The sequence below is a fragment of the Lutjanus erythropterus genome, chromosome 6, assembly GCF_056507025.1.
Source record: "Lutjanus erythropterus isolate fLutEry1 chromosome 6, fLutEry1.hap2, whole genome shotgun sequence".
NCBI lineage: Eukaryota > Metazoa > Chordata > Actinopteri > Lutjaniformes > Lutjanidae > Lutjanus > Lutjanus erythropterus.
Window position 1 is genome coordinate 25,201,736 of NC_139322.1, and position 288,358 is coordinate 25,490,093.

A 288,358-nucleotide genomic window follows, 5' to 3' on the forward strand; every position below is an offset into this window, starting at 1 on the left:
TACATACAATTAACCAAAGAAGAAGACCATTATAAAGCAGGATAAAGCATATTGTGACCCACTGGGTGCTGAGCTATTTGTGGACTTTGACCCCAGATAAATAATCGGTGCAGTCAAGCCGGTGCAGCAGCATCCTGCTGAATGCTGGGAATGCGTAGAGTGACTCAGCATTCTCTGTGGGAGTTGGCAGAGTGGACATCCATCACGCCACTACTACGGCGAGTCGGTGGCCTATAGGAGCCTGACGCTTGCTCTGACACCGTAGCTGTTGGCTCAGTGTGCCGGCTGAGCAGACGCTGCTGACAGACACCGCTGAGGAAATATATCACTGACCTTGTTTAGCCCAGAGGTCAAACCAATCTGAAGTCTGCGGGGGAGGAAGAAGTGATTAGAGGAATTGGACAAATTGTAAACCCCAATTATGTCTGAAACAACACCCGCTTTCTCAGTGGAATTTACTGCAGCCTCAGAAGCAGGGCGACATTAACTTGCTGCAGAGCCCCTGAGGCAAAAATGGGCTGACTTCATTATATTTTACCACTGCAATGAACCAGCACTCTTATACCTCGACACAGGTTTGCTGTCTGTCAGTTAGTTTGCGGTCATTTAATGTGATCAAATATCCTCATGGGAACTACATATTTCAGAATATTGCTCTTACATAAATCAAACCCATGCATTCAAACAAAATAAGTTATATAAACAATACTTTCATTTTTGAGAATGAAAAATAAAAAACCTCCAAGGAAGCAACAAGTTGAAGATGGAGGCTAACGCTAATGCTCATGCTAACTTAGAGCCATGCACTGGGTCTGGTACCCATGGTAACTTGCATAAAAGTAAGCAATAACAGGTAAAAACATACTGAGAACAATAATATAACCATTTCAATATGTTTTCCTCATGAAAAATCTAATTTAAAATGATAGTGTAGTGTCCTTTGACCCTGCATCCTGCCAAATAATGGGATGTCACTGATTGATCTGAAAGTGATGTGGGCTATCTGATAGCTAAACTTGATGATATTATGGCAAACCCCATGGTGAATACCAAAGAGTATTAGATTTTTTTATAGCCACAAGTTAGGCACATTGTTGCTGAGGAAACACGTCGACAGGTGCAGGAAAACAAACGCTGCAACAACTGAAAACACTGTAAACAGTGCATCACAGGAGAGAAGGAAGGATCTGAGCATAAAAAAAAATCATACTAGTTTATGCTTTAGTAGTGCAAATTGCTAAACAAATGCAATTAATCTAATGATTACAAAATAAATGCCACAGAGATGATGATGATCAATAGTCAAACTTTTATCCAGACTCACCATTTTACAGTGATGGTGAGTAATTAAACTGAGAGAAATAGAGAGAGTTTTCCTATTGCTATTCCATCACTGTGTCTGTCTGTACAGTAGCTATAGCTACTGCTTCCTCTTTATCCAACCAAGAAAAAACACCACAAATAACAGCCTCAGAAATGATCATTTTGCTTAACTCTTTGTCAAAGCATCAACAATCTGTTAGCATCATTAAGATCATATTTATTGCATGGTTACATTTAATTGCATTACATTCTACAAGTGTTGTGTCAGAATCCTGTAAATGTTCAATGATATTGCCGGTATCATGTGCACATATTTTTGGATAGGTATTTTCACTTTTGGGATTTGGATTGGTTTGTTTGGGTTTTTTTTTTGTTGTTGTTGTGTTTATTTGCTAAATTAGGGATGTGTGGGTCAATGTTATTTTAATATCTGCAACCATCCAGCCCATTAAATAATATTAAATATTCCCTGTTGACCACTACCAAAGCTCTGGAGTTTAAAAAAAAAAAAAAAAAGTATGTGGGACAGGCCTAGATGTAGAACTGCCCTCAGCATAAGAGGTTATATATGTAGCAATACCATCATGCAGAAATCCACATCAGGTCATGTAGGTAAATATTTTTGAAGGGCTTGGGAAAATAGCATTTTGATGCTACAGAATACATACTTAGACCTAAATTTGAATGTTTGGATTTGAATACATAAGGAACACTACTAGGAAGCCACAGAATGATGTAAAAACCCTAGAAAACCTGCCCTTTAAAAAAAACACCCTGTTACTTCTGCCTTTACTCTGGACATAAACACAGCTGTTATTTCTGAGCTCTCATGCTGATATCCTCTCTTTCTGTTTGCCCTCCTCCACAGGCGCCAGAGGTCGGGGTCATCTACAGAACAGCTCCCTACAGTTTTTTGTTTTAAGATTTTTTTATTTAAGCATGGTGGCTGTTTGCAGACGCAGGGACCTGCTGCATGCACCCGCCTCTGGAACTGCATATGACAGCCTGTCTGACATCCACGGAAGAATTTGCAAATGTATATGTCAATACTAATCCCCAACAGCTGTATTGGCATGAATGGAAGCGACCCATCACTGCCAAAGCATTTCAGCACATCAATAGGTTGATGCTGATGCACGATAATGAACCAACTGGATCTTATGCAACATTATAATTGATGACTGACACAGCGGCACCTGTTATCATCAGATGGTGCTGCAGATATTAGTGACTGATGACTGTTTTACCAGCTGATTATCTGCAGAATTGACATATGCATCAACAACCACACACAAACACAAACACACAAAAACAAGTGCTTTTTTTCATGACAGGCTGTATGAACTGTGTATTTTCTCATTTGACATTACCTCACACACACACACACACACACACACACACACACACAAACAAACACCCTTCAATCATTACCTCACAACACAGAGAAGGTGGTTCTGAGGTGACACCGTGTAAGGTTTCATCTGTCTGCAGGTGCTGTTGCCATGGCAACAATAGATGAAATTCTCCGAGTGAATCATGAGTTGACTGTCAGTTCACTCTCTGCCCTGAGATCAGGTCCTGACCTTCTCAGAGGCCCTTGAGAATAATGTGCCAGAGAAACAACTGTGATGAGATTCTGCCCTGCACGTGCATCACGTAGCTTTTTCACCGTCTTTTCAGCTCACTCATTTCAGAGATTTCTCTCAGCTCTCTCAGTGACACCCGTATCCTCAGGCCCTTCACTTAAAATTAGAGAGCAGCTGTCCCTGGATTATCTTATCCTGAGACAGATTCCTAGAATACCCTGGACAGAATTATCCTGAGGGTGATATACAGAGAAGAGGAATGGAGCTGGGAGCCATTTTGGGCAGTGGGTGTACGTAAATGACTATTTTGAACTATGTCAGTATCCCGGCAGCAGCCTGGCAGGCATGAGCGCTTGTTAGTTTGTGTTCCTGTTTGAAACTGCGTTGTATGCAGCCTCCTCTCTTAACGCATCTTTGTTTAGGGTTGCGGTTAACATTAGGTTATGGTTAAATCCAGGATTAATGGTCAGGGAATAGGTGACGTCAATAAAGTTGTGTCTGGTTATATATTTTCTTTTGTCTGTTCATATGTGCACATATTTAGCGAAAACCTTTTCAAGATTGTTGATTGTTGTTAAGATTGTTGAGTCTCATCCCCAGGTTGTGAAATACATCATGTGAATTTGACATTTTGGGAGTAAGACTCAACAATCAACTAAGTCACCTGTCACAGCCAAGAGTAGAAGCTAAAGATGGCTGTTCCAATACTAATTTTTCTTTCCTGATATGATTCTAATGGCAGAGATAATGAACAATATATATACACTGGATACTCATAGTGCTGCTGATCAGTTTTCAGGTCACGTTTGCAGTGGCGGCCTGAGGTCCACCAGAACACTGGCAACTCCTGGAGAAACTTACACTGGGAAATTCACAATCCACTGGATTATTCATCCTCCTGACACAGAGAGACACAGAGACATTCTGCCTACCACACAGCTGGCTATAATAACACAGACCTTCCAACATGATCAGAAGACAAAGGTGGTATTTCTCTCCTCCACTGACCATTAAAATTTGGTGTACTGTTGCATAAATCATCGTAAGATTCAAACTTATGTTTGTCTCTTAAGCAAAACAAAAAGAAAAAGAAGATGAGCGTGCTCACACAAAATCTAAAGTAAATTTAACTATGTGAAAGATGTGGTAAGAGGTAACTTACAAAATCATGAAATCATGAACAGAAGAAAATCTGACCTGTAGATGAAGTAATGAAGAAATATGAAAATATTGCTGTGAGAACAATAAAGGACAAGGTGATTTTATGCAACTAATTTTTTCCTAAGATATCCTTAGTTAAAAAATTAAGTGAAACCTTAGCCTAATTGCTTTTATGCAGCTGGGTACAGGATGCTGCTGGGAAGTTGCAGGGTTCTGTTTCGGGGGCAAATATATTTAGTGGTACTGGATGGCATAGTGCATAGGCTTGTATACTCGCCAGTACTCAATGCTGCAATTTAGGCAGTATTGGAGGCATTTCCTCATACTAGTATCAGTATCAGAACAACCCTAGGAGGGGCAGATTTCTAGTTTTCTCTCAGACCTCTCACACATATTTTGCTCAGTGGTTATTATGGAACTTTTGCACAACATGCCTTTTTTCACAGCAGCCATTCTGACATGAAATAGTAGAGTAAACATAGGTGTTACCAATTATACAAATTAAAGTTCCGTCCCATTTATGTTGGACAGGTTTCTGCTATTGTGCATGCATTAGTATTATTGGTAACACTTGTGTTTACCGTATTATTTCATTTCAATAAGAAAATGGTCTATGATGCCAAAAATGAACTGCTTATCTCAGGTTTAACTCCAGTTCTGGTGTTTTTAATTGCAGGTTGCTCCTCCAGGGGTTGAGAACCAATTACAGATTTTGGGTTTACAGATACATTTTCTAAAACCTATTTTCAGATTTTATAAAACTTGCCAGAAAGCCAAAATCAACTCCGTTTTTCTCTGTGGGATTTGTATGTGTGCATTTATATGTGCCATGTTTGTGTGTTTGTGTACTTGTCATTGGGAGTGTGGCTGTCTTTTTCACTCTGTGTGTGTGTGTGCTAAGTTTCCTAATGGAGCCCCAGTGAGAGCTGTGACAGCCTATTTACAGAAGCGTCCCACAGGGCCGGGCTGCTGCTCTATGGAAAATATACCCAAACGTCTCGTGGGTGTGAAGATGTCGAGGGCTTTCCACACACTGACATCCCCGAGCAGGAACTGCATCTCATCAAGAGGGCTGCTGCATTATACCTCCACGATGAAATATGCAGTTTTGACCAAATAATGTAATTCATTCACACCTGTAACTGCGGGGGTGTACTTTTAAGGGGGAGATGTATGTAAAGAGATATCCCATTCATCTCAATCTGAGCTCCAACTGTACAAATATGGCAGCCTGAGGAGCACGCTGTGTTTAATGAGCCTGCGTGAGGCTGTCGTTAGTGCAGGGAGAGGTGCTGGATTATTGATGCCTCGGAGCTCCTCTGCTGGGCTCATTTCTGGCTGTCTCCTTAGGGAAGAGGCATGCTCACTCACCTCCAGCCTGGGTGACAGTCGGGTATGAATTACCTTCCCCATTCCCCCCTGCTGACACTGCAGCTAGCGGCCAGCAGCCACGCATTTTAATATGGAGACGAGTCAGGGAGGAACAGAGGAGGGAAAGGCGAGTGGGAGAGAAAAGACGAGAAGAGGACGTTTGTGTGTGTCTGTATTTGTGTGCATGTGGCTGTTGTGAGAAAAAGGGGCAGAGAGATAAAAAGACAGGGAGCAGCAGGGAGATGGAGGGGAGGAAGGAGCGAGATGAGAGGAGAGATGAGGCCAAGCGAGTTGAAAATCAATAATTAAAAGGTCGTGTGGAAAAAAGAGAAAGAGGCAGAGAGAGGGAGAGAAGACCCTTTAACTAAACCTTAATCCTCCACTAACATGCAGCAGCCAAAATCTGCTGCTTCCTCATCGTCATGTGAGGTCACAGGGGATGCTGGCACTAATGCACCATGGGATTTATTCATGTTAAACTTATATCCTGCTATATGAATGAGCACATACTGTATATGGTGAATGTGTTCTGAGCTGATACGCACTGTAATTGCTGAATAATACATACTGAAGTGTGCTTCTATCGGTTGATACATGCATTATATTAAACACACACTGTCAGCTGCATACCAATGGGACTTGGACCTTATTTATAGGTGTCTTTAATAAATGTGTAATCCATGTGTTGAATCTGATTTGTTCAAGTGTATTTATACTTTTTACCGATTAAAGTATAAGGCTGATGATCTTTTATGCTCTTGTTATTTTCAAAAAATCTCAAACAAATGAAATTTCTTACTTTGAGAGCACACACACAGCAACTGATGACCAGTGTGACCTTCAGTGCAAGTCTATATTCATTTACTGCTCATATGACAGATCAATGAATTGTATACAGTATAATAAAACTGGAAACAGGCACCATGCAGCAGGACATCGTGTTTTTAGCAAACATAACTCAAAGAGGAGTAAATAGTGTACTTGCAGAGGACTATTTTAAGCTGTGGAATGATGAACATTGGGTACACTAACGAGTTTTTGCAGCAGCAGGGTGGTGTCTTTTGTTATAGTAGGGGTGGAAGTAACTAATTACAAATACTCAAATGATTGTATTTAAGTTTGTTTTTTGGGGAATTGGGGTACTCTGTTTTTTTTTACTTGTGCTTAAGTATGAATTACAGAATGCAATCTTCTTAGTTACTTTTAAAATCATAATTGAGTACTGAGTACAATTTGAATTCATTTCCAAGCCTTGTATTTGCATTTTTGTAGCCAATAAGGTTATCTGATCAAAACATGGATGAAAAACACTCCAAAATGCTGCAGCAGGGACAGACTTGGCAGCACACCCATACCAACAATATTTACATATATTTTACTAAAGTAACAGTGCTTGTACTTAAGTACAGATTTTTTTGTACTCTTTCCACCACTCCTTCTTAGTAAGATCATTTCATTGTTGGTTTTGTTGAAAAATAGACATAAATTTAAGAAAAAATGTTAATTTTATTTAAGGTCCCTCAACAATTCCACAAGAATATTAAAACACATTTTATGCTAAACATGAAAGTTCTTTCTTGACCTTAAAGATAGCAGTTTGACAGGGGAAGGATGAAATTGAATATATTCATAAGTATGTTTCATTTGTGTATAATAACCTGAAAATATGAGTCGTTATGTTTTTATTTACAGTGTTGCCTAACCCCAGCCCTTGGGACCCACTGCTCAGACACACCATTCAAATGAATAAGTCATAGTCAGACTTCTGCAGAGGAGTGATAATGAGCTGATCATTTGAATCAGGAGTGTGGGAAGACAGAAACATATAAAACATGCACAGCATGTGTCCCCAGGACCAGGGTTGGGAAACAGTGGGTCTTGGCCCCCACTGACATTAAGTGTGGCACTGGTGCACTGAAATGGAGCGGACCCGTTTCTTTAGACTGAGCCATGTACAACTTTCTGAGGCAGCAGGTGGTTGGTAGTCCGTGCTCTTCCTCTGTGCTATATTTCACAGAAGAATTTTAATTTGTTTATTTCCAAGTTTTGTAACCACCATAGGTTCTTCTACAGACTTGGAAGGGGATGGTGAAGGGGGGTGTCTGCAGTCTGCAAACTAGATTCCTCCTTTAAGATTCTGATAAGTACTGCAGCAAAACAGAATAATCATCCCACCAGTCTAGTTGATCACATATGAATGAATCTTTAAATTGGCCTCGAAAAGATGTTTTTTCAATTATATGTACGTAGCCTGATTTCTATTATGAATAGAAGCCTTGCCACTCTGGTTTTGAATGTTTATGCACTTATCTCGTGTTACTATTTGTGTTGTTTGTTGACTGTTTTGCAGAGTAAGTGCAGTTTTCAATTATCACATAAATTAAATCAGTCGATCCAATAACCCATGATGCATTTAGGCACCCAGTGTAATCAGTAAGTGCATCCCTAGCTGTCTTGGACAAGAGTCAGACTTTTGTTAGGAAAAGGCCAAGCTCAACAAAATCTATAATGAATGAACATAATTAACAAAATGGGTGCATTAGGAGCAGCTTTCCACCTCCAGAGCATCACACAGCACTGATGTGTTGATTCTGATGAGCTTAGCCAGAGACTTATTTTAAAGGGGCTGCAAGACCTTTAAAAATACTCATGACAAGCCTGAGGATCATGTTTAAAGCTCACAGTCATTTCTGGTTGCTCCAGCCTTTGTCGGCAGGGGTGGGGAGATCATGAACTTAGTGTGACCAGGAGTATTTCAATCGCTCCCCGTCTGCGGCGCTGACCTGGTCACTTAATAATCACTGATCTCGGTTAATGGCAGGCTAACAACATAATTGTGAGCAGCTAGGGAGCAGGAGGGAAACATTATAATGGGACCTGAGCGACCATGTAGCCAGGCTGACCGCAGAGACCCTGATATGTCTGCGTGATTTACTCCTTTAGTGTGTCAACACCAAATTTAAGTGTGTTTATGAGCGTGAACTCTCCCAGAGGCCAGAGGTCAGTTTGCACTTACCTCCGTTCCAGCTTCATATCACAGGAGGAGATCAGATGCTGTTTCAAGGAGGAAGAGAACAAATAACCATCATTAGACCCAAACTGAACTCAACAAAGGGGAATATTTCTGCATTTTAACTCTCAGATTAAATTCGTGGGAAGAAAGAAATTTGGACAAAACAGCATTCAGCTCTTACGTAAAAAGAAAATGAGAGAAAATGAGAAGTTAATCTTCCAACTGATGTGTCTCAATCCTTGCTGAACTGATTTGAACTGCATTTGATTTTGCCCAGATATGATTCATTATCACGTAATTTTCCAGTTTTCTGTAGTCACAGACCAGTTTCAGCATCTGGGTCAGCATGCTCCCAACTGTGCTGCACACACGGTCAGAGACGATGGAGTACACAAGCTGGCTTCAAGCCATTTTTAACCTCCTCCACTTTAATATCACCCACTCGCCATATGAGCCTCCTTCAAGGGTAATGAAGGAGCAGACTGCTCACTTTGCTGTCTGGACAGCAGGTTTTCCCATATGCAAACACATGCATGCAGATTTTAATCACAGACATGCCTCAACTTGGGGGTTGTTACAATGGGTGGGCAATGTGTCTTGGGTCTGCATCTGTGTTATTAGCTTTATCCGGTGTGTGGGTGTACTTTTTATGTGTGTCAAATAAGTTTGTCAAAAATGGGAGATAGATTTGCTGAGATATCTGTTGTCTACAGAGCTGGTACCCAACCTTTTTTGTCTTTTTTGTCACCATTTTTCCCCAATATTTTTCCTTTAGGCTATGTTTATTTCAACCATGTATCCATTACTTTTAGCTAACTAACCATTTTTCTAATAGTTTAAGTTAAAGTTAAGTTTATTCATTTGCAGCTAACAATTTATCCATTAGTTTTAGCCAACTGTTTCAACAATTTATCTATTAGCTTTAGCTAACTTCCAACTGTTAATCAAATTTGTTAAGCTAACCACTTAAGGGACTACTATTTCAAGGATTTGTTGACCAATTACCTTTAGCGAACCAATCATTTATCTAATATTTTAACAATTTCAACTGTTTATTCATTAACAGTACTATTTTGATGATTTATCCACAACTTTGAATGTTAGCTAACTAGTGAACTAACTATTTATCCATTAGGCTTCTTTAGTTAGCCCACTTATTCATTACTTTTAGCTAACTATTTTAATAAGTTATCCATTGCTTTTAGATAAATGTTTCAACAATGGCCTATTTGTCCATTACTTTTAGCTGATTATAATTAATTACTCTGGCTTTATCTCGGTATCAATTTGCTTAGTTTTAGCTAACTATCAACTGTTCATTACTTTGTCAGTCCATTTATCCATTAGCTACTATTAGTTAACTATTTCAGAACTCATCCATACTTGTAGCTCATGTCAAACCATTTATCCAGTGCTTTATAAGCTAACTATTCCAAAGAGTTATCCATTAGGCTACTTTCAGATAACTATTGACTATTAACCTACTTTTAGCTAACTGCTGTTTATCTTTTTCAATTTACTTGTTACTTTTAGCTAACATCTAACTGCTTCTTCATACTTCAATATATTCTTAATATATTGAGCAGATATTTACTTATTAGATCAAACTGTAATCAATTGACAAATTAGTTGAGCTACTCTGCAATCTTAAGTAACCCCTGGTAACTGAAGTATTCCTCTGTAGTTTGCAATCACTGTACTATATTAACTGTATGCTCATGTTTTGTTATGTAATTTAGGCTAGATTTCAACACAAAAACTTCCAACAAATAGTAACAATGTCCATCATGTCTATATTCATCAGCTGCCATCCCAAGGACCCAAATTTTCAGTTTTCAGAATGGCCGTCTCTGGGGAGCCGAAGAACTCTGCCTATCACAGATGACTGATTAGACTCGCTGTGACAGCCATGTCAATGCCCCCTCCCTAAAATCTCTGAGGCAATAAAGCCGAGGAGGTGAGAGTTTGACACCAGCTTGACCCACAGGATGACACCCCCCCACCCCCCACCCATGGTATGTCAGAGGTGACCTTCTGTGGGGGTCAGGGGTCAAGGTCTTAAAACAAGAACATGAAAACCATGGCAGCCACGCTCCTCTGAGCAACCTGATGCCCATCTGGAGGAATCCGTCACACATGGCAAATAGAGACGTTTCCATTAATGAGTTCTGATTTTCTATTCTGCGTCAGATGTACATAATGAATGCAAATTGAAATCAAACATATTTGACATCTGATATCAGCAATAAGACTAAAATATGGCTCTCATGAATATGAATGTGGCTGAAAATGCTGACTGAAAGCTTAATCTGCAGGGTCCTTGAGCCGTATAGAGAGGACTGAAATATTATGTGAGGTTATCAAACCTCCATCTGCCAGATTCCCACTCAATCCTGCCATGTGCCCTGGCCTTATATCAGTAACAATGGAGCCTGAAAGACAGCTGGAACTGCTCGCCATTGACAATCAAGTGGAGCATAGCACATCCAGAGGCTACTTCACAAGCCACAGTGTCAGAACGTAATAGTAGGGTGCTGCAGGATGAAATAATATACTTTTCAAAAAAGATCTTGAAAAGAAAGGTATGGAATATAGATCACAGCTGCCAGACAACATCAGATAGCATTTCTCCCAACAGCTTCTCTGTTAATAAACCAAAATAGACGAGCAGGATTCTGCATAGCATCAATGAGGAAATGGAAAAAAAAAAAACAACCAAACAAGGGAAATAAATAGATTTCTTGTCTCGTGAGATAAACTGCAAAACTTGTCTGTAGTACTGCACTGTCAAAAAAACATACAGGAACTTCATGAAATCAACTTTTTTTTTTTTTTTTAGCATTAACTTAACATAAATATACAAGTTTTATTAATTGAAGTTAATTAAGCTTAAATTTCATGTTTTTATTTTCAGAACACTTAAGAATTTATACACATGAATTCTTCTAACTTGAAGCTTGACATGATGTATGCATTGTTAAAACTCTCCTTTGACTCTTCTTTTCAAGAAAACATATATGACTGAAAACTTGCTGTGTGTCTCTAATACACTTTAACATCAGTCATGGTTACGTGTTTGCACAACAATACATACATTCTTAAACGGATAGTTCAATTTTTGGTAAGTCTTGATACATGTTGATAAGTGACACAGAGTGCAGCAGAAGGAAGTGACCCCATGCATAGGGACATATGGAAGGACTACAGTTGAGAAAATTAAAAGACTGTATGATGGCAGGTAACACACTGATTATGCATAAGTACATCATGCAAAAAACTGAAATGTCCCTTTAAATTGTATTTTTAATTCTCTGGGAGAAGGGTCACATATTGTCTTTGTGCCAGTTCTGGAACAAACTAGCTCCAGCAGGAGCGGCTGCAGCTGGAAGTTATTCATGTGAAATGAAGTACTGACTTTTCAAACTGAGAAAATGTAAAGGAAAATCAAATTGTTTGTAATGTTTGTCAGTGTGACTGAACAGTTGTTGATTCGACTTTAGTTACTGAACGTTTTCTCCAGCACAACTAATCATTATCAAGTTTATTTGACTAGAAAATTTCCACATCTTGTCCTGCACTAATATTTTTTTTAAGTAAAAATCAAACGGTTTATCTTTTACAGTGTGACATGAATTATAATATGGCTTCTGATGAACGAGGGTGGGATTGCTTTTTTTAAAAACAGCAAAAAAAAGTCCAGTAACATAAATGAGAGCAACTTAACTAAAAGGGAATTGATCACAGAGGGGTAAGTTTTAAATGTTCCCTGTGGAGAATGTATGAATTAGATAGAGGAGGTAGTTTAAAGGTGCACAGCTTCCGTTCCCTGTGTGTGATTTGTTGCCAGACTCCTGCACAGACCCACTGGCTTAAAAATCTTCCTGTGAAAGAACTTGATAACATCCGGAACTTCTAAAGTGAGATTTAATTTCCCCCAGCCAAGGATTTTAAAAATGTATTCATGAGCAAAGTCTCAGAGACATCCGTACTGAAGCAGAAAAAAGACCGAAGTCTCGCTGTATACGAAATTAATCTTTCAACAAAAATGTTCACTGAAAATTGGAGGCTTATAAATTCATGAGGCGACACACATTCAGGTTTCACGCCATATATTTTTGATTATCAGATGAAGAAACTGAGGGTGAATAAAAAATGAAGGCAAATTGGCATGCGGAGCTATAATCCTCTGAAATAACTTTTCTGAGCTCCTCCCTTCAGCTAATTAAATACTGGCACATTCTCTCAAAAGTATGCTACTCCTTTGCAAAAAAAAAGACACCAATAAACAAAACAGTGTCTGTACACATCATTAATATAAAATCACATGTATAAAGTCATTATGAGCTCTCCAAACAATTACCTTCAGAGCAATTATCTCCAGTCTGTGTTTATTATAAGAAAAGTGGGACAGATAATGGGATTCCTACATCCTCTGGTAGCTGGTTAGGAAAAGGAAAACAGTAGTTAATGAAACAAGTGGCAGTCTAGACACAAGACAGGAAAGAGAATATTGAGAAGCCGTGGCGTTTCATGGTCATGACCACTTTGATTCCCATGATAGCAAAGTCTTTTTCATGCTCCGTCTGCTGCCAACCACCCACCCTGATTGCAGCCCACGGCATAATGTCTCCAACAACGTGATTCCTATGGCCAGTGACTGAATATGTTCAACCCCCAGTGTGTCCGCCCTCTGTCCGGTGCTGGCAGAGTGTATAACTGAAGCAGAAGGATGGAAACTGAGGTGGAAGGATTTTGAATAATGTGAGCAGCCATGAGGCATTCGCAACCTTCGACATCCAAATAATGTGGTGTATCTAATCCCCAAATCCTTGTCTGGAGGCTCGAGAAGTGGAAGCGAGCTCAGTCTCTGAGACGGATGGCATGTCAGGTTCTTTTTTTATGCTGAGTATGTAGAGGAGGAAAACACTGCAAACAAAATATTGTTCTCATTACCTGTATATAACATCTATCTATCTATCTATCTATCTATCTATCTATCTATCTATCTATCTGTCTGTCTGTCTGTCTGTCTGTCTGTCTGTCGATGCAATGTAATACAAGGAAAACAACAAAATCTTGAAACTGGACTTAAATAATTAATCACTGGGTGCATTTACATGTATCCTAGTTATGATCCAATTTTTGGAGTATCCTGGTTTTGTGTTGTTTTGTGCATGTAAATGTCATAATCCTGGACAACCTGAATAAGACCTTATCCTTGCTTTGAGAAACCTGGATATGTTATCTGGAGGACTCCAACAGAAACCAGGACACTGCATCATGTAAACGCCTTATTCAGGTTCCTGATCATACAGACTAGAATGGTCGACATGGAGAGAGATCAAGACACACCTGCAGGCACACAGAGACCTGGATACTGTTATTTACTATAATACATCACACTTATGCAACAAACAGGTTTTTCATGTTCCATGTAAAAGCCATATCCAAAATATGACATGTAAATGCATTTATCTGAGTAGTCGCTGCTTGATTTTCTGTTGATTGAGTTTTTGGCTCATTTTTTCTAAACAGTCTTAATATTCTCTAAACTGTTGGTACAATTGTCACAACTGTCTCCCAGGACATCACAACTCTATTGCACAGTTGGAAAAGGCAATAACTCACTCAAAACATTTCATTCATGCTTAAAAGTAAAAAAAAAAAAGTTGTTTTCCCACCATGTTAAAATGTTAAGATGTTTTTTTTCACTTCGGCAGACAACCCTAGAAATGTTTCTTATACACAGATCTCCATCTCTATCCTTATTTTTGTTGACACACTGACTGCCTACTGTTCAATATAAATATGTCACTTTTGTCTGGTTGAACGCTGTTGTTTGTTATAATGAGTTTTTGAGATTCAAATTTCAATATGTAGTTAATATCCTGGTGTCAGAAACCTGCATATAGGCTCACCTGGTTTTGAGAAGTCTGGATATGCTACCTGGACTGCTCCGATAGAAACCAGGATACTGTGACGTGTTGTTCTGAGCAGACAGAACAGAGTGGCTGTACTGAGAGATCAAGACACGCCTGTAGACAAACAATAAGAAACCTGCACACTGTAATGATCGTGTGGGATATGAATAGCCAGGTGTTTTATCTTCCACGTAAATGTCATATGCTTAATATAACTGAAAACAGGATAAGACTCAAAAACAGGAAACTTGTGTGCATTTAAACACAGTTAATTATCTAAATAGTCGCCACTTGATTATTTGTTGATTGACAAAAACAATTGCAGTAATCAGCTATTGTTGCAGCTCTACATGGGAGATACTGTCTATAAAAACAACGAGTATGTAACCAGGGCTGAAACCTTATACATGCATGAAATGTGCAACTGTGTTTTATGTATCAGTCGCTCTTTAAAAACAAATTCCCAGTGATCTTTTTTTTAATCATAAACACCCTCACTGAACTATGAAGACATTTAAACTCAAATAGGACTTACATAATAAGACTATCTTTTACTTTAAAAAGTGGGATACATTTGTTTGTGATTGCATTTAACAATGAATTGTTTACAGTGAAAGTTCAGTTTACCCAAATTACAATAAAATCTTTCTCTTAATAACAACTGACCATTACTTCGATTTCAAAGTTTTGATGTGATCAAATCTGCTGCTGAATTTTTTTTTTTTTCTAATATTGATATTGACTGCTATGAGCACCATAAACAAAATCACATGTCAACGTGTAATAACAAATGATGACAGCTTCATGAATTGTAAACAAAAGCCTCACTACAATTTACAAATTGTAAAATACAATGTGATTACAAATAAGCATGCATTCACAGCAGACAACAAACCATCACCCACCATGTGACTCCCCACAAAGCCGCCCAGCAGCCCGTCACAGAAGTGGGTGAGATGGTATGGAGGAAGTAACACCTTTCTGATCATTCGTTGATGTTTCACACCTATCCGCCGAGCACTCCTATTGCCGGCCATTGTCTCCCAGAGGAATGATAATGGCCAGTCTGTCTCCTCCCCAGAGAGCTGGACATCTGTGAGGGAGGGGGAGCTTCCACTTTCTCTCAGCCACTTCATGTGTTGCCAAACGGGAAACAAACAGGCATTGTGCTTCAGCTTTGCGGCTGCCGTGATGCCCATAGACTGTCCCTGTTTATAGACCCATCACTTAATTGTGGCCTCACACAACTATGTCCATTCTCTGCTGTTCCTCTGTGATAATTGCAACTATTGAAACTGCACTGAGGTCTAATGGTTGGCCTTTTATATTTCTTTCTGCCGTTTAAACTTTTTTATTTGTCAGAAGGTGAATTGGAGAATACGATTATTGTTAAAAACCATACAGGAATTTAGGGGAATCAACTGTTTTTCAAGTTAATGGAAATGTACACTTTTATTTATCCAGGTTAATTAACTTAAAATTCATTTTTAAGCTTAGTTCAATCAACTCATTAAATTAGGTTTCTAAAGAAACATGATCAGCATATTAGCAGCAGACTTCCCAGCATGCACTGTTTGAAAGTTACAACTGTCTAGGACCCTTTTTTATAGTTCAAAGAATGCGTACAGTATATGATGAAAACTTGCTGTGTGGCTCTAATATACTTTAGAATCACTAAATTGTTGAGTGTTTTCAAAATAAGTAAAATTAAGCTCAAGTGTCATATTGTTGTGTTTCAGGTTGCAAGTTATATAGACACAGGGATTCTGTGAAATAATTATTTCATCTCTTCCTGACTGACTGACTGACATCAGGCCATATTTCAAGGTAAAATAACATATTTCATAACCAATTAAGTACAATGAGACAACAGCTGACGTTGGCATTAACCACCTCCTAGGAAACAAACCCTTACACTTGAAATTTAAGAAGAACCAAGACTTTTCAAACTGAGAATTGAAATTGTCAGTCAAGTAGTAATTGAGTAGAAAAATTTATTTGATTTGAATCATTAGAAAATTACCTAAACTTGTCTTTTTCAAATTCAGTCACCCCAGAAACTAACTTGTTAAGCTAAAACAAACAATTTTACTGTCGTTGTTGTTGTTTTTGTGTAACACTGCCGTTGTACCAGCACGGCACAGAAAACATGTTCACTTTCTATCTACAAACTCACAGCAAGACTTTTCATTACAGACTGTTGACCTTTTCATAATGGCGTTGCTCAAATTACAGTCACATATGTCTGAATTTGCATGAGTAGCAGCCATATCAAGGTCGCTCGGTATTATGCAAAAAAAAAAAAAAAAGAAGAAGAAGAAGAAGCTGATGCGGATGTTCCTAAGTAATTCTCTGATTGCATCACACCCTCTGTCTCCTCAGGGGTGCTATCCATATCTGAGGGTGTTGATTAGATAGCAGCCACCACCCACATTTGCAATTCGAAGCCTTGTTGTTCTCACATTGCCATGCACTTGTTGTTGTGTGGTTGTTCTTCAGGGTGAGGGTAGTAGTTTTAACTCATAAATGATCAAAACGATGCTCATTTTTATTGAATGTTGTACAAGTGTCTTTTCAGTGTGACAGATTTTTCTGAAAATCACCCTGTGGAATAAACTTGGGGCGAAATTAAAGCATGGATGTACTTCACATTTACAATTCCCATCTCGCCTGCTTGGACTAAAGGATTTAACAACTTTTTGGCTTCAGAGGCACATAAGCAGTTTCACACATTTTAGTTTGTCACATTCTGGTAGTGTCATGTTGTTGAAATATCCATTTTACCATGCCTGGATTATCAAGTCAGGGGCCTCAAGGCAGCATGCTGTCTGGGTCCACACTCTGCCAGCAGTACCCTCCACCCTGAGCATCTGTCCAACCTTGAATGTCTCACGTTTCAAGCCTACAACTACTATTGAAGGTATCCTGCATGACCATAAGTAGAACAAATTTGCAATTTAAGTGAAAATGTGTCTTTGTCCTCAGACAAACAGAAGCCCTGGAAGGTCCTTGTTGGCCCCTGAGCTTCAGCTGTAGGCGTTGTGAACTTCACATCAGACTCTTCACATCATGATGATCCGTCTGTGCCACTGGGTAGCACCACAAGACATTTGCCCCCCCCGCCCTCGGTCTTAGTTTAGCCGTCTGTGCTAAACTAGCTGCATGCGCTCCTACAATAAAAGTATTGACGTCACTGGCCATCGTTGGACCATGCTGCATTCAAGTTCTCCTCCTGAGCTCCGATTTCTGAGTACATACTTTGTAGATCTGACTTGAAGTAGCTGGAGAGTGGACTGAAACAGGCCCAACAAAAGCGCATATTTTGGGTTGACGCAGACCTGTTTTCAAAAAAATGTGAATTATATTTTATATATATGTGTGTGTACAATTACCGTTAAGTGGTATAAGTAATTAACAGACAGATGACAGATAAAAGTTCAATACAGTTGTATAAAGATTTGGTTGGCCGAGTCAAAATAGTTTCTTAATAATAGAAAAATGCATAAAGTGTTGCAAGTGTCCACAGCCCCCCCCCCCCCCAAATATATTTGCAAAAATAGGCTATATGAGAGAGCAATGATGAGAAAAATCTAAAAAAAAGATGGCTATTAGTACTATTAATGAAAAAAAAACCAACAACTTTAAATTGAAATCGGAAATCTGGAGTTCTGATCAGTAATCAAAACAGAGGATAAATATCTCCCATTATGGTTTTGCAGATAAAATCCTTCTAAGGCATTATGGCTGCTATGAAAATAAACCTCTCCGCTTGACTTTTTCTGTGCTTATATTGTGATTCGGTGGTTAGATATCACACAGAAACCTGTTACGGGTGACGCAAGAATGCATAACAAACGCAAGAATGCATGACAAGTCAGTGCGCTGAGACTTTTCTAGCCCAAACGTCCGACAGTCTCTGAACGCAGCGAGCTGCAAAACTGCGAGAGAAGCGATGATTGAAGGGGATAGCAGCGAGCGGCGGTGGCGACGACGGCCATCTTAGAGCTACCGTGGTAACCGACACTCATCTTCTGGATTTTATTTTTCTTGTTAGAGCAACATTCCGCCTGACTGACGAGGGAAGAAGAAGGTTGTTTTTCACTTCGCCGCGGTTGAACTCGAAGTCGGGATGCGGTTCCGAGGGAATACACAATTTGCATCCGCTGTCGGACTGGTCCTCGGACTATTATGTGCGGTGGAGGCAGCTAAAGGTAACTAAGCTGGGATTTATCTCCCGTTGTGTTGTGTCTCTGTCTGTGCGTGTCACACGGGTTTCTCTAACGGCTTGGGACGTTTAGTTTGAGATTTAATGGTTTCGAACGTTGGCGTTTCCAGCCGTTGAAGGTTCGAACTAAAACGCTGCGCGGTTCTCCGGAGGGATGCACGTTCAATAACCTGTTCAGGGATGGTCAGCCCCGGAGCCGCAGAGCCAATGGATGTCGAGAAGTATCCCACCGGCAGCAAGTGCATCCCGCGATAAAGCATCCATTTTAGCCACAAACAACCCCAAAATTACACATTATATTCGAACAACTTGTGTAATATTTTATCTTAACGCGTAAACACCCGAAGTAGGGTACTTTTGAGATAATATCAAGGCCATGAAACGACCCCCTTCTGTCATCTGCATTCAGTCTATTTTTGGCTACTTGTCTCTTCTAGTCGCTTCTTAGCAGTAAGTAATAAGACTATCAACATTTATCACCTTCTGCAGAGTTTTTGAGATTTATTTAACTTGCTCGTGTCTGGTACTCCCTGTACTCGTCTTGTTTTTAAAGATATTTGAGTACATTTGAATGAACTTAACCCGAGTGATGTGATATAATTCGTTATCTTAATCACTACGTTTTTAAGATCCAGTGTTATTAACTTGAACCAAACGGGTTTATTCTTCCATTAGTAGGCCTAATGCTTGGTTTGGCACCGTTGTGGTCGCACCAGGATGGAGCTTGGTTGGCTACGCATTGCAGATCCTCTTCACAAGCCCCTGTTTTTGACGGTGGATTTAAAAAATTTATGTGCTGTGGTCACAGGTTTAAATAAAAAGCCCCTCATCATGAGTAGGTCTGGGCCTACTTACTACTACAGAGCCTGTATAATAAGAACTGAAAGTGCAACTGGGCTCTTCATGTGCAATGTCACCGATGGACACCATCACACAGTGAGGAGAGACATGCCTTTATTTGCTGCAGGGCGGTCCACCACCTCCCTCCTAACAGCAGCTCACACACTGCTCAGACATTAACACCATCACTGCATGAATTTATAGACTGTGTTTTAACGTTAAACTCAATCTACTGCCTCCCCAGTGTGAGCTTCATGTTTCAGGGTGTGTGTAAAGGCAGGTGCATATTAGTCACCGGCCATATCAACATGCCTGGGCAGCCACCAACGCTGGAGGCTACTGTGTGTTGTTTTCTTTTAATGCTACACCCGTTTTATGCCTATGGACAAAATAAAGAGTATGAAAGTGATGGATATCCATAAAAGTCTGCACGGGGGCTATATTTTTCCTTGTTGCCATGTCAAGCAGCTGAGAATGCACAGCAGCAGGAGGCAGTGACTTAATTTCTTTTTTCATCATTCAAAGGGAGAAGGCCTGTAGCAGTTAGTCTTGGGTAGCGTGTGTGAGATTATGGCTTTTTTTATGTTGTAGTCAAGTGTGTGTTTGTAAAGTGCACCTGCAAGCTTTCCTGCCCTTATCAGAGGAGGAGGCCTGTGAAATCACCATCTTGGTGAGGGCTTATCTTTTATTAACCAAAGGTCACTCTTCTACTTTGTGCGCCACCCCTTGTCACCTGCAGCCCAGCTTTGTGTTTCCATGGTTTGTTGTTGATTCCTTTTTTATTATTATTATTATTATTATTATTACCAGCTACTTTTCAGCAGAGGAGGAAACAAATATTTCTCTTTTTTCCCAAAGCAGGGTTCAGTGTTAATGGTTTTGTTCACTTGCCCAACTGCTCAGAAATAGGGCTGGGCAATATGGCTTATAAATAATATTTCAGTATTATATGATATATATATATATATATATATATATATATATATATATATATATACACACACACACACACACACACACACACACACACACACACACACATATCTATATATATATATGTATGTATGTATACACATTTTCTCTAAAATAACATACTGAAAATTCTCAAATACTGCAAATATATGATGATCTTATAGAATATGATGCTTTGCTGTAGATTAAACTACCCAACAGTATATAAAGCAATTACTTCAACCATGAAGATCTACAGCAGTAAAATGCAACATACACATTTATGCAGCAGTTATAATCCAAAAACATCAGATATAAAGGTAAAACACAGACATTTACCATTTTGCTACACAATGACTCTATAAAGTAAACTTTGCTATCATACTACCTGCATACTTTTAGTAAGGTCCAGAGTGCAGAAGCACAGCAACATTTAATTTTCAGTTTTAATCCTTATTTAAGTAACTGAATCAGAACAAGAACACAGTGTGCCATAAATACAAAACAGCAAACATTCTTGCATATTGAAAATTGTATGGCAGTGCCCCTCCTCCTCAGAGACTGTGAAACAATGAGTTTAATTCTTTTTTACCACTTGCCGGATTGGGCAAGTGAGTTGCTAGATTTACTAGCCCCATGTGACATTTTTTCTGGGCAACTGTGCTATCCTTATTATAGGAGTTCTCCTAAGTTGTTCTCATTCCCGAACCCTCTAGTTTAGATGTCTACGAATGATTTGTATGAGTGAGATGGAGCTTCAGCACATTCAGGTAAATTTAGCAGCACTAGCAATGGATGTTGTAGTCCTCAGCTTTACGCCTACTCAAACATAAATCACTGATGATGACATGGCTACAACAAACCTTGAAAGATCTGTTGGAAAAATATGTTTCTGATACACATAAAAAATCTTACCTAGACTATATGATTCATTACACTGCTAGTGAGGAAAAGTCAGTGTGGGTAAACATGGAGAAAACTCAGATCATCTGTAGCAGGCCTGTTAAAGCTTCAAGGCATTTTAGGCTTTTAACTCTTTGATGTTGTCCACCACTGATTTCAGTACACACTTCTGCAGTATTTTTGTCTTTTCAGTGTGGTTTTTATCACTTGTTTTCAAGGTCTCACCCATGTAATCTGTTTCCTTTTCTGTTGCCATGAGCAGCTGCCGGGTGTTTTCATGTTCACAAGTTAAACGTTAGGTCTGCTGACATGCATGAGCTTCCTCTCTGCACACACAGCCAGACAAAGAGAAAGCTGGCTGCTGGGAAGTTTCTTGGCTCATTCGTCATTGAATTAAGTAATTGTAGTCAAGCAAATTCGATGCCCTGCTTTGTGTGCTGCTGAGTTAACATATGCGCTCTGCTCACATGGCTTTAAGGAGAACATATTACAGGTTAGGTGCAAGTGTTCTTTCCTCCCAGTCCTCCTTGTCTTACAGTCACTGAAGAAACCTAGTATTGATCCACTGAAAATTGCATATCAGTTACGGTTAGTGCAATGTGTCAAGTCAGTGTTTTCCTTTTTAAATATAATTTATTGGTCAGTCGTGTGGCTCACCTCTGCGGTTTCTTCCTGACCACAGCCTTATTAAAACAGCCATAATATTTTATGTTAATATACAAATATAAACCAGGAAAACACTTAATACATTTTCTGTTATCTGTAGGAAAAAATACTCCATCATGTCTTTTAAGGCTGGGTGATACAGACAAAATCAATTATCACAATATTTTTGACTTAATACTTTAATATTGATATTGCAGTGATATTGTAGGGATGACTGTCGATGCTTTCACAAAATATTAACAAAATTAGATTTCTGATAAATAATCAGCAGTAATGTGGATATAGCTTAATGACTAAGTGGTTTAAGTCAAATAATTAGACTTGCACCGATTTCAACTTTCTTAGCCGATTCCGATTTCCGATTATTGAGTGGTCTGACCTACCGATTCCGATTTTGGCCGGTTCCGATTTTCAGTCTTTCTAAGAACTGTAATTGACAGCATTCACAAACATTTTTGCAACTTTTCTTGTAAATATGTTCATAATAAGACACTGACTATTAAATATTAATTTAATACTTTCTCCAAAATCATCCAGATTACAACCAGGCCTTGTTATAATTTTATATTAAGACTATGAATTGGGTGAACGTGATCTCGCGATATCATCTCGCGGGATTTCGCGGGACGCGATTTCACGTGATCTTTTGTGGAAGCGGATATAAACAAACCGGAGACTAACGCGGTGCAACAGTTTGAAGTAAAACTTTGCCGTGAGAAAAACAAACACAGAAGTTAAAGGAGTCTGGATGAGAAATGTTTGAGGAGACACATCAACACAGGTTGTTTATTCTTCAGCCAGAACAGGAGGTGAGATTTTAACTGTCCCTCTGTGAACAGCAGTCTGCTGCTAGCTTGCTAGCATTAGCCTGAAGTGCGAGAGAGTTTACGGCTGTTTTGCGACATCGTCAGCTGCTCCGTTTCGTTGTAGACTGTCTGTCTTCTCTTTATCTTGTTCTTGGAATCTGTTTCTGACACCATCTTCAAGCAGACGTGTGTGTAGCTGTTATCAGCGCTGTGTTGACGTCACGGTCAGTTTGTCTGCTGCGCGCATGACGTGACCATCGTGCAGAACGTGTGTGAGAATGACGGGCACAGAACCGGATTTGTGACGCTGACCGGCCGGTCACCGGTCAAGGCCAGTCACGTGAAAACCGGCCCGATTCTGAGCACTGCCGATTAATCGGTGCAAGTCTACAAATAATAGAACAATCTGGGAGATTCAGAAAATTACATCATTTTACTGTAATGCAGTTTTTAAAACCAAGAAAAAAAACACTTTCAAAGCAGCCATTAATTGTTTTTTTTTCTATATATATCAGCTAATTTATTTACCAATTCTTCCAACTGTAGCCTAAATAATTTTTCATGCTTACTTACATTTGGCCATCAGCAGCTTCACATTAAGAGTATTATTGATCTTGGCTTTCAAAAACATCATTGGTTGAAACCTTTTGCCCTTTCTTATGAACTACTCTCTCATCACAAATAGGTCTATTGATTACAAGATCCCAGAAACCAAAATGTAAGAAGATCATCATCGGTGACCTCTGGTTGACTCAGGGGAAATAGATTTGCTGACATTTCTTATTTGTTACTGTAGACACTCAGATTTCACATCCTGTGAGCTACCAACAATCTGCATGAAGTTTGTCATCTCGCTATGTTATGGCAAACAGAAACTATGTGGATGCACACAGCTGACAATGACTGCATTGTCCACTACTCCCATGCAGCTCTAGTAATGCTGTTGTATGCCATCATTCAGCGTCAGTTTACAGACTTGTTTAACTTCAGAAATAACATAATCAAATATCAAGAGAGTGATGGCTGATGGCTAATGTGATGACATACTGGGAAAGATGTGGATCACTCCAGTTTCAGATGTTTCCTTTGAACATAGGGCTTTATGAGCTGGTAAAACAAAAAAGAAAATGTCAGCTGTCATCACTGCGTTACTCTAGGTGGTTTTGATTGATAGGACCCATTTCATTTGATGCTTAGTGATCTGCCCTATGTATTCCACAGTGTCTTGTCACTACAAGATTTATGGCTTTAATAATCTCAGTCATTGAACACAGATTTGACAAAAAAGGAATCAGAGAGCACATGCCTTTACTGTAACTGCAAAAATGTGCTATTTTAATTCTGATTACACCTGGTTAGAGCTGCAATTATAAGTTGATCAACTGATTAGTCGATTGAATGAAAACTATTTTATGAACTATTTTGATCGATTTAAAGCAAAAATCTCAAACATGTACTGGGTCCAGGTTTGGATATGCCTCTATACCTCAGAGCACAGGATTTATGAACCACAAAGTACCCAGTAACTGGCTGCGTGGTGGCACTATTTGCTATTTGGGTCATGTTTACACCAAATTTCATAAAATAAAATCAAAAGTGAGATAATGAAGGAACTTTGCTGTGGGATTTAAAACTGATTACTGCTTATGTGGAGAAGTATAAGAGGAGCCTGAATAACTGTTTACTTGCCCTACACAGAGGCCCTGTTCCTACAAGTTAACTCTTACATTTTTTTTAGTATTTATTCAGACGTTTCTCAGAGGAACAAAGGGCTTTTAGGCCCAGACTTCAGGGTTGGGATCCTGACTGAACATGTAACAATGCGGTCACTGTTAGAAGGATCGCGACTCAAGCCCCTCAAGAATGTGTATATGAGATAATCCTCTGAAAGTGCTAAGTTGTTGAAGCATTTCGATTTGGTAATTTGCCACTTAGTGCTGGACAGATAGTCCATGACAATATTGGACTCCGTTTGGGTCTGTGGTGACTTTCCTCTCATTGGTGCCTTTGCGAGCTGAATGGAGCCAGTGAACTGTCACGAATGGGTCATTCAGTTGTGAATATTAAGTTGTGCCAGATGACTGGGAAGTTACTTTACATTCACACGAGCCCTTGGTTTTGACGTTACACATTGCAACTGCAAAAAGTAATATTTGGAAATGAATGGTGTGAGAAAGTGTCGGAGCATCCAGGATTTTAATTGTTTTTATCTCATATAATATAATCATCCGAGCTTAGTTAAAGCTAGTGCAAGAAACCTTCATATTTTGTTGATTTTGTTGATTTTTGATTTTGGTTTCCACCGTAATAACCATCTATCTATCATCTACCATCTAACTATCACGTGAAAATCTACTGCATCTTTTTAACTAGCTAGCACACTGCTCATTATAACTTTAGGAAAATGTAAAAGCAGGCCAGTTTCATCTGATTTCATGAAGAATCAGACCCAGTAGGAGTCATGAAAAATAACTATAAAGTCAGTCTTATTGCTTATGCAGGTCATTTAGAGGCATAAATTGAGACTGTTTCATAACCAGTGAAAATCTCTTTAGTAGCTTTAAAAATATTCTCAAATAGGCCTACATTTTGTCAATTGTATGATTTTATAAAAGCAGAATCTTGTGAAGATAATTTTGTAATTTATAAACCATGCAAATCTTCAAAAGGTAATGGTAAAATATCCTTTCTCTTCATTGAAATGTCACTATTGAAAGTGAGTGCCTTAACTCTGAAAGTAATGGCCAGTGGTGCACCTCATTGTGTTATTTTTTATTAAGTGAGTAATAAAAAACCAGCGCTTGGCCTACAGGTTTTAATTCAATCCATATCTGCAGCTTATCTGGCTGTATTACTTGCTCCCTGGAGTCCCATTGCTTCCAGGAGAAAAACTGGCACTGCAGAGCTATTCACATTTGGGTGTGTCCACATTAAGATTCAGGCTTCATGGGAAACAGGTAATCAGAGAGCACATTACCTGCCGCAGGTCAGCTACACCCGAGTGCCTGCCTGTGCAGAGCTCTAGCCGTCTCACTCTCACTAGCTCTTTGTGCCGCTCACACAGAGAGGTGATTGAGTTGCATTCAAGGCTCTGCGGCTCCCAACCCCCTCTTCAGAGGAGCACCACGGTCGTCGAGGGTGTGTTCGTTCTGTTGGGCGGTCGAGACGGTGTAGAGGACAAACAAATGTTGTTGCCTGGCAGGGCAACTGAGAGGCTCTCCTGTGTGAGCGGGGTGTTTGGGGAGTGAGGGCCCCTGAGGTCTGGGTTTCCTTTAAGGGTCTTCAAGGCCTCCTAGAACAGTCCCCAGTCTGTGATAGAGGTGGCTTGCGTCAACAAGCCAAGGAGCTTGTAAGGCAAGACAAACAGAGAAGTGTGGCCACTGTTTCAGACCGTGAGCAGATTGTTCATTGATTATTCCTGGGCCATGCAATTAAAAGAGTCCCACTCACCAGCATAATTGAAGTCATTGCTTGACTCACATTTGCATGCATGTCATACCTTCACCTCTTTGGCTGCAAGTTCTGCTTGTCTTTGTTGGATATCTCTAGAGATGTACTAATCCACTTTTACACTTCTGATCAGATTCCAACATCTGAATTTGTATATCTGCCTATAACAACTCTGTACTAATATCTTTTTTCATTAGTACTATTATTGTTGTTGTTGTTGTTGTTGTTGTTGTTATTGTTATTCTTGTAAGGCTGAAAGTGAACCTCAGTTTAATGTTGATGCACATCCAGTTTTCATCATCTGGAAAGCTTGTTTAGTTTGTGTAATGTAACATGTCTAATGACATCCTTCAACCATTGTAGGGCGCTGTAGGATTGTGGCTTGAGAAGTTCACGTTTTTTTAATAACGAAACTGATACCTTGGCTTTGATACTGGTTCCAGAATTATACTTTTTTTGATAACAAATCTATTTTAACAAAAAGAAGATTACATTACACATTATAGTAAAATGAAACACTTAAATTGAAGAAGAAACTGTTCCAGAAGATGTGGGGGTTAAAAAAACAAAACAATGATCCCCTTTTCCCGGCATAATGTAGTGTTTTCCAGCATGCCTTTACGAGGTGTAATGTTATGCAGTCAGTCAACAGTATTTTAACCCTAGATCCTTGTACAAGCATGCTGCATGCTCATTGGCTCACTGACAATGAGATGTACTCTTTAGGTATTACAATTTGGTTTTGGATGACAAGGCATTTTACAATACATGATAGGATTGATATAATTCTGTCGGTGCCATAAAAATATCACATTTTGATACCTAGCCCTAAACATCAGGTCTCCCGCTAGATATTTGTCTGACGTAGGGCTGCATGATATTGGAAAAAACTGACATTACAATTTTTTTAACATATGCAGGGGCGTGGTCTGCTTTGGCACACTGATTAAGAACGATTGTGATTGGTGGATCGCTGCGCGCAGTGTGTGTCAGGTACCCTTGAAATTAGATGAGAACACGTTTAGTTCATTTGCCTCCTACATCGCAGGACCTGCAATGTGAATGTGATTGCGCACACGTACATTGCGATGAGGATGCTCAAACGATATATTGTGCAGCTCTAGTCTGACATCATTAAGGCCTGAAGCTGCCTTCAAAACTATCATGAAGGAGCACTGTGATTGTTGTTGAAAACGCTCTTGTCCACCAGGAAAACCTGGCTTCTGGCAAGCGCAGAGATATTGAATAGATAGAAATCAGTCCTTAGCTGGAACTGCTGCTCATATTTGCTAGCACAGTTGGCATAAATTGTACATTTTACATATTCTTCTGTATTTTTGTTTTCACAATTTAAGCTGTCCATATTTTCCAAACTCTTGTGGGGTTTTTTTTCTGCTGTCTCCTTGGAAACACCCCAAGGTCTGACTATCACCTGAGCACACCAAATCTCTTCTTCTTTCTTCAGTGTACTGCTGCAGCTAATGGGACAAATATGTGAATAACAACCTGGCAACAGTGAGGCTTTATTTAGCTTCTGACAATAATAAGACAGCCTGCACACTCTGCTTGTAGTCAATGCTGCCACTCATGGTGACTGTTATTGGCAGGTTTTGCTTTTTAATTTTTAATTTATTCAAAATTCTGGATAATCAAACATTTACACTAGAGCGCAGACTGGTACATACAGTATTATTAATCAGAGTTAAACACATGCACCAGCTGCTCAGCGTAAGATTTAATATATATATTAATACACTGATATTTATTTACACAGTATCACACTGTTTGCAGTCACAGTATGATAGTTTGGTAGTTAATTGTCTTTAAAGTATGTATAATCTCAAATATGAAAATGGTTGCGAATAGATACTTGAATACTTATTGATACTACTCTCTATAAATTGGTGGAAAAAATAAAGATTACATGCAAAGATATGGCATTATTTTATTATTAATATTTGTAGAAAAAGCAAGTTTAATTGGTTAGAGCTGCAGCAATTAAGTGATCAATCAATTATGAATTGATACTTAAATCAATCGTTAACTATTTTTATAACCAATTAATTGAGTTGAGTTTTTTAAAGAAAACAAGAGTCAAAATTTGATGGTTCCAGCTTCTTAAATGTGAATATATTCTAATTTCTGCACTCCATTGTGGCAGTAAAATTAACAAAACAAGGCATTTAAGGACATCATCCTGGGCTTTGGGAAACAATGATCAACATTTTTCACAATTGTCTTGACATTTTATAGACCAAACAACCAGATGATTAATTAATTAATAAACAACGAAATTAAGCATTATTTGCGACCCAGAAATTGTTTCTTGAGTTAGTGCATTTAGCTATATTTTCATTAAATTCAGTAAGAGAGAACCCACACTTCTAAACATTTTGCCTCATCAGCTGTTTATGTAATGTTACATAAATATCTTTGGCAGTATTGTTTGTCTAGGAGCTTATCGATTTTTCTTTTAAATTTATTTATTTATTTATTTTTTGGCACTGACCAATCAGGAACTGGTCGCAACTTAGTATCGGTCCTCGATACCCATCCTTATACTTAAGTTATTATTGCTTTAAAGGGTTAATTGTAGCTCAGTGGTTGATCTGTTTCACAGTGGGCTGTAGTAGAGCTTCACATTTGCGATTTAATCGAAGAAGATGAAGGCTTGCAGGCTGTTGGACAGCAAATATAGAATATGAACTAAATCGATGTTGCAAAGCTCCACAACGTGTCACAGGCCTGAGAGTTGGCTGTGTCATCATCATTATACAACACACCCTCAGAGGTTCCCAGGCATTATCAGGCTTCATCTGATAATTACAAACCAATCATCTGCTGCAGTGATGCTGCTGCTACAATCTGGACAGCTGTGGTGTACATATCTCTGGTTCTCTCAGGGTGATCAGTCGCCTGTGAACACTCTGATATCATCGTGTTTTTCGTTTAGTTCGTGACAGTAGTGAGGGTTATACAGTAGCTGGACACATGCAAAGCTTTTGGCAAGCTTTGGGGAGACAGAATGATTTTATTTCCCCATCCATGAAGAGGAGTCCTCAGAGCAGTGTCATGGAGGGAGAATGAGTGTGTACAGGCATCCTATTGAACCTCAGGATTAGCAGGACCTATTGTGGCCCTAACAGTCTCGCAGGAAGTGTTTCATCACGGTTAATAGGTCAAACTGTAAAGGTTAGGCTTCAATGAAAGAGTGAGGCAGCCATAAAGGGGCTTTGTTTTTGTGTCTGTGTGAATGATCAGTGTGTTACCCCGTTCGTTGGGGGTCATGAAGCAAGTTGATGATTAAACCACACATTTGAATACCTGTTATCAACAGAAAATTAGTTAATCCTAGGGCTGGGCGATATATCGATATAAAAATTATATCGATATATTTTTAAATGTGATATGGAATTAGACTATATCGTATATATCGATATAGTTCAAATTTGCGCTGTGATCCTTGCTCTGCTGCGCTGATAACCCGGAGCTCTCTGCACTGCTCCGCGCGCCCCTCCTCTTTCGTGCACAGAGGGGAGAGGGGCAGGGAGAGACACTCCGGCACTCTTCAACAAGCACGGAGGAAGCAACAACGGCTGCAGAGCGCGCGACGGAGGAATTGGTTAGTACACGAATAAGCAGTGGCTCAGTAATTTGGAGATGGTTTGGTTTTAAAGTATCAGATGAGCAACAAAATCACGTTATATGTAGGGAATGCGCTAAACAAGTTACAGCCAGGGGTGGAAGCACTACAAATCTTTTTCACCACCTAAAACAGTGGCAAAACTGCAGTACGAAGAGTGTGTGAAGCTGCGCGCTGCAGAAGCCCCAGCTGCAAGCCATCCACAACCCGAAAAAGCTCCAGCCCCGAAACAAAGCCCACTGCGAGCCTCATTTCCCGCAGTGTGCCTTATGAAAAGAAAAGTGACAAGTGGTGTACTATAACGAAAGCGGTGTCCTATCACATTGCAAAAGATATGGTCCCTGTTGCAACTGTGGAACAAGTCGGATTCAATTTCAATAAGCCATTTATTGTTGTCAAACTAAAAAAAATGTTTATTGTACTTTTCTCATGAATAGATTTATTTCAGAAAAAGATTGGCCTATTTTATTTTATAGGCTATTTTTATTTAAGATATATTTTTATTTAAATGTGCACGGAGCTTTAATTTCAAAAAAGGTACAGTATTTATGTTTAAATTTTATTATTTGAACAACTGAGCATTTTTTTTCATGAACCAGGTGAAGAAACCTGTTTATTATTTATTCATTTGATTTTGCCACTGTTCACTGAAATAGCCAGTTTCAATAAAACTACTTGTGACATGTCATATTTAGCTTTGACCTTGACTGAACATTTGCTCTCACTTTGCAGAAAAAATATCGGGATATATATCGTATATCGATATTCAGCCTAAATATATCGGGATATGACTTTTGGTCCATATCGCCCAGCCCTAGTTAATCCTAAAAGTTTGTTTTGGAGATTTATGTTGTTCATTGTTGATGTTGTTGAGGGCTTGTTGGTCCCATTTAAGACAAAATCTGTAGAAAAACTGTTTATATTCAAAGAAAAGTGAAACTTATTAAGCTCTTACTGTAGGAAGAAATTTATGTCCTTTGGGTAAATTAGTTGCAAAACAGGCACATAAGTTGCAGTGCTCTTCACACTGGAAAACAAAAGGTTTTATATTAAAGAGGACCTAATAGAGACTACCACCTTTAAGTTCAGGCAAGTGTCTGTGAGTGATTAAAGTGGGGAAATGTAGTGGATATATTGTTGCACCATTGGTATTGCAATATGTTATTGTTGCAATATTAATCCTGACTGTTGTATTTGATACAGAGAATACAGTTACTGACCATGATTCAAAAGCTGCATTGTTCAAACTTAATATAAACATTAGCCAGTACATTCAATATAGAAAGACCACTCCAAACAAAATCCAGCCAAAAATAAATTCATGCACACTCAGTTGCTGGTTTGTTAGGTACACCTAGCTAAATTATATTGTCTTATACTGACAGGTGTTTTTGTCTAGTCATCAGCCAGTGCTTGCTTTCATGAGGCTGGTAAACACAAAATGTCTGCAGACACATCTGCAGGCAGCCTTGTCCATGTTGGTGCTATGGGACAATGTCAGTCCTCCCTCTTTGTGAAACATGGGAAGGTGGTGTCTTGAGCCCTGTACTATAATTCTCGTGCTTCATGCTGGAAACATTTGCTAACAAATGTTAACACACTTCTCTCTTCCTAAATGACAGGAAATACAATCTAAATCTGTTACTGACTAGAATCTATGAATATATAGTCACCATACAGTGGTTCCCAAAGTTTAATAAACAATAGTTGGGGAAGCAACTGGTATTAAAATGATTGAAGTTGAATTTTAGTGAAATAAAGGTCAGCAGGATAGCGTCAGCTAGCTACTGTTTATTTGATTATGAGTTATGTAGGATAGATAGATAGATAGATAGATAGATAGATAGATAGATAGATAGATAGATAGATAGATATACAACATATTACTGGCTAAGATAATAATTATATAAATATCGGCATTGGTCAAAAAACACATATCTGTTGACCGCTAGTTGTGTCCACCCCATTCATATCAATGATGACAGGTTTAATAATATAAAGACCTCTCTGTAGTACAGTTCAACAGTATCACGAATTACAGCCTCCAACAATGACCACACAGTTGAATCAACAGCTCTCTAAAGCATAGTCAAAAACTGCACTGCATTATAATCCTAATGATGGTACGATTTGTTGCGGGATTGTTGTATTCGACTGCATTAGTTGTAGGTGGATCTAAGTGAATGTACTCACAATTTTAAACATATCAGTACATATATAAACCACACTGTACACATCATTTTAAGAAGTAGTTTGTTTTTAAGCATTAATAGTTTCTTAAAACACTCACTGTGGTTCACAGAGTTCACAGTGCAAGTGGCAGAGACATAGAGCTGATCAGTAGATGACTTGGCATGGCACAGCGTGGTACATAGTCACTCAGAATACTTTGTCTTTGTCCACCTGTGTGAGCCATGTTTCATCCCTCTCTCCAAACAGTAACTGTTCCCCTGCATTGTCCCTCTGCATGTCATTTGGATGTCTTAAAAGTGGACTCCAGGTACTGCTGGGACATCAATTGTGCGCAATTCATTGAATCATGCTTCTCGTTAGACATACGGTACATAACAAAAACTTGGCAGCAGCGTATTTTTGGCGGCCTTAGTTGCTTTGTTTGATGTCTTGCTTTGCGCTTGACCTTGTCAGTGAATGAAATAGATGCATCCCATTATGGGATTAAATGTCGGTGGCTTTATTTGCTGCGTAACAGGATTGCATACCAGGCAGGTACTGTGTTGCCGGGCTATAAGTGGGTACAGTAGCCTGCCATCTGTGCAGGTATTGTAATAGCTTGAAAATGTTGTTTATCCCCTGCCAAATCATTCATTTCTAAAAGGTTTCTTAAATGATTTTTTGTTTAGTCCATGCCTGCTGGATTGGGGCTTAATTTGCCTGGTAGTTGATACAGTATACTATATAGCAAAGTTCACTGTCTGTTGGATTTTTTAGATAGATACTGTTAACAAAACTTCATTGCATGTTTCTAAATTATTTTGGTTTGTAGATGTGGTTTGTTCTATGTTAGAGAGGGGTGACACTGCCTTTTTGATATCTATTATTTAGCAAGAGGCAAATATCAGCCCTTTTTTATCTGTGTATTTTTATCCTAACTCTCCATCTAATATTTATATTGAGGCCAATTATTTCTCTTTGCTAGAAATAGGATGGTGGGTCACTGTAGTCCATTTTTCTCCTTAATCTCACAATGCATGCATGCCCATGTTCATTATTTTTTTTACTTTTTGTCCCCTTCTGTTCGCCTTTCTTTAATCAGTCTGCACTCTAGCATGAAAAAACACATTAAAAAGGATTAATGGTGTACAATACTTATTGTTTGCTCCTTAAGGCATCTTGGCTTTTTGACTTGAAATCTAGAAGTGTTGCAGCATTTTTCTTTTCAGCAGTTTTATTAAGTATACAGATATATGCAGAGGCATGGAGGCAGATTCTGATAGATTTTGGGCTCTTCCCATGTTTAATTTTGAAGAATTCAGAGTGTCATGTTTTCCATAGACAGTTAAACATTCATTTTAACTTGGTGTAACATTGACCCACATTACTGTGACTTCCTCAGCTTCATCATGTGAGGATTTAGGACTATGATCTAGTTTAACATTCTACATGGGATTAGAGAGAAACAATGGATTGATTAGCTGATTAACAGAAAATTAATCTGCAAGAATTTTTATGATTGACTTTTGTTCAACTGTGGTGGCTGTGGCTCAGGAGGTAGATCAGGCGGTCTACTCGTCACAGGGTTGGTGGTTTGATCCTCGCCTCTTCCTGTCCACATGTTGTGTCTTTGGGCAAGACATTGAAATCTGGGTTGCTCTCCCAGCCGCTGGCAATGCACAAGCCAGTGGATTCCTACTTGCTGGTACTAAGCTGTCAGGAATGGCATTCAACATGAAGAGCCTATGCTAAATCAAATATGTGGACCATAAAATCAGATTCCCATACCATGTTAGGCGGGGCCAGGTTTGCCAGAAAGACACAGGTGATTCACTGTGGTGACCCCTAATTGGGCCAAAAAAGAGGAACCTTAATTGTTCAAAGATCAGCAATTGCCTTAGGCTCCAAGCTACCAAGGGCCATATAAAACACCGAATAAACGTATGGTTAAGAAAGTGCGGGTTTGTTTCCCAAATTAAGTATGTTTTTAGAAAAATCCATACACTAAAATGGCATCAGAATGCATAATTCATGAGTATCACAGGGCGTCTCCACTACCTTGGACTATTCAACGATCTTACTGTGCATCTGCAGAAATAATTCAGGAAGATGGTAGCTAACTATAAACAAACAGCTCTGCATGTATACAGACTGTTGAAAAATGAAGCAAAGCTACCCTAGTGGTGCAGGATGCTAGAGGGATGATATTAAAAGACAATACCCACCACGGCCACAAGCTCTCATGCTGTAGTTGTCTGGCAACACATACAAAAGTACCCACTACTCTACCACCAGACTACAGACATGCTTTTTCCTGAGGCTGCTAGACTCATCAATTCATCCTCTGCATGCCAACATAAATAAAAGTTTATTTTTACAACTTACTATTTATTCAAGGATTGCAAAAAGGGGAGATCAAGGGATGCGGAGGGTCACATGTTTGTGTTTGCCTTAGGCCCTGGAATGACTACATCTGGCCCTGCTACCCATTCTGTATTTTCAGCTTCTTAGATTTAAGGATTTGCTGCTTTTCTCTATTTTATATAATTTTAAACTGAATGTCTTTGATTGTGTTTTGGAATGCTGGTTGGACAAACAAGTTATTTGAAGACATCACCTTTAGCTGTGGGATGGGTATTTGTCACTATTTTGAGACATTTCATAAATTAAGCAAAAACTAATGGAGAGATCAGTTTATGTGAATACGATCATAATTTGCATCCCTGTGGGGTACTAAGCAACACATGACGCACATCTGTATTGGGCCTATTTTACTAGATAATTAATAAGACAAGACATGGAACACACACAAAACTCATACTTCTCAAGCATCTTCTGCTGACAAATCAGTTTAATGTTGATTAGTTTAATGCTGATTATTTGTTAGAATGAGTCAAGAGCTTCCTCTTCAATTATCTGCTTTTATTGACTGAGTCTGCAGGTTGTAATTGGGCCAGTAGTGAGTATACATTGCATTAAATGAATTGGTTTCCTAATTAAATCAAATTAAGAAAATGGCAGTCTTCCATGCTAAATGTCCTCAGTGCTGCAGCAGCAAGCTGCTCTCAAACTGCCTCAAACATTTCAAAGCCCCTCTCCTAATCTCATTCCATCCTAAATCCTAAAGCGTCCCATCATGAAAAAATAAACTAGTCCTTCCCTTACAATACAGATAGACTTGCATCTTATTGGTAGTATACAGAAATACAGTGTGTAATATGTAATAATAATTCAGTTTTCAGGAATAATGGTGTCTGTATTAGTGAAAATCATGTCTTTGTTGTTCTGTGTCAAATGTTATCTGTCAAGCAAGTCACAACACAGCAAATGTTCTTCCCATTCACTGCAGGCTTGCAGGGGGATGATGAAGCTATCTTGTCAAAAGGCCTTGTTGGCAATTTCACACAATTTATGTGCGATTTTCACGCTTTGAATAAAATCAGTCTTTAGATTTCATTTCATGGGAGGTGTTTATGAGTGAAAGGGGCTTTGATTTTAACTGTGATGCACATCTGTAACACAGTTTGCTTTTGAAATTTGTCAAAAACCCTCTAGGTTTTCTTGTCCTCTGACCTAAACCTACATATGTCACGTTTTGCTGCTGCACAGTTTGCCTTCTGTGAACATCTCTGCATTTCAATTGATCTGTCCTGCTGTTCTCAGGCCATTGTTAGGTCTCTTTTGTCAGACTTCACAGCACAAAGTAGACTGGCTGTGATAGAGTTGTCTGACTTACACGTCTAGTTTTACCCATGCCGGCAAGCATTTAGTTTGTGTTCTTGTTTACAGTGGTTGAAATGCACTTTCAAAAGTAAAACTCTTTGTCAAGTTCCTTGAAACTTACTAATGCATCAAGGTGGAGATTCATGCTATACAAATGGACTTGGTGTTTCATAGATTAAGGTAGTTCTTGGTAGTATTGTTCAAGATCAAACTTAAATGTTTTGCATAAACATGCAGGAGCTTTCAGAATGCAGACTGATAATCAGAGCGGAACACCATGGGCAACAAATGTGAGGCCAACGTGACCTGGCAAACAGTAACTCTGTGGAAGCCAAAGCAGATTATTGTAGTAGTCTGGCCTGGCAATCTGTCTAAAGACACCCTCTTCACTTCAGGTCATGAGACACTCAGTTATGATGATTTATTGGGCTTGATCAATTCCAAATAATTGGCAAACACAGCAGCTTGTTCATACTAAGCACTGTTGGTGTAGGACGATTCAATCAGTGATGTAGAATGATATGAAGTTCTGCAGCATATTGAATAGATTATGTGAAACTATCTTCTTTTGGCAAAGCCCACCTCTTTTTACTTTAGTAGGGCTGACCCTGAAGCTTCTACCATTATTGTAATCCACATCCAAATCTTCTCTGAGCATCTGAGCATGCACAGGTACACAGAAAAGCATTCTAGTGAGGGAGTATTTCTGTTCTGCGTGCACAAATACACATGCTTGACCATCCCTGCATGCTGTGGCTGATGTCTCCTCTTCTGTCCTCATCTCTCATTAGACTCAAAATTACAATACCAGCAAAGTGAATAGGTTTGGGAAAAGTATGTTTGTGTGCTTGTGTTGCCTAGCCCTGCTGAAGCTTGTAATATCTGTGGGTAATTGTCCCAAAAGTGACAATCAGAACAGCCTTGGTCTGTAGTTATGCTGAGTAATTTTTACACAGTTAACTAATTTTGCACATGCTCTATCATGCTGTAGTTTTGTCACCGCTAATATCCTTAGTAGTGACAAAACTACAGCAAGATATATCATTAAAAACAGACATTTTCTGCCAAATTTCCTGCCACCTCTTTTTTGCCTAGCCTAACTCTCCTGCCTCTCCACATAAACAAGGTTAATAACACAAATACACCGTTTTGTTTCTTTCATGAGGACAGGGTCCCATATTTATTTTTATGATTTCAACAGGGATTTGCTGTTCAAAATGTAGCCTTATCAAAGAAAGGATAGGGTGTGTTTCATATCGGTTGATATCGATAATTATTGATTGTGTAAGTTGTGACTGATATTTTGTGTACTCCAGGGAGGGAAGTGGCTGAGAGGATAAAATAAGTTTGTTGTATTATATTGCAACAGTATTACAGGGATGACTATTGGTGCTTTCACAAAATGTGAGATTATTTTATAAATAATCATCAGTAATGTGGATATAATGCCCCATTGAGTAAAGGCAAATATGAGATCAGCTGGAACAGTCTGGTAAATTGTCAAAATCACATCACTTAACTGTAATGCAGCCTTTAAAACCAGGAAAAAACAACATTTCTGACATATCACGATATAACAATATCCAAAATCTATCACAATATCTAGTGTCATATTACAATACAATATAATATCATTATATTGCCCAGCCCTCTTTTGTATTGTAATGTGTCAGGGACATAGTTTGTGTACATATCAACATCACTGTGAGAATGTATCTGTCTTTTTCCAGTTGAAACAAGCAAATTATATTTCATTCAGCCATGTTTTTGAAAAAGAATTAGCAACTGTAACAGAATGCCATAACTGAATGCTACAGATGGCACATTTATTTTTTTTAAATATGCTGTTTTAATTTTGTTTAAGGTATAAGGCATATGAGAATATGTTTACCTTGTGTATCGTGACAAATTCTGTTTCAGTCTGATAATAAAATTCTCTCACCAGAAAAAAATGAGAGTTTGGTGGGTAATTCTAATTAATTGTGGTGCCCACATCATACCAATCGTGTGCAAGTAGCTTGTAATTAATTTTCATTGATCGTGTAATCACTTAGATTACACTAAATTATGACAAACTAAATTACTGACTAAATTAGGATACACAACGCAAGTAATTTGCTTCGCTGAAATTGGATTTGGCAGACTGACATTTAAAGTCGTCTGAAAACATCCTCATCATTTATTTATGCTTTTATAGGTTTTCTTTTTTATCTGTTTGCTGTTTGAAGCTCATAATATAATTGTGGCAGAGACTGCGTGTTGATCATGAGGCGTCTTCCTTTTAGTCAGATGATGAATGTGTGATGTTGAGGTTTTCTGAAGTGTGACACAGCTGTGGATTTAATTTCACCATTCAAAACAAATTGCAATTAGGATTTAAATGTAAAGATGCACAAAGGAAAAATTGTTGAACTGCCTTATTTGTCAATGTACTGTGTAACTTTAGTATTTTACTTTGGTTTTCACAAATTATGTTACAAAAAACTGCAGGCAGTATGTAAAATTGTGAAAGTATTATGACCACAACATTCTTGTTTGTCAGCCTCAACAAATATTTGAATGGCACCAGCATTTTGCAACAGAAACACAGTAGTTAATTCACTCTGTCTATTTAAATAATGTCGCTTGTTGAGATGAATGTTGCGCTCAGAATGTGTCATTGTACACCGGTAATTGGATAAATGTGGGCTGGAGGATGTGCTTCAGTTCGTAATGAACCTGGCAATACTGAACATTTCTGTTCACAAACCCTTTTACCTGTTTGTGGATTTGTCATCAGTGCTAAAGCATTAAAACTGCAGTTTCCATTCCAGACAGAAGTAGTTTGTCACATGAAATAATTATTACACAGTGGTGCTATTGATAAATAGCCAAGTAAATATTTGAGTAACTGCCTGTTTGTCATCACTTAACTTACTCCCCTGCTTTACAAGACAAAAATCAGACAGTAGCTGCAGTTTAATTTTATGGCATTTTTTGTATCTTATGAATTGTGTGAATATCTGTGTGCATTTATTCAGATACAGAAACATTGTGCTCTTTGACAACAACAAAATCCAAGTGCTGATTTTGAAAGGTACTACTAAAATAGCAAGTAAAATGGGTTGGAAATGTGATTTTCTTATAGGGAGGGGAATTGATGAGAACTTTTATATTCCAATGCCATTATTTATTCTGCTTATCAGTCTAATTCGTTATTGATTCCCTTATTTCTTCCTGATCAGTTTTAATTGAACTAGCTGTAGTGTGAGAAGTAGCCATAGCAACAGTCTCTCTGTATTCAACTAAAATGGATGAAATGACTCAATATTTGTACAGCATTCATTTCATTCAGGCTTTCTTAGTAAGAGAAAAAAATCTTTCGTTCATGGAGTGTCAAATACATGGCATTTCTGGAATTTGACCCTATGTTACATAGAAAGATTCACAACTGTCAGAAAAACCCACTTGCATCAATAAAAGGTATTGATGAGCGCAGAGGCATACAATTCTGATGGACTGGACCATTTTGAACCAGCTCTCAAGAGTTCTGGTCCTCGATTCCCATTGATATTTGCTTGTGGGTGCTTTTGGTGAAGTTATTACAATGTGGGCCTCATATTAAACTGCTGAAGTCTCTTTTATATTTAAAATATTCTGCAGTGTAACCTTGCCCTGTCCTGGTTTAATTAAAAGGAGAAAATGCTCCTCAGGTATGTAATTGATGCTTAACTTATTTGCTAAAAGTTATATTAGGGTTTCGGCGATAAAAAGATATTCTATCGATATCATGATACGAGACTAGATATCATCTGAGATTTTGGGTTATGTCTTTTCCTGGTTTTAAAGGCTGCATTACAGTAAGTGATGTCATTTCCTGAACGTACCAGTCTGCTCAAGCTGTTCTAGTATTTTACTTTACCCACACAGTCATTATATCTGCATTACTGATGATTATTTATCAAAAATCTCATGGTGTTGATATTTTGTGAAAGCACCAATTCTCATCCTAACAATACTGTCGCAATATTGATGAATATCAGTATAATATCAGTATTGAGTTGAGACTATAAAATATGTTATTTTAGAAAAAGATGCTGTTTTTCAACTCTGTTTTCCACTGCTAGAGATCTTTCATGTGTGCTCTGATACTTGGAACATTTTACATGCAGCATTTGTATCAAAGCCTATCCTTCATGAATCTAACAGAAAGCTCCCGTATAACCACTGGCAAATTATGATACCTTATAAATTATTAAATAGATTATTGTTCACCCCAGCTGGATTATTATATAACCAGAACAGTCTATTACATTGTTTGTGGGCCACATGCTTATTGTGCTGTGGTCGATGATCTCCTGCTGTTGACTGTTTAGCCTGCTGGAGCAGTTTATCATTAGCATGTGTGGATTAGCTTGAATGCATGACCTGGCCCTATTGAACTTATCAGACTATTTACTTTGAAAATCATTCTCTCAGTCAGGACAGTGAGATTTAGTTTTAGAGTATAGAGGCAATATGAGGTTTTCCTACATTATTTAGTAGCTTCAAAAGACAAAATAATGGCCATTTTATTTTGAGAAAATGATTCAAATATTTAAAGATTTGACTCAATCAGTAGGATCAAAGATTAAAAATAACAGGTCTTGCATAAAAGAATTATGTAATGATTGCTGTATGCAGCCCTGATTATCTTGAATGAATAATATCACAGTCAAAGAGCTAACATATATATGAAAATATGTATCATACACATATAGGATTCAGATGTACTTGCTTTTTTTGTTACTGTCTCCTCATCAGGAAATGTGCTTGGTCTGGTTACCTCCCGGTGTTTCTGTGCCCCACGGTGCCCTGTCAGCCAGTGTCAGCATCACCTTTGCAGATCAGTAGCACAGAATGTCATCCTCTCCACTTGCTCTGGAGTAGGCACATATTGGCTGTAAGAGAGCTGCATCTCCCCTGCGTCAACGCTGTTTTCTAAGCCAGCCCAAATATGTCAGTCACTGCAGCTTTTTCTGCAGCCTCCAGCTACAACCAAGTCCTGTCTGCAGCTGGGATGCTTCCCAGGCTGACGAACACACAAAGCTGTTATAAACGACCCAACTATTGCTCCTAGAAACCAGCCTGAAAGTCATCACCAAAGCCTTTATCATCCTTGTGATACTGCTGTCAAAACTCATTAACTGATACGGATTGTGGTTCTGTCTGTCTCTCGGAACATTACCGGCAGAGAAAGGGCTATCATAAACTCATCTTGAAAAAATTTGTCTGCAGTTTGCATAAATTGAACAGTATAACTTAAGCACAGTGTATTTAGGATGGAGAATGATGTGCAGTGGAAAATGTTATACCAGCGGATTTAGTTCCCGCAGAAACTCTGCAAAGGCTTTATCCTCCTTGGCTCATGGTTCATGTTGTAGGTGAAGCCTTCATTATGTGTGGTGCTTCTAAAAATAATATTTAAAAGCATCCAAAAACCTCATTAAAAATTTACTTAAGCTGCAGTGGGGTGAAAGATAAAAGTCAAACTAGCAATTTGAGAAAACACCGATGAAATCTGAATTTTAAAAAACAGAGATTTGGATTACTAATTAGTGCCAGTGAGAGAAAAACAAGCTGCCTATCAAGGAATCTCACCTCAGGACAGATATTAATTGTATTTTTATAGACTCTGAAATCTCCTCTCTCTGTTTCTCACAGTCAATAAGCACAAACCATGGATCGAGACGACGTACCACGGGATTGTAACGGAAAACGATGACAAAGTACTTCTGGACCCCCCTCTAATTGCACTGGACAAGGATGCTCCTCTACGCTACGCAGGTGAGAGAGGAGGTTTAATGCTGCTGCTGGTGCTATTCTTTTACTCCCTCAGCTTCACTTGGAATTGTTCTTTCATTTTATACTAAAAAAGAGAAGATTTATTAATAACTCAACATTAAAGCTTTGAGGTTGTGTTAAAGGTGATGTTAATATATGAATAATGCAAATTTCCTAGACATGTTAAGGACATTGATTTGTACATTTAAAGATATGTAATCAGTTTGCTAATGGATTATTTATAAATTGAACTAATTACTCTTGTAAATGAAACTGGAAAAAAAACAAACTTGAAGCCTCTAGAAACTCAAATCCAAAATAGCTTGTTAAACATAATTTGGGGTCTCATGTGCATAATAGTATGCATCTAAAAAGTATCAGATATTAATTTTAATCCAAATTCTAAATATTGTCATTCAAGTATTCCTTCACTTTCCTGTATTGGGTTTGAACGCTTGTGCTCGGACATTTATTACCAAAGTTGTGCAATTAATTCCATGCACCAATCAGAAAAAATCCACATCAGTTGCAAAGTGGGTGGAAAACTTCTCTGCTCCTTCGCTGCTCTCTCTCCACTCTCTCAGTCTGACCCAACTCAACAAAGGGTAGCTGAACCCATTATATCGCCTCAGACTTCTTTGACAAAAAAAAGCAATGTTACCTTGCAGAAATCAATATCAGTTTTAGTGTTTAATGTTAAAATTAGAACGTTTTCACCATCAGACAGCTATTTCCGTCAGGGAAGCCACCACCTATGCTCCCTTCACAGCCACCAAGACTCCTTAGGAAAAATAAAAGCGATTTTACTCCGCAGAACACTGGTGTTGCCTTAATCCATGGCAAGTAATGTTAGTTCAGATCCGAACTAACATGTTAAACACAGAAGTCACACAATAACATAACTAACTAACAGATCGAGGCAGCAGTAATTCAGCAACTCTTGTTTTCTGAGAGGTAAAATGTTTTTGTCCAAGGTGGCATCAGGCAGGCCTCAGCTCATCCTTGGAAAAGGCTGTCTGATGGCAGAGAATAACAGTGAAAATGATGTAAATATTGCATGCACTTATATCGATATAGATTATTTTAGGTGGTCCTTTTTTTAGGTGATTAAAATATGTTTTGCTGCTGCCCCTGTCTATAGCAGTACATTGCTTAGTTTCACTGTTGGGAATCCTGAGGGACATGTCAACCAAAACATGAACTTTTTTTCACTCACTGGATGCTTAATGATAAAGTAAACTTTGATATCATATGCATTTGATGATGCAAAAGCCATGTTTCCTGAGGCTTTAAGATGGAAATACAAACTCAAATCAAGTCTGACCATAATACTTTTAAATCATAATGTCATGGTTAATATATGAAGGTTCCTCTGTATTTTATCATCTATAACTGTCCTTGTGATATATAGAATGTATTTGGGATTATATGTGTGCTTATATAAATCAAATGTTCACTGACTCAGTAATGAAGGAAGGAATAACTTTGAATTCCTGGTGGCAAACAAATGTGTGTCAATGTTATGATGCGCATTAGATCTATATGACATGCCTGTCCTACAGACATACAGCTGGCTACCATATCCTCCAGACTGGCCCTTTTGATATTCAGATCAAAATACTCTTTCATGTTTGTGGGTTTTCCCCTCCCAGTGGAGAGGCACAATTAGTTTGCTTTATGTACCAAGGCAGCATTAGCTCTGGGGTTTTTAATCACACCAGGATTGACTTTGGCCAGGATTCAAAGCGGCACAGTACTGGAAATGATTTCCCACCATTTCACATCACATGAGTTGTGTGATCTTTTGTCTGCTACTCCCTTCACACTCAACGCTCTCACTCCACTTGATATGGCCATTTTTATCTCAGATTACTTCTCCTGATTTAGTAAGTGAGGCTTTAACATCCACGTGCCTGTCAGATGGAAAGCCAAATGTAACATTCTTCACAAAATTGCAGGACATTTGATTGTTCTCATAGGACTGATCGGCCATGTAGCACACATTTTTAAGGTGGACAACTTCAGGGAAGAGGCCCATAATTTCTTTGGGGCTGGGAACTGAATAATATGCCCATTCTCTGCATGACATTTGCCTCCTTTCACAGTAAATTAGAGCTGAATACAGAGCTTGGTGCTCCCACTTCTTTGATGAGCAGGGCCTTCCGAATGGACTGCGTGTCCCTGTGAACTAGCTCTCTTGAGACAGAGCAGGCAGTCTGGCTTCACGTGGCAGCAGGGGTGACCAGCTCTGTCGTGCCAGCCTCCTTCGAGCTGGCCCATCTGTGCCAACAAACAAGTTTCACTGTAAAGCTGACCCACAGGCCAGAGATGTCCAATCACAGGCTATCAAATCAGATCAGTACAACTAGGTGAATATTTAACATGAAAGAGAACCCAGTGTACAGTTAAGGAGTTAATTATTAGCCCCCCTATGAAATTTAAAGTGTTTTGGGTTTTTTTTAACAGAGCAATTTCCAACGTGGCATTTTTAAACATACTAGTTTTCTTTAGAAAACATAAATTATTTCTATTTGCACACAACCACAGAATTATTTCAGAAAAAACAAAAATGACCAGGGTCAATATTATTAGCTCCCTTAAGAACTGACCTTTTTATTGAGCCATAGCACAAACGATGTGCAATGATTTGCTTTAACTTTGTAATGCTCAGAGCTTGTAAAATCAGGTGAAAACTGAGGGTTATCTTTGCATTAACACACAGTATAAAAACTTCAGTAAGGGTTTGAGCTGTCACTTGAGAAAGCATCTGGCCAAAAACAAAAGAAATCAGTTTAGATTTGAGAAAAAGAATTGTTGATGCTCATAAAGCAGGAGAGGGATATACAAAGTTATCACAGTGTTTCCAAGTGTCAGGAACTTGAGTGAGAAGTATCATCAAGAAATTAAAAGAGAGCCACACGGTCCAGAACAAGCCTAGCAGAGGTAGGAAGCGAAAGATTTCAAAGACTCCGGACAGAAAACTAGTGAGAGATGTGTCTAAAGACCCCAGAACAACTGCCAAGACACTAGTGAATAACTTAGCCAAGTGGGGAATTTCAAAGTTTCAAAGAAGACAATCACTAGACACTACAACCTGCCCAGGAATGGACTGTGAAGTTGCAGACCAAGAAAAACTGAAGTATGCTAAGGACAACCTGGAGAAAGATTATGCATACTGGAAGTGTGTCCTTTGGTCAGATGAGACAAAACTTGAGCTCTTTGGCTTAGAGATGTTGCTTATGTTTGGAGAAAGAAGGAAGAGGCGTATAACCCAAAGAACACCGTCCCCTCAGTGAAACACGGTGGTGGGAGTATTATGCTGTGGGGATGCTTCAGTGCATCTGGAACTGGGAATCTGGTCAAGGTGGAAGGAATCATGAAGAAAGAAGAATATGTGAAAATTATGAAAGAAAACCTCAAGCAGTCAACAGTAAAACTGGGTCTGGGTCGTCGCTTTGTCTTCCAACACAACAACGACCCAAAACATACGTCGCTTCTGATGAAGAATTACCTCCAGAAGACCAAAGTGAACGTTATTGACTGGCCTGCACAAAGCCCCAACTTTAATCACATTGAAAATCTGTGGGGTGAACTGAAAACCAAGGTCAATGCAGAAGACCATCAAATCTGGAGGAACTTGAGAGATTCGGCAAAGAAGACTGGGCTGGGATTCCTCAGGAAACGTGTCTGAGACTTGTTGAAAACCACAACAAACAGTTGCAGGCTGTTATCCAGCAAAAAGGATACGCAACTTACTATTAGCATCTGGGGGGCTAATAATTTTGACCCTGGTAGTTTTTGTTTTTTGTGAAATAATTTTGTTTCTGTGTGCAAAGTAAAATAATGTAAGCATCCAAAATAAAACTAGGATGTTTGAAGAAGCTATATTAAAAATTCCTTGTTCTGTTTAACAGCTATACTATAATACTATAAAAAATGAAAATTTCATAGGGGGACTAATAATTTCATACTCATCTGTGTGTGTTTTAGAGCAGTGCTTCTCAAGTGGCTTCTTAAATTAGTTAATTAGAAAATAGATATCAAACATTCATAATAGGACTGGGCAATATATAGATATTATATCAATATTGTGATATGAGATATTGTTATATCAAGATATATCAAGATATATATATTGCATAATTCCTTAAATATTATACTCGACACTGATGGATCAGTGCTGTATTGTACCTCTTAACATATACTGTACTTTTTTCTTCCCTCAAAAATGTGTTGTGCTGTTCAAGGCTGAAAAAATATTTTTAAAGGGGGTACAAAGAAAAAGGGGGGGAAAAGACCACTGTTTTAGAGTGATGCACTGAGGGACTGGCTTTCAGTGTGTCTTGTGTGTTTGCTCATTTCTGTGTGGTGAATTCAGTCAAGCTGATGGGAGCTGAAATAGTTTAAACCAAAGCCCTCTAAATTTTAAAATGAGCTCAGTGTTCATGGATGACTGTGCTCTAAAACAAAGAAAGGAGCAGTTACCCACCAGATCTGGGTTGTTTGATTTATTAGATTAGACAAAGAAAATATCCATGTTTCTACAACACAATTTCTGGGTTCAATGGCTGCCACAAAAATATGCACCATATTGACCTATTAGCCTAGTAATATTCTCAGATTATGATTCACTGTACTTATTTAGTACCGGTTAAATGAGCACTGCAAGTCAAGACTGTAAAATCAATACGAAGCAATCACCATGAGGACTGACCCGACCCGAGCTGAGAGGCCTGTGTGTCGAGTGAAATGCTGAGGAATTCCTAAAGCCCTGGTGTGAGCTGGTCATTAGTGCTGTGGTAAACACGGAGGCCCACACAGCTCCCACTGCATGACTGGCCCTGAACAGCGGTCTCTAATGTGAAATCCATTTCTAATTGTTTAGTAGGTGAAAACAAAATGACCACGTCCAGCCCACTGGAGGCCCTGACGGGGCTTTAAAGCAAACAGCCAAGCAGAAAGGGACTTCATCATTTCATTAATTTATGCTGTCAAGATTTCTTTTTAATGTATTATCAAAGTAAATTACAGGGATAGTTCAGACTATTTTATGTCGGGTTTTATGAATTATTGATAGTCAGTGTATTAGCTACAGTAGCCGGCGGTTGGCACATCCCCAGTTTTGAGAAGCAGAGATGCGTACCAGCAGCCTGTGTTCTGTGTGGTAAAATGGCTAATTTTGTCTATGGAGTCTTTGGAGAGTGTGATCTTTGGCTTGTAACAGCAGTTTCCTAGCAGAAGTGGCTGTCAAGGCAAGGTAAAATCATGTAAATATTCTAAATATAGCACACATACTGATACTGATTTCTTTTGGTGGCACTTTTTTAAGTGGCTGGAATCCTTAATGTTGCTGAACCTTTTCACAGCAGAACATTGCTTGACTCTCATGCTAGTGCCTATCTCTGCTTCTCTGAACCGGCGGTATCTAGTTTAGGTAATAAACTGACTATCGACAAGTACCTCATACAACCTCCTACATCAAAAAAACCTTTTTATAAATCCAGAAAATATAGGCCTATGTGCAGTGCTTTGAGAAGATAAACTTGTTAACTCTCTGGATTCCTTTAAAACATGCTGACATTAAAAAGTGAGATTTCTGTTGGTTGTAATTTGATGTTCTGTCATTTTCTGTTTCTTCTTAAAGGATTTGCTGAGCCGTTAATAAAACTGCAAACACTTCAACATAACTGGCTTTTCATAAATGTTTTAATCCTTCCTTTCTTTCAACTGGCAGAAGACTTTTTACTTAAACTGAACATGAGCTTTTCTGATGGAGAATCTGTAAGCTTATAGCGAGACTATGTTTCCATCCTGTCCTCTCTGTGTTTTCTCTGCAATTCTAACTTTTCTTTTAACTGATGTGGGTTTATCTTTTCTCCCTTCCTTGTAGAGAGTTTTGAGGTGACCCTCACTGAAGAAGGTGATCTTGGGCTCTTTCTTCTGCCTTGTGCTTAGTCGTTTTACTATTAACCCACTAACGCAAAAAAAAAAAAAAAAAAAGCATCCACACTTTTACACAGAAACTCCCGCCATGCTCTGTAATCTCCCCATTCGGTTTTCTCTCAACTTTTTATGTTCTTCTCACCCTGAATATTTTGGAGTTCCAACAGCTGGATGAAAAGTGTGATGTGGGGCTGACTGTACTTAGAAATATCTGTGCATGAGACATCCATTGCAGTTTGCAGACCCTAACAGTTTTTCAGCTGTCACCAGGAAACACAAAGCTGCTTTATAACAGGAGTTTCCAGTCATTTTGATGCCATTTTGTCCAATCCAGTCCTCTCAATTTAAAAAATATGGAAAGAAAAGCCAATTTTTGACGTACTAAATAATGAAGTATAAACTTAAAGGACACATAAGATGATTTCACAACCAACTCATGGAATTTGAAGTAGAAATTGACTTCAGAATTGGTATTTAAAGAGAATAAAAGCTTTGAAAATGCGTCTTAAAGGCATCATCCTTGTCTGTAGTGCCAGATCGATGCAGGTACAGTGACTCCTGTGGACTTTTCTGACATTTAAGTCTTCATCTGAAAGCTGCTGAGATTGTTAACTAATGCAAACTCTCTCTGCTACAAAGTTTCTGTTGTTGCATCTTTGCCTCAGTGGATCTGTTGAGTTAATTCTCCACCACTAATCTCCACCATTAGCATGGCTGCAGTTGTCATTTGATGTGGATGTCAAGCAAGTTGATATTTCTAACCCCAGTTCTCATCCAGTACTTTTTTTGTTTGACTACTGTTATTGTAGCAGTTGAGTTCTGTATGATTTCATTTTGTTTGGAGTCATTTTGCAGTAGTTTTGGGCGAGAGGCACAATTACACAGGAAGACTTTATATAATTAAGAAAAAATATTATTTGAGGTGTTGTCTGAGAGTTGTTTTCTTCAACGGACTTCTTTGGGTTTTGTTGACTGAATTGGTGCAGGATCACCTTATCACAATGCTATCCTCTATTATAAAGAATTTAACTTTGTTTTTATTTAATTTATGTTAATCATTGTTTATATCATAAGATAGGGTGTAATTTTTACTCATTCCAGAGGTAAATGATCTTCACTTCAAATACAGGTCTCTATGTGCTTACATTTTGGGCTTGGTTTTATATGATTTATAATATCTTAAGTACTCCTGTGAAAATGCCTGTCCACATCTTTTCGGTTTCTGCCTGCATGACTGGATGCAATGTTTCAAGTGGCTTGGATAAGACACTCCGTCTTCTATGATACTAAATGTCCCACACCCTCTCCCAACTCCCCCCTCCCCAAGTACTCACCCATATGACAGTGCTTTTTGGGCTTCCTCCACAGCCACCACCCACCCCAATCTACTACAACTCCCTGGCACCCAAAACCTGTGGCTGATCTTTTTTTTATTTTGCGTGAATTTATGGTTTTGTTGTTAACATATTTTTTTCATTTGAACAATGAAATGTCATGCCTGCCATCGGTTATCCTGAGCAAACTCTCTTTTGGCTCTTGACGTGTTCAGGTGAGATTTGCGGCTTCAGGATCCACGGGCAGAATGTCCCTTTCGAGGCAGTGGTCCTGGATAAGTCCACTGGCGAGGGGGTCATCCGGGCCAAGGACAAGCTGGACTGCGAGCTGCAGAAGGAGCACACCTTCACCATCCAAGCCTACGACTGTGGAGAGGGTCCTGATGGAGCCAACATGAAGAAATCCCACAAGTGAGTCAACCACTGCCACTTCAGAAGTGTTTTCTTCTGTCTCAACTAGGTTCGGTTTAGTTTGACTGCAGTTCAAGCAATCATAGTTGAGACAGTCCTGTTCAAAATGTAGCTTTGATTCATGTATTTAGCTTTAATTCTGATGCTCATTAACATAAGATTAAGACCTGCCCTCTCATATTTATATAGAATAATTTGAGTGCTTTCACATCTATTTGATGTGGTTCTTATGAGCTCTTTTGCATTTGCCTATTTGGTTTGTTTTTGATGTGAAAGCAAAGACCAACCACATCACTGCGTGATTGCAGATATGTGATTTTCCCCAGAATTTAAGAGGTAAACTATTATTAAATCCTCCTGCTGATTGTGATAACTGTCAAGGGGGTGATGTCAAAAGTAATCCATAATTATCCCGGTCATGATTTGGAAACTGCAAGTATGAATGCACAACAGGACATGATTGAAACAGAGCTATAACAGAGTTGTGATGAGCATGTATTTTGACAGTTCAATCAAAAAAATCAAAACGTTCAATCAGACACTTCTTTTTCATCTCTTTTTTACCTACTGGTTGTCATTTATTGCATGTGAGATCTAGAGCTGCAACAATTAGTCAGTTGACAGAAAATTAATTGGCAACTGTTTTGATCATCAAACTTTTTTGGCAAAAATGCCAAACATTTGCTGTTTCTAGCTTTCCAAATGTGAGAATAAACTAAAGGTCTTTGGGTTTTGGTTGCATAAAAACAAGACTTTGTAAGATGTCACCTTGGAATAATAATAAGAGATGTTTTTCATTGTTTTCTGACATTTTAAAGGCAAAAAGATGAATTGAGATAATTATCAATAGACAAATCTGTAATGAACAGATTTGTTATTCGCAGCCCTGTTGAGGTTCTATTTTCATCTAGAGGTGCAACGATTAGGCAGTTTATCACTTACTTGATCAAAAGAAAATTAATTGCCAACTATTTTGATAATTAATTATCCGTTTCAGTCATTTTTCAAACAAACTGTCAATGATTCCAGTTTCTTAAATGTAAGGCTTTGCTGTTTTTCTTTGTCATTTATGACGGTAAATGAAGAGTCTTTGGATTTTGGACTGTTGGTCAGACAAAGAAGCAATTTGAGTCACAGTCACAAAAATTGCCAAATTAAGTTACTTGTCAGTCAAATGACTCCTTTACTCCTCTGTTGCTATTGTTTCTAATAAGTCATGTGTTATTGTAATAAGACAAATGAAACTGACCAAAAATTAACAGCAACCATTCCTTCCCTCATTCTAGCCAAATGATCCAAATTCTTTTCATGCAAGTGTATATTTTTATATCATCTCATCATTATCACGATCACCATCAAGTGTGATAATTGAACATTTTGTCTCTCTCAGGGCCACTGTGCACATCCAGGTGAACGACATCAATGAGTATTCCCCAGTGTTCAAGGAGAAGTCCTACAAGGCCACCGTCATCGAGGGCAAGAAGTATGACAGCATCTTGAAGGTGGAGGCGGTCGATGCTGATTGCTCCTTCCAGTTCAGCCAAATCTGCAACTACGAGATCGTCACCCCTGATGTGCCCTTCACCGTCGACAAAGATGGTAAGGATCTACATCTAGCAGCCTCATCGTAGTGTCTGTGGTGGGACAAAAGCTGCTGCACATGCCGACGAGCCATGATTTTATTGACACGCATCTATTGATCTGAGTAAACAACAGTGCAGCAAGACGACATATTTAGAATTCACAGCAGCTTGTTGCCTTGTGAGGCGATGATGGTCTCCTTGAAACGTCTCCCAAATTGGTCAGTCATTTGTGTCAGACTGTGGGATTATTTATCTTGTAATACAAAAGTAAAGATCCAGTAAAAAAAAGACATCCAATATCCAGGCTTAGCTGATATGACACCTGGCTCTGATTAAAAGGAAATACAGACAGATGATAAAATGAGGAGAACAATCAGTGTGAGGATACATAACGTTGGTGAAGGTGCTCAACTGTGACAGCTAATTACTGGGATCTGATCTTAGACAAACAAATTCCATCACTTGCATGCTGATCAGACTATGTGTACACATTAGCTTGGTAATGAACTTGCACAAACAAAGATTAATTTTTTAAACCCAACTGCCCAAAACCCAATCATGGTTTAACTTTAAACTTATATTTGAGAGGGTTTAACTTGTAAAATGTCTTCCTTTTTCTAGATGCATTGAGCAAAATGATCAATTTCCTCAAAGAAGGTTAAAGGACAGACTCGTTCCAGTTGAAATTTATGATTCTTCTCTCCTTTCTTTCACTCCAGCTGATAAGTCAGCCAAGACGTTTTTCTCAAAGGAGAAATCATAGCTTCTCTGCTGAGCTAGCATCAGTAGGCTAGCCAGGCAAATTAACTTTTTAGCTAGCAAACAATGTAATATTTTGATAACTTTTTAGCACGCTAGCAAAAAAAATGTTCCATTTGTAGTTATTTATTTATTTATTTTGTATCTAGCAATGAATGTTTTTATCAATATTACTTAGCTTAACAGTGCATTTTTAAGGAATATAGAGCAGCTGGAACTTGGCAATCCCCCCCCCTTTACTTCCTAACAGCCCTTGACTTTATTATGTATTATGTGGCCCTAAGAGATATCATATATGGTTTTAGTTGAGCGTTTAATGAATCACTTTGGAGCGCTTTCCAGTATTTTTAAAATAGTTTGTTTTGCTGCTTAATAGCTCAAAAGGTTTTTAAACATATCCTAAATCAGCAGCAGCTTTGAAATTAAATAAGGAGTAGTCCTGACACTCAGGTTTTTTCCTTTTTGTGTCTCAGGCTTCATCAAGAATACAGAGAAACTGAGCTACGGCAAAGAGCGCATGTATAAGCTCACTGTGACCGCCTACGACTGTGGAAAGAACCGCGCCTCTGAAGATGTTCTGGTCAAGATCAACGTCAAGCCCACCTGCAAACCCAGCTGGCAAGGTATCAAAGCTGTGCTCTACTCGCTGTATGGTAGCTCACCAACCATCACTGTTTAGGTGTGTCTCTGTGTTGAACAAAAGCGGTTCACCGACACAGTCCACACAGACTGCCATTGTGAAAAAGGTTATTTAACTCCTTTAGGCCACAAGGCTTTTTATCATGCTTGAAAGAACCAAAGTACTTCTTAATGAGTAATTACTATTGACAGCCCACATATTGACTGCTCATATGTTATCTGTGCTGTGCTGAAGGACATCTTTTCATTATTTCCTCCCTCTCGCTTCGTCTTTCAGGCTTCAATAAGAGGATTGAATACGAGCCTGGCACAGGTAGCCTGGCCCTTTTCCCCAGCATGCACTTGGAGACCTGCGATGAGCCAATCACATCCATCCGAGCCAGTGTTGAACTGGAAACCAACCACATTGGAAAGGGCTGTGACCGTGACACCTACTCTGAGAAGTCTCTGCACAAGCTGTGCGGTAAGTAACAGCTCAGCTGGAAATGGTCATTGTCAGCAGTGCATCATTGGAATCACAATTCTTTTTTGATAAATCCAACTGTTCAATTTGATTGCCTTTGTCCTCTTTGATTGTTTTTTAGGAGCCAGCTCCGGAACTGTGGAGCTTCTGCCTGCACCCAGCAGCTCTGCCAACTGGACGGTTGGACTGCCCACCGACAATGGGCATGACAGCGACCAGGTGTTTGAATTCAACGGCACCCAGGCCATCAAGGTTCCTGACGGCATGGTGAGCACCAGCCTGAAGGAGCCGTTTACCATCTCTGTGTGGATGAGACACGGCCCTGGGGCCCACGAGAAGGAGACCATCCTCTGCAACTCTGACAAGACAGGTAATGTCCCGGGAGTGGAGTGAAATAGTTTCAAAGCTACGTCTGGACTGCCAGAACTCCAGTTTGACTTCTAGTTTAATTGTTTTCTGAGGTGACTTTGGTTTGCAGCTAGTCTGCATTCAGCATCTCTAAGTATTAAACAAATTATTTGCTTGGAATCTGAGTGTAGCTGCTAGAAAAGCAATTACAAACTGGAAAGTGTAAATGTAAAGTAAGTCAGAAACGCCATCTATGAAGGACTGGTATGATATAATTAAATCATAGGAAAATAACAGGTGCACTGTTCTTTTTTTACTGTCAAAAATTACTGATTTGGCTGTTAGACATTAATTCCAGAAACACACTGAAGCAGAAAAAACAAAACAAAACACAAACTTGAACCATATCATTAGCGTTGGTGCTCAGCTGGCTGGTTAACACATGGAAACGCACTTCACTTCCTATATTTTCTCTGTCACCTCTGCCGTGTGCTCGCTGACCTTTCCATTTTTGTCACTAGTTGTAATTTTTGCGTGTGGTCACAAGCTCCTTGATCCTTATTGACTGTAAAGTCTCTGTCGTCCAGTGAGAGGCAGCTCATCAGCTTCTGTATGACTGCTTATATAAGAAGGATTACATCAGAACGGCTGTGCCCTGGACGGGAAGCTCCCATACACATGATCCCAGCACCACTGTTCATGACCTCCATTCAGCACAGAAACATTAATATCTCACCTTCTGCTCATTTCCTATGCATTTCTTTTTTTAGTTCCCAATACTGAAGCTACACATTAAATGCACACTGAGAAGCCTGGACATTTTATTTTGGACTACCACTGTAACCACAGAAGGGGTAAAACAATGATATTCATGGTCAAATTAATCTGTTGGTCATTTTTTGGATTGCATTATTTGGCACTAGCACATCTAAACATGTCTTACTTAGTCTGAACAGCCACTTAAATAACCAAAAATGTTACTGTTATAAAAAAAAAAGGCAAGCATTTAAATGTTAATATTTGTGACACTGGGTCCAGCAAATGTTTGGTTGTTTTTCCATAGAAATTGTTGATTTTGATTGTTGATTATCCTAACTAAGGATCACTCAGTACCACTTTTTCATGTCCAATGCAGCAAAATTGAGTATCTGCCAATACGGATACCAATCATGTACCATCTTTTTCCCTCTCTTAAAACAGCTGTTAAATCTACCTTTGTATTGATGCACTTTGCTTAACAATAACAATCTAAAAGATTGCCCTCAGTCTGTATTGAGCGACACGATTAGAGACTGACTTGTGAGTCTAGACATCATGCGGCAGATTTTTGTTAGATATTGTCACAGACAAAGCCTATAGATGCATACTGAGAAAAGTACTTTAAATCTTTGAGTCTTTTGAAGAATTAACTGCCAGTTGGTGTTTGTTATGAAGATTATATGAGCAGATGAATTCTGACGTTTTGACTTCTGTTGTTTTTGTTGGCGTCCTCCAAGAAAATAAACTACCGGTACATTTCCAGTTTAGAGAACAATACATGTGTTAAAAGGAACTGGTTGTGGAACTGGTTTCAAAATGCTGTTTACTGCCACTGTGAGAACCTGTTAAGACATGTTGGTAAATTATGAAAACAAGAAATGTCATGGAGGGAATTGTCATAGGCTAATAACAAATCCCAGTAGTTATACAGCTTATTTCAGAGATGACTTTTGTGTAATCATGAGTCACATGGCTACAGGCTTGTGCTTGTAGCTCTTGAAGTGTTTAATAGCGGTTATTGCCCTCTTTTGTGTTGCAATTTAATACAGTAATACCATAGGCCACACAGGACACTTGTGTTTTTGTTTCTCACTGCCTAAATACTACTAATACCAATAAATATCTACTTTTCTCTCATTTGTTGGAGGAATTAATAAAAAATAATAGCTACCCATCCTCCACATATTCCCATGTTCAGTTATGCATTTACATTTAAGTGTGTCAAATATGTTTTTCACTTGCACATTTCATGCAAAAGAAATGCTCTCATTTTAATCTATGCAGCTGTCTACATTAGCTCCGTGCAGGCTGTATCTCATGGGCATAACCATGACCTGGAGCGCTAAACACGAGGTTGATGCTCTATGAAAAGGCACCAAATAAATATATTAGTCTACATTTTGCAACCTGGGCAAAGAAAAATGTGGTCCTGAGCCAGAGCAGCTCACTCTGCTCCAGTTTGTAAGAGCACAGACTCTCTGTTCACTTTACTCAGCAGCTTGGAAACAAGACACAAGAACTTCTTGATCCACTTTTGCAGCGTTTATTCATGGGGAAACTGTGTATTTACTGCCACTAGGCAACTTCACTGCTAAACTTTCCCTCTGCTCAGATCGCAAACACCTGTCTGCCCTGAGCACAGCCACTGGCTCTTCTCTCTCTTTTGCCCAGTCACACATTAGCATACACACTGCCATGTTTATGCCATAAACATATGCATAGCGTCGATAGAAAAGTATATAAGGAATATTCACACATCTGAAAAGAAGCCTGCACATTGCACACAACATTTGGCTGCTCATTTGCTGTTGAAATGTGCAAACAAGACAGACTTTGTAAAGTTCAATGTGGAATGCCCTTGACACATGACCATAATGCTGACATGATGTTTGCTGCCTAGAAACAAGGTAAGAATAACAGTTTCATATTTTGATCTCCCCTCTCATGTCCTCTTCTGCAGAGATGAACAGACACCACTACTCGCTCTACGTCCACAACTGCAGGCTGATCCTTCTTCTCCGTCAGGATCCATCAGAGGCCGAGAACTACAAACCAGCCGAGTTTCACTGGAAACTTGACCAGGTGAGCTGCTTCTCCTGCCAGACTTTGTACAGGCTTAGAAAATGATTTTTTTTTTTTTTGATGATTTTTAACTAAGAATAAATATAGTTACAGTGGTACTATGCAATGCTTGCAGTCATAATTTTAGCTTTTCATCCCATTGGTTGTGTTCTTCACAGGTGTGTGACAAAGAGTGGCATCACTATGTGCTGAATGTGGAGTTCCCCACTGTGTCTCTGTTTGTGGATGGAACCACTTTTGAGCCTTTCCTGGTTACAGAGGATTACCCACTACACGCCTCTAAAATCGAAACTCAGCTCACCATCGGTGCCTGCTGGCAAGGTAAACTCTTAAATACATTAAAAAAAAAGCTATGACTCTATTTGTGACAAAATGTGTTAATTTACAAAAAAGCCTGGAGGTATTGTTTAAAAAAAAGATGTGAATCTCTTACTTATGGTTCAAATGTTTCTGTAACATTTTGTTTTTTTTGATTACTGAAACAGTAAAATATACTTTAATTCTGCGTGATATATTTCAATTTTACAATATTTGTTTATTATAGCTTTTGTAAAAACATAGTGTGCATGTTATTTTATTAACTCTTTCTTAGATTCTCAAATGATGCACCATGACCTCATATGTAGCATCTGAATCTCTACTGCAGATCCTCAACGTTCCTCCCTGTCTCTCCCTGCTCTCTTCTTTCTGTCCTTTACAGACAACTCAGGACATGACAATGACACTGAGTCAGTCTCTGAGCCCACCTCAGGTTGCTCAACTCTTTCCCTTATTCCTCAGATATGTCCATGTGTCCACAATGTTCCACCACGCTAACTGCATCCTCATACCATTTTGACTAGAATGATTATTACACATTCTAGATGCAGAAAGATTTCTTTTTTCATAAATGTTTGGAGCATGATGCAGTCTGGGTGTGATTTTGCATTGTTTTTTGTGTGTTTTTTTTCCTCCATTTATGCACTCTTCTTACTGCAGCAGCCAGGCGATTGTTTTTTTCCACAAGCAGAACAGAAATAGACAAATAATGAGCACAAACTCTGACCTGGCTGCCACATTTTGGCAGTGCAGGCTCTTCTTTCAGAATGTGACCTTGGGTCAGAAGCAGTAGCTCCTCCATATCAGATAACAAACCTACAGCAACACACACACATATCACTTGATGTCTGTGGGATGTTGAGATGTGAAGGTCCAGGTTTGTCTCTGATTCTGTAAGCAGCACAGACTTATTCTCATTATGGTTCAGCAAGAAGACATGACAGGAATATTTCACCTCTCATTAGGTAGGATACTGCAGTGATGCTGAAATACTCAGTTGTATTAAAATTTTAAGGTTTTAAATTTCAGATAATTTATGAGAATTTTGAAATCCTCAAGATGGTTCCAGTATTTTGTGAAAAGACGGTAACTAATAAGGATTAGTTTCACACTTATCTTAGATAATCCCCTCTTTGAGTTTCTTTTTTTCTGTTGATGTTTTTCCACTGTATAGACAGTTCTCCCCAAAATCAAAAGTACATATTTTTTCTCTTATGTGTAGTGCTTTTTATTCATCTTGATTTTTTTGGTGTGAGTTTTAGAGTTTTGGAGATATTGACTGAAGAGATTTCTGCCTTCCCTCAAATATAATGGAACTAGATGGCGCTTGGCTTGTGGTGCTCACAGCCTCAAAAATATCTTTGAAAAATGCAAGCAGAGTGCCAGCTAGTTCCATTATATTTGAGAGAAAGCAGACATCTCTACGACCAATACCTCCGAAACTCTGCAACTCAAACCAAAATAATCCAGATGGATAAAAGCACTACAGTAATTGTTGACTACAATTGATTCAGGGGTGAACTGTCCCTTTAAGGCAGCTGTTAATGCAGATGTTGCATGTATCTAAGGCGTGTGAAAGCTCATCTATCATTCTCCCGTCTCGCTCACCGGGCCTCAGGCCTTGTAAGGGCACACATACTAACTTGCATGAACACCATTCACGCCAGCTTTGCACATTGAGACGGCATGCTTGAATCTCCAGTCAGCCCAGAAAAGGTGAACTCTGTGGAATGCACACTTGAGTAACTAACTTTTTTTTATGTGTGTGTTGCTGTTTTCTTCCCCTCTCCTCCATCCCGACGTACCCAGGCGGAAATGCTCGAATGGCTCAGTTTTTCCGGGGGAACCTTGCGGGGCTGATGATCCGCTCTGGCAAGCTGGAGAACAAGAAGGTGATCGACTGTTTGTACACCTGCAAGGAAGGACTGGACGTGCAGCTGCCTGAAGAGGTTGCTTCAGCTGTCAAGGTGAGGGGGGCAAAATGATATAGAGAGACAAATCACACTCAGGCTCAGTCAGACTGAATCTGTGTCAAGAACACAGTCTAATGAATTCTTCTTTATACTAAAAGTATTGTGAATATGCTGTTTTCTAAATGGTGCTTAAAATAGACTCCTTTCAAACGGTTCCTTCCTCATGCAAATGGATGAGCTTGCTCGATATCACAATTGCGATATGATTTACAATATTATAGGGAATAAGTTTTACAAATAATAATATGCATGCACATTCATCATGCATCATTTTTTTTACTTCAGTCTCCCTTTCAAACTCAACGCCGACTAATTTGGAATTATGTACAAGTGCTGCTCCAACAGAGATTGATGGAATTTGTGAATGAGATGATGAATGAGAGTCACAGCAGTTACAGACGGATGCAACAAGCCTTCCAGCATTGCACTAGAAAAGGGGCGAAAATTAGTCCACCAGGGTGTCATGTTTCCGGGAGGGCTGCACAGTTAATCAAAATATTATTGAAATGGCAATATGACCAAGTACATTATCCAAGTTACAGTACTGTAGTGCTGCAGAGATGCCCTGGCTTACAAGTTTTATTCTCCAGATGTAAGAAAACATGCTTGTTTGGTACAAACTCCAACAAATGTCACATCAGTATGATTTAAATTGTTTTGGGTTTTTTTCAGTGTCAATGAAAATTGATTGATTGATTCAAAAATAATAGATCCCACTAATCAGGAATCACACAGTTCTGGATGAAATATCCTTCAAAATATATCCTTCCTTTTCTTTTCTTTTTTTTACCATATTGAGCAGCCTTAGTTTGCATCAATGCCAACTGGAGCAAGAGCCGATATAATTGTAACTACTGCAGAGTTATTTTACCCAGGAATGAATGCAGATTGTACCCTTTCCCACTGAAGACAAAAGCCAGATGCTAGTGGGTGTTAGTAGGTTTTTTATCCTTTCTAAAGGGGCTTAAGTGGCTCCAAACCTTTTAGGCTTGGTGATAAGGGGAAGCAAAGAGTACTCTCAACTACTTTCACAGGTTGCATTTATGTATGAATTGTCATCAGACCGACCAAAGAGTGATTTGAAAAGTTTGTAGAGGCCTGAAGAGATGGAGATATCCTGTATTTTACAATAACAAGCCACATATTACAGAAAAAGCAGAAAAAAAAAACTGTTATGCCAGTCATCTTGTAACCCCTCCGGATTCCAAGATTTGAACCCAATGCTCGAAGTGATTGATATAAATAAATAAAGTGCCAAAGTTAAAGAAAATAAAGACAAATAATTTAACTGAACCTGTCTGGAACATGTTAAATAACTTGAACTAGCTTGTCAAATGTTTTGTTAATAGTTTAATATCAGCCTGACATCATGCACTAACACATTTTCAGGCATAAGAATGGCATCAGGAGAAAATATTGCTTGGTGTTTCCAGGGCGTGGCACTGTCAGTGACCCATGACTTCCAATACTGCGAAGATGGTGCTTTTGTGTTTTCAGGAGGTGGAGCAAATGAGCTCCTTGAAGTACCTGGGGACTGTGTTCAACCAGCCTTTTACCATCACAGATCTTGTGGAATGCATTTAAGAAAGAAAGCACAAGAAAAGACTCCTTTTGTTGCATAAACCAAGGAAATCTGAGTTCAGCCAATGCACTTTAAACTTTGAGTCATTCCAATCCCTAATTGAAATTATATTTGTTCTTAATATTGCATCCTGAGTTGAACAATTAAGTGTCAAAAGTAAGACAAAGCTTTCCAAAGTAGTTAAACTTGGGAGTACAATTACAGGCTGTAAGCAAACCTAACTGTCCTATCACCGTGTAAAAGCAGTCCAAGCTTAAGTGCCAATATCTATGACTGCAGCCATCCCTTAAATTGCTTTTCAGCTACTGCCTTCAGGGGAAAGGTACAGAGTTCTGTGTGCAAAGAAAAACATCTGCAGTAAAATCGTTTTTCCTGTTTGCCATAAAATATCTTAACCAGTGAGGAGAGACATTTTTTGAAGTCAGTCTACTACCTCTGCACAGAGCACTTAATATCTATTTTTATTTCTCTTAACCCTGATTCAGTCCTCACTATTGAGTACTTGGTGCTCCTTGCATGCAAAGAGGAGACGAGGTATTTTCTATTTCTATTTTCTATTCTCTAACTTCCCTTAAATCACTCAGTCTGTCACCTTGATTACTTCTCTTAGGTGGAGTTTAACCCCAACCAGTCCTCTCTGACCGTGGAGGGTGACGACATTGATGCCTTTGACAAGGTCATGCAGCACATCTCCTACTTGAACTCCCGCCAGTTCCCGACCCCTGGCATCAGGCACCTCCGCATCTCCACCACCGTCAAGTAAGTAGCAGAGGCCAAAATTTCCTCTCCAGTTGTTTTTCTCTGCTTGGTCTCCATCTTGTCCCCTCATCTGTCAGTCAGCAGCAGCCCGGGTTCGTTCTGCCTAATAGACATGCAGAGGGGATTGATCTTTCTGCTTTAAATGTAAGGAGGGTTTGTTAAGGTAAAATGGAGGTCAATTGATCTACGAAATTTCCATAACAAAGAAAGTAAACATGAAAGGTTTTGGGTTTGGAGAATGATAGCAGCAGAGGAGCTGTAAGATTCTGTATATTTGTTTTTCAGTTCTCTTTGATGTAGATTTTTTTTTATAACAACAATGTATTCAGAGACCGAAATGTGAATAACAAAACAGCATTAAATTTGCAGATGATGTATGAAAGGAATATATTAGCGCTCAGGTTTCTGCTGAGCTGACTCAGTTCCAGTCGTGTTGCAGTCTAATGTTTGTTCTTTGCATATGCATAAAAAACCTGCATCAACACTGAGTTTTATTGGGTGGACTGAGCAATTAAACCACATGATAATTTTCCATATATTAATTTTCTATCTGCGAATGCAACTTTCCAGCTGTTGGTGCCATTATATGTGAATAAATGCAAAGGGAAGCACTGAATGAAGAATTTTATATGTGGAGTAGCAGTCACAGTAAAATGAAACTGACTTTTTTACCTGGTGAGCTTATTCTCCACATCATTAAATACATCTATCTACAAATACAATTCAAGAATATGTTCTTCTGTTTTTACGTTCTGTTCATTCCTGAACAGTGCACAGTTTATTAAAGCAATAAGTCCTAAGAGGCTGTGGTTTACAGTGATTTTAGAAAAGCTTTGGGACATTGTTAAATCACGTCCCTGCGTGGCTTATTGCTTTTATGAAACGATCACTACATATGTCTGTCAGAGGTTCATAAAATAAACACATAGACAGATAATGCAAGAAATTTTTGATAACAAATAATCATTCTTGTGCCAAGCAAAGTGGTTCTTCAGTAACGCATAGCTGAACAGTTAGCCAATCATAATCAAGGACTGGTTCTATCTGTTTTATAATAGTACTTAATATATATTCGACCATGCTGGAACACACAAAATGGCACACAACTACTCCTGAATAAAGTTTCAAAAATGATTCTTAACTCTTCCCATCACACTAATTTTATTACTTCACAGCTTTTCGCAATACTTAAGTGGAAATCTTCTAGTGTTCACCCCTGAAATTGTTGTTTCTTTCCCCTTTTATACCATTGTTGAAGTCTGGATGGCTTGAATCCATTCTCTCGTGTTAACTTTGTCATGTTGTATTTGTCATCTCTCTCATTTCCTGAGGAACATGTGTCCCTCCACTGCTTGAGGCTTGGAGGCTAAGGTTTCTACCGGTTCTTTGTGATTGTGTTTTTACTAATAGTCTTTTTAATAGTCACATCTTTTCTTATGGCACCAAAATACAGAACTTTCACATAATTAGGAATTTTCATATCCCAAAATCTTTGTTAGAGCTTAACATATTTTCCCCCAAAATCTAAAAATTTTTGGACATGTCAAAAAGATTTGTGAGTGATGAGTGTCCATGTGACCACACTGGCTCCAGCACTGCTGTTGTGACTTGGATATTTTACTGCAGTTCTCCAAAACTTTTGAATTTATTCTCCTTAGTCAGGGTGCATACTGTTATTAGACCCTCATCTCACCACTGTCTGAATCCAACATTACTGGTTCCCTCTTTGAGTTTGGGGTCCATGGCAGGCTCTGTCTGTATTATACTTCTTAACAATTTTGCGCCAAATACTCAGTGTTCGTTTATCATTTCATTATTGCTTTCTTGATGCAATTTCTTCCATTTGTCTTCAAGCATTGCTTTGAATTTGAAAAGTTTCCGTCTTTCCATCTTGCTCCTCGCGTCTTTCAAAGCACAGGGGGAAAAAAACTGATAAAAGATCCTTATTCCCATGTTTTCAAACTTAAATCTCTCCCCAGATGTTTCAACGAAGAATCCTGTGTTACGGTGCCAGACACTGAAGGTTACGTGATGGTGCTGCAGCCTGAAGAGCCCAAGATCAGCCTGAGCGGCATCGATCACTTTGCCCGCAGTGCTGCCGAATTCGAAAGCCAGGAGGGTGTGACGCTGTTCCCCGAGCTCCGCATCGTGAGCACCATCACCCGTGAAGTGGAGGCTGACACAGAATCTGAAGCTGCAGAGGGAGCTGACGATGACCCCACGGGTAAGAGAAATGCACGCATGACCCCGACATTAACCCCAGATTATGTTATAGGTATTTGTAGATATAGATAACCCATTTTTCAGTGGATTAGTTGTGATGTTCGCTTGACAAGTGGTTCATCCTCTGAGTTAGATACACCACATTTTTTTCTGTAACAATGCCACATGTGTAATCTTAGTCTTGTGCTTCTTAAGGCAGGGATCCTCCATCCGTCGCCTTGTTTAAATTACCTTATAGACACTGAATGGGTCTGCAGGCACAGTGAATGTCCAGTTAATAGCTGTGTAAATGTACAGTAGCTGGTGATGTTGAGGATTAATGCCTGGAGGCTGACAGGATTGGACAGAGAGGGAGGGAGAGAGGAGATAAGTTGTTTACTACTTTATGGGAGGGGTCAGTGACCAGCCGTGCCATCTGTTAGGTTTGTATATGAGCTAAGACAAGGAGGGACAATAGGCATGCACTGAGGCTGACACAGATACAGCAAGATTCCTGTCCTGTGGTGAACAGCACGCCATATGGGACAAAAGGGCTTACAGAGATCTGTTGCTATTACCTGCATCACCCCTCCCCACCTACACCACCAACAAATGAGATGTCGCGGCAGATAACTAAGAATCACTTAATGAGAGCTACCGCAGAGTCAAAAGGTGCAAACTGTGTCTGCATGAAATATTAATTTGTTTCAAAAGCAAAATGCAGAAGACAAACTATTTCTGCTGGGCTATTAAAATATAGTCAGATTAGAAATACTAATTAAAATACCTTTCAACTGTATGAGTTCCTAAACTGTTTTCCATATTTTACACCTCCTGTTTGTACAAAAATAAAAGTGACACTAACAGAAGATACATTATTAAATATAGACTTCTGTTGATAATGTAGCACCGTAATACTTTTTAACACTAAATATGGACATTTTTGTTGTGGTCCACCTACACAGTGACACAGTGGCCAAGTCTACTTTCTGTATTTCTGTATTTCTGGTTGAGCTGTACTATTGCCCAGCATTTCCAGTGATCAAACTGTGGTCTCTATATTGTGTTATCTATGATGCTTTCTCATCTTGATTCAGTTCTTCAACCTCCTCTGTTAGCCCTTGCACATTTTTTCTATGAATTGTTCTTGAAAATAAGAGACTCGAGCAACCCATTAACTTATTTTTTTAATATGTGAAGAAGAAATAGAAAAAATACGAACGGCAAACTCTGACATAACAGTCCCAATCAACAATCCTAAACTTGGGTAGGGTCTCTACAGCTCTCCTTTTAAATCCCTCTTCTCTATCACTTATTCAGTCCAAGAGACAGTGGTGTCAGAAGAGATCATGCACAACCTGGACACGTGTGAAGTGACTGTGGTGGGAGACGAGCTGGATGGAGAGCACGAGAGCCTGGAGGTGGACATGTCCCAGCTGCAGCAGCATGGCTTGGAGATGAGCTCCTCTAACCTGGGCCTCGTCATCACCGGTACGTAGCACAGTGGTCTTGGATAGTAGAAAACAGAAATTCTCACAAATCTGCTTTAATCCCTATATGTAAACAAATACAAATACTTAATGTTATATAATGTACACGTACGCCAGAATGATTTGACGACAGTCAGCAAATCTACTGTCTGTCAGGGTTTTAGTCAATTTTTCAGGATAAATTTCCAAATCATCTTAAAACCACTTTTCTTTTTTCTTTTTTTTAAACAAACATGCTATTAATTTTCTCAAAAATGAATAGCTTTTTTGATTGCTGGGGACACTTATTTTTGACACATGCTTCTCTCTGTATGTTCTAGGTGTGAACACCATGGCTAACTACGAGCAGGTCCTCCATCTTATCCGTTACAAGAACTGGCACACAGAGGCTCTCTTTGACAGGAAATTCAAACTGGTCTGCTCTGAGCTCAATGGTCGCTACATCAGCAATGACTTCAAGGTCGAGGTATGACTGAGCACCTGTCAGCTACGTCACATATTCATTCATTCATTCATTCAACCTTTATTTTAACTTGGAAATACATTGAGGTAGAGATCTCATTTACAATGTAGCCGAGTAAGACAATAAAAAAAAAATAAAAGCAGTTAAACACAGAAGAACCCAAAGAGAAAATTACATAAAAGCGGCAACAAGAAATAATAACAATAAAAGCCACAATTAAAAATGTAAAAAATAAATAAAAGCATCAATAATCAATAAAAACAGTAAACATATAAAACCATTAATCAGGTAAAACAGGAACACCTAGAAGTAAAATGTGATACAGTTAAAGATTTAAATTCAATGGATAAAACTGAGGAAAACTTTAAATGGTTCTGCACATTGTTCCATGTTGCAGGTACACAATATGAAAAACCAATCACTGGACAGAGTTTGATATGAGCCCACATTAAAAGAAAGCATTGAACTTACGTAAGAAAGTAAAAGACCAATAAGAGCTTTATAAATAAATAAAACCCAGTGTCTTTCGCGTCTTACATCTAGAGGGGGCCACCCAACCTTAGCGTGCAGGTCACAGTGATGGGTGTCATAACTATCTAAGATAAGAATAACTATATAAGATAAGATATTTCTTTATTAGTCCTTGTTAGTCCCACAATGGGGAAATTTACTCATATCACTGATACAAGTAGTTCTCTAATATTACTGAAGTGTTTGTGTGTCATAATACTTGAACTTAGTGCTGTCGATTCTTTCATTAATTCTTGTGTGTTTCGGGCTTTTATCCTCTCTAGGTGAATGTAATCCACACAGCCAATCCTGTGGAGCACGCCAACAATGCCATGGTGCAGCCCAACTTCATTAATCCTGTGCATCACGCCTCTGTGGACCTGTCTGGTCACAACCTGGTCAACGCTCACCAGGCCTCAGGTACTGCACCACAGGAGTCTGGAAACAGAACTGGAAAAACAAAAAATGCAGCTTGGGTGCACACCAGCTTAAATATGTCATGTCAGATGTTCATTATTGTCCAAAGAAATCACAGGAAAGTAGCTTCCTCTTCCACTGTAACATAAGCAGTCCCCTGTTTTAGATTGACCCTTAAGGTTTTCAGATATGTAGAAATTATTTCCATCTTGCCTAAAAACAGAATTTCAAGTGTCGTCACATTTTTTTTTTACAATCACCTGATGAATAAGCACCTCCTGTAACTTCCTCCAATTGCAGCATTTTACTCACATGTTTAAATAAACACCAAATGTCCTAATCATACCAGTAATCTGCTTAATTGTTGCTGTAGAAAAAACGTATTTCCTCTTATATGGCAGGCATCAGTAGGGATGGATTACAGTCTATTAACCAGAAGTAGGGCACGTTTGAAATACTGGTTGTTTGCCCATTTTATTTTTTTTTTAATGGCACAAGTTTAGGGATTACACTTGAGTGCCGTCAGTGACATCTGTACAGGCGGTGGTCCGAGCGCAACCTTTTATTTCCCAGCTTCAGTAATCCTCTGGGCTGTCAGGCTCACTAAGCCTGCCACCACACAAGAGAGGCACTTTACTGCTAATATGGGGTAAAGTGGAGCAGGTTAGCAGGAGACAGGCAAAGCTATTTAAAGGAAGACACTCACCTAGAACTGCCCAAAGAACTCATCTGCAGGCTACTGAGAAGCCATAAACATCGGCACTGGCACACCATGGCACTAAAGCCCTTGAAATGCCATCAGACAGACTCGGAGGAGTCTCCCCTCATAAAGCTGTAAGAGGGTTTTTATGTGTGAACACTGTAAAAACTCAAAATCATACTAAGTTTATTGTCTAATTTCTTTACAAAATATCTTCTTGCCCTTAATATATGACAGTCACCTAATAAGTAACTTTTTAGTGAATTGTTTTTAGACAAACTATAAAGCAAATTTTCACTTGTTTCTCCTTTTTTGTGTTTTTGGACTTATTAAAAATGTAAAATGTTCCTATGAATGTGCTCATGTGCAAATCAAGCATATTTTACATCTAACCTGTCATTTTGTTTGTTTGCGTGTTTGCTCCCTCGCAGTGGTTCCCAGCGCTGCCACCATCGTCATCGTGGTGTGTGTGAGCTTCCTGGTGTTTATGATCATCCTGGGCGTGTTCCGCATCCGAGCTGCACACCAGCGCACCATGAGAGACCAGGAGAACGGCAAGGAGAACGAGATGGACTGGGATGACTCTGCCCTCACCATCACTGTCAACCCCATGGAGGTAAAAAAAAAAAAAAAAGAAAAGAAAAGAAACCTCACATAAGACAAAACATTTTGTGGTGATTAGCCAGCGAAACTCTGTCAAACAGAATTTTCCTTCTCAACAAAATGTGGTTGGGTTGCAGTGTAGACAGATTTTCACCTGCTAATGCTCTCTGGGTGATGTCGTGACTGTGGCCTAGTTTTGTCTGAGCGCTCATGATTGACAGCCCTGCTGTGATGTGATTGGGGAGAGACTTTGTTGTAGATATTTATGGAGCGTTACCTCACTAATTATAATAGAAGAGTCCAAATGTCAACATTTAGATTATCTTTGTGCAAGCAGTTGGTTTTGTGCAGATTTAGAGCAAAGACAGCAGCACAAATATTTTTGTCTCCTTATTTTGCTGATAGTCAGAATGGCCCAGTGACTAGAATCTTAACTTAAACGTACTACAAGGAGTTTTTAAGTGGTCGTGAAATAGTCTCAATTTAATATAGATGTCTCTATATGACCTACATAAGCAAACAAGACCATCAGAAAGAAGACTGGTCCTTTGTAAATAAGTTGATGCCAGCCGCTGGGTTGGATTCTCCTTAAAATGTTGATGTTAAGATGTAGATTTGTTTTGGGTGGCCCTTTCTATTTAAAATATGTTTTTATATAAAGTATGTTTTGCTGCCACACTGCAGAGCTTCCATGCTGTTGCTGCTCTCTGCTTCTCCAAACTGGGGGTGTGCTGACTGGCATCTACTGTAGCAAATGCACTGACTATTGATTAGTAACTCATTAGGGCTGTACAATTCTGTGATCACGATTATCTCACACGATTCAACATTTATTGCACTCTTAGATGCTCAAGTAAAAAAAACTAGCCTTGAGACGCCTGCTGTCTAGACAGGGCTTTAAACAGATGACAGAAGCTTAACTTAAACATAATATATATCAAAGTGCTGGGTTTCAGCTTAAGTCTTTTGTAAAATACTTCCAACTCTCAACTTGTTTTAAGGCAAGTCAGTCATGTGAATGCAGTGTGACGTGAATGCATAGGAGCAAGTGACACCTTAACAAAACCTAAAACACAAGTGGAGAGCTTCACAATTTAATTTAAAAAATTGCCTCAGTTACCTCTGTAAGACATGTTTGAACAGGGTGTTCAGATGTGTTTGTTGTTGTTGTAATACAAACTCTGAACTGGTTAAAAAAACAAAACAAAAAAAAAACAGATGAAGTTATAACAATCAAACAAGCAGTTTGGTCTCAGAAAGCGACTCTTCACAAACAACCCCACCCTCTGTCTCTGACAGACATACGAGGACCAGCACAGCAGCGAGGAGGAGGAGGAAGAGGAGGAGGAGAGCGAGGACGGAGAGGAGGAAGATGACATCACAAGCGCTGAGTCAGAGAGCAGCGAGGACGAGGAGGGCGGCGAGCCAGAGGACCAGCAGGGGGCCAGCAGACAGCAGCAGCTGGAGTGGGATGACTCCACCCTCACCTACTAAAAACAACACACACACAAACACAAGCTCACACACAACTCACACTCACTGCTCCACACACACACACTCCCACTCCCACTACCTACTACAGTTTCATGTCCAAGGAGCCATGATGTAAAAAAGATTAAAAAAAAAAAATACAAAAAAGAACCAGAAAAATTCCCTTCAGCGTATATATGGTCAAGGTTTTCCTGTTGTTATCTTAGTGGTGGTACTCAGTGTAGTGTAGTCATCACCGGATTGCTGATTTTTACTGTTTATTTTTTTATTTATTATATTTTAATTCCCAGGAAAACTTGGCCTACATTTGTTTTGAACTGTGTGAGGAAGCCAACCCTGCACTTTTGTTTTTCTCTCAGACATAAAAAGGCTTTCAAACAGAGAATTTCTTTTTTCCTGATGTATATTCTTTCACGTAATGCTTTTAGATTTGTTTGCTGCAAAACTCACGTATAGCTTTGACTTGAGTTCTCTTGACTTGTAGTCCACAGTGAAACAAAACGACGCTTTTAACAAGTAGACCGCATCTTCTTTTCTTTTTTCTTTTCTTCTTTTAGTGCATGAGGATATTTGAGAAGTCATATGTGTAGAGAAATAAATTGCTTTTTAAAGATTTTGTAAATATAAAAGAAACCATGTAATTAGTCGATGTGTTAGTGAAGGCCTACTCAAACGGGGTCCAATATCTAAAAACGACGCAGTACGTAATGTAGAATATTTGTGTCACAGAGGCTGTAGCATGTCGCTAAAATTTCCGCAAAAAAAGCTGTTCCATCATGCTTGTACAAAAATGTCTGCTTCACGATGAGAAACCCAGGACTGTTCAGCGGAGGTTTCCACGACAAAGTGGTGTCCATTTTGTCTCTTCTTTTTGTTTCTTTGCAAAGAGGATTTCTTTTGCTTTCTTGTAGGCAGGACTGGTCGATGGTTTCAGCTTTCATTACGTGCTTTGCTTTGCTTGCACAGGCGGCAACACTCAACTCCAGGCGTCAGTGTATTTCATTCCCAATAGATCTCACTGTTGTACAGAGGGGATTTTTCTTTTTGTTCAGGGTAATTGTACTCAGAGAAACGCTAATGCACAAATTTTGCGTGTTGAACGATACAAACACCAGGCCAGCAGGTACTGTAGTAGCGCTGTCGATCTGGAAATATGGGTACTAACATTTCTGCCAGCGTGTTTAGGACAAGCAGAGAGAGATTTCCTCAGCAGCTTTAAAAAGCCTCTTGTCCGCATCCCGGTCCTGCTGCGCTGACAGAAATAGGAAGGAAACTTCAAACTCACTGAAAGAGCAGATTTATGACAGACTGAAGCTTTAGTGGAGCCTGGTTAAATAGTGCAGTTGCTTGCATTGTTTTCAGGGGAGAAAGAAATGAAATTAAAGTACTTTTCAGGATTGCTTTGTTGCAAGTTTATTTACAGTGGCACGGCTATTTAAACCTGAAATAATAAAACAAATATTAGATGCATTTTTAAACTGGTTTCCTATCGCAAAATAAGCACCATCTTTATGGTAGTTTACCATAAGAAAACACTTTAAAAATGAATCTTCTCCTCTGAATCTTAAAAATTAAATATTTTTTTTGCAGTAGACCACTAGATTTTATTGTACATGGAACTGTACTGTAGAGTTGTTCTAAGATTATTTGTTTACATTTGGTAAACTTATTTTCCTTCTGGTCATTAGTATAAAGCTTATTATACAATTGATTGGGAAAACGTGTCCAAACTCTTTATCTCCTCTCAGACACCGTTTGTTCATCACTGTTGTATATATCTTTCACAAAACCAGACACTAATGTACCTTCACACTTAAACTTATTGTAGTGTTTGTCTCATGTTTTCGGGTACCAAGTGAAATGTTAACATTTCCCAAACCTGTGTTAATTAAAAGCAGATCAGATTTGGGGGCATTGAAGTGAACAGAATGTGTCATATTTTTGCATGCAAATCTATTTTCAGAGGCCAAAATTGAATTCAAAAATGCTCTTTTTGGAGACAGTTTCCAGGCTGCTTTGAGGATTCAATTAATTTATAATTTTGAAGCGGTTTGTGGCAGAATTATAGCAAAGTCTCCCTTTCAATGATGACTTGGACTTGTAAAAGAAAAAAAAAAAAAAAAGAAAAAGAAAAAGAAAAGGGGGCCAGGTCTGAGCCGGCTGAGATGGGAGTGCCTTTTTCCGATCATAGCGCAATTAGCAGGTCTAACAAGAAAAAAAACACTCATCCGTGCTCTTTTATTTGTGGCAATTTTTGTTCTGTTTTTTATTTGTATTTGTTTAATAATGCTAGATTTCTTACAGAGCTGGGGATTTTCTTTCAGTTTGTTGTAACAAATAGTCCCACCACTAGTTTTATCAAAAAGTGAGTTTTACATAGATGTCATGTGTCCATGTTGATGTGTAGAGGAAGTAGATCCATATTGTATCTTCTATAGATATTGTACTAAAATCATTGACGGAATCCACCTTTAAAAAGATGTACAGTACATTATGAAATTGCTTTGGCAGCATACATGGGTATACTGTTAATTAATTCACCTATTTGTGTATAGTGGAAGGTAAATTTTGAACAGTGTCCTATTGCCTGAGTTGTTGAGAAATGATCTTGAGGGCAGCATGAAATTCACATGAACCAGATGTTTAGAAACGCCTGTCGACTCGGAAACTCTCAGTTTGTCAAACACTCGATGTCAAACACATTTCATCTGCAGTTCAAAGTACAATAACATGGGTCACTGATACGTGCACGCTGACTCATGAGTCAAGTCTCCACAGTGACGCCACCATCTCCAGTTTAAATGCTTTCCGGTGATCAGCCCCTGAGCTAAGTGTAAGTTGGTTGAATTGAATGTCACTGCCTAACAAACTGAAACGCAGCCATACTGTCATAACACTAAGATGTAAGGGGAATTTTACTTTGCATGAACCACAACGTTTGTGTATACGTTCCATGTGGGGCTGTGAGACTGGAGTGAGAAAGGAGACGTGATACACTACTGATTCTCTCAGATTGTCTGTTTCACACGTCCAGATATATTTTTTTGTTTTTTTCTTTTCTTTTAAAATTTTTGCTCAAAATGGAAGGTGACGATGTTTTCAGGAGGTTGAATGCTTCTTCCTTTGTGCTTGTTGGAGCTGCTCTCACTTTTCTACCAATTGGAAGGCAAATTGTAGTGAAGTTGATGCTTGCTCGTAAACAAAAATAAAGGACGATGAGATATGGGGTATAACTTCTGTCTGCTCTTGTTTTTCTTCAGTCGTCTCTTACTGTGAGTGTTTTTTATGACCAGTGGTGGATCGAATATTTAGAGGCTTCATTACAGAAAACAATCTTAAATGCTTGAACTATCTTTACTCAAGTTTGCAAGACAGGATAAAAAATATCATCCCATTATAGAAGCAATTCCTAAACTCTGTGTTTAAAATGTACACAAGACTGCCTGTATCCATGACAACAGCTGTCTTGGAGGAGAGGAAGTTTTGGGAAGTTTTCTTGCCATTTATCGACCCATGATAAGGTTTTGAGCAGACATAGCATGTTGATCAAATTCAAAATTAATCATCATGGCAGTTGATATATTGATAAGATAGGATGTTTTCATAAATATAATTACAAAACAGCTCTCTGCCAATACCAAAAATCCTAAATGTCATCTGAAACTGAGATAAGAAAGGATTTCAGATTTAGGAAGTTTTTGTAATGAGGCCTCAGGTCCTTCATTTCAGTAAAAGCGTCAATATCGCAAAAATCCTGCATTCAAAACCATACCTAAAAGCATAATGTGCAACATTTTCCTTAGAAAAAATGTTCAGACTCATATGAACATAATCCCTTTCAGTCATCATGTTTGACCTGCTAGAAGTGAGGTGCTGTCAGTATCTGCCCTGTCTGTATTTTCTTATTTTCTCATTATTTTACTGTACTTGAGGACCAACCCAAAACTTTGATTTGACAAATTCTACTGATTATACCTTTAAGTAAAAGCAGTTTTACTTGTAAAATGTACTTGAAACATCAAAGTTAAAAGTACTCGTTCTGCTGAAAAATGGTCCTTCAGTGTTACTACTACTGCTGTTTACTTTATATATATATATATATATATATTTTATTATTAATTTTCCTGCTGCCTTTGCATTTTTTTTATTTCTGTCTTCTCTCCAATATAATGGGAATGAAGCTCAGCTTGTGGTGCTCAAAGCACCAAAATTTGAAAAAATGTGTCCCTTCAAAAATCAGAACCCGATTAATCAAGATAATTCACAGACCTTGCTGTAAGCACTTTCGCATAGGAACTACTTTCTTTCCAGTAGAAAGGAAGCAGACCTAGTAGATCATGCTGCAGAAAGAAAGTAGTTCTTACATGAAACTGTTCACAACAAGGTCTGCAGATTATCTTGATTAATTGGGTCTGGATTTTTAGAAAGAGACACTGGTTTCGAATTTTTCAAATGTATTTTTCGATGCTTCGAGCACCACAAGCAGAGTGCCATTTAGTCTTATTATATTGGAGGGAAGATAGAAATCTCTACAGCCGATATCTCTCAAACTAACACCAAAAACATCAAGATGGATAAATAGTACTACAGGCCAAGTATTTTTGATTTTGGGGTGAACTGGTTTACCTCATTTTAATTACTTTATAAACTGTTGGGTAGTTTAATCGATAGTATAACGGGTTCCCAAGTAGCATCAACTTATTGCTGCTCATTCATGATGTGTTTAAAAACCCAAAGTTGAATCTTTTTTCAGTGCTTTTGTTTCAAGTGATGCATAAGTTTAGACATTTTTAAACACTCATTTGAGAAGTTCTTGAAGCAGAGAAGGCATTTGCAGTGTTCTTACTTCATGTACACTGCATCTTACGTGAGTTTTTACTTGGACTCTTGCAGCTGAGTGTTTGTCAGCTGGACAGTTGGTCTGCTCGTCAGTCTTTTCTTTTCAAAAATGTGTCCATATTTCAGAAGTGCAGCGGTCGAGGTCAATACTGACAGCTCATGACGTGATTTATTATGTTTTGACTGACAGGTAATCAGAAAGATGGACGTGACAAATGGGATTTTGAGATGTTATATTGCAAATAATATTTTATAATAATTCACATAATGCTAATTAAGGTTAATGTTTCAGACAAGTTTAGCATTTTGCTGACACCGCCATCAGCTACTTTTCATCACTGTGTATAACTCGTGTAGACAGTACTTGTGGTACACGCCCTGGGTAATGCTGCTGAAAAAGTTTTAAGTCTTGATCATTTGTGCCCTCTGGTGGTGAAAATAAAAATGAAGTGCAACAGAATTTCACAGGTTAAAAAAAATTAATGAATAAAGAAAACAAACACGATTTATTTTTTTTAATTTTTTTTACTAACAATTGAAACATGGTTTCAAAGCTGAATATCAATTATGATAAAGGCTGTAAACATTGTGACAAACAGTTTAAACTTGTCAAATGGAAGATGAAATATAATGCAACATTTAACTTGATTATTGGAAATGTAAAATAAATGCAATTTTCAACTGATGCCATTTGAAATGTTTGCTAATTAATGATTATATACAGGGAGGACAAAATAATGGAAACATCATATAAGCATCCAGAACCTAACAAGGTGCAGTCCTTTCTCAAACGTGTGCTGAACACCCTATTTATGTTAATATTTAGGATACAATAGCTGTTCAGAGGTGTTTCTATTCATCCTGTGCATCTTTTTTGTGTTTGTAACTCAGTCTGAAGCCTTTATCATACGGACGCCTGCAGTTCACGGCGTCCTCGCTTCAGTAAAGGTGTAGGCTGCATCTGGCACCGCAGAGAGGCCTTGTGTTCCTCGGCTGGTAAACGTCCACACAGACAATTAATCAAACTGATTCACTCTCATGAGACGGCAGCCAAAACCATCACAAGACCCTCCACAATGTTTAACAGATGGCATCTGATCCATCCAGTGGATTTTTAATCACATTGCAAACTGGTCATAGACTCAACTAATATTTTTTATTCAGTCCAGATTGTTGCTCATTTCACCTCCTTATGCATCTTAATACCAGATCTGTGGTGGATAAAAGCTGTTTCCAAATGGCACTCAGCTTAGACACATGAAGTTTAGAGGCTAATAAAGTATTTTTGTATTTTGTAGGGGTGGAAATCACAAGAGGCCTCATGACACCTACATCATGATGCAATATTATTGCAATTTTAAACATTTTGTGATATGAGTATTGGGATCTATTGTCTGTCATGTACTGCAATTTATTACTTTCGTTCAAGTGCAAATTATGTCGCCAAAGGAAAACTTTGTCAACATCTGTTTTATCTAATGTGACAAAGATTTCAGTCTGTTCACCTTAAACCACCACCCCTTTTGCTGATGTCACCAAAAAAGAAAAACCTCAGCACCAGCTAGTAGACTTAAAGGGCAAGTGATTTTATTATTCTAGTATCAAAAAACTTCAATTCTAATTTATAATATTAATAATTTATACAATAAAAGATCAATAACCTAATTGGCCTCTGTGTGTCGATGCAATATTGCCACGCAAAATACTGTAATACAACACTATCGATTTTTAATTCACCCTGAATATTTTGTTGAGATAGATGGAGTTAAATTGAAAGTAGAAGCCATAGTTGTGTTTAATAACTACAATTATAAGGACTTGACTGACATACATGATTTAGGTACTATTTGGATTTGTTTGACTTTTTTTTGGAAAACCCACATTGAAAGAGGTGATAATCAGATACGTTTCAGCCTGCAGCATATTGTTAGAGGTACTGTTTGCATTCTGCAAATGATGTTTGCATTCTGCATAGAAATAGGTTTCCTTGTGTTACTGCCTCTGTAGCAGGGTGCAAAATTAGCACAGCCAAATGCTGGTGGATTTCAGACAGAGAATAATTATTTACTATTGAGTGGCTGGTGAAACTGAACATTTACCTGTCGGTGCCTGGCAGCTGTCCCCATTTTAAAAAGTTAATTTTCCAACTTGCTTTGTAGTGTAATTGAATTACTTCAAATTTCTCGTTCAGGTGGTATTTCTGTTATTTTGTCCAGACCTCTGTAGACAGTTCAGCTTAAATACATTTACATCTTGAACATTTGCAGCACAAGTACAGGAAATCTACATTTTAAAAAACAACCAAGTAGAATCTTCAGGTTTTAAGACAGATAGACACAGCAAATCCAATAAGAAATGCAGCACAAATCACAACAGAATATTTCTCTTGAACTGCCTTGACTATCCTTCACATTCATATATGTCTTAATAACAAAATGTCTCCCAACAAATCACATGCACGTACCTATAATACAATTTTACACCTATGTGGACAGATAAAAGACATTTACAAAAGTTGTGGGGTATAAAACAATACTGTTAAAAAGTGTTAGAATCTACAGCAACACCTACAAGTGCACTGATTATTTACAAAATCAATGATCAATTGGCACATTTCTTTCCTGGTAATAACAAAGACACAGAGTTAAAGTCACTATGCCTTGGTTTTCACACCAGAGCTGGCTAAAGCCATAATTTTGTCTTCAGAGCCTGAAAGAAAAGCCAAAATAAGATAAATGTAAATGTTCATCCGTTAACTTTTATAGTTAAATATTTCAGTGGAATCATTCTCACCTGAGGCTGCAGTCACTTTTTCAAACTGGCTCAGAGTCGCTGTAGCATTTTCAACAAGAAAAGTCTCATCCTCTGGAGTGAGCTGTCAGAAACAGATAGTGAGTGCATTGTTAATTCATGCTTTGATCAGACAATTATAACACGTCTGAAATGTGACAGCTCCTTCTCAAGTGAGATTTATGGCTGCTGTAGCAGCTGGTCTGTCAACCTGGTGACTAAAATAAGTCAGAGCAGCTTTAAGAGTTCATGTGGACTCATGAGCACAAGCCTCTGAATCATCCATGAGCCTGTGGGGAAAAAACATCACGTCTCTGCTGTGAGCGTTCCTCACCTTCTCTCCAAGTTTTCTCAGGGCTGTGAGGATTTCCATTTTCTGCTGTGTGTACACGTCCCGTGACAGTTTCCCCACCATGACATCTCGGTCCATCTGCACACAATGTCACACACCAGTTGGACAACTTTCAGGTCAAGCAGTGCGCAGATGAACGCCAAGGAGCGGCTAAACAGTTGGATTGAACATTCACCCTACAACTGTGTATTAAACAAACACAACAATCATATCTTGACATTGCGGTGCAAACCTCTGCTAGCCTGGTTCTCAGCTGTCCCGGCTGCTTCTTGGCAAAGAGTCGGATCACCTCTGGGGTTTTGAATGCTTGGCTGATGGCAGCCTGGATTGCCTGATGAGGATATGAACATAGAAAAAAAAAAAAAATTAATATATGAATCAATGCTGGCACTCCCCTTGTGAGTTGTGGGAAGGTGGAGAAAAAGTTTGGAGCCCTGTAGTATAACCAGGGTTCCTACATGTTTTCCAATGTCAGATTTAAGTGCTTTCAAGATTTTCCAAGCTTGTCCAGCTCCTTACAACTGTGGTAAATGACCTATTTAGACAAATATACTCAAAATGATTATTTCACCTCTTCATCACATTACATATGATGTTATTGTGATGTGAAGAAATAGAAATTATGTTTCATGATGGCACGCTCCAGAAGGGTGACAAATTAAACAAAAACACAACAAGATTTCATGTTTCAAAATAGGTCACCTGTCTGTAAGACTTTGCATCCTGCACAACCCTTTACACAGTAATATCAGTAAATTATCCATACCAGCTGCATTCCACTGAGTTCATCCACAAGTGTCATGTCTCCTGACATGATCTTCTTCAGGGAATCATTGAATTCACTCAGCTGTTCCAAAGTTTCCTTTTTTGTCTCCTCATATTCTTCCTCATCCAGGTCTTCTCTGGAATAAAACAAAGAAAAAATGAGAAACTTCTCGGGATAAATGAAAAAGAAATACATGTTGGTATAGACTAGACAGGCTGGGAGCTTATGTACGTTAAAGAGCCTTCGCACACGTGGATGTATTAAAATCTCTACAGTGCACCTGCATTCCTCCAGATCCTGAAGCTGCTGCATCAGTCTGTCGAGTTGTTCTTCCATATTTTGCCTCAATTTTCCAGTTTCTGATTTCCCCCGAGAAGCCATCCTTGGTTAAAAATCTTATTTTCAACCTACGCAGAGCACAAATCAGAATAAAACAGTGGTCAGATGTGAGTCTCACTGGGTAATATTTCTATAGTATGCTACAAATAACTTAACGTCAATCTAGCGTGCTGTTTCGACGGCATCGGAATGGCGTTGATGGAGCTAGCATTAAAATAAAACTTAGCGAGACACCAACTATGTTGACAAACTGTGGCTTAATCGATTTGCTGGAAGCGCACACCGTGCTATTTAACTGTGAAAGTTGTTCGGTTAGCTACATAGCTAACTTAGCATGCTAAAAGAAAACATCTCACCGGGACTCTCTTTGTAAACAGGTGAAAATCAGTTAGATAACAAGTTGAATATTTGAATCAGATCGACGAACATACATCAAAATCAAATGAGTCACTGAATTTTAATTCCGCGAAAAAGAACTACTTTAAAATGACGTTACAAAATATTCAGCTTGTGTCTCTCAAGACGTGTGTTTCAGGGATTTGTGGTTGTGAACGTAGCTTGCGACTGTGTGGGTGCGGCTCGCTTCTTCCTGGTTCATTCTGACCAATCAAAATTCGTTATCTTAATGCGTCCATGACGACCGTAACGTGCAAGCAAACTAAAAAATATAGAAATATATTCTTTTAATTTTCCTTGGTGGGAAACAAGGAAGCAGATAACATGGTAAAATACGCGGTTCATGACGAAAAAAAAATCCCTTTAATACAGTTCACTACAGAACAATTGAGCAATATCAGATAAAAAGGGCAATAACAGAACAACAAAAGAAGTGATCAATCAGGAAGTAAGGTACATAGATATTCATAAAAACACATGGCTTTTGAAAAAAATTAAAGATTAAAAAGTAATATAAATTGCCCTACAACACGGATTGTCAGAATACACTGAAGTCATAAGCCAGTAATTTTTTAAATACATCAGTGGGCAGAATAAATGGGGTAAGAAAAGAAGGGGACGTCTTATTTTCTAATACAGAAAACGATGAAAAAGCAAGGAGCAATTGCGTCAGCTGAAGAAAATATTCAGTTATCACAACCAGGGTGAGGTTTGGGCACTGTGAGCTTTGGAGTAAGTAGGCTCCTCTGACTGGGAAACACACGGGTAGCAAATGTAAGTGTGGAGGTGAGTGTGCAGACACAGTAAATACACATCCTTATCCAGTGTAAGAATTACTCACTTTCAAGGACGAAAAAGGACTATACTTGATTTACTTTATTTATTTATATTTATTGCTGTCCTGTAATTCTCCTTTTTGTTTTCATATTGCTGCCACTTACTCGCTCTTTTCAAAATTTTAACAACAACAATAATAATAATTCGAATTATTATTATTATTGTTGTTGTTGTTGTTGTTATTTATTTATTTATTCATTCATGTATTCTAACTTTCTATATCTATGGGGGGTTTTTTATAACCATGAGGTACAACAGTATAGTAGTTTAAAAAAATTGATTAATGATGATCGATTAAGGAAGCTGTTTCAAAATCTCGGAGTCCTTGGGAAGGTCGTGTCTAGAAGGGAACCTACAGATATATTCCAACGAATTATAATGTTCTTTTATAAGTCTATGAAGGAAACCCAGACGTGCGAGAGTAATAACTGTAACCCAAACGCTGATCTTTCCCTAACCCTAACCAAACGTTTTGTTTCTAAACTCACCTAGATAATAACCACTGGACAGAATGAGTTTCTACACGATGAGGAAACAACTCTAAGTCTCGCGAGAAGATTTACAAATCAAGAGTTTCCGTCTATGCACAACTGTTTTTACTCTGGGTACTCTATCCAACCTGGATAACTGGACTGACATGAAAAATGTGGAATATCTGTGCAGTATTGGACTAGATGAAAATATAAATAACTGTCAAAAGGAGCATTAGCTAATAACAAACAGTAGAGGGCAGCCGTAGGTCGGTGTAGCATCTAGTCTGCCTAATTCAAAAAAGAAGAAGGAGAAGAAGGAGAAGAGTAGCTGGGTACTGCTGTATCGTCTGGTAAATCAGTGACTATTTAAATCATTTTGCTACGGTCACATCGCTTCATTTGTCACATAAAAGCTCACAAGAAGTGTTTGTTTTGTCTGTTTGAGCAACCCGTTGGAGATAGGCGCTCGGTGCCTGGTTACGGACAGAGCTAATGTTAGTTTTGGTTTCTAATTTAACAGCTGCGCGCTAACACAGCATATAGCTAGATGGTTTTCTGGACGTTTTGTAATTGTTATCACATGGCTTTCTCCCAACTGTCAGCCACGTGACCCTCAAAAGTAGACTGCAGTCAAGCCAGCCTCCACTTCAAAAAACACGGTTAATCTAGCTCCCACTTGTTTTGTGGTGCGCGTATGCACTAGGTATTACGGTAAAGGTACGCTAGAGCTAATTTCAAAATAAAAGTAACCTTGTGGACGCGATCTCACAACAATTCAGTCAGTTTGTCTGCCCGTAAATTAATTAATTAATTAATCAATTGACCTTTTAATGATTTAAATAAAACAACAAGATGGAATACAATCCATGCAATTAATATAAATGTATTTTTGATATTTCAGTCTCAATTCAGTTTGATATTAAAAAGAATTTGCGTCTTTCCACAGACCAGTTTCAACACAGAATGATAAGTGCACCACCTCGGAGTGTCACTCACACAATATCAGGGAAGTCTGATGTAGATTTTCAGAACTGAATGATAGTACTCAACTCAATGATAAGTACACCACTATCAATTCATTTTGAAATCAGTCCTCACGCGCCCTTACCGTAACACTTAGTACATACATGCACCACAAAACAAGTGGAGGCGAGACTGATCGTGTTTTTTTTTAAGTGAAGGCTAGTTTGACTGCAGTGAAAGCAGTGAAATAACTCTAGTCTTTGTGTTCCTCACCACAGTTGCTGCTGTAGTATAAACTCAGCCCGAGTACGAGGCATGGAGGGTCAGAATATAACCAAAGTTGTCCTGCTGGCCTGTGGCTCCTTCAACCCCATCACCAACATGCACCTGAGGATGTTTGAACTGGCCCGAGATTATCTGGAGGACACAGGTGGAGTGAAATGACAATTACACCTTTCAGAGTGATGCTTCCATTTTCTTTTTTGGTTCACCCTATTCACATAGAAAAAATAAGCAGCTGCCTGTATTTCCAGTGTGTCTCTGTGTCCAAAGTATTTAAGAGAGAGTACCTCAAATGCAATTTAATTCCCCCCCACTGTAGTGAAGGCAGAAATCTCAGGAAAACTCTTCATGCATACATGCCAGTGTGATGAAGATTATTTTATTCTTCTTATTCTGAGCCTTCACTTGAAGGGAGAATCCGTCACTTTTCACGTGGCTGTCTGGTCAGTGTTGACATAGTCATGCCAGCAAAATGACCAAAATGCATCCCCCTTATTATTCTACCACCCCCTCCATCTCCATCCCCTGATAGCAGAGAGAGTGCAGAGGCAGTTTTTTTTTTAAATTGAATATGTTCATGTAGTCTGCCTGATTAATTTCATCGTTTATCTGATTGATGAGAATCAGTCCAATGATAAATCTGTGGTGCTGTCCATGGTGTGGAAGAAGCAGATGTAATTGCACATTGAAAGATAAAACCAAACGAGTCATTCATGAGTCAGCAAGTCATGGATGGATTACATTAACTAGGTCCATCCAGTGACATCACTGGGTGCAGGAAGAACTCAACTTTCTCTGTCAATATCACACACACGGAGGAATTTATTGATTCAATTGACTACATTTACCTTAAACACTGATTGGACATCTACAGGAAAACTGCTACATTTTCAATTTAAGTAAATATATCAATGCATCAATGTAAAAATGCTACAATATACAGATTGCGTTACATCCTGCATTCATTAAAAACAGTAGAGAGTTAGAGTTATATTATCATATATTGCATTAGCAGGTTATTATTACTTATGCATATATATGTAATAATTTTTAATGTTGTAGCTGGTCATGGTTGAATGCATTTTTACCACTTAATGTAACTGTAATGCATCCTATTTTATAGTTACAGTTTTTTTTAATGTTAAATCCCAAACTGTGGAGTAACTATAGCTGTCAAACAAAATGTAGTGTAAAGTAGCAGAAAATGGAAATACCAAAGTACCTCAGAATTTTGTACAAGTACAGCCCTTGAGTACTATACTTAGTACTTGATCCCAGTAGAGGTAAGAAAATCTATTATGTTGTTACTTGAGTAGACATTGAACCATCACTTCACACCAGTTCTTTAATGTCTCAGGTCAGTATAGGGTAGTGAAAGGCATCATCTCTCCGGTGGGTGACGGCTATAAGAAGAAGGGATTAATTGAGGCCTGCCACCGTGTGCAAATGGCCAAACTTGCCACAGAGAACTCAGACTGGATCACAGTGGATTCCTGGGAAAGCTTGCAGCCGGAGTGGGTGGAGACAGCTAAAGTTGTTCGGTAAGTTTACAGTTCTTATCTCTTGTTAGTGGCGGTGCCTGTGCTCACTACTGCCAAGGCTAGTGGTGTGTTTTTATCTTGAGTTGGTATTGGAGGTGTGAGGAAATCTGCCTAACAATCTAACACTCTACTTGTCAGACCTTTGACTGTCTGTAATCAGTTTCTTTGCTTGCTGTTTCCCTGTAATTCTTCATCAGTGACCTCAGGCCACCCATTCATCAAATCTTTTTACAATACCACAGCAGGTAGTAATGACTGTTAAACTAATGAATTATGAACAGCTCCTTCTGCGGTTTAAGTTTTGACCTGATCCTCAAGTGCAATAGATGAATGATTGTGTGAAGTTGGTACAAATTTTAACAAATGAAAGTGTCCCTGTTAGCTGAATTCCCTAAACATTGGAGTAACTCGTGTATGCCGTCTGTGCTGTTCATACATGTTGTACAGTGCCTTAAAACCTTTGCAGTCGTACTCAAGATCGCAAAGTTCTTGATGCTCAGTCTCACACAAGGCTTTCCTTCACTCCGTGTATCACTCTTGAGGTTTTTTTAATCACTCTGTGTAGAAAATTGCATCTTTGTATTAATAGCAATAGAAATGGGAAAATCTGTCTCAAAATACACAATAACGCATTTTTAAAATTACGGCTTTAAATCAAACTTGAAAGATTAGATTTGATATGAGAAATGATTGGGCATTACAGCCCAACAAATGAGAATATCAACTCTTGCACAATTGTTCCCTGCTGTTTTCCTGTCACATGGTAATATCTGAGTTATATTTGTATTTTCTAAACAGCCTTTTAAAAGATCATTTGATACTAAAACAAATACCTTGGTACAGAGTGGAAAAAGTATATTCTACAAAACTGGAAATCTAAATTTCCTCCTTCACAGAGGCACTGACTAAATGACAAGGCAATCACCAGAAAACTAATTGGAAGATGTAAGCAAAGGAAAATGTTCAAGTTGAATTTTGATTACAAGAAAGAGTTTAAGGACATTTATTTGCTGTTTGATTTCTCAGAATACTAATCACTTAACTAATGGTATAAAATGAAAAACAAGTACGTTGGCTGACTTCTTACTGATCTTTTGCCAGTATGATTCATGTTGCCAGTATGGTATGCAATGGGCTTATATGTCAAAAATGAGATTGTTTGATGCTATGTTGATTTGTCTGTATCCTCATAGGCATCACTATGACGAACTGCTGGCAGCAGAGCAGAACCACGACGATGTGGACACGGTCAAGTACGTAAAAAAGAGACGCATAGAGGAGAATTACTTTGAGTCTTCATCTCATCACAACAAGAGAGGTAGGTGATATATGAATATGTACACGTATGTAACGTTAGTATTGTTCTCAGTCAACTCCTCCCTTTTACAATCACTGATTCCAGAGAGGCGACAAGTCTGATCCTGCTTCAACTGTATTCATCATTTACTGTATTCAGCTTCACTCATAAACAGGAGACAATGGTTTACAGGTGTGGTGTTGTGTGGTAGGTGACACCCAGTCACACCACTTACAGTAAAGACAGACGAGGTGATCAGGCTGGGAATCTATGTCTCTCCATGTTGAATTTACCGTTGCCTGAAATACGACTGTAGCTGAAGTTATGCCTCAAAAACAAGTGCATATCCTGGCTACACTTGTGTTGCTGTATGAATGTAATCTGAATGATTACATTGATTTGTTTCAAAACTGTCACTTGAATCTTTCTCAAGTAGCTTACTGGTATTGCCAGCTAATGATGAGAAATGATCTCAACTCTTTACTAGACAATCAACATCTGTAATGATTCTAAATTATTCTTTTGTAAGAAAACATTTCTAAATACTTAATATGGTTCTTGTGATTGTACCTTTAAATTCTTGCAGTTTTTTGTACTCTCCACCTCTTAACCTCGGTTTTTAATCCCATGTGTTTGATCTCATCATCGTTTCCATTTTCATTTGCCTTTACTATTATTGGTTGCTCTTTTCTTTTCTCTTTAAGGCACTTCATAACTCTAAGCGATAAAAATAAGATTGATTATGATGAACTCTTTTCTTGCTTCCTGCTCAGACGGCCCTCAGCTCATGCTCCTGTGTGGGGCCGACGTCCTGGAGTCCTTTGGGATCCCCAATATGTGGAAGCAGGAAGACATCGCTGAGATTGTGGGCCGCTATGGTTTGGTTTGCATCACACGCTGCGGGAACGACCCCCACAAGTTCATCCACCATTCAGACATGCTGTGGAAGTACCGCAAGAACATCCGTGTGGTCCACGAATGGGTGACCAACGAGATTTCGGCCACTCATGTGCGCCGGGCACTGCGCCGAGGCCAGAGCGTCCGGTACCTGCTGCCAGACACTGTGGTTTATTACATACATGAGCACGGCCTCTACAGCGCTGAGAGCGAGCAGAAGAACGCAGACGTGGTTCTTGCACCACTTCAGAAATACACAGGGGCCTCCTCAAGCTGTTGACACTAAGTGCTGTGGGTTTACTGTGAATTCACAACAAATTAGACATAATTTAGTGAGTTTATTTAAGCTTCCACCAGTGCCTACCATACAGGCTAGTCTTTTTAAAACTGCGTGTGTGTTTTCTAAAAAGATAAACCTGACTGATTTATTAACAGTTGCGTTGTTAGAAACCAGCTTGTGTGTGGTAAACAAAGTCAGAAACAAAATAACTGAGCAGCAGTTCAACCAGCTTTGAGGTCATAAATGTCACTGCTAGAAATAGGGTAGAAACTACACTCCAAAAGGGTTCTATCCAGAACCATTTGCTTCTGTAGAACCATTTTGTTCAAGAAAGTCTTCGTCATGGGTTCTTTGTAAGACTAGGGGTTCCACCGAGAACACTTTTCATCTAAAGAAACCTTTTTGGAAGAAATGGTTCTTTGCAAGACTCTGGGTTCCATTAAGAACACTTTTCATCCAAAGAACACCCTTGTATTTCGAAGAACCTTCAGAAGACAAGAGGGTTTAGGTGAAACCTTTCTAAAATAGTTACAGATCCCCCTGAGTGGATTCTACACAAAACACTTGTAACATTAAAGGGTTCTCAGTCGGACACCTTTGGTGGGCTCTTGATGAAACCCTTGGAATATAAGAGGATTCTTGGTAGAACCTCCTCTGTGGGTTGTTGCTAGGGCCCATAGATAGTGGAAGGGTTTCATATGTCTTTTCCACCAACATGGAACCAGGTCCATTCCGGTTCAGGCATCTAATTCTGAACCAGAATCAGAGCTAATTAGGCAGAAAATGGCCTTTGTAGGGTATCCTGAATGGAACCTTTCACAGTTGGTTCTAGATATAAATCTAAATATTGAGTTCTATCTAGAACCCTCTGTAACGGTTCCAACTGGAACTTTTATAAAAGGTTCTACCAGGAATCAAAAAGGGTTCTTCGGTGAGGACAGTGCAAAAAAACCCTTTATGATTCTAGTCTGAACTTGTATTTCTAAGAATGACAGGATTCACAGTTTTGTGTGAAATAGACTACTGTGTGTTTGGTGTTGTATGAAATATGATCAGGAACAAATGACATTTCATAGTTTTACTTGCTTTACCTCATGTCTTTCCCACTTACTTCAAAATACACTGATCTGATTTCAGCATGTTTCATGTACCTATAGAGTTTACATGAACTCCCTCAGGCTAAACCAGGCAGTACACTTTCAAGATGTTTACTTAGTGCTGCAGATTTAAAAGTGAAGGCGTGATTTGTATTAACTGGGAATGAAATAAACAACCTTCTTTGTTTTCCATCATGCAAACTTTTCATTGCTGTTTCAATGCTTTTGTCTCACAGATAAGAAACTCCTAACATCCTCAGTTAAGGAAGTGTCAAATTGACACCTTTCCTATTTGATTAAAATGCTGTTTGTCAGGTAATTGTCACTGACAGAAGATAACAAGTGAAATAACAAAGTGCAGCCAAACTAAAGACTCATTGTGAAAGCAGATTACATTACACTATGTGACTATCAGCATTGATGTCAAATTAATCTGCTTTTGATGTTGGATTAATGGCATTCGATTACATCAAAAATCTTGAATATATCATTCAAATGTAAAGGTCCCATGCAAAGTAACTTGTTTATGACTGTAGTTCATCACATCAAATAATCATACTTGTGTTATTAAAGTTAGTTAATGCCTGCGGCAGGTGCCTATGACACAGTTTATGCACGTGTCTTGGATGGAAAACAACCCGAACAAGATTTTTGTGCATTGCATCTTGCAAATGTTGACCTTCTGTCTGCTTAGTTGATGTCACAAGGAGGAAAAGTATTTTGATGCTTGGACAAGATCCATGTTTTTAGTTTTTTTTATGAATCACTTCTTTCCACACTGCATGCCAGTGTAACCAACAGCATCAGTATTATTTTCATCCTTTCACAGAAAGGTGTGTCATTATAACATAGGTCATCTTCATGCAGTAAACAGAAGGTATTTGACTCAAGTTTGCTTTCAGGTTTATTCCACATCTAGCAGGGTTTCTGCAGGTTTCAACAAATTAAATTTAAGAATTTTTAAAGACCACTACACGTGCAATTTAAGACCTATTTCCTGCCTATACTGGCAAAACACACACACATGCACAGTTTGCATTAGTGGTTATTGGTTCAGTGTTACATCTTGATCAGTACAATCTTTCCCCCAAAAGATCAAGACTGAAGTTAATGCAATTTTATTAAAAAAAAATATCATTAATGCAATATTTCAGTAATTTTAAAAACTTTTTTAGACTTTTTTTCCTGTAGAAATAGTAAATGAAATTGGCCAGAAGCTGAAAGATATGACTTGTCTCACATCAATGTATAAAACTTAAACAAAGTACAAATAAACAAAACAAATAAACAAAACTTAAAAAGAATTGGGGAAATCATTCTCATATTGTATGACTAAAGTTTTATCGCAGAAAGCCTTTCAGTTATTTACAGTGTATGCAAATCTTACTTCTCGTATTCTTCTAGGATTTTGATTTATTCATTTATTTTGAACATTTAAAAAACAACAATAATAAGATATACATGTAGGAAAAAAATGAATATTCAGCCGACTTTCAATGAGCAACACCAATTACATTTCATGTCCGAAAAAGAAGTAGGAAGAAGGAACATGCTTGTCGAGTCCTTCCCCTTTACTAATCCATCAATAAACAATCAATCACATAATTCCTCCCCAGCCTCCATCCCCACAACTAAACCACAGTGTAAGTCCTCTTCATACCTAATCAACAGCACTTCAATAATGAATAATGTGAAAAGGAAACCCAATAACAGTATCACTATTAATGTGTTTTACATTCCCCTTCCTCATTTTTGTACCTTTCTTTGTACATCTAATTAACCTTAGCAGAGAAAGCCTTCCTCCAAACACACTTTTCAACATACTTTTCCTTGTGTTTACGTTCATGTGTGCACAATTAATGTGTGACACCAGGGGGAAATTCTGAAGTGTTTGACTCAGTGAACTATGGGACCAGTCTGACCTGTCTGGCTTAGTGGCACTTGATGACAGCACCTCCCTCATCCTCACATCGCCCTCATGTGACAGCGAATGAGGTAAGGGCACACCTATTTTTATACATGCAGCTTTCCCACAAAACAGCAGCCTCTTCTCTAAACTCCTCATCAGGTCAGTAGTTTGAGCATCACATCTTATTCCCACCCATCTCAGAAAGGGGGAAAAAAGGTCATCAACATGCCGGCCAGTTTTTGTGGTACATGGGAAATGATCAGCAATGTCAACTTCGAGGGCTACATGATTGCACTTGGTAAGTCTTTAAAGCGTGTTGTTTTAATCCAACAATATTTTCAGATATTAAATTTCTGTTGGATGAGTTGGAATTTGTTTGTATTGACTTTAAGGACAGAATCCCCAGATTCTACCAGAAAAATAGCTGATTGTTGAGTCACATTTCCAGGCTGTCCAATACTGAAGTTTGAGTGTCCAGAGCAGCAAAATAATAAGAAAATAAGGAAATATAAACAGAGTGCAGGGTCTCTGCAGATACAGACACCACCACACACTTCTAGGAGGTCTTTTTTATTTTAGACAATGATGCATATTATGCTTTTAATTGTGTCCTAAAATGCATGAAAGTATAACATTATACAGCATTAAGTAGAGCAGTACAGGTGAAATGCATTCCCAGTGTGGGAAAAGAAGCATTTGGCTGTCGTTTTCTAGCGCTGCTATTTATGCTATGCATTGGACTGTATGAGAGAGAGAATGTGGTTGTAGCCTCTGGGTGAGTTTGTCCAGTAAATCTGTGCTCTGAACATTCAGGTAAATCCTGTCCCCTGTAACTGTTCCTCAATAATATTTTGGGTGATATGTACATTTTTATAGGTGCCTTTTGGGTTCATGGCAGCTATACTTAGTAGTAGTAAAGCTGAGTTTGTGCTAACCAGCAACAACAAAAAAGACCGTTTAAAATATGTCAAACAAAACTCTACAGAGTGAAATGGGAAACTAATCATAAGCTGGGTCATCAGAGCATTTAACAGCATTTAATAAAGGAATTATTCAAGCTATCAGACCCCTGTTTTGGTAGTCTAAATCTCTTTCTGGAGGGTAGGAACACAAATTCTCCATACAGAGGATAAAGGATGAACCTTTCAAGCTGCTTTCTCATGGAAGATGTGCAACAGATCAGGCAGTTTAGCACCAGTGATCTTACTGGCCTTTTTAACTGTACGTTGCAACCTGTTCCTGCCGTGCATGACTGATTACCATTCTTGATTTCTGCCTTTCCAGGTATCAGCCCTTACTTACGAAAGATTGCTCTGAGGCTGAAGCTGAAGAAGGTGATCGAGCAGCAGGGGGACCAATTTATCATCAAGACTTTCAGCTCCTTCCGAAACTACAGCATCTCCTTCAGAGTGGGTCAGGAGTTTGAGGAGTTCACTAAGGGACTGGACAACAGACATGTCAAGGTGAGGATGAATGGCTGTTGGCTGAGAATTGTGTGTTTAAAGTGATGATAAGCATAATGATTGTGAAGGTTTTGTATGATTATGTGATGTAGGACTGCCACTAACAATTATTTTCATTAATTAATCATTTAGTCAAAAATTGTGAAAAATGCTCATCACAATTTCAACCTAAAGACTCTTTATTTATTATCATAAATAACAAAAAAAAACCTTCAGAAAATCCTCACATTTAAGAAGCTGGAACCAATCCTTCTTTGACATTTTTGCTTGAAAAATTAGTGAAACAATTAATCGATTATCAAAATAGTTGGCAACTAATTTTCCTTCGATCAACTCATCATCACAGCACTAATATGATGGATTTTAAATGTTACCTGGGATGCTCCAACTGTTCTGTGTTGTGACTCACCCTCTCTTTTCTTCTCTGCCATCTGTGCAGTCACTGGTGACCTGGGAGGGTAACAAGCTGGTGTGTGAGCAGACTGGAGAGAAAAAGAACCGAGGCTGGGCTCACTGGATTGAAGAGGACAAGCTACATCTGGTAAGAATATGAATATGAACAATTTAATCATATTTGTTTCACATAATGCAAAAACTACATTGATTTAACATCATATTAAATAAATGCCTGTGATCTGTTTCCCCTTACAGGAGCTGTTCTGTGAAGGAGAAGTCTGCAAGCAGGTTTTTAAGAGGAAGGTCAATGAGTGAAGAGTAATGAAAGCTGCTCTTTTTTCTGGAGAACTTACTCTGTGATGAAAGACATTACATGACAGAACAACACCCTGAGCAAGAAAACCACACTAAATGTTTGCAGTATTTTCACTGCAAAGCGACTTCAAATGTCTCACCTGTTCGGGTATGGATTATCACCACTAGATGGCATCAGTGCATTACATTTGTCAGATGCTAATCTTCACTTGGCTGTAGCTCACTGGTGCAAGGCCTCAGACAAAATGACATGCTGAACAACAAGCCCCTTTTGACTCCTTTCAGCTGGCTGAAAAAAATCTTGTCTACACAGGCTCTGTTTGGTGCAAACCTTTTGTTTTCTAATCTCTTTTGTCTGATGGGACAAATTTGAGATATCACATTTTATTTGTGCTGGCTTGTGCTGTCCATCTGACATTTGGTTAAGCTATTTGTAAAAAATAAAATCTCTCATTCATGCAGATACATTTATACCTGATGTACAACAGAAAGTGAGGTGTAGGATGTTTGAAATACACTTTTATATGAATTTTGTGTGAAAAAAAAATGGGTTCTGAAAGAAATCTGAAGTGGCATATTTTATTTTCCATTCATGTCTTTTGGTCATTCCATCTTTAGTAAAATAAACAGACTTATTTTCAAATTGTATGCTCACTCATGTATCAGGCTTTGTCATCAGTCACCCTACAGGTGATTAAATACAATGCACAATGGAGCTTACAACATGTATTGTAGAAATTCTACAATCTGCTGCTGCAATGGCTCTACCCTCCTAGCAGTGATGGAATGTAACTCAGAATATTTACACAAGAAATGTACCTAAGTTTAAGTTCAAATCTGAGCGACTTGTACTTGAGTTGAGTTTTGCGACTCTACTTTGTTTCTACTCCACTACATCTCATAGACAAATATTGTACTTCTTATTTCAGTTTCTCTTAACATGTCTGGTAAAAAAAAAAAGACATGTACCTCTGAATTTGATTATTTTGAATGTGTATGTCAGTGATAAACAGAATTGGTTGAGAAAATCCCCCTTCCTCTGAAACTAAATAAACTATTTGAGAACCCTCTTCAATTAGCTGGAAAATAATTGTCACAGAGCTGAAAACAAGTGTTTTCAGTGTTTTTCTAACACCATGAACGTTGACTTTTTGGAGATTATCTTGACTAACTGGCTCATGATTTAAAGTAAAGTGCACTAAGTTTGATAAATAACTACTGTTGTGTAGTTTACTTTGAGATAAAGGAAAACATACGCATAAATCTGATTAATTTAGAGCAGCTAGCTGACAGTGAATCCATTAATACACGAAACCGTTAGATTTAAACAAAACATTAACAAGTGAAATCATACTAATACAATTTAGGCTATCACCCCTATACAACAGTGAAGCTTCACACCTCCTCCAGTTTTTGGTCACGTGATAATGTGTAGAACCAAAATGGCCGCTGTTGTATTTTGACGTATAATAGCCAGCTACTTTTCTTTTTGTTTCATTCTTGGTAGAAAACTAGCAAACGAGAGACGTTTTGGAGGAACTGTACTTTGCCATCCTCCGTAAATTAGTGTCCTAGTTTTTATCTTGACGACAATCAAGACTGACACATATTTGTTGAACGAGTTAGACTATGCATATTTAGCTCTAATACAGGCTAGCTAGCTGGCTCTGGCTGGCACACAGTAAAGCAGTAGAAAGTGAAATAGCTAGCTAACTTAGCTGTGATGGAGGAGTTGAGCGCAGATGAGGTAAGATGACAATGGAAAAACGAGAATTAATGTAACTCTGTTTTGCTAACGGTAAAATTAATAAATGGCTTTCTTTCCTTCGGAGCTAATTTCAAATGGTCTTGCTTCTAGCCGACGTGCTTTTAAAGCTAACCTAGCTCAGAGGCTAGCATAGACCAAAATGAAGAAAAGCATCTGCGATAAAATCTCACATTTAGCGCATTACCAGCGTATTTAAGTGCGTGTTACCTATCGCGACCCATAATGTGTTTATACTGGAGAGTCCGTTAATGTAGCCGAGCGAACGAACCAGAAATGGACGTGGGTCGTATGTTTCTGTCACCGCTGCTAGTACGTTAATTTAATTTAGCCGGGGCTCAATGCTAACTAGCTAATGTAGTCGTTGTCTGTAGGAGGGAACCCTCAATATGCGAAACTATCGCGAGATTTGTACGCGCTTTTGCACTCTATTCGCTGTGCAAGCTGTTTAAGCTAAACGTGAATTAGGATGAGATAACGCTGTATTTAAATTAGGATGCTTGTGAGGACAATCAATGTTTGATTAGAGGTGAATCTTGATTTGGGTTTTATTTGTCACTCTCGCGAGACCTCTCGCGGGTGTGGGGTTCCCTTCTAGACAAGACCTAGTGTAATGCTAGAGGTTGTGCACAAGCTGGCCCATGAATAACATTGTTTTTACATGAAACAACTAAATTCATATAAGTACATCGACTTGTTTTCATATGTCAGATGTTTTCTCCACGCTATATTTTGACAAGTTACGTTACATTTTTTACTTGGCTAATTTGGCACAGTTTTTTGCGGTAAGCTAGCTGACAGTTGCTAACGTTGTTTTGCTAACAGACAAAAATTAGCCTGCGAGACGACTCAGCATAAAAAACACACCGGGCCACCATTGTGCAATCAACTGTGGGCCGACTGTGTGGCCACTGAACTGCCCCCCTTGAACCACACAACATTTTATTAAATATTTATTTCTTCGTCACCTTGGACCCGTATTAGCTCATCGATTAACTCGCATCCGAGTGTGCTGCTTTACTATCAGCTGAGCTGACCGAATAGTGCTCACATCTGACTTTGTTCGTAATGTAGGTTACACTGTATCTATTCGACGAGGCCTGTATTTTATATTTTAGACCATGTTACTCCAGAACCAATAAATGAAAATCGATCAGTGAGTCATTCGAATGAAGTTTATTGTCGGGCTAATGATCAAAGATGGGTAATGGAAATGTACTTTTAACACCTTACATTTTTCCACTCTGATTGTGCCAATCACATATCCAGAGATTACAAATATATATGGCTAGTCATCTAACGATTTATACACATTCCAGTGGCTTAATACTAATTTCCGTGGTACTTCTAGGCTAGTGCACACTACAGGTAAAAGTGGCTGAAATCAGTTTTTTTTTAATCATATGTGACTCAGATCTGTATTTTTCAGAATAGTGTAACCAGCACAAATCATGTGGAATGTGATATTTTTAATAATTCATATAAGATCCCAATTCATATGCAGGTCTGGTTGTATTTATTTATTTATGTATTCATGTTATTTATTTGTAATACGACCTTGATGTGAACCCGCATCTGAATTCATGTGACTTTTATGCCACTCTGTTGCCTGATCTGAGTGCAATGCTGCAAGACTCTTATTAAGATGCACTAACAGATGCAGTTAAAAGAAGCATCTTGACATCTTGAAATTTTGGATGAAAACTGTGTCTGTGAATTCATTCACGACATGATCCCACTACTCCTGGCTCCTCAGCTACACACACCTCCGTATATAAGTAGCAGCCATTGCTCCACTACAAGTCATCATTCAAAATTTGGCTCTCTTTCTCCTCGTCCTCGTTATCATCTGTTCACTAATTTACTGGCTTCCACTGCACACCAACTTGTATATGAAACAGCAAACGCTGACTTCAGACTTATTCCTTGTTTACTTCTTTACAACAGTGTGCTATGTGTGAAGTCAGTTATTGTTGTTTTACACATGCAGGTCAATTCAGGATTGTGACCAGTTCACAGTGGAATCTGATTTTGGCCACATTTTGGAAATAATGTGAACAGCCAAACAAAACAGAAAAAAAAAAAAAAAAAAAAAAAAAAATCAGACCTCAGCAATAAATCTGAGTTTACCATCAAGGCTTGCAGTGTGAACATAGCCTTCAATAGAGATTAAAAAATATAGCAAATCATTTAATAGGCTATATATATATTTGACCTGCTTTGTTATAACATAAACTTGCAATACATAGAGCTGTGCAATGAGATTACAAAGGGCTTCCAGTTAATATGTAATTCTGCTGGTATGTTCATTCAAGATTCGCAGAAGGCGACTGGCACGACTGGCAGGTGGACAGACATCACAGCCCAGCACCCCTCTCAGCACACCCCTGACATCCCCACAGAGAGAGACTCCCCCTGGACCCCTCCCTGGACCCTCAGGTGCCGCACCCCAGCCCCTGCCACCAGCTGCCTCTCAATCATTGGGGCTCAATGTCCACAGTGGTACACCTGCCACATCCCCTATGGGCACCTCTGGTAAGAGCCTAATAAGAATGTTTAATTTCAGGCTATACTTTGTGTTAAATCTTGTGATTGAGTTTGTTGTTAACAGCAGGTCAGGATCCAGTCAGCTCTTTCTGGCTGTCACCAGAGTTATTGTTGTTAGCCTCTTTTGTGATCTATATTCTAACACCATCATCCTACTCAAATGGACATGTGACACATTGTCTCTGAGGCTTGATGGATAAACAGCCTTGGTTATTTGCGTTTGAGAGCAATACTGAAAGGGAGCTTTATATGTGTGACCTTGATATTTAAGCAGGAAGTCATTCACCCTGATTGACATCAACTCAAACAACAGAAGCTTGTTGTGATCAACAGTGTCCCCATTTGAGGGTCACTGTTGTAGGCTCACTGCACAGAATGAGAACTGATGCATTCTTACTCTAGAGAGCCATCGTGTATGGATACAGTGACAGTTTCCTGAGATTTTTGTTGGGATTTGGCAATGTTACTACACAAGGCTACCTTTTTAGGGTAGTATTTTGTAAGAATCAGTTAAAATATGTGATTTTCTTCTCATTAGTTGTACAAGTGTTTGTTGCATATAAATATATTTGTGATGAATACTCTACTCAGTGTATTGATGGTTTATTTCACTTAACTGTTAATAATAATGATATGATCATTCTGCAACTTTGGAAAAGTTGTTGATTCCAGCCCTTCATCCACGCTAAGATCCAGGGTGTTAATCCGCTTTCTCTCTAACTGTTGTAATCAGGGCTGTTAATCTTAAAAACTCCAATCTGAGCTTTGGCTAACCCAGTGTGGCTAAAGAGTTGGTTACTCCATAAACACTAGTTGTCATGTAAAGTATAAAACTCATAGTGGCTGCTTAATCATGTCTAAATGGTGACAAAAACATATCTCATAAACAAAGTGCAATATGCTATTGTACAAACATTAAATTAATTGCATGAAACATGATCAAATTAAAATTAAACAAAAACAAGAAAGGACATTACAGACAAAAAATCTGAGGCTGCACAGGCTGCTAGTTCAAAAATATAAATCAGCCATAAAGGATGAGGTTTTAGAGGAAACCAGTAGATGAAACTGTCTCTCTTCTCTGGTAGCTCTCCAAAGTGTCGGTACTTCAGGAGATTCGACCAGTCTAGACTTAGAGAAAAAAAGAAAAGCAAATAAAACTTAAAACTTGACATTTGCAAACCAACTTGAAGCCAGGCCCACCATATAACACCTCAGAACACACCAGAACTAATAAACCCCAACATTTTGAGTTTTCCTTTAGTTAGTGCTTCAGAGATGCTCAGTTGTGGTGTTTTGCATTTGCAGGGGTGGCGTATGGTAGTCAGAGCAGCGAGGGTGTGAGCTCACTCTCCAGCTCCCCCTCCAACAGCCTTGAGACTCAGTCCCAGAGTTTGTCCCGATCGCAGAGCATGGACATTGACACTGCCTCCTGTGAAAAGAGGTAAGAGGTTTTCTAATGGCTTATCATAGCACCCAGTTCAAAGGCTCTTAAAAACACATGAAAATACATTTTATACTCCACCTAAAATGTATGTTTTTGCTATCAAATACTCCAGGTGGCTTAACAGGCAGCTATAAACATCTTAGGTTTTCTCCCTCACTGAGAACAGATGCTGTTGTCTGCTTGAATTAGATCAGTTATAATAGATTTGAATGGTGGCAGGTTTTCATGTTTCACACCAAAAAAGTATATTGAAACACTTACTCATAAAATGACCACAGAAATGCAATGATTATCACAGGTTGTGTCTGTACATAAGTGTAACAATATTAAAGGCCAACTTATCCCTTTTGAAGCTATTTCAGAAAGGCATATTCTTTTTTTGATTGTTGCAGCAAATATGAATAAAAAATACTTTGTTTCATTACACAGCCACATGTTTTGCTCTTATGAGATCAAGTTATGAAGGTTGTCGTTACAGAGATGAGACAAATAAAACACAGTGTTAGCATGGTCTACTTAGGGGTGAAGAGAGGTTAAAATAACTGCGTCTTTGTCTTTTGCCAGCATGTCCCAGGTGGATGTGGACTCAGGGATAGAGAACATGGAGGTGGAGGACAGCGATCGCAGGGAGAAGAGGAACTTGACTGAAAAGGTAAAAAGCGGCTGTGAATATTACTCAAAAGAGAGGCTCTTTTATCCTTAATTCCTTCAGCTACTTGACTTTGATGATGCTCATCTTGAGATCAAGCAAGTCTTTAAATGAGTAAACATAAAAAGAGTCTCTGGGTATTTACAAGAAAGTGTTTGGGGACTTTCCATAGTCGCTATTCTTGGTTTCAGTTTCATCTGTGTATTGATGCATACCTGACTTTTGATAGACCAGACTGATCATGAGATAATGAGTGTCATGAGAGTCAGTGTACTGCTCGTCAAACCCTGACTGTAGTTTTTCTGTCTGCACCCCAGGAAACCTCTGCAAACTCAGATGTCTCAGAAGAACAGGCTCTGCAGCTCATTTGTAAGATCCTCCGCGTATCGTGGAAGGAGCAGGATAGAGATGTCATCTTTCTCCCTTCATTGGCTGCAGACTTCCAGCAGAACCCTAAAGACGGTACGTCGTTATAAACACTCTTTATCTCAGTCACCAAAACAACATGATTGACCTTGTGCTTTGTGAAAGGTTTTTGTTTACATCTGTACTTGATAATGTGACTGTTATCAATCTTTCTTTTCTCCTGTAGTATACTCTGACTTCAAAGACCTGATTGGTCAGATCCTGATGGAAGTCTTAATGATGTCCACCCAGTCACGTGTCCACAACCCCTTCGCCAGCTTAACCGCCACCTCTCAGCCAATTGCAGCAGCCAAATCCCCTGACCACCGTCTGACACTGGTGCAGCCCTCCAGCCAAGGTGGCAGCCCCATGGGCCCCAGTGCAGGGTCATTTGGAGCCAGCTCTCTGTCAAGGCAAGTACACTGACAGTGTAACTCCCAGAGACATGTCACAGCTCTGAACAGGCCACCTGCAGTACACTCCTCCTCAAAAGTGTGCTTTATTGATGTTTAAAGGGTAGCTTCAGTATTTTTCAACCTGGACCCTTTTTCCTATGTTTTTGTGTCTCAAAGTGTTTTCGCGCCAGTCTTGTTTTAGTCTGGTTAAAACAGGCTGTGGTCCACTTCTCCGGTCAGTATGGGTTGTATGTGCTGGTGTGAAAGCTGTTAGTGGAACCCTGGTGCAGACCAAGGAACCAGACCGAGTTTACCTGAAAAGGTGGATCTCATTACGGTTCCAAATGGACTCGGGTGCCGTTTGTTTGTGGTGTGAAAGCAAACGAATCAGCCACAGGATTTAATGATAGGAGATGGTGTTTTAGCATTAGTTCAAAAGCTAAACTGTGAATGAATTCATCTGCTGATTGCGAAATCTGTTCAGTAAACAATTGATCTGTGTAAGACGTGTAGACTATATTTATGAAATTCATTTAGTAACAGTTATGCACTTCAGCATAGGTATTTCCCTGAGTAATATATCAAAAGCTGTTAATACTGCTCTGCTTGTATCCTGCTGTGTGTGCTTTGTCTGATGAAAAAGTGTGACAGCAAACCCACAGTAATACGCAGACATGAAAAATGATGTGCTCTCTCCCTACCCTTCTATCTCTAAACAAGGGTAAACAAAAATCTCACAGCTTTCTGGTTATCCTTTTCTTCCCTTCACAACTTTTCTGTAGACTCAGTGTAAGACAGAAATACAGTAGGGCAGACAGATGCAGCATTGCAACATGCTGTCTCTGTGTGGACATCACACATATGTATATGAGCCATTACAGGTCAGCTAGGTGGCCGTCACACACAGTTGCACAGTGTACTGTAGGCTGCAAGATGCCTCCTTTTTGTCTTGTCTCTATCTGTTAGTCATCAGCATTCATGCAGTGAGTTGCCAAATAATGCTTATAATTGGATATTTCTTTGAGAGCTTTTAAGTATACACTACTGAAGCATTAATTTGCTGCTTAAACCTCTGTCAGTCATTTCTCCACGTGATGCATGATGAAAACCATCAATAGAATTGTCCGATCAACAAGTTGCCTGTCAGTCTGTAAAACACAATGTTTACTCCTCTTTGTAAAAAGTAAATGTGACCACAAACAGGACCAGAGCTAAAAGGCAACATTTCAGTCTAGGGTCTGACCGGCCAATTCCGATTTTCGAATTGGGTGTTCATAATAAAACACCTACTATTAAATATTCATTAAGAACCATTTTACATTTTCGCCAAAGTCCTCCAGGTTACCACCAGGCCTTATTATATTTTTATATTAAGATTATGAATTGGGGACGTGTTCTCGCGGGACACGATTTCACGTAATCTCACGTGGAAGCAGATGTAAACAAACTGGAGACACGGTGCTACAGTTTGCTGTAGTAAAACTTTGCCATGAGAAAAACAGACGCAGAAGTTCAACAACTCTAAATGAAAAAATGTTTTAGGAGACACATCAACACAAGTTGTTTATTCTTCAGCCAGAACTGTCCCTCTGTGAACTACAGTCTGCTGCTGGCTAACAGTAGCCTGAAGAGCTACAAAGGTTACGGCTGTTGTGCGACATTGTCAGCTGCTCTGTCTCGTTGTAGACTGTCTGTCTTCTCTTTATCCTGTTCTTGGAATCTGTCGCTGACACCAGATTCATGGAAGCATGCATCTGAGTGTGTGTCGCTGTGATCAGCGCTGTGGTGATATCACGGTCAGTTTGTCTGCTGCGCGCATGACGTGATCGTGCAGAAAACGTGTGTGACAATGACGGGCACAGACTTAGATATGTGATGCTGACCGCCTGGTCACCGGTCAGGACTGGTCACACTGAAAACTGTCCGATTCCGGTCTCTGGCTAGTCAATCAGTGCATCTCTAGTGAAAACACCCTAAGTGAATAATGCAGACAACAGTTTCTTAAAATGGTCCGATATTGAGGGGGAGGGCTGTAGCCAGTGGAAGTAAAGGTGAGTTACAACGTATTCCCTCCTTACCAGACTCCTTTTACAAAACTGTAATTCTAACATTGCCTTCTTCATTCAAACTTGACAGAAAGAAAATAAAACTCACTAAAAGCATCTTAGTTCATCCTTCCACTGTTCCAGCAGTCATCAACTATGGTTGTTTGGTCAAAATAAACCCTTTATTCATTGAGGTAGATGTGTCAATATGCTGGCTCTACACGCTGTTTCACACACTGCAAATTAAGGTTTTATTTCAACCAAACCAGACTTGGTGAGTGGAAAAGTGAAAAGACGAGCCAAGAAATTTTGGGTGAGTTTTATTTTGTTTCTGTTGAGTTTGAACGAAGATGACAATGTAAAAACAGGTCTGTCTCTGTAGTGATCTTTCTATAATGTTGTCAGCCACTCAGAGTAACAGTCTGAGCTTGTCAGTGACAAAAACAATCACTTTTCATGAACCCACTTTCATGGTGCACAGTTGCCCAGAGGAACTGTGGTATAGTTGGGTTTAGCTTCTGCTGGTTGCAGCAATCGCCCTTAACGCTGGACCAATTTTAAATTCTTTTGCCCGCATTAGACACTTTGACACAAAAATATGGGAAAATAGGGTCCAAGGTGAAAAATACCGACACTACCCTTTAATTGGTATAATGTGGTTAGACACTGCAATGTTTTTTCCCTTAGTTCCCTGATTTTATTTTGATCATTGTTATTTTTGAAGACATTGTTGCCTGATGAGTTTTGCCAATCATCATCTCATCAATGTTGTCCACAGTCTGTATGGGTGTGGTAGTCCTCACCCGATGGCTTTGGATGCAGCCAAGAGGACCTCCCCATCTCTCCCCACCCCTGCTACACCCTCTGCACCCTCTACACCCTCTACCCCCTCTACCCCACAATTCATTGTTCCCCCTAGCCCAACCGCTACTACTACTCTGAGACACACTCTCAACCCTCCTTCTGCCCCCATGCCCATCTCACAGCGCTACCGGCCTTACTCCGTCACCTCTCCCTGGGGCGCTCCTTCCCCATCTAGCCCGGGTCACAGAGGATTTAGTTTCTTTGGACCCTCTCCTAGCCCTGCTGGGCCCTCTGTTCCTCCCAACACCCCAGTTCCTGTGTCAGCACCCAGCCCCCAGTCCCTGTCCTTGAGCTCACCCAGGGCTCGCAACCAACCCTCCTCCACACCCCCTGCGCTGGTGCCCCCTTCTCCCAGATCGAATGCCAGACAGGCTGCCTTTGCTGCCAGGATCCCACCATCTAGGTATCTTTATCTGCAGTTTGCATGGTTGTGGTGCAACACATAAGCAAACATACTAAAACCTTCATTTGTTGTGAACAACCAGCTTTGAGTCTTTCGACCAGATCACCTTTGCTGTATACATTACTTCTTATTTAAAGTTTCATGCAGTCAGTTTTCTTTCACACAAGCTTACAATGATCTCAGCAGGGTAAGATTTCTACTTTTAGTCTAGAAGTTAAAGTTCCCTTCCACTCACTCATTTTTCTTCTTGTTCCTCCAGTTGGATGTTTGAGCTTCACTGTGCAGAATGATGTATGTGCGGTTTGACACTAGAAGGATATTTTCACATTCATCTGCTGAAAATCAAATTTCAAGGGATGATTTTTTTAGAATTTCAACTAGTTTTAGAAGTGAATTCTGGTCCAAATTGCAGAAACGCAGACAAGGTAACAAGCAGATTATTTGTATGTATGTCTTAATACGTGTCTGGAGGGGATCTTTAATCAACAAAAAGATACTTAAACATATTAGCAAGTTAATTGAAATAGTGCTCAGGCAGCAATATACAGTATGATGTCCAAATGATAAAGATACAGGAAATTATATATATATGTACACACACACATACACACACACACATCAGACATTTCAAATATTTTCTGTGTATTTTCAATTACATTACTTCAAACTTAACTGAAAATACTAATATATGGCATGTACAGACAATTAACAGGCATTCTGCTCTCTTTATTTGTAGCACTAAGGCTGCTTGTTGCTAACATATATCATTTCAAACAGTCTAACCCCTCTGCACATAACTAACATCAGATAAATGTAGTTTAACAAACATGTTTTATAGGTTCTACATTGCAGGAAATTTCTCAGGCAAATAAGTCGTGGCTTAAGCCTCTTTGCATTTGCTTGCTCAAGACAAGTTGTGTGAGTGTACATGACACTGAGTTCAGTTATTGGCTGGAAAAATGGTCTGACAGTGTGTAAAAGCTGCAGACAAAATGGCATTAATGAATATTTAAAAAACAGCACAAGAAGTAGTCTTCAAGCAAGCATGCAACCCTCCAGCATCCTTTCCTTCCTTTAGTGCTTCCCTCTTCCTTGTCCTCTTTTCTTTTGACTCCTTAGCATTCCACATTTGTCTTCCTTTTTTTTCACCTTTCTTCTGTCTCATTGAGCTTGCACAACATCGTCGTCTTCTTTTCCAAATTTTTTCCTCCCTCCTCCTGTCTCTTCCTCATCTTGTTAGCCCCTTCTCGTTCCTGTTCTATGCCCTCTCTGACATGTCTCAGGACAGCAGTGATGAAGATTCTGAGGAGGAGGAGGATTTTGCACGGGTTCAGTTTGGGTCCAGGTACACCGCTGCACGGTGTGTGTGTTTGTGTGTGCTTGCTCAGTTATGTGTCCACTGCATGTTTCAGTGGGCACAGCAGGCTTACCACTAACACACCAGGGTAGAGTGGTGGAAAATAACCTGATGTATTCTTTAAGAGGGCTATAACTATCTGCAATATGTTTTGGTCCTCAGAGGTTTAGATGTAGGCTTTGTTCAGACTGCAGGCAAATGAGATTTGTTTCTCAAATCAGATCTTTAAGACAGACTGTTCGCACTGTTAATGATCAGAGCGGATCTGTGTGTCCAGACATCACCAACCTATCTGCATGGGTTGCTGTGGTACTGAAGTAGGCGTCAGTCACTACTTATGCTGGGGACGCAGCTTTCTGATGCCAAAGCATGAGAAATGGTTATCAGCTTACCCTTCAAACAATCGGTGCTGAACTCCTCTATCCGACTGTTGTTTTCTTTGATTTCTGCTCTGCTGCTCTGATGCACTTCTGTCACTCTGGAGTTGACATTGTCGTTGTGTAATGTGTTGCAAAGAATGCAAACAACACTTTGAAACCTGATTTGAGTGGCCAGACTGAGACGCATCTGTAGAAATCCAATTGGAATTGCATTTCAAACCACCTCCAAATATAGCCAGGATCAAACCTGCAAAAATCACATTTTATATGGGTTTTTTTGGTTGTCCAGACTTTCCAAAATCAATCTGGATATGCCAAAAACAGACTTGGGCTGGCAGTCTGAACAAGGCCATGAAGTCCCATAACTATAACCTTTAGTCTATAGCGTGGTGGTAAGTATTAAATACTGGTTATGTAGAGCTGTGGAAACTATAGAACATGCACTTTCACTGTGGTTTAGTCTTCTAGAGAAACTGAAAGAAACTGCATTTTGTAACCCTTAATCTTCACAATCTTGTATTTCTCAAAACACTTTCTGGCCTAGCTGTCACTATATATCGGGTAAAGTCGACTGACTTCCATTCTTAATGTTACACACCCCAGAAAGTTATCCTCAACCCTGAAAGAGCATGTAAACTTAAAGAGAAAAAATTCAATATCATATAACCCCTTTAGCACAGCTTGAGACTGTTATGCCTATAGTAGAATTGTACTGTGTGTTTAATGCATGTGTAGTGTTGTTTGGTGAAGAAGGGGAGATTGATTCCCTAATCTATGGGTACTTGTTTTGCTAAGTAGTTAAATGTAAGTTACATTGTTATTTAACAATATAACCTGTTGTTTTGATTTCATTTTTAGCTTTAAGAACAATTTTAATCCAGACTAGCATTGCCTTTGTCTAATGTACAAATAACAAAGTTTATTACTTCATAATGTTTGTCATGCTTTGAAGCAGCTCACAACCGGTTTTTGCAGTTACAGCTGACCACTAACAGCAAGTTACTGTATGTCAGTTAAATGAGGCCAGCTGAATCCTAATATCAGCTTCAAAGACTTGCTCCAAACTGCTCTTGTACATACATATATATATATATATATTTATTTATTTATTTTTTTCTTTTTCAAGAGCCCAGTTCTGAGATGCTGCAATGCCATCACTAATGCCCTTATACTTTGTTTCTTTCAGGACCCATGAGAGTGGCTTTGTTAACCATGCGTACATGATTGTGTTTGATGCTGACGGTATATTTCTCCGTACTGTGATATTTTCTGTCATTTAATGAGCCTCTCTCTGTCCTGTTTTTGTGTTTTACTTTTTGTTTGTAGTCTTGGTGCATGTGGTGGGGGGATGTCCTGCGATTCAGCCAGCGACCGCTTCACCATTGAAGCATGCAAAGAGACAGAGATGCTGAACTACCTCATTGAGCGTTTTGACAGTGTTGGCATGGAGGAGAGGAAAGCTCCCAAGGTAAGTGGGTGTCTAAGTCAAAGAGGGTTAACAACCATGTTTTATTCAGACAATTTATGGAGGTATTGTTGTTTTTCTTTTCATTTTATTGAAAAAGAAAAAAATATTTAGCAATAAAATCAAAGCTTTGAGATGATGATGATAATGATTCTTTTTTTTTTTTTAACCAATTTTTTATTTCAAAAGAGCAATAATATATATTCCCTATCCCCTCCCTCCACCCAAAACATCCAAGCAAACCAAACAGACACAGAAACAAAAGAACATCAAAAAAATATTATGTTTTCTAAGACTGCAGTAAAAACAAAGAAAAACAAAAACATCGACACAAGTGTAAGTAACAACTTAATGTATCCATAAGGCTCCAGGCCAGAAAATGTCGTAGTCCATCATTGATCACCTCTCGCAAATAAGAAAATTAGTTTTTTTCTCTCTAATGGTAAAAAAAATTGTCCCAGAACAGCATAAACATTGGAGGGGAATGATTTTTTCCAAAATAAAAGTATGCATTTCTTTGCAAAATGTTGCTATAGTAGTTGATACTTGGCATTTTTTTAGACCTAGTTGAAAATTAGGCATATCATTCAGTAAAAGGAAACAGTTTTTTACCTTTGGAAATTTTATGCATCTTTATGTGAATGAGTTATGGGAATCATGGATAATAATTGCAACTGAACATTTAATTTCAGCTTGTTCGCCATGTCTAAATTTGATGCAAAATGTCTTAAGGACAGAAGAACAGTGTGTACTTCAGAGACTAGCTGGAGGCCAGATGGTCTGGAAATGAGCACAGGTTTAGCTTGTCAAAGAACACTGATTCAACAATCTGGAGAGATTTTCTGTGAAATTGACAGAATACATTTTTATCACACCTCTAACCATTCTCCCTCTTTTCCTTTTTTTTTCTCTTTCTTTCTCAGATGTGTAGCCAACCAAATGTCAGCCAGCTTCTCAGCAACATTCGCTCTCAATGTATTTCCAATGTTGCCCTGGTCCTACAAGGCACCCTGACCCAGCCGCGGTAAGAGAGCTGACCACGCACTGTGACAATCTCTTGGTTATTTTCTTATCTGTCATTATATTTGTGTTACACTCTGTTCTTTTTCAGTTCAAGTCTCCATAGCAACTGCTCTTTCACCTTGACTCTAGACACATTATTTATTTGATTTCAGCTCTAAGCCTGTCTGTTTTCTACATTTAGGAGCCCTCTCCAGCAGTCTTTGCTGGTACCTTACATGCTGTGTCGGAACCTCCCGTATGGCTTTATTCAGGAGTTGGTGCGCATTACTCACCAGGAGGACGAGGTGTTCAGACAGGTGGGACGCACATCCGTCCATTTTTGATACATGTTTAGACTTATGTAGAATCACTTAGGCTGAAACCTGTTCCAGTATACAGTGGGGCAGGAAAACACCCCAGACAAGCTCATGCACTTATTCTGTCTTATTTATCAAGCTGGCTAAAATGTCCGATGTTGTTTTCCTGATAAAAGGAAATAAATACAATGAGGTGACCTGTTAACTCAACCTAAATGAATTTATTTCTCATGTCTTATGTTTTAACATGTGTACATGTTTGCAATATAATATACTATAATGTACTTACTGTTAGTTGGGTCGCAGTGGTTTGTAATTTTTAAAAGTGAAACTCTGCTCTTCATCATAAATTCCCACAATTAGAGGAGCAGAAAGGAGGCCAGTGTCATTATGTAAATACACATATACATTGTCTATGTGCCGACATCAATCTACAAGGTTAATACATAATAAATACAATATATACATATGTATATACCCACAAACATTTTTAATATTTGTAGTAGTGTGTGAAGAGAAACAGGGCATCCAGACTATTTCTTATGTTGTAAATACAAATGACAAAATCTAATAGTGATAAATACATAAACAGTGAAATAATTGGTTTAGGACAGATACAGATACAAATAGTAACCTGCATCCTAGGAGAGGAATTTGTACCCGAACCCCCAGAATCAGTCTGATATCTTCTTGAACTGTATAAAATGCATTAGGTCATTCAACCACAACAGTGCTTTAGGTGGATTTGCTGATTTATTGTTTTGTAGAATGTCTGTGAAATCAAACAGGCCCGCTGTTGCATTGGGTAGAAAATAAATAAAGTGTTTTGATTGTATTTTAAATACACACCAGTTAGTTGGCAGTGCAGGGCTACAAATGCAAAAGTTGATATGGAACTGACGCACAACATGTTTACCATCTTGTTTTTCAGATCTTTATTCCCATCCTCCATGGACTGGCTCTTGCAGTGAAAGAATGTTCTTTTGACAGTGACAACTTTAAATTCCCTCTCATGGTAAGAGATGTTGTCCTGGCCTGAACTGTATACTGTAGGATCAGACAGGATGTGAAACTTGATGTAGTTCCAGTTATAGGAGATGTACAGTACAGCAGAGCTTAATGAGATGCTGACAGCCTGTCAGGCAACCTGTCTACTCAGTAGACAGACAGCTCCAGATGTACACTGTGTCTACCATATGTGCGCAGATGTTTTTAATATACATTATAATAGTGTGCTGCCTCTACTCTTGGATAGACATGGTCATGCTTTTCTTGCTAATTTGACAAAAGTTACATTGTTTTTGGGGGTGACTGTTAATAAATGTTGTTGGTTTGATTTGCTTCTCACAGATGTAACAAGTAAATAATCTCTTGGATCACCTTACACTCAGAGTAGCTAAATTGATCAAATCTGCATGTTCATAATATTTAGCCCAGTTTAAACCAACTGTGACTTTCAGGAAAATTACGATTGAAGCATTGTTTCACGTGTGGTTTGTCTTTACAGGCATTAGCTGAGCTTTGTGAAATCAAGTTCGGAAAGACTCACCCAGTGTGCAATTTGGTGAGTATGCAGTTGGATGGCCAGAGCTGCATTTTGGCACTTCATCATTATGTCCTCATTGTCTCAGACTATTTAAGTAATTCATTCACCTCACCAAACAACTGAGTTCCTGAGATGTGTGATTTTTATTTGCAAGTCTGGTTATTGTCTTCGTTGTTTGCACCTTCATCATACCAGCATGGCCAGACGACTTCAGCACAGAAAAATGTGTTCTGCTTATTTTATTCATGACACTAAGTCATCTTCCCGCTTCACAGAAGAAGAGCATGACTGGGCTTATATTTAGCAACATAAGAATCTCTCAAATCAGAGTTCTTTGAGATTAGTTTGAGATTGCTTAGTTACTTGTTAATTGTGTAGTAATTATATTTTTTAATGTCATAATTGCTGCATATTTATTTTGAATCATATTTAGGCATTCAACTTAGTGGCATCAATGGAGTAGAAATACATTGTTTAGTTCAGTGTCCTACACAGGTGTCTACAGTAACATACTGGCTTTAACTAGAATGTAAGCTTTGGTTGATTGAGTGGTTGCTAGCACCACTTGAGACAAAATGTGTTAAATGTTTGTTGGTTGACACCATGGACACCTGGGTAGCCATATGTAATATGTGTCTGTCATGACTCTTCTGTGCAGGTAACGTCGCTGCCTCTATGGTCTCCCAAACCTCTGAGCCCTGGTTGTGGCAGAGAGATCCAGAGACTGTCCTACCTGGGAGCCTTCTTCAGCCTCTCTGTGTTTGCTGAGGATGATGTGAGTTGTCTCGTCAGGTCAATAATTAAAGCTCAGTAACCAGATTGCAGCCAACGTGCACTGTATTCTCATGCTTCAAGGTCCAGCCAAAAACTGAAGTGTCTGACAATGGAGAGGAGACCAGATTCAATAATACTGCAAAAACAAAACTTCTTAAATTAATCTTGGAGCTGCAAAGATTAGCCGGTCCAAAGAGAATTAGTTGCCAACCGTTTAGATAATTCATTATTGTTTCAGTTATTTTTTCAAGCAAAAATATCAACTGTAGCTGCTTAAATGTAAGGAATTTCTTTTGGGTTTTTTTTAAAATGTAATATATTTGAGTTTTGGACTGTTGTTTGGACAAAAGAAGGAATTTGAAGACGTCTCTTTTGACTCCAGGCAATTTCTCCTCAATATTTTTTTCACTGTCTAAACAATATCCAATCGATTAATCGTGAAAATTATCATCAGATTAATCAAGAATGAAAATAATCAATAGTTGCAGCCCCAGTGAACCTTTAACTGAACACTTTTGTTTTTCTTCAGACCAAAGTAGGAGACAAGTATTTCTCTGGCCCAGCCATCACCATGGAGAACACGCGAGTTGTCAGCCAATCATTGCAGCACTACCTGGAGTCAGCAAGGGTGAGTGTCAGCTTCATAATCAATCATATTCATATTATATTCAATTACTTTGTGCTATGAAAAATGTGTTAAAATTATTTGCCATCTTTTTTTTTTTTTTAGGGGGACCTTTTCAAAGTTCTCCATAACATCCTACTAAATGGAGAAACACGCGAGTCAGCTCTTAATTACATGGCAGCTCTAGTCAACTACAATGTGAAGAAAGCCCAGATGCAGGTACGTTGCAGAAGTCATTCATTATACATCCAGAATCATTAAAATAAATATCACTGGTACATTTGAGAAACTACACTACACACTACAGATACATTCAGTTTTATAGTTTTTACTAAATATATGGATTTTTTTATATTTTGCAATTTTAATAAAAGCAAACAGTTTTTTTTTATTAATTTGAAATTTGAATTTCAGTATTGCCTTAGAGTAAACAGCCAGTTTTTTTGTTTGTTTGTTTTTGTTGTTGTTTTTGTCAGTACAGCTTTTGACCACTAATTTGCAACTGTTCTGAATTTACCCTCTTTTCTCGTAGACTGATGACAAGCTGGTGTCTGCAGATGGGTTCATGCTCAACTTCTTATGGGTGCTGCAGCAGCTGAGCATGAAGATTAAGCTGGAGACGGTGGACCCTTACTACATTTTCCATCCACGGTGTCGCCTTGTTGTCAGCCTGGAGGAGACGCGTCTGAAAGCCACCATGGAGGAGCTCAAGAGCTGGCTGACTGAACTGCGTAAGTAGACATAAATTAAAATCCAAAGTACTGTTTTGTACTCCAATTTGAAATTGGTCTTATGTATTTAATGTTCGAGTTGAGCATCACTCATTGACTGCTGCCATTTTGAGAAATTTGTTAATTGGACATCGGGGAGCCATCTTGCCATCTTGCACACCTATCCAAGTGATTCATCAACATGCCAGATCTGTGATTTCTTCTTTTTTTTTTTTCTCCTGTCCTGAAGTTATCCAGTTAATCTCCCTGTGTTACTGTCTCTGCATTCTTTCTGCGTCTACTTTATTTGGAGTCTTCTACAAAATAATAGCAGCTACACGTGCTGCACTGTCTACAATTCATGTCATAAACTACAATTTGAAATATTTCATAAAACAACATGCACGTGTCATATGTGACATGATACACCAACCTCACTTTTTTAAAGCAGAAAAGCTTATATTTAACTGTAAAGACACTGTCACCTTGGTTCTGATTGACGGTATGTGTTTCAGTATTGGTAATAATTGATTTATTTGTTCACATTGACAGACGAAGACCCCACCAAGTTCTCAGAACCCAAGTTCCCCACTGAGTGTTTCTTCTTGACGCTGCACACACACCATTTGTCCATCCTGCCTGGCTGCAGGCGCTATATCCGCAGGTTGCGAGCCATCCGCGAACTAAACAGGTATGTACACACACAGGTTAGGTCACTTTTGGAGACATTATATAGAGTTTCATTCATAACAATAACCACACTGGCTCAACCCTTACCCTACCTTAACCCAGGCCCATTCAATTGGTGGCCCATGGGCCAAATCAGAACCTTTAACAATGTCAATCTGGCCATTTGAGCACTTTTGCTACTTTGACTACTCGCAACAGAGCTAACATCAGTTCACATTGGTTGATCATTAAGATCATCATTTTATTAGTGGGGTGATGAGACCTACTCATGTATTGTTTTTAGCATGTTTATTTTATTAAAAGTTTTAACTCATGAATTTAAAGGAGTCAAACTGAATGAAAAAATATTAAATGGAAAATTGCATGTATTTTAACAACAAGCTACCTCTAATCTAGGATTGCAAAGGTGCTTTTCTGTTTCTTTTCCAAATGTGAAAACTAATAAAGTGGAGAACAAAGTTAAACGGTGCATTGTTTTATACATTTAAATTCCTGACTCTACAGGTCAGACATAGGGAATGTAAACATCCATCCGGCACTTTTTTCAGATCTGTCTCTTCTGAAAAACTAATTGAATAGGCTTATCCTACCCACCGACCCAAAAATCAGCTTTTTCCCTAATTGCGGACACAGTTGTTATCCCCACTGGACAAGCCGTCCTGGGTTAACTAGTCTTTAGTCTAAAATATCTCACCAAAGGTAAAACAAGTCTGAAACACACATTCTCACACAGGTCTTTGTAGTATGCTCGGTAGATGTGTTTTATTAGTTTTTGTTTTTTTTTCCTCCTGTGTTAGGACTGTTGAAGAGCTGAAGAACAGTGAAAGCCAATGGAAAGATTCTCCCCTGGCTAGTCGACACAGAGAGATGCTCAAACGATGCAAAACTCAGCTCAAGGTCAGTTCAACATGCTTATAGATGCACTAGCTGTCTTTTACATGATTGATTGATTAAACCCTAAATACTGATTTAAAGGTACAGACCTGCACACACTCGTCTGCCTGAAACGCTGAAACATGCAGGATTCTGTGACAGTGCATATTTACAGAGATGTGATCTTCACCATGTGTGACTTTGTCCTGTCAGAAACTGGTGCGAGCCAAAGCTTGTGCTGATGTGGGCCTTCTGGATGAGAACCTGCTCCGCAGATGTCTGCAGTTTTACAGCACAGTCATTCAGCTCATTCTTCGTATGGTGGACCCTGCCTACCCCAAGTGAGTCGCCCTGTCACTGACAGACTGGTCAGAGTGTATTATAAATCAGGATGTTAAGTACCATGTTTGTTTCTTCATTCGTTCCACAGCATTACCCTGCCACTGAACCCTGAGATTCCCAAAAGCTTTGCTGCTCTGCCTGAGTTCTATATTGAAGATGTGGCCGAGTTTCTGCTTTTTGTCGTGCAGTAAGTTCATAATCTTGCACACTCATTGGTCAACCATGTCTTGTGTCTTGTCAGTGAATATGTTAGTCGGGGTAATAAAATGTTGACACTGTAACATGTCTGTTTTAAAAGAAAGGACAATACAGTAAGAGAAAAAAATAGATATTAAATGTCAAACAAAACTGGGACACAAAGTGATACATTAAGCAACACACTGTGAGAATTCTTTGTGCTATAATTCCTTGTTGGTATGCATGCAGGAGCGAAAGCCAAGAGTGTTGTATAAACTGTTTCCTCCACCTCATCCTCCGTCTCCTCTTCCAGGTATTCTCCCCAGGTTTTATATGAGCCGTGTGTCCAGGACATTGTCACCTTCTTGGTGGTGTTCATCTGCAGCCAGAACTACATCAGGAACCCCTACCTTATCGCCAAGTTGGTGGAGGTGCTCTTTGTCACCAACCCTGCTGTACAGCCTCGTACTCAGCGATTCTCTGAAATGATGGAGAATCACCCGTTGTCTGTCAAACAGCTGGTCCCCGCCCTCATGAAGTTCTACACTGGTGAGTTCTATATATACTGTGGTTCTAAGCTGCTGATGTAGTGAGTGAGATATAATGTAGATTGTAAAAAAGAATAATGGTGATTTGTAGTCTTTATGTAGCTCACCCATCTGTTTTCTTTCAGGTCTTTTGTTATTTAACCTTTAATTAACCAGAAATGCGTTGAGATTGAAATCTCTTCTCTTGGGGGGAACTGGCCAAGATAAGACAATAGTTACCGTTTAAATAGAAATGAAACAAAATGGATGGGAAATATGAACGTTAAACACATAAAGAAAGGGCTAAAGCCAGCTAAAATAAGGCAGTTGCATTTCTCAGTTACATGGATTTAATCATGGCTTAAATTTTTTTGCATGGGGAAGAGAGTATTAACATGTCTTGATCCTCTCTTTTCCTTTTTAACTTAAAAACTCTCCCCTCTGGGCAGATGTCGAGCATACCGGTGCCACCAGTGAGTTCTATGATAAGTTCACTATACGGTACCATATCAGCACTATCTTCAAGAGTCTCTGGCAGAACCTTGCCCACCACGGCACCTTCATGGAGGAGTTCAAGTGAGTTTGCTTTTGACAGTTTTTAACTGTTTTGGTCATGCAAAAAAAATGACACAATTTACCTGTGAGTCAGTGGCTGTCTGACTTCGATCAATTCCAGCCTGACCTGCTCTTCCATCTTCTCCCCCCATAGCTCCGGCAGGCAGTTTGTGCGCTACATCAACATGCTGATTAATGACACCACCTTCTTGTTAGACGAGAGCCTCGAGTCCCTGAAGCGTATTCACGAGGTTCAAGAAGAGATGAAGAATAAAGAGCAGTGGGAGCAGCTGCCTAGGGTCAGTGCTTATACTTGCAGGGTCTTATATTTATTTACCTGGTATCACATGCATTTGGACAGTAATGATTAGTTTATTTCAACAATAAAACAGAAATTGAAATTATAAGAAGCAGTTTGGAATCACAGTGCTTGATCTCCAAAAGGGAGATATGAAAATTGAAGCAGCAAAGATTAAGTGGTAACAAAGTTGTTATTGTGTGTGCTGGGGCATATTACCACCTCACTCTTATTTGTGTTGAGCTGTGAGGCTTGGCACAACATAACTGTTGCAGAATAGATTAGAATAGTATTGTTTGTGTTTCCCTGCAAACTTTCAGGAGCAGCAGCAGAGCCGCCAGTCCCAGCTGACTCAGGATGAGCGGGTGTCTCGCTCCTATCTGGCCCTGGCCACAGAGACGGTTGAAATGTTTCACATTCTCACCAAGCAGGTCCAGAAGCCTTTCCTCAGGCCTGTGAGTGTCGCTGCCCCCACTTTTGAAAAGTGGTCACACTTGAACCTGATATATTCTAGGCTCGATGTACTCTATTTGCACTTGGTATTAAAATGTAATCTGTATCTGGATACGTTATCCAGATAATAATCGATCAGATCTTGCCTTTGCATTTACTTTAAATACATTTTCGTTGCCCTCATTGAGATCAGATCTCTGTCCCCTAGAGTCTAACCTGCACATGAATAATTTGAGATGGGGGGAAAGTTTACAAAAGTGATAAATACTAGGTGCTAGACAGAAGTAAATAAAAAAAAAAAAAAAAGAAAAATCCACACCATGTGACGTCTCAAGTGCTGAAGAAGGGCTTGTTCCTGAAATGTCATATTAATATTAATACATTTTAATGGGAGCATTATCTAGTATCCAGACTCCCTTAAAGAAAATCAGACTTTGGTCGGTTGTTTAATTAGTGAAACATAAATAAATGTTGTGAAAGAAAATATATTTTTAATTATAAAGAATGCCTTTTAATTCGTTAAATGTAATACAGAAAATTGTTCCATTCTTTGAATGAAAAAATATTGTGTCAGTTTGTCCTGGTGTGTTACAATAACAGCAAGCAGGCTACTCTGTGACTAGATAATTATATGCTTGTTAACAGCAGATCAGCTGCACAGATGAGTGCGGTGCACTTTTGCAGACAGTTTTTTCCTACTGTATATCATTCATATTTCCCCTGTATTTCTTTCATTTTTCACACAGTTCTGTTGAGTAACACCTTTTAGTGCTTTCATGACACAGAATAGATGTGTAGTCAGTAATTTGAAGTGCAGCTTTTCTACTCATTTGCTCGCTCTCTGATTTGACCAATAACCTATCTGTGATTTTAGCTAAACACAAATATCTGTATCAGTGTTATATAGTGTACAGATGCCAGCACATTGCACTAATCACACTCACACTTACCTTAAATCTGAAAACAGTGTGAGCCCAACCACCTCCAGATGTGATCTGCTACATCCAATCACAATCTGATCACGATGCATTTACAACTAATGTGTTTTTGCTCATCTAGATAATTTGGCAGGGTATGGATCACATTTTAATACCAGCTGCAAATGGGTTGTATGACTGAAAATGTATTCTCAATTACTGATACAATAACAATTAATGTAAAGCCAAATTTTATACATCTGCCTACATTGGGCACTCTGAGCCCAACAACTACTCTCAACAGTGTCTTCTTTCTCATGCAGGAGCTGGGACCTCGTTTAGCAGCCATGCTGAACTTTAACCTCCAGCAGCTCTGTGGGCCCAAGTGCCGCGACCTGAAGGTGGAGAACCCTGAGAAATACGGCTTTGAGCCCAAGAAGCTCTTAGACCAGCTGACTGACATCTACCTGCAGCTAGACTGTGCCCGCTTTGCTAAAGCAATTGCAGATGACCAGGTTGGCACACTTCATCACACATAGTATCTTCATTCAAACATTGTATTTATTTATACAGTTTAAACTTAAAGGGACAGTGCACACGCATATACTGTAAATGTGCCAGTTTAGCCATCTTGGCTAATTTTCAGCTGTATTCCCTGGGCAGGTTTAATGATAGCTACAAAGGCAAAAAATACACCAAAACAGGAACTGTAATACTGTACATATATCAGAGCACAATGTATAAAAACAAAGTATTACAGATAAAGCATCACTTAGTGTGTTTAAAAAAAAATAATTAATACTGACTCTAATGAACAAACACAACTGGGAGTTTGTTGTAGTGAAAAATGGTCATGAGAAAAGGCTACAGGCAGTTGTACTAAATCATCACAGTCATGGTCGTTTTGCCTTTAAGACATCAGCATGAATTCTCCATTGTATTTGGTGAGCGTGGTACACTTTCACCCAGATTTCACCCTACACTTCACAGCCGCTAGTCAGAGGTAACCCCACTTAGCATTTAGGGAGCAAACACAGTAGAATAGTTCATTTTTACTGTGCGAAGTGAATATTTTTATGTGCAAGACTATTGAACAACACTTACTTGAATTACTTATTAGGGTTCCTTTTTTTTTCACAAAATGTGTTTCTTTTTACTTCTTTTTACTACAGAAATTCGTCTCTGTGAGTCACATTACATTTTGATACAACTTATTCTTAGGGGTGTGTTTGTGATGGGTTTGTGAAGTGGTCCAGGAAATGCTGATTTTTGAATTCTCAGAACAAGTGTTAGTTTTTCCATATCATGAACCGTATCTTTGCATCGTTTCCTCCCAGTTGTATTCTTGATCACGGCCAGTAGAACTTTAACACCTTTAACACATACTGGTCCTCATGCCACTTAATCTTTTATGTTTTTTGGTAGTGTTGTTGTTCATAATGATGGGTGTGTATATTGAATTTATACATCAGGAAGGCAAGCTGTCACTTGTTGCATACAGTGTCACAACCTCCGAAGTAGTGTGCAAACATAACTCTGTTTTAAGTAGGGATGCACTGATATACCGATACCAGCATCAGGTATCGGTCAGATACTGTCCTCACATACTCGTACTCATAAAACTACTCCGATACCCCACACCCGATACCACGTCATGAAAAGTAGCCACTCGATATAAGTAAACAGTGCACCTGTAGACTGCAGCCAGCCACTGTCCATTAAGTCCTAGCGGGTGTAAATTAGTTGAATGCCTCTGCAAATTCATCCGAAGACGAACAAAAAACACTGCTGCCACCAGTCTGTAACCCTCTTGTCTTCAGAATAGGCTGCTACAACTTATTTTTGTGTACATATTCTTCACCAAAATGGCCTGACAGCACAATACACGCAACTTCACTCTTCAGGCTTCACAGCAGGGTAAACAAAACTGTTGCACACATGGCACCACACTCATACCTGTCCCCCCTAAACAATGACACGTAGGAACTAATTAGCTCTTAGACAAGAGGGACATGAAGAAGAAACTTAAATACTACACATGTAAATGTTAAATTAAAATACTAGTTAAAATGCTGTAAATGATAATGAAATAATTATCATATATAACACCATTATTTATAATAGTAAACTTAATTCTGCAAGTCCATAATAATGTGAAATTATACTGAAATATATAACATGAACAGTAAACTGCACAGCTTAATAAGGAACACAAAATCAGTAAAGTAACTTACTACAAATAACCTAAAAATCTATGGTGTTCAGTAACTATGGTTACACTTGTAGCAGGAAACAGCAACAGTGATTTGTTACATTTAGAAAGTGACCATCTAATGAAAATAAAACATGTTTTAAAAGTTATTGTAAGAACTTTAATGGCATCTTTAAGTATTCGTATCGGTACTCGGTATCAGCAAGTACCCAAATGTAAGTACTTGTACTTGTACTCGGTCTGAAAAAAGTGGTATCATTACATCCCTAGTTTTAAGTATTGAATATGATGACAAAAACACACGGATAAGATTCTGAATGCTCACTCACATCAAAGACACTCTTCTCTTGCAGCTCCCTAATAAGTTTTCACTCTTCTTGGTCTTTCTGTGTGCAGCGGTCGTACAGCCGTGAGCTCTTTGAAGAGGTGATATCAAAGATGAGGAAGGCTGGTATTAAGTCCTCCATCGCCATTGAAAAATTCAAGCTGCTATTGGAGAAGGTGGAGGAAATAGTTGCCAAGAACTCCCAGTCTGAAATGGACTACAGTGACGCACCTGACGAGTTCAAAGGTGTGTATGTGTGTGTTTGTTTTTGTCCTCAGTGTGTATAACTTTAAAATCTGTATTTCCAATGGAGGTAACTGTACTCACAACTAGGGCTATACAATTTATCACAAATTGAAATCACAGTATGACCAAGTGTCCAAATTGCAAAAATATATTGCAGTTCTTTTTTGAAAGAAAATGTGAGAAAATAGCATTATAATGAAGTGCTGTAATGCTGCAGTGAGAGCCCTGACCTACAAACATGGTCTCCGAAGAGAGAAAACATGTTTTTTGGGTACAGAACCCAACAAAAATCACGTCCTCATGGTTTTAATAGTTCCTCTAATCATTCCTACCAATTGTATTGTAATGTCAGTCATAATAATCGCAATCTTCAAACTTTTTTTACCAAATTGCGCAGCCCTACTCACAACCCACTATGTGTTAATGTGTTTTACTGTATATGTGCTTTATTATCTATCCCATGTTATTAGAAGGTCTATAATCCTGTCTAGTACACATTTCTATTTCTCATTTTTCTGTACATTTGCCAATATTAGAGAAGCCCAAGCCTATTTGGATGTTTAGTTCAAATCTCCAAATCCTAAATTTTATTGTGATTATTACAGACATCAATAAACTGACAATAGAAAGTAAACACTCAATCTTTTACCCCACGCAGAGAAAGTCACTTGCTCCGAAGTCTGGTGTGACCTCGGGTCAATCAGTGCAGACAGACGGGATCATCAGCAGTCCTCTGTTGGTGTTGAATTCCAAACATTTGCAGGGGATTTTGCAGCTCATAGAGGTCATATAGACAGCTTAGAGCAAGGCTATCCTATAACCACAGACTTAATATAATCTAGAACGAGAACGTGGCCCACATACCGCCTTTGAATCCCAGTTATGCCAGCCAACCCACCACAGTTGAATGGAGTGTGCCATACAGGAGGCTGGAGGATCGTCTTTCAATGTGGTTAAAGTCTCCCAGGCCAGGTTTTATTTTTGTAAGGCACAAGTTGCAATGCAACAACCCTGTGACATTTCAATATAGGGTGCACTTTAATGGAGCCCTTACAGAGAATTTATTGGATATTTTGTTTGCTGGTGTTTTGATAGGAGCACCAATATTGCTGTCATATAAAACACATTATTTTTTCAGGAGTTGGGTTTGGACATGCTACAAATGTTTTAAGACATGCCTTACATGAAGATAATAATCCTTTTTTTTTTTTTTTTTGTAACTGATATACATTCACAATAAAAAATAAAAAATTTGGTATCAAAAGAGGCCAGTATTGTATGTTTACTCCACTGAGCTAAATTTATTTGCTAACTTTGGTTAGTTACTCTGCAGATTCTAATACAAAATACAAATCAAATATTCTGAACAATTATGGTGTATTATCAGCTACCCAGCAGTCTGTAAAGTAGTCAAATTAAAGTCAGATAGTGCTGTGGGTGGGACATGGAGTCTGTAGTCTTGCACAAAGTAGCACATTTCTCATTTATTTTATTTTATTAGCAATCAGATTAAAAAAGAACAATTCTGATGAATGTAAAAATGCTAGCTAGTGTCGTAGTTCTATTCAGAAGAATGTACAGTATTTGATATTTACCCTTCTCCATACACTAGGAGCAAACTGTTGAGTCGGCTGTGATGTCTGTTTTGCTTTTTTAAATTAAAAAAAGTTAACTGGATTATGATGTCAATAGCTATGACTGTGATGAAAGACAGGTGACGTTGCTGCTGCTAGGAAAACTCATCACTTAAGTATAACATCAGGATTTTCAGTTGAAGCTTGTTATTTATTGATTCAAGAGTTTTTGAGTCTTAATCCTAAATGTCCATATGACTTTGTTATGACAGACCCTCTGATGGACACACTCATGACTGACCCTGTGATGCTGCCCTCGGGGAACATCATGGACCGATCCATCATCCTGCGCCACCTGCTCAACTCCCCAACTGATCCCTTCAACAGGCAGCCACTCACAGAGAGCATGCTGGAGTCAGGTAACCCCACCGTGATGCCTTTTTAACAGTAATTACATGTAAATCTGTTCTGTTCAGCATAGGCAAAAGCAATTTAGTTTTAGGTTCAAGGCAAGTGATTACAGAACATCTAAATGTCAAATTAAATTACTGCCTGTTAGATTCGTTGCTGTTCCTCACAATCCGTTGTTAATTCCACAGTCCCTGAGCTGAAGGAGAGGATCCATGCCTGGATGAGAGAGAAACAGGGCGGACGGCCTGTCTAAGGACCACATGTCAGCATTGTCTGGCCTGCTAACCATCATCAAGAGATCTGTCCAAAACACCTGAATTCAGTGTCACCACTACCAGTGACAACAAAAAAAAAAAATCATTTTGAATGGAAAAAAAGGAGACCTGATTTGATTTTTATTCGCATTTACCCTTTTTGTCTCAAACCATTATCATGGTTCTAAAAACAAAATATAATAAAGTTAAGACTTTTAAGTTTTTCCTCATGAGTTTGTGTATATATATATCAAAATATATACATATATTTAACAAGAGTTAGGTAATGCATTATTATGCTGCAAGAATACGTTTCCACCACCAACACGTTTACCAGCGAGGTGCATACGGTCACTTCATTGATCATTTTCCTTTGTGGTTCTCATTTTGTTTTGTAATGCTCTGTATGTTGGCTTCATTTAAAAACTTGAGATTTGAGGGAGAGGGATGGGTAATACATTTGGGAGAGCGTGTGTGTGGGGGGGTGGGACACCTGATAAAATTACTAGCCCTGAGTTTTCATTATCAAGACTGTGACAATGATGAACTTGAGTCCACATAATGTATGCTGGTTTCCCAGAGCTAACAGATGCACAATATGTGCTTGTAGACAAAGTTCAGAACTGGGAATATCCATTAAGGATGTAGCTTAACATAAACTAATCCTAAATGTCAGCTTCCTTTGAGTACAGTAGGAAGAGAAGCAGTGGTTTACCAAAATACAGTATGTTCAGTTGTTCCTCTTTAGTCACATTTTCCCTGCTGACTTCAATAGACTGAATCTACTTCTTGTGTGTGCATGGCCTCAAGTCCAGAACCTCCTAAGCGCCTCATGGACAAATAACCCTCTTTTAGGCAAAGTGGAAAGAACATGAGAGAATGTAGCATGACCACCAGAAACACCATTGTAGGAGCACACCATTAAACGTCTGCTCTTCAGAACCACTGACATCTCACCTCAAGACGGTCTCTTTCAAATGGCACTGTACCTAACTTGACCTTGCTGACCTTAACTGTACAGGAAATTATTTCCTTTAACCACATACCTGTTTTGGAAGCTAGGATTTTGAACTGAAATAAATGATGATGCACATTATTTCACAACTCGTCACTGTTTTTTCCTCAGTGGTTTTGTCTGGTCTGTTTTGGCCATTTTTTTTTTTTAGTTTAGTTGACCTTATGAAAACAAAGTTACATCACACACAACAAAATGTCAGAGATTATACAAAGTCTCAGGAGTGAGCAGAGGGTCCAGGAAAAAGGTTGCAATGTCCAAAGTGCACTTTATGAAAAGAGAGTAAACTTGCAGCAATCCAGGTGGCACATTAACATACAGTAAATAACGCTCACAAACAGCAATAAAATTTACAAGTGAAAACTCGGAAGGTAAGTTTACACTTGAAGGTTCTTGCCACAATTCAAAATTGAGATTGTTACCAATTTTTTATGTGCAAAGATAACTTATTCCAAGTTCTGATAACACAAAATCTTTTTTTTGGAATGTGATTTCCCAGACGCATAAGCTTAGTCATTCTTCTACTGTAATTGTTACAGACTAATGGATTAAACTTGGCAGCTGTCCCAGTTTTCTTGGCAGTGTATAAATAAGGGCAAAGTGGAACAGTTTATCCTGGAAAACAAAAATGACCCCCTTCTTTAAACTGTTCACCATGGGGGACCATAAAATCAAAGATAAAGAAAACTGACTCAAAAAATAATTGAATATGCCACTAAATGCACCCAAAATTAAATTTTATAAATTTATTAATTTATAAAATGTGACAAATGTATATTAATTTATTTCAGTATATTTCCTTTGTATTTTTCCCCAGTTTATTTCCAAGAAGTCATTTATTTCTATATTTTATCACGTTTCCTATTTCTGATTTATTCAAATGTGGGACTCTACTATACTCCCTAGTTCACATTTATTGCACATTATGAAAAACGTAACTCCTAAAACTGTGTAACTTTACCGAAATAAAAGTAAATTGGATTTAACATACAAAAAACTGACCCTGGAGATGTGGTTTGTCGTTGAACGTTTTTCAAAATGAGTCTCTTTGCATGTACGAAGGGGATTTATGGCATTTACGTGGGAATATACACCGTTTGAATTTCATTATGTTAAATAGGGTTTTTGAGTCATGAGAATGTGACATGCTCCTTTTCCCCGCTAGACGGCGCTCTTTGCGGTGACCCTGGGTGTTGCGGTGACAGCGGTGCGGGGAGCGGTGGGTAGAAATCCTGCAGTGTGGCGTCACGGTCGAAAAAAACACGGACCCCACCCACTTCCGACTTTGATTATTGTTATTGGCTCTCCGACATATTAGTCACCGGCGTCTCTTCGTTCATTGGCCAGTCAGACTATCAGTCAGTACGGCCATAAGGGAGTTGACGTAATCTCTTCGGTAAATCAAGGCAATCTATCAATTCTTCTTTTCGCTTGTGTGCCGATAGAAGTCCACCTCGCATCCCTACTGGAAAATAAACTCGTCAAGGCGGCACCAGATTGCAACCACAGGTCCATCCAGCGAAGGATACCGCTATGATGGGTGTTTTTCACGAAAGTGGACTTAATAACAGTTTTCGTGCTCGTGGATTCAGATAAAAAACAACACATATTGACGCCCGCTCGCTAACGTTAGTCCTCGCTGCTGTCCTATGGTGTTGTCTTCGTGAGAGTCTTCAAACGTGAGTAAAAAAAAACGTTAAAATAATGTCTTTATTTGTACTATTAATATTTGCAGTGCAGGAGGTTGGTATTATCGATACATTTCACGCAGTTGTTGGTGGCTGGTGAGTCTGTATTAGCCAATGTTGGTCCACAAAGCCGATTTTCTTTTCCTAGGACGGGGAAAGAATGACCCGCCCTTCTCTGCATCCGATTGGCTAGTAGTCGTTGCCTTCGTTGGCTGAGGTGGTGATGAGTGGTAGGGTCAGGGTAAGAATATAAGGGTAGGCCACTCAGAGGCGGAGGAGGGTGGTACACTCATTTGCCATCCTAGGAAAAAAAAGGATAGTCACAGACTTGCGAGAAATTGGCAATGTGTATGGACTACAACATATGTACATACATCCCTGGTTGCTGTTACGAATTTTATACTCCTTTTTAATTAGCAGAGTTTATAATATTACCTATTACCGAGCACGGCATTCATCTGTGGTTGGACAGTTAACGTTACATCCGTCAGACAAACACCGGAGGTGAGTTAGTTCGGTCTCGTGCCATAGGCTGAAGTCACAGCAGTTAACGTTTCGTGGCTTAAAGTTAATGCTAGCTTGCAATAAACAGATACCAGCTAAAACATTGCACTCGTTAGGATTTAATGCTAAATTAAACCTCAAACCTGCCCCACCAGGAACAATGCGTCGAGGCTGTGCTGCTAAAATAAGCATGCAACTCCTCCCTGCACTAACGTTACTCCACAACATACAGCGGCAGCGGAGGATTAGCCTACTTCCTAACATCGGCGAATTAAATTTTTTGGAAACGCCGTTTTAAGCTCTTTGTCTGCACATAATGATCACTGTAAGATGTAGCAGACAGGCCCAGCACTCCCTGTCCCGCTGTAGCCCTCACCAAATAGGGTAGATAGAATTTCATGGGCGTATGCTTTAGCAAGTATGGCTGACTGCAAGGACATGGAAAAACATGAGATACTTGGCATATGTAGTCACCAGGAGCGGGATGTATAGCTTTAACAGACTCTAAATACATTGGAAAGTTGTGTGTCTGATTTAAAAAAAAAAATATGTTGTTTATACACCCCAGTCATTACGTGCAATATTCATATTTTGTATTCATTAACGCTTATTTCGCATGTATTGTGAATGTATAAATGAAATGCATCAGCTTACATCATTTATTTGAATGTTAAATGTCTGAGTGGCTGCTGTTTACAAAATATTAAAGCGCTTCAGTGATTTTGGTCGGCCATATTTGTTGTAGGTTGTTAGAAGTTGAAATTGGGAGGGGGTGCACTTTCATTGTGTATGACTGGCTTCTGCACTATTGCATTCTGGCAGTTTATCTTCTTTAGACAAAGAAACAAACAGTCTTGCTTCATTTATTTATTTAACACCAAATATTTTTGACAAATCAGTTGCAAACATCTCTTTCTCTCTTTCCTTTAGGAAGGATATACAGTACAAGGAATCTTATTGGGTGGCAGTCCCCTAAACCGCAAACATGTCTGGGGCGTCTGTTAAAGTCGCCGTTCGAGTTCGGCCCTTCAACTCCAGGGAGATGAGCAAGGAGTCAAAATGTATAATTCAGATGCAAGGCAACACTACAAGTAAGTAGCACACTGGTACGCACACAAGGACCCACACACACAAAAAAAACAAATCTCATGTCTTGAGTTTGTGCAGGCCTGTCTGCTAAAGGAAGTTTGGTACACCACACATGCTCCCGCGTGGTCTTCCTTCAGGGGTGTTTGCAGAGAACAGTACAATGAGCAAACTGAATAGTGGACGGTTGGGGACAAACAGCCTGAAAGAGAATAAAAGGCTTACAGAGTGAAATTCCTCCTCCTCTGAAGGGGCCTGCATGCCTGAGGAGTCTCTGTGAGAGAAATGCTGAGTTGGATCATACTGGTAGACCCAGGGGTCACCACTCAGCTTGGCCTGCTAATGCCCCCCAATTCATCAAGGCTTTATCACACAGTTGGTGTTTTAGAGTGGATGTGTGTGTTACTTTGTAGTTTATCATTATGTTATCTCTTAGTGTAGATCAACAATTTGTGAAGAACTTTACAAGACACATAAAGTGTTATTGGAAGAAAATAATTTACTAGACATACTGCTTTTTACTATGCTTTAAAATATACAGAAAAATCTGATTTCTCATTCATTGCAATGTTAGCAGATATTTCTCCCGCTTTGACAACATATTCATGAAGTCAGGGATTGACTGGGTCATGACTGAAGATGCATTTAATATGCTTTAAATTTATATGGAGACTCAGGAGCTTCATGTATTAGTTATTCTTGGCTTTTACACATCTGCAGGATGTATGAAAACAGAGGAGCAAAATGAACTCATTTAGAAAAATATATTAGCAAAAAGTCTACAAATATGTAATAATTTAGTAATTATGCATATTGAATGAATCTTTGCACAGCTTCCAATGAACATATTGAACCTGTTTATGTAAATCTGTGATAATGCCATCCTGCACTGCTGTAATTGTGGACAATATGAGAATATATAAAAGGACAGACAATAGTACAGCAAGAGCAGAAGTTCTGAATGCGATTAGTAGTCTTGTGATTCAACCTGCTTACTTGTGACTGTGAGTCATCAGGTTCTGTGAAGTGCTAGCTACCTCCTTACTCATGGCTATGCTGTATGTCCCGCTATCAGCTGGCAGACGAACACAACCTCCCTGACATTTGCATGGAAACATTTAATGACCTGGTAACAAGACAGCATGTGACTGCAGAAACCTGTTCTTCCAGCAGGCTCTCTCATGTGCGTGGAGTTTTGGCTGTCAGTCTTAACAGGCTCATTAGACTAAGCCTTTATGAATCTTCCATAAGATCAAGTGTCCCTTCCAGTTATGGCTCACTTGCCTGTTATCTCTCACACTCTACCAAAGAGAAGCTTTGTGTCAAATCCCCAGTTCTTTTTACTCCATATCCTAGGGTTTTCATTATGCCAATGTCACTCTGAGGTGCTGGAGGGTGACTCGTGGTTTGTAGCAGAACTGCAGTGGAATATGCAGTGTTTTTGGGGGTTAGTGAGTGAGAGTGTGAGCGAGGGAGAGGAGTCTGCAGTACTGCCTACTCTACCTCCTATCACATGGGCAGATTGCAGAGCAGAAAGGGAGGCTGGCAGGCGGCCATACTCTCCCTTCATCAGGACTTCATTGCAGATGGTATGCTGAGAATGCTGTCTTATTTGGATGCTGAGCAGTTGAACAGTACCTAGTGACTCAAACATGCACAGGTCAAACACACAGTTGAGACTGTTTCAAGTGCAGTGTGAAAATCTTAATACTAAATGTAATACCAAAAATAAATTGCCTAAAGAAAAACATACTCCTGCTTCTATTTTACTTGCTAAAGTACTTCTCACTGTAACACTGTTGGGGAAAACTTAAACTTAGACTCTTCTGCTCTGCATGCATAAATCATTTCATCTCATTTCAAGGAGAATCTGACCTGGTCACAGACATTAAGAGTAACTATATACAAACAGAACAGTCTTCTCACTGATGGTATCGTTTGCTTGTGAAGGTCATATAGAGGCATCATTATTAAATTGAGACTGATTCATAACCAGTTAAAAGCTCCTTGTAATAGAGCTGTGACAATATGGAGTTTTCTTACCACGGGGACAAAGCAACATATTGCTGTGGGTTGGTGGTTTTATGCAACTGCCTTAATAACGTAGTGTAGTTCCTTTAAGGAACAGAGCAGTTTTGTAATGAGGGAAGCAAGCAGAAGTCACGCGACAATGCTGCTCATAGTGGAGCAGAAACTTATCATGATGTTGTCAATCTGGCAGTAAATGTACATTAGATTTTACAGCGGGTCAGTAAATAAACACTGTAGCTTATCAACACAAAGGCAAGTATTCTCTGTTGTTTCCCAACTGCTGAAACAGTGACGGGCTTAGCCCCAAAGTAAACTGAGCAGGAAAGGCTAATGTTAAGCTAATGCTAACACTTTACCTTTACAGCTTCAACTTTTGTGCAATTGCATCCTTTTCAGAAGCTTTGCATCCAGCTTTGAAGTGCTGTGTTTTCTTGGAGACATGGTAAAATAAATCCATGATAAATCCAACTTCAAATGTCTTCTGTTGTTATTTATCCATATTTCCATTTTATAAACAGTTGTTGTTGTTAGCATGTTGTTAATCATCCATAGGCAAGGGCAATGTCCACCAACCAGAAGCTGTGTTCCTGATTTGTAAATCAATCAGAGATTGTGTTTCAGACTGGAATGTGACAACACTGATCAACAGATGTATTGATAGGTTGATGCACTGGTCTCAACATAAGATTGACCCTTCAAAATAATATTTGTGGTGTTGAGGGTAATGAGCTCAACCCCATAGCAGTAACACAGTTAAAGTCACAGGCCTACATATATGTTTAAAAATGAAAAACACCGTCCATAAACTGTCCACAAAATATGTCTTTTGAGTATCAAATGCTTACCAATAGACTTAAAATGCAGCTTTAAAATGTTTCCAATTTTCCCAGTTTTTACACATCTCAATGTGTAACATCCAGGGAAACTTCAAAAACCTACCACACCGTAATCCACTCAAGTTATAAAAAAATATCTGTTTGTTATGTCCTACTGTTGCCAATGTAAAGTTCGATATGCTGTTCAATCAGAAGTGCGTATTGCTTGCTTTACATAGTGTATGTGATACCTGTAGGAATGTAACAATATATCACAATACTGCGATAAAAAAAGTCTCATATTTTGCCTAGCCTACATAGGCATATCGATATCCTTTTGATATTGTGATATGAGACTAGATATCGTTGTAGATTTGGATACTGTAATTTGGCAGAACTGTTGTCATTTCATGGTTTAAAGGCTGAGTTACAGTAAGTAATGTAATTTTCTGACCTTTCTAGACTGTTCTATTATTTGCCTTTGCCCACTGTTGATCATTTAACAAAACTGTGTTCATATTTTGTGAATGCACCAATAGTCATCCCTACAATATTGTTATATCAATATAAACAAAACATAAACAAAAATATCAAAAATATTGTAATTTTTGATTTTGTTCATATTTCCTAACCTTGAATATATGTTATTTGAGAGAAAATGTGGCTATCTATTGTGGAAAAGCCTAAAAATATCAAGACATTGTTTATAAGCCATATCACCCTACTCAGTACTATATCGGACTGTGACATTGTCGCCTGTGATATTACACGGTTAATTATTTTATTTTAATTTATAAAATGACTGCTGCATTGTTTTTGTTTTGGGATTGTACATACTCAATTCCAACATTCATGGCCAGAGATAATTTTTGCCAATTTTTTGCAAATGCTTAGGTGATGTGTGGGTACTTATTTTATTTCATTAAAGAAGGAAAGCAGAAGTAGATTTGGTTTTGTTGCATCCCTAGATACCTGTTTATTTCTGTTATTTTATGACGGGTTTGGTGATGGCTAACATTTAAATGGAACTGAGAGGTGCCTCACATAACTGTGATGTTTTATGGCATTGCTTGGTCAGCTTGTAGGTGTTCAGCAGATGTGTGGATGAGGCCATGACACTCCCCTTATTGTTGTGACTCACTCAAGGGCATATGTGTCGGTGCGTGTGTGTCAACAATACAGAGAAAGAGAGTGCTTGGGGGCAAGGGCAGGATATGCTCTCTCTCTCTCCCCCTCTCACCATGCATAGAGGGTTGTCAAGGATAGGCTGCAGGCAGAGGGGCAGCAAATTGATTATCCAGTGTGCAGGAAATGTGTCCAAGGCCTCTGCAGGCTGGCTGGAAACAAGTAAAGGCCTCTTTCACTAGAAGCTCTTAAACATACCAGAACTAATGTAATTATAAAGGGGTGACGCGATGGGCTGTTGCATTAGTTAGTGTTGGTGCTCCAAATGTTGAATAACGGCAGGACACCCAGAGCCTGCCTTCATTAGGGCCCTGATGTGTTCTCTGTCTCGTTATGTAACCCGTGTGTTATGTTCCTTCTCAGCCAGTGAGCAGCCACTCATGTATGTATGGCCAAACATGGTTGATACATCTCGCACAGTGCACACAGAAGCAGATCCTATGTTATGTTGGTGCATTACATTGACTTTATTGGAACAAATCTGTGTTCAGATAGATTACTTACTTGATGATAAATTTGTTCCGTTATTGGAGATGTCAAGCATTATGAATGGTTTTCTTACTGCCTTTTCAAAGCATACAAACCTACCCTGTCCTTATTGTCAATAACTAAATAACTGTTTCACAATATCACCCTCTTAGCTAAGGGTGAACTTGATGAATTGATAGAACAAACAGAAGGTCAACATATCAATTAAACTTTCAGCGTTCAGATACAATTTTGCTGAGTGTCCTCTCAGTATGAGCTAAGTGGATGGTGACCTTACAAAAACCCCACAGGGAGGAATCAGCTCAGCTCTTGTGTCAGTTACACGTTAGAGGAAATGACCATGGGCCTCATGCATGAATCATTTGTATGCACAGATTTGATCTTAAATCGTGCATGCAAACTACTTAAGAACTTTTGTGGCATCCATCAGTATTTCTGTACTTCACATTTATTCTTAGGAAACACAGCACTTAATGATTATTATCTTAACAATTAATCTATCGATTATTTTTTCGATTAATCTATCTGTTTCATCATTATTCAGTTAAATAACAATTAATTTCCCTAAAAAGAATATCAAAAACTTGTCTCATTGTTATCCTGAAAAATAGACACATAAAGCACATTAGAATTATGATAATAGTGGCATATTTTAAATTTGTCTAATTTCCACCCTATTTGATAGTCTCCATGTCACATGCCTGATCAGAAGAATACTATATCTCAAATTCAAAAAGTGCTGTGATACATATTAATTTAATAATAATCACTGTCAACCTTTTACTGAACTAGACAATCAGTATTTTGACTTAAAACTTAAACTAGTTATGACATGGTGTTATATCGTAGGTGGAGTCATATGCAGCTGAGATGGTCACTGCAGTGTATTTTTGCATCATTGTGGGACAAAGAAAATACTTTTCGTCATTTTCTGCTGACTGAAATGAATTTCAGACAGTCTTAAACCTTAGTTTTAGCCATTTCTGTTTTATACATGGCTGATAAAGTGAACACAGTGTACAAAACGGCAGAATAACGCAATTAAATGACATCACTTTTAACATGGGGGTGATGAAGAAACATCTAGAAAATCTATCTTAAGTGACTTCTACTAGCAGAAACATGTTCCACGTGTTGATAATCCTCATATATTGTGTTTGCGTGCTCAGAGAAAGTAAACAGGATGATGCTGCTGCTGGTGCAGCTGCAAGAGGAGGACAGGTTGCTTGGTGCTTCACTTCCAGCACTCGTGTGGAGCAGCTGTCCTGATGTGACAAGTCACGTCCAGTTTGTGGAGCTAAAGAAAGCCAACTGTTGTGTTTTTTTCTAAAATACTCCCACATTTTAGATAATTGCAGAGAGACTTACTCTCTGCTGCTTGTTCTCTGGGTGAATCCATGCTCTGACCTGGCGTAGCTGTTCATAGCGATGCATCGACACAGGATATGCAAAACAACATATTTTTGTAATCAGTGATCTTGATTATGTCAACGAATCGCTTCAGCCCTTAAGATAAAAATTTAAGAATGCCAAAGACCACATGTAAGCCAGTAAGCAAATACGCCAACTTGCATTTTGTGCTGTGAAATGTTAATAATTATGAACCCCCCACAGAGAAACCTGTCCAATGATAGCTCTATTGCACATTAAACATTTTTTCCCCTTTTTGCTTCCCTTAGATGGCATTATTTTCCTTTTTTTAAATTTCTTCTGAGTTTAATGTTACCTTTCAAATGTCATTGGCTTGTTGCTTTGTGTTTTGCACACATCCGCTGCCCTTATATAGATATATTTGGGCATTGCATATGTTAATTGCCAATGTCCTGGCACATGGATCCAATTTAAGATCAAATGCAATTCATGAACATTCTTGGGTGGTTAAGAACAGACTTGGCTGTCAGTGAATGTTTCATGAATTTCACATAGGATTTTCTTGTTATTGGTTTGTGCAACAAGAAATATAAGATAAAAAGAAGAAAACATTATTGCACGAGTCCCAATGAACCCATCTCATATGAACGAATTGCTGACATTGAGGGTAGAGCTGGTAGGATAAGTGGGGAGAAAGATGGGAACTATGGGTTTTGATGAGGGATGGTCATCCTGCTGCTGAACCCTGGACAGCAGACAGGGCCGATTGACCTGATTAGGACCAGTAATCCACAGGCTTTCCTTCGGTCGCCACGCCCTGCAACCATAATCCTTGTGACCCTTGTAGGTGTACACATACCTATTCAGCTCCCACTCAGGGTGTTACATTCCTTGTCGCCTCATGCTGGGATTGTTTTGGAGTGAGACACAGTTGCCCACATGCGCCACTTACAGAGCAGACTCACACATTCCAGACTGATCTCCTAATGAGGAGGGGAGGACAGGCAGATGTCTCTGTCTGCTCATGCTGTGTCATGGGACTATGTTGTGCAGCTCAGCCAGTTTTCAATACACCTACCTATAACAGCTGTATAAGAGAAAGTGACTGCAGCTGTGCAATGTGTAAATTATTTGGTCTTTACTGTTATTGATATTGAGAACATGCAGAAGTTCTGTGAAGCTTTTTCATAATAATAACCAGGAAGAGACAATGTTATGAGTCAGACTGTGAGGAATTGAATCTCATGCACCTATCGCTGTCACATCTTCTGTGGTCGTCTTAAATGCTGGGTAGTCAAGGCAACAGTGTTCCTTTGCTGCAAAATAATCTTGCCTGAATGAATAAAAGCTTGTCACTTCATCCCTCTACTTTTCTTTTTCATAACATCATGTGCTCTGGTTTACTTTGTCTCATGATGTTCTGACTTATATACCCCCTAAGGGCTCTGGTCTGTTGCAAGTTGTGTGATGCTGAGGTTTTGCAGTTACTGAAACTGAATAGCAGACAGCTCATACGTTTGGGAGAATGGTCATATGGAAAGTCTTGGTCAAGGTGTGTCTGTTTTATAGATTGTTCAATGTATTATGTGCTTCGTGGGTGAGACTATTTTGTCTGTCAGCTGTTCTGGAGAAAGATAATTGACTTTTGAGCTTCATTCCCAGGTCGTCAAATACCAGTGCTTTAGGTTGGGTTGATCATTGAGTCTTATTGTTTTGTTGAATGGCTCGGTCTGAGCCACCGACCCAGAGTTGCTCATTCCACCAAATTCCAGTCAATGTTTTTGATATGACAATATCAGGTTTTCTGTGAGGACTAGATCTAATTATGAGTTTCTCTATTAAATACATGCATTAATTATTTCTTTCTGTGAAATTCAGTTCATGCAATCACTTTTCAGTATTATGTTTATTAAGCTTTATAATTATAGGGCATCGTTATTTGTATTGCAAAATATAGAATGGAGCCACGCTGGCCTTTTCCATCAGTACTGAACCCTTTTTTCATCAATAATTGTTTTGAAATGAATTAGAAACCACAACATGGCATTGCATATGAAGAGATGGGTGGAATGCTGGAATGCACTTGATGTGGCAGAGGCCAGAAAGGGAAAGTGATAAATGCCTTCTCTTACTCAACTGCAGTTTCAGCTGGCAAAGCCACTTGTGGTTTTCACTCTGCAACTTATGTTGACTCCTCACTTCAAATGCCTCAGTTTCTTTTGCATTTGATTTCAGAGTGTCCATATTTAAACATTAGAGTCTTTGCTTTAATGCTGTGTCCATTTACTGAAGATATAATCCACATCATTCAATTAACAAACCGCAAAAGCATTCCTAGGTTATCCTGGAGGGTTGTCACATTTTTTAATCACATTTTAACTATGTAAAACATACTTTTTACAGACATCAAAACATCTGGATACATCGGAAACTGTAGAAAACATAATGTCTGACAGTATTGATGTCACCTTTCAGGCTGTATAACTGATGAATTTGTTGGCATTTTTTCCCTGGTAACATCATACGGCCTGTGGTTCAGCTACAGAAATTTTTTTTGGCTTAACAGTGATGAAAAGCAATATGAATGGCATGATCTCACAAGATTTGCTTTGTAACATTATATGCTTATGTACAATAAAGTGACCTTTTGTCATATGTCGCCCAGTGAGTTTCTTTGTAATGGCTCTCACATAGCGTACTAGCTACAGTAATGAATGTGCTGTAGTCTTTCAGTACTCAAATCTGTATCAGTATTTTGCCCAAACATCAGGTTTGCTGAATTTTGTCCACCCCATTGTGTTGTAGCTCCCTCTGTGATGAGTGGAGAGGGAACTTTTGGAGCTTTTTTGCAGAAAATGTGGGATATTAGAGGAGAGGAGAGGAGAGGATGGGATTGAAGCTGACTTGAGAGGGGGAGGGGAGATGTAAACGCAGCAGCAGCAGAGACAGTGAAAGTCGTGCACGAGCACTACTCACGTGTAGGACAGCGTGAGGCAGCATCACATACAGTCACCCAGCTAAGGATGATGGGATTTCAGTCATATTGGTGGGGACTAAGAAATGCATTCGTACATTGATGGCAAAAGTGAAAAAAAAGGCAAAGCAATTATATTTGCATCCATCAACGTGTTGTTATTGTCCTGCCGTTTGTGCTCACACTGCAAAAAAGTCTGACCTTTCCAACTTATTCTGTTTCATAATAACATCAACCAAGCATATGAAATCATTTTGTAAATTTACAATGCTGTTTCAGATAATATATTTTGCAGCATTGAACCCATCAGAAAAAGATATTGATGCTGCTCAGGAGTTGTTCCTAGAGGGCTCATCTTCGATTGGCTTCTAGCATCCAGGCCCAACAAATCCATTAATGTTTGTAATATCACCAGAGATGAAAGGCTTCACTCACATAACAAAATGGAGTGCACTGCTGAATTAGCCTGGTGAAACACAGTTCATCCAAATCCTAAAACGTGTCCCAGTTTCGCATAGGCACCCAGTCATTTGAGGGGTTTTAGAGACTGACTGTAAAACAAAAGGGTCACTAGCTGATTTATGCATGGAGGAGGGGGAATTAGGAATGTGCATCTGACCATGAACCTTTTGGGTAATAATATGTGGGGTAATCAAGGATGTAGTTTGGCTACAAAAAATATTGACACAAAATAAAATGTAATGAGAACAAAATCAAATGTTCTAGTTGAAAGATATATAATTGCACCGACATAAATATGGTAGCTGTATAATGCCTGATTTCCTTTTTAGAGATGGACCCATGCAATCACTTAATTCACTCAATTCACTCAAATCTGCTAACTGAAGTCACACTCATTTGGCTATGAAAATCAGATGTGCTTATGGCAGGCCGCATCAATCACCGTTACACCATCCCTGACTTGGTGATGCAAACAAAGGCAAAAAGCAGATGCTGGTGTGTTTGTGTTAAACTTATCGTACTCCTGGCTTGTTCCTCTTACCTACTCTTTGGTTCATTGCCTAACTTGGGTGAAATGGCTGGACTTTCCCACATTCAAGAGAATGAATGTGTTTTTTTGTTTTTTTTGAGTTTTTGTGCCCTGACCGACACAGCTCTCTTTCCAGACTATATTGTTTGTTTCCTTCCACAGTCTGAGGGCTGAATTCAGAGGCAAACTGGAGAGCTTTGCAGTCCAGGCACGGGTAGCTTTGGTGGTGGGCATGATGCTCATTTTGTATTATTCATGAGTAAGAAGTCTGGAGGGGTTTGGCAATATATTATTTTTGAAACCTTAATTACTAAGAAAGGAGAACTGACCCTTAATCTAATTGGGTACTGGAATTCTCTGCTCTCACACTGCTGTTTGAATACTCTCCTCCCAATTGAGATCAGTGGTATACAAATACACAAATTCATGCACACAGAGATACACAGTTTCACACGTCATATCTGTCCTCCACAGAGAAATCACTGGATAAAAGGTGTTAGTCATCTGCCATTAGCTTGAGGCATCTGTCAGTGCTTAAACGTCATGTTTTCTGCCTTCACTGAACATGTCAACCAAGTAATGCAGCTTCTTTTTTATCATCATTTAGAGATAGGCTTTGAACAAAAAGATGTGAGATTCTCACAGACCCATGGGCCAGAGTTGTGTTCTTCATGATGTCATGATGCTTATATAAAAGCCAGAAAGCATTTAAAGCGAGACTTCGGTCTCTGAGCGGAGGCTAGTTGAGGAAATCCAGGTCACTGCTCTGTAAAATGGGTGCCTGTTGTGAGCAGTGAATGTAAGGGGCTGTGTATTTCCCTGGTCTGCACAGCCTCGTCCTCACTGTTGTCCTCACTCAACCATTCTGCCTGGATCATATGATGTTGTTTGAGACAAATTTTGGAGACCATTTAATCATGATTTAAAACAAATTTGCAACTGTTCTGAATGAACCGACCAAAATTATAACACAAATCCAGTGTTTTATTGTTCATGGCTTTCACTTCTCTGTGAATATATGGATTTACAGTTTAGCCAGAAAAAAAGCTAATATTTTGAAAGCTTTCTAGGACAAAGCACTTATTTTAAAGTCATAGATTATTAAAGTTGGAATAAGCAGAGATGTTTTATTACTGTATCTATTGGAGGCTTATATTTTATGGCATCAATTTATTATTACTGTTACCCATAATCTTTAAAATTAAGTTGAGAAGAATTGTGTTCCATATTGTGAAACTGAATGTTTAAACATTTTCAAGGTAGAACCTGTGGAAGGAATGCTTTATCTCTAACTCGTTTCAGTTTTTCTTTCTTCATGCTGCACATGCAGACCCCCTTCCTCAAAGTTCATTGCATAAAGATTGACACATATAAGTTTGAATTGTCAATAAATTAAGTGCTATATTTAATCTGGAAAATACAAAATGTGTCTAGAGCTGAGGATGTATTACTATAGCTTTCCATGACACAGGATGTGTTTAGAAAGACCTCTGACCTTTGGAGGCACCACCTGCATTGTGAAGAATATCCTCCTTGGATCAGATCCAGCAGAAGCATTACCTCTTTGAGCTGCGAACTGAACACCCTGACTAATGAACCTGTATCATTTTGTCAGTGTTAACATTAAGATGCAAACAACATATGTTTAGTGGACAAGATCGGGCACACTTGGCATGTAATTTGGATATTAATGGTTATTTCAGCTCTGATTTTGTGCCAGTTGTCTGTGCTTTGCTGGTTTAACCCCCCATGTCATCACCTGCGAGGCTGCCTGATTATATCCCTCTCTCTTTGTTGTAGTTCTGTGTTTGTTTAGCTTCTGAATGGAGTCCTGCTGGCTTAGCATGTTTTCTCTGTCTGGTGGCTTCTAGAAGCCTCTCTTTAGTCTCTGTTATCCTGGACTCAGTGAGCCTGCGTGTGCTGCTAATATCAAAAGGCACTCGTTACTCTAGCTACCCTTGCTAGCTATCAGTGTCTGTGGGCTGGGAGCAATGTATGGTTTGGCTACAAGTTCGGAAAGGTTGGGCGGCTGAAATCTGTCCATTCCTTCCTGTCACTGACAGTCTGTCGGCATGCGAAGCACTAGCTGCCATCTGCTGCTGTATAAATAGACAGTAGTCAGAGCTGGAACAGCTGGCACATAGGCCAGGACTGCACCCTTTCCCACTGCTTTCTAGCTAGACTGGCAACCCCACCTAAAGCCATTTTACTGTTTTATTTTTTTTTTTACTTAATAGCATGGGTCTGGTAAAAGTAATCAGAAAAAAATTTCCTCAATTGTGTGATAATTTCTGATACCTAAAATGCAAAGTTTGTAAGAAACACAGCTTTGTTAATTTAGGTAAGTAATAAGAGAAACCTTGTTACTAAATATAGGCGAGGTCAATAAGATATTCATGATGTGGATCACAAATAGATACTTCATAAAAACAATAAGAAAATTGTTTGATAAAATTTTATGTGGTTTGTACATCTTTCTATAATATATAACAATTTCACTTAAATGCATTAAATATAACCAGCAATTAAAGTACATATCAAATATGCCCTGGCATATTCCTTAATAATGAAGCATGCTATGAGTGACAATGGTCAAATTCAAAAATGGTTAAATTAAATCTTTTTTTCTGTGGTCTTTATTAAAAATAGGTCATTAACATTATCAGTAGTATAACTTTTCAGCTATATCCCCCAGCCTTAATCAAATATATGTGCAAAAAAAGCTTGCTTGCATTACATGCATTGCTTTTACAGCAATTCATGTTAACACATACTCTGATTCCCAACCCAAACTTGATTTCTTCAAACATTTCTTCTTTGGTGCATGTAAACAGTAACTGAATTTATTTCAAATGTCTTATATGGTGTTTCTTTTTACAGTAATATTAAAACAAGCATATATTTCAGTGTTGTCCAGTTGTTTTTCTGTGGAGTTTACATCTAGCTGACTTCAGTCACTTTCCAAGGAAAACATTAAAAATTCCTTTTTTCTAAATGTAGTGACCACTTTTTTGAAAAAGGAGAGGGGGGCGTTGAGACTGTGTGAAAAGGGTCATTGTGACAGAGGGGACTGGGCACATAAAGCCTTGTCATAACAGATTACCTAATGTGTTTTGCAGGCTCTGTTGTCAGTTGCAATACCCTGCATTCAGTGCATTGTTCTGGTGTCTTCCTGTGCTTTTTTTCCCCTCTCCTCACTCCCAGTTGGAAGAAAAAAATGACGTGATCAGCCTTCTGAGTAGAAACAGAGGATGTGTTCGTAGGAACTCAGTGCCCTCCTTTACAGTTAAACTAATTACTTTGATGTAGTGGCTTATTTAATGAAATGACAATGAATGCTCTTATCATTAATAGAAAGTTTGTTTGTCTGAGTCGATGACTTATGTTGCTTCTGGTGTGAAGGGTCACGTCTCCTGGCTAGACAAACTCATCTGCCTGCCCGGAAAGTTCTAGTGTTTTTTTGGCAGGAGTATTCAGCAGAGGAGTATTAAATTGCTGTGTGGATATTTTTTAATTAAAGACCACAAGGCATCTCCCTGACCAGACGCGAAAGTGCACTGCATCCAAAGGGGTAATCAAGATACCACATGTTACTGTAGTTTCTGTTTTGGAGATGTTTGTATGTCCTGTGTTGTGGCTGCGACAAGCTCAGCTGTTTGTCAAATGTGCACAGCAGTGCTCAGACACTACTTTTAGCCCTGGGCTTTGAGCTGCATCCAGCGACAACTCTGTCACCTGTGCTGCAGCCCTGGCAACCAAGTCATCACACACACTCTCTTCCAAAGATACCTGATACAGCATGCAGAGCATTTCTGTGGCCACCTCACAGTGTGCCTCATTCGGCTGTTATATTTCTATGTAATACTGAACAACCATATTAGCGTTACTGTGGCGCAGTTCAAACCATCAGCTCATGTCAGCAGCTGCTTTGCTTCACCACTCATTCACAAACTGTGACACAGGTGTGCATTTGTAATTTTGTATGGAGATACACTGCATGAGCTGTGATGGTGTTGATTTCTCTCTTGACATGGTGATAGGACAGGGCACAGGAAAGGTTAAGAGGTTAGCCAACATTTAAGTCCTGCATGTACACTGTATATATCTCACACGTATGGAATAGCTGCAGTGCAACCTCCCATAAGCAACTGTGATCAGTATCTGTGATGCTTTTCCACAACAGGAACCACATGGCAAAATGTGACACTTGTCAGTGTTGGTTTTATTTATTGTTTAACTCCAAAAATGAACAGATACGACATAGGTGAAAATAAGCATTACTTGTAGCCCCAATCAGGGTATTAATAGGTTAAACAGAACTGGAAGAAGTGAATTGCATGCAGACCTATTTTTTTCTCTCTTCACTTACAACTCATAGGTCTCTTGGTGGGTGATCAAATGATTTTGAAATTGTTTGATGAATCCCATAACTATAGAATATCCATTCACCGTAATATTTTTTAGAGTTAAAATCATCCTAAACTGATGTGTTAGCCAGCACTAGAGGTTTTTAAATTGTGAGGCACGTCTCCTCAGGAGGAGGGCATGTGCGTAGGGAGAGACAAGAAGCAAAGATACTGTGTGAGGTGAAAAGGCTTGTGCTGCAATTTGCATTCATAACTATCAAATCTTAACAGGCGCTCATCTTTTCAGATGTAGTGTGGTTTACACAATGTGAGGATTGGGGATTAAACAGTATCAACATTTTATATCACTGTTATGGTGACCTAAATTATTACGGTTATCATTATTATCACAGTATTGTTGTATATGCTGAAAATGTTCAAAAACTACTGATAGGCATACTGACATAATTTTACAAACTTTTAAACTGAAAATCTCTCACTTTGAAACCTCAACAATTGGAGACAGTGAAAACGCTGACATCGAAATGGACATAATGCTGATGCAAAACAAACCCACGTTGCCATGTTTGGGAGACTGTTGCTAACTGTGGTTGATGCTGGACAGTATTTAACATGAGCTTTTCAAAGCCAGGTAATCAAACATGGTTATCACTAACAAAAATTTGTCAGGAACTTCATCACAGTTTATCATTTCATCCCTAGTGAGGATCACTGTGAATAAAGATCCATAAAATAGAACTTGCATAAATTCCAGAACTCGGCTGAGAATCATCATGTTTTTTATGTTGGGGCAGCATGAAAGTAATCTGGTTATAGTCTGTAGATCTATACAACAACATGAACAGGGGCTGCCAATGGCTAATTCAGCATACTTTTAATGGTACCACTTTGCCAAAATGTAAATAAAAATAGTCTAATGAAAAAACACAACAAAACGGTCAAGCTCAAGTTGTAGCACACAGCTAATTCAGTGACTCTTGCAAAATTAGACTTCTGTTTACATCCACCAAAGCATCATACTGAGAAGGTGTTGGGGAATGCTCTTGTCTGTTGTTTGAAAACTCCTGGCCTACACAAACCAAAGCAGAAAGTGATTGAATTTAATATTTTTTGATGTTTTGTTTATTTGTTTTATTACTTCCTTCTTGTGGTTCCTTAACACCCCCCTCCACCCCCCAGTCAGTTAAGATGGTTTGGGTTGTTTGGTGCTGCTGTAGGTATAACCAAACTTTTTATTTTGTAGAAAAGGACAGTCAGTCTGTAATCATGTGAGTGGACTAAATGTTGTGGATTAAAATAGTGAAATAATATTCTTCAGAAATGAATTGTTACATCACACTGCTGCTTGCCCATATAGACCCCAGGGATACTATTAAAATTCCCCAGTCTTGCTGAAAGAAGCACACGTGGTAATTGCAATTCTGCACAGATATTATTTCTCTGAATGCCTGGATTCCCTTGGAAGCTCATGCATTTGTTTTCCTTTTATATTTTACATATACATTTATTTAATGGCCTTACCCCCTTCTAGTGATCTCAGACAGGCATCGATCAGCTCGAACTAACAGCCAACAGGTCCTTAGGGGGTTACTGGCAAGCAGAGAGAGGCAGATATGTTCAGCCATTTTAGACCCTGCTTGCTTGCTAGTCTCAGGTGATTGGGGCTAGCTTTTAGTCCCCATCTGGTGCTCAGAGACCTCCTAACAACCTAATTACTGAGAGGTGTCTTTGCTTTCCTGGCCGGATTATAGGCCCCATGTTGAAAACTGAAGCACAAAATGTCTGCCGGCTACAACCAGCTGAGTGATGTTCTTTAGATAGCAGGATGTGGTTAGTTAACTGGTATCCACCCTGCCTTGAAATGGAGGGCTCCTGTGGAGTGCCAGCGTCCTATCAGTCCTATATTCTGCAGAACAGGAACAGAAAATGCAGAGCTATGGCATTTTGGACAAATAAACATTTGAACTGCCGTCATATGCCACCCAGGAGCTTGTGTCTGTGCACTGTGCATGGGGTTGTGACTGAAATCCTTTTTCTTGACAGACTTGTAGCTCCTATGTTGCTTCCTACACAAATTTGCATGTCATCTGTTAATGTAATAGAAGTTTTAGTATTGTTTGATGGCCTGATGATGACACAGTATTCATAAAACAGTCCTCCATGTTGCTCACTTACTGACAATGTTAAATGTCTGACTTCATGCCTGCAAACCTTAAGTTTAATGTTGACTAGTAAGCAGCCAATCAATACACACCTTCTGTGTCACCAAGAGTAGTGATTCAGTGCTCAAAAGGTTTGTTAAATGGTAAAATATGTCTAAATATATGACTCATTACAAAATTCATGTTATTAAATGCTCATTTTTGGAGTGTTTAACAGGTTTTTGTGTAGTAAAAGTTGTTTGTGCTATTGTTTGTGGGGTCTGACATGGTAAGTAGCTTAGTGTCCTAGTTACAAATCCTAAAGCTTTTCTCACCATGCCTTCTGCATGTCTCAGGATTTTTAAAATATTGTAATAATTGTAATTGGCCATTACTTTGCATTTGGGTAATTCTATGTAATTTCCACAGAGCAGTACTAGGGAATGCTTGAGGCGAGAGAAAACAGAACTCAATGCACCGCATCCTCCCCTTCTGTGCCAAGTTGAGGTTGTTATGGCAACTAGAATCTGGTCCTATACCTGTTGCCATGGTTGAGAAAGACAGAGTGATGACGTTTATTAGGCAGCAGAATGCGTCTGCCATTTTAAGTCCAGGATGTGAGTCTGGTGGGAATACACACTATAAATGGAAAGCTGAGGAATTCCTCATTGACTTGATAGTGCATGACTATTTCTATCTATACATCTGTGCTTGCATAGATTATGTGTGTAAGTGTGATCTATGGGTGCAACCAACTGTAAAAAGTGAGCTGAGTGACAGATAGTCAGTTGAGACAAAGTAGGTGAGTCATGCTAGATGATGTGGGCCACGGACACTCCAGTCTCATTTATTTAATCTCAAATGGCGGGGATAAAAGTCACCTATTTCTGCCTCACATCCTTAGATCTATGTGATGATACAACAGTTGGATATAGGCTACCTTGTGGGGCAATGTACCATTCTTTCAACATAAAGCACATCTAATAAGATATAACACTGCACACACATGTAACCATTGTCAGCTTTGGGCCTTACTCCCTCCATGCATTCAATACACTTTAATGGACTCTTGCTTGAGAGACCCACTCTTGTGACGCACTGACAGGACCACACGGGTGATGCAGCTATCTGTTCTGAGAGCAATGGAGTGGGCAATTGAATGAGACACGTCGTGAGCATGATTCACCTTGAGGATTTGAGCAGTCTCCCACTAGCTGCTGCCATGTTTTGCCGTGCTAAAATACATTTGAATGATAAGACACTCACCTCACATTTACACCACCACATCCACCCTTGTCTCTGATGCGAGTCCATGACCAAACCGGTGACACACTCAGAGATTAGAGAGCGCACATAATTAGACTGCTTAATTCATTTTCAGCACTCCACCATGTAAAATAGTTTATTTTTATCTATTCAACCAATCTACTGTATATACTTTTGCCAATGTTTTTTTTTCTTGATAGAAAAAAAGGGAACCATCTAAATCTCACAATACAGCACTGTTTTGTATATAGAGGGATTAATTGATTAGGAATAAATTATTAAATTAATCATGAACTATTCTGATAATGATTGATCAGGGGTTTTTTTTTAGAAAAAAATGTCAACATTCTCTGATTCCAGCCTCTTCCTTTCTTTTCTTCATTTTGACAGTAAACTGAATATCTTTGGGTTGTGGGCAAGACATTTGAAGATGTAATTTTCACTGACTTGACTTTTAATAGACCAAACAACTAATGAATTAATTGAGAAAATAATCAGCAGTTTTAATTATGGTAAAAATGATAATTAAATCTACTTTGTGCCAATAATTTCTTGTCCTGCTAGAACACAGCTGTGATTTTCAGTAAGCCTAGTTTGTCACCATCAATAAGCTGGCTTGTCATGGTTATCCCGCTGTCTGAATGCCCCCACACGTGGCACTGTGACTGTCTCATCATCTTTCTGTTTTTACTTCTGAGTTGCCTCTCAATTTGGCTGACACTGAATGACTCTGAATTCGTCTGCCCCTTCATTAATAGCTGCTGTAGATTGTTCCAGGAAAGGGGAATAGGGGCACTGGTAACTTAATTCCCCCTTCGTTTCTTCATGCCCTGGCTCCAATTTCCCTTTGGAGGCAGGTCAGAGGTGAGTTTTTGCTTTATTTAGCCACCTGTCTTGCTGTATCCTCTTCCAGTGCCCAATATGGAAGCCACTGCTCCGCTTGTGTACCTTAACCTGTTTGAGGATTGTATGGTGTGCAAACAAATACATTGTTTTTACCTGTTCTAGGATGTAGTTAGCTGAGTTTCAGTGCAGTGGCAGCTGCTACAATCATCACATATTTAGCATGAAGCCGTTAGTGTTCTGGTTTCTGAGGACACACTGTGCTTTTCTGTCAGCATGTGACCTGCGGAGGGCGATATGCAATCCCTGTCTCTCCACATCTCCTGCATTATTGATAAGTGTGCTGAAATCCTCTGAACACATAAGCCACTCTGGCTGGGACATCTTGATGCAAAAGCCTCTCAAGCATCCTCGTGTTGAGGGCCTGGACCTGGCTTTAATTTGCCCATTAGCAGAGTGCAGAATTTGCATGAAACAAGACTAATTACTGCTTTGTGGCTCAGACTGGAGATTTGCTTGGAAAGAGTGAAAATGCACAGATTATATTGTGCTTACTAAGACGCACAATTTTCCTTTGTCCTGCCTCTGGTTTCTATTGTTGCTCTGTTTGGATTGTTGCTAGGCCCTTGAGCACACCCATTACTTTTATTCTCTTAAACCCTTTTTTTCACTGGCCTTCCTTTGCGTCACCTCCCCCCTCAGTTCTGATGTTGGAGGTATGCATTTGTCTGTCTGGCCTGAGCAAACTCTCTGCATTGGCCCTGACTAAGATGCTTTAGTCAATAAAAGTGCAGTGTGTCTAAGAGGGGGGTTTAAGGAACAACTTGTGTAAGGATAGCTACAATTATCCTACATCCAGAGCAGTGTAGAAAGGTTGAACACTAGTCCCAGGGGTACCAGCAAGCATGGTTGAGAGGGATGACATGCCAGGCATGGCTGCAGATTCTTGTTCATTAAGAAATGTCTGTGTGGCCATAGGGAATGGCTGGAGTAGTGTGGAAATATTGTGTCAGCATGCCTTTTGTTGATACAACAGGTGAAGATGATATAGTGGAAGAAGGCTACATGTGGTATTGCTTGTCTTTTGTGCTGTGTTATCACTGCACACTAGGAATCGAGAAGACGTTGATTAAAGATGGCGTGTCTGGAAAAAGTTCACCCAGCAGTTGCAGTTCTCAAAAAAGCCAATGGCCCATAATCTGTCACTGGTTCATGTGACTTTCAGTTCCAAATATATCACTGTTAGTGCTCTGATTGAGGAACGAGGTCTTTGGAGATCCGCTATTTGGACAAAAATAATTAATATATACATTGGGTCTATTTAGAGTATTTTTGGAGGGAAAAACATAAACAATCTCTTTAAATGAGAGATGAGAGTTGGGTTACATGTTATTGATGTTTAAGCAACTAATTAGCCCAACAGTGAGATAAAGCAAACCAGATGTTCAACCACATCAACCGCAATGCTGATAATATTAATTTTGTTCTTGTCTCACAGCTATTGTCAACCCCAAAGCCCCAAAGGAACCAGCAAAGACCTTCAGTTTTGATTATTCCTATTGGTCACACACTACGGTGAGTTTGAACATTTTCTTTTCTAGTCCAGTACGATGAGCAATATAAGCATTTTACATGCATATACAGTGAATTTGAAGTATCATGAGTTTTCTATACATTTTAAGTCATTTCTCTGTCTTTCCTGCAGCCTGAAGACCCCAGCTTTGCATCACAGAACCTTGTATACAATGACATTGGCAAGGAAATGCTGGCACATGCTTTTGAGGGCTACAATGTGTGCATCTTTGCTTATGGCCAGACAGGAGCTGGCAAATCCTATACCATGATGGGCAAGCAAGAGGAGGGACAGGAAGGAATCATTCCTATGGTTTGTTCTGAAATTCATGTTTCTAATTTTACAAAATTTCATAGCAGGATAATAAGACAGACTTTGTCACTTTGTAATGCAACTTGTTTACTTCGATCACTGATTGTTTAAACAATGCCTGAATTGGGAATTGGTCGCTTTCTGTTATTTAAGAACATCTACCAGTTCTTCATTCATTCCATTCTGTCAGAATTCTAAACCAAATCACGCTCCCCTCTGCAAATTATCCTGCTTAATATCCTCATGTATCCTGGTTCAACATGCCACATAATCAGTCAGCTGTTTTGAGTCTATCCTTGCTTTGCCTTGCAGCCCCCTGGTTTAAGAAAACTATGATAGAGAAGGGAAAATGGGTCAAATTAAAACCCAGGAAGTACGATTGACATATTACATGTCTTAGACCACCAATATATTGCAGTAATTATATTTATTCCCTGAAATATCACTAAAAGCCATTGATTTGTGGTTAATATGACTGATTTAAGTAAGCTACATGAAATACTGTTGTAATAGGAGAGTCTAGATGAGACAAATGGATAAACGAGCGTCCTTTGTTCTTTTCAGCATGTCATCTAATGTAATGGTTATTGGTTAGACTTATATACTGATGACACCAATCTAAATATTCATTTCTACTAGAAATATTATCACTACACCTACTCACCTTGCAAAATCACTGACCCTGCTTTACTGCAGCCTCCTCCATCACAGCTAAGACTCTGCACAAGTAAACACTAGAGTGCAATCCCTTGTTTATAATGCTGTCATAATTTGTCTCATCAGATAATTCTTATGATCTTGTAATTAAGTGTTCAGTCTCACCTATTGATGCTCTTTAAATAAAGTGTTTTGTTTACTGTTGGTCAGCTCTCCCTCATCCTCCCTTTCACCCCCCCACAAGCTGCTAATTTGCACTAAACATTTTATTTCTCTGCCTTTCAGCTCTGTGAAGATCTATTTGAGAAAATCAATGAGGACAGCAACAAAGAGGAGCTCTCCTACTCAGTAGAGGTGAGTCTTGGACTGCTTTGGCATCTGTAATCCCTATTCCCAGCCTCTGACTCTTGAATTGGCTCGTCTTCAATGGAGTATTCTCCTAACAGCATATCTGATAATCACGCCACCAATCACACTTTGGCTAAACATCCAAAGATGCTGGGTTTCCTCAGCGTGTTTCTTCAGATTATTTAGTTAAATTGTACAGTTACATTGTTATGATGCACAATACCTTTTAATATGATTACAGTGTTTAGACCTGTATTATAATAGTTTACATTCAGCTTCATTTTAGCACCTTATGATGTATAACTTGGATACCTTATTTAAGAATCTCTTACTTTTGCAATTGTTTCTAGGTCAGTTACATGGAGATCTACTGTGAACGAGTGCGAGATCTGCTCAACCCTAAGAACAAAGGGAACTTACGAGTGCGAGAACACCCGCTAATGGGCCCCTATGTGGAGGACTTGTCCAAGCTAGCAGTCACCTCCTACACAGACATCGCTGACTTGATGGATGCAGGCAACAAGGCCAGGTGAGCTAAACCCTAATATCATGCAGAGATCATGGGAAGGACAGCGGCGTAATAGTGGATGATGTGATAACCCACGCCCTCAGGAGAATGAGATAATTTAAGCAGAAAATGGCCACCAAGATAAGAATAATTTGTAATCAGGAAATATTCTTATCTCATAGGTTTTTATGGCTTCATCGCCAGTTTTGATCAAAGAACAGCAAAGTAAATTGAAGACATCAGAACCTTAGTAATAAAACAGCAAATCTAGCTTGATTGGGAAGTTTTCTTAAATTGCAGGTAGAGCGAGTATTTCTCATTGACATGTGTGGATGTGACGCATACGTGCATGTTGGTTTGACTGAGTATATATGTGTCACGAGAGCTCCTTTGAGGAGGAGTGAACCCTGCCTTAATCTTCCCTTGCTGACTCAGAGGGCTTATTTCTAGAACATGGCGTGAACAGCCGTATCTCCCCTGTGACCGTCCCTCTGAGTGTGCCTTGTGTATTTGTGTTTGGTGTCCTCACACAGTATTATCCACCTCCGTTGCACAAAGTAATCCCTTAGACTCAATTCACTGTAATAAGCATAAAACCCAGCGATGATAGCTCCAGTAATAGCCAAGACCATGACTTTAGCATTAATAATACTGAATAATTTAAAAGGAAAAATGATTACAGTGCTCAGAAGGATGTGTGTGTATTTCCTAACTATGCCCGTATGTGCTAATCTACAGAACTGTGGCTGCCACCAACATGAATGAGACCAGCAGCAGGTCCCATGCTGTTTTCACCATTGTCTTCACACAGAGGAAACATGACAGCGAAACAGACCTCTCCACAGAAAAGGTCAGAGGAGACATGAAAGACAGCACCATTCTGATTTTTTAATTTGATCGTTAAGCATTCCAACTTGTTATAACTTATAGGTAAGGAGGGCATTTTTTCATACTGGTTTTTACAACTTATTGAGTTTGCTCAAGTAAGAGGTCTCCCAAGCTCCTTTTAGTTGGTAGTGATTGGAGAAGGAAAAATGAAAGAATGCCATTTTAGATTCGACTTTTAGCATTTCCTCCGACTGCAGAGAGACAAAGGCAGCTGTGTTGTTGTAAACACAATGCCTATTGTATTTAGCCACTCTATCAGACTTGCCTGCCTCGCCACATCTCTCTTGACAGAAATGTCCAAATGTTTGGAATGGTTTACACTTTCACGTTTTTTACGGTTTTATTTTGTTAACAATTTGAACATTTTTGACACCATCATGAACTTAGTATTTAGTTGTCATTGCTGTCGTTCTTTTAATAATATCCTCATCTTCTTTGAGTTTCTTATCATTCAAATGTAAATTATTCATGACCTTGATGTATCTAAAATGCATTCACTCCCTCTTCAGGTCAGTAAAATTAGTCTGGTAGACTTGGCAGGGAGTGAACGAGCAGATTCTACTGGAGCTAAAGGCACCAGGCTAAAGGTAAGACTCCCATTATTACAAACACTCAGCATTAGCATACGTCGACCATTATTGCCTTGATGACTCTTTAATAAAATGTTTTTCATCTGTATGTGCAGGAGGGAGCAAACATCAACAAATCTCTTACCACGTTAGGAAAAGTTATCTCTGCCTTGGCTGAAGTGGTAAGTGTTTTATGTCTGTTTGTATTTCTTCCTTTGTTGCTTCTTTTTTCCAGCCTATTCTCTTACCCTCTACAACTTGACCCTGTCTTCTCAAGGAATTAATGTTTGTAGCCTGGCATGCTATAATGTCTTCCCTTCTGTTCTCTTCTCTTGTCCTTGTAATGCCTGCTTACACAGGATAACTGTACCAGCAAGGTAAACCCCATTGACAGCATTACCACTAACCTCTGGTTCCCCCTCATGAGGCAGATTTGACAGCCTTTTGCCATGTGCACTGTTGAAATTGCTGCAGTTTTCGGCCACCACCATGTTTATTGCCTAAGTGGTTATTCTTTAGGCATCAAACACAATTAAATCCACAATCCTCGCACCAGAGCAAAAGCTAATCAAATCAGGCCTCTACTCGTTTTACCTCACCTCTTGTCCATTACATATGAGGTGTTTGTCATGGTACATCATAATATTGTTCAGCCTTGCCATCCCTAATTTTCAGTGTTAAAGGAGAAACATGCAAGACTCAGGGGTTCAGAAATGAATACTGCAGTACAAGTAGCAAGTTGAAGCCATAGACGGTATATTAAACAGGTTGAATCCATATTTTATATACAATCTATGGTTGAAGCTTCCCTTCCTCCTCTCAAAGCTCAGGCATGTTGCTTACAGGCTGTGGCAACACAACCCACACAAGCACAAGATGAGCGCAATATTATATTTTGACACTGACAAGCAATGACAAGTCTTACACTATAAGTTCATCAGCTGTCTGGCAGTCAGTTGTCTGCCGATGTAAAGCTTAGCCCGTTATCCCGAAAACAAAACAGCTCCTTACTGCCTGCCAGACTCCAATAACACACTGCTCAATTTTATTGTTATAAATAACTACTCCTTCTAAAATATTATTAATGATTTGTTACAACTCATAAACAGACACTAATTCATTCAGTATACATTCAGCATTGGTTTCAACTCTGATTAACCTGAAACAAACAAACAGAAGCAGACATTCTGGACCGAAATGGAAATTTCAAAGGAGAACTTGCTAGCTGTAGAATTGTTGTCAACTTTGCATGTTTCCCTAATCTCTGATGACATATCATGGTCATTTTTTGATATACTACTGTAAACATAGTACATACTTCTCCTTTAACCAGAAATCGTCATATCTGTTGTCAGTTTTTTTCTGCCTGCCAAATGAATGTTTGTTTACTGCAGAGTAAGAAGAAGAAGAAGACTGACTTCATCCCGTACAGAGACTCTGTCCTGACGTGGCTGCTGAGGGAGAATCTCGGTATGAACATTAAAATAACCTGGTAACCATCCTTTAGCGGTGGAATATGGTGGAGTTTATATCTGGAAACTGTGTGGCAACGACATTATCCTGGACAGCAAGAAAAACTGCGCCATCTGTATCCCGTATACAAAATGACTGGAGCTAGTGTACATTACTCTCTGCCAATTTAAGAAGAACTCTGTCAGCAAACTGTATTTCAACCTAACTAGACAAGCACATCCATCTCCTTGGTTCAGGCATTTATAGAAGAGATGTGTACAGTGTATCTTAGCTGACACATGTAGTGCATAGCAGTTTATTTTATTATTGAGACTGAAGTCTTACATTAGTGGGATTAGTATTCATTTTTGCTTTAGTAGTATTTAATTTGTGCTGAGTATTTTAAGGTACAGTGCAGTTAATAATAATCTATTTTGTTTAAGTGTACATACAGTCTTTCACCCACATTGCCACATAACAAAACTCTTCATTAACTAACCGTTTGTTATCAGGTGGAAACTCAAGAACAGCCATGGTAGCTGCCCTCAGTCCTGCAGATATCAACTATGATGAAACTCTCAGCACACTCCGGTAAGGTTTCCATCCAGGACAGAGATATTATCTTACAAAAAAATTCAACCAGTTGTTTGGATTTGATCCTCTGTTTCAGTTAAGCTCAGTTTATTCACAAAAATTACATTCAGATCAAGTATTTTGAAGACATGTGAAATGGGACACCCTGATAAACTGTGTGATGCTTAAAACAGGGGCCCAGACACTAAGCAAATAATCTTGAAAATATACATTTACTAACATGTTCTTCATCGGTCTAGATGAGGGTTTGGAAATTATCATCGATGGTGGGCAATATAAGGAACTGATCAAGCTGCTGTTAGCCAGACACAAATGTGATACAAGGTTCTAACAATGGCCCAGATTTCTAATAATGGAAAAGTCATAAGTGTTTTATATGAGGCACACCAGCATCTATGGCGGCATCTATGAGGTGATAGTTGGCAAACAGTAATGATCTTCTACTGTTGGTCACCTTTTCTGAATTGCCATGTGATAGGATTGTGGGCTTATTATTTTTGTTTGCAGGGTCCAAGATTTGAAGGTTTATGGTATGCCATGCATGCTGGATACAGATTGCAATGATAGTGGCAGCAACAGTAAAACAATGTGAACAACATAAATATATGGCATTCTGTGAATAAAGTTACTGTTTAATAAAAGAAACCGTTCCTCATCATTACCAATGAATACAGGACTGACCCCTTTCAGAATAAAGTAGGCAAAATGTCTTTGTTAGATTTTAATCGCAATATTATCAAGTGCTCATGATTGTCTTGAGGGCCACATGGAACCTAACTTGTTTAAAAGTCCTTAACTATGAATAAAATTTCAATGCCGTTATAATTTTTAGCTATGCCGACCGAGCTAAGAACATCAAATGCAATGCTGTCATCAATGAGGATCCCAACAACAAGCTGGTGCGTGACCTGAAGGATGAAGTGGCGCGACTGAAGGAACTGCTTCGTGCCCAGGGCCTGGGAGACATCCTGGACAGTGAGTTTTATGCTATCACAGCAGGCCATGTCTGCAGCCATGCAGCATCTACCTTCTCTGTCAGGCTCTACCACAAGCTGGCATCATCTTCTTTCTCCTTCACTGTCTCATTGCTTTCAGCCATCCAACTTTGTTTTCATTGCACTGCTTGTAACTGTGCCTAGAAAGAAACTAAAAAGACTTACAAAGATAGTTTTAGGATTATTTGAAGTGAGACTGTATGAGGTACTTGCTAATAGTCAGTGATACCTCAAGTAGATGGTGGTCAACTCTCTCAGTTTGGGAAGCAGCAGGAGCCCCAGTGTAGGAATGTAAGTAATGCACTGCTGTGGACAGGGTCAGCAGCAAAACATATTTTAGCCACCTAAAAAAAAAACAATATCAGTTGAAGTCTGTTATATTTAGAATATTTTCACTGCTTTACCTTTCTGTCAGACAGCCTTTTCTGATGGGAACCGGCGTTTATATAAGCCAAATATCGCTATCCAGACCCACCAGACTCTACTGGCAAAATCTGTCATTTTAGTTGGCAGAACACTGGAGTTGCTGGTCTACTGCTGCCCCAATCAGTTTGTTTTTTTCGATTATTTTGACTTTTGTGTTTTAAAATCTTAGTTCAAATTCAAGAAAACTCACACAATATCACAAACAAACAAACAGATGGAGGTAGTATTAGATCTGAAAATCCTGTGTTCTGCAAACTAAACCGGCTTTTGCCAGTGGAGTCTGGTTTGGTTGGTCAGAGTGATATTTGGCTCACATAAAAGCAGTTTCCCACAAGAAAAAAAACTCTGACAGCAAGGTAAAGCAGTGAAAATATTCTAAATATAGCATACAATCAAACTGATGCTTTGTTATTTATGAGCCTTTTTTAAGTTGATATTTTCCGTTTTGTTGCTGACACTGTCCAGTGCAGATAAGTACCTCACACAACCACACTTCAAATAATCTGAATTAACTATTTTAACTGCTTTTAGAAACCAGTTTACTAAGTTACTGGTTTATTATGCCTCCTTTATAGATGAAAATGTATAATGTGTATTTTGCACTGTGTATGATATGTACTACAGAACACTGAATTTATAGAATATTAATGTTGCACACTGTAATCATTTAATGAGTATTTATTTGGTCCCATGTGGCTGATTGTGAGTGACAACACAAATGGCAGTTTAAAGCCACATTAAACTATCACACTTCATTTGCTGTACACAAGAGTAATGGCTCATAGCTTAGTCAATTAGAGACATAATACACCCATTAATAACTTCTAATATCTGAACTGATTAATAACCTGCCTACTTGCTAATGCATGCTTATATCATGCTTAATGACATGGCACTTAACAAGTCATTCTGTGCTGTGTCTTCTCATCCTCATTATTGTTCTCATGCAGCTCACTAAGAAATGTCTGTAACCTTTTCCTCTCATTCTTACTGGTGCTGACCTCTGACCCTTCTCATCTCTTCCTGCTTCCCCTCAGTTGATCCTATGGGGGATGATTGCCCAGGAAGTGGAATCAAATGTGTGTATATGTGTGGTAGTCATGAATTGTCTTATCACTATTTGCCCTATTAATAATAGCTAACATTGCTTATGCCGTTTATTACCTTCTATATTAAATCTGCTATTGGCTTTGCATGTAAATGCTGAAAAAGCTAAAGCTTAATAGAAGGAGACTCAGAACTGCAAGGCTTCTGTAGGTGTGCTGATCTGGCGAGAGTTAGCATGCCACTAGGTTAGCATGCTTTGCGCTTGTGTTTCTGTTATTTTTCAGAATGATGGGGGTGAGGCAGCTATTTGCAGGCTCAGACCAACTCAAGTTGGACCTTGAATATCCCTTTTTAGAAACATGACTTTTAGCTTGTCTGTCTTCGCCACCCCCAATACACCCTCATCATTTTCTTACCATTCCAGCCTTTGACTCAATTTCGTAAGCTTCTTTTCTTGACAGTGGTCTTTCTGCTTTTTGTTTTGTTTTTTACTAACCACCCGCTGCAGGTGACAGTGCTCAAAGCTTTAGAATGGCACAGGGCTACAGAGGGAAAGGTGCATGATTTTAAATTTCTAAGTAGTAACTACTTAATGTAGTGGCTGTTTACCAGAGGTGTTTGTATATGGAGTTAACTAACTTTGTGTTATCATAGTTTGTTTTAAATAGTTAGTCTGCTAGTGTGCCTTCTGTTGTATTGTCAAAAATCCCTAATATCTTTTCCCTCCTGCCCCTCTGTGTTAGTAATCACTGTAAATGTTGTTTTACTGGTCACACTTTATAATGACCATCATTAATGAAGGGTAACTGATAGTTGATTAAAATGTAGCTATTTGTTCTTTTACTGTTAACAAACATTCAAATAATGTTAATCTCTGCATTATAAACCATCAGTTAAGTAATTGTTAAGTTTACAGACATCAGTTGCAGACATAACTATCCAGATAATGTTTATAGACAGCACATTCTCACTCCCAACTTGTGAATTATGACATTTTGGTCAGTGGCACCACGGCTCAAACTATGATGCCGTAGGTACGCACCCAGTGTCAGTTCTGCATGTGCAGGGCTCTGTGGTCAAGTTAGCCATAAAAAAATATGCAATGTCTGTGTAGACTTTCAAAATACAGGCAAAAAACTACTTGGTTAGGTTTAGGAAAAGCTGTTTGGGTTGAAGTAAGTGTGTTATTTACACAAGTTCAAGTAATGTCATGTACATAAATATATATGTGAGGTATAATAATCATCACCTGAACTTTTTAAATGCTACCCAATTAAATACCCAATAATTTTATAAAACACTAATTATTAACCAAACAAATTATTTAATATTACACCAACTAATGAATAAAGTGGAATAAGTATTAACAAGTTTAATTAGCTATCAATTTATTATTTATTAATGATGGTTATTATAAAGTTTTACTGTCCAGGATAAAAGCATACATTTTGCTGTTGTTATCCTACTACAAACTGAACTTAGTTTAGTAGTGCAGTATTTGATACATGTCCTATTGCTCTGGAACATGAGAAGCCTATATTGCCAGTGTCAGATGCTATCAGCACACTCTAGATAATTTCAACTCTACTTTTACTGGACATTTGTTTTTTGAAGGCACAGCCTGTGTTACCTCAGAGGTCCTTGTGGCCATTATATTGACATGAGCTGCCTGACCTTTCGTGAGGCTGCAGTGGCTCCGTTGTGGTGGATGTGTGAGTGTGAGTGTGAGTGTGAGTGTGAGTGTGAGTGTGAGTGTGTGTGTGTGTGTGTGTGTGTGTGTGTGTGTGTGTGAGAGTGCGAGCACAGTGAATGAAACTACTAGACTGCGGGCTGAACTTTGGCAGCATGTGTCAGCGACTCTCATCTGTCCTCCCTCTGGACCTTCTTGCAGTCCCCATCCCTCCCATCCTGTAGTTGATAAACTGATAGCAGTTTTCACACAGTGTGTTCTCATTCACATTAAGAATTCAAGACAAAAGAAACAAAATGACATCGCCCTATTCCTCAGAATTGTACATACTAGAAATTAAGTGCTCAGAGTTAATTGCTCTGCACTGTAATTCTGGCCCACGTAAAAACAGCCCTCTGAAAACTCTCTAATAGAGCACACGCTGAAATGTAATGCATTTTCTCTGCGAGTAGAGGAGCTGGAGCAAGCATTAAACTACCTGGAGTGAAAACTGCTACTCTTTGTAGCTGACCATTAAGCTGGGTGTTTGTCTTAACCCTTTGACGTACAATGCGTGTCTTACATCGGTCTTCCCTCCCCTTTGTCCTTTCTCTTTCCCCATCTCTTTCTCCCCCCTCTCTCTTTTCCCTATTTGATATTTGGTTCCTCCATTTTATGTGGTTTATTCCCCCTATCCTGTCCTGGGCCTATCCCACCTCTCTCTGTGTTATACCCTTTCTTTCTTTCTTTCTCCTTCTTTCTCTCCTGCTGTTGGCTCAGACCTCAAAGACATTCAGAACAATAAGCATAGATACTTGATAGCCTCAGAGAACCAACGCCCTGGCCATTTCTCCACAGCACCTATTGGTTCCCTGACAGCATCTCCATCCTCTGGCTCACTGTGCAGCCAGGTGGGCCCTCAGTCAGTCACCAGCATCCAGGAGCGCATCATGTCCACACCTGGAGGAGAGGAGGCTATCGAAAGACTCAAGGTAAAGTTTGCCTGTGTGTAGACTGCAGCAGTCTTCAAAGTCCCACAGCTCTCTTCCCTTGACTCTAGCACTTATAACTTAGTGCTTTAAAAATATTATAATTGTTAATCAAAATATAAAATTTATCACATTGTTTGTTTTAAACAGTATAAGAAAATGTCCCTTATTAAACCAAAGAAAACATCATAGCACCTTACAGTCAATGCCCAACACTGCACACAATAAATTAGAAGTTAATCTAATGTCAAGATAGCTGTTGTTTAATTTTAAGCCCACACACACAGCCTTTAATCGAAATACATTTAGCCCATCAGACCTTATGTGGCCTCCCAGCGTTATATCTCTCACACTTGCAGTACACCTCTCACTCTGTTGATAAGGGAGCACATAGAATGGCAACAACCAGCCATGAGGAGCTGCAGTTTCCATGGCAACCATGGTGCCCAGTCTGTCTGTCATCCAATGACGTCAAGCACCAACGCACATACAGAGGAAATTGGACCAAAATAGATTGTGTCTTATTGGCTTTTAGCTTTAGTAGTGAGGCACATAATATTCGTGTTCTCTTTCTTTGTGTCCGAGCTATTTTAGTGATATAGAAACAAAGATTGCAGTGAAGGTTACCTTTACCTTTATTCTTATAAAAGCTGTCATCATTGTCAGTATGGCCAATATAAGCATCCATTATTTTGTTGAACTAAGATGACTGTATAGTGCATCAGTAAACCTTTACAGTAACAAATGTCACAGAATATATAAATATCCAGAAGAACAGGTATCTAAGTATTTCACTGCTTTTAGACGATGAACAGATTAAGTGGCTGTACTTGATGGTTACTAAAACTTCAACTAACAAAACCAGAAGAGAAAATCCAAAGTTATGGTATAATTGCAAAAATATACAGCAGTATGTTACACTTCCCCCCTGGCTTTCAGTTTTTATCTCTGAGTAAAAACTTTCTTTAAAGCTACTGCAAAGCACTGTTGTATTTTGTTGATTTTGGAGGTCCCTGTGGACAAAAGCAGTTGTGTTTCCCCTACCATAACCACAAAATATCAGAACTAAAATTATCTAAATAAAAATCCCCTCTTGCTTCTTTTTAATTGGCTATTAAAGGAGAATTCAACCGCTGCATAGAAATAGCCAGTTGTCTTGCATGTGGTCTTGTTAACACTCATGTAGGTCATAGAGACATCACTAATAAACTGAGACTGTTTCATAATCAGTTCAAACACCGTATAGTAGCTTAAATAAATGAAAGCATATAAACTTGACCAAGAAAGCATATTTTTCACTAGTATGAAAACTTATGAATTCAAACTGTGTGCCCATTTTTACTGATCTAAAAACTGCTAATAGTTTAGATAAGAATACACTGGTTGTTTCTTCCTTACACATTTCTTTTGGTGTTTAGGAATCAGAAAAGATCATTGCCGAGCTCAATGAAACCTGGGAAGAGAAACTGCGGAAGACGGAGGCAATCCGCATGGAGAGGTCAGTATTGGCAGACAATGTCTGCTCTTTTCCATCTTTGTTTCGCGATGGGGGAGACGCATGTCCTATGTGTGCATCCACCCCTTCCTTCAGTTCATCTGTGTCCTGTCAGTGTGAGACAACCCCCCATAGCTCTGTCTCTGTCTTTTCACCCCTCTGTGCTGTCTGTCTCACTTTCTTCACCTATGTGTCTCATTTCCCCTGCACTCATTCTGTCTATTTCCCTTCCCTCCTCTGTCGTCACACTCTGCTGCACAAACACCCCTCTCTCACACCCCTTTCTCCCCCCTTTACCCACTCATCTGTGGCTGCAGACGTCAACTGTGTTACTGTCTGCCTATTGAGTCTCACTGGTGCCAATCTCTGCCTGTTGTCATGCCACAGATCACTTGCTGTAATGTTGCACACCATCACTTCTCATCCTCTGTCTCTTATAAAGGCAATTTTCTGTAAATAAATATGCACAGTTATTGTACATGTTTCTATTTGCAAGAGAGTATGCATCTACAAATGTTTTTCCTTCACTACAGGGAGGCCTTGCTTGCAGAGATGGGTGTGGCAATCCGTGAAGATGGAGGCACTTTGGGGGTCTTCTCTCCTAAAAAGGTAGAACAAACATGACACACAAGTACAGACATTGAAGGTGGAGGACTGTGTTTCAGATTTCCCATGGGTGGTGATGCACACACTTCCACCATCACTTCCTCACTTCTGTTTCCCATGATATCTTTTTTCCATGAGAACCCTCACTGTGTCTACACTGTATTTTCTCATCAGTTGACTTTATCATTTTGTCTGTCTTTCCACTCTTTATCTGCCTCCTTCACGTATTCAGCTCAGCCATGAAATGCAATTTGATGAGCAATTTGCTTTTCCCACCAAGAAGGTTTGTTTAATTGAACTTGCAGACCTTTCGTGCAGTAGATGTACCTCTTAACTGAGTTTAGTTAAAGGGGAAATTCACCACCTTTTGTGTAGATGTCCAGTCAGTGTTGATGGTAAATGTAGTCAATTATTGCAATAAATCCTTCAGTTCTGCTATTTTGACCAAAAAAGCTGAGTTGTCTCCACTTGTGGAGCCATGCCAGCAGTGCCTACATGTACAGGGATGCCCCCATCTATTTTTGATCGATTATCTAATTTAAATGATAATCTTTAAAACGATAGGGTCATGTAAAGATTTGACAAGTGATTGTAAGTTTCAGTATGTTTAAATATAATACTTGGCTCAGAGTAGATTATTCAAACCTTTCCAATAGTTGTTTAGAGCTATTATAGCACTATCATGAGGCTTATTAAATTAAATACAATTATTCCCTGTACCTCTGCAGCATCATTCAGTAGAGGAAGTGATATGTGGCAGCAACATGAAGAGCATTAGATGTGCTAGTTTGATTGTGACATAGAAAGTGCTTTGTTATCTTTTAATCTCTGACTGTTCAGCACCAGCTGTCACTAGATCTGCGGTGGTTTCAAATTCCCCTCTTTGAAATTAATCCCACTTTAGGCATGTTTTGACCCCCTCCTCTGCTGCTAATTCATGTTTTTTATTTTTTTCCTTTTATTTACATCCATTTGTCCTCTATTCTTCTTTTTCTCTCTTTTCACTCACTGCCGCTCCGTGGGTTTGCATTTCGTTGAGAAGCATTGTGATCTTTATACAGACTTTAATGGGGTGTTTTCCCCAAAAAAGGTTGGTGGTTTGGCAGAGTAGCTGCTAGCATTGTTTGTAGTGTTACAGTGATGTGTCATACTCCAGATTTGTCAGCAGTGCGTCAATGTGACCATTTCTTTTTTCTTCAATTCAAAATTTTTTTCATTAACTTTTCAATTTCATAAACATTATGCAGCATAAGACAACACATTACAGTGAGTCAGTGAAGAACAAATGACAAAGCAAATGTGACAAAACAAAACAGATCTTGACACAAGACAGCTTTAGAAAAAAAAAGAGTTCAAAGCATTTTTGCAAGTAAAAAGGGATAAAAAGCATAAATAACCTAGAATTACAACAGAAATGAAGACAATTTCCCCAAAAAGTTATAAATATTTTCTTTCCTTTATGTTTGTTTTTTATGTTCATTAAAATATAGACCAGGCATCATAAGACTTTGGTAATCAATGCCTTTGCAATTAATGTGAGAATTTCTGTCCATGTTCATGCACTGTTTGGCCCATCAAGTATTGCTGACAGGTCATCAGCAGTGTTTGATATGTATAACTGTACCCAATTGATTAACATTTTTGTAATAGTATACTTCTAGCACTGTTGATTATTGATGAAAGTCATTTTTTTTTTTTTTTTAATAAACTGCCTTCTGCTTATGTTTCATCTATAGACTCCCCACCTGGTTAACCTGAACGAGGATCCTCTCATGTCAGAGTGTCTGCTCTACTACATCAAAGACGGAATTACAAGGTAACTAAAACCTGAATGATGACACTGAAATGCTCCAGAGGATATGGAGAAGTTTGGAATTCCTCCCAGGCAGGGTCTCTGAAACTACTCTGTATTTAATTTTTTCCTCGTTTGATGTTAAGTAAGGGGGACTTTCAGAGTCAGAGGAAACTGGCTTAAAATCTGCCGCTGATCACCAAAAGTTTCACCGTCTAAAGTTACTTTCCTCCTCTTTTTGTCCTTCTGGCCCCCTCAGTCAACTATTCCTGTTGAATATTTTGTTACAGTCGCGCTCCAGGGGGACAATAATAGATGATGGAATTACAGATGAAAGAAATTGTAGTGCTTTAGATGTGCTGGTTCAAAAAATATTGGTCCAGCGGTTCCATTTAACTTCTGCCACTGACTTTTTGTTGAAGTGGCTGCCAATACAATGAGAGGGCAGTGGTCACTCTCTCAAAATGGCCTCTGTGATTGTTTCAGGGTGGGTCAGGCTGATGCTGAACGACGACAGGACATTGTTTTAAGTGGCGCTCATATCAAGGAAGAGCACTGCATCTTCCGCAGCGAGAGGAATGCCAATGGAGATGGTGAGGCAACATGTTATGAGTTTGACTGGCGTGTGCAAGGATGTGTATTGAAAATCTGGATTAGTTTGAATAAGGCAGTAGTTATCCAGAAATAATATATTTTTCCTGGTGGAATTTAAAGATTTGTACCTGTAGACCCTAAATGTTTGCAAAAGCAACCTGAGGCACTTTGTTAATGGATGAAATTAGTGTATAAATATAGACTCTGAATTTATCCTCTGTTTCTCATGAAAACATTACGCTCTAAATGTCAGTAATTACAAAGTACTCTGGATGATATATTGAGCTTTGCAGAATGAGTCACTGAGTATTTGTTGGTGTTTTTATTTATTTATTTATTTTTTTTGCTGAAGTTATCGTCATGCTCGTGCCCTGCGAGGGATCAGAAACCTACGTCAATGGCAAGCGTGTTGAGGATGCAATTCAGCTTCGTTCAGGTACATACCTCATTTTTATTATTAAAGTTGCAAATAATGTGTAAATGTGTTTAATATCTAAGCAGTCCAGGATGAGATTACTCATACTAATTATATATAATTGAATGCATACAATGGGTTTTTGCTTGGATCATAGTTATACACGATGTTTCCTAGCAGTCCTTGTGATTTTCTTAAAAAATGGTGAAAAAAAACATTGTCAAAACAAAAGTTGGAGCTCTTACATTAAGATTGTTCATTCGGCACTAAAGGACCAGTATCTTTGCTAATTTCATGCCCTTCATGCTATTTCTTCCAGGTAACCGTATCATTATGGGGAAGAACCACGTGTTCCGGTTCAATCACCCAGAACAGGCCAGAGCTGAAAGGGAGAAGACGCCATCTGCAGAAACCCCCGTGGAGCCTGTAGATTGGACCTTTGCTCAGAGAGAGCTTCTGGAGAAGCAGGGAATCGACATGAAGCAGGAGATGGAAAAACGGTATGCAACTTTACAGTCGTCTATAGTAGTCTTTCTTGAATTGCGAATATGAATTTTACAGTATATAATAAATTGTGCTGTCATTTAGGCTCACTGAGATGGAAATCTTGTACAAAAAGGAGAAGGAGGAAGCAGACCAACTTCTGGAGCAACAGCGACTGGTGAGTTCAGTTAAGCTGAAATTTAAAGGACCAGTGTGTAAGATTTACAGAGATTTATTGGCAGAATGTGGCAGAAGTGGAATATAATATTCATAAGTATGTTTTCATTTGTGTATAATCATCTAAAAATAAGAATTGTTGTTTTTTTTGTTACCTTAGAATGAGTCATTTATACCTACAGGGGTTAAGGGTCTCGTCCATGGAGGGCTGCTATGTTGCGTTGCCATTTTCTAAATCAGGCCAGTCATGGCCTCTGTAGTTTTCCTACAAGTTTGGAAGGGGAGGGCGAGGCAGTATGTTTTCAATCTGCAGGCTGACTGCTAGATGCCAGTAAATCCTACAGACTGGTCCTATAATCAAACCCACTTAATGAATTTTAAGGCCTTGGTCTGTTTTCTGTAATCATCATGTTAGAAGGTATAGACAAGTTAGTAGTAACTGCAGATAGGGCTACACAATTAATCACAATCAAATCGAAATTGCAATATGGCCAAGTGTATTATCCATATAGCAGAACCAGAACCAAATCAGAATGTTTTGAGAAAAGAAAAATGCATGAAAGACTGACATTATAATGAAGTACTGTAGTGCTGCAGAGATGCCCTGGCCTACAAATCCTGTTCTTCAAATGAAAGAAAGTCAGTAAAAATTCAAACTGGAATGCTGAAATGATCATTCCCACTAATCCTATTGCATATCACAATCACAGTTTCAGTCAAATAATCGCAATATGACTTTTTTTCACCATATCGTGCAGCCCTAACTGCAGACTGGGTTTAAAAGATATTAAACCATAACTTATTTGATGTTTTTGGAAAGTTGGTTAAAAATTAAAGGCAGTCTGTTGAGAGATTCAGCTAGTTTGCAATATTTTGTGTGTGATTTTGAGTGAAATGTACATCAGGATATGGAAGTCAAAGTTAAAGCATGGTTTTTCTGTGGTCAATTTCAATTTGAGAGCTAGGTTTTGTATTTCATTTGGTCAATGTAAATCCAACGAGTACTAATTCTAACTCTGAGCTCTGACACTTTTGAGATGTGTGTGTGTGTGTGTGTGTGTGTGTGAATCACTTTTTTACTCTTAGCGCATGTCTGTTACTCTTGCATGGAAGTTTTTCTGGTTTGAGACAGATGAGCTTTTACTCGCCTTCCTCTTGAGTTTTAACAGATTTGTCTGTAGAAATTTGATCGAGTGAGAATTAGATCATAAAGCTTTCCCCTTTCCAAATCCTGTTTTCACTTTTCTTGTGTCTTCTGTAGTGGATCTGAATCTTGCAAAACAGCAACTTAGACCTAAAGTTGATTTGATATTAAGATCAAATTTGATTTAAAACTGATTAAACATTGGTCAATATTGAAACACGCTGCCTTGTTTTGATAATGCAACGCTGCTTTTGCATGGTTCATGTTAATAGCATGTTTTCTTAACTCCTTCAGTACTGGTTCTGGACTAAGTTGCAGTGTTTGCTGTTGAGCTGGTCAACTTTGAAGTGGCTGTTGATTTGCTTGGATTAGATTTCTACTCTAGTTTTCTTGCTCTGTTTTGTCCTGAGTTTCATCTCTTCAATGCAGTTGCTGACACATACAATGCATTGTGATAACAAAAAAAAATCCTGCTGTAGTTTTTTGACAGATAGTGACAATGTGGTTTCTCATTGACTTCTTTGGCTACCTCTGTTTGCTAGCCTTACCTGGCATCTGTGTACTGTAGCACACTGAGGACATGGCTCAACAACAGAGTTATCACTGCTTACAGTTGAATCAGTGAATCACAGACCTCTTCTATACTCTGGTGGTTTTATGTGCAGAGCTACAGGCATAGGGTTCAGGCTCCCAACATGTAGATACAGTATCATACACAGAACCTGAATCATCTGTCCCAAATGGTTGTGATCTGTAATGTACTTTGTCTACAAAAAATGAGAAACTGCATTTTTTTCCAACTAACATCTTTCTTGTAGTGGATTAACACTTACCTTCACTTCTGCCTCTCCTCTCTCTACTGGCTTTCTGATCAACTGCAAGAACACTCTGTTTTCTAACTCACCGCTAACACTAAAGCCACTCAAACCTTCTGGACTAAAGGGGGAAAGCTCCAAAAATCCATCTGCATGCATGCCACTGTAGCATGTGTTGGGATCCAGCTTTCAAATCACAAAATTTGTCGATTAAGAAGAGGAATATTCCTAAAACAATACAGAAGTGCTCCAATCAGCAACTGTCCTCTATTGATATTTCTTTTCTAATCATAATAGACATGCTTTACCTTTTTACTTTTAATATCAATATGCAACATTGGGAACAATATAGTAAAAGCTGATAATCCCATTTCTAAAGTGAAAAGCCCTATTTTTAACAACAATTGAATGTTTTAATGAATATAAATTCATCATATCCATTTCACCATTTCACTAGAGAACGACAAACTGACAAGAAAGTCAATGGAAGCCACTGTTTGTTGGATTTTCATTTGTTTTTCTATCTTTATTTTGAATATAATTCTGGGAATGTGCATAATTCTGGAAATCGCATGTTGCCATACATCTTATACAGTAATGATGTATGCAAAATATCAACATTATTGCAGTGTAATAGTCGTCTCTGGTAAATATCCTAAATCTCAAAATCTCTGTCGAAGCTGAAATATTTTATCATGATTAAACTTCGACTTTACTCATGGTTGAAGTTCCCATGTTGCATATTCATACCTTTTTATTCATTCTTTTTTAAAAAGCCATCCTTTCATCCTCTCTTTGATTTCCCATTTTAATTTCTCCTTTTTTTGGGAACCATTTGGTTTGTTTCCTGTGTTGTTTTCTCAAGGATGGAGACTCTGATAGTGGGGATGACTCTGATAAGAGGTCTTGTGAAGAGAGCTGGAGACTGATCACTTCCTTGAGGGAAAAGCTACCCCCCAGCAAACTACAAACCATAGTGAAAAAGTGTGGATTGCCCAGCAGTGGGAAGAGAAGGGAGCCAGTTAAAATGTACCAGATCCCTCAGCGGCGCCGCATCACCAAGGACTCCAAGTGGGTGACCATCTCTGACCTGAAGATCCAGGCAGTCAAAGAAATCTGTTATGAAGTGGCGCTCAATGACTTCCGCCACACACGGCAGGAGATTGAGGCCCTGGCCATCGTAAAGATGAAGGAGCTTTGTGCAAGCTATAGCAAGAAGGACCCCAACGAGCGGGACTCGTGGAGGGCGGTGGCTCGGGATGTTTGGGACACTGTCGGGGTTGGTGATGAGCGCATTGAGGATGTCATCACCAATGGGTCTCGACCAGGAGGGGCTGTCATGGATGACCTGAAGGTGCACATTGACAAACTTGAGGACATCTTGCAAGAGGTGAAGAAACAGAACAACATGAAGGACGAGGAGATCCGTGCTCTCAGGAACAAGATGGTCAAAATGGAAAAGGTCCTTCCACTCATCACCCCAGAGGGCCAAGAAAAGCCTCCCAGCGGAGGCACTTCATCTAGCACTGCTGTAACTCCAAGCCCTCGAGAAGCAAAACCTCCTGTTCCTACAAAGTCTGATGGAGAGGATGTAGATTCACAAATAGGCCAAATTGCAGGAGATGACTCCTCCCTAAAGCGTGGCGGCCACATGCGCTGGATGCGCCAAGAGCAGTTGCGACTCAAGAATCTCCAGCAACAAGAGATCTCCAAGCAGCTCCGCCGGAATACTGGACCACATCGCTTTATACCCCCAGAAGACCGTAAGCTACGCTTCCCCTTCAAAAGTAACCCTAAGCACCGCAACTCATGGAGCCCTGGCACTCATATCATTATCACAGATGAACAGGTCATTGAGCTAAAGGTGCCTAAAGAAGCTGTAGAGGAAGAGGAGGGAGAAAGCCAGGGTGAAGATAGAGTACAGTCTAGAGAACAGCTGGCTGCTTCTGTTATCCAGGTCACTCCCCCATTGCCGAGTCCAGCAGTGCAGCGCAGCAGCAAAGACTTGGAGCAAGGTTTAAGCCAGGGTCACAGACATAACTATAGGAACAACCAACATCAGCAGCCGCACGAACGAGGCCGCAGCAATTCTTTTAATCACCGCCAGCGACCATCTGGCTCCATGGAGTCACTGCAGCAGTCTGAAAGCAACAGGAGGCACACGCAAGCCTTCTACCAGCCCCGCCACCATCAGAACCAGCCAGCACATCCCCAGCCACCACACCATCAACAGCAGCCCTGCCACTATAACAGCGTGATGTATACGGATGGCAGATTCAGTGGCTACCAGCAGTACCATCACACTGACCACGCTAACCATCCAATCAGCTTTCAGGCACCTCCACGAATGCGCAGGCAAATGTCTGCTCCTAATCTAAAAGCCAGCAGAGAGACAACAGTCTGAGTGGGACTGAGTGGAATGAGGAACTAGTTTGATATACTTTTAGTAGGCAAACACATTACAGATCACAACAGCTCAGAATCATGTGAGTCAAACAACTCAAACTGACTGAGACTCTTGCACTTGATCAGTGTGTCATTGGTTGACCCAAAAGTATTGTATGTATTATAAAAGAGACATTTTATCATCATCATTATCATCATAATATATGGCGTTGTTTTATCAGTTTTTGCTGCATTGTGTGCACTGTCATCAGTAGCATTGGGAGAGCTGTCAGAGGGAATTGAAGCCAACAGATGATAAAGGGACTTTTTTTCTGAAGAGACATGCCATGCCTACTCTGTTCATTTTCAGCATGTGTGAAAATTCATCAGTCATGCTTTGATTTGCCAAAATTATCTTCATGGTTGGATTTCTGAGTTTACATCTTTGCCATTGTAGTATTGATTTATTGTGAATGTTTTTAGCCACTACAGTATGATCACATTAGTGTCTAATTTTGATTATTTTTGTTGTTGTAGCCCAAATTAGGAACTGAGAAAAAACACCCTTTATTTATTACATTCTGTGCACCATGTTATTGATTGTTAGGATTGAAGAACCAGTTTTACATTTGTGTTGTACCTCATAAAATCTTTTCTGTCATATCTCATCATTGGCCTAGATCTGGAATCAAAAGACCAGTATGGTGGTCAATTTAAAATCTATTATGAAATAACTTGATGCACTACTCAATTGTGTGACTGCCTTTTAAGTAGACTGAAATAGTGGTCAAAGAAGTGGTATTCAAAAAGTGCCTTTTTATGCACTAACTCTATTAATTCTGCTGTGCACTCAAACATTTTTTTCTTTATAATTCAGTGCTCATGCACAAAGGTTCAGCTAACAAAGGAAACCTCATAACTTACCTAACCAAACTAACTTTTTAGTTGTAACTAGGGGTGTCACAAGTCTCCAAATCCTCAATTCAATTTCACTTTCAATTTTAAAGTTGCGATTCAATTTAATTTTTTATTTAAACTTTTTTTTTAGCACTGATGACTATACCATTGTTGGACTATAGAGCCTTAATTTGTGATGATTAACAGATCATTGGTTTTATGCCCTGACAACTGCCATTTACATTTTTAAATTCCTCTGTAAAACAATAGAATAGTGCAGCTAAAGGCTACCAGTAAGCTTTGCTGTGTCATTTTTGAAATATTGTTTTGTTTTTCTTCAGACATGCATTGCATGTAAGCAAGAGGGACGGGAGAGAAAAAACTACCAGGAGAATCGCTGACCCTGCTTTTAATTTCAATCCAACTTAGAATTGAAATCGTGACACCTCTGGTCATAGCATACTGATTTATTCAAATTAATAGTAACCCACCTGATCTCTTAATCCCAAACTTTTTGTTTTCTGTTTTGATATATTTCAAATATGTAATTGCCACCTACTTGTATTTCATTATTTTGCACTTCAAGTCATATATATTCTTTATAATTAGAGAGTAGTCACAAATTTGAAATTAATCTATACTAAAAATTTTATTTTTTAAAACATCCCTTACAAATTACCCATAATTTTATCTATTGATATATTTTTCTCCAGGATTATTTAATTAATACTTGTCTTCTGGAGATGACTAAAGCCCTGTTGAATATACAACTCACTATGCTGAAATGCTCGGAGCTGAACCGACACAACCCTTTGTCAAAGTTTCACTGTAACCAGTCCAGAATGTTGAAAATGATTTCCCTTCTTTTCCTGTGTAAACCACACATCATGAGCTGAGCTCTGTCTCACTCTTAAAAGTTACATTTTGGGTTTGTGGTTCACTGAGTAAGCACAGAGTTCACCATGTTTCTATTGGATAATGTCCTACAGAGTGTTGTCATGGTTCCCAAAGGCTCGCCTTAAAAAATGTTGGAGGGAGGACAAAGACTTGAAGTGTTTGCATAATGTTATTCGGGGAGAACTATCCATGTCCAATGAGATTTTGAGGACTCCCTCATTTTAGCCACATATTCACACAACCTGGATAGATCTATTAGAGTGATGGTCTATGAAATCACTTGTTTTTTTTTTTTGCTTATTTTCTTTAGCTGATGCTTATTTAAACTAGCAGCAACTCTGCCTGTCGTTCTGTCCTTTCCTTGCTGCATTTGTAGCTTTAAAAGAGTCCATTAATTATTACATTATAACACCAGATGGCCTTCAAATCATTTTAGAGAAATAGTGACACAGCAGCATGGGAGAGACCTTTGAGTACTATCAAAACTGAATGATGAAATTATTTTCTGTGTTGTATACTATTAGTTTTAACGGTATATATTCTGCCTTACTATGTTGTAACAAAAACCAAATGATATAATGACATATGCAAGTCTATTCTCTCCACCCTACGCCTCATGTCTTTGACTATCTTTGCATGCAACAGCCTACATTTCTTCATGCCTAATAGATGCTCCATTAACAAATGTTATTTAACATAAATGCATTGGTGGTGCTGCTGATGGCGACCAGGTAAGCTGGAAAGTATTCAACATCAAAGGACAATGTACAGTGTACTGTTCTTTTGAAATATACAAATGTGTCTGTGTGAGGTCTCATTTCAAAGTGTTTGTTAAGTGTTGTGCGTCTGCTTTATGAATCTGCATTATCAAGTGCCTCATCATGGCTGTGTACCAAGTTGTTTTGCTCCTTGATCAAGCACCTTGTGCAAACATACAGAAAATATGTGAACACTTGTGTTCATAGGTTTTAAAAAAGCATATACTGAATCCCTGTGTTGCTGGAGGTTTATTTTCAAACTATGACTCAAATAAAATGACATGCTCCAAGTGCAGCTATTTGTTATATATGGGTGGTATTTGTTTTTCCACTTCCAGTTAAGAGAAAGAGTTAGATCACTACATATATACACAACATCTTGGGTCAGGTATTGTGGCTGAACTATTATACAGTAGTACAGAATTGTATTCATCGCAGTTGCAGAAAGCCTTCTTGTTAGCCATTCCTTATTACTGTTATTTAATACTGCATGATGGACAGTGACCCACATATATTTGAAACATGGGATTGACTTGTGGGCTTTTATCTCATTTCATTAACATAACTTAAGTAATTAAATTTAGCCCCTGCCATTTTTAAACTTATTTAAAAATTTAAATATTTGTGTTCTGAAACTGCTCCAGATAGTACATTGAATGGTACATTATGATAAACATTGTTATACAAGATTACATGGTGGCCAGAGGTCCTTAAAATATCTTACATTTACATTTGTTTATGAAAGTTTAAATACATATTTATTCAGTGCTGCAAGCATGGCCTGAAATTCACTTAAAATGCCTGTGCATTTTCTCTTTGGCGAAGTCAACAAAAGTTGAATATTGGCTAAATAATGCAAAGGAAATATTGCCAGATTAATATTGTCCAACTCCACCAATATCTGGCAAAAGATGAGCTAAAAAGTGGGGCAAACATGAGTCCAGTCTACACAAGGAAGTTGACTAGATTCATTTTGACAACAGACTGTCAGTAGACTAAATGAGCCATGATGACTTGTACCATTTATTTAAAATCCATGACTAAACTATAAAACAAAGAACCACAGTAGTAATATTGGGGTCTAATTGACTTTAAGCATAGAAATTGGGAATTCTACCTTCATATAGCCTAATTAACGACAACTGACTACTGTTTGATTAATGTAATTGAGGACAAATATATATATTTTTCACACTAATAAACATATTTGGACAAATGTTCTTGAACTCAACCAGTACTCTTTCCTCATATTTGATTTTGTTTTGTTGCAAAATTACCAAAAGTCTTAAATTTAACCAACACCTTGTTCTAGCTTCATGCAGGTACTGAAACCACATTCAGTAAAGCTTTATTTCTGGATAACTTAAGGTTGTTTGAAGGGAGATAATTCAGCTTTTAGCCTGTTGGTAGGAATTCAGCAGGGAGGAGGTTAATGTCAAATGAAAAGGCTGCATTGTCTTCCCAGAAGACACTGAACAAACAGGATGAGGTCATCGGGACCACAGCCTGTCCTGCTCTGATGATGATGGCGGCGGGCGCCCCTCATTGGATTACAGTTGACTCAGCTCCTACCAGCGCCTCTCATCTTCCACCCCAACCATTTCTCTCACAATATAAGATGATGTTTCATTGTTTATTGAAGTTTCATTTCCAGAACATTGTGTACTAATGTCTAGGGGAAAAAAAAGTTTATCATACATTACATTGGCTTACAAATTGAGCTACCAACTTAATTACAGTATATAGAAAATAGAAATTGCTATTTATTTTATCTGCTTATTATTATTTACAGAACTGTTCAATAATGTCTGCTTTTTAGTTCTAAATTGTATCCTATGTTTCGTTCTGAACAAGTGACTAATGATTATTGATTATTGTCACAGACTTTCAAGTAATCTATAACTTTCACTGCTAATGTTTTACATAGAATACATATAATATATAAAACACCGTAACATGTAGTGTATTGATATTGATCTGGAAAATTATGTACATCTCATTACACAGTTTATGTAACTGTGTAAAACCTCTTTTATGTCTGACTATTTTCACATCCTGCATCATTCAGACCAGTAACCAAAGTGTTAGATATTTGTCTTGAACATAGAAATAAACCTCTTGTAGTATTGTGAAATTTCAAAGTAAGAAAATGTGAAGTAATTCCACAAAATACTGGGTGAGTATTTTGCGTTGCATGTTGTAGCAGCTGATGGACAGATGTCCATGTTCTCTTCCCTGTGTGTTGGTGTGCAGGTGTACGAGAGCAAATTGCAGGAACTTCAGAAACAGGTGGAGACTATTTCTCTGGTAGCCGAGACACCTGATGAAGAAGAGCTGGAGGAAGAGGAGGAAGAGGAAGGTAAATCTTCAGGCCTGCAGATATATCTTTACTTATTTAAGACACCCACCCCCAACACACACACACACACATATATATATTTGTATATATTTTAAAATGAACTAAATTTTTTCTTCCACATTTCCTGTCCAGAACGCAATCTACTGGGATGTGCGTATAGTTTTTTCTGTTTTATAATCTAAAGACCATAATATCAACTTCATTAAAATTAAATTGTGGTCATATTAGGGGTGTCACGATTCTCCAAATCCATGTTTTGATTTGACTTTTGATTTTAGGTTTTGTTTTGTTTTTTAACACAGACAGCTATGCTATTGGTAGACTTTTAAGTCTTGATTTTTTCAAGATCATTGGTTTTATGCAATTTCATTTCCATGCAAGGTATTCTTAACAAAGAAAACTACAAGCTATCAAGTGATAAACCACCATTTTGGGGGGGAATTTAACACAATAAGGTCATATGGTCAAATTAAAATAAATTATTTAAAAATGTAATAATACTGGAAGACACGTGCTGCTTTTGATTGCGATCAGTTTCAATCAATTTTCAATTTAGAATTGAAATCGTGACACACCTAGTTAATATCGCCATACTAATTGCTCATTCAGGGTCAAACTGGTCCATAAGTCATATATCCTCTAATTCCTAATAACATACCACTACTAATGATAAGAAACAGCTTTCATGTTTTAGCTCATCGACAAAATAATGATAAATTACAACAATTTTCCAAAGCAAGCTCCTGTTCAACATCTACTTATCTGCAAACAGCCACTGATTTATATGGTTTATAGAATAACATGAAAGTGACTCACAAACTCACTTGAGATTTATAATCCTCCACAGTAAACATTTTGTCTCCTTTAGTGACACAGTTTGACTAAAGGACAAATCAGCTTTTTGTCTGTTTCTGACTTAATTGATAGTATAGTCCTAATTAACTCCTGTCTGTTGATTTTACCAGACCGTCAACAGCATCAGACTGATTAACTATCTTGTTTGATCCGTGGTCCGTTTGTCTGTTTAGTGCCTTTCATTTGGGCTGCTGTGAAAGCCTACAATTGAACATGGTGCAGACTCTGGTGTAGTTAGTTTGTGGAGTGAAAGCAGACAACCAATCCTAACCAACAACAGGATCTTATGATAGAAGATATTTGATTTTACCATGATTTCAAAATCTAAACTACGACTAAAAAATCTTGTGAAGGGCAGATACACTCCTCTCACTCTCTCTGAACAACGGTAAACAAAAATCTCAGCTATTCTTCTCATGTTTTCTGCAAACTCAGTATACATAATTATACAGTAGAGCTAACAGACGCAGCACTGCAGCACACTAGATTTTAAATATAGTGTCTCTGTGTGATACGAGTCACAGTATAGCGTAGGCTACAAGATGCTTCTTTTTGTACTGTCTTTATCTGTTAGTCATTACTCATAACATGATGATACTCACAACCACGATTGGCTAAGTAATGCTTATAATTGGCTATTTCTTTGTGAGCTCTTAAATATACATACCAGAAGCAATAAAGTGCTGCAGAAACTTGCATCAGTTCTGTAAAACCTCATGTTTCCTCCTCTTGGCCATATAAACCAAACTACAGGTGTGAAAACACTCAGACCTCGCATTTAGTCTTTTCTCATCTATCCACGAAATACTGCGTTTAGTCAAAATAAAAGTATTCACTGGAATGAAGCTGTTAATCAAGTTGAGAGCAAGTTATTATCCGTATCCCTTATTTTGGTAATGGCATGAAACTTATTTGCAATTTGAAGACACACTGTACGTATTTTGCACAAGAAACAACACATTTGCTTCATGTTTGTTTTGGGGGCCATAAAGTAGTGCCTGTAAATTTAATGCTTTTCTGCAGCTGACTCTGTAAATTCTGATGTTGTAGCTCCCTGAAAGGTTTTCAGCACATTCACTGCTCACAAGAAATATTGACTTAAAATAAAGGTGACAGCTGATTCCTCTTGATGGATCACCCAGAACTGCAGGCAGTAAATGTAAAGTATATCAGATTTGTGGTTGGGCTTAAACAACTAAAACTGGTATGGTCCTTTTGGTTTAATGTGGATTCACATTGTGCTCATGTTTATGCGTGCTAACGTCACCTCTGTGTCATGTCTCCCTGCAGTGCCCTGGACTCAGCATGAGTTTGAGTTGGCTCAGTGGGCCTTCAGGAAGTGGAGGTACCATCAGTTCACCTCCCTCCGTGACCAGCTGTGGGGAAATGCTGTCTACCTGAAGGAGGCCAATGCCATTAGTGTGGAGCTAAAGAAGAAAGTAAGTAAACAATTATATGTAGACATATATTTCTTGACATTGTTAATAAAACATTGGGGGCATATTTGATATGATTCTTTCCAGTTTAACACACTTCAACAGATATTTATGTGGTGTTCTGATATCTGCTGGTAAGAAATCCATAATGAGGCACTGGTTGCTTCCCCAATCCCCCAACAATAGAGGAATTGATATATAGCTGATTAGATATTTACAAGCAATTGAAACTTAATTTGTGCAGCACAAAACAAAAGAGTTTCAGCCTGATTTATTGACAGACCTACAAACAAATTAGACCTTCTAAAGGAGCAATGTTAAAAGCTGAATGAAAAGTGTGAGTAAAGCACAATATAAAATTGGTGCTTAACTTAATTAAGTGTGGTGAAAAAACAAATTCTCCTCCAGTACTCAGTAGAACAGGTAGCCTGCTTTGGACAAAATTTGATCTTGGTTTGCTGTTGTCAAAGTTGTACCACTTCACATCATCTTTGTTCTTGGTGGAAGCAGTACAGTGGCTTCCACCCATCCTGCCGTAGTGGTTAAATGCAGCGACACAGTCCAGAATTGGGGCTTATTAGGAACTCTGACATGTCCAGGTCTCTGAGTGGGAAATCAACAGGGGAGTCCAGCTTATCCCTCATATAACAACTGTAGAAGAAGTGTTTTAGATGGACTGCCAGCACCAGCACCACAGGTCTAGCTTAGTGTCCTGTTGCTGTGGCCAGGTTACACTTTGCACAGTACAGTGGGTCCTATGACTCACCCACAGAGCACATTAGGTTCCAGGATGTTCGACTGTGAATCGAAATGAAGGTGTGACAACATGATGACGTCATGAAAGTCACCACATTAATTAAGATTTCCATTCAGCCTGTGACGCTAGTGATTTTTTCAAGTGGACACTCCACTTGTATGCTTTTAGATAATGGAGAAGGCAATCCTTTAAATCATCCAGAGCCAGGTGTTGATTCATTGTCACAGAGAGAAATTAAATTATGAATCAAAAGCTGGTCTGCTGTGATCCACCCTCCTCTTCAGGAGACCAGTGTGATTTATATTCTTGTCCAGTTCTCAGTGCTACATGATTGATGCTGGAGATCTGTCAGAAAGACATTTTCAGATTTCACATTTTATTTATCTTTGGCTTTCTGTCTGCAATTTATGTCCAATGTTGTTAATTGGTTTAACATTTTACCCCCTAGAAGATGCAGAGAAGAGGGTTGTATGGATTTGTTTGACCTTTCAACCTTGGTATATCAGGCCCGCTATATCTGCAGTAAAATACAACCACTCCAGAAAAGAGAGCGAGACAACAAATATTGAACAACACTTCAGAGCTCGAAGCCGTGATCCTTCAAATCAGAACTGTCTTTTTTTTGTTGTTGTTGTTTTTTTATTTTGTGTGGTGTTGTTTAAATTCTCCTTCTTTTCTTCCTCAACCACCTCTCCCATGTTTCAGGTCCAGTTCCAGTTTGTCTTGCTCACAGACACACTGTACTCTCCACTTCCCCCTGAGCTCCTGTCGCCAGAGCCAGAAAAAGAGCGTGACTCCAGGCCGTTCCCCCGCACTGTGGTGGCCGTAGAGGTTCAGGACCTGAAGAATGGAGCCACACACTACTGGTCCCTGGATAAACTCAAGTAATGCCCCATACCACAACTTAAACTGGTTTTAGTTCGATCTAATGTGAAGATCTCTGTTTTCTCAATCAGCCTGCTGTCAGACCATTTCTCACAAATAGTACAAAGAAATATAACAGTGAGACTGACATCTGTACATCCATCAGCATCTCTTCTTTCCAGTCATTACATGAGCCGAATAGTGTATTCTTTCTCTGCTACTTGTTAATGTTGAATGCACTCCATCATTGTTTGCAGGCAAAGGCTGGACCAGATGAGAGAGATGTATGACCGTGCTGGAGAAATGGCCTCCACGAACCAGGAGGACGGCGAGGGCACTCTGACAGGGAATGACCCCTTCTATGACCGCTTCCATTGGTTTAAACTTGTTGGGAGGTATGTATTGTAATGACGTATGTTTGTGTTACCATAAATGATCACCAAATATCTTGTTTGAATGCTGTTTGTTGTGCTGGTTGTAGCCTGTGCGAGTAACAGGTTTTGTTCTAATTCGATTATGTTTCACTCAGACGGCATTTGTGATCCATTCATTATAAATGTGCCTATGCATTTGCTTTCATTCCATTTTTCATTTTCATGGTCAAATTCTGTTACACAGAATCAATTTTTGTAATTAAACAATTTGTAACTAATGTGCATCAGTAATATCACATGTTTTTGCATCATGTTTTATCCAGGGTTTCCACAGTTCCTTAAAATCTAAAATCCAATAAGCTAAATTTTAGGCCTTAAAATGTCTTAAATATGATTTTGATAGGTTTGAAAAATTGCCGGGATTATCAAGTTAACTTTATTAACTTCAGTCTCACTTTAAAACGTGTTTTTTAGAAAAAAATCTCTTTATCACACTGAAACAAAACTACAAAATGAAACCAAAATTGACCCACTCTGCAATAAACATGTAATAACATCATTAAATTCAGCAACTCTATACAATGAAGACATGTGAGCTGTTTCAAACAATGTTCCCTGATTCATACATCGCTTACCTTTTTTTTGCCAGAACTGATGTGAAGTAGGTCTTAAATTGCATTTATATACTATACAAGAGCTTAAAAAGCTTTAACATGTTGAAACCTGCAGAAACCCTGTCTATCATTTGTTATTTTGTTACTCATCCTAAATTTTCTTTATTTTCTTTATTTATTTTTTTTCATTTTTTTGTAGTCATGTTTATCATTTGATGTTACATTTGTGTATTTTATTCCCTTGATTTCATGTCACTTAGCAGTATTCCTTTCTTATTTTTCCTTGTCTTATATTCCTTCTTCCTTTGTGTATTTATTCATTTTATTTGACATCATATTTTTTCAAAAAAAAAAAAAAATCATAAATTATGTCATTTTCATTAATCCACTGTAACATTTTGTTCTGTTTGTTGTCTTTCTCATGTTGACATTCCTTCCAGTTCATGATACCAAAGCTTGTAAAAAACATAGTGGATTTGGATAAAGTGGAAATTTGCTGCATTTTGTATCGTATCATCTTTCAGCCAGCGTACATTAGAAGTTTTACATGTTAATCCTTTTAAAGAGGCATTTCATTTTGGTATGGCATAGTCAAGTTTCTATAAACTGCTTTGACACTTACCAGCTTCTTATAATATTTTATTTATTTCTTATGAAATGAATCCTTCTGTTGGGTTAGTGTGAATATAAAAGTATTAGAAAAAAATTCTCCATTGATTTGGTGTAGCTAATAATCATATAACTAGAAAAAAGTGTGAATGTACAGCTACTGTTGGTTTTACTGTGCAATTAAAATTTAACAAAATAATGTTTATCTTCTTTATATTAGTATATCATTTTATGTTATTTGTTGTAGGAAACTACTAAATAACATACCATTTTGGGAGGAAACATTACCAAAATGAAATATCACATCTAAGCTGGTCTGTTTAACTCTTCTATTACTCCATTGTTACCTTTCCTTGGTTCTCGCCACTGTTCCCAAACTACCAAACCTCTCAGCTCCCCCATTTTCCACGGTTGCGTCAATGAGCGGCTGGCTGACCGCACGCCTTCGCCCACTTTCTCCACCACCGACTCCGAGATCACTGAGATGGCAGATGAGCGCCAGAGCGAGATGTCCGACTTGATCGATGATGAGGCATTTGTGGACGACACCAGCTCGGACGCTGGCACAGAGGAGGGCTCGGACATCTTCAGCGATGGCCAGGACCCATTCTACGACCGCTCCCCCTGGTTCATCCTGGTGGGAAGGTTGGTGACGGGCTGTGGCGATCCCATCATGTCCTCCACACACACAGGCTGGGGCAGGAGTTTGGGGCGGATGCTGGCTTGGTTTAGTCTAGTTTATATGTAATTACACAGGTGTAAAGCAAAATGAAACAAAGGGCAGGAAGAAGATAAAGACTAATAAGTGCATGTAAGAAAACTCCTGTAAAAAGTTTTGGTCCCACTTTATTTTACAGTACACTAATTAAATATCAGATGACTATTAAATTAGAAACAAACTAGAAATATTGTGTTCTTTATTAGAAAATATTAGACCCTTTGTAAGACCGTTATTAGACTTTATTTGAAGCTACTTAGGGACAGTACAGTTCTAATATGTCCCTATTAACCTACTAAGAAAGTCTAACACTGTCTAAAAAAGAACATATTATTTCTAGTTTGATACAAAATATGACTTGTTATGTCTTATTAGTGTTCTGTAAAATAAAGTGCGATCAAAGGATGAATAAACAACATCATGTAAATGAATACTAATTAACATTTAATGACACAGGTTTCAGGGATGAATTCATGGTCAGTATAAGTCTATGAAGATGTTTTATCAATAGATGATGGTTGGACTGATGTTGCACTCAACACCAGTGTCAAGTAGAGAGATATTAAAGCAGCAGTATGTAGGATATAAGATGCAGCTATAATTTTACATATTATTTTTAGCAAACAGTCTTAAAAATGTGGAGAAATACTTTTGGTGTATCCCTTATTAATTATCAGTAGAGCCCTGCTTGGTGGAAGAATAATTTCAGGATCAGATCATGTATTCACAGCAGCTTTGCAGAGATAAATTGGACCAGTTTTGGATTTAATGTGATTAGTCATACTTCTGTGCTCACTGGGCTGCTTTTGTATGAGTTAGTTTTAATTTAGACTCTGTTCCCAAAAAAATTGAAAAGCCACCATCCTTTTCTCCCCACATCCTCCCAGCGTGATGTCTCATCCCCCGCCACAATCACTGCACTGACTGTATTAACTCCCATCTGTGTGTGAAGTACATGTATTTGCTGTGTCTAAGTTGATTAGCTGTCTGTCATTTTGTTTTTTTTTTAAACCTTGTTTTTTTGTTTGTTTTATTTATCACATTACATAAAGCATTTGTTTTATAACCTTGTTTGTTTTAACATTGCCCTTGGGATGTATTGTAGGTAATATTAACTCACTGGTAGTCGACAGTAATCATGCTTACTTGATTTGGTTTTAATTCATTGTCAAGATGAAATAATATGCTGCAGCAGCACTTGAAATCACAGCACACGTTGACTGGGGCCGTAGCGTCAGCGCTGTAAACATGATAAAGCTTACTAATAAACAGCGTGTGCCAATCTCGGAATAAGACGACAGATCAATGCAGGCTCTGAGCCCACCAGACTCTGTAACAGCTACCTTCGTCACTGTGACTTCAGAGATTTCACAGATTGATCCCTCTCCCCTCCGCCTTGGCCTTGAGTCTGCAAACGGAAGGAGAGGAGGTGGAGGGGAGGGGCGACAGAGAAAAGAGTATGTCGCCGGGGTGCAGCAAAACAAATCAAGTCCTACAAAACAAAATGTCAGTGAGCGTGTGAGTGAGAGACTAACACCACCATAACACGACACAATAAACCAGCCTTTACTGCTGCATCCCAGGCAACCTGTCATCGGCCTGTCACGCAGGTTAAAAATACAGTTGATGATTTAGACTGCTGCTGATTTCAGTGCGCTGGAGCATGTATGGTTTTATGTTCAGTTTTTTTTTCTCCTTTGTTTTTTTTTTTTTGTTTTTTTTTTTGCTTGTTTCTTAACATAACTGTCACTAATATTTTATTGTATGTTATTGTAGACATTAATATATGCTAAACACTGGAAATGTTTGTGTCCATTATATAGTGTTTAAATCATTGAAAATACACTTTAGTCAGTCGTTAAATATGTAGAGCTTTCAGAAAATTGTCTCTGTGTGACTGCTGAGATGTTTTTCAATAAATAGATGTCTACTTAGCTTTCAGCAGGCTTAATTAAATGCAACAGATAGCATGGCAGTTATGTAACAAAAAAACATTGATCTGAAGACCGCAGCAGTCGTGCCACACTGCTCCAGAATCACATTTTCACGTCTCTCTCTTCCTTTTTATGCTCTCAGGGCTTTCGTGTACCTGAGCAACCTGCTATACCCTGTGCCACTGGTGCACCGTGTTGCCATAGTAACAGAGAAGGGCGAGGTGCGTGGTTTCCTGCGTGTGGGGGTTCAGGCTATAGCTGGTGAGTAATTAATGAGATTCTCTAATAAGCAATAGTGTTGGGATCTTCATGCAAAGGTTATATCCTGCTGATCACTCATTTGTGCGAAATCATCCATGTGAAACAGACTGTTTATCTAACTTCCAGGGGAATAATATGGTCATTGTTTTATTTCTGTTTTGTGTTGTTTTTTTAATTTCAAAATGTAAGAGGATAAACCCTTGAGATGCACCATCAAACAAGAGTGAGAAATAAAAACTAATCTGAGCAACCCGGCACACATCTGGATGTGTGGCGCAATGGCCACGTTGCTGGACGAGGCTCTGATTTTTCATGTGTTTGGACACCGCAAGGAGTTCACTGTCACTGCCTGTCTCCACTATGGCACTACAGAACACCCATTAATTATACGTTATATGCAAGTATGTCAACTGTAGACCACACTGAAAATTTCGTGTAGCTCAGGATGATGGTCACACAGTGTTTACTTCCTGTTGCCAGCTGGTGGCATTGTGTTCAGGTCGGGACTCTTATCAAACATAAGTAGTTTGGGACAGATTGGACAGTGTACACTGAAGCAACTTCATATTTTACAGCGAAACATTGAAGTCTGACGCCTCACCCTTTAACAATAGCTGAATGTTTTAATAACTTTTGATCACAAAGTTGACTAGATGGCACACACCGATGTAGGAGTTTGTTAAAATCAAATGCCAAAAAATTACCATTCAATAGAAAATAGTCAGCCTCCTTAAGGATTTAGACTATGTCTCAAAGAGGCATGTGGCCACCAATTTTTCATGTATCTGAAATGTGCTGTTTAGGCTGCAGTTTAGGAACCATGGTTTAGCCACGGCCATTGCCAAAACTATTATGACACATAATTTTTCACCACGACTGACACGTGCCAAGTTTCATGCGCTATCAAACATGTTTAGCCCCTCAAAAATGCGATTGAAGAGTGCAAAAAATAAAAAGAATCGTCAGAGCAATTTCAATAGGATCCTTGCACTGGTTAGTGATCAGGCCCTATAGATAGACCAAATAACATTATGCCAAATACTGAGTCTACTTATGAGCTAAAAATGAAGGTAAATGCAATCAAAAACCAGGTTGATTTCAAGTAAACAGGCAGGAACAAGAAATCTTTTAAGTCATGAAAGATCGAGTGAAATAAACAAATTATTCCACTCTGATGGTGCTTTAAACTTAAAATGATGTCTCCCAATTTCTTTTAATGATTCTAGGCACAATAAGTATAAGGCTATGAGTGTGTCCAAATGAAGAGGATGATCTGAAAGTTAAAGTAAATGTATTAATATATTCAATGAAAATGTCTCCTAGAGTGAAGGAAGCCAATTGCAAGTACACTTTTGTATATCCTGTATATCAATTTGAGCTGTATGGTGTGCAATTTTATTTCTGTCACAATCTTTCTGATTTTTAGATACCAGAATATATTTCACTCCAACCAAATAACTAAATAAATGTGTGGTTCGGACTTCTAAGTTGATATCAGCATGAAAACATTTTGAAGAGTCTTCCAAAGAGAAAATTCCCTCAGATTTTCTGTGTGTTCTTTTTTGATGTGCTTTGACAGTTTTATTCAGTTGCGTCTGTGATAGATCCTGATAAGAGGACGGTTTTGTCTCTTTGTAGCTGACGAGGAGGCTCCAGACTACGGGTCAGGAGTTAGACAGTCAGGAACTGCCAAGATCTCCTTTGATGACGAGTACTTCAAAAAGGTAAACCCTGAGTCAGATGAAAGTATTTTCAAACTTGAAAATGCTCCTTTTTTCTATCTGGTGTGTCAGAGAAAGCAGATGTATAATACTCAGGTTAAAACATGAAGTGAGCAGAGGAAGTTGTGGTTTCCCCACATTTATTTATACAGCTTTACACAGAATATTTCCTGCAGCAAGATGGTTGTCACACTCAGTAGGCCATCATATGCTAATGAAAAAGTTGGGTACAGCCGCAGCATTCACACAGGTGGTTTGTTTATTTCTTTTCCCTTCACCAGCTACATGCTAATGTCTTCCTCCCTCTACTCTTGCCTCTCTTTCCTTTTCGTCCAATCAGAATGACTTTCCCTCCACCGTCATGACCCGCTCCGGCATGTCCCTGGAAGAGCTGCGTATTGTGGAGGGTCAGGGTCAGAGTTCGGAGGTCATCACACCCTCAGAGGAGCTTAACAGAATCAATGACATGGGTATGGCTGCCAGACCTTCACCTCTCCACTCGTAAATTTCGACCTCTCCTCCCAGTGGGAAACACACTTGGCAGATGGTCCCGTTGAATGCAAAGGAGGACTTCACATGTATAGTTATGATAATGAGACAGATGCAGGTTTCCCTACTTTGTGAAGGAATGTGTACAAAAGCTATTTGAGGAGTGAGTTTTTCCCCACAAATCACCAGCTTGATAATGTGCAGAAACCAGTCTAGCACTTAGAATTCATATGCAGATTACACAAAGCACAATCACAGGTCATTTTCAATAAATCTTAGCATGAGCCTTCCTAACCTTCCCCTGTGGCTTCTCTTCAGACCTCAAGCTGGGAAATGTCACAGAGACCAAGCTGGGTCTCGGTGATGGTCTGGCAGGGCAGCTGGAGGTTGGCAGCATCTTTACCTTCCGTGTTACCGTGCTGCAGGCTAATGGCATCCCGCCTGAATACGCTGATATCTTCTGCCAGTTCAAGTGAGTCCACAATTCTCCAAATCCTCTCTGGTAACTCAGCTGTACGGGGTGAAGGCATCATACACACATTTTTGGTACTGTCCAAAACTGCAGAAATTGTGGGAGAATATTAGAAATGAGATATGTGATGGAGATAAATAATCTCAAGTGTGTTATTGTTAATTGCGAGAAAAATTATAACTATTTCTTGGTTGCAAAATCAACCCCCCACAGTGAAATAGTTAGACAGGTGTATAATGGATGAAACATTTGCACAAATGCAAATGAAAAATGACATTTTTGTGTGGAGATGAAGACCTGTTACTTGGTATCTGGCTGAAAAGAAGAATATGAATATCTCTCTCAATTTTTTCCCATCTTCATTGCTTTTTGCTTATGCTACCTTCTTGACATGTTTTTTTGATGACATTTTAAGAAGAGTTTTGTTGTAAAGGAACATTTGAGATTGTTTGTGATCAGTGTATTATCTCAATATTAAACAAATAAAAAATGAATTCTTAACCAAGGTAATACTATAAATTCAAAATAATAGCTTCACTGAGGACAAAAGTATGCATCATTAATATTACTATGACAACGGATATGACATTTTGTGACTGTAGGTTTGAAAGTCATTTGATTTCACTAATTAAATCAAAAATAATAAGACATTTGATACATCTTAAGATTTAGTATTAAAAAAGAACATTCACAAGGCCAATAGAGATGAAAAATTAATGAGAAGTTTTAGCAAAGTCATCAAAGTTTTTGATATTCAGTTAACTTTGCAAAATGAGAAGAAATCAAAAATGTTGAGAGTAACGTCGAAGTGGTATTCCATGTTTATTTGCAACATTTTGATTTTATTCACAAAATGCAAAATAAATCTTTTTCCCTATGCCTGGCCCTAATTCTCTGAAGTAGTCTTTTGTACCATAAGAGAAGATGCAGATTTTGATGAAAGGCCCTAAAATAAATGCGACACATTGACACCCATTTGTATGTTGTTTCCTTTAGTTTCCTGCATCGTCATGACGAGGCTTTTTCTACTGAGCCTCTGAAGAACACCGGTAAAGGAGCTCCTCTGGGCTTTTACCACGTCCAGAACGTGAGTGTGCACACACAAACTCTCATGCACACTGTACTTCAACAACTTTCTGTAAATTAACTTTGACAATCGCCTTTTTTCACCGGTGCAGATTTCAGTTGAGGTCACAGAATCTTTCATTGAGTACATCAAGACCAAGCCCATCGTGTTTGAAGTGTTTGGCCACTACCAGCAGCACCCGCTGCATCTTCATGGCCAGGACCTAATCAGGTTGGTGGAGTTAATAAAGACATTCACTTTAAATGCAAATTCAATTCTTACAGTAGTGATTCATAGTTGATTAATTTTCAATTGGGTTCTGTATTTTCAGCTAATTGTACATTTATTTTAACAGTCCTCCAACACAGTCAAGGAAATACTATCCAATTCCGATGCCTCTGTCTAAACCAGGTAAGGATTTTACTGTAACAACAATATGTTCTTCACATGTCACCCTCATGTCAGCACATTTCTTTTATTCATTATGATTATGTCAGCATGCTTCATATTTCCTTCCACTTTTCTTTCATTTCTCGCTTCCTCTGGATGTTTTTGTCTCTTATTTAATCATTCTCCCACATTCATAATCCTCTTACCCCACTCTGCCCTCCCTCCTCCGCATCTCCTTTTTCACACGTCCCCTCCTATCTTTCTCACCATTCGTACAATATCATGCATTGAAACCCCAGACCACACCCGTAAGATAGAGCTGGTCCGCTACCTGATGAGCGGTTATGTGAACGGCAAAGTGTTGGACACACTGTCCGAGCACGCCAACGCCCTGGCGTCCTCTGCTGTGGCCAGTCTGGAGGACGAGGCTGACCAGCTCTCTCACTTCCCATTCCTCCCAGTGCCCACTGACCCCGTGCTAATTGTGCCCAGGCACCATGGTTGGTACTGCAGAGTAGCTAACAGAACAGACATTAGTTGCACCTGTGTGGTAGTGATTAGACTAGTGCTGTGCTTTGCTCCTGTGGTGCTCTGTGACTGCAGGCAGTAGCAGATAAAGCTCTGCAGTGACTCTGTGTGCTGCACTGCAATTCTATTTAGGTCCAGTCAGCTCAGTCCATCCCTCCCCATGTCCCTTAAAAACTGGCCTAAGCTGACACCTCCAGGTAAATCTGCTGCACACACTGAATCTTAAGCCAAATAATAATATGAGTATGTATCGTAATCATAGCATATCAATGACATAGCTTTCACAGCATAAATCACAATCCAGGGGCTTAAGCCTTTATAGGTTCAGCTGCCATCCAATTATGGTAGTTTTCATATGGAATAATGTTCATTTCAACACAAATAAATGTCACTGTGTGCCTCAGAGATTAGCCTGTTTCAACAGGAATGTAATCCTGATGTGTCCGACAGCAGGGTGCTGTCAGCGGTGGTGTAATCTGTGATTTAGCTCCTCGTAGCATCTCAGTATGTGCAATACATGGTTTGAATATGGTGATGATAATGGACTTATAATAATATATGATTAACACATCCTTTAATTATTGGTATTGGTAAGTATATGTGTGGGCTAATGGCTTAGTATCTCGTTCCAGTTTATTAATCCAGTTTATGCGATGATCTGGGCAAATACTCGATTCTGATTGGCTGAAGGGTGCCCATTAATTCCTACAAAGTTCCAGTGAAATTGTCTGTACTGATCTAAATTAAAGCACCAGCTACACAATTAATAGCCTGTATCTAAAATGAGTAATAGCATCAGGGACACAGTCAGAGCTTGTTTACAATTTATAGCAAGACATGCAACAAGCCACAAGATGGCGACTGTAACACACAAACTGCAAGAACTACACCCCCGCTCTGAAGTAACACCTTCTTGATACGTTATATCACACAAGCTATGGGTTGCCAAATTTTTCCATGCCAAGGCCCCCTAAATAGATAAATGATAGCTCACTAGTCTTTGTTAAACTTACTGTCAAATCTAAGCCTGTTTTTGTTTGCTGGAGTAGTGAATGCTTCAATTGCATGATAATTATGGGATGGTAATGACTGCTCTAGAAATCTGTCAAACCCTCTGGTGTTACCAGGGAAACAAAGTTATTACCTTGTGAAAGACGTAAGATTTTGAGCAGAAAACACATGAAAATATAAATTAATGGTCATATTTTTGGTTCTTTGATCGGTGACATGGAATAAGTAGGATAATACCCTTCAAGGTGTCCATTATCAGGAATTAATTGACTCCATGGAGCCAACCATAAGGAATTATCCCTTAATATTAAAGCTAATATTGACCCACTGTTTTCATTAATTCCCAAGGAAATTAGGGATAGCTCACATTTTAATATCCAGTTTGTGTGTGTTTGTGTGTGTCCAGTTCCAGCCACCAAGTTGAACACCATCACCAAGTCCAACCTGGGTCAGTGTGTCAGCAAGTATGACCTGTTGGTGTGGTTTGAGATCAGCGAGCTGGAACCCACCGGAGAGTGAGTGTCGACACGTTCATCTTATATTCACATACACATTTAAAAAGACACAGGATGTGAGATCTCAGATTAGTTCCAGAGTGCTCTATAACACTTTATTTGAAGGGTTAAGACTGACATGACCATGACCATAAAGAAGACTTTATGAATGTTTGACTGTTGCCAGCGTCATTCGGTCGGTTATGTCATTTTTAATGCAAAGTTGGCATTGGTTGATATGTCTATGCTTTCAAATAAGATGTTACCAAGTACTCTTACTAATACTAAAAACAAAGCATTACTTTTATCTTTAAACAATTTCAGCCAAATAATAACAACAATATAAATCCAAAAAAGTAGAGAAAACAATTAAATGAGGATAAAAAGATTTTAAAATATGAAAGGTGTACATAGAACCTCTCTGTTCCAACAGGGGTCATATTTAGTGAAATAACATCAGTGAAATATGTCCCGAGATGTCAGAACCTTTCAGTATCTGTTGGGTATAAGTCATGGCCAAAAACACAGTAAAAACCTAATGAATCAGGTTCTTGAAAGGTCAGAGAATCTGAAGGCTCTACTTTCATATATTGTAGCAGCATATAAAAAATAATTCAGTGTGAGATTTGAAAGGTTTGAACCAGAATAATTTAGCTAATGTGTGCCATTTTTCAAATGTAGATGTCTTGTTTCGCTGCAATTTGTCAAATACTAGTCACGATAGTTTTTATTATTAATTAATTTGTTGATCCTTTTCATGATTAATTGATTCATTGCCAAAAAATGTTGATCAAATTGAATTCAGATTGCTCTCATAGAGGACTAAAGAAACCAGCAAATATTCTCATTTGAGAAGCTAAAATCAGACTATTTGGACATTTCCCTCATCAGTCGACTACTAATAAATCAATCATTTCAGTTTTATTACTGAGATGTGTTGTTTGAAGTGTTCAGGCTGAGTGTAACCTCCCTCCCTCTCTCACCAGGTACATCCCAGCTGTAGTAGATCACAGCGGAGGTCTGCCCTGCCATGGCACATACCTACTGCACCAGGTACTGGAGATCTAAACAATTCCTTCTAACATCATAGTTTATTTCTTGTAAATCAGTTAATAATATCTCTTCTTCATAAGAAACATTTAGGAGCTTAATTTTGCTCGAGCTGTGTCTACTCTGATCCTAAGCTCCTGTCATCTGTGCTGCAGGGGATCCAGCGGAGGATCACAGTGACTCTCATCCACGAAAAGGGAAGCGAGCTCCACTGGAAGGATGTTCGTGAGCTGGTCGTGGGTGAGCAGTTCTCCCTTGGGGCTTACTAGTCCTACCTCTGTAATGTCACATTACTGTATGTTTGTAACAACTTGACTAATTGTAAACTTTCATTGTCTGAAAGGAAGCTTAGTTTATGAGGCAGCACGGAAAGTCTGAAAATATTCCAGTCAGGGTATTTGTCTCGCCTCGAGCTGCCTCGATCTTTAAGCAGTTTGTAGTGTAGCTGTGGCTGAAGGGCGAAATAATTACATTTCACGTTTTAGACTTTCAGCTGCTGACACTCTTATCCAGAGGCATTCATAAATAAGCAGGCATGTGTTTGAAATCTTGCAGTTGGACAATGTGACAAAAAAAATATGGCTGTTATACGGATAGTTCAGTTTCTTTAAAGTGGGGTTGTATGAAGTAGATGGCAGGCAACATACCCCGAGTCTGGAAAAGCAGAGAGGAGTACCAGCATGGAGACTGTGCTGTGGACAGTCAGCAACAAAACGTATTTTAGCCATTTAAAAAACAGCTCACATTATATTAGTTTAAGTGTATGCTATGTTTAGGATATTTTCACTGTTTTCTCACTGACTTTGCCATCATACAGCCTTTTCTGATGGCAGTATCATTCTCTCCAAACCAACCAAACTCTATGGCTGAAATAAGTGATTTTACCTCAAAAAACACAGGAGTTGCTGATCTATTGTTGCCTTGATCAGTTAGTTTGTTTATTGTGTGACCAAAGGCAACCAAAGTTGCCGATCAAGGCGGCGGTAGTATTGTGTGGTGCTGTGAGATAAAATTCACCTATGGAGTTTGTTTTTTTGTTTTTTTTTTTGTTTTGGAGAGAGCGATATTTGGCTTGTATAACATAGATTTCTTATCACAAAAGGCAGTTTTAAAGTAAAGTGCAGAAGTGCTGAAAATATTCTAAATATAGCATAGTGGCTAAAATACCTTTTGTTGCTGACCCTGTCCATGGCAGTTCATCGTGTAGCTTGCATGCTGCTACTCCTCTCTGCTTCTCCAAACTAGGGATGTGCTGACTGCCATCTACTGCAGCACACTGACTATGGATATGTACCTCATACAACATGAGGTATATATCTGTATATAATCTGTGAACTATCCCTTTAAATTAAATTCTGCTGACTGAGTTCCCTTATTAGGCATTCATACTCCATTAGAGGTCGTCCTCTGAGCTCCTGTGATGACAAGATGTTGACATGTTGTGTTGCTCTGTGTCCCACCAGGTCGCATCAGGAACAAGGCTGAAGTGGACGATAGCGCCGCTGATGCCGTCCTGTCCCTCAACATCATTTCTGCTAAGAACATCAAATCATCCCACAACTCCAACAGGTAGCTGCAGTACCCACACACTTACAACCCAGTATCTGACTATCTCAAATCTAATTGTACTTGATTAATAACCAGCATATAGCCAGCAGACACAATATTTTAGAGGTGTAAATCTATCGATTTATTGGTACAACATCAAGGTTTGTTGCTGACATTCTGCTTGTATTCTTCAAACTCTTTTTCTTTAACACGTCAACTCCATTATTTTGTCTTCATTGAATTATTTGCCACATATTGTAGTTTCTTTTTCTTAAAAACAGTTTAGAAATGGTATCAGGCAGTGTCTGTGTTTGTGTCCTTGTCCTCATATTTGCCTAGGGCAGAGCAGAATCATTGCATGACCATTTCCATTTTCACAGCTGTTAATTTTCTTGTTAATTTGCTCCATTGTCTCTGTTGCCTGACTCTCTGTGCTTCTCTCTTTTTGTCTGTGCACTCTCTTCTTCCTCCTGCTGCGGCTGGACTCTTGATTGTGCTCAGGCTTTCTATTGATAAGGATATTGATAGGTACCAGTGACCAGAGAACATAAGGCTCCTTCTTGTGAAAGAACTTTATGCTTCTCATTAGTCCTATAGATTCATAGAAATAAGTTCTCCACACTTTGTGTTTTTTGTTGGCATGTTGCATTAAGTTTACCTTTATTTCCATCAACATTTAGCATCTGAAAAGACACATCCTATTCCAGATTATGTGTGGCTAAATAAGGGCAACCTTACATGCAAATGCAATCTTGTTTTTTGTGTTAGTTTGTGTCATGGTATGTTGGTCGTCTGTGGCACCCCGGTTCCAAATGAATGCTTTCCTCTCAGCTGTTATTCACTGTGTGAGTCAAAAACAACCAAGGCCATTGAGGCACCAACAGGGCAGCTCTGACTCTTAGCCTGTGGGTAAAACGCCCCCTGCTGCCTAAAACAGGAACAGTGTAGATCCTCACAAACAGTCATTTTATTAATTTATTTTTATGACTCTGTGTATTGTGACTTCTTTGATGAATAGTACAGTATTGTCTAATGTATTCCGTGCCATATTGTGGACACAAATAAGAAAGGAGAAGACGAGAAGGGACATAGTGACAGTTAAAAAAACAATATACAAAAAAAGGTTAGCCCCCAGTTATTCAAAATAAATCAATCAAAAGACAAGATTAAAAAAGAAAGAAAAAAATCTAATTGTAGGCTACCAGATATGTATTTGTAAATAAAGAAAATGAATTTTTTGGAGGGCAGAGAATTGACATTTCCTATTTATGGAAGGCAAATACATTTTCTCTTTATTATGGTTAAGAAAGTGATTCCATACTTAATAAAAACGTGAGTAGTATTTTAGTTTCTCCAACTTAAGAAAGTGTGTGAAGTCTTCTGCAGTCCAGTGAGCCATTTTAGAGTGCAGACAGACACCTGCCTATTAAACAATGTGCTATATAATAGCAGTGGATGAATGTATGTTCTATGTTGTGCCAGCTGTCACATATGGCTCACTGCACTTGGCACATTCCTGACACTCTTGTTAACTACTCTGGCTCCTGATCACATTGTCTCTATAGCCAAGCTCTCACCTCAGTGTGCTTCCTCACATCTTGTTATGTTTGGGGATAAGTGTGAGGACCCCTCAGTCACTGCACACTGTCTCCCTATAGTTTGATCACTGCTGCTGCTTTCACGCAGATCCTACAAACTCTGTTGTTTGTAAAGCACTGGCTAAGACTTTATAGAAAACAAAAGTATTTAAGTTCATGTGTAATTTTGCAGATTAAGTGAAGATTATTTGATTTTCCCCTTCAGGACTTTCTACCGTTTCGAAGCAGTATGGGACAGCTCCCTGCACAACTCCCTCCTGCTCAACCGAGTGACTCCATATGGAGAGAAGATCTACATGACCCTGTCTGCATATCTAGAGGTCAGTTATTGCTCTACTGTGTTGTACCCATAGACAATAGAATCATTAGTGGACAGAACCACCATGACATCACCAATTGGTTTGTTGACTACCATTTTGAAGCCTTGAGGCCGGACATTATGGTATAGTAACACCAAAAGTGTGGGGCTCTTGGGTGACGTAATGTGACTTGGACGATGCTTGGTTTCAGCTCTTTAGTTCAGCAGGAAATAATGACAGAAACCCTGGTCGCGATATTTTTAGTATTACAACTAAACACTTGACTAAATCATGTTTCTAAAAAACATTTTAAGTGAGAAACAGGTAATGTATTAACAGAATCCATATCCATATATGATCAATACTGTCGACTGTAGTTTCGTGAGCCCTGTGTGTTGCACTAAAGCATACCCTGTAGGAGTGGGGCGATTCCTCAAAGTAATCAACATAATAAATTATGGAAATTTGTCAATTTGCATAAGGCGTGTTGATATATCACTCTGCTGCACGTAGTCAAAGCATGGATTCCCCCGAAGAACAAGCTCGAAGGACTGCACGATATTGGAAAAAACTGACATTGCGATTTTTTTTAACCCTGCGATATATATTGCGATATGAAAAAATACAGGAATTTTCGCCAGATGAGTTGAATAGCACTTTATGTTATGCTGCACTGCTGCCATCTTGTGGACAATTAACCTGCGCTGATCTTGCGACTCACTCCATATGCAGGGGCGTGGTCTGCTTTGGCAAACTGATTAAGAACGATTGTGACTGGTGGATCGCTGTGCGCAGTGTGTGTCAGGTACTCTTGAAATTAGAAGAGAACATGCGTAGTTCATTTGCCTCCTACATCGCAGGACCTGCAATGTGACTAGTGGTCACACGTACATTGCGATGACGATGCTCAAACGATATATTGTGCAGCTCTACTTTACACCATCTTATGATGTATGCTTTCTGCTTGCTTTAATGATAATGTACTAGTGAGAAATGGCTAAGACTAACATTACAGACAATCTGTAATTTCTTTGTAATTATTATTTTTGTCCCATACTGATGCAAAAATATTTTGCCCTGCATATTACCACAGTGATGAAATAAATCCATGCCATAACCAGTTAAAGATTTACGTCAAGTACTTCCATTAAAATACTGGTTGTCCAGTTCAGGTAAAGAGTTGATACAGTGATAAGTGATTAAATTAATGTTTCACATCTACAGTACTTTTGAATTTGAGGTCCAGTATTTGTTTTTGATCAGGCATCTGACAATTCTATTAAATAGGGTGAACATTTGTTATAATATTATAATTGTTCTAATGTGCTTTATATGTCTGTTTTTTAGGATTATGAGTTAATAAACCACTGAATTATTAATGAAACAAGTTTTGATATTTATTTTAGGTCAATTAATTGTTATATTAATTGAATAAAAAAAAATGTTGGATTAATCAGTTGATCAAAAAAATAATCATTAGGTGCAGCCCTAATATCCTTTCCTATTTTACTCTAAATACATAAGGTTCCATACAATAGACAACATAGACTTATTTTTGAAGCCAGCAGAGTTGCCCCCTCCTGGTAAGTAGAAAGAATGCAGGTTTAAAGCAGTTCCTTACTGACTTCACTTTTCAGATGCTGAAACTCTGTTCACTTGTCCTACTGTCTATGGTTGTACCTTTTTGCATTCAGCTCTGTATTGTACCCTTCTGGATGTCAGCACAGCTAACACATTCTTTGTGTCTCCTCTTCACAGCTGGACCATTGCATCCAGCCTGCCATTATTACCAAAGACATCTGCATGGTCTTCTACTCCCGGGATGCAAAGATCTCCCCTCCCCGTTCCCTCAGGAACCTCTTTGGGAGCGGATACTCTAAAACCCCTGACTGGTAAGACTTCAGATTGCCGTGTCATTGATATTTTTATCACTCAAAATCAATTAAAGCCATTTGGATCGTGTTATATCCGCACAGTGTATGTAAACAGAACCTCTCTTTTTAGCAATCGAGTCACTGGCATCTACGAGCTGAGCTTGTGCAAGATGTCTGACACTGGAAGCCCAGGTGAGCAAACTCAAAATCGGCTTTAAAGGCATAGTTTGGATTATTTGAAGTGGGATTGTATGAGGTATTTGTCAATAGTCAGTGTATAACCTGCAGTAGATGATGGTCTGTACGTCCCCAGCTGCTGACTCAGAGAGATCGATTTTTGGACTGCGCATGTGTCGGCGTCAGTGTCAGCGCTGTGTCCCTCGCCAAACAGTTCTGTCAAAACTGAATTTTTATATAGTTTTGAGCAAGCTTTTTAGGGTACACTTTGTAGATCCTGATTGTTTTAACTACACTTCTTAATCGGAGCAAGGATCTTAGCAATTGGACGCTTTTTTTTCTCAAGTAAACTAAAGCTGAGCACACGCTCAGGTAGCCATGGCTCCACTTACTTCGCCATCTGGCTGGCTCCTCTTACCTCACCATCCGGCTGTGAAAGCTGTGTCTTCCTCTGCAAGAAGATCGTTGAGCTGGAGCAGAGGATTTCTACTCTCTACAAAATCCAGGAAGCTGAGAAACACCTGGACACTATCCTCTTCGTGTCTGCCACCGGTGAAGAGCTGGAGGCTACGGCTCCTTATTCGGCTGATGACCCCACTCCTCCAGCCACGGCCTTTATGCTGCCTGCTGCCACTCCAGTCGCAGGTGCTCGTCCACCCGCACCTGTTTCTGCTGCCGCTCCAACCATTGCTGCTGCTCCTCCGGCTACCAGCTCCACACATGCCGCTACTATGGCTCCGGTCACTCCACCCGCTGCTGATGCCACTGCTCCATAGATCGGCTCTACGCAGCCCGCTGCTACCGCCCCAGCTGCCTTGCCTGAGGACCCCTGGCTTCGGCTCGGGGCTAAATCAAAAGCCCCAGTCAGCTCCACTCCCTCACACTCAGATATCTGGGCTGTTGTCGGTGACTGGAAAAGGAGGGGGAGTTTGTTGTTTCGTACTCCCACAGCTTGTGACATCCAGGTAAACAACCGTTATGACATCCTGGATTTACATGAATTTCCTGCTGAATTACCCGCGGCCTCCTCCTTCACCTCCCATGACTTTAAATGAGTCCAGCGGATCTCCACCACTCTGGGCCCGCCTGATGAACAAACCTGGACAAACCAGTTGCCGACGCCTCGTCGTGCACAGCCAAATTTCACCCCAGCTCCGCGGGGCTCTTCTTCGGCCTGTCCTCCATCATCCGCTCCCGTACAGAGTGCACAGTCCCATACTCCACCACAAGCTGCGTCTCCTACCACCCTGGTCATCGGTGATTCAATTATGAGGCACATCAGGAGACAATCAGCAGAGACATTCTTTTTTCCTGGTGCCAAAGTGGCTGACATCCAGTCTCCTGGCGAAGTATCCCAGCACTAGGAATGTTGTTATCCACGTAGGATGCAATGACGTCTCCAACCAGACTTCTAAAATTTTAAAGCAAGATTTTAGCAGGCTTCTTCACATATTGAAAGACTGTGGAAATCGCATTTTCATTTCTGGACCCCTGCCACCACTGAACCACAGCGCTGGCCGTTTTAGCCGTATCCTCAGCCTCCATTCATGGCTCCAGTCTGCCAGTGTAGCACACAGGATGGTTTTTATTGACAATTTTAACCTCTTCTGGAAACGTTCTTCCTTTTATCTGAGGGATGGTATCCATCGTAGTAGGCTCGGTGCACGTATCTTAATAGACAGCATATTTTACTTAGTTTTAAATGCTCGCACAGTTTGACTGTTGTCTAAAGGATGCTCAGAGGACCAGGTGTGCTCATTACAGGTCACTTCCAGTCACCAACCGCTGGCTGAGTTCTTCTCTGCAACACTATCATTATCCCAATCAGGTATTGACTCACCAGCTCCCCCTTGTGCTCAGGTGGTCTCGAGACCATTACAGTCTCCTTTACTGGTATGCTTATCAAGGCCTTCCTCAGCTTCACAGGTGTTAAAATCTGACCTCAGTGCTCCTCCAGAGTCACATGTTTCTGAGGTGGCCTTGGATGATGTCACGACTTCTATTCCAGTTCCTGTTCTTCTTCTCCTTTTCAAGCATTCAATTTCAACTATCCCCACACCCTCATTTGCTGCAGCTCCGTATGCTAATGTTAATGTTCAAGTTAAAGCAGCTAAACCGCAAAAAAGATTATTTCGTCCTGGAAAAAATCCATCTACTGTCACTCAACTTGGCAGAATTCAAGGTTTTAAAATTTGCCATCTAAACACTTGATGAAATTAAGATTATGCTCATGCAATCAAAAGCACATATAATGGCAATTTCTGAAACATGGTTAACCCCTACTGTTCCTGATACTTTTCTCTCAATAGAAAATTACCATCTATATCGGAGAGACCGCCTTGACAAATCTGGCAGTGGGGTTGCCTTTTATGTGCATCAGAAATATGCACATTCTATAACAAAAACTGAAACTGAAATAGAGACATTGCAACTGGTTGTAAATTTTACGTCAACAAGCGATTACGATTATTGTCACATATAAGCCTCCAAATGCCAATACAAGCACTTACTTATTGCAGCTCACCGATATAATAAAATCGGTAAAAACGAAAGAGCTTGTTATTTTGGGTGACATTAACATGGACTGGAATGACGGTTCATCAAAATCATTGAAAGCTGCTGCAACAAAGTTTGGTCTCTATCAATTAATTAAAGGCCCCACTAGATTTGGAAATACACACAGTTAAGTCCTTCATCTCATCTTTACAAATCAACCATCTAAATATGCACTGTCTGGTGTAATTCATACTGCAATGTCAGACCACTCATTAATCTATGCCATTAGAAAAACTGTAAAACCCCCGAGAAGCCATACTTGTCGTTCGTTCTCAAAAATCCCAAACTCAAAACTACCTCAGTTTAATGCTGAAATTAGTGAAATCGATTGGAGCAATGAACTGACTTTAGAAAACCCAGAACAAATCCTGTCTCAGCTCTATGAAAGAGTGGATAAATACATAAAGAATTTACTACTGCATACAAGGTACAGTCTTGGCAGAGTAAATTACCATGGGTAAATTCCGAAATTTTGCAATTACTCAAACAGGAGACACTTTCTTTTAAATTGTATAGATCATCAAAAACATTGGAAAATAAAACGCATTTTATTGAGATCAGAAATAAATGTACGACTGAAGTACGTAAAGCTTCATCCCTCCTCACATCAGCACAGGAATGAGTAGATATTGAGTGAAATTTCATTTTTGGGTGAACTACTGTTTTAAGGAATTCCATGTCGTTTCTTGCTCCCAGTATTACATAGATGTGTTCGGGGCATGACTATTATCACACATGTTAAGTTTGATGCAGATTGAAACATTTACACTAAAGTTATAGCAGTTTCGTGTTTCGTGGCGAGACAGCAAAATTCGCCACCGCGCTACAGCCACACCGTTTAAAGCTGACTAAATGTCCACATAAGGAAAGCAAGTCCCCACAATGTGAGTGTGTAAACATATTTATGTATCCACAACATGAGAAATACACATCAACACAAACACACAAACTCACACAGGTACAGTTTCTCACAGTCACGGTTGCTCAACCCAGCCAAACATCATGGGCCATGGGCCAAGATAACTTTTGATCTTGTTGTTGTTTGAGGGTTTAATGGTTGCTGGTGTAACCATTGGTGTGTCCTTGCCAAATATATCGAGAAATCATTTTATCCCATTCCATGAATTCATTATCAGTTACCTCCACTGGTAAAGTCTGGAACAGGTATAGTAACCTTGGAAGTACCTTCATTTTAATCACCTCCACTCTTGTTGTGGTACTCATAAAGAGTATTAGATTCCATCTTCCAATATCAGTTTTTATTTTAGATAGTAATGGGGCATAATTGTTAGACTTTAATTGGCTTAAGTCTTTAGCTAAATTGATTCCCAGATACTTCATTGATTTTGATTCCCAGTTAATTTTATCTGTTTCTCAAATGGTTTGATCTGGTCTATAGTTGAAGGTAATGACTTTTGGACATTTATTTTGTAGCCGGATAGTACTCCATAATTTGTCAGAGTTGACATAATTGCTGGAAAGGATGTATTTGGGCTGGATAAATATATTAATACGTCATCTGCACTCCTGCAGAAAATAGCATCCTGCCTTGAGTCTGTTGCTGTTTTATAAAACCTGTCTGATCTAAATGGATGATTTTCGGCAAAATGATTTCTAGATGTCTGGCTAAAATAGCCGTAAACAGTCTATAGTCTTGGTTAAGGACACTAATAGGTCTGTAATTGGAGCATTCAAACTCGTCCTTTCCATCCTTTGGAATTATAGAGATGATGGCTTCTCTCCATGAAGGAGGAATTTCTCCCTTCTTCAACACCCAATTAAACTTATTCTTCAGCAACGGGATTAATGATCCCTTAAGTGCTTTATACCATTCTGAGGTGTACCCATCCGTTCCCGGGGACTTGTTAGCCTTAAGATTTGTTATCGCCTTATCTATTTCTTCAGCTGTAATTTCTGCTATCAAATCCATGTTCTGCTCTTCTGTTACTCTAGGTAAATTTAAACTCTTTGAGAATGAATCTGTCTGGGCTTTGTTGTTTACTTTTGGTTGGGTATTGTCACAGTTCTGCAGGCCCAGTTTCCCTCCTCTCACTCTGCCTCTGTAATTTTCCGCTCTCCCTGCCTCTGCTCCACTCTACCTGCCAGCCACTCCCACCTCATCAGCCCAACTCTACCCACCTGGAGGCTCATCCCCAATCAGCCCAGTATAAAGCCTCTCCAGCACTCTCACTTCTTGCCAGACCATTCTTCAGTATTTGTCTGCAAGACTGTCCAGCCCTTATTCCTGGATTGTTTTCCCTGTTGCCTACCCTGCCTGTCTATGACTCGCCTGCCTTGCCTGGTTCCGGGATTTTCACCGAAGCCTTCTGTCCCTGACCATGAGATCGTTCTCTACGTTCCTGGTTTCTGCCTGCCTTATATTCAGATGTAAGGTCAGATATACAGGGCTGTGGTCTGACAAATCAATTATTCCCATATCACATTTTTCAACCTTATGTCTATCCTTGTTGTACATCAAAAAGTAATATATCCTTGAATATATTGTGTGTGGTGAGGAAAAGAATGTGTAATCTTTACTTGTAGGGTTCAGTTCCCTCCACACATCCATAATACCCAGTTCAGACATCAATCCCTTGTTTTTTTTTTGGCTTATAACAGTCTTTTGTGTCCCTCCCGCAGAGGAGTCTAGTTGTGGGTTAAGTCTTTGATTTAAATCTCCTCCACTAATCAAAGTACCTTCCACCTCTGATGTCATCAGATCAAACATCCTTCTGTAAAATGTCCAGTCTGAGCCTGGAGGGGCATAGATGCTAAGAAGGGTAACCACCTCTCCCTCCAATCTCCCCCTAACCAAAATGTATCTTCCCTCTTTGTCTCCAATCACTTTTAATTTCTCAAATGAATTCCTCCTTGATATTAAAATAGCCACCCTTTTATGTCCTGATTTGTATGATGCAGAAAATATTTGATTATAACCGTCTCTCTTTAGCTTCTCATGCTCGTTCTCTGTTAAGTGGGTTTCCTGTAAAAATATTACACCTACCCCGTCCTTTTTCATCTTGTTAAGTATCTTTTGTCTCTTAATTGGGTTGAGCACTCCATTTACATTATAGGAAGCTACTTAAATCAATTTTTTTTCTGTTATTTTTTTTATACCTCCTCCCTCGTGTCCACCTCTTCTCCTCCTTTCCATAACCCCCCTTTTTGCTACAGAAATAATAATGAACGATTAACAAAGAAAAAATAACACTTGGAATGAACAATATCCAATACAATAACAAAAGAACCTCCTTAAGTGAGGTCTGTATCACAACCTTAACTGAGTCCTGTTGTTTAGTCAGCTCTGAGGGATATCCTCCGATTCCTAGGAACAGAGGACCCTCACTGCTAAAATTAGCATGATCCATATGTCCTTAAACGGCTCCATAAAAAGCACTCCTGACGTTGTAAACTCGCTTCGAGGAAGTAACATTTTTAAATCAAGTCCCACATGTTTTGTATGAGTCTAAACCTTGAGAGTCACCTGTGGCTCATCTCCGTGTCTCTTGAGTGGCGCTTAACGTTACCTGAAGACAGTCGGACCTTCACCATGGTGTCCCGTGTATCATCATTCATTTCCATCTCGAGGTCTCCTGAAGGCTTGCAGTTTCTGCTTACACCCTTGTCTCGCCACCCCTGGTCCTTTTCCATCCTTAGCTCGACTTGTTCTCCACGTTAATCGTTCAATCTTCTCCTTCCAGTTCTCCGCTGGTTTTATGACATCACCTGAAAACATCTGACAACCATAGCCTCCTCCGCTGTGTTGCAGGTGCACGTTTCCCCCTCGTAGAACACCTGGAGCTTCGCTGGGAAAGGCGTCTGGAAACGAATGTTCTTCTCTTTCAGTACTTTTTTTTTTTTTTTCTGTGTACTCCTTTCGTTTTTTCAATATCTCCAGAGCGTAGTTGTCATCCAAGAACACTTTTCTCTCTTTTCACTCTTTTCACTCTATTTAGTTTAACACTAGCTGTTTCTCCCGCTAACTCCACTACCTCTTCCGACAGCTCTGGTGACTCTTCTGTTAGTTCAGCTAGCTCTACTGCTAGCTTGGTTTGCTCACTATCATCATCGGTGTTTAAATTCACGTTTTTGGACGGCTAAGAGAGACTTTTTTTGTGCGTCTGGGTATGTTCTACATGTGTACCAATTTTTGTGCATATCGGTGAAACGAGCTGCAGGGGCTGCTGTTTAAGGGGCGTGGCCAAGGCATTTTGCACCGCCGACAACCATATCATACGTAAATTTACACCACGACTGACGCGCGTACCAAATTTGGTGAGTTTTTGAATATGTTAAAGCCCCCAGATAAACATATTTATGCATCCACAACGTGAGAAATACACATCAACACAAACACACAAACTCACACAGGTACAGTTTCTCACAGTCACAATTGCTCAACCCAGTCAAATATCATGGGCCATGGGCCAAGATAACTTTTGATCTTGTTGTTGTTGATTGAGGGTTTCACAGGAATTTAATGGTTGTGTAAGAGTAATAAATCAATCAGGTTTGATAAGTTCTGTAAAATTAAAAATACAAGTAGTGATTTCACAGCAACCAACACACAGGAACAATAGTTGCAACAGGTTGAAGGTCACTGTTAGAGTAATTCTTAAACAAAAACACAGGAACAGTCTGAGATTCAAAATGAGTAGGATTATTTAATGAAAATGTTGCATGCAAGGGAACAGGTTACATACAGGAGTCTGCAGTGTAAGTGTTCGAAGAAAGAATGTTCATGTAGGATTTTTATAATGGAAAATGGGTGAAATATAACATTCTTACTAATAGAGACTTTTTTGTGCGTCTGGGTATGTTCTGCGTTTGTACTAATTTTCGTGCATATCGGTGAAACGAGCTGCAGGGGCTGCAGTTTAAGGGGCGTGGCCAAGGCATTTTGCATCGCTGACAACCATATCATACGTAAATTTACACCATGACTGACGTGTGTGCCAAATTTGGTGAGTTTTTGAATGTTAAAGCCCCCAGATAAACATATTGTGAACATATTTATGTATCCACAACGTGAGAAATACACATCAACACACAAACTCACACAGGTACAGTTTCTCACCGTCACGGTTGCTCAACCCAGTCAAGCATCATGGGCCATGGGCCAAGATAACTTTTGATCTTGTTGTTGTTGATTGAGGTTTTCACAGGAATTTAATGGTTGTGTAAGAGTAATAAATCAATCAGGTTTGACAAGTTCTATAAAAGTAAAAAAAAACAAGTAGTGATTTCACAATAACCGACACACAGGAACAATAGTTGCAACAGGTTGAAGGTCACTGTTAGAGTAATTCTTAAACAAAAACACAGGAACAGTCTGAGATTCAAAATGAGTAGGATTATTTAATGAAAATGTTGCATGCAAGGGAACAGGTTACATACAGGAGTCTGCAGTGTAAGTGTTCGAAGAAAGAATGTTCATGTAGGATTTTTATAATGGAAAATGGGTGAAATATAACATTCTTACTAATAGAGACTTTTTTGTGCGTCTGGGTATGTTCTACGTTTGTACTAATTTTCGTGCATATCGGTGAAACGAGCTGCAGGGGCTGCAGTTTAAGGGGCGTGGCCAAGGCATTTTGCATCGCTGACAACCATATCATACGTAAATGTACACCACGACTGACGCGCGTGCCAAATTTGGTGAGTTTTTGAATATGTTAAAGCCCCCAGATAAACATATTTATGCATCCACAACGTGAGAAATACACATCAACACAAACACACAAACTCACACAGGTACAGTTTCTCACAGTCACAATTGCTCAACCCAGTCAAACATCATGGGCCATGGGCCAAGATAACTTTTGATCTTGTTGTTGTTGATTGAGGGTTTCACAGGAATTTAATGGTTGTGTAAGAGTAATAAATCAATCAGGTTTGATAAGTTATATAAAATTAAAAATACAAGTAGTGATTTCACAGCAACCGACACACAGGAACAATAGTTGCAACAGGTTGAAGGTCACTGTTAGAGTAATTCTTAAACAAAAACACAGGAACAGTCTGAGATTCAAAATGAGTAGGATTATTTAATGAAAATGTTGCATGCAAGGGAACAGGTTACATACAGGAGTCTGCAGTGTGAGTGTTCGAAGAAAGAATGTTCATGTAGGATTTTTATAATGGAAAATGGGTGAAATATAACATTCTTACTAATAGAGACTTTTTTGTGCATCTGGGTATGTTCTACGTTTGTACTAATTTTCGTGCATATCGGTGAAACGAGCTGCAGGGGCTGCAGTTTAAGGGGCGTGGCCAAGGCATTTTGCACCGCCGACAACTATATCATACGTAAATTTACACCATGACTGACGTGTGTGCCAAATTTGGTGAGTTTTTGAATGTTAAAGCCCCCAGATAAACATATTGTGAACATATTTATGTATCCACAACGTGAGAAATACACATCAACACACAAACTCACACAGGTACAGTTTCTCACCGTCACGGTTGCTCAACCCAGTCAAGCATCATGGGCCATGGGCCAAGATAACTTTTGATCTTGTTGTTGTTGATTGAGGGTTTCACAGGAATTTAATGGTTGTGTAAGAGAAATAAATCAATCAGGTTTGATAAGTTCTATAAAAGTAAAAAAAACAAGTAGTGATTTCACAATAACCGACACACAGGAACAATAGTTGCAACTCACAACGTGAGAAATACACATCAACACACAAACTCACACAGGTACAGTTTCTCACAGTCACAATTGCTCAACCCAGTCAAACATCATGGGCCATGGGCCAAGATAACTTTTGATCTTGTTGTTGTTGATTGAGGGTTTCACAGGAATTTAATGGTTGCGTAAGAGTAATAAATCAATCAGGTTTGATAAGTTATATAAAATTAAAAATACAAGTAGTGATTTCACAGCAACCGACACACAGGAACAATAGTTGCAACAGGTTGAAGGTCACTGTTAGAGTAATTCTTAAACAAAAACACAGGAACAGTCTGAGATTCAAAATGAATAGGCAAGGCATTTGGCCACACCCATCAACAAAACTCATTTCACATGTTCAGGCCAAGACTGGCAATGAACATGTGAATCTTCAGGCAGTTTTGACCAAATACTGGGGAGTTAATACCAATTCCTGTGTTTTGGCGTTAAAGGGCGTAGCCAAGCCATTTGGCCACGCCCATTGACGAAACCATTGACGCCATGCCGCCAGGGTAATGCCATTCAATGATACATCCTGATCTTCATAATATAGCATTGCCAAGGCCTTAAGGCCTTTCAGGTCAGATTGGAGTTTGATATGGTCACCGTGGTGGGAGCAAAACTTTCGTGCATGTCGGCGAAACGTGGTGAGGGGGGGGCTGCTGTTTAAAGGGCGTGGTCAAGACGTCTGGCCACGCCCATCGGCGAAATTAATGTCATACGTTCAGGCCGGGACCTGTCACGCACATGTGAAATTTCATCCCGTTGCAAACTTGTACACAAAAGTTAATGCTAAATATGTTGTTTTTTCGACCCGCAGTCCTTCGCCAATTCTCACGTCGACACCCTTGAACAAACCATCACGATCTTCAAACTATAGCATTACCCAGTTGTTAAGGTCTTCTTGACCAAATTTGAGTTGAAAATAATCAATGCGGTTAGAGCAGCATGTCAAAACCAAAATAAAGCATTTCCTGTCACTACCAGGGGGTGCTATGACAATTATGGAATATTTTCATATATATGTGTTCAAAGATGTGAAGTTTGGTGCAGATCCGACCATGTACCCCAAAGTTAAAGGAATTTCCTGTTTCATGGCGAAACGTCAAAATTCGATGGCACCTGACGTACAACATGAGCTCAAGCTTTTAATAACTTTTGATCACAAAGTAGTCTAGATGGTAGCCAGCAATTTTGAAGTCAATATGATGAATCCTGTAGGAGGAGTTTGTTAAAATACAACATGTGGAAATCACCAAAATTGTCCACAAAATGGCCGACTTCCTGTCAAGTTTGGCCAATGGGTCCAAGAGACTTTTTTGTGCATCTCGGTGTGATACATATGTGTACCAAGTTTCATGCATATCGGAGAAACATGCTGTCGGGGCTACTCTGTAGATGGTGCTATTGAGCCATTTCATCCTGCCCAACTCCGAGACCCTTAATACACGTTACAAATTTTCGCCACGACTGTGGCTGAAAGTGGCTGAAATATCTTTTGTTGTTGACCCTGTTCTCATCAGTTCATTGGTTAGCTTCTGTGCTGGTACTCCTCTCTACTTGTCTGCTGTACTGTGAGTGTGCCAACTGCCACCGACTGTACACAGTATACTACTGATAAGTAACTCATACAACCCCACTTCAAATAATCCAAACTATCCTTTTTAGACAAGCAGCCAGTTTATCACAGTTATTCTAAGAGCTTTGTCCTCATGAGTCCTTTGTCCTGAGCAGGGATGCAGCGGAGGAGGAGGAAGGTCCTGGACACGTCTGTGGCATATGTTCGTGGAGAGGAGAACCTGGCTGGCTGGAGGCCCAGAGGAGACAGTCTTATCCTGGAGCACCAATGGGAGCTGGAGAAAATGGAGCAGCTTCATGAGGTGGGTCCTTACAAATCATATTCAATTTTCAAGTTAAAAAAAAAAACTGTTTTCACCCACCAAAGATTTTTGTTGTTTTTCTGCCGTGTCCCTGTCTTAATATCCCACTGAGACCTTTCCTTTCTTCTAACGATGGAAACTTGACCTGTGCCTCCAGGTGGAGAAGACCCGTCACCTGCTCTTGCTGAGGGAGAAGCTTGGCGATGCAGCTCCAATGGGACCAGCTCCCACTACTAAGTCGCTGAGCGAGTCGCTGTCCCCCAGCATGAGCTCGGGCACCCTGTCCACTTCCACCTCCATCTCCTCGCAGATCTCCAGCACCACCTTTGAAAGCGCCATCACACCCAGTGAGAGCAGCGGCTACGATTCCACCGACATAGAGAGCCTGGTGGATCGTGAGAAGGAGCTGGCTACCAAGGTGAGACGAAATTCAGTATTATAGGATGCTGACAGTGATAATTTACCATCTGCTGCATAATTATTAATTGGCAGCACTTGCCTCACACCCTCATCTTTGTTCTCTTGTAGTGCCTGCGCCTCCTGACACACACCTTCAACAGTGAATACAACCAAGTGGTCAACAGTATCAGTGACTGCAAGGTAGGAAATTAAACTTACAGGGTTCATTCAAAGTCTTCAAAGTTTGGAAAATGCTTCATTTTAACCATTATGTTTTTTTAGGTTAGGAATATTCTTGAATCTGAAAAATGGTTGATTTTCAACATAATCTGGTGTTTTATCTACATAATTATTCATGTAAACCTTGTAACTCTTGTATCATTTCAAATGAAACGATTCTGTCATCGTATTTGTGATAAACTGTTAGAGAAGTCCTCTGTTGATCCCTTATTCTGGAAGAGACCATGTACATTGCTGCAGGTATATAGGAATAAAAATACTTAAAAAGTCCTTATGAAACATAAAACAGTGTGTTTAACAAATCTTTCTCCCTCTTTTTTTCCCTCAGCTGTCTGACATTTCACCAATGGGACGTGACCCATCAGTGACCAGCTTCAGCAGCGCCACACTCACCCCATCGTCCACCTGCCCCTCACTGTCTGACTCCCGCTGTGGCTCCATGGACCAGAAGTAAAAATTTCATTCTTATTTTTTGTCTAACTAACTGTTTCAAAACACGTTTCATTTTTGTAGATTTAATTTAGAGGCAGGTTGTCACCATGATACTAGGTCTGTACTAATTCTGTACTGGGTTCCTCAGGACCCCAGAGAACAGCTCCCGTGCCTCTAGTCCCTCCTGCTCAGACTATGAAAACTTCCCAATGGTTCCCTCTCTGGAGACATCGTACTTAGCGCGGGCTGGAAAGAACGAGTTCCTCAACTTGGTGCCTGATATTGAAGAAATGAGGCCAGGGTGAGTGCTGATGTGTTCATTCTTTGTCTGTTATTTCAGTTTCTTCTTGGCTTTTCTTTTGTTTGATGTGCAGCAGTGTGATTTCAAAAAAAGTCAATATGAAATTCATGACAGTCCAACCTAAATAAGAAAATCTTGATTTCTAATCCAAGCAGAAACAAGTATATGAATTGATGAACTCGGGTGGTTTCAGCTGCAACAAACCCAATTTTCTTTTGCAGAAAAAGAAGACAGAGATTTTTAACTGATCTTTTTTTCCGCATCTTTTCAGATCTGTTGTGTCCAAGAAAGGTTTCCTAAGTTTCATGGAGCCACGCTCCAACTCCTGGGTGAAGCACTTTGTGGTTGTACGCCGGCCCTATGTCTTCATCTACAACAGCGACAAGGACCCGGTGGAGCGGGGTGTCCTCAACCTCTCCACAGCACAGGTCGAGTACAGTGAAGACCAGCAGGCCATGCTCAAGGTACAGTTTCAAGTCATCAAATATAAATGTTGTTTCCAGTCACTGCCAACAGGTGAATAACTGAACTTTCACGAAGAGGTTTTATGAAACGTTGTCATCATCCGTCATTTTGACAGACAGTGTCATGAAAAATTCTGTCATAATCTAGTTTAATCCCTTGCTTTCATTTTTTTAATAATTAGGCACGACCTATTTAATAGTATTTAATTTTCAAAAACAACTCAATCACAATAACATTTAATGTACAGAACAAATTTACAGAAGTGAACAGATGAATAGACAGATAAGTCGATGTTTATGTCAACAGTGAGGGTCTGCTGACAACGCAAAGCACTGCAGCTGGCTGATAAACAGTTTTGGCCACTTACTCTGTACCAATCCCTCTTTTTTCACCTTGTTTATCAACCCCATCATCATTATTGGGCTCACTGTTGCCAACTATGGAACTTTTTGCTAGATGTAGCAATTTTTCATACTCTCCTAGCAAATATTTTTTTAAAAAAGCGTCTTACTCAAACCATCAGGGAAAATACACAAGATGTATTCAAATATATTATAGTGTAATTCATTCCTGCACACATACTTCCACCCCTTTTTCCTTGAGACTCGCATTTTTCATTACCCTCTCCCAGTTTCCTCCCGGAGTTTTCCTTGATTTTTTGACAGTTTTTCACAACTTTTTTTTCCTTTGTTTTATCATAGCCTGTTGTGAGTTTGTGACTATTTGGCTAAATATTTCTGTATCTATCTTTTATATGGTTTAAGGCAGGGGTGTCAAACTCAATCACAGAAGGGGCCAAAATTTAAAACGCAGTCTAAGTCGTGGGCCAAACAGGATTAACATTTATTAAACTGTCTAAAACTGACTGTTTTATTCAGAAATATGAATTTGAACAGCCAGACTGCAACGACTTTTTCCTCAATAAAATAAATAAGATTTAAAATAATCTTTTTTTCTTCAACAATAACAAAGAAAAACGAGAATATTTCAGCTCAGAATATTTAAGATCACATATCCAGGTGGGGGTTACATTTGAAAATGTTTGCTTTTTGTCTGGACGCAAGATATTGCACACTTTAATCATGCAAACCCTCAATGGCACTGCATTTGGCATAGAAATATGCTCATATAATAATATTACAAACCCATTAGCCCATCAGGTACAGATGATCATATTGACCTGCTCAATTTAACATTAAGGCCAAAACGCAATGAAAACTTCAATAGCTGTAGCTTCTATGGCGAACTGCAGGCTTCAGATTTCAAATGTAACACCACAGAACCAGCAGTATTTTAGGAAAAGGTTAAACTGCACCCTGACACACACTGAGGAGATCTGGACTCTTCATCATGACTTACAATAATGCAGCAATTAAGTATTTAAAAGTACACAAATCAAACATTGCGCACCACAGTAGTGTACATTAATATTATGATTCATGATCATAAAAAGTTTTTATATCAAGTCGACACATCTGTCCATATTTTCTCTCTCTCTCTCTCTCTCTCTGCTGTGGATCAGTCTTATTTTTACTTTTACCTGGTTTCAGGTGGAGCTGCAGCTCCATCAGCACTCACTCATCTCCCTCCTCATATACTTGTGTTTCTTTGCACTGAGTCAGTTGCCTAAACAGACAAACCTGTTTACATTGTCATTTGACAGAAACTCACGTCTTCGCGACTGCGAGCTGATTTATTTCTCGAGTTGCGCGGCAGCTGACACAGTGCATTGTGGGACTTGTAGTATGAGTGGTGGGAGTGCTATTTACCGATGGGCCATTCATAATAGACACATGAAATTATCTCACGGGTCATATATAATTGAATTGTGGGCCAGATGTGGCCCGCGGGCCTTGAGTTTGACACATGTGGTTTAAGGTGATATCTCTCCCTCACTGCAATCGAGAGAACCACTCATTACAGTAGATGGCACATCTGTCTGACAGACAGCCTTCAGACTTTTCTGTCATTGTTAAAACAAACAAAAATTACGTCAATAATGGTAAATATTCAGTTTACACGCCCCCTGCATTCACGCAGTAAATACCAGCGTGTCACTTACGAGAAGACATTTCATACATGCATGGTGGAAAAAAATCTTCACTGACAGCTTTCAAAACCTGGAAATTATCCTTCAGCAACCTTAAAGCCGCAGGCGGCACGGTGGTGCAGTGGTTAGCACTGCTGCCTCACAGTAAGAAGGTCCTGAGTTCCCCCCACTGGTTGGGGCAGGGCCTTTCTGTGTGGAGTTTGCATGTTCTCCGCGTGTCTGCATGGGTTCTCTCTGGGTTCTCCGGCTTCCTCCCACAGTCCAAAGACATGCATGCCAGGTTAATTGGTGACTCTAAATTGCCTGTAGGTGTGAATGTGAGTGTGAGTTGTTGTCTGTCTATGTGTCAGCCCTGCGATGAACTGCCGACTTGTCTAGGGTGAACCCCGCCTCTCGCCCAATGTCAGCTGGGATAGGCTCCAGCCCCCTGCGACCCTTCGGGAATAAGCGGTTACAGAAAAGGAATGAATGAATGAATGAACCTTAAAGCTTGTGTGTGCACTTGGCCTGACCAAACCCACAAAGACATGAAGTTTGACACGTATTTGATATTTGCTTTTCAGACTCCCAACACGTTTGCTGTGTGTACAAAACATCGAGGAATCCTCCTGCAAGCCAACAACGAGAAAGACATGAATGACTGGCTATACGCTTTTAACCCTCTGCTAGCAGGAACGATAAGGTACACACTGTTCTTACACTTGACAGCAGCTTTGCATTCTTTAGAAGCTACTTTCTCACGTCATCACAATGAAAAAATCCTGTTCCCACAGATCTAAGCTGGCGAGGAGGCGCAGTGGCCTGATGAAGAACTGAGTGACACACAGGAGACCACGGCTTCCGTTCTTTCCTGGAAAGCCTTTGAACATACCAAGTGTTAACACTTATTAATCATTGTGATTCTTGACAGTTTTCTCTTGTAATTAGACTTGTGGCTTAAGTCTCCTTTCATGCGACTAAAAGTTTCAGTTCCAGAGGAAATAGCCTCCCCCCCTCTCTCCCTCCAACAACCCTCTGCCAACTTAGCTTTTCCTCCTCTCTCTCTCTACCCTTTCTCCTCCTCAGCTTTTTGTGTTTTTGTTTTTATGACAATGTTTGGGTCTAATTTTGTTACGCTTTGTCATTCCCTAACTCCCTAACTAGTAGCATGTTGTAGTAGTCTACTTGTGTGTGCACGATTCTTCAGAAACTGTTCTTTCAGGCCACTAATTTTCAGTTTGCCAATCATCTGTAAAAAAAAAAACAAAAAACAAACAAACAAAAAAACAATATCTCTATCAGTGTTATTTGTCTCCAGAGAAGAGTTTTATTTTATTTTATTTTTTATTAACATGCCCGCATGATAACTGCAGCAGTCCTCAGGAGAAGACCAGGTTTGCTTAATGAAAAAAATAAAACAAATTAGATAACCTACAGTTGAAACAATGAAGGGAAAATAAACCAATATCAGTTTACATTGAGCTACATAAAGCAAGGCTACTTCAAGATCTATTGCTGCTAATGAATTCATAGGTTTTTCTTGCCTCTAGCTCCCAGCCGCCGCCACCTCCTAAACGGCCTTTAGAAAAAAAAAGTCTGAGAAAAGACTTTAGAAATTTAGTCCCAACTCAGCCAAACATGGGGGCAGCACTGGGTTTCCACTGTCATCCCACTCCTCAGTCCGTGTACATACATCCACTCCAGCCTCCCCAATAGTGCCGTCGTCAGTCAGTGAGTGATTCCTTACAATCATGCATTTGTGTCAACATCAAAAACACACGCTAACTGAATAAACATGCAAAGCTACATGAAAAGGATTTCATATCTCAGCAGAGAAAACATGACGATGGATTGTTCCTGCAGGAGTAGATAATTAGACCCTGTCATTCAAAACAAAAAAAACACATCATCAATTAAAGACATTCCTCTTAGCTCCTATAGCTCGTAGTTTTTCCTTGACGTGTTGAGCCTCAGGCCAAATGAGAGACTCAACAATGGCTGTTAAACTTAAACTGGTTTAACTGTCACGTAGGCACACAATAGCTATATGTGATACTAAAAATACATGGTTATATGGGAGGATGAAGTCATAAAGAGAATGAAGTTAGAGTGCTTTAGCCTTGGCGCCAGTAGCTAATTGACAAAGCTGCTAACACATAGCCTGCAGGGCATAGTCTAATCCATGACTCCCCTCACTGTCATGATAATGAAGTGAAACTGTTCAGCAGCATCGCAGGTTGACGTGTTCATTTTATATTTCAATTCAAACCTCTTATTAACTCATCTAACTCTCACTGGGTTGACTTTTTTTTTAATTATTAACATTGTTGATTGTTTTTTTTTCTATTATGCTTTTAATCATTCCATATAGGGAAGTTTTATATTATGAAATGTAACCGAGGGCATTTATTTCTTAATTTCTAACCAACTTTATTGGTGTTTAACCTTATTTTGCACATTAACACATATCTATAGCAAGACGAGGGCAAATCACATCACACATGTTGAGTCCAAGATTATTTCTGAGTATCAGGAACACTGATAAGAGCACATATCAAGGCTACACTGGATAGCTGTTTCTCAATAAAGGTTACTAGAAAGAAAGAAAGAAAGAAAGAAAGAATGAATGAAGTGATATTAAAGGGACGGCATATACTCAAATGTTTATTTCTGATATTGTTTAGGAAAATATTTGCTCTGTACATCGTACTACAACTGCTACATTTGGCTGCTGGTAAATTATGATATTTTTGGTGCCTCTGTCTCTAGAAATGGGGATGAGTGCAGATGGGCATTAAAAACTCTGGCCAACCAACCAGCAGTATGCCCACTGTATTGTATCAAAGAGACATTAGGGTTTGACAGAGGTAACCACCGTCTGTTACAAGTATTGTAGTGGCATATTCATTGTTTGCTGTAAAGACAGAACACATTTGCTTCAGAGCTTCACTGCCCACAGGTCTGCCAACCTCCTGGCCAGAGAAACAAAACCTGATGAATTGTTTCTAAACATGTCTTTTTTGTCGACAAATGGAATAATAATAATAATGATAATAAAAATGGGGGAAAGCATCTATGCACTGATCAAGGCTCAAAGTGCAACGTACCTCACATTAATCTCAGCATTCTTCAGGTGTGAGATACATGTCGATGAATACCTGTCAGAGCAAATATTTTCACTTCAGTGACTAATTTGCAGAGGTATATTATTTTGGATTGTGTATTTATTGTTTGCAATGTATATATTAGTTTGCAGCTCTTTGCACATATCAATAAAAGGTTCAACTAACTGATCAAATAAAAGTCTGTGCGGTTTAGTTGTTCTACTCAGAATGAACCAAATGATGGTGTGGCAGCCTCTTCCAGTCTGAACTGGGAGGGTGTTGAATGTACATTGAGGATGTGTGTTTCTCCATCATTAGAAAAGAGAAAAAGGATGAAAAAAGAGAACTAAAATGTAACCCACTGCATCTTTTTCAGGGGAGGTGAGTTGCATTAGTGCTTCCTCTTTATTAGAAAGTGGTTTGAGTGGAAGCTTTTGATTTGAAGAATATTTACTCACTACTCGTGCTAGCCAGCCACTTAAGTTGTAACGAAGTAAGGGTGGTTTTTAACTCATTTTATTTTTTCTAATATCAGGGAATATAATACAAAGTAGCTTAGTGACATCTAAAATGATAGTATACTATTGTTGTGCTGGTGTCTTTCTTCACCTCAACACTTTTTTTCCGTTGATGCCTTTTAAACAGAACTAGCCATGGTATTTTCCATCTTCCCCCTCTGACAATTAATATCAGTTAACTGCATTCCCTTTGGATTTGTTCACCAAAAGAAAAACCATGACATTAACACTGTACATTATTTGTCAGACTGGTTTCATTTTCATACTTATTTTGTAAATATCTGTGTTGTATGGAGCTTGAATTAAAATGTAAATATGTTTACTGTATTTGTAATTATTATAATCCATTCGCTGTATAGCATAGATGTGTCATGCAGATATCCTAATTCTGTGTATGGTAATCTTGCACCATTGAACTGTTTAGTGAATGAGGCAACAATAAAAGTGCAAACTGTGCATTAGCAGAACAAGTGCTGCCTGTTTGTCTTCTCCTTTGTGCAGTTTGACTCCCATCTTTACATTATTTTACATGTCACAACTTCCTGATGTTTGCGTGCTACAGAAGCACGTCTGCAACAAAAGAACAAACAGATGAGATTTCAGGAAGTAGCATGAATAAAAATGAGCTGCTGATTCCTGTTTAACCTGTTTCTTTCACTGTTTGCCCCAGCTTTGCAGTGTAATAACTAAACTAGAACTTAGAAAACTTAACTAGATTTTGACAGGGATATTTTTTCCACTTTTTTCAATGAACCCACACATGGGCAATATTTAATTCACAAAGTTCAGGTTAATGATTACAGTAGTGTTTTAAATTTTAGTGATGGAAGGACTCCAATTCTTTACTTTACTATAGCCAGTACCAGCACAGCTACGTAAAAATACACAAGTCCTACAACCCAAATTGTTACATGTTAATAAAAACAGAGTACAATGACTCGCAAAAACTTTCCAACCCATATTCAATTGAGTACAAGAACAAGGACAAAATATTTAATGTTCAAACAGATTTACTTCATTGATTCTTGTAAATGTACACTCATTGTAAATTTGATGCCTGCAACACGTTCCAAAAATGTTGTGACGGGCATGTTCACCACTGTGATACATCATCTTTTGACAACACCCAGTAAGCTTTTGGGGACTGAGGGCACTAATTGGGACTTTTTGAAAGAAAAAATCTTTCCCATTCTTGTTTGATATACGACTTCAAATGCTCAGCGTCTGGGGTCTCTGTTGTCGTATTTTGTGATCATAATGCTCCACACATGCTGGCTTTTGAACTTTGTGCTGGTAACAATCTGGATGGTCTTTGTCCTCTAATGTCCAGAGGACACGGCAGCCTTGATTTCTTAAAACAGTCTCAAATGTGGACTCATCAGACCATTAAGTGGTTTACTGAAGAGGTAAATTAAATTTGAAACATATGCGTGTGCATATCAATTTGTGGGTTGATTTAGTAGAACGCACTGGGTGAAGAAATCAAACTAAAGATCAGACCAGACAGTTTAACAAAGTACAAGGTACAAAGTACAGAAATAATTAAAAGGAACGTAAACCACACTAAGGGTGACACTATTATTGGTTTTCTCCTATATTTTTTTTTTATACGTGGGGTAATATTGGTTATCAGGTGTTAAGAAGTGCAGTGGTGTAAATGTGGGGTTGATCAATGAACGCATCAACCTGCGGTGCTGCTGAACGGTTACATTTCATAATCATGACAGTGAGGGGAGTTCTGGGTCAGACTGGGTCTTGCGCGCTATGCTCTAGCAGCTTCATCCGTCAACTACTGGCATCAAGGCAAAAGCACTGTAACTTCATTCTCTTTATGACTTCTTCTTCCTCTTCCTCATGTTTTTAGTACCATGTGTACGTGATGGTTGAACAGACTATTAATCACTGAGATTGATGCTTGAGGCACAACATTAACTTAAAAGAGTTAACTATGACACCCACAGCAGACAGTATGAGCAGGATGCACAGTATGCACAGTATGTACAGTATATTCATTGTCCTCTCTCACTCAGTATTTACCTTTCACCCTGCCTCTGCCCCGTTCTGTCTGCCAGCCACTCCCACCTCATCAGCCAACTCCCTTCACCTGTGCACACAGCTGCTGTCAGATCATTGCCGCTTAAGCTGTTAACCCTAATTTACTTCAGGTTCAGATTCCCTGCCACACCAACACAGTGAGAATGACACAGAAATGTTTAGCCAGTTGTCCATCACTTTCATAGCACATTGCATGTCATTAAAAATAACACACCATTAAATATTATACAAAACTCACAATACAGGGTTAACCGTAAAGCATGGCATTTATAAAGTTTACTATTAATCACACTGCTTAAATAACATTCTGCATTCTATGACACTTCCTAGTCACTCTCTGCTGGACTGTTATTTGCCACTCATGCAAGACTCTCCAGGACGCCTTTGTGAACTGATTTCCCATAGCTGACTCTGCCTGCCTCTGACCCATCTGTCTCGTGTGATTCCCGGTAAACACATCAGCCCCTGACCTTGAGATCTGTTTCTGCATCTTTGGTTCCTGCTCCTCTGTGGCTGCCTGGTGTTACCATCTGATAACAGGTGGTGGTTGCCTGTGGTCCAGAGACTTTCACCATGTTGCCACACTTGCCTTTGTGTGTGCATCCTGTGAGTACTTACTCACTGGCTTCTTGACCCTCCGCCTGGCTTCAACCTACCTTCTGCCTGTCCCCTACTGGTTTGTCTGCTTGGACTGTTGGCCTACCTGGTTCCAGATCCTGCGCCTCCATGATTACATCTCCTGCCTGCTCCTCTGTGGTACCACTGCCTATGAACTGAACTGTGTTTGTGTTTGGGCAAACGTCACTGCCCACTTTCTCTCACCAGTTTGGCTTGCTGGACCAAGCAGTTAATCAGAGACTCTGTGGAGATTCACAGCTTGGCCGTTGAACTGTACTGTGTGCTGCTTTACCTACCCAGCTGCGTACCTACTGAGTTTGGCATTAAAAATCATTAGCAATTGTTCCTGGTCTCCTGTGTGCTATGTGCAATACTGTTCTACCACTACAGTCTGGCCTGTTATGGACCCAGTGCACACCTCATCACCACAGATCCGCATCAAGAGGCATGTGGTGCTGTTGGCCACCACCACTGCAGAGGCACACTGCACTGGAGCCCTGGGTGGGGACCCCGGAGTGCTACACTGGGATTCCTGAGGGCTTCAACTTTTTACTCATAATCTGCTCCATCCTGTTTTCCCTGCAGCCTTATACCTTTGCTGCTGAGGAGGCCAAGGTGGCTTTCATCATCAAGCACCTGACTAGTAAGGCATGACTGTGGGGCACTGCCAAATGGGAAAGACGTACACTGGCCTGCTCTTCTTTCCTGGCTTTCTCTGCAGAGCTGCAAAAGGTATTCAGTTTGGTTTCTATGGTCCCTGACTCCACCAAAGGACTTATGAGTTTCAGTCAGGGGAACTGGACTATGCCATTGACTTTTGCACCCGAGCCTACCCAAGTGACTGTAACCTGAATGGGTTAGCAGAGTATGTAAAGGACAAACTAGTCTGTTTTGATTTGCCGTCCTTCCTTATTGGGTTAATTGAACTGACTTCCAGAGTGGATAGACGTATTTAGCTGAGGAGGTGGGAGCAACACTGTGGGGTACAGATCACCGCTAATTCACCCAGTCACAAGGTTCTCCAGCAGCCACCGGTGTCATGACACATGCAGATGGGACACACCAGTCCCACCCTGGAAGAACATGAGCACCACCGCCAGGGGAACCGCCAGGGGAACCGCCAGGGACGGTGACTGTCAGACCACGCCAGTCTACATGCTCTTGTCTGGCAATCATCATGAGACCATCCAGTTTCACAGCCTGAGGTCACCATGATTTCCTCTGATTGTGGGCTACCCCTGGTTCCCCACCACAACACCTGCATCGACTAGGGGATGGGGTCCATCCTGGGGTGTAACTCTTCATGCTGTCAGGCTTGCTTGAAGCAACCCGCCACACCCCATCCATACACCTGTTCCAGCCCTATTCCAGGCCTGTTGGGGGGGGCAGTGGAATACCATGACTTCCAGGGGGTGAATTACAGGAGCCTCAACAACATAACAGTCAAGAATCATTATCCTCTTCCGCTCATCTCTACCGACTTCAACCATGAAAACACAATGAAATGAAAAAACTACAGATTAAAATGATCAACACTGCCACTTAGAAACACACAATGAATAATCGAATAATCTAAAACATCCAGCAAAATTATATCAAGACATACATAAACTTCATCCACACATCCATTTTCAGAGTCTTTACTGGGTCACCAGTTTGAGCAAGGTAAGCAAATATTCTAGAATGATTCTATTCTTGACTGATTGTTAACAATGATGAAGTGATCTCCTCTCCCTTTATTAATAGGGCTCTTTGATGGACTACTTGTGGGGGACAGAGGCTATCTGTGTACAAAGTACTTGATGACCCCCTATCCTGACCCTGAGACTCCAGTGCAGCGTCAGGATAGAGATGACTTTTGGGATCATCAAGTCTCGCTTCAGTTGCCTCCGTGGCCTGAGGGTGTCTCCTGAGCGGGCATCTGAGACAGTAACTGCGTGTGTGGTGCTGCATAACATCGCGGTCACTGGTAACGAAAGAGCACCTCATGTGGCACCAGACATTGTGGACAAAGTTACCCTTGATCACCTCACCGACGCAGCCATTAGACAGGCCATTACAGAGCAGTTTTTTTCATAACTTGTTACATGGCAGCGTGCCAACAAAAGAAACTCCCACATTAAAGTAAATTACACACTTACTGAATGTTTCATTCATTTTACTCAAAGTCTTTGCATGTGCTGGGGAGAGAGAAAAAAAAGTCATGAATATACAATGTCAATCATGCTTCAAGCGATAGTTCACCCAAAAATTTAATTTCACTCAATATCACCCCTGTGCTGATGTGAGGACGGACGAAGTTCTCCAGTTCACAAAACACTCCCAGAGCTTCAGCCGAAAACGGCGTTGCAGCCAAATCCAGTGCAGCTGAAGTGAATGTTGACCAGTTGTCAAAAAATAACACAAAAAACTCACAAAATGTCTCCATACTTCTCATGGGGTGCAATCAAAGTGTTCGTAAGCCGTGACATTAAAATTTGATCCAAAAAGACGCCATTTACACCATATTTTTATACTAAATGTCGACTGTAGCCTCTCAGACCTGATCTGCGTGCACACGCCTGAAGCGGGAACACAGGCTCTCAACCAAGCAGCGCGACTGCAGCAGAGAAATTATGTTCCTCTTCTATGTCGAAGTCCTCAGACATTTTCTTCTTTGTTGAAAGTTTGCAAAGTCAACTGTGCGTGTAACAAGTCACTATTTCTAAGCAGACCTCTCTGTGTTGTCTGAGTTGCTCCCAGATAGCATGTAAACACAGACGTGAAGGTATCCCGAGATCTCATATATCTTGTGTCGCACCGCTTGGGCAAGAGCCTGTGAACCCGCTTCAGGCGTGTGCACGTGGTTCCAGTCTGAGAGGCTACAGTTGACATTTAGACTAAAAACATGGTGTAAATGGTGTTTTTTGTCGCAGTTTACGGACACTTGGATTACACCACATGAGCAGTATGGAGACATTTTGTGAGTTTTCTGTGTTATTTTTTAAAATTTTAAAACTGGTCACCATTCAATTCAGCTGCACTGGATTTGGCTGCAACCCTGTTTTCTGCTGAAGCTCTGGGAGTGTTTTGTGAACTGGAGATCTTCATCCATCCTCACATCAGCACAGGGGCGAGTAGATATTGAGTGAAAATTCATTTTTGGGTGAACTATCTCTTTAAATGAATGAAAGAGGGAGGCTGAGTTTTCAGGCTCAGATAGCTCCACCACCAGTGGAAAACTTTGAAAGAATATTATTTTGACAGAAAAAAAAACAGCCATAAACAGAGTAGGCACAGCTGTACGACTCACAAACAGGCACTCGTTCATAGAACATTCAGCATTAATTTTAACTGATTCATGTGAAACGGTCAAACTAAAACACTTCAAATGTTTTTTAAAGTGTATTTGAGTATTTGAAAGTTCAGTGAATTGATGAAATAAATTATTTTTTGTGATTAAAAAGGTGTCTTCATTTTACAATATGTAATTATTCTACAGTTATCAATTTATATTATTAAGATTAATACAGTGATGCCTTTTACAGTAGTTGAATCAGTGTTGTGATAAACAATACAGCACATTGATTATTACTATAATAACACTTACAGTACTGTGGTTCTGTGATTAGATTTACAGCAATGATACTGTGAAATGAATTAACAGCAACTTATCATGTAATCGCTGCCAGCAAGTGACTGAAAATGATGTGCTTTCTCCTCAGGTCGGCTGACCAGTTAGAGGCTCAATCAGCAGCAACAGCAGCAAGGGACACATTTAGGTACCGATGTGACCTCAGCACCTTTGTTTTGTGGCTTTTGTTACTTTTTTTTCGTTTGTTTTCTTTTTGTTTTTGCAGCACAACACCCAAGTGCATTTCCATTCATGCACTGAAAACTCTACTGACCCTACAGATTTGTCTCCTGTGTCCATGTGTCTCCTGTTTTTGTTGCAATCCAAGAGCCAGGCTGTAACACTAATTAGATGTTAGTTACTCTACAGTCATTATTAGACATTTATGTGAAATTTTGCAATATTTAACATGAATCTCACATATCATTAACAACTTAGTCGTTCAAGAGACAGAAAAATACGGAATGGGCAGATATTTGAGGTTGCTGTGTTGAACATGAGAAAGTGGTATAGAGCCATTCTTACTGCTGGCCTCAGGTTTGTGATATTCCACACACAGAAATGAACTGAGGAGTATGAAACAGGCACAAAACTAAAATAATCAAGGTCTTAAAACTAGATTATGACACAGTGACCCCCTTCAACACTGGACCTCAGCATCAGTTAATAAGGCCTCATGGCCTCTGCATATTGTGAAACAATATTCAATTTAACAAATGCAAGCAAGTTGACACATAAATCATGGAGGTCTGAGACCTGTGAACTTCTGGGACTCTTGTGACTGATATATCATTATATATGACATTATTATTGAATGTTAATACCACTGCATCATTCTGTTAGTGGCATTTTAATGTGGGGAAATGTGAATTATTTCTCTCTAATCTCCCTCTAATCTAGTCTAGCAGTAAACATTTTAATTTATATTATTTTTCAATGTATATATTAGTATCAAACTGAACCAAATGATGGTGTGGCAGCTTTTTCCCACTCTGAGTCGGGGCAGTGTTTAATGCACTATAAAGATGTGTATTTTTCTGAAGAAAAAAAGCAAGATTAAGAAAGCAACTACTTCTTTTTTGGTGAGGTGAGTTACATTAGTATTTTCTCTTTATTAGGAAGTGGTGGCAGTGGAAGTCTGCTTTATATAACAGACTTTCTCTGTTTTCTCTCAGCCAATGATCCCTTGCAGGATAGAAAATATACCAGGGACCCCCTCATGCACGTTCTTTGGAGTAATTTGATGTAACACATTTTTTTTTTACATTCCTCTTCAGTTATGTGAGGCAATAACACAAGGGAAAAGTATTAGAAAGATATTAGACATGTCTGGCACACACTGTCTTCTGTGCTACACAGACACAAAAATCTCTGATTGAAAGTATGGAAAATAGTGTACAGGAATTGCTTTGCTTTGTATCGTGTATGTAATTTAATTACATGTAACTAGTTACATGCAAGTGGTTACTCTCCAGCACTGCTAGTATCCTATTACACATTTGTGTGAATTTTTGTCATATTTAGTGTATGAATTCACAGTGAGCTTGACTTAGACCTCCAAAATCAAATCAGTCCATCTATGAGTCCAAGTGGACGTTTGTACCAAACCAAAACCTTTCACCACCAAAATTTATGCATGATTGGCGCCACCTCACTATCCTTAAATATGACTGGTTATCTGTCCAGTGAGATGTGGAACCCTAGTTTGAAACAACTGTTTGATGAGTATTTCAAAACTCGCATCCTTGGAGTGGCTGTTTAGCTCAGTTGGTAGAGTTTCCGCCCCATGTATGGAGGCTGTCAGTCCTCTGCAGCGGCTACTGGTTTGATTCCTGCCTGTGGCCCTTTGCTGTGTGTCATCCCCTCTCTCTTCACCCCCTTTTCCTGTCTACTCTTCAGCTATCCTATCTATCCTAATAAAGGCAAGAAAAGCCCAAAACCATAACTTTGTAAGATAATACTATGTTAATGATATAAGTAGATAAGAGAAATAGACCATTAATGTGTGTATGTGTGTGAGCATGCATACTTCATGCCACCCTTGTATAAGCCAGTGCCCCACTCAGGCCACCCTGGTCACAGTCAGGAAACACCCCTGGTGGACTCAGTAGTATCGGAGATTAGCTGCAGACAAGCTGTATATCTGATAGTCTTGCAAGCACACATGCAGGGACACACACATGCACACACAAGCAATCACATAAGCTGCAGGTCTGATGGTCACACACATGCACACATGCAAGTGATTGCATTATAAAAATATTAAATATAAATAATAAGAAGTAATAAAAATATATATATAAAAAAACAATAACAGGCCTAGCTTGGGACTTGTATATAATATGAAATTGTTTGTGTAATTAAATAATTACATTACAATTAGGCATTTTGTAAAATAGATAAATACATTTTAATATATTTAATATGACATATTTATATAATATGTTTTTTCACGGACCCCCTGGCAGAGTGCCACGGCCCCCTGAGGATCCCTAGACTCCACTTTGAAAATCACTGATGTATATTACAGAGGGTCTAAAAAATGGGCTGCAGTGTCCTTTTAAACCTGTCTCTCTCAGTGCCAGAACCAGGCTTATACTGTAATTCAAGTATAATGATAATGACTGGCAGCCCGTGCAGCCAATAGGAGAGCGGATATGGACCAATGAAAGGCGAGAAACATCGGTTCATTTCGCTGCGCGTCATCTGATTGGTGGATGGGCTGCGTGGGTGTACGCGAGCGTCTCTCGAGAGAGGCGAACAAGGAAGTGTGAGGCGAGCGAGGCTGAGGTGGTTTGGTGCCAGAGACTGTCATTTGAACGCTGTTACTACACGGTTACTGTCGAACACCATGGCTCAGCAGTAAGTATCCAAACATTTTTTTTTACTTATTTAGTCAGTCGGTAAAGTGAGAAGGTTGTGACTGATATGTCTGGTTAAATCGCTGAAGTGTTTGTGTAGTTTTTCCTAATTTGTTGAGAGTAATCTTCCTGTTCAGTTAGTTTGAATCGGACTGTTAGCTTGTTAGCTAACCTGCTATAGTGTTAAGTAGAAATGAATGTGATATTTAGTGCCAAAATCGACGGCTTAACGGTTATAGTGGTTGCAATGCAACCTGGGGAATGACAGTTAACTTGAAATCACAAGTGGTGCTGTATGTGTTTGACTTTTAAACTTTAAACGTTTTCATTTCCTTTAAATGAAAGATGACACATGTAGGTATAAGATACACTATAAAAATGCACAAAATTTGCTTAAAGGCATAATTTTGGAAGTTGTTTATGTTCAGCCTGTGACAGGACACCCTTAAGCACCCTCCAGTTAATGTAAGTAGTCACATTTGTTTCTATTCTTGTCCTCACAGAGCAGACATTGCACTGATTGGTTTGGCTGTCATGGGCCAGAACATCATCCTGAACATGAATGACCATGGCTTCACGGTAAGACTCTCATGTTTCTTCCTCCAACTACCGCCAGTAAAACTTCCTCTTATATTTCACCCAGTAATCCTCACCAAACCTCTCCATCAGGTCTGTGCTTACAACCGAACCGTGTCCAAGGTGAAAGACTTCCTGCAAAATGAGGCGAAGGGCACCAAGGTGATTGGAGCAGAGTCTCTGGAGGACATGGTGTCCAAGCTGAAGAAGCCCAGGAGGATCATCCTGCTGGTCAAGGCTGGACAGGCTGTTGATGACTTCATTGAAAAACTGGTCAGTAGTTTGTCCTGGAATTAGTTAAAAATCAGTAGAAAATCCAACAAAGTTAAATCAATTGGGTTTGTGTTGCTTTTGTTCTCCTTCAGGTTCCACTTCTTGAGAACGGGGATATTATCATTGATGGTGGCAACTCTGAATACAAAGACACAACAGTAAGTCAATGAATCATTGCTGTAAATCTTTATTTATATTTGAGGATATTCTCACCATGTTTATGTGTTTTTCTTGTACAGCGGCGGTGCAGGTCTATGAAAGAGAAAGGCTTACTGTTTGTTGGCAGCGGAGTCAGTGGTGGAGAGGATGGGGCACGCCATGGACCCTCACTTATGCCGGGTGGACATAAAGAGGCCTGGTGAGTCTCCACAAACTCAAACCACAAACTCCTCACACTTTCAGCTGCACACAGCTGGGACACAGACATGCTAAAAGAAATGCAGTTTCTACTGACAAGCTTGGACATATTTCTAACTTTGGACATCTGATTTTTCAGGAGTTTAGCTGATTCATTTCAGTGCTCAAGTTTATCAATTTAAACACTCGCTGTTGCTATTCTTTAAGGCCACACATAAAGGAGATCTTCCAGAGCATTGCTGCCAAGGTTGGATCTGGAGAACCTTGTTGTGACTGGGTGAGTGGTATTTAGTTTGTGTTATATGTAGTGTTTATGACAATGAGTGGTTATTACGATGTCAGGTCATCTCACAATAATCTGACTGTCTTGCTCCTGCAGGTCGGAGATGAGGGTGCAGGTCATTTCGTGAAAACGGTCCATAATGGCATTGAGTACGGCGACATGCAGCTGATTTGTGAGGCCTATCACCTCATGAAGGATGTCCTGGGTATGGACCACGACGAGATGTCACAGGTGAGCTGTATGGTGTCATCTTGATTAGTATTTTTTGTGCCATGTTAGCTCTGTATAATCAAATGGGGAAAAAACAATGTGGCTCACTGTAATTCATCACACTGATCCAGGTTTTTGACAGCTGGAACAAGGCAGAATTGGATTCCTACCTGATTGAGATCACGGCTAACATCCTTAAATACAAAGACTCTGATGGTGCATACCTGCTGCCCAAGATCCGTGACACCGCTGGACAGAAAGGCACAGGGAAATGGTCAGCCATCGCAGCCCTGGAGTACGGCACACCTGTGACTTTGATCGGTAAGAGGAAGAAAGGAGGCTGTAGACAAGGAAGTATCTGGTTTCCTTGTCTCTTCTTCCAGTGCTGGCTGCTTTCAGTAAACTGTTTGTCACAATGACATGGCAAAAGGCATTACATCATACATGTTACGATTTCAACAAGGCTTCAACAAATTAAGGTGCAGTAGGCCTCATGATGACCAGAGCTGTGTGCCTAATGTTTAGTTTTGCCAGTTAGCTGACACACAGCATAGCCAGTGAGCTTCTTCTAGGGAATGTGATCAATAGGTGGCTGCCACTAAGAAGATTGAAGGCTTTTCTAGTGGGCTGCTCATCTCAAGTGACATAAGGGGGATTTGTTTTACTCTGTGGCTTTGGGCTTTGCTCTTGACTGCATGATAGTCTGTTTCATAAACACCCAGGGACAAGATGGAGGTCAGGAGGTGAGATTAATAATCCAGGACAGAAGGTGTCATCAACTCTGACACCTTTTAGAATACTGGGTAGGGCTGGGCAATATATTGATATTGTGTTAGATTTTCAATATTGTAATATGGCATAAGTGTTGGTTTTAAATGCTGAATTACAGTGGAGTGATGCAATTTTCTGAATTTAGCAGACTGTTCTATTATTTTAAATATTTTTTTGTTTGCTCAGTCCCTCTCAGTGCTGTAGATGTGTGATAGAGAGCGAAAGCGGCAGTACAAAAGGCTTCATTGTGTGAGAGCTGAGCCAGTCTGTGTGGAGCAGCCTGACAGTGCAGTGCAGTTCGCCTGGCTGGAGTTCTGCCCCCTAACAGGGCCAACATTCCTCACCACGATAGTTCATACACTTTCTCAATCCCTCTGTGCCCGACTGTCTCTCTGCCTGTGGTTGCATCACCTAGCTGAGCTGTTTTTAGCAAGTCATGCTTACCCAACAGTTTTTTCCTTATCTTAATGCAGTGGCAAAGTCATTATCATGATTCATGTGGCAACTGGCAATCACTGATTTATTAAGTTTTATATTATTAATTATGATTAAAATAATTGAATTAATTTATTTAGCTTTTATTTATGTTTGAGAGATCATTGAGGGGCGACCAGCATTTACAATAACACAGAGGCAAGTAGGGCTGCAGCTAATCATCAGTCGATCATTTTCTTCATTAATCAATCAGTTGTTTGGTCCATAAATTGTTTAGCGCTGTTTCCCAAATCCCCAAAAATGACTCAAAATGAGTGATGGAAAAAGCCCTGAAATTGTGCAATTATGGTATTTAATTTAATGGATAAATTAATTAAATTGTAAAAGTTATGTTAAGTATATAAAACAGTTACAAGTAGAGTTCGGAGGTTTAAGATCAAATTTCTAACATGTCCAAAATATATAGGTGTATTGATTTTAAGGACGTGTTCAGATCTAACTTGGAACTTGGAACATGAAGCAAGACTCATTCAGTAGAGTGTGTCTGATAAAGCTCACAGTGATGAAGCACTTCTGAAAAGTGACATGGTAATATCCAGTAAGGGCTTTATAGATAAAAGATACCACTAAGTATCACATCTCTCCTGGAGAGAAGACCACCCAAACCTATCACATAAAATACAATGATGTGTAACACAGATATCACTTTCTGCAGGTCCTTCAAAAGTCTAAAATCTAATAACCTGAATTTTAGGCCATAAAATGTCTTGAATATCATTTTTACAGGTCTTAGAATTTAATGAAGTTAATATTACTTTTATAAAGTTGCCACTTAAAACTCACTTTTAAATATTTTTTTAAGAAAAGAAAATTTTCAGAATAAGACCAACATTGAATCAATAACCACTAATGCAAACTGTGCATGTACCTTTTTTTTTTTTGCCAATATTGATGTGATGATGGTCTTAAAAAAATCTTAGACTGAACTTGTTGAAATCTGTAGAAACTCTGAGAAACAGTGGCGAGCCTTGCTAACACAACAGCACAGTTATTACTGCTGAGTCATGTTGATGCCTTATGTTAGCAAAGTGTTTCTTTGGCGTGGCATTGGCTAGCATAATGTTTGTAATCATTTGTTGTGAGAGGTTTCAGGATATCTAAATGACTGTTTACAAACTCCTGTCTGTTTTTGTGTGACGTGTGCAGAAAGCTCACCTTTTTGTCCCTCTTTACTCCTTTGTCTCCCTGACTCTCCCTCCCTCCCACTTTGTGTTTCAGGGGAGGCTGTCTATGCCAGATGCCTGTCCTCTCTAAAGGATGAAAGAGTGAAGGCCAGTCGCACACTTTCAGGCCCCCAGGGGGTCAAATTCAGCGGTGACAAGGCTACCTTCCTGGACGACATCAAAAAGGTAGAACACACAATATACTGTACACTCGGTCTACTAAAACAGAAGATTAAAATGTTAAGTTTTTGTTGAAACTGTTTTAGATGCCTGATGCTCCTTTTTTTTGTTAGTTACTATTTCAGAAACGATTTTTTTTTCTTTGTCCCTGCAGGCCCTCTATGCCTCCAAGATCATTTCCTACACGCAGGGCTTCATGCTGATGCGGCAGGCAGCCAAAGAGTTCGGCTGGACCTTGAACTATGGTGGCCTCGCTCTCATGTGGAGAGGAGGCTGCATCATCCGAAGGTACATTTAACCTTGTGTGTCCTCATATTGCAAGTTTGCCTCCATGCCGCCTTGTGCAACTTTATGTCAACATGCATTTTTACACTGATGGTGAAAACTGTGGCCAGGCAGTGTAAGAGAGAACTTCTTGAGGAAGCAAGAAAAATAAAATGGAGAAGTTTTTTGTTTATTTAATTCACTTTGTAAGATTTTAGAAAGTTGAAGATTTTTTGGTCGGACAGTTCTTGGGTAAAGAGGGATAAGTTGTAATGTAGCGCCATAAAGGAAGTTATGAACTCTGTTTTATGCTGTTTTGTGTAATGCTGGAGTGAGAAATCTAGTTGAAAGAAAATGTGACCTTCCCTGTAAAATCAGTGAGAGAGAGAAAAATGAGGAAACTATGCTTGTGACACTGGTTTGCTTTGTGTAATTAACCTCCAAACCAAAGGCGTTGCATAAAAGTAAAACAAATCTAACACTCATGACTTGCTGTTTGTAGCCACCAGTCAACTAATACATTTTATAGTCATCCGATGAAATGCCCCTTTAATAACCGACAGTCTCTTCTCTGTTACCACTGATTAACACTGGCTCTTCTCTCCCTAACAGTGTCTTCCTGGGTAAAATCAAAGAGGCGTTTGACAGGGATGCTGAGCTGCAAAACTTGCTGCTGGACTCGTTCTTCAGTGATGCTGTGCAGGAATGTCAGGTAAGAGGAAAGAGGAAGCGCTCAAAGACCAACCTGCAATACCCACGTTGACTAAGACCCACATTGACAAAGACACACAACAGAAGTTATTTCCTCTTTTATAAAGAAAGAAGTGAACAGTATCTGAAGTTGATCTAATCATCAGCTCTTCACAGTTTGAATTCACATTTCTTCTCCTCAAAAAAACAAAAACTTTAAGCGAGGCCTCTCAGATTCATTTGGTATTTAAAGTTATTGTCAATTCTACGTGTCCTGATATAATTTGGGCTTGGCTCAAATCAGGTTTCAGTTTCTAGGAACGGAGTGGCCTCATGGAAACCTCTTGTTCTTGGTTTCAGGAACATGACCATATTAACACCAAATTTCACTGGAGTTCCTGGAAAATAAGCAACCACTTTGAGGAAGCTAATGGGGATCCAAATAAAGAACAAAGCTCCATAAACAAACCAGTTTGTTGCCTGTTTAATATCTCTCTTCTTTATTTTTTTTATTTTTTTAGGAGTCATGGCGCAGGACGGTTGCCACTGCAGTGCAGCATGGAATCCCTGTTCCCTGTTTCTCCACAGCTCTGTCCTTCTATGACGGTTACAGGAATGAAATGCTGCCGGCCAACCTCATCCAGGTAAAACAACCATAGATGCTGAAGAGCAGAGCCCACTGAGCATATGGTCGAGTGTGTATCAGATTAAAAAGATCACGTGTGGCTGTCATGTGTGAGTGTGTTTGTGTTTGGATCTAAGAGCTTTAAGACCCTGACAGTGTTTGTTTGTACTTGCGGACCTTTACTCTTTTTTTTTTTTTTTTTAAATTTGGTTCAGAATATGAATATAGAGCTAAAACAGTTTGTCAGTTTTAATAGTGAAGATTTGCTGCATACCTTTTTGTAATCTCTATATACAGTTATCTGTATATGAATGCAGAATCTATAGGCAAGGGATAAGATTTTGGTATAATTTGGTACAAGCAACATTTTTATGTTAATGGTTAATAAAGTAATTGATCTTTTGTCAATCAGGTGGCTACACTGGAAGCCCCTGAATTTTGGCCATCAATGATAAGATAACTGATTGGTTCCAACATTGATATCACTGTAGATTAAATATCTGTTAACTGAACGAAACAAGCAATTTGAAGAACAAAAAAAACAGCAGTTAAATCAATCATTAGTTGCATTTCTATTTGGAAATGAAAGTTGTCTCTGTTTGTCAGAAGTTGTTAATGTTGTGCTTCGGTTTTGTTAGGCTCAGAGGGACTACTTTGGAGCCCACACATATGAGCTGCTGTCAAACCCCGGTCATTTCATCCACACCAACTGGACGGGCTCAGGTGGAAATGTCTCCTCCTCAACCTACAACGCTTAAGGATCATCTTCACATCGCTCAGAAACACAAACAAGATGGCGGCCCGAGACAAATTTCACATTCCATATTTATAATAACCATGCCTGAATATTTACTCACCATAACAATACCTTAATCCAATTTTTTACTCCTCTCAAAGATGTTATTTTTGCAGTTTTATTGATAAAGCAGTGGAATCATAAATTATGTGTGTTGTAGACTCTACACCTGATGTGTCTTGGTCTAAGAAATTTGTATCACTATCAACAGTTCTTGTCTCCATCTGGATGCTATTGATATTATGCTAGCTAACATTCACCTGCTATGTTGGGCCCAGGGTTCACCGCGTTAACACTGGATTAAGATGAACCATTGCACTGTACTGTGTTAGGCTAAATAAAGATTCCAATCCCTCTATAATTAGCTTGTATGGTCCTTACTCTGTGTGTGTTGTAAACAGGATTGAGACGTGTTGGTGTGTAGCGCTAAATTAGGCAAAAAGTGACATAAGATATATAAATAGGGTATTCAGTTTAAAAGGCCTTGTGGAACACAGTTGAGCCACTGCCCTCATCACTGTGCATCAATGTGTCTGAAGTGAACAAAAAATATATATTAATATGCAAAAATAGATGTGGCTGCATAGAAAAAAATGGTTGTATTACTGGAGGGTCAGTTGGGTGTTGGGTGTATTCTTGCCTTATTCAAACCTGAATTCAAAAATAATTGTCATGCTTTGTAAAGCATGAATAAAAACATAATGCAATGATTTACAAATACTTTCAGATCCATATTTAATTGAATATAGCATAAAGCAAGATATTTAATGACCAAACTGATAAACTTTGTTTTTTTGTATACATTCATTCTGAATTTGCTATCTGCTGTTTGAAAACAGCCGGGAAAGGAGCATGTTTATAACTGAGTTTCATCACCTTTTATTTTAACACTTATTTTCTAAGTTTTGACAGCAAAATGATTTCCCTTTCTTGCTTGATACACAACTTAAGGTGCTCAACAGTCCGGTGTCTCTGTTGTCATATATTGTACTTCATAATGCACCACTCATATTCAATGGGAGACAGACCCAGACTGCAAGCTGCCCAGTCAACTACCTGATCTCTTTTACTACAAAGCCAGGCTTTTGTAACACATGAAGAATGTGTCTTGGCATTGTCTGCTGAAATAAGCAGAGACGTCACTGAAAAAGACATTGTCTAGATGGCAACATATGTTGCTCCAAAACCTGTCCAAACTTTTTTGAAATGTGTTGCAGGCATAAAATCCAGAAAGGTTTACAAAAAAAAAGTTAGAACAGTTTGAACAATTCATATCTTGTCTTTGTACTGTTGAGAAGTGTCCCAATTTTTTTGGAGTTGGATTTGTAATACATTTTGATAAAGATCATTTTAAGCTTATGAGACCTATCACAGTCACATTTCATCATAATCATGACTTAGTCAATAATTATCTAAAAATGTAACCCAAAAAGTCAAATCTACACAATAAACTCAACACGCGGTTGCGTGGTATGAAAAACATTAAATTCTTCCATTTTTTTTTTCTTTTCTTTTGTTTGGGCGCTCAACTGTTAGACTAAAAGTCACAAGCTTTAAACTTTGCCCAATGTGAGTTAAAAATACAACATGATTAATAAAGTTAACCACACAGCGTTTCAGACAAATCAATATAAAACACTTTCTCAAAGAATACAACTCCATAATCAAAGCCATTCCTTCAGGAGTAAATACATTTATTAAGTGTCACTTATGCTCTGGTGGATATGGTATCAATATATATGTCATGGAATGTAATAATAAATATATTTGTCAAATCTTTCAGAGTAAAAATAAAATCACCCCTGAGAGGAACACTGTATTGGAACTAAGATTTGGAAAAAATAAAATGGACAAAAAACATGCCTTTTACCTTATAAATTTTGTATTCCAAACAAAGTCAAAAAAGTTCAATGACTTTTCTTTTGATCGATAAATTGTTGCAGCTCAATTATGAACAGCATGGTCAAAATATTGGAACACTTCTTACTATAGTGCAATACAATTCCACAGTACCACAAACTGCTGTCTCCAATCGGCACCTCTGCAGGGCTCGGTGTATTTGATTGCATTCATTTTAGTTGGATGTAACTAAATACACTGGCTGTGCCATAGGCAAACTGTATATATGGAAACCTAATCAGAAGTGTTGGCTTTCCTCCCATCCTTAGGGAATATCACTCATCATCGTTAGCACAATGCAAATCTGTTGAACCTGGGGCCAGCAGAGTGACAAACAAGTAAATCAGGACTCAGCAGCTGGAGACAGATCACAGGATAATTACAAACCAGTTTAATGTATCTTTACATGCATGAGAAACGGGGAGGAGGAAGTTGTGCTGGGCCAAAGAATGCAGATTAAAAGTACTCTATGATTATGTATTTTCTTTCTGTACATTATTAATATGTAAATATTTTAATTGGTCAGAAAGTGAACTAACGTACAGACTGAGCTGGGGTTTCACTGAAGAGAAATGTTTATAATATTTTTTTTTAAAAGAAAGTCAATACCTGAAGCCCATTTCTGGCAAAAAAGAAAAAAACAAACAAACAAAAAAAAGTAAAGTTAGGGATGGAAAGTAAAAGTAAATGTATTTGCAAACAAAAAAAACATTTAGACACTAAGTCAACATTTCGGCTATCAAAGACAAAAACATGATTATGAAATGTCAAATGTTAACATATACAATCATAACTAAGAAATAAGTAAATGAAATTAATAAAAATTTTAGAATAAAAAAAAAAAATACAAAGTCAGGATTTTGTCCTTCCAAGTCAAAATAACATACAGGCATACTAGGATAAATAATTAAGAGATAAATCAAAATGTTAACTGCTAGTTTGTAAATTCTTCTTTACTGGATATCAGAGAGAAATATTTTACACCCCCCCCCCCCCCCCCCCCCCACAGTAGAATACCTACATGCTAATAAATCAGTATTCATATTCTAATAATATCATATACTGTATAATGATATATCAGTCACATGAAAATCCCTGCAGAAAAAGTACTTTTAATACTTTAAATACAGTTTGTTTAATACTTCTGTACTTTTATTTAAGTAAATATATTTTAAAATGGCTTCAATCTACATAAGAATACAAACAGATTGCACTAAAATGCACAGTCTACTGTATAGTATAGAAATAAATACACAATCTATTGCTATAATAAAGGCTGGATTATGAGCAGGACAAAGTGGGAAACTGCTCTAGTTTCACCACCCCACCCTGGGAGTGGCAGAAACTCAATTCAGCCAGGGGGCAAAAATCAAAAATATATGTATATAAAGTTATGGACTCTAAAAGTAAAAATACTTACTGTGAATTAAAATGATGAGACACTAAATCAACATTTTGACTTACCAAGACAAAAACATAATTATGTCCATCAGCCCAGCAACTGACAAGTGTTGATATATTTGCTTTTCCTAACACTGAAAAGTGTTTCTTACATTAAGTGTAACCTCACTGTTATGAATTAGGCCTGAGGCTGGGAAATATATCGATATTAAATCAATATCATGATATGAGACTAGACATTGTCTTAGATTCTGGATCTTGTTATATTGTGATATGGCATAAGTGATGTCTTCTCTTGGTTTTAAAGGCTGCATTACAGTCATGTAATGTTCTGAAATTACCAGACTGTTCTAACTGTTCTGTTACTTGTCTTTAACCACTTAATCATTGTATCCACATAACTGATGATTATTTCTCAGAAATCTGGTTGTAATATTTTTTTTGAAAGGCATTCCTGCAGTATAGTCACAGTATAGACAGTGAGGTGTTTGGTCAAAAATATTGTGATATTTGTCCTGCGTAGCTGTAAAAATCTCCACCATATAAACACTATTTTCATGATTAATCAATCTGCTGATAATTGTCACAAGTAAATCCTTTAGTCTATAAAATGTCAAAAAATTGTATAAAATGCTCATCACAATTTCCCAGAGCCCAAAGTGACGTCTTCAGATTGCCTCTGTTGCTCGATCAACAGTCCAAAACTCAAATCATTCATTTACTCTCATAAATAACAAAGAAAACAGCAAATCCTCACATTTATTTTTTATATTATACATTCATTTTAAGCAAATGTTCAACATCTTCGCTTACACAGCGCTGTAGGCATGCTGTTCATTCAGAAACCTAATCAGCAGTATCAATTCTCCTACCATCTTTAGGGGACATCACTCATTATCATTAGCACAATGCAAATCTGTCAAACCCGTAACCTAAAACAGGTCAATCTAGACTAAGAAGCTGGAAGTCTAAGACAGATCATGTGAATATGTCACTAAACCGGTTTAATGTCAGAGGATCTTTACATGCATGAGAAACGGGAGGAGTAACCTTTAGACTACCACTTATAGAGGTGGAGTTTCACAGTAGAGACTTGTTTGTTTAAAAAAATGTCAAGACCTAAAGCCCATTTCTACCAGAAAAAGAAATCAAAAAATGAATGTAAACTTAGGGATAATAAAAGTAATTGTTTTTGCAATTAATTAAATCAATTAAATAATTAATTTTTTGCGACTCAAACATTAAAAGGAGAGGATAAACATTCATTGTTTTCTACTTAAGTATCCTGGCATGACTGCCTGCCTTTAGTGTGCTCATGGCCAGAGTTCAAATCGTCTGTTGATGCAGAATGCCTCTAATGCTATTATATTTGTTATTTAATGTGGTAATTTTTCATGGGGCCCAAAATCCTTGACAGTGGCCCTCACTAGAATAAGTACCTATTTTGTATTATATTCTCTGATATTATATATATATATATATATATATATATGTATATATATATATATATTTTTTTTTTTTTTTTTTTTTTTTAAATGAGTTTAAAAAAACAGCCTTTTTTTTTTTTTACTTGAGTGGCTGGCTAGCATGAGTAGTGAGTAAATATTCCTCAAATCAAAAACAGACCTGCACTCAAATTAATTTCTAATAAAGACCAAGCACTTATGTGTCTCATGTCACATGTATTGGATACATATCAATATGAATACCTGTCAGAGCAAACATTTTCACTTCAGTAATTAATTTGCAGAGGTGTATTATTTTGGATTGTGAACTTACTGTTTGCAATGCATATATTAGTTTGCAGCTCTTTGTGCATATCTAGGTGATCAAATTAAAGTCTGAGTGGTTTAGTTGTTCTACTCAGAATGAACCAAATGACGGTGTGGCAGCCTCTTCCAGTCTGAACTGGGAAGGTGTTGAATGTACAATGAAGATGTGTGTTTTTCCATTATTAGAAAAAAAAAAGATTATAAAAGAGATGTAACCCACTGCATCTTTTTCAGGGGAGGTGAGTTGCATGAGTGCTTCGTCTTCATTATAAAGTGGTTTGAGGCGGAAGCCTTCAAAGAATATTTGCTTATGATACATACTAGCCAGCCACCTCGGTTCTAATAATATAAGTTATATATTATATAATAATATAACTAATTGAGTGTCATGGAATATAATGTAATATAGGTACTGATTCTAGTGGTCAGGTCCTGATTAACCTGTTTGTCCGACTCCTGGGTTGGGCAGGACAGAAACAAGATGCTCAGTCAGATTAACCTGTTTCTCCCAGTACTGTCCCCAGGCTTGAATTCTTTGCATTGTTTTCATGAGAAACTATCCAGTATAAAATGAGTGAGGAGGAACCCTGACATTCAGTGGCTTTTTTCTGAACCTACCATTTGGATCCCATCACTACACAGTTGTTCTACTCACTGAACACCATGGCTCAGTAAGTATGCAAATTACTTTTTACTTCTTTAGATAGTCCATTAAATATCTTAGGAATACCTGATCGTGATTTCTTAAAATTTGGTACAAACATCCACTCGGACTCAAGGATGAACTCTTTAGAAGCTTTACACAAATAACTAATAGGTGATGTTATAGAGAGGGATGGTATTTTATTTCCAAAAGGGCAGAGGTCAACTTAATGTAACATCATGATGTTCTGCCTGGGCTCTCTACATGTCAATGTAGTAATAACTTCAATTTTGCTAATATCTTTAATATCTTTTATTAAATTGCTCCAAAATTTTCAATACATGAATTATGAGTGTGGACAGGCTGGTTGGCGGAGGCAATGAAACATACCTGATTTTTCCTCTTCTCCTCACAGAGCAGACATTGCACTGATTGGTATGGCTGTCATGGGCCAGAACCTCATCAAGCTCATGGATGAGCGTGGCTTCACGGTAAGATGATGATCGTTTTTATTTCCACAACTGCCACTGAAACTTTTTGTTCCACATTCCTGTTGTATTTCACCCAGTAATCCTCACCAAACCTCTCCATCAGGTCTGTGCTTACAACCGAACTGTGTCCAAGGTGAAAGACTTCCTGCAGAATGAGGCGAAGGGCACCAAGGTGATTGGAGCAGAGTCTCTGGAGGACATGGTGTCCAAGCTGAAGAAGCCCAGGAAGGTCTTCATGCAGATCAAGGCTGGACGGGCTGTCGATGAGTTCATCGAAAAACTGGTTGGCATCTTGTCCTGGAACGAGTTAAAAACCAGTTATGGAAAACAGGGTCCTACGCAGGTTGTTCAACTGGCTTTGTGTTGCTTTTGTTCTCCTTCAGGTTCCACTTCTTGAGCCCGGGGATATTATCATCGATGGTGGCAACACTGAATTCAAAGACACAATAGTAAGTCGTAGAGAATAACTGTTCAGCTGTAACTCTCTATTCATGATTGAGGATTTCCTTACAGTATTTGTGTGTTTTCTTGCACAGCGGCGTTGCAAGTTTGTGGGAGAGAAACGCTTGCTGTATGTCGGCAGCGGAGTCAGTGGTGGAGAGGATGGAGCACGTTATGGACCCTCACTCATGCCTGGAGGACATAAAGAGGCCTGGTGAGTCTCCACAAACTCAAACCACAAACTCCTCACACTTTCAGCTGCACACAGCTGGGACACAGACATGCTAAAAGAAATGCAATATCTACTGATAAGCTTGGACATATTTCTAACTTTGGACATCTGATTTTTCAGGAGTTTAGCTGATTCATTTCAGTGCTCAAGTTTATCAATTTAAACACTTGCTGTTGCTATTTTTTAAGGCCACACATAAAGGAGATCTTCCAGAGCATTGCTCCCAAGGTTGGATCTGGAGAACCTTGTTGTGACTGGGTGAGTGGTATTTAGTTTGTGTTATATGTAGTGTTTATGACACTGAGTGGTTATTACAATGTCAGGCCATCTCACAATAATCTGACTGTCTTGCTCCTGCAGGTCGGAGATGACGGAGCGGGTCATTTCGTGAAAACGGTCCATAATGGCATTGAGTACGGCGACATGCAGCTGATTTGTGAGGCCTATCACCTCATGAAGGATGTCCTGGGTATGGACCACGACGAGATGTCACAGGTGAGCTGTATGGTGTCATCTTGATTAGTATTTTTTGTGTCATGTTAGCTCTGTATAATCAAATGGATTGGAAAAATGTGGCTCACTGTAATTAATCACACTGATCCAGGCTTTTGACAGCTGGAACAAGGCAGAGTTGGATTCCTACCTGGTCGAGATCACGGCTAACATCCTTAAATACAAAGACACTGATGGTGCACCTCTGCTGCCCAAGATCCGCGACAAAGCTGGACAGAAAGGCACAGGGAAATGGTCGGCCATCGCAGCCCTGGAGTACGGCACACCTGCCTCTGTCATCGGTAAGACGAAGATATTTGTAAATCTAAATGACTGCTTACAGACTCCTCTCTGTTTTTCTTTGGTTCTCCAATCATGTATGGCATGTGTAGAGAGCTAACCCTGTTTTTCCTCTTTGTTCCTCTGTCTCCTCTGCACTGTCTTTGTGTTTCAGGGGAGGGTGTCTATGCCAGATGCCTGTCCTCTCTAAAGGATGAGAGAGTGAAGGCCAGTCGCATACTTTCAGGCCCACAGGGGGTCAAATTCACTGGTAACAAGGCTGAATTCCTGCAGGACATCAGAAAGGTACAGCATATAGTATACACTCAGTTGTTAGGTTACTGGATGCACCTAGTCTAATGCCATCTAATAAAACAGTCTTGCAATATATCAGAATCAACTGATTATCCCCCCCTGCAGGCCCTCTACGCCTCCAAGATCATTTCCTACACGCAGGGCTTCATGCTGATGCGGCAGGCAGCCAAAGACTTCGGCTGGACCCTGAACTACGGCTCCCTCGCTCTCATCTGGAGAGGAGGCTGCATCATCCGAAGGTACATATTACAGATGTGCTTTCCTGCCACCTTGTGCAACTTTGTGTCAACAGGCATATTTCACTGGTGGTGAAAATGAGGGTTAAGAGAGAACTTCTTGAGAAAGCAAGAAGAATAAAATGGAGAAGTTTTTAGTTGATTTAATTCACTTTGTAAAATGTTAGACAGTTTAAAATGTTTAATTTTAGGACAGTTACAGGGTAAAGATGGATGTGTCTCCCGTAAGTCTTAATGTAATGCCATAAAGGAGATTATTAACCTTGTTTTTCCCTGTTATGTGTTATGCTGGAGTGCTGTGGTGTGAGAGCTGCCTCTTGTGGTTCACAGAGGAATCATAATATTTTAAAAATGAAGTAAACCAATTTAAAAACAGAATCAAAATATTAACAAAGTTTCAAATGAAAATACTTCAACTATGAAACTGCTGAAATTATTGTAAATTAAGTTTTGTTTTCCCTGTGATATGTTTTTTTTTTTTTTTCAATATCAGCCTGCCAGTAGTCAAGTTCATGCACTTAGTGCCTATATATGTCATCCATGATCAGTTACAAGATAAACTGCAATGTCCACTGCTTTGCTGTGAGGACAGTGTGGCTGATGACAGTCAACAATAAATAATCTTCATATTAGGAATAAAACTGCCTCCTGCAGGAAATCTCCACACCTGAAAAGGGTGGGCCTACACTATTTTAACGTCAGTGATAATGGTAGTACTTGGAGAGCCTGATATGTTTCTGAGGTGGTACATAGAGTATTAAGTTTGGGAAACACTTAACTAGATGAAAGAAAATGTGGCCTCTCCTGTAAAATCAGTGAGAGAGAGATAAATTAAGAAACTATGGTTTTGACGGTGGTTTGCTTTGTGTAAGAGGCTGCATAAACCTGAATCAAATACAACACTGTAGCCATGATGAAACCCTAAATGCATTTCCATTGTCCAATGAAATTTCTCTGTGCTTTATGCAAAATCCTAACTCTTTTACCACTGCTGATTAACACTACCCTCCTCTCCTCCCCACCAGTGTCTTCCTGGGTAAAATCAAAGAGGCTTATGACAGGAATGCTGATCTGGAGAGCTTGTTGCTTGACCCGTTCTTCAGTGAAGCTGTGCAGGAATGTCAGGTAAGAGGAAGAAGGAAGTGTCCAAAGACTAATATGCAATATTCACATTGACAAAGACACAAAACAAGTTATTTCCTCTTTTACAATGAAAGGAGTGCGCAGGACCTTAAGCTGATTTAATCATCAGCTGTCTTAGATAGCAGGTTGTTTTCAAACAGTGGACTTAGGATAGTTTGGATGATGTATAAACCGTGACTGAGACTCTTCAAGAGTTCTTGGTTGAGGTCTTCTGTCAACAGACTAGTGTTAAACCTGACCTTAATATAGACAAAACTCCAACACTGGAGGCAGCACAAAAAGTTAACAAGTGCATAGTGAAAATATGTCATTTTTCTCTGCACTTTACAATTCTCCTCAAAGACAAAAACATAGATATGATATAAAGACGTGTCATACATTTACAGTACTAAATAATAAAATGACCATGATAGGTCATTAGAGATTAAGGAAACATGCTAAGTTGAAATGCTGGCCTCTCCGACAACAACACTACAGCCAGCAAGTTCTCCATTGAAAACCATTTGTTAACATGTTCAATTTGTTTTTTTAGGAGTCGTGGCGCAGAACAGTCATCACTGCAGCGACGCTTGGCATCCCTGTACCCTGTTTTGCCTCAGGCCTCTCCTTCTACGATGGCTACAGGAGTGAAATGTTGCCAGCCAACCTAATTCAAGTAAGACCACTCATTTTAACTAGAGATGTTCCAATAGCCTTGTTCCCCTTCACATCACCGATTCTGATACCTGAACTCTGTCTATCAGCCAATGACAGTGTGCAAAATAGATTTATATATTATTAATAGTTTTTAACAGCTGTATACAACTAACCCTGTATGGAATTGTTATATGATTGCTATCATTGTTGTATGGCCCGGATCATTTAAACCCTTTGTAAAACATTAAGAAATACAGTATTTATATATAATGAATGCCATAGAACATGGCTTGATGATGCTTGGACAAAATTGTACACAGGACTGTGCAAGGAGGTAGCACTTATGTAGTACTGGATCTGTGCATAGACATGTGTACTTGCTTATACCAGCATTATAGGCAGTATTGGAGGCTGATAGTGATACTGGTGCTGACTATATTTGTGTTTGTCTGTCAGAAGTTGTTAATGTTGTGTTTCGGTTTTGTCAGGCCCAGAGGGACTACTTTGGAGCCCACACATATGAGCTGCTGTCAAACCCAGGTCATTTCAACCACACCAAGTGGACGGACTGGGGTGGAAATGTCTCCTCCTCAACCTACAATGCTTAAGGATAATCTTCATATCATTCAAACAAGACAGAGGATCAAAAATGACATGTTACACATTCCATCTTTGTAGTTACCTGAATATCTTCACACCACAACAATACTTTAATCCAATTTTTCACTGTCTCAAAGATGTGTTTTTACAGTTTTTATTGATTAAGAAATGGAATCATAATTAATGTATGTTGTAAACTCCACAGCCTGTGTGTTTAGTGTAAAAGAATTGAATCACTGTCAGAAGAAGAGGAACATGATGCATTCTATCTGTCTGTTATGCTACCTCTCATGTTGTGTTCACCACATTTACACTGGATTAAGATGAACCATTGCTCTGTACTGTATTAGGCTAAATAAAGATTCCAATCCATCTATAATTAGCTTGTATGGTCCTTACTGTGTGTGTGTTGTAAACAGGATTGAGACGTGTTGGAGTGTAGCGCTAAATCAGGCAACAAGTGACATAAGTTGCCTGATATGTAAACAGTATATTCACTTTTTAAAGGCCTTTTTCTGGTTGAAGGCAGACACTTTATGCCACTAGACTATTTCAGTGTGCATCATTACATGTCTGAAGTGTGGATATATACACTGAATATGACCATACAATACCGATATACAAGCTTTAAAGTGGATAACTCCACAAAGGCTGCACAGTCCAATAAATTGGCTGTTATAGTTGACTGAAAATAGTCAACATTTTAATCTGCATCAAAATGATATTGGTGACAAACATGGAACACTTGTGCCACTTTTTTTTTCATTCATGTAACCACGGTCGATAATCAGAAAATTGTGAACAGGCTCAACAGTGTCTCACACAATCAGGAAACCCTGCCTTTTAAAATAGACATCTCTGATACATGGCCTAACTTTCCAAGACATTTAAATAAAAACTGTAAACAAGACCTTGGTGGTGATGGATTATGATTAATGGGCCCCACAATGAAATGTATGCTGAACCATTTCATGTGTTGTCCTTTCAGTGATTGTCCAGTAGGTGGCCCTAAGACCCTAACATATTTATATATATATATGTATATATATATATATATATGTATATATATATATATATATATATATATATTTTTTTTTTTTTTTTTTTTTTTGCGGACAACACGAAAGTCCTCACAGTTTTGGTTATTTTACAACAAGGAGGACACAGTGTCATGAAGACATGGATTAATGCACAGTATAACACAACAGCTCTGCAGTTAACACTACTTTGGTACATTTCTCAACATGGTGTCAGAGACATTCTGATTTGAGTTTTGAGGCTGTAGTGATTGACTGTACTATACATACAATATAGTGTAACTGGTTATCACATTAATATACTTTTCTTTGTGGCTTTTATAGTGACAGATGAGGTTGGGTTGTGTGGTGGTTGTGTCACTGATGAGCTGCAGACGTACATACCGCTGTTTTCTTCTGACATCATAATCCTTGAATCTAAATGTGATTATTTTTGTACTAGGCCCCTCCATGATAGCTGCCACATGCATTGGCCTCTGCTAGTCTGCCTAGAAATAATCCAATCATTTTTCAAAAACAAAACATGACCTCATAATATGTTGAAAAAACGAGAATTGCCACCTTGCGGTTGTATGCTCCCGCCAGCCACTCAAGTTGCAGTTTACATGCATGTCTGCCCAGACTCATAATATGTGTAGTGAAGATTCTGAAGGAATTTTATTGACATTTATGATTCCAGTGAATAATTTCCAGTGAGAAACAGGCTGTCTTCACTTGGACAGTCTTCTTACAGAGGCGTACAGAGGACTAAGAGAGAGTTTCAAGTGTTTTTGCAGAGCATTATGATGTCAGAGCGAGGTCGATCTTTCACCTTTTGGACTTCTGGACATTTGTGTAAAATCTTGTTATAGTTAGCATGGAAATTCTTGAGTTATGGCCAAAATCGTGTTTTATGAGGTAACAGTGACCTTGACCTTTGACCTCCAAATTCTTATCAGATCATCTTCGAGTCCAGGTAGATGTCCGTGCCAAATTTGAGGAAATTCTATTAAGGTGTTCACAAGAATGAGACAAATTTGAAGAAATGCCAGTTATTGTCAAGTTGAGTCTTTAACTTTTTGAAGTATTTACTTTTGAGTCTACAACCTCTGGGTTGCTGTGTCCTCTCTCTATCCTAGTTTAGTCCTGTCCCACAGTACAGTACAGCACAGCTCTAGATAACGGAAATAGTTAAAGTGATCTGTATGCCACATAAAGTGCCCAGTTTCTGAGTCAGTCTAGATCAGTGGTTCCCAATATGAGGGCCTGGGACAGGTCCTGAAGGCCCTGAAGTGGTGGCAAAATAAAGATCACAAGATCATTCATGGAAAATCAGTCTAGTTAAAATACTTGCAACTCATTGACACATTCAAACGGTGATGACAGGTCATATGCAGATACTGTTTTGTGCGGTTAAGACACTGATCATGAACCTCAAAATCGACAGTTCACATTAAGACGGAGACCTTTGCTCCATGTCATTGCCCATCTTGTTATGTCTATACATTTGGCTGTCAAAGATGGGCATGACATGCCCTCAAGCTTCATTTTATTACCAGCCAAAATGTTCAGAGAGACAAAACAAACTCTTTTACTTACAAAAAAAGGTGTCTGAGCATATCAGTGAAACATCTGGTCAATTTAGACATACAAAGATTGCACTCTCATGGATAATGTTTTAAGAGACAATATAAGTATTGAATAAAAATATAGATAAAAAAAAGAAACAAAACCTCCTCAGGCAAGGACAAAAAACATGAAAACTTAACAAACAAAAGCTCATTAGTACCACCATGAGGTAGAACCTCAAACTACACTGACCAGTACTTCTTGCCACACTTAAAGCAATGGACCCAGGAGGCACTTTCAAATAAAATCTGAAAGATGCATTGCATTTAAGGCATAGAAATTTGTCAAAAAGTAAGTGCTATAGGTGGAGCCCAGTTTGAAAAATACTTATATTAATCTACATTTTATCTACATTGAGAGACGACAGCTGATTAAAAACTCAAAACTTTTATTGTACACCGCAGTACTAAAATATTTTAACACAGAAAGTGTGAATTCCTGCTTTAAGTATTCTATTCCTTGCTGTGCTCTGAGGATTCTCAGCTGTACTGTGAGCTGCTGAAATAAACATTTTCACCTTAACAGTCAGTGAGGGATGTCGTATCTGACAGGAGTGTGTCACAGCTGCTATTACACCTGCTGCTAAACAGAAAACAAAGCCTCACCTCAGTGCACCTGTGATACAACAGCTTTAGTGATTGCCAGCTTAATGTTTATGTCAAGCTTCTATCTTCTATTCAATTGTCCGGGGACGCTTCAAAGACATCCTTGTTTGTCACCTCATGTCACAGCTTTGATCCTGAAAGGGAACAAACAATATAAGCATGTTTCACTACAATACACTCCGAATACCATAAACCACCACCCCATTCGCCACAGTTGGTCTCCAGGGAGGCCCCTCTATCAAATTATTGCTACTCTGTTATTTGGATTTCTCCCATTGGCTAATGAAAAAGAAATGCTTGTGTTCCTATGCATTTTCTCTAATGGACTAAACACTCTCTACAGTTAGAGGCCTTGTATTTTTAATGAGGCCCGATGCCAAGTGGAGGTCGCATTGGAGCATGAGAGGCTATTAGAGTTCAGCGGAGGCAGTGCAGGTGGACGAGGGCGCTGAGTCATCAGCAACGCGACACCAGACAGAGTGATGATGCATAATGAAGCAGGGGGAGGAAGCCTGGACAACAGATGCAAATGGATTTCATTAAGATCAAATGCTCTCCACTTCCTGGCCTCCTGAAACAACTATATGGTGAATATCAACAAGTAGATTTTAATCAAAACCAACAAAACTTCTGAAGCCCAGTATAAAACATGTCAGCAATATTTTCTTCAATCCTTAAAAAAAGCAAAAATTTCTTTAAACCATGGGGCACTGCAACCACTCATTATTTTCATCCGAGAAGCTGGAATTATGAAATATTCTTGCATGAAACAATACTTAAACAATTACCAAATTAGTTAACACATTTTCTGTCTAATGGTTCCAGCTGAACATTTTAAACATTGTAGGGTAACTAGGAACTAAAGCTGTCAAATAAATGTAGAGGACTAAAAAGTACAATATCGCCTCTGAAATGTATTGGAGTAGTAGTACGAAGAAGCATGAAAAGAATGTACTAATTAAAAATACAAGTACCTCAAATGTGTACTTAATTGCAGTACCTGAGTAAAATTACTTACACCACTGGTTGGAGACTAAATGCTGCCACAGATTTGGTACCCTGAGTACCTCTCACAGCAGGACACACTGAATGTAAGACTGATCATCAGCTTTGGTCATTTATATAATATTTACACTGTTAACTGTGTTTGGGTCTTGAATGCAGACTCAGTTAATGAGCCGTTCAGGATCCAGCTTCAACAGACTACGTTCTATTAACTGTTAGTAAAAACGAATCAAAACGTTTGCATAAAATTTATAAAAAAGGGAAAATATAAAGAACAAAACACATACTCATGTCTAAAGGGAGTCAGGCAAACGTTATATCTGAGTCACTTTTACGTGTTTTGACTGGTGGAATTTAATGGCAACCGCTTGGAGTCGGCAAGCTATATGATGAAATGAAAGACATACTTAAATAAGAATACAATCAGTAATATCTTTTTTAGATACTAAACACATTTAAAACATAGCTATCTCATTTTCATTTTTGTGTCATTTTTTTAAGTTCATTTCAATATTCATTTGCTTAATACATGTTTAATGTATTGATTTAATTGGTTAAAATCTTAATGGCAATTCAGGGGTTAATGATTAATCCTTAACATCCTTAGTCCAAAACTTTATTGTGAAAGCCTACAACCTTTGACCCCACATCCTGCAAACAACAGGATGTCTGATCAGACAGCAATGCAGGCTTTGTGATAGCTAAAACAGATGATATAACCACAAAAGGACCAAACAGAAAAATACTACAATGTGGACAATACACTGTCCAAGGCCAAGTTGGACATCTGGGAGAATTTCTGTGTGATCAGAGACCAGGTCAGAGGTGTGGGTGGGGTCGCAGGACTTTTAATAACAGTTCTGGGCGGATGCAGATTTGATTGGGAGGTAAATGTGGATGATAGGTTGGTTGTGGTGCCCAGGTTTGAAAAACTCCCATACCCTGATCTGGGGTGTTTCTGGGCATCAGTATTGGTATTTGGCAAGTTGTGAATAGGACGCTGCTATCTCTCTCGTATGTTCATTAACAGCAACTGACAAATCCTGCATTTTCTACCTTTAAAGGGATACAACAAAGGTTGAACCTGAGTTTGTCTTTCATTAGAAACTAGCAGAATGAGCAGTAGCAGAGTGGACCCTCAGAAACCAGAAACAACAAAGACCTTCTTCTGGAAGATTTTCTTAAACTGCATTTTTAAATTCTTGATGCATTTATTTTAGTCTAACAGAAAATATTATGCAGCTCTTATGAACAGATAGAGTTTCTGAAGGTTTCAAGTTAAATTTGAGACCATTATCAATGCAATTAAGATCTTTTTCACATCCTTAATGGGGGGTGGGGGGGCAGAAAAAGACAATGAAGGAAAAAGCTGAAGTCCATGTTGGTTTTGTCATTTTTCTCACTTTTAAAAATAATGTTAACTTCATAATCCAATCAGTTTTTCAGAACTGTGGAAATCATTTTAAGACCTTACATGAGGCCCCACATTCAGATGGAATTTCATAAATTTTAAGTACCTGATAACCTGTGATAATTTCTTTTACATACCAAAAATGGGATTTTGATTTTCAATTACTGACATACTACAGACTTTTTAAAATCCCCTTCCTCTTTCCAACAACATTGTCCATTTGCAGGTCAAGGAATTGATGACACATTTTACACTCAATTTCTGGGTTAGTATCATTTTTAAAGGCGTTTTTCATAAAATCTGCAGTTGATAACATCCAGCAGGAATGTATTTTAGATTTGAATTGTATACAGAGTTTTATAAGCTTCTTCAGTCTTTGGCTGGGCATCCTAAGGAAATTTCTGCAGGAAGCTGGTTTTTAACAACACATTTGTTTCATTTACATTCTTAGCAGTCCTCAACTGGTGCAAACAAATCTCTTTGAGCAAGGACAAAAAACATGAAAACTCCACCAACCTTTAAAGCAAAAGGTCATTAGGAATACATTTCAAAAGGCCATTTTGGAGTCTTGTCCCACAAGCTCATTAGCACCACCATGAGGTAGAACCTCAAACTGCACCAACCAATACTTGTTGCCACAAGGACCAAATTGGCACTTCCAAATAAAATATGAAAGATGCATTGCATTTAAGGCATAGAAATTTGTCAAAAGGCAAGAGCCAGAGGTGGGGCCCAGTTTGAAAAATACTTACATTAATCTATATTTTATCTACATTGAGAGACGACAGCTGATTAAAAACTCAAAACTTTTATTGTACACCGCAGTACTAAAATATTTCAATACAGAAAGTGTGAATTCCTGCTGGCATGTTCAATCAGATGTTGAAGTCCCTTTGAAAAACCACTCAGCTCATACGTTCCAACCACTTTACAATCCAAGTAAACAAAATAACAAGAACACATAACTGCCTTATTAAATCTCTTTTTGATCACATTGAAAAGAAACCGACCAGTTAATACTTTTCTAAGCGTTATCAGTGACTGTTACGAGGACAGAGAATAAACTTTAGTGACAAAAATGCATGTTTAAAATTAAGGCAGGCTTTGTTTCACAAGTTTGGAAAAAGAATAGAGTATGATCACTGTCAAACTGCAGGTGTGACTTTGGTCCTATTTGTGACATTTATAGGTATAAACAAATACCTCAGCCCAATTGAGTATGGTCCGCTCTAAATTTCATTACGGGATGGTCCAAGGTTTCTTGCTAGTGAGGTGAAGAAGATCCTTTTCAGGATTAAGGCAGTCGTGCAGCAAATCCATTGTTGGTTTGTGTCGGCCCACCCAACAATGTCTTCAGCTTCTCCATAACTGACTCCAACCTGGATTCAGACGAAAACCTGGGTTGTCCGTGTCCGAGGTCCCTATACATGTGAATTAAAGTGTTGGCAGTTCAATTAATGTAAAGTCAAAAATAAGTCACTGTCAAGAGTGTATCATACCTAGTCAAATTCAGTTTTTATTTCAGACTTCCCTTTGATTCACAAAACATAGAAAATGCATTCATAACCACTTCAAACACAAACTTTCAATGGGAACTTGTCAAACATTCACCACATCAGCCTCTGAGCTCACTTGCAAACTTCAACACACTTTCAGTGTTTTCCCCCCATACAGACTTCAGCACAAAGTCACTTTTTCACACAGAGAGGGTGGTAACAAGGAGAAAATAAAGCACACAACCAGACACAGCATTCACATCAAATCAGACAGCAAGAAAAAAAGCTACGAAAGAATACAAATACTCAGAGCACTTGACATTTCACTGTGTATTTAGAGAATTAAAGTTGATAGAAAACGATGAGAGAAAGCGGAGACCATAGGGATCTCGAGACGCAATAAATGTCCTTGTGATGGCCATTTGGAACACACTCGTACTTTGCTTCTTCCTCTCACACTCGCACAAAGCCACAGGTTCTTCTCAACTCTCGCAGGCATTTGTCTCTTTTTAAAAAAATGTGCACAAACAGTCCTTCTCACACGTGCTTTCTTGCTCTCCCGTTCGCTCACTCTCACTCGGTCCAACACCAATCCCACTCATTGATCTCGAAAAAGCGACAAGAGCAGACACGATTTCTATATCCATAAAAAGGGGAGAGGAAAAAAAGACAACACCCACCGTCTAACACAGTATATGCAGAGTGAAGCTGTGTTCTTTGATGACAAAGCATTTACACATGGGAAGAGGGGAACTGATACTGAGATCTGTCGAACATTGCTGCCAATGAGGCGCTTCCTCCCGGGAAATGGGGAAAGACTTGGTGAACTGCAGAAGAGATTTTCATGAAGGCGTTTCCAAAAGACGTCAAACAAAAAACAAACAAAAAGATGCAATCAACTGCATACACATACATAATTATATCAAGCCCATTTTACAGGTGGCTGAGGGGGCTCTCGAGATACTCGTGCATGTTTATAAATATTTATCTTGCATGCACATTAACATTTTCTCAAAAACAAAAAAGGGAGTGTGGCAGTTTCCACTCACAAACTTTTCACCCATTCAATGCATGACTACATTATCAGTCACACGCAAGTATAAATTTTCTTTTTAACAAAATAAAAGGCAGTGTATCTTTAAATAATAGGAACATAAGATATAAGCAGTTCCCCCCTGTAGGTATACTTACCAGATTAACCTAATAGCAACAGAAAAGGTCAACTCAAAGCTATCTACATTCCCCAACTAGAAGACTTAGACTCCATAGAGTTGCCAAAGCCAGAGCTGAAGCCACTGCTGGAGGCAGTATTAGTGCCTGCAGCCCAACCGAGGCTAGCTGAGCTGGGGCTGCTGTAACTGGTGCTGGCAGAGCTATAGGTCTGGTCTCGGGTCGTAGTAGCTGTGCCTGCCGTCGTGGTCAGACCCTGCTGGTTAGCCAGCATGCCCATCATTCCCCAACTGCTTTGCAGCGCTGCCTGGGCAGCAGCCACCATTGCTGGGTTAAGACCGAGAGCCCCAAAGTTAACCCCACCGCTCCCACTGCCTAGCCCACCACGATTACTGCCATAGCCCTGACTGAACCCACCAGCCCCAAACCGCCCTCGATCCATCATTTGCCTACTATTATTGTGTTTGGGTTCAGCGTTGGAGATGTGCACGCTGACACCCTTGATGATCAAGTCCTCTCCGCACAGGGCTTGGGCGACCTATGACAGAAGTGAGGGGAAGATTATTACAACAGTCATTGTTACGCTATCAATTAATAATCAAACTCTGCCAGGGCTCAAGACTAACAACATCCCACAGGTGACAGAAAATGTGTTTGAGATGAACAAAGATCTTCCTCAGGACACCTCTTGAGCAAAAGGGAATTTTGTATCGCTATGCTATAATTTGCAAATGCTTTTCAACATCTAAATTCAATATATTAAATTCAGAACAGTACAAAGACAAGATATTTAATGTTCAAATTGATTAACTTTGTTTTTGTAAATATATACTCATTCTGAATTTGTTGCCTGCAACTCATTCCAAAAGAGTTGGGACAGGAGCGTGTTTACTGCTGTGATACATCACTTTTCACTCGGTCAGCATTTGGGAACAGAGGACACTACTTGTTGATGTTTTGAAACAGAAATTCTTTCTTATTCTTGCTTGATAAATGAATAAGGAGCTCAACAGTCTGGGGTCTCTGTTGCCATATTTTATGCTTCATAATACACCACACATTTCCAATGGGAGAAAGGTCTGAACTGCCGGCTGGCCAGTCTAGTACTCAAACTCTTTTACTACAAACTCACACTGTTCTAACACATGCAGAATGTATCTTCACATTGTCTTGATGAAATAAGCAGGGGTGTGTCCGAAAAAGATGCTATCTGGGCGGCAGACTGTGTGGTTCCAAAACCTCTATGTACTGTTCAGCATTAATAAAGCCTTCACAGGTGTGCAAATTACCCATGATGCCATGTGCATCAACATCCCCCACACCATTACAGATGCTGGCTTTTGAAGTTTGTGCTGACAATCTGGATGGTCCTTTTTTCTTCATACCATGGGACACAACTGGACTCAGAGAAGATGAGTGTTTCTGGATGTTGTTGCTGTGTTCACTTTGCATGGTAAACTGTTAACTTGGATTTGTAGATGCAATGACAAACTGTGTTTACTCTCAACTTTTTCCCAAAGTGTTCCAGAGCTCATATAGTATCCTTTACACAATCACACCAGTTTTTAATTCAGTGCTGTCTGAGGGGTCAAAAGTCACAGACATTCAATGTTAGTTTTCGGTCTTGCCTCTTATGTACAGAGATTTCTCCAGATTCTCTGAATCTTTTAATGATATTATGGATTGTAGATGGTGAAATCCCTAAAATCCTTGCAACTGTATATTGTTCTTAAACTGTGGGACTATTTGCTCAGTTTTTCACAAAGGGGTGAACCTCACCTCATCCTTGCTAGGGAATGACTGAGCTTTTTGAGGATGCCTCTTTCAAATTCAAGCCTGATACTATTGCCTGTAATCAATTAACTGTTGAATTTTCCAACCTGGTGTTTGTTGAGCAGCCACAAACTTTCACAGGCTTTTGTTGCCCCTGTGCCAACTTTATTTAAACATGTTGCAGGCATCAAATTCAGACTAAGTGTATATTCACAAAGACAACAAAGTTTATCAGTTTGGCCATTAAATATCTTGTCTTTGTACTGTATTCAACTGAATACAAGTTGAAAAGTATTTGCAAATCATTGCATTCTGTTTTTGTTTTAAATGGCATCACAACTTTTTTGTAATTAGGGTGTGTGTATACAACAACTATGACTCGGCAAATGACAAACTGAGCAGAGTGCTGACTGCAACAGAGCACCTTTTCATGCTGCCATTGTCACTGGCAAGCTACTCAATATGAGATCTAGAAAGAAATATTAAGATTATATCCCTAAATTTAAATGTGTGTTTTTTAAATCACTAAATTGAAATGATGTGGGTGCTTGCTACTAGCTAGCTAACTTCAGCCAGGTGCTAATTACCCATAAGCTATGCTGAATGAGTGAGTGGTTGAGCTTAAGTATACATTTAGCTAAACAATGTCAATATATTATTGTGGTCAGTCTAACTGGTTGATTCTGTGATGTTTTGATTCTGATCTTAAAATCCAAAAGGATGCAGTAAACTCACTATAGATAGATGAAACTATGTTTTTCCCTGATAATGCTTCATTTTAAACAACAAATCTGTATTGAAATCAGCAGGAGAGTTAATAAGCTGTTTGCATCAGGTGGGCAGCATTACATAAACTAAATAGCAAACAATGAGAAACAGCAGTTAACTCAAAATAAATTGATTTTGAGATAATTTACATTCACTTTAGGGCATGAAAATTGTTTTTTGGAACAATTCTGGGATGGTAAAGTTAGTCGAGAGCCCTAAACTCTGCCATTTCTGGTAAATCTCACCTGGTCATCAGCAAATGTGACAAATGCAAACGCCCGGAAAGGTTTGGGGATAAAGACATCTGTGACTTCGCCATACTGCATGAAGTACTGCCTCAGTTCATCAGTTGTCATGTCCTCTGTACAGCGGCCAACAAAGATTTTACGGCTCCGCATGGGCTCATCAGGACACGCCTGAGAGGACAGAGAGGCACAGCAATAAATGAAGCAATCTACATTATGTGTCTTTTACATAAGGTTTCTGATTAATTCATAATTTGTTTTCCAACATTTAATAAACTTGTGTGACATACAATTTGTTTTTTTTTATTATTCAACAATTAAACTCAATATTAACATGTAAGATTAAACAAAGACCTCCAACAGCAGAATTCAGGTTGACCTGACTTTATTTATGTCATCTGGTTCTTGACTATACATGCACTACAACATACCTTTGAGTTGGGAAGTTTGCAGTCACACCATCGTCCATCAATCATGTGTCTCTGAGCAATCACTTTGGTTTGTGTCTCATAGTCAGTAAACCGGACAAACCCAAAACCTTTTGAGTTACCAGTCTTTGCATCTCTCTTGACCTGGAGCAAACAAAAGAAATGTAACCTTTATTACCAATTTTTATCAAACCAGAAAAACAGCAAGAAATCCACATTATACTTTAAGAAATGTTGACAAAAATATAGACAGCCAGACAAGACGTCACTACCTGCACCATGATGACTTCACCAAAGGTAGTGAAATAATCTTTCAGGTCTTGTTCTGTTGTTTTCCATGGCAGCCCGAGGACAATGAGATCTGATGTCTTCTGAAAGCCCCTCTTTATTTTCACAGCTGAGGCAGCATCTATTTCATCCATCTTCCTCTTGTTATCTGCAAAGAATGAAAATGTGGGGGAAAAAAATCAGGAAAAAGACCCAACTGCATGTAAATACAAAACTCCCTGAAAAGCACTCTTTACTGTCTGGTGGTCGACCAAGATACGACACATGGCCATAGGTATACACACACCTTAACATTAGAGCCATAATACCTGGCTGTTGAACCTCTCACTCCAAAGCCATGCACATTATTATGTTGCTACAACAATAAACAGTCTTCTGTGAAGGTTTTCCACAAGATTTTGGAACCTGGCTGTAGGGATTTGCTCCCACTCAGCCCGCATTACTCAATTCAGTTCACTCAAAAGGTTGAGGTTAGGGCTCTGTGCAGGCCAGTCAAGATCCTCCACATCAAAGTCAATAACATTTCCAACATTTCTGGACCCAGCTTTGTGCACAGGGTATCTGCCATATTACAGCAGGAAAGGGTCTTAATTTTTGCCACAGAAGTTGTCAAATGTATTGTTACTTTGATATTTTTTTGGTATCACGTTTAAAATGATACAATAATATTATATATAGCATTGAAAGTGCTGAAGCTATTAAAAAAGATCTAATTGCTCACTCAAGAACCAGACAGTGTTCAGTGACTTTTTCTGTGCCACCACTGTATGCCGGTTGGTAATTTAAAAAGACAAATAATTATTGTATTTTGTATGCCTAGGACTTATTTTTCTTCTTCCCATGGTAACTTCTCTGTGTACTAGTAGTTCTCTTAAACTGAACCATGTAACCAGACTGTTTCCTGCCAGTTTCTTACGGACATCCAACTGAAATGAATGAAGTGTAATACAATAGGCCCTGCAGAGGTGCTGATTCAACTTTTTCGTCGATTTGGAGGCTGCAGTTTGTGGTACTGTTGCACTGTATTGCACTACACTGAAAGATGTTCCAATATTTTGACCATGGTATTCATAATACAGTTGCAGCTGTTAGTTGATTAACTGATTAGTCAAGAAAATTCATTATCAACTATTTTAATATTGGATCGAATTGTTTCAGTTATTTTTCAAGCAAAAATGTCAAACGTTTGCTGGTTTCAGCTTCTTAAATGTGGGAATTTGCTGCTTTTCTTTATGGCTTTTGACAGTAAATCAAGAGTCATAGGTTTTTGGACTCTTGGTTGGACAAAAGAAGTAATCTGAAGACGTCATTTTGGGCTCTGGGTAAATGTGATGAGCATTTTTCTAGGAAAGCATGAAACAGATTTTTCTATAGCCGATACTGATCGCCAATATTTACTTGCTTTTCATGGCCGATACAAATAATTTCACATTTCTGTATTTTAAAAAGAAGTTCAAATAATAGTTTATACACACCTGAGGGTAAGCAAGGCTCAAATACAGCGAGCAAAGATGAACATTACTACTGCAACAGAAACAAAAAACTGTTCTGACTCCTCTAATGTTAATTAATTAATTAATCTAGTAAAGTTCATCAAAACAAACTTCTGAAACATACTTTGGCCTTAACAAAGTATTTTGCCTAAGCTTTCATAGTAAATACTTTGACAATCTGTCAAATCAGTTATTATTTTAGTTAGTATTTATTGTCTGTAATTTCATTATCATAATAATAATGAAGAATACAGGTTTTCCATTATCAGACAATAACTTCACGTTATCCCGTGCTGTCATTAATTCAGGTTTAATTTCACATCTCATGCTGTGTAATATCAGTATCCCATTCAGGTGTACTATGGTGACAACTACACAATATAAATATTTTTCTATGTGCAATAAATTTGCTGACTCTGCTTATTGTTTATATTGTTCCTATACCTTCTTATATTTCCACTTATTTATACTGTTCTTATTTTTTAAAAATCTCCTTCTATTTATATTGCATGGCTATTTATTACTAATGTTTTTCTTACTGATGCTTATTCTATCTCGCCATCTACTCGCTGCTGTTACACTGTAAATTTCACCACTGTGGGACTAATACAGAAATTGTGTTAATTTGTCAGCCCCAATATTTATCATGCATCGCTATTTTTTTTTCACAGTTTTTGACAATTAACTGATGGCCCCATTAAAAATAATATAATGAAAAGAACCTTTACTGAAAGCCCTGAACTCATAACAGTGAGATCAGACTAAATGTGCTGTTAAATAAAATACACAGTTTTAAGTGTGAGGTAAAGCAATTCATCAGCAACATTATGACAAAAATGTCAAGTTGCATCAATAACGCCTGCCAGAGTTTTAACAAAAACGTAACATTAGTTTTCATCAGCTTAACATTTCTTGCAGGGCTGATGCATTAGGTGTGACTAATAAACTGGCAAGTGGGTGTTTGTGGACAGGATTTACCTTATGCTTGTCATGTAATATACAGTGAAGACATTAGGTAAAGCTCAGGTCATTTTCTCCAACACCTTCCTCACCTTTGGGGTAATTGACCACATAGACCAGGTTTCCCCAGTCGGTCTCGGGTGCATGTAGGACCCCCTCCACCAGCCGGACTCCCCTCATGCACTGGGACTCTGGGTTCCTGTACCGCAGCCCGCACGCCCCTGGAAACTGTGCTGCTACCGAGGACAGCAAAACAGTCCCGTCGTCCTCTGAGGGGATCTCCATGGGCTCCTCGTTTTCATCCTCAGCCACACGAATGTACAACTCTGACATGATCTCTGAATGGCCGAGCGCTGGTCCAAGCGGAATCAGCTGATGGAGCTCAAGTTACTGATAAACACCGGAATGATGCACACGAGTTCGAAGCGTCGACCCTCGCTGAAGTTTACTTCTGTTAGCTGGCTGACGCAACTGAGATGCAAGGCCAGTCAAACGCAGACAGACACCCCGTGTGAAACGCTAACACTCACTCCACGACTCTCTAACATTTAATAGTTTGCGGCCATGGATACTGTATATGTTCTCCTCCGCCGACAGCACGCACAGTAAACAAGTTAGCCAGCTAGCTAACAAGCTAGCAAACTCCAGACAGCTTGAAAAATGAATGACCATCCAGTTTCGCGCTGTGTTTACTGTCAACAAAAATACGAGTCCGCCTTTTGTCTGCGAGCGTTTGGCCGAAAATCGTTCGCAAATAACAACATAGACAAGTTATATTATTCGGTGAAATTTCGGTGCTAAATCGTCAGACCCCAGTGAATATTTGCATCTACACACGGCTAACCCCTCTAACCTCGAGCTAGCTAACAAAATGGCTGCGCAGCTTGTAGAGATGACATCATTTAGTTGGGAGGGCACACTGGTATTTTTTGTAGGGATGCCAAAAGTTAAAATTAACAACATTTCGTTGATACTTGGACTACAGATCACCAGTTGCCATTTAACCTTGTATTAATTTGGTTTAAACGGTATGTGGTTAACTTCATTAATCATGTCATACTTTATTACTGGCAACGGGCAAAGTTAAAAGCTGGTGAGTCACCCTTTGAAGTCTAACCATACCGGTTCACCTTAAAAGCCCAAACAAAAGGTGCGCACTGAGAAATTCTATTGAAGAATAAGATGTTTTTAAACCATGCAGCCGTGTGTCGAGTTTATTCTATCTTTTTGTTTTTTTTGGTTCACATTTACAGATAATTAAGCCATGTCATTATTAAATATGATTATGATATGTCTATTTGGTCTAATATTATCTTTGTCACAGCGAATCATAAGGTGAGAATAAAACACCCAACTCACCCACAAGTATTACAGCCATTGAACATATTGTGCTGCCAAAGACTATTTAAATTCACAACAATGTTTAGTTTACGATGTGAAAAGAGAGGAGAAGATAAGTTAGAACCTTATCAGTTCCAAAGAAAAGTCTTTTTGCCAGACATTGCTAAAAATACAGTAACCTAAAAATATAACGATGGAGTAATAAATATAAAAGTGTATAAGGAATAAATTAAAAACAGTGCCTAATAATTTAACAATGAAAGTACTATAAGAAAAGTTGTTTTTTAAGTAAATAAAACAGAAAGGTTGTATTGGCAAAGATGTTGAAATTAATATTGGCAGTGATATTGAAATGTAATAAGTGAAAGGTGTATATATTGTATAGACTATTGTTTGCATGTATAGTTTTTTAAAATAATTTTTATTCTTTGTGTTTTATCCTATTTTTTATTTTATTTGTATTCTATTCTTTAGTTTTGATTCTTGAGCTACTGTAATGAGTGAAGTTTGCCAGTTTGGGATCAGTAATGTTTATCTTATCTTATCTTATCTTATCTTATCTTATCTTATCTTATCTTATTTTGTCTTGTCTTGTCTTGTCTTATCTTATCTTGTTATGTCTTGATGGTAGTTTTGTTATGATCCTGAGTTCAGTACTTGTAAACCCATATTTTGGTGGTGATGCCACATTTTTGAAAAATATCGACCATGTTAGGATGCATTTGGAGGAGATGTGTGTAAAACAGTTTAAGAAATTTGGAATATTTGAATTTGATGGTTTAGATGCCATGGAAAAACACTGGTGACAGTTTGGCTTGAAAATTTCACTCTTGCCTGTTTTTCACACATGCTGGAGACAGTGATCATTCTTTGTGACTTTTGTATCACTTTCCTCTAACATGTCAAAGCAAACACACCTGTTTTTTTCCCCTCCCCAGTGTCATCAGCTCACTCACCTACAAATAGGCTGCAGTCAGACTTTTTGTCAGTGGAAGCGGCATGGATCAGATTAGATTCGGTAGCCTACTTAGAACTATGTGAGTAGCATAATTTTGGAGGAAAAATTACTTAATATCTCAAAAATGTTAGCTAAATTCTATATTCTTTTCTACAGTGTTTTACAGTGTTTTATCACTGGGAACGTGTTTTCCATTCAGAAAAGAGAATGGATTGACACCCCAACAGCAACATCAACAGGTAAACCTTCATTCTGTGACGACATGCAGTTGTTATTGTTGCTTTCACGCAATATGTGAGAGGATGTTTGCATTTTCAGAGGGAGACGTGTCATGTTTCTCTGAATACATGGAGATGTGGATCCACAGTGCGAGGATTGAAGGGCTGGGAGTTTGGCTGTCTGGGGCCTTACAGATTCAAGGTAACAATTTTTGATACAAAAGAGAAATGGTATTAAGATAGAATATGTAAATATGTCTCTTCTGAATGTCCTCTTGCTTTCAACAAGTCAATGTTACGTCTCTGGATCACCTGAACCTCCAGCTGTCTGTCTGTGGATTCTCTCTGCACAAAGACCCTGAAGAGAACTATATCTTTAGAGTCCATTACACTGGATGCTTAGTCCAGCAACAGGTACGTAATCCTTTTAAGAAATATCTAATCTATATACAGATACTCTGACATTTGACCTTTGCAGCTCAGCTTGCTGGTGACTCTGCTCTGTATATATGTTGATTATTCAGCATGGCCACCATGTCCTGACACTGAATTTGGTGAAGAGGATAACCCGATTCAGAGGTAGACCTCATAGGTTCATGATGAAGTGTCCCATTGTGTCTGTGCAGCCCAGCAGAGAGCAAATCCAGTGTGACCCAGAGTTTATCCAGGTAACTGCTGCTGACAGTGCTGGAGGAAGTATTCAGAGCCTTTGCTTAAGTAGAAGTACCAATACCACACTGTAAAAATATTCTGTTACAAGTAAAGTCCCTGCATTTAAAGTGTTACCTGAATAAAAGTGTTAGGAAAATGTAATTTAAATATCAAAAATAAAAGTACTTAATGCAGAAAAATATCCCTAGTGTATATATTATATTGATTATTGGCCTTGCATTTCACTGTTGTAGTTGTTTGAGGTGAAGCTTATTTTTATCTATATTGTATCTGACTGTAACTACTGATTATTTAAACTATGTATTGATATATTGATTATATACATTATTAACAAATTGACCGTTTGATTTATAACCAAAAGTTCAAACCTCAAAACGATTTCAAATAATTGTAATTAATTATGATAATAATATTCTTTATTATAATGGTAATGATAATGTTAACAACAGTAATAATCATTTAAATTCTTTAAACAGTTAAAAATAAAAGCAGCAAATCTTCACATTGTTGAATCAGGAACCAGTGATGTTTTTGCATGAAAGAAAAAATACTTGAACAGATATCAAAATAGTTTAATTGTCTTCCCTTGAAGGTACCACTTTACAATAGAACCCTTGCAGGATGCCCCGGTGTAGAGTGGGGCCCATGTGCAGAGGCTGTTGGTCCACAGCAGTGGCCATGGGTTTGGCTTCTGCCTCTGGGCCTTTGCTGTGTGTCTTCCTCCCTCTCTCAACCCCATTTCCCGTCTATCTAAAGTTGTCCCATCAATGAACAATAATAATAATTAAAAAAAAAAAAAAAAAATCCAGAAAAAAGTACCCTTATAAATTATTTGGAAATGGTTTATGATTAAGTTATTAATTAGGTTGTAACTTTATGAATTTTTAATAAGCTGCTATAACATGTTAGATAAAAAGGGCAACAGTGACCTGTTTCTTGCCCAATAGTGAGCCCACATTTATCTGTACTGTTAATCCTAAGATCTTACTACTTTGTCTCCTGTATTGACAGCATTTACACCTGTCACTTTAATTAAATATTTGTTAATAAGTTACTCGCATATACTATCAGCATATCTTAATAATCAAAAAGTGTAATTTGGCATCAAATTAACATATCAAATTTCCAGATAAACAGACACTCAATCTTTGGCAAATTTTACCTTGACATTTTCAGCCAGAACCATTTTATGAATTATAATAAGACTCTCTTTGGTGGATATAAATGCTAATAACTCATTAGTAAGATTAATTAGTGGAAAGCAGTAACTGGATCTTGCCAAATAGTGAACCCACACTGAGGTATGACAACTGTGTTATAATTTGTTTATAACTATTTATTGATGATTTATAGTGTTTTCAACTTAATTGATTCTAAACCACTTATAAGTAATTTACAGTCTTATTGTAAAGTGGTACCCAATCAACTAATTAATCAATCCTGTAATAATTTCAGCTGTGTACTTGTATATGTTGGTAACTTAATTCATGACAAAACATATTTTATTGACACTCTCTGTATGTTTTGTTTGCAGAAATCTTAATTTGTAAATTAACTAGTAACTAAAGCTGCCAAATAAATGTAGATGGAAATGTAAAAAGTGCAATACTTCTCTTTTAAATGTAATAGAGTATAAAATTATAAAATTAATAACACTATAAAACACTATAAACTATATAAAACTATAAAATTAATGACACTAGAGTAAAGCCAATTTGTTCTTAAGTACAGTACTTGAGTAAATGCACTTAGTTACATTCTACAACTGACTGCTGTGTGGAGCTCATTTTATGAAGGTCAACTTTCCACTGTTTTAACCAAGTATTTTTCTTTGTTATTTGTTTTTCTGATGAGATTTGTATGTGTCTATAGGTGACCAGACAAGTTCCCTATGAAAACTGGGACAACGAGGTAGTAATTTAAATCAGTCCTGTGATGAAATCAAAGCTTTAAAATATGTTTGCACAATAAATTTAACCAAAATCATTGTTCCTGTGTTTGACTGAGAGGAAGAGAACAGGCAGACGATTTATCTGACTGAGCAGTTTGTTTGTATGTTGCAGTTAGACTGGTCTCTGTCTCTGAGCGATCACTTTGTTGTGGCTCTGGAGGATGCCAGCCTCATCCAGATGAACATTGACACGACTGGATCAGACATCACAGTTCAAGGCAGGAGGAGGGACGCCTTGAACTTTGTCAAAGTAAGAAACCATACGCGACACACTGACATCCAGTGGCCACTGTCAGCATTACAGCTGAAATTCACTGAGTCCTGTTGGACTGCCTTTGCTTGATGCAGATAATGGAAAATGAAGGGGAATTCTTGGCCTTGAAGCTGGTCAGTGGTCAGTATGCCTACAGTATGGAAGCCACATGTCCAAAAGGTGGGTAGCAAGAAGTGGATCAATACCAGAAGTTATTTTCCTTTGCCACGACACAAGCTTTAATATGGTTATCACTAGTGGAAAGAGTAAAAAAAACAATACAACAAAATACTCCATTACAAGTAAAAGCTCATCTAAACTCTTACCTATGTCAAAGTACATTAACAGAAAAATGTACTTACAATATCCAAAGCAGAGGTGTACTGCAGAAAAATTGTCTCTGTCAGTAATATATTAATTAATAGTTAGATCAACACTGATGCATTCATTTTAAGCACCATTTTTCCATTACAGCTGGTTGACATGGAGCTAGCTGTGAGTACTTTATATGAAGTTTGGTTTGCTGTTTGATGTAGTGGTTCCCAGTTTTGGGGACAGGCCCTTTCCAAAGGGCTGCCAGACAAATCTGAGGGTTTATATATAAGATTATAATTGCACACAAATTTTAATTCACGTTTTGGACTTTTAAAGTTTTGCATAATTTTACCTCTATAGGCTTGGAAGAGATATTTATTAGATCTTTTGTAATGGTTCACAAGTGTCACAAATATTGTGTCTTGTAAGTTTATCATATGTTTGATTATGTAAACTCTTGATCTGAAAAGTGGTAACTAAGTACTTTTACTCAAGTACTATACTTAAGTAGAAATTCAAGCTACTGGCACTTTGAGTATTTCCATTTTATGTGACTTTATATGTCTACTCCACTATATCTTCAGAGGAGCACATTGAACTTTCTACTCTGCTACATTTGTTTGACAGCTTTAGTAACTAGTTAGTTTTCAGATTATAGTTTTTCATACTCCTCCTGCCTGGTAAAAACATGTATCTCTAATTGCTTTATTTGTTGAGAAAATTCTCCTAATGTCTTGAAGCTAAATAAACTACTTAAAAATTGTTTTTGTCATGAAAAGTTGATTTTTTTAGAGATATATATTTCTCACAGGACAGTGATGCTACAAACACATGATGATCTTATGGAACATGATGCATTGTTGTAGATTAAACTGCCCAACAGTAGTTTATAAAGAGTAGTTCAATTTAGCTCAACCACAGTTTACACCCAAATCAAAAATACATATTTTTCTCTGGTCTGTAGTGCTATTTCTCCATCTATATGGTTTTTGTCTGAGTTGCCTAGTTTTGAAGATTTCTGCCTTCTCTCCAATATGATGGGACTGAATGGCCACTTTTACTTTTCCACTACTACTAACTACATCTGTAAATATATAAATATTTCCATTTGAAATGTAGTTGTAGTAGAAAAATTGTATTGAAGCACAATACTTGACTAAATGTACTTGATTACTTTGCCCCTCAGATCCAGGTAACAAATTTTATCCCTGATGTAAATTTCAGTGATCACGTCCACATCAGATGTGACGGTGCTGCACATTTTCAAACAGCACTCGGGTCTGACCGAGCGAGGCAGCGCTGACAGTGAAGCACTGACCGTCAGTAATGTGTCAGTGAACCAGACAGATAAATTCATTCTGCACGAGACGTGGGAATTTGTGATACTGATCATCCCCACAGCCCAAATACTCCAGACCAAGGTTAGTGCTGAAATAACAGGTAGTACATTCTGCGTCTTGCAGTCGGATCATTTTCTGATGTTTGTTAACATATAAGCATATTCTCCAGAAGGACTTGTGACTGTGTAAAACATCTAAAGCAGGTTTGTTTTACAGGCCTGCACAGACAACAAACAGCTCCTGCAGCCGTTCTACAGGGTGGATGTTGTGCTCACCTTCAAAGAGACAAATCACAAAATGCACTGGAGCATGGAGAACACACTGCCATGCGCAGGTGAGTGTGCTGCTGATGAACACAGTAAAACTAAAGTGGTGATTAATTATTGGATGATATTTTGACCACTAGCCATTGAAAGGCTTTTACTGTAGTAACACCAGGCACTTACGTCTGTTTGGTGCTCAGTCAACCAGTCATTTAACTTTATATAGCACCTTTCATACTTTTTAAAGTGAGATAAAAGTTAAAACTGAAGTGACTAACTGAAAGAAACCTAAATAAGATTTGAAAAAAAAAAAAAAAAGCAAAACCACAGAGAGAAATCCATCCATTATATACTTTGAGGGTTGTGGGGTCTGAAGCTGATATGTACTGTATATTTATGAGCAGTAAAATTTATATATTTCTGTATTTGCATATATGTTATCAACTTTATATCAACACTTATCCAGCCAATTGTCGCTCTTGGGTGCAAACCTTCTCCATAGTTTGTCTTTTTTTTTCATAAATCAATGCTATTTGTCACTCTTTATGTCTGTCTGTTGGTTTTATATTTAAGCAATGTAAAAGAGTTACTGTCTTTCACTACGCAGCATTCAATTAGTTTAAAAACACAGGTTTTATTTTTCATTTCCTTAAAAGTAATGGTTTTGGACATACAGATTTCTGGCCAGCAGTGATATTATCTTGGACCTCTTTTTTGTAACATGCAATCTTATTACCTACTATACCATTATAGAGATTATGCTTGTAATTACAATTCTTACATTCACAATAATATAAAAATGTTAGCATTTTAGCATTAAAGATCCTCTCAAGACATGTTTTAAGACATCTAAAAATACAGTGATTTGAGTAATAATTGAAGGGTTCATTTTCAAAAACATATAAATGTCATTCTTAAAATAAACATACTCATACCGATCCCTTAAGTGCACAATAAAAAAAACAACAACCACTGTTTTATTATTAAAATTGCTGGACTGGAATTACTTGATATTTTTCAACTGCTGGACACAAGATGTCACTATAAAGTTCATTCTCAGTGTGTATGCACTGAAAGTTTCCACATCACACTTGTGTTAGTTGTAGATGTATACAGGGATTATCTGTACCTGTATCTGTATGCCCATAGGTGGGTGTGGTTTAGACTGACAACAACAACAACGACAACAACAACAACAACAACAACAACAACAACAACAACAACAACAACAACAACAACAACAATAGTAATAATAGGCAATTGATTTAATTTTGGCATACACTGACATATCATGGCATATCATTAGCACTTTTCATCTCCCTGTCTCTTTGTTATTTTAATTAAAATAGATTTTGGGAACTAAACTGAACTGGTGATGGGGCTCACCATGTAACTGACCAATAGGAAATGAAAAAATGTTTCATAAATCAAAAGATTCCATTTTGGTTTGGAAATAAGAGCTCTTTACAGTAAAAAACTAAAATAATTTTAAAAATATCCTTCAGTTCAACGGAATTCTTTGGGGAAAAGTTTTATTTTGCATTTTGAAAATGAAACGTCAAGATTAAAGTCGAAATAGTATTTCAGCTTCCTTTGATTTACTTTTTCTTATGCCTGGCCCTAATGGCCCTCTAGTGTCAAACTCTGCACGCATCATTCAGTACAATAAGCAAAACACAATGGAAATCAATTTGGTTCAATAATAAGAATAACAGAGGGATTTATTCGTTTATGGAGTTACTTGTGGATTATAAATATCACTTTTGGATGTTAATTAATTTAACTTTTACTAAAATTATGCAATCATACCTTCACAGACAGGCCTGCAGCGTCACACACATCCTCTTCTGGTCCAATCACCACAGGCCCGTCCACACTCAACTGTACACATGAGAATTCAACTACAGAACAGCCGTCATTGGACCGCTCCACCATCTCTGCTGGGAAACTAAATGAAAGAGCTCCACTGAAAGAAATGACTGCAGAGTTTTCCACAACAGATTTACCTCACACACACACTTCCAGGTTTGACAGTGACACTGTTACTTCCATTAATGCAACTCAGACACACTTTTTTGATTTTTTAAATGCAACCACAAATACTTCAACAGAGCCGGGTTTCCTTGATTTATCAGCTAAAACATTAGAAACAGTTCAACCTGAACAAGAATACCCACAATTCAACACAACCAGTTGAAATAAAGACCAGCAGAAACAGCACCAAAAACTGAGTTGGATTTGGGAAAATTAGAAACCTGATAAATTTTGTGAAATCTGTGATTATTACATTACAATTTCCTTCATTTTGTGTTTTCAAAGTCATACTTTCAAATGCAGTGTTAATGTAGTGACACCACTTACTTTAAAGCTGCAGCAGACAGAACATCTCTCTGCTGCCTTGTCTCACTCAACAAAGCCCCTACCACCAAATGACACAAAAAATACATATGCATTGCATAACATGCTGTGTATCTTTAGTCTGAAAATGGTGTGAGCTGTTTTCGCTGTGGTTTAAGGGGTTGAATGACATGTTTCCGCGAAATGGTGTGCAGCACTGTGTAATGGACTTTGATGTACATTTTCTTTTGTTTGGTGGGTGTGTCAGCAACGATTTGTAGATAAACACTACCATATTAAAATGGACATGAACCGCTGTGTTGCACATTGTGCTCAATGCACAAGTGTTACTGTTGTGCATTTTGCTGGGCCTGAAGCAGAATGTCAAAACTTGTCGAAGTGCCTACTGTTAGCACATAACCTGTCAAGCCGGAAGAGGGCAAGCTCTGCATCACACCTCAGCCCCTTACACTCTCGCAGCTCTTGCATCTTCAAAATCTTTCTCCGAAGTTGCCCTTCATCTGATTGGATTTCTTCTGCTCTGAGGTCTTCCTTCTTTTGGTTTGTTTTTTACTATAAGCCTTTGTAGGCAAAGGAGTTATTGGAAACCAAGACATGTGGAACCAGCATGACCCGTTTGTATAGAGTCACTGTGATTGGCTAATTACATGCTAGCAAACCCTGACTGGTTGCTTGATTCAGACTGGGAACCATTAAATAAAATATTGTTAGTGACATGCACTGGTCAAAATTATCAACCAGTCTCGAATTTTCATTAATATACAACTAATTTGCAACAGTAAATATGATTTGAGGGAAATATAATTCCGACCAAAAACGTTTTCCATCAACACAATGAGGAAATGTTGATTGACATACCTTGACGTCGCAAAAATGTTGATACTGAACATGTCAGTCAGGTGTTCATGGATGGCTAATTAATTTTTGTGCTGCAAAAATCAGCAATCTTGCAAGACATCATCTAGTCCGGGAGACTACAGTGTTATTCAAAAGTCAGCAGTAACTTGAGATATAAGATTTATTTATTAGTATTTAACCAATATGACAGTCTTTTCCTAACCTTAACATTGAGAGCTTTTGTTGCCTACGATCTTAGATCACAGTATTTCCTCACCTTAACCAAAGCGATTTTGTTGCGTTTTGTTGAGTTTGGTGTTAAAGTTCTATATTTTGAATGCCCACTATCCAACCCAACATAACTATAAAAACAGTTTAGTAATATATAAATGTAATTTCTAGGAGTCAGGGTTAAAATGTGTCTTTTCAGCCAAATTTATAATGAAATTATATTATCCGTTGCAGCTTTAAAGCTTTTTGACTCACTTCTTTTGTTTAATTTTCATCGGTGTCACGTGTTACATGTGCGTCTGTTTGCAGTCTTTAAAGGTGATGCTGTGGTCAGTCAGTGCTGTGAAGGTTGATTATACAAGCAGGAATACAGCCAGACCCTCTGCCAGCCGCTGCCTGAGGGTGGACATTATCCAGACACAGACAAGGCAGGCGTTAAATAAACACGTCTCTATCCGAACAGCACAACAGGCTGATGTAGAGAAGACGCTGCAGCTGTTACAGCCGATGCCACCTTCGAAAGAAGCCATGTGGGACAAAAACTTATAATAAAGACTTGATTTTCAGTGACTTTCTGTTTGTCAGCTCATGAATCTCATATTTTAGAAGCTTTATGTTTCTTAGGGTGAGACTGATGCTTTAAAAATGTGTTTTTTCCCTCTGTTACATAAAACAAATTCATTTTCTGATTCTAAACATTATTTCAGTTTCTGTGCTGTTGTTTTAAGTGTCTTGCTGCAGTACATTGATCCAACAGAGGAGGGCACTATTGAATGTGTTTTCACTAAGCTCTCCAGCTAGGCCTGCAGCCGTCCTGCAGATGCTTCTTTCTCCAAAATTTACCAGTTTTTTTTTTACAGGTTTTTGCAAATATATTTTTTGCTTCTTGTTGTTTTTTGTTTTTGTTTGACATTTGAACTGTATGTGCATTGTGTCATTGTTACAACTGTGCCAGAAAAAAAAGTGGTAGAAAAGGGAGTTTATTTAAATTTTTGTAAGTATAGTTAATTATCTGCTTTAAATATGACCTCTTTAAATGTATTCCATACAGAATTACAGGTATGAACCAGCTCCTTTTGGCTAAAATGACTGAAGATGTTTCACTTTTGTTTCCACCCTTTTTTTTCACCTTTGTTATTGTGACCTCCTGGTATGCACCAAAGCGTCTGTAAATGATAACAGTGCAGTGTTGCGCAGTTACATGCATCATATACAATGGGCTGTGGGGCAGAAAATCTAAACTTCCTTGTGCCTTTGGTCCCCATCTGCTCAGTGAACTTATGAGCAGGAAATGGAATAAGTGGTGCAAAAAGCACGCCAACATCCCTGCTTCTTTCATGTGGCCTCTCCCGGTCATTACCCTATCTGTACCGACTGTTAACTGTCTTTACAAAGTTAAAAATCCCTTTCATGTTTCACTGTTTCTTTTTTGTTTTAATTTCAGTCAGAGCATATGGTTTGCACATCTGGGAGATGCTAAGGATGGTGGCACCCAACCCCCACCCCCCACCCACCCCACATGCACACACACACACACACACTGCTTCTGTGAAGTGATCCATATATGGTCTTCATTGTTACTGCTCATAATCACTCATCATTATTATAAACAAGTCCTGTCTTGATTGGCCGCTTTGAGTTTGCTATGAAAAGATGCTCAATAATGTGAGCTTTAAGAATTTCAAACAAACAAAAATCCTTTGAAGAAAGTGACATACATATAAAATACATATTTTTGTCTTTTACCTGTAGTGCCATTTATCCATCTAGATAGTTTTCTTCCAACTGAACTACACTTGCTAACTATATCACTGCACAGAAGTAAAATCTACTCATAGGCAAGAGACTCATACTTGTGACTATAGACATATATATACATAGACACCACACTGACCGCTTTGAGTAAGTTACAAAAGTGAAGTTTTTTTCCCTACTTCATGTAGATCATAATACCTTGAATGTAACATGACTCAGTGAAATCAAACAAATTTTGTTCACTGGTCAATCAGTCCAATATGGCAGTGATGTTGACACACGACCCAAAGGCCAATGCGACATCTATGTATATTTACATCTTTGAAGAAAAACGAAAAAACATGCACAAGGAACTACAGCAAATGGGTAATTAAATAATAAAATGGAAAAATAAAACTATTTATATAAGAAATGGTAAATTAATGCCATTCCGACAAAAGTCAGTGCCCTCCTTTGGCCACCCCAATCAAAACAGTCTGGACACATCCTTGGAGTTAGCTAGAGTGGTGATATGGTTGTCAGGTGTAGTTTGATATAAAGAAAATACGCAAAACTGTTCAGCACAAGGTGCGTGGATTATTTTGAGTAATGGGGTCATGGTTTCTGAAAAGAGACATTGCTGTTGAGTTTTGCCATCTAGTTCCATTATATTCAAGACAAGGCAGGCATCTCTATGGTCGATATCTCCAAGATTTGGCAGCTTTCACCAAAACAATCTCGATGGATAAATAGCTCTACAGGTAAGAGGAAATATATGTATTTTTAATTGTGGGGTGAACTTACCCTTTAATTGAGAGCTCTGAAACATCATGGATTTTTCTTCACTCTATCCTGCAATGTGACTAATCCCAGTCCCCTTACTGTTCATGACCAGCTGTGTGTGTGTGTGTCAGTGTGTCATCATTTTTTGTAAACAAGGAACCCTCTGTGGAGACATTTACTGTAAGTTCTCGAGAGTGTTTCTCTTGATTAGATCTCTCTGAACTTATCTGTAGAACCCACTACCATGATGCCACAAAAATGAAATATTTCTCGTAATGTTCAGTGTCGTCAGACCTCCCAAAGTGGCCCGACAACAAGACCGGCGGGTGACAAACTGTGCAGCTTGTGCCATGTGACCACAAACAAGCAATCGAAACAGATCAGGAAATTTGATAAGTGCATCTCATCTCAGCTCATTTGAGAATAACCACATTTGATCCTACATAATAGAAAGAGAGTGTCATTAACTGACTGGCAATTTAATGACACCAAAATGAAGTCAAAATTACTATAGTGGACAACTTTGGGTCATTAAATGCCACTTCAGCATCCTCTGCGCTCCAGCTACCAGCTCTCAGCATCGTGTTTTGGCGAGGCAGACGGGATTTTATGCCACTGGAGAGACGTGGGGAGGAAGAGGGGGGGAGGAAGGCTTTGTGTGGCTTTGAGTGGTTTGCTGGGCCTCTTCATCTCGCTCGGCGGGTAATTACAGAATCATGGGTCAACCACGCATGTAACCACGGTTGCGTTGCACAGTAGCAGATGTGCTCATGACATTATCCAGCACCAGAGCAAAAGGTAAATAAAAACAGATGCAGCTGGTTGCTACGGACCTTCGCCAAACTTGCGTATACCCCTAATTGTTCCCATGTGGGCCTGCTGAGCTGCAGTAGTAAAAGGGGCGGGTGTGCCCTGTTTAAGATATGCCCGTGTTTCTCAACGGGAGAAATTTATGAATGGGACAACGAGCCTCTGATGGTGGTTGTGGTGATGTGTGTTTATATGTGTGTTTATGTGTGACTCTGGCATTCAGTGGAGGCACGATATCACAAATAGGTCATTTCCCTCATTCTCTCTTCATTTTCTTGTTTCTTCTGAGAAGAGACCATCACTCCTGTCCTCCAGGCCTTTTCTGAGCATCCCCTCTTGCGTAAACTTCCCATGAAATGTTTAGTGGAGTGCTTATTGCTTAGGTACTTCCTGTAAAAAAGGCAGCAAGGGAGGGACTTATCGTGGATATTGATTGGTGTTTACAGTAGTATAGTGGTTTGCTTTGTGCTCCGCCCCTCCTTGCATCTAGCTAAAGCGGTCCATGGATGTAGGAAGGAGAGCATCATCATCATATTAGCTGATTCTTCCCAGACTGAGAGCTACCTGTGAACATGGCCAGACCAGGACCAAAATGGCCAGTTTGACAACAGAAGAAAGGTTACAGTACCAAAGTGCTTTTCTCTCCAGGCTTGGCTTCTGGCACTGGCTGAGTCAAGGCTAACCGAGTTAACGTCAGTTAGCTAAGTTTCCTCAGCAACAAGTAAAGCTATCTTTCCATCAGAAAACCCTGCAAGCCTGTTCCCTGTTGGTCTAGGAGGCTGTCTTCTTCCTGGTGACCATGTGTCATGTTCACTATGAGTCTGATGAGCCCGGTTCTGTTGCCCGCTAATGGGTGCTATGGTTAGCTACTTTAGCAACAAGCTAAAGCTATAACTGTCCATCAGGAAACTCTATAATTAAATTGCTAAGAGTTGAAGCTGAGCAGCCGGAGGACATCAATTGGGAAACCAGAAAATATTTTCAGTCCTCCAATTATATAGAAACAAGGCAGACTTAAATGCACCATATGGAAATTATGCTACTAAGGGTCTCACACAGTAAAACAAATGATGTAGCTGAATGGGATGGGGAGTGGAGTGGCATGGGATCATGGGAGTTGTTATCTTCACCGTTCAACAACCACTACAGCTGATGAAAATCTATCTGACGTGACTCAGGCAGAAATCATGTTCATGGATGAGGAAATATTAAAGTTTTATTCACATTGCATTTGATAATGTGCACCAAATTCTTTCCTCACTCACAGATGTGCGTGATGTATCCTTTGTTTTCCTGGAGGTTATAGCAACTAGCTAGCAACCGCTAGTAGGAAACGCATCTTTACCTTGAATAAATTACAGATTTCTCAATTTTGGAACATTGTTCAGCTCGCCCGCTGTATGTTAGGAAGCTGTCTGAGTCTCGTCAGATAGATTTTCATCAGCTATAATGTTATATAGTTATATAGTATTTTTAAAAGTGAAGAAAACAACTCACATGATCCTATGCCACTTAACAATGTCCTCAAACTACATCTTTTGTTATTGTTTAAATGTGAGAGAGATCCCTGGGCAAAATTTACATGTTGTGCAGTTAAGGGCCTATTGGTCTCGATGGTTTGTTTGTCACACTGTGGTTGGATGTGTGTGCGTGACACTGCACAATGTCAGGGAGGTCCCTTGTTGGACAGGAGCCAGGGCTGCTGCAGGCCAGATGAAAAATTGAGGAAGAGGCTCGATTTCAGTGATATCCTGTCTTTGCGCAGCATCTGATTAGTGTACACAGCCCCCTGCGCGGGGGCTACGATCTGCTGTGGTGTGTGATAGTGTGTGTATGTGTGTCTGCAGGTTTACAGGTGTATTTGTAGCAGGGTGTGTGTCACACGGGTTAAGGTAAGATGAGGCCTCAGGTTGGACTTGGGGCCTGTTTTAATAATTCGATGAACAATTCAGTGTTGACTGTATGTGGTCTCTCCTCTTTTTTTAACCATGCACTCACACACCGACACACACCGACACACCGACACACACACACACACACACACACACACACACACACACACACACACACACACACACACACACACACAGAGACGTCTTACACTATGAAGCTCGCTGCCAACAGCGCGTGCCTCCTCTCCCTCTCTCATTAACCGCAACTGTCAGATCCTCCAGATGAGGAGCAATTAAACCAGATAATAAACACTCGCCATCAATTCCTGTTTGTTGATGTTGTTGTTGTTGTTGTTGTTGTTGATGTCGACGAGCTGGGGGCTCCTCTCCTGCCACCTTAGTGCTAACTAGTACTTGAGTAACACACGAGAGCAGCGAGGGGAGAGTCCTTCATAACACTGAGAAGGCCTCTACCTGCTGCATGTATGGCAACACCAGGCCGGATAATAAAAAAGGCACAGTGAATGTTAACAATTAGATCCTAATCAGACACAGCTCACAGAGGCCTCTCTTTTATCCCCAGGCTTCACAGAAAAGGCAAACAAAGCGCTGCAAACTGTCAAGATAAAACACTACTTGGGATTGGTCGTGTCTTAGGGCTTCTTAAAGGGCAGTAATCTTGCCTTGCGCTGCTTTCTGAGACGACGTGCTGTAAAGACTCCTGTGTTTGCTCTTGTATTGGAGTGATAAGGCCGCTTCTCATCACGCCTCGCTTCTGACGAGGCTCGTCTCCCTGGGCGATGAGAAGATGGGGCGGTGCTGGAGGGGACAGAGAGGGCAGCGATGGAAGGGTTTTTTTCACTGTAGAATAGAGATGATCGGATGATGACAGGAAAAGGGCAAAAAGTTGAACGTGTAGCTTTTCTGTTATTTTGAGGAACATCCAGAATTAAACAGTTCCTTTTTTAAGTTAAAAAAGGAGGCCACTCCCCTGGTGTTAGGGTTAGCACAGCACTCCTATAACATGCCAGACTCAAAATGGACAGTTTTTTTTAAAAAGGATAAAGACTGATATCAGAATCAGAGATATTTTTCTTCCCTGGCGTCTACATTACTCAGAATACATCTTGACCACTGAAAGTTTGGTCCAAGCCCCTAAGAGGTGCGCTGGGCTTTGAAGCAAACTTGACATAGTGGCCAAACTGTGTAATGACAACATGACGTGACGCACAGCGGCCCAAAAAGACTTCCCCATAAGCTTACATTGTGAAATAAGCAGCTTAAAAATGGCAGATACATTTTCTTGAGCATCACAACCAGTGAGTGATTTGTAAAAAAAAAAAACAAAAAAAAAACAGACGGGATATTCCTAATAAATTTTTATTATTTCTCCTGTGCATTTTTCAGCACAGTACCAGTACTCACTTTTGATAGCTACCAAACACCAATAATAAGAAAGTTTTTACTTATGGTAACAGTTAACTTGTCTTATTATCATGCACCATCAACTGGTGGGAATAGGAAATGCATTTAGAGTTGTAATTTATCAAATATGAACAGAAGCAGGGATAACATGTATCCCCACTGAGGATAAAAAAATAAATGACCTAGGTCACAAGCCCCACAAAATGACTCATTTCAGTATCAGGATTTGACCTGTTTGGTCCAATAAAATTTGGAAAGTCTAGAAGACCGACATGATTTAATCATTTTATTTCCATTCGAGTTAGGGCCAAACTGAAAGCTGGCTGGCTCGGCTAGTGCACTTGCTCTGTATGCCGTGCAATGTGGAAGCAAATGCAGAAAGTCCAGGCAATCTTACACCTGCAAGTCAGCTTCATGTGCCACTGAGCAGCTTTTGTAGGAATAAACGGCTGTTCGCCCTTCAGACGTCCATGGTTTGGTTGGAGATTCATGCATGCTATGTATGTTAGTTCAACTCTTTTAAGTAAAATGTCTTTTTATATTGCTATTTATGCTATGTATATTATTTTATATTTCTTTTTTTATTTTATAAAAAGCACTTTGAATTGCCTTGTTGTGGAAATCTGCTATACAAATCAACTTGCTTTGTCTTGCCAATGAGTAGCTAATATAGCCTTGAGCTGCTAGCTTTAAACAGAGATTAGGAGCAGGATACAGAGGTTTGATAATCTTACTTCTTTCTAACTCTACACTCCCAGATCTTTTTCATTTTCAAACTTGTAGTCTTCAGTCCCTGGTGCTGACTCAAATGGCATAATTTCTAGACTTTTTTGACTGGGGTGGTCCAAGTGGGGCATGGACTTGAAGGAGTGGTACAAGTGTAGATTAATATACTATTTCTCATATCTACTTTAATTACTAACATCACAGTATCTTACAGTTTCTTACATCCCTGTATTAAAAAATATATTTAAAAGATAAATAGTACCAATCACAATCTCAGGCTGTGAGACTCTTAAATTCATGCAATGTCTTTATTTTTATGATTTATTATTCAATTAATTATTATTTGTTATTCAAGTAAATTAAGCTTGTAAAAGTTTAAAGTAGGCTGCAAACAACAAAAACAACGCGCATTTAGAAATAGTTATAAAACAGTTGGTTAAAACCAAGGTCCTGTCTCTCACTGGACAGATAAACTTGAGGAAAGTAGGGTGGCACTTGGGGTGGCCCATCAGATTTCAGGGGTGGCCAGTGACCCTCTAATGCCCCCCCTCTAGAAAGGCCCCTATATTGATGACACTTTGCGCACAAACACAATCATAGTTGATGGACAATGTTTCCCAGATGTCAAACTTTTTATGTGAGGATGTCAACAGATTATCATCATTGTTGCTGCTGTTACATTGAACCTGCACTACAGGATGAATTCCTGCCTGTGTACATGTATATATGTATCTAACTGTACTGTAATTGTATATATTACTTTATTTTATTTTGTTTTACATTTTCATCCTATTCTTTCCTGAATTTAATTATGTGTATATATGTTATGTTTAGCATGAAAGGACAACTTTCATTTGTTGTGCAAAGAATTTTTTTTTTTTAAATTGTTAAATAGGTTCACAAATGGCATGTGATCTAAAAGGTTTAAAAAGCATTTTTCATTTCATCTTGACTTTAGTACGCTTGTATGATAAGAAAAGTCGATTACAGTTTGAACCTGGATTCATTGTATTGCGATGAACTCTTGATGACCTCAAGAATAACCCAAATGTGCACGTTCACTCTTTATTGTTCAGCCTGTGAAAAAAGGGCCTGGGATGGTTTTCCACTTAAATTTGAGGGCTGGACCAAGTATTCTTAGGAATTTAAAGACAATACCCTTTCTTTCAAAGGCTATAAAAACATGTATACAGCTGTACAAGGAGTTTCCTGATCCAAAGGCAAAATATCGTGTCAGATATTCCTATTACCAATCAGGATGGCGTGGCCTGGAAAGTAATGTACAAGATGAAACTGTGGCCTGTTGAGAAAAAGCAGAAAAAACTGATCCGATTTCCCTTTCTCCGTGGAAAAATGGACGTGGCCTCTTGTTTTGAAACCATATTTCCCTCAAAAACACTCTGAAAACTAAACAAAATTGACAGTGCTGGATTTATTGTCTTCAGCTCTTTTGTCTTCAGCGGTCGCTGTTTGCGCCTTTGCCATGGAAACGGCAAGGTTATTTATCTTTACAGCCCTTTTACAATAACGTCCCTTTCCTGACCAAACAACAGAGGAAATATCAGGTCAAGCCTCTTCCCCCTTCTAATGATCAGGTCAATTCAACCTCAGTATTTCATGCACATTCACACGTGTGCCCACACACAGCCATGTTATTGATGAGAAATGTACAGTTTGTGATTAAGATTTCCGTCTTCTCAGTGTGCGTTTGTTTTTTTTTAGACTTCTTGTTTTTTTTTTAATGATAAAGGAAAAGGGAGGTGATGGTTTTCTATTTAAGGCTGAAAAAGAGGCTTCAGGCAGAAACACTAGATGGAGACAAAGAAAACTGACTCCCAGGTTGTACTCAGTTCAGGACTGAAGCCAAGATTGTGGAAATACTGAGGTCCTGAGTCCAAGTCCACTAGCCCAGAAATCTGACCAGAAACCATTAATTTAGTCTCAATTATTTTATTATTTAGATTTTGAAAAGCATGCTATTTATTACATTAACAGTCAGCTTTTATTTTCTGGGCATTATATTTCCCAACATGTCTTTGTCCTGCAAAAAGACATTTAATTCCCAAACAGTTTACTTAAAAAAAAATAAAAAAGGAAACTGATTACCTTGGGACAAGGAAGTAAAAGAACTAAACTTTGTCATATTGTGCATTACTGCCATCAACTTTCTTAGAAAAATCAAGTAAATATTATAGAATGAAGCATGAATAAGTATGAGAGCAAAAGCACTGGAAACTCAGTGTAAGCAAGTAAAATTTAAAGACTAGTCTAAATTAAGTTAAACGTAATTTTTAATCGAAGTTAGGACAATTTTTTCATGTACAGTGTTACTTTTTTGTTCGTTAATTGGACTAAAACTAGCAAAACATAATGTATTGTCTCGAGTCAGTCTATAAAATACTCATCAATGTAGACTGAAAACTTCCTCCAGGTTCCTAAAACACCCAAATTCCCAGAAAAAAAAAAAAAATTAGAGGACATGACCTCAGTGTCCTAAATGGACAAACACACTCAAAACTAAGGGTTGAATATATTGTCTCTATTTGAATACATGGCACACATTTATTTACACATTTCACATGTTTCCCTTATTCACAATCTGGCTTGTCTCATGCATAAATTTGGAGAACTTAATGAATTTTACTTGCTCTGAGTGCTGTGTTTTTCCTCTTCACAGCATAAATCTAATAATACACTTTTCCCAGCTAAAATGTGCTCCGTGCAGTCATCTGCAAACATCTTGCAAATCCTTGTGACTTGTGTATACTCCAGTATACTCTAGCTGTCGGGTGCTGTCCCCTCTCTTAGCATGGGGGAGACGAGCAATTACTCCTTTTAAGGAGCTGTTCTCATGTGAAGTTGCCTAGAGTATATGCAGACTACTTTCCTCAATCCACATAAACAGTGCAGATAATAGAAGAAACTGACAATTTGGATGAGGAGGAATAGGCATAAAAGCATGAGGTGCGTAGAAAGTGCATGTCACAATTAAATTACTTAATGGGTGAAAGTCCCACGATAGATCACATGTAATTTACATCAAGAGTCACTGTAATAAAGACTTTGTAAAACTTACATTGAAATTCAATTAGAGTGTTGAATGCATAACCAAAGCCGTGAAAAATGAACTCATTGGGGGTCCCTTTTCATTACTGCCCTGAGGCAAAAGAGACCATTAATTTAATACATTCCATGTTTTTTCACATGAGCATTTTTAAGTTAGTGCACATTTCCGTCCTAATGTATCTAATACAAAGAGAGAGCCTGCCAAAGACTGCATTATACAAGCAGCAAAGAACCCCCCCACCCACCCCTCCAACCCCCTCTCCAGTTGTTACCTTGAGTAGTCAGACCACTTTCAATCAGTCAAGCTTGAAAAACGACCTGGCCCTAAAAAAAACAAAACAACAAAAGAAGAAATTATGATATTGTTTTATTGATTCATAGTGCGGTGAATATTCCTGTACTGCAGGTGCCGCCCCTGGCACACAATGGCGTCGACTTTGACTGTAAACAGTTAAACGGCATGTCTTAATTAAGATATTACTGTTTTATCTTAGAACAGTGGATCTGCACCTTTCAGTCAACCACAAAGCCAAAACAAAACAGGGACCCCTTCAGATGTTCCACCCTTAAGAGGAGTGCTAATTAAAAGACTATTTCATTAACTGTTCCAGCTTGGTAAATATAAGTTTACTAGGGGTCAATAGACTTTACAACACATAATGATTTGGAATATAATTACTGTGTAAAGGGAGCCATGAAAATGCCTTCAAAATAAAGCAAACTTGTTTGTTGGTCCGACAGTGACCCACCATGTCAGTCTTGGTTAACAGAGTTCAGAGGGCAGGTCATGTTAGCTGCTATCAGCTTGATGCACCAGCAGTTTATCAACCTCCTTTGCACCTTTATGTAATACACACAGCTGCCATTTGGCGACTGCCTGGGGAGCCACAATAAACCACAGGCACTAATACTTTTGTTCAGTCTTGTTGCGAAACAGGTGAGGTAGTTACAAGGCAGTTGATATTATCTATAACATAAGATTGTAACTTTTTAAGCACTTGTTTTCGTGCTGTGGGTAGTATGGAGGAGTATAGGCACAGGGAATAATATGTGGATTTCAAGAATTAAGTCGAAATGTCCAGCATATAGTCAAACTGTCAATACTACTGCCAGACATACAAAAAAGTAAAGAAGGGGAGGAACTTTTCTTTCTCTTTTTTAATGCATTTTGAGAAGAAAGATGATATGCTAAGAAAGAAGTTTAAATGTTGAAAATAAAGTCAAAATGTCGAGAATAAAGTTGAAATGTTGAGAATGAAGCTGAAACATAAATAAAAGTTGGATATGGAGAATAAAGTTGAAGTAAGTTCAAATGACTAGAATACAGTCAAACTTTCAGTATTAGTACCAAGCATACAAAAAAGTAAAGCAGCGGGGAAACTTTTTTTTTTGTCTTTTGATGAAATGTCAAATGTGGATGTGGTGAATAAAGTCACGATGTCAAGACTGAAGTTGAAATGTTGAATATAAGGCTGAAATGTTGAGAATACGGTTGAAACTTCAAGAATAAAACCAAAATGTCAAGAGTAAAGTTAAAATCTGTGTAATGAAGTCGCAAAGTTGAAAATAAAATCAAAATGGTATTTTGACTTTATACTTGACATTTTGACTTTATTCAGAAAATGCTAAATTTAAAAAAAGATTCTCCTTCACTCATTCTTTCCCTTATGTCTGGCCCCACTCCTCTTCCATATAAGAGACAAAACCCATATACATATTTCCACGTATAGAAAATAGTCTGAATTGTTCATGCTATGCTCTTGCTCAACACATCAGTCTTTTTTTCCTCCTATTGTTTTTCCACTCCCGTACACACAGGCTGCTAATGAAATCAGTTTATAGAACAATGCTTCATATAGTCAACAGTTCCTTTAATGAGTGGATGCAAACAGCAGTGCTGCATGTGAAAAGTCATAAACACATATTTTTTTTTAGGATAAAGATGTGACACTGAAGCCAGTCTGGGCAAGTCCTCGTGAAGCAGGGAAAAAAAACATGTATTATTCATTGAAAAACTGTGAATGTTAGTGCTTCTTTTCCTTGTTTCAGCACGCATTTTTCCATTTGTCTTGTGATGCTAAATTTTTAACGTTTTCCCCACATCGCATTGATGTTGCATATAATTAGTGACTTTACAGCAAAATCACTTCTGACACCACTGTGTTTGCAAATTAGAATACTTCAGATAGGGGAAATTCAGCTGGGAGAACGGGGCTGAAAGAAGTATGAGAGTAGCCTAAATATTATATGCACGGCCCCGGAAAAAGTGACAAAATCATTTGAATTAACAGAAAAGATGCGAAGACTAATTGAAAACTCTTGGTTTATTTATATACGTTTAGAAAGCTCATCGTGCTTTCAAGAGCAGGATGTGCCCTCCACAAACACGACACCGTATCCTACGCAGAAAAAGGCAGGAAACGCTGAAGTGCATATTTGATTTATTTATTTTCACCCAGACGGATACTCAGAGCTTTATACAGATTTTGCCATTTGGAGGCTGAAATAATGGATGGGGCGCTCATCCATTTTTAATTCCTCCATGTTGTGTGAAGGGTAAACATGCTGTTTGAGATGTCTTTTCTCTGCTGAACTGTGTTTTCTCATTATGAGTCTGTGTATAGGGAACAAAAACTAGTCACGAAAGTGCTTAAAGTGTATTGCAACAAGTCATTGAGGGTGCCTTTCCAATAATGCTTATTCCCAAAAGCCACTCATTTCTGAGGAACAAAAAAAAAACACCCAGCTTCCATAGGTGCTCTTTGTCACATTATATATATGAGTACAAATTCAATGATGGTTGTGATTTTCCTTTAATTAATTTGTAGCGTGCAGTGATCTAAGGACAGGGATCTTTGTTGACAGACCATCCACCCATGGGAAGTTATTCTGCGAGTAATACAGTGCAACAGCTCTCAGTTTGGACCCAGACACCAGCCCACAGATCCACTGATAATTTGGAATCATTTTTAATAAGTCGTAATTACACAGAGGGTCTGATTGTGCTCTGCAGCCCTTGAAAATGAAATATGTTACATTGGGGCCTGATGGTAAAGGATATTGCTTGCCGTTCATACATAATTGAGCGATCTTGAATGTCAAACCAGTGGGAGAAAATGCAACAGAAGCAACAGTACACCTCACCACAAAGCTACACAGCATCCTCTCCACTCTGAGCCAGACAGCAGAGAGGAACATGTGTTATGTGGTGTACCAAAGTGCCCGAAGGAGGTGTACATTGACAGGTTTTGTATTCAAGAGTGCTTTCCCAAACTGCTGCTCTTTAAGTAACTGCTGCGTTTTTTCTTAATGGATCTTAGACAGAAAAAAATACCTAATTTTTAGGACCAAACCATGTGAGAATCGTGTGTTTTCCCCCTGAACAGACTATTAAAAACCTACCGTCTGCCCCTGTCTATCATAGGCCTGTTTTTGTCTTTTTTTAGGGTTGGATAGGGGATCTTTAGGGGCAGATAGCAGGTCAACAGTATATGTCACATCCTGAAGCTGAAAGACACCTGAAATTTATTAATTAATTTGAGATGCAGCTCAGTACTCTTGTTTTTCTAGTCATAAATCTGTAATAAACATGCTCCCACTTTATTTTACAATACACTAGTAAGAGATAACAAGCTGTATTTTGTTCCAAATAAGAAAAAAAAAATAGAAATAATATGTTTTCAATTAGACAGAATTAGACCCTTTATTGGAGCCTTATTAAACATTATTAGAGGTTAATTAAGGAAACATGACAACAGAACTGGACTGTAAACTAAAGTGAAATCACATATTTGCTGCTTGTTATTTGGTTGATCTCATACAAATGACAGATAAATCAAGACTTCTTTGATCAAATCACTTCATCTGACTACAGCATTACAATAAATCTGTGCAGTCACTCATGTATATAATATTCCTTAACCTTTATAACTTTGGCCTTTACTTGGTAGATCTGGTTAACATAATAGCAGATATGTGATTTAACTTTAGTTTACAGTACAGTTCTGTTGTAATGTCTTCATAATTACCCTCTAATTAAGTCTTATAAGTGTCTAAGAAAGGGTCTAACATTGTTATATAGGACATATTATTTAGTGTGTAAGGGCTAAGAAGATTATGATATAAGTATATGATAGCCATTCCCACTCTCTATCATGTCTCATAAAAACAATTTTTTGGTTAATACCATTTGTTACACGGATTTGGGATGAATTTTAATCATTTTTCACCACCAATTGCCTGTGTCAACAGAAAGATCAATTTTATATTTCAACTGTTTTTTATTGGGTTTTAGATGCAGTCTGTACAAATAGACCAAGGTGCATGTGTATGCAAAAAATATAAAGATACAAACAACTAAAGTGAGGTTAAAAAAAAAGAAAGAAAAAAAAATTGACTCTGCATAGATGATGAGAGATGTAACCATTTTGTGTCCGTCACCTTTTTCTTCTGGTCACTGTGATGTAGGGTGGAGGTCTGGCAGGAGGAGGAAGAGAGTTGTGTGTAAGCAGATAACCTGACTTTGTTAGTAAATGAAATACACAGGAGCTTGGGGATGGGAGCTTTTTATTTGCCCCTCCTCTTTATAGATAAATGACTCGCTGTCTCCAGAGCAAAGAGCCATCTTTATATTTTTGACGTTTTCGTGTTTAATGTGTTGTATATCTTATACGGTGCATCTTTATGCTCTGCCTTTTTGCATTTTCTTTTAAAGCTCACATGCAGTTATTGGTGCCTGCCTCTGCCTCTAGTACATTATGCATTATTTGTTAGTAAGTACCATTTTTGCATACTGACGGTAACAAGAAAATGCACGTATGGAAATTCTAATATAAATTGACTTATATGTATAGGCTTAGACTCTGCTCACTAAGCTCTTCTGCAAATAATATATAGTTCTTCATGCTGCTAATCCTGAGGAGCAGCCTTAAAGACTGCCGGCTCGAAGGAGACAAGAAAAAAAACAACCTGGACCTTTAGCTTTTAAAGACTTTTATCTTATATTACAGGAGTGACAGATTGTTCCTCTTTCTAAGGCTTTTATGCTTTGTTTCAAGAGGGGGGAGAAGAGAGATGCACGAGGAGACGAAGGGTGATATTGATAAGGATGGAAGGTGCAGAGGAGTGTACTCCAGTGTAATGCAGCTTTATGATGCCCTTTTTCATTTAGCATGAATGGTTTTTATGATTCCATTTCTTGGGTGAACAGGGATGAAAGAGGACTGAGGGGTTGAAACAGACAGAGGACACATCAGGACCGTTGGAAAACTTTGCCGTCTTCATCGCCAACATAATAAAATCTTTCCACTCAAAATGCTAACCACAAAAATTAATATTCAGGCAAAAATGTGAATAATTTTGGCTGTGAACTGCATGTGTTTCTCCTCCAAACAGCATCCCCTTGTACAGCCTGACTGATAATAAGCTGCTGCAGCTGCTCTCAACGTATTCACCCCTCATTAACAATTTGCACGTTTTGGTTAAGCTACACAGTTATTACCTTATTATCAGATTTTATTTGTCTGGGAAAAAATCCCATTTTTGTCAAACATCACATTTAACACACTGAGCTTATTATTCACACTGTTTAACACTGTTTTCTCTTCCAAGGAGCATTTCCATACAAATGTATTTCTTTTCTTATCCCTGCTGAAAACTACAAAGCCTTAACTGTCAGCTGATTCAGTACATTTTAATGGATCTTAGCAGCATTTGAAGGAACAATATAATGTGAATTCACATAATATATGTTCCCAATCTCTTTTAATATAAGTCATCACCTTTCTGTCTCCTCAATAAATGCCAAAAAAATATAAAAGATCTAATCTCTGGCTGTTTTCCATCCACACTAACTGAACTACAAAACATCTTTGAACCTGTACGCTTTATATTTTCACACACAGCAACAAGGGGGTAATTATTTTTTATGCTTTTTTAATTCCTCGCCAATTCTTGGATAGCATCCACAACTGAACTCTGTATCCAGTGTATGCAGATTTTTTTTCTGATGGCAAGACTGCCCTACTACATTATACAATATATTATAGTATTATAGTATTAGTGTTGGAGGAACATGGTGTTGTCTTTGTATATGAGCGTATTATTGTATGGTAGCTCTATATTAGTGTTGGAGGGCACAGCATTGTCTCTGTTAGAAATAAAAACAAAAAAAGCTATAAGTAAAATACAGTCAACTCTATAGTGATGAATGGAAGTGGGAGACATATTCAGATCATTTATTTAAGTAAAAGTATCAACATAATATACAGCATTACATATACAAACTACAAAACTACAAAAAAAAAACTCCTTGTCATTAAGGACACTGGTGGCCGTTCGGTGAATTGCAGTCAGCATTCTGTTGCTCTCACAGACCCGAGCAAGCATCCTGGGCATCGGCCAAAACAGGGGCGTGACCACTGACACTGAAGAAAGATGGATGCCGAGACTCAAACTTCCTCCTACTGTTCAAAAATAGAACCAAAATATCCTGGAAATCAGTGCTGCCATCTCACACTGGTGGTAATTTGGAGCCAAACTCTGCACATTAGTGATCATGGTTGGAAAAAAGAATTTAACATGTATGATGTTTTAGTTTATGGTTTTATGACCTATGCTGCAACCAGTCCCCAGGGGGCAGTCAAAATATTTTTACTTCGCTTTTAGGGATCTGTCATGTTGTCCATTACTACATACACCAATGGATGTGACATACAGGAGACTGAATGTGATAAGGTAAGTAAAGTAAGGTGTTTGTCGTTGTTGTTGATGTTAGCAAACTCCATTTCTAAATTAACTTTAGCTTATGTTGCCCACTGTTGGAGTTGTAGGAGCTAAAGAGAGACAAGAGTGACAGGGAATGTGCATAAACGTCAACTTTCCCAAGTTGTTGTTGTTGTCCTGTTGTTGCATTGTGATGCCTGCATGACTATTTGTGTTGTGTTCTTTGTTTTTGCTGTGTTATTGTTCCACTGTTTATTGATGTTCTGCATGGTCTGTGTTCTGTCTTGAGAGTTCTTGTTTTGTTGGCATCTTTATGGTGTCCTGTTGTCTTCATTCTGTGCTTTTTATTTAGTTTATTTTAGTTTTATAGGTTTCAAATCATTTTGCCAAAGGACTGTAGTGTAGTGACTGTAGTGTGTTGATTAATGTGTGTTGTGAAATGAACTGAATGAGTCCTTTACAGAGAAACCAGTCCATAGGCTGTTATAGACAACCAAGAAAGTTGGGAAAGGCCTAATTAACATTACAATCGGTTCATACATTGATAATAGAAAGTCGTTAATACATGCAAGTTGTTTCACATAGTACCTTTAAGACATAACATTTTTTGGACCCAATTATATAAACACATATTATGAAAATGAAAAATGGAAATCCTCAAGTGAGGTAAATGTACCTTAAAATTGCACTAAAGCTCAACTGTAAGTTAACTATTGTTTTATTGTTACTGTAAATATACTGTAAATATAAATATTACTCTTCACCACTGTTTATTCCTAAGAAAAATATCGTATTTTTTAATGCCAGTTAATTTCTTTATAATTCCTATTTTCTTCATTCCCCCCCCCCCCCATCTGTATCTAATGCTCAGATAACTTTCAGTCCAAAGGGTTTTTCCTCCAGTTCCTGTCAACACAGAGATCTGCAGAGCGTGTTGGAGTTTCCGTTTCCTTTACACATTTGGCAGCACTTTGTGTTAGCTTTGTAGTGACGATAAGTTTAAAAAAAAGGGAAAGGACATGAACTTTTTATGGGCTGCCCTCTTGTAGAAGGTCATGTTTCTGGTGCTTTTGTCATCTCGTGTACTTCAATAGGCTTATTTCTGCCATTAATACACAGATCAGTATTTTTCTCTTAAGTTCAAATTTATTTAATAGCTTTTATTTCTCTCAGTAAAGGCTGGTGAAATAAATATCTAATAGTATATCATACATTATATTATATGTGGCTGGAAAGCAGATCTTGTGCACAACTTAATGCTGATTGATACGCACTGTTACATCTTTATCCACCTCCTCCACTGACATTGATTTTAAACAGAACAGCTGACATGTTTCTAAACAGGGAAATGAGGAAATTGTAATATCAGCATCTGATAAACTCATATAAATCCTTTAACTCTGGACGTGAGCGGCCCTTAACGATGAAACAGAGACCTGAAAAGGTTTGTAAAACATATTAGAGGAATGCTTTGGATGGACGACTTCCTTGATCCTTACTTACTCATCTCCGCTCTGTGATCCCGATACCGATACTAGCGTTTAAAGCACCCACTTCCCAGGAACAGGGCATCATTTTTCTGTCTCTCAATAAGGTTTTGCGGTTTTATCCCCTGTGTCTAAGGCACATAAAGGCTTTATAAGGGTGCTTACAGACAGACTCGAGCAGAATCAGGCTTTTTGAATCTGTTTAAATGATTTTAAAGGCGGGGCAGAAGGCTATGATTCTCTGATTTATTGCTTCCCCCTCTTAGTTCAGATTGATGTTTTGCTTTTCCATGCCTTCCTGCTTTTATGGCATCATCTTGTGTCCAGAGATGTGGCTCCTCCAATAAAGAGCCTTTTAACTTTGCTCACATTTCTATAAAAAAAAAAAAAAACAAAAGGATGAGAAATTGTTTTGAAAATGTGTGGAAATTCATTATGTTTTAACAGTATTGCTGCACTTGTGCACAAAGCATGCGCCATATGAACGAGAAACTTTGCAATTCCTGCGCTCTCACTAACACAATAAAATATAAAAAGAGAAGACATTGATATTTTATTACTGGCAGTATATTTATAATTCTCCTTGAGGCTTTCAGTGAGGGACAGCCAATCACATGTTATTGTATGCTGCTGTATTAAGACTCATGCAATGAGAAAATCCTCTGAACCACAGCGTCCTCATGTCATAAGTGTCACATTGGGCTGTTGTCTAAACAAAGACATGGCCTGGAAACAAGAAGGAGTTAGGGGGACAGGTTAGGCACGACGAGAGACATCCATTTTAATTAAATGTTACACAGTCCCACTCCCAGGCCTTAATACAAGTAGGCTTACTGCAAAGATCTCATTTAGGACAAACAAGATGACTGCGTCTTTCTCTAACTATCACCCACAGCCGAGGAGCGCTCTGTGATACAGGCCTGTAAAATGACTGATGTTTGTAAAAAGCGACATTTCTGCCTAGTAAGCACTTCTACAGGGACGCTCCTGAGTTTTTATGTGCGGGTTCATAAACTCCCAGACTAATGCACCCTGACACGCTGTTTTGATATCATTACAGCATTATACTCATCCTTTTTTTGAGTGAAAAAACGCAAGTACTTAGAAAGTCGAAATTCATAAATAAATTTATGTCAAACTGCACTTAATATTGATTTTGTTAGTGTACAGATTCAATAATAAGGTACCGAGTGCATGAATATTTAAATATAATCTTCATTTCTGCATCTCCTAATGGCCTTTTCTCCTCTACACTCAATTTAAACACAATTTGGAAACTATAATGTATTGAAAATGACTGGAATTCAGCAATAAATCATTGCTGGGATACTGTGCGCCTTTTATAAGATAGTCCAATATTAGTCTCCAGGGGCATCCGCACAATTAGATTTCTGTTTTTTAAACTTAGCAATTATCATTCAGAAAGAAAGTGTTGTCTCCCCTTTTTCAATTTCCATGGAGAAAGGGAGGAAAGCCTAAATGGACTGCAGACTAACCAGAGACGTCAAAGGTCAAATTACAGGCAGTGAAGTACAACCTCAGCGCACCACAAAGCATGCAAATGATCCCCACAATGTTACTTTGTTTTCACCGTTTGCTGGAAACTCGGCAACCTGCATAAAGTCAGTTATTGTTAACAGCTAATGGATAAAAGTAAAAGAAGAAGAGTGATGCGTCGTTCAAGGCAGCCGTCCAAGCTAGCGTAAATGAATGAACAAAACCCTCTAATAGGCATGTGGAGCCACAGCGTGCGATCCATATGATGGCTATCAATAATTCATTCCTGGCTTTGGCCTTTTGGGAGACATTAAGGTAATATGAAGAGCAGTCAGGCCAAATGGTTTGCAAATCCTTTTTAAGCAGCATACACGGTATCATTTACCTGATTTCTGCACAAGTAGCAACTTTATAGTGAGGCTAACTGTTTTAGATAAGCACAATCAAAGCCACTTGTGATTCACTTTATCTGAAAGATTAGAGGCCAGATAGTCATATCAAAACAATCTTTTTTTATTGGTGTAATGTGATAAAACATAAAAGGTGTCATAAAATAACAGAGAAGAAATACAAAACATATTTAAGCACAGAATTTAGTAAGAAAAAAATCACGTGGAGGATTTAAAAAAAAAGTTTATTAGCTTTTTTAAAATTAAATGACAAAGAGAAATATTTAAATAAATATTAACAAATATTTTCCCTCACCTCACTTTCCCAGGCACTACCCAGTGATACAAAAACAAAATACCAACGGTGCAGGTTTTGTTTCAACATGAGGGGGCACACATGAACTTTGGACTGCCAAATATAATAAATGATTAAATAAAAATAAATAATAATAAATAATATAAATAATTTCCTGCATTTTGGTGATTTTTATGCACCAGTTGGTTCATAGTGAAAATGTCTTTATTTATGCAAAAGAAAACACAAAATTCAGGCGCCAGGTGACAACTCAAAATATAAAGAAATATAATGCAGTAAGGCTCTCAGACACATGGTTCATCAAAATAAAAGTCCTCTTCTTCTTTCATGTCTTTTTTGGGTGGAAATAAATGGTCATTTTCTCAATATTGAGGGAGACTTGAAATCTGCAACTGGGCAAAACACTAACAGTAACGTGATGAATGTATGACATAAATGCACAAAAAACAGCAACAATACAACAGAAAGAAAATAAATACATCAATACGTCAGTCAGTACTGTCAGTGCCACTCCTGTCTCAAAGGTGATTATGTAAGAAATTATTTTATAAGAAAATACAACATATTTGCCTTATGTTAGAGGATCTCTATTGCATGTTTGAGGAATGTAATAAGATGTGTTTTCATGTTTCCTCAAACACTTTTTGTCTTTCTCAAAATGTCAATTATTTTCTTGAATACCATACATGATGCCATTTTGTTCTTTGATACTCGATCTGTTTGTTTTCTTCCAACAAAGAGCAATAAGCTGTTGTTGCAACTGCATATTCTTTACATTGTTATATATTCTTCTTTAGGGTATAAGTTCAAAAAATAAATCTCAGGTTTCCCTCTACACTGTAAAAACCTGAAATAGGCATTTAGTGGAATCAACTAATCTTTTCTCATTAATTTAATGTAAATATAGAAGTGTTATTTATTCATGTTAATGAAGCTTTCTAAAGAAAAAAAAAAATCTAGTATTTATTTTCAGAAAACTTATAAACATGACTTCTTCTATTTTGAAGTCTTTTGACTTGAAATGCTGAGTTGAATGAATGTACTGTACAGAGTTCACTCAACTCAAAGTTTCAACAGCAGAGTTGTGCCAACAATTCTGGTACAAAGTAGCTCCAACAGGAACAGCAGCTGCTGGAAGTTCTTTGTTTGAACTGAAGAACTGACTTTTCAAATCGAGAAAATGTGAAAGGGAATAAAGTTTGTTTGAAATGTTCATCGGAGAGACTGAAGACTTGTTGATTCTTAAGCTAACTGAACATGTTTTCTCAAGTACAACTGAATAAATATCAAATTTACTTGACAAGAGAGTTTATTTGTTTTGAATCATAACAAATTTGTGTAATTTTACTGGTGTTACATATATACAGTACACGGAGGGTTTTTTGCATGAAAGTCATTTGTAAAGTGGTTTGACTGGGACAAAACAAAGCTCATATGGGCTTCACACTCTGCCATACTGACAGCTGCTAATAGTTTGTTGTTGGAACTTCCTCTGTAAGCATCATCGCCCTGGCCCATGTGGTTCTGGTTCCTCAAGCACACTTTGTTGTCTTTACTCGCCCTCAGAAAAAGCCCCTCTTCAGCATTAATAATTGGCTTTTCAGAGACATTTTGATTTGTCCTCACATTTGGAAGGCCATATGGATGTGATTTGTTTGGAGAAACAGGCTTCCATTCACACACAAACACACACAAACAGTCAATTGATCTCATATGACAAAAGTTAACTGAGGATTAACACACTTTAATCGCGAGCCGAGTGGAAGGATTTTTCCTGAAAATGGTTTTCCAAGTGGTATCAGCAAAGACAGCCTCCTCTATGTTTTTTTTTTTTTTTTTTTTATCATTTCTGGATCCCACCTTGTTTCCCCTGCATGTGGGCTGGAGTTGGAAAAAGTACACACATTCTTTACTTAAGCTGAAGTACAGATACAGATACAGATACAGATACTATGAAAAAAACAAGTTGAAGTACTGATTCGACTTCTTTACTCAAAGTGAAAAAATATGAAGGACATTTTTTTTTACCATTTCTGTGTGATGTAAACTGAATTTCTCCTTTTCTCTGCGGTCCATTCTCCTCCATTTTAGTTCATGGGCAACAAACAGCCCAATTTGATCTCAAATTGTGCTGGACCAGTAAAATAATAACCTATAAATAGCAACATCTCCAATTTTTTCCCTTTCAATTAGTGTAAGGAAATAAATTCTGAAAGTTCACAGTAAATGAACCGTCCATTTACAAAACAAATGATGAACAGCCTACTTTTCATTGATATGTTTTAACTTTTGGAGTGTTGCACTTAGCAGGTGGACCGTGCAACGGGCTGGTGGGACGCTACATGAAGGACTCTGGCAGGATGAGGGGAGGCAGACTCTGTGATGCTTCGAGCTCCAACACGGTCAAGGTTGATGAACAGTGTTTCCCAGACACTGACCTTTTTATAATCAGACATCAACCATATTATCACCGTCTTTTTGCTGCGGTGTGTACCATGTTTTCAGAAAAATAAAAACTAAAGTAAAGTACAGAAAATGTACTTAAGTTCAGTACAAAGAATATAGTATTCTGTTATGAAGTATTTGCACTAGGGATGCACCCGAATCAGAATAAGTTATTTGGGAAAGCACAAATAATATGATGGAAACGATATTTCTTTATCTGCGGTTGGTCATTATTATTTAGAAAAAGTCAGCTTCATGGCATCTACCCAAATCAAATGCACCAACATTACTGCCTTCAGTTGCAGGATATTTTTTATACCTCTTGACTGTAGAGTTTCTATCTCTCACAAAACAGAACCCTCATTTGACTTTTTTTTTTCAGTTTCTGATTCCATATATCCCAGTTAAAGGGGAGGTGGTGTTGAACTTCAGACAGTTCATAAAACTTAGTTTAAAATAAAAAGAGAAAACATTATGAAAAGTACAGTAAGAGGATGCAAAAATATATTTCATAATTAATTATATGCCAATATTAAATCATTTTGATGCTTTAAAGACGCAACAATTGCATTGCCAATGAATTAGATTAGAAAATACATTTCTCTGATTTTACGTGACTTCTAGTAAAAACCACACCCACTTCTGGACTTCTATCCAAATTCAGATACAGACACAGATAATTTTGTTGGTTAAACAGATACAGATTGAAATAATGACGTCTCTGTGCACCTGTAAATTGCATTTCGCTGTCACCTCAGATGTGGATGTGGATTGTGTATATACTGTGTAGACTTAAAGCAGTTTGACTCCTCAGCTCAGTGATTAGTCCACACATACCATATTATGTAAAGGTGGCCCGGCAGTGGCGGCTAATGGCCTCCCTGTCTCTATAAGTTATGGATGTAGCCTTTTGTGCTGCAGGGTCGCACATAAAGGCCCCTCTTTTTAATTCACAGTCACCCATGGTCAGGCTAAATGGCTGACAGTGGAATTGGAGGCCCACGTTTATTCCAGTACACACACAGACACACACACACACACACATTTTGTCTCAAAAATGGCTACTGACATTGACTAAAGAGCTCAAGCTGCTTTTTCTTCTGCGTTTCTACAAGGTTAAATATCTGACTGTTTTGTGCTTGTGTGTGAAAAATGTCTCACTTTGAGAGATTAATAGAGAACACTTCCTGAAAATATATTTCAGAATGCACAACAAAGAGCACATCTAAAGGTACAACTCATGATGAACTACCTGCTCGTAAGAAACTGACAGTTAAAGTACTTTTCACAGCAGTCTTAGCACTACTAGTATTTGAGCCTGTATTTCTTTGTTATTTATGTTTTCATTTGCGTTCACCCGTTCAAATTAAAGACTATACATTAAACTTTATGATTCCATGTAGAAATTATACAGAGATTTAAAAGATATCTACAGTAAATACACAAAGACTTGTAGAAAAAAAGAGACTTTTTTATAGTGTTTCCATGCGAAAACATGCTAATAAAGTAGCAGAATCTGTGCCATGCAGTGTGCTACTACATGTACACCTGGCAGCCGTGGTAAGTAATATCTCTAATTCAAGCTTCATAACATAAAAGCCATAAAAGCTTGGCCTGGCAGCCTTTCATGTTAATTGTGTCTGTGCCTTAAAACAAAGCTTGTTTTCGCAGCCTAACACTGATTACAAAATGTTGCAGAATCCTGATCTGTGCATTTCTGAGCAGCACTTCATTTTTTCTCTCCTTGAGTAGATTATTAAAAATTGATCATTCGCTGTAATAGCTTCATTTCTGTCGGTTTTCATATTTTAATCCTGTTTTAAAGAAAACACGATACATTAATCAAATATGACAGAACATACTCTTAATGTAATCATGCAGGGAAATATGAATTGCAAATGCCTCTCCCACCCCCCGCCCTCCTCCAAATGTACTTCCATTAATGTTACAAAATAAAATAATCATGACCATTTTAAATAGGAATCAACTACATGGAATGCGACGGAATGTTTTAGAATTGGGTTTGTGTGTGAAATGGTGAAAATGCAGAGGCTTTACATCAAAAGCCGGCAGCGTAATGCTGTGAACAAGCAACCGTGCCTCTGGGACAGCGACTCAAGACAAATGCGAGACGACGCACGCTTCGCCAGGCCCCATTTCCTCACTGATCGAGATGGAACACAAGTTTTCTGTGTCAAGAACAAAGATTCTTCTTAGCTGAGATGATTCTTGACTAATGGTACATCATCACTTCCAACACTGTCCTTGTTGACCAGATTGACAGGTTGAGCCCAGGAGCCCTGAGTGCACTGCGGAGATTACACGTCTCCCCACTCACAATGGATGTTTAAAGGGACAGTTCACCCCCCAAATAAAAAAAATACATATTTTTCCTCTAATTTGTAGTGCCATTTATCCATCCAGATTGTTTTGGAGTGAGTTTCAGAGTTGCAGAGATGCCTGCCTTCTCTCCAATAATGGAGCTGGATGGCATTCGGCTAAATGCCGAAAAAAAAAAAAAACATCTGAAAAACTCAACAGCGACACAGTTACTCAGGATACCCCACAGACCTTTCTCTGAGCATATTCATGCAGGAACTTGTTTATTTGTATGGTAGAATTAACTGGAAATACAATGTCAAGTCCAAAAAAGTTGGGATGTTGTGTAAAACGTAAGCAAAAACATAAACTTTTGACCTATATTCAGTTGAATATGTCATGTTCAAACTGATTAACTTTGTTTCTTGTAAATATACACTAATTCTGAAAATGATGTCTGCAACATGTTCCAAAAAAGTTGGGACAGGAGCATGTTTACCACTGTGTTACATCACCTTTTCTTTGTCAGTAAGTGTTTGGTTACTGCAGACACTAATTGTTGAAGTTTTGAAAAATGATTCTTTCCCAAACTTCCTTGATATACAACTTCAAGTGCCAGTCTAGTCCAAACTCTTTTACTATGAAGCCACACTATTGTAACACGTGCAGAATGTGCTACATTCTGGCATTGGCATTGTTTGGTTGAAATTAGCAGGGACGTCTCTGAAACAAAAAAACATCACCTGGATAGCCATATATGTTGCTCCAAAAACTGTATGTACCTTTCAGCGTTAAAGGGATAATAGTTACTGTAGAGTTTTTTGGAAATGTTCTGTTTTTTTTTTTTCTTTTTTAGTGCTTGGAGCGCCACAAGCAGAGTGCCTTGTCTCATTGTATCCAAGCCAAGGTAGACAACTCCAACACTCTGCAACTCACACAAAAATGATCCAGATGTATAAATAGCACTGCAGGTAAGAGGAAAAAATATATACTTTTGGTTTTGGGGTGAATTGTTCCTTTAAGAAATTTAAGATTAAGACATAAGATTTAAAAAGCCTTTGACAACTGCAAAGACAACTCATGCATTTGAGTTCCTGCATGAGAGCTGGAAATTAGTGCACTGATGACATCCTGCAATTAATGTAATACATTATGAACGACCAGGCGCCACTATAGATCCGTACAGGATTGCATTTATGCACTAAAATATCTCATCAGCATTTAGGAGTTTTCCTTAAAGAGATTGGGACTGAGCATTCCAGAGACATTCGCTTTGAAATGGAGAGGCACCTTTCAAAACAAGTCAATATTCAGCACAGAAGAAAGAGGTCCTAATTAGATTCATTTGCCTCTTGGATCAATGTTTTCCTAGGGATGTGAGTTATAAAGTCAGAGTGGCGCATAAATAATCAAAAACAAATAAAGATGTGTGTTTGGAGAAATATGGCTGATAGTGCTCATAAAATCTCAGCCCCAGCATGCAAAAGCAGAATGAATATTTAAAGATGGGAAGGAAAGAAAATAGCTCAGGTAGAAGGGGGGGAAAAAAAGTCAGTTTCTAAAAAGGTCTGACCTTGGCCGGCAGAGTGGAGGAATCCTTTAGAGGGTACCTTGGCCATACTTAGTGAAAAGTAGATAATTTGTTAATGTCACGCACTTGTTGGAAATGGCAGATAAATGGATTTCAGCCATTATTTTCCAGCCTAAGTGAAGTGAAGGAGGAAACGTTGCGGAGAGGACAAACCCAGTTATGACTGATAAGTGTCTAAAAGCTAATGAAGGCTGGCTAGGCCAAGGTCAATGGCTGCTAGTGAGATGCTATGTGCTGCTCCGTTGTCCTGCCGCTTAAATATAGAGGAAATATACATTGAGCTTTTAACACCTTGAAACATAGGAGAGACTGGTATATGAAATATGGGCATGTAATGGCTTTTTAATGACGGCCTCCCAGCCCACTATTCTGGCCTGAGATTGGAAATCGGAGGTGAACCTTGATATCACTGCGCTAAGTGCTTGTAATGCACCGTAACTTCTGGCCATCCTGTTGAGTGAGACAGTTCAGGCCAGGAGATAAATGCCCCTGTACTGGACAGGGCCTCTGCTGGCAGGAGGACACTGCACTCCTTGTGATCCCAGCCAGTTACTCTGCGGCTCAAAACGGTGACAGCACAGTAAGCACTGATTTGTTGAGCTGCAGGTCAAAAAATGTCCAGACATCCCGATAGTACTGGGCTGAAATCGATTGAAAAGTGACTCTTCATGTTGATCTTTATACTTGTATCTTTTTATATCATAATTGTAATTTGAATTCTGTTGAAACAGAGAACAGCATGAAACCTAAAAGAGAAATTCACAGAAGTTCACACAAATTTAAATTAGATGTCTCAATGACTTTTCATCAAAACTGACATCATTTGACATTTGGTACTGACTTAAAGACAAATGTTAAGAGATTAAAATGATCCCCTTTCATAAATTATGTCCCAGTTTGTCTTCAAAGGATCAGTGTATAGGATTTAGTCCCATCTCGAACCTACGGCAGGCACAAAACTTGTGAAAAAATGCTAAAGTCTGTGCCTAGAGCCAAAGTTTGTTTTGGCTATTCTGGGCTACCAGCCTGTTCCCAGCGGTCACATACCAACATACATATGTATGTACCCCTCGGTGTCTCATATTGATGCGGGCTCAAGCAGGGACAGGAAGTGTTAAGCGATTGAGGAGCGAGTTTGTAATTTAGCGATTTTATTTAGTGGTACACGGCATCCATAGTACTTGTATTGAGTATTTGTTTTCGTTAAGTTGGAAGTTATTTATTTCAGTGTTTTTAACAACAAGACTTGTGTGACTTGAACTGACGACTGCTGGTCGACTAAGAAAATCTTTTGTTGGGGGCAGCCCTGGCAAACATACTTATGAATATTGTGTTCCATTTCTGCCATATTCTGCCAATAAACCCTTGTAAATCTTACACACTGGACATTTAAGGACACATTTTGAGACATGTGAAAATCCCTTTAATAAAATATTTGTTCTAGTTTGTCCATAAAAAAATATAATAATCTTTGAAGCTCATTTATTCCTTCTGGGTCATTGAAAAAAAATGATAACCCATAAATCTGCAAATAATACTTTTTCCCACAAGTTTATGTGCTTCAGCTGTCTCCATCTTCACCCAACACGTAGGTTCATATTTTTTTCATCACATTGGTGTCATTTGTACAATTAGTTACTTAGGAACTGCGTTGTACAAAATGTGAAAAATATTTGTTAAGTCTTTGGCGTCACACACAGTATTAAACACAATACAAGACAATAACTAAAGACAGACAATGAAAAATTGCATCAACAAACAAAAGGATTTTTAAAGACATAGATAAAGTTTTTTTTTTTTTTTTAATTGAATGATTAATTAATACTGGTCCAACATTTAGATCATGTTTGGCATCATCAGAGGAGTGTGAAAGCAGTCTTCCAGTGACAATCACACATCATTAATCTGCACAAACAGCATCCAAGGGAAGTAACTGTAAGAAAAACACATTTAAGAGTGCAATGGGACACATTTTTCTTCGTCCTTTGAGCAGCTAATTCACAGAATTCACACAAATATCCGGCGGCGGAGAGAGAGAGAAGTTGCTTTGAATGCTGCCACAACAGTTTGGGTATAAGCTGACCCTTGGCTGGACTCTCAGTTTTGACTCCCATAATCCAATCAGCTGGGTGAATAATTACAAAATAATAACACCGGTGCAACATCATCTTGGCTCCATCCAGTAGAGTGGCTTCCCTTCCG

General features: G+C 38.8%; 10 protein-coding genes across 30 annotated transcripts; 8 read left to right on the forward strand and 2 right to left on the reverse strand.

Annotated features, from left to right (window-relative positions):
- The first annotated feature begins 18,323 nt into the window (after positions 1-18,323).
- On the forward strand, positions 18,324-71,618 carry clstn1 (calsyntenin 1). 4 transcript variants are annotated; one of them, XM_084721345.1, is made up of 19 exons: positions 18,324-18,586; positions 41,437-41,559; positions 47,447-47,476; positions 49,049-49,244; positions 50,635-50,843; positions 52,060-52,209; positions 52,503-52,688; positions 52,810-53,058; positions 55,756-55,877; positions 56,036-56,198; positions 56,578-56,628; positions 58,005-58,162; positions 60,361-60,509; positions 62,489-62,733; positions 64,032-64,202; positions 64,522-64,667; positions 65,459-65,594; positions 66,723-66,907; positions 68,194-71,618. In XM_084721345.1, exons 1-19 carry the CDS (start codon positions 18,505-18,507, stop codon positions 68,386-68,388), a joined length of 2,946 nt encoding a protein of 981 aa, XP_084577471.1. In that variant the 5' UTR covers positions 18,324-18,504; the 3' UTR covers positions 68,389-71,618. The 4 variants fall into 4 exon arrangements, with proteins under 4 accessions (XP_084577471.1, XP_084577473.1, XP_084577472.1 ...); XM_084721347.1 differs by lacking the exon at positions 56,578-56,628; XM_084721346.1 differs by lacking the exon at positions 47,447-47,476.
- Positions 71,619-74,514: 2,896 nt separating this feature from the next.
- Positions 74,515-78,035, reverse strand: lzic (leucine zipper and CTNNBIP1 domain containing). Its single transcript, XM_084721349.1, has 7 exons — positions 77,828-78,035; positions 77,413-77,539; positions 77,133-77,268; positions 76,599-76,697; positions 76,349-76,444; positions 76,018-76,099; positions 74,515-75,933 (listed from the first exon to the last, which is right to left on the reverse strand). Exons 2-7 carry the CDS (start codon positions 77,511-77,513, stop codon positions 75,878-75,880), a joined length of 570 nt encoding a protein of 189 aa, XP_084577475.1. The 5' UTR covers positions 77,514-77,539; positions 77,828-78,035; the 3' UTR covers positions 74,515-75,877.
- A 1,342-nt stretch (positions 78,036-79,377) lies between these two features.
- Positions 79,378-85,726, forward strand: nmnat1 (nicotinamide nucleotide adenylyltransferase 1). The gene is made up of 5 exons (XM_084721350.1): positions 79,378-79,527; positions 80,419-80,570; positions 81,780-81,963; positions 83,157-83,281; positions 84,034-85,726. The coding sequence occupies exons 2-5, from the start codon at positions 80,456-80,458 to the stop codon at positions 84,435-84,437; spliced, it is 828 nt and encodes a 275-aa protein (XP_084577476.1). The 5' UTR covers positions 79,378-79,527; positions 80,419-80,455; the 3' UTR covers positions 84,438-85,726.
- A 1,916-nt stretch (positions 85,727-87,642) lies between these two features.
- On the forward strand, positions 87,643-90,260 carry rbp7a (retinol binding protein 7a, cellular). The gene is made up of 4 exons (XM_084721351.1): positions 87,643-87,741; positions 88,728-88,906; positions 89,346-89,447; positions 89,558-90,260. Exons 1-4 carry the CDS (start codon positions 87,669-87,671, stop codon positions 89,615-89,617), a joined length of 414 nt encoding a protein of 137 aa, XP_084577477.1. The 5' UTR covers positions 87,643-87,668; the 3' UTR covers positions 89,618-90,260.
- A 783-nt stretch (positions 90,261-91,043) lies between these two features.
- On the forward strand, positions 91,044-119,263 carry ube4b (ubiquitination factor E4B, UFD2 homolog (S. cerevisiae)). 4 transcript variants are annotated; one of them, XM_084721367.1, is made up of 29 exons: positions 91,044-91,364; positions 93,698-93,917; positions 95,238-95,373; positions 95,941-96,028; positions 96,343-96,487; positions 96,618-96,843; positions 99,649-100,137; positions 101,378-101,497; positions 103,201-103,342; positions 104,263-104,363; positions 104,544-104,658; positions 105,590-105,673; positions 106,166-106,222; positions 106,863-106,979; positions 107,508-107,606; positions 107,709-107,822; positions 108,136-108,334; positions 108,866-109,004; positions 109,801-109,900; positions 110,090-110,217; positions 110,307-110,405; positions 110,709-110,944; positions 111,372-111,498; positions 111,632-111,776; positions 112,096-112,230; positions 113,469-113,660; positions 115,754-115,928; positions 117,775-117,921; positions 118,102-119,263. In XM_084721367.1, exons 1-29 carry the CDS (start codon positions 91,341-91,343, stop codon positions 118,164-118,166), a joined length of 4,164 nt encoding a protein of 1,387 aa, XP_084577493.1. In that variant the 5' UTR covers positions 91,044-91,340; the 3' UTR covers positions 118,167-119,263. The 4 variants fall into 4 exon arrangements, with proteins under 4 accessions (XP_084577493.1, XP_084577495.1, XP_084577496.1 ...); XM_084721369.1 differs by having other exon boundaries at positions 101,378-101,482; XM_084721370.1 differs by lacking the exon at positions 101,378-101,497.
- Positions 119,264-119,414: 151 nt separating this feature from the next.
- kif1b (kinesin family member 1B) lies at positions 119,415-207,989 on the forward strand. Of its 14 annotated transcripts, XM_084721366.1 has the most exons (53): positions 119,415-120,861; positions 122,305-122,465; positions 142,432-142,508; positions 142,639-142,818; positions 143,761-143,829; positions 144,174-144,352; positions 145,070-145,181; positions 145,729-145,806; positions 145,905-145,970; positions 146,148-146,165; positions 147,183-147,258; positions 147,753-147,831; positions 148,667-148,809; positions 150,293-150,334; positions 152,752-152,963; positions 154,379-154,458; positions 154,989-155,064; positions 155,294-155,343; positions 156,088-156,151; positions 156,798-156,877; positions 157,340-157,446; positions 157,800-157,883; positions 158,182-158,362; positions 158,451-158,523; positions 167,672-167,777; positions 169,923-170,071; positions 171,531-171,709; positions 171,947-172,084; positions 173,680-173,931; positions 176,081-176,199; positions 177,838-177,923; positions 178,261-178,390; positions 178,728-178,881; positions 179,878-179,968; positions 180,060-180,178; positions 180,303-180,358; positions 180,637-180,837; positions 182,283-182,391; positions 183,357-183,423; positions 183,576-183,660; positions 184,884-184,989; positions 185,470-185,496; positions 186,772-186,886; positions 188,624-188,757; positions 188,870-188,931; positions 199,886-200,031; positions 200,189-200,449; positions 200,560-200,631; positions 200,999-201,120; positions 201,251-201,403; positions 201,675-201,867; positions 204,482-204,600; positions 204,692-207,989. In XM_084721366.1, the coding sequence occupies exons 2-53, from the start codon at positions 122,360-122,362 to the stop codon at positions 204,732-204,734; spliced, it is 5,826 nt and encodes a 1,941-aa protein (XP_084577492.1). In that variant the 5' UTR covers positions 119,415-120,861; positions 122,305-122,359; the 3' UTR covers positions 204,735-207,989. The 14 variants fall into 14 exon arrangements, with proteins under 14 accessions (XP_084577492.1, XP_084577478.1, XP_084577485.1 ...); XM_084721352.1 differs by lacking the exons at positions 155,294-155,343; positions 156,088-156,151; positions 180,637-180,837; XM_084721359.1 differs by lacking the exons at positions 155,294-155,343; positions 156,088-156,151; positions 180,637-180,837 and having other exon boundaries at positions 152,830-152,963.
- Positions 207,990-216,541: 8,552 nt separating this feature from the next.
- On the forward strand, positions 216,542-223,710 carry pgd (phosphogluconate dehydrogenase). Its single transcript, XM_084721372.1, has 13 exons — positions 216,542-216,667; positions 217,170-217,245; positions 217,336-217,515; positions 217,608-217,673; positions 217,755-217,873; positions 218,080-218,149; positions 218,252-218,386; positions 218,497-218,686; positions 220,850-220,980; positions 221,129-221,262; positions 221,851-221,950; positions 222,450-222,572; positions 223,192-223,710. Exons 1-13 carry the CDS (start codon positions 216,657-216,659, stop codon positions 223,309-223,311), a joined length of 1,455 nt encoding a protein of 484 aa, XP_084577498.1. The 5' UTR covers positions 216,542-216,656; the 3' UTR covers positions 223,312-223,710.
- Positions 223,711-229,006: 5,296 nt separating this feature from the next.
- Positions 229,007-234,839, forward strand: LOC146325387 (6-phosphogluconate dehydrogenase, decarboxylating-like). The gene is made up of 13 exons (XM_084721373.1): positions 229,007-229,092; positions 229,480-229,555; positions 229,659-229,838; positions 229,939-230,004; positions 230,092-230,210; positions 230,417-230,486; positions 230,589-230,723; positions 230,833-231,022; positions 231,175-231,305; positions 231,420-231,553; positions 232,576-232,675; positions 233,226-233,348; positions 233,818-234,839. Exons 1-13 carry the CDS (start codon positions 229,085-229,087, stop codon positions 233,935-233,937), a joined length of 1,452 nt encoding a protein of 483 aa, XP_084577499.1. The 5' UTR covers positions 229,007-229,084; the 3' UTR covers positions 233,938-234,839.
- A 5,548-nt stretch (positions 234,840-240,387) lies between these two features.
- Positions 240,388-248,972, reverse strand: tardbpa (TAR DNA binding protein a). Of its 2 annotated transcripts, XR_014770715.1 has the most exons (7): positions 248,309-248,962; positions 245,748-245,911; positions 245,479-245,619; positions 245,048-245,218; positions 242,715-242,799; positions 241,772-241,918; positions 240,388-241,016 (listed from the first exon to the last, which is right to left on the reverse strand). XR_014770715.1 is itself a non-coding variant. In XM_084721374.1 (5 exons), the coding sequence occupies exons 1-5, from the start codon at positions 248,547-248,549 to the stop codon at positions 242,326-242,328; spliced, it is 1,191 nt and encodes a 396-aa protein (XP_084577500.1). In that variant the 5' UTR covers positions 248,550-248,972; the 3' UTR covers positions 241,094-242,325. The 2 variants fall into 2 exon arrangements, 1 of the variants encoding a protein (XP_084577500.1); XM_084721374.1 differs by lacking the exon at positions 240,388-241,016 and having other exon boundaries at positions 241,094-242,799; positions 248,309-248,972.
- A 174-nt stretch (positions 248,973-249,146) lies between these two features.
- Positions 249,147-259,523, forward strand: ciroz (ciliated left-right organizer protein containing ZP-N domains). Its single transcript, XM_084721375.1, is given in 12 exon segments — positions 249,147-249,551; positions 250,496-250,594; positions 250,672-250,754; positions 250,834-250,935; positions 251,023-251,147; positions 251,258-251,401; positions 253,278-253,316; positions 253,469-253,606; positions 253,705-253,789; positions 255,149-255,345; positions 255,481-255,598; positions 257,345-259,523. Coding segments are annotated over 11 exon segments (1,503 nt in total). The 5' UTR covers positions 249,147-249,551; positions 250,496-250,556; the 3' UTR covers positions 257,779-259,523.
- Positions 259,524-288,358: the final 28,835 nt, after the last annotated feature.

What these genes read in the sequence shown, in the direction of transcription:
- clstn1 (XM_084721345.1), top strand. Translation starts at nt 18,505, where the DNA reads ATGCGGTTCCGAGGGAATACACAATTTGCATCCGCTGTCGGACTGGTC. An exon ending in TGCGGTGGAGGCAGCTAAAG is followed by an intron (nt 18,587 to 41,436) that starts GTAACTAAGCTG and finishes TGTTTCTCACAG; the next exon opens with TCAATAAGCACAAACCATGG. An exon ending in GGTGACCCTCACTGAAGAAG is followed by an intron (nt 47,477 to 49,048) that starts GTGATCTTGGGC and finishes TGACGTGTTCAG; the next exon opens with GTGAGATTTGCGGCTTCAGG.
- lzic (XM_084721349.1), bottom strand. Translation starts at nt 77,513, where the DNA reads ATGGCTTCTCGGGGGAAATCAGAAACTGGAAAATTGAGGCAAAATATG. An exon ending in CAGGATCTGGAGGAATGCAG is followed by an intron (nt 77,269 to 77,412) that starts GTGCACTGTAGA and finishes GTTTTATTCCAG; the next exon opens with AGAAGACCTGGATGAGGAAG. An exon ending in AAAAGTGACTGCAGCCTCAG is followed by an intron (nt 75,934 to 76,017) that starts GTGAGAATGATT and finishes CTTTTCTTTCAG; the next exon opens with GCTCTGAAGACAAAATTATG.
- nmnat1 (XM_084721350.1), top strand. Translation starts at nt 80,456, where the DNA reads ATGGAGGGTCAGAATATAACCAAAGTTGTCCTGCTGGCCTGTGGCTCC. An exon ending in GAGACAGCTAAAGTTGTTCG is followed by an intron (nt 81,964 to 83,156) that starts GTAAGTTTACAG and finishes GTATCCTCATAG; the next exon opens with GCATCACTATGACGAACTGC. An exon ending in ATCTCATCACAACAAGAGAG is followed by an intron (nt 83,282 to 84,033) that starts GTAGGTGATATA and finishes CTTCCTGCTCAG; the next exon opens with ACGGCCCTCAGCTCATGCTC.
- rbp7a (XM_084721351.1), top strand. Translation starts at nt 87,669, where the DNA reads ATGCCGGCCAGTTTTTGTGGTACATGGGAAATGATCAGCAATGTCAAC. An exon ending in GGGCTACATGATTGCACTTG is followed by an intron (nt 87,742 to 88,727) that starts GTAAGTCTTTAA and finishes CTGCCTTTCCAG; the next exon opens with GTATCAGCCCTTACTTACGA. An exon ending in AAGAGGACAAGCTACATCTG is followed by an intron (nt 89,448 to 89,557) that starts GTAAGAATATGA and finishes TTCCCCTTACAG; the next exon opens with GAGCTGTTCTGTGAAGGAGA.
- ube4b (XM_084721367.1), top strand. Translation starts at nt 91,341, where the DNA reads ATGGAGGAGTTGAGCGCAGATGAG. An exon ending in ATCCCCTATGGGCACCTCTG is followed by an intron (nt 93,918 to 95,237) that starts GTAAGAGCCTAA and finishes TTGCATTTGCAG; the next exon opens with GGGTGGCGTATGGTAGTCAG. An exon ending in CGCACCTGACGAGTTCAAAG is followed by an intron (nt 115,929 to 117,774) that starts GTGTGTATGTGT and finishes TTGTTATGACAG; the next exon opens with ACCCTCTGATGGACACACTC.
- kif1b (XM_084721366.1), top strand. Translation starts at nt 122,360, where the DNA reads ATGTCTGGGGCGTCTGTTAAAGTCGCCGTTCGAGTTCGGCCCTTCAAC. An exon ending in CCCAGGAAGTGGAATCAAAT is followed by an intron (nt 150,335 to 152,751) that starts GTGTGTATATGT and finishes CTGTTGGCTCAG; the next exon opens with ACCTCAAAGACATTCAGAAC. An exon ending in CTGCTAGCAGGAACGATAAG is followed by an intron (nt 204,601 to 204,691) that starts GTACACACTGTT and finishes CTGTTCCCACAG; the next exon opens with ATCTAAGCTGGCGAGGAGGC.
- pgd (XM_084721372.1), top strand. An exon ending in ATGACTTCATTGAAAAACTG is followed by an intron (nt 217,516 to 217,607) that starts GTCAGTAGTTTG and finishes GTTCTCCTTCAG; the next exon opens with GTTCCACTTCTTGAGAACGG. An exon ending in TCCTGGACGACATCAAAAAG is followed by an intron (nt 220,981 to 221,128) that starts GTAGAACACACA and finishes TTGTCCCTGCAG; the next exon opens with GCCCTCTATGCCTCCAAGAT.
- LOC146325387 (XM_084721373.1), top strand. An exon ending in GAGAACCTTGTTGTGACTGG is followed by an intron (nt 230,487 to 230,588) that starts GTGAGTGGTATT and finishes TTGCTCCTGCAG; the next exon opens with GTCGGAGATGACGGAGCGGG. An exon ending in CACACCTGCCTCTGTCATCG is followed by an intron (nt 231,023 to 231,174) that starts GTAAGACGAAGA and finishes TTTGTGTTTCAG; the next exon opens with GGGAGGGTGTCTATGCCAGA.
- tardbpa (XM_084721374.1), bottom strand. Translation starts at nt 248,549, where the DNA reads ATGTCAGAGTTGTACATTCGTGTGGCTGAGGATGAAAACGAGGAGCCC. An exon ending in GTGAAGTCATCATGGTGCAG is followed by an intron (nt 245,620 to 245,747) that starts GTAGTGACGTCT and finishes TGTTTGCTCCAG; the next exon opens with GTCAAGAGAGATGCAAAGAC. An exon ending in GCAAACTTCCCAACTCAAAG is followed by an intron (nt 245,219 to 245,478) that starts GTATGTTGTAGT and finishes CTGTCCTCTCAG; the next exon opens with GCGTGTCCTGATGAGCCCAT.